The sequence below is a fragment of the Furipterus horrens genome, unplaced genomic scaffold (genome assembly GCF_987537825.1).
Source record: "Furipterus horrens unplaced genomic scaffold, mFurHor1.1.pri manual_scaffold_9, whole genome shotgun sequence".
NCBI classification, from domain to species: Eukaryota; Metazoa; Chordata; class Mammalia; order Chiroptera; family Furipteridae; genus Furipterus; species Furipterus horrens.
In genome coordinates this window covers 17,965,683-18,254,040 of record NW_028327179.1, presented here as the reverse complement: position 1 = coordinate 18,254,040, position 288,358 = coordinate 17,965,683, and the positions used below count along the sequence as shown (strand labels likewise).

At 37.2% G+C, this 288,358-nt stretch overlaps 1 protein-coding gene across 1 annotated transcript; it reads left to right on the top strand.

Moving 5' to 3' along the window:
* The first annotated feature begins 79,256 nt into the window (after positions 1 to 79,256).
* Positions 79,257 to 282,410, top strand: LOC150001368 (histone deacetylase 9-like). Its single transcript, XM_090286852.1, has 10 exons — positions 79,257 to 79,313; positions 112,498 to 112,553; positions 112,798 to 112,885; positions 118,505 to 118,624; positions 118,937 to 119,034; positions 169,951 to 170,069; positions 222,547 to 222,680; positions 247,496 to 247,580; positions 271,014 to 271,161; positions 282,127 to 282,410. The coding sequence occupies exons 1-10, from the start codon at positions 79,257 to 79,259 to the stop codon at positions 282,164 to 282,166; spliced, it is 945 nt and encodes a 314-aa protein (XP_090142978.1). The 3' UTR covers positions 282,167 to 282,410.
* The last annotated feature ends 5,948 nt before the right edge of the window (positions 282,411 to 288,358 follow it).

Here is a 288,358-nt window from a genome sequence, read left to right as displayed (position 1 = left end):
TGAAATGAAGAAAAACACATACAAAACAAGTGATGAGAGCAAGAAAACCAGGGATCAAATCAACAAATTGGAACAAAAGGAAGGAACAAACAGTCAACCAGCACAGAAAGAGGAAACAAAAAATGAGGAAAATTAGGAGAGGCTCAGAAACCTATGGGACAGCTATAAGCAAGCCAACATCCAAATAATAAGGTTGCCAGAAGATGAAGAAAAAGAACTAGAAATTGAAAAATTATGTGAAAAAATAATGAAGTAGAACTTCCTTAACTTGGGGAAGGAAATAGACTTACAGGTCCAGGAGGCACAGAGAGTTCCCAAAAAACTGAACCCAGGGAGAACCATACCAAGACACATTAGAATCAAAATGTCAAAAGTTAAGGACAAGGAGAGAATCTTAAAAGCAGCAAGAGAGAAAAAGAGAATTACATACAAAGGGGTCCCAATAAGACTATCAGCTGATTTCTCAAAAGAAACTCTGCAGGCAAGAAGGGACTGGCAAGACATATTCAAAGTAATGAAAAGCAAAAACCTACAACCACAATTACTCTATCTAACGAAGCTGTCATTCAGAATAGAAGGCCAGAGAAAGTGTTTCCAGGACAAAGTAAAACTGAAGGAGTTAATCAGATCCAAACCACTGTTATATGAAATGTTAAAGGGACTTGTTTAGGAGAAAGAGAATCACGACTATGAACATTAAAATGAAAACTGTATCACAACAACCAACAACAGAAGCCAGGGAACTGAAACAAAGGCAAACTAAATAGGCAACGAGAATGGAAAAAGAACGATAGGTATGGGGAACATTATTGGGGGAGGTTAGCAGGGAGGGGGAAGGGGGGAAAGAGAGGGAAATGGTTCAGGAATTAAGAAGCATGGTAAGAGTGAGTGGAGTAGACAGGAAGATGTTGAGAAGAACTATATGCACAACCAATGGGCATGGACTAAGGGGTGGGGACATCTGGACGGTGGGGGATCACTGGGTGGAGGGGAACAAAAGGAAAAGAAATTGGGACAACTGTAACAGCATAATCAATAACGTATATTAAAAAAACTTGGAATAAATCTGTTACAGAAAAAAAATTTCTCTATGTCATGAATGGGTCACTTTCATATTAGAAAACAATCCCCTCGGTGGTAAGTGGGTTACATTAGATCTACTTAACAAGTTTTTTAAAACAAACTAGATTAAAATTTTAAATAAATCTCAGAGGTTTGGAAACCCCAAATACTGGAGTTTAATTCACTCATCAAGCAGTTATTTATTGAGCTCTACAATATATTTCTATCTGTGACCAGTGAATCTAATAGTGAACAAAACCGATGCACTTTTTTCCTTCACGCATTTAGAAGCAAATGGGGAAACTTAAGCGATTATCATACAAATAATAGGGAACCTTCCTTGCCCTATGCTTGCAATCCTTACCACATTCCAAGACTTATGTCAGGGTTCTTCCAGGGCCCTCTTAGAAACAGATAAGTTTCCTGAGAAATGTCAGGAAAAGGATGTTGAATATCTGTGATCACAATGTTAAAATTTCATTTTATGTTACTTTTATAACTACTTATTTGAAGTCTTGAATGTAACTTTATAAGCTCACTTCCAAACTTTTATTCCACATGCTGATATAAGCACATGCACAGATTAAGACGAGTGCACACAGAGATACTTACATATGCACACATACATATATACACATACACGTATACTCTGGTAGGAAAAAATTCAAGCATAATTAAACCCTAAAAGAGATGAGTTATTCAGAATATTAGCCTATCAACAGTCAATGTTTTGGAGATACAGTGGTCCCTCTCTATATCGCGGTACACTTATCATGGCCTCACTGTAGCGCGGATTTTAAAAAATATATATTTAATTATTTATCATGAATTTTTTGCTATATCATGGGATTTTTCAGTACTGTACAGTAAATACTAAAATAAACGTAAGGTTCCTACTTCGCAGATTTTCACCTATTACAGTGTTGTCTAGAACATAATACCCGCGATAAGTGAGGGATCACTGTAGTATCGATGTTGATACATGTCTTCATTTAGCAGATTAGTAGCATTCATACCTAGGAGCTGAATGTACATCAAATGATCTTTGATGAGCTAAGTAAATAAAAAATTATGTGCTATGCCTCTAAGAAGGAAAGCCTATGAGTTTAAATAACAACAAAGAGCACACAGAATAGAGAATAAAGTCCATGTAGCATATTTTATTGCTTTACTATTCAGTGGTAAGGATTAGCCAATTGTACATATATATGTGTACATGTATATTTATATATATAAATAAATATGAATTTTAAACTAACAATTGTAAATAACATACATTTCCAATTTGCCTACAAACAAGACTTTTTAAAATTAACAATTTGATTTACTTATAACTGAATACTCTCTGCAAATATAGTAAGAGTTGTCACTAGTTCTGAGTGCCTAGAATGTGCCTAGCACTGTGCTAACTATTTTTAGTGGGTCATCTCATTTATCTGTCTGCAGTAGATACCGTATTTCAAAATTTACAAATTCAAAAAATGGGACAACCAAGGTTTCAAAAAGCTAAGTGATTTGCCTGTCATTCCACAACTGGTGAGTGAGAAACCCAAAGCAACTTGATGTCAAAGCCCATGTTCTTCATTACAGCTCTCATGGCCCCCAGGTAGAAAACATCTTCCCGATGCATCAGATTATGTTGATCATGTCTTCTAAATATCTCATGGGTCCATCTTCCTCTCTTCAACCCACTGCCGAAATCCTGGCTCTGAATACTGTCAACAGGAATATTGCAAAGTCCCGTGCCTGTCTCCGGTATTCTGATTCCATGGGTTCGTTTGTAACTCATGTGACTGGCAGCCATACAAAATAGGTCATATTAGCATCGATTAACCACCTTTCTCTGCCATGATAGTCCTTAGTGCCATCATGTTGAAAAAAAGAGGCTGAGTTACTGCCTCTCAAGGACTTCTGGAAATGCCTTGAAGACTCTTACCTGTGTTCAGGAATCAGCGCGTGCTCACTTGAGAACCAGCAATGCCTGCCATGAGCCACCATGCCTACCACCGTCCACACTTGGGTTGTTGCCTCCCAGGCTCCCACAGCTTCTAATCCTCACAGTGCCAACTGCCCCCTCATTGCCTTTAGCCTTCCATGATACCTCCTGCTAGGAATGAGAAGAATGCCCTTCGGGGTCTATGACCCATTTTGCCACAAGAGGCACAAAAGAGCAATGTTTGTACCACAAGTTTCATTTAAAAAATATCTCTTTTACTTTTTACCTAAAGACCTTGCCTCCTGAAGCTCAAATAACCCCTCTTGGAGCCAAAGAGGGGGCAGACTTGTTCGCCCTGTCCAGGTCTAATATCTTCTCATCTCTTCTCTCATATCCCACTGGAACGCTTCCCTTTTTCTTCACCAAGCAAACACAAAGGGAAGTCATATCAAGCCATGCAAATGTCCAATGGATACAGGGGACAAGTGAGCAGGCTGAAGGGTACGTGGCTCACCCAGTGGCCCACTGGTCATGGCGCATGAGCTCTGCCAAGAACCAGTCTTTGAACCCCCAACCAGCTAAACTGAAGCATTAAGTCCTCGTTAAATGCAAATGTAATCATGCTGTTCAACTCCATGAAATATATCAATGAGTACCTATTATCACCCAAATGATGTGAAAACCCCTAAAAATAGTTAACAAGGTCTTGCATTAATCAGACACTTGCCTTTATCTTCTCTTCCCTCGTTTGTTGCAACTTCATCCATCAGCCTTATGTCAGACTCTATGTTCTAGAGAAGAATTGGGCTGCGGCACGTGGAATCACAGTAGGGCAGGCTAATAGGTGTCCGTAGAGCTATTGTAGAATGCCATATTTACCTACTCTGCAAATTAACTATAATGCCTCTTTTTTCATCAATTAAAAAATTGCTACTATTTATTAAAAGCATGATTTAAAATCTCCAGGTAAAACTAATAATGAACTTACCAGCTAATAGTGAGGAGAACTGTTTGAGCTTTGTTAACTAATGTTATTATTACTTATCTTTTTGATGAAGAACCAAGCAGATGAAAAATAACACCAGTAAACACTAGGTTCATTGATATGTTATAAATCAAATATAGTAAATCTAGTGATCATTGAATATAACCATTTAAATATCTTATCCATATTTTCAAGCTTATGTTATAAGTATAACTAATTTTTCAATATTAATTTTTGATAATCTGTGAATAATATATGCAAAAAGTACATAATCATATTTTTTATATTTTTATAGAAATAAAGGAATGTTTAAATAGAAGAGTTTATTCATGTAACTCAGGAGTTTATTTTTGTGAAATTGACTTTGACTCTGCTCATTCTGTTTAGAACTAAAACCTTTATACTAAAATTAACTAATACCAGACAACATCTTAAATTGTTCATCATTGTTTAATAATATTATATTATCCATTTATTTTTTGTAGATGTTTTAAGATTCTTTTGCTAATACTAAGTTATTGCTGTTTACTTTTGAACTTAAAAAAAAATCTATTGGTCTGTGGTAATAGAGGTAGGTATAGGTAAATGCAGATCAAAAAACCCTTTGAAAACCATGATGTAGGACAAATAAGACAATCCCAGGGAATATAGAATCACTGAAGATTAAGTGTAAGGATGTAACTGGGGAATCCAAGAATTTCAGCAAAAGGGCAATTAACATTGCCTTACTTATTAATTTCATTACAAAGTTGAAAATTTAATTCCACACAATGTCTGACATTGCTGATATGCTCTGGTGCAACTGACCACACAATTATAACTGCAATCAATATTACATAGTGCTCAATATACATGCCAGGTATCATTATAAATTTTATGCATACTCTGAATCCCAAGCTCTTGTTAATGACTTTTTTTAGTTGGCTTAGGAAGGTGCTTAAAAACTAAAGTTACCTACCCTACATAAAATAAGGGTCATTGCCCTGGCTGGGTGCTTCAATTGGTTGGAACATCATCCTATACACCAAAAAGTTGTGGGTTTGATTCCTGGTTGGGGCACATAGGTGAAGCAATCTCTCTCTCTCTCTCTGTGTGTCTCTTTGTGTCTGTCTGTCTCTCTCAAATCAATGAACATGTCTTCAGATGAGTATTATTTCTTAAATATGGGTTATTATTCTGCTGTAATGATTATTTCAAAATATAAATCTGTCCTTATCCTCACTAAATGTCAAATCCCCAGGCTAAACTCTTGGGGGCTTAAAACTATTCATGGAGTTGCCATTGCTCTTAGGATTAAGATTCAGTCTCTTTAGATAGGATGCAAATTCTACAAGGTCTCACCCTACCTGCTCCTTCAGTTTCACCTTGAATTCAGCCTCTGCAGCCTCCTCTCATGATCTGCTCCTGTTATGTGGTACTTATTAGCTCTCCTACCACTAGAGCCATTCTGAACATGCTGTTCCCTCCATGTGGAACATTCTTCTTCCCCTCTTTGTTAACTTAAATTCTTCTCTTCCCTCATCTTTTGGCTCAAATATCCCTTCCTTTGTGAAGCTTTTCTTGACTCTCTTAAGTTAGGACCTAATACTACCCTTTCATAGCTCTTACCATAGTTACTCTATTTATTTGTGCAGAATTTTGATGAATACTTGGCTTCCTCACTAGACTATAAATTCCTCAGAGGAGTAACTGTATTACTCTCATTCACCATTGTATTTTCCAGTTACTGACACAGTGTTTAACATGTAGTGGACCCTTCCTATAGTGAATGGATGAACAAGATCATTATTTCAACCCCACCAAAGTCAAGAAGTAATTATAGAGTTGTTTTAAATTACAATGCCTTTTTGTGATATTTATTTTTAGGTTTGAAGAAACACTTACAAAGACATTTCTTTAAAAAATTAAACATAGTCTTTTGAGGTATATTATGTTCCACTCATCTTAGCAAATGTACCCTAGGATTATTGTTAAGGGTTTGGTTGTGGAGGAAACAGCCATTTTCAATTTAAAAATCAGCGACAAGTGTTTATTCTATTTAAGATGTTGTCTTACATGCTACGGGTTGATCTGTGTGCTTTCTCAAACACTTTTCTATTTTAAGGGAAACATTTATTTTTTAAGAGGATGCTTGTGGTTAAATGTCAAAAGGAATAAAGATTAAACAGTATTCTTTCTTTTTCATTTTTGTTAGTCAAAAATTTTAGCAGGGAACTATCTGCAATTGGCTTCTAGTTCAGTGACAAGAGACTTTGAATATCTTGCCTTTGACCCATGCATGCTCTGAGTCTAAGGGAGGAATGGACACAAAGTCACACATTTTCTGGAGCTTGACATGTTTGGAAATGTGCACACAGGCATTTGGATCTGGGGACCGGCAGTGAAATATGGTGGTTCTCCTAATGTTGAGTTTACTAAGATGCTTTCTTGGGCTGAGAGGTGAGGGTATAAAACTTGATGCCTGATTCTACAACAGTTCTGATCCTTCTCACTTGATTCAACTTGAGAGATGGTTGAACCCATTGGATTAAAAAAAATTAATTCACAACATATTTTCATTGTTAAAATTGGTTTATTAATAGAGAAACCTAAAAGCTGTAATTAGTAGGATATTATTTTGGCCAGTTACTGAATTTTTTTTCTTAGAACTGTGATTTATAACACTTTTTAACATTTTTTTTTCTATTATTTAATCCTCACTCAAGGATGTGCTTACTCATTTTTGAGAGAAGGGAAGGGAGGGAGAGAGAGACGGAGAGAAACATTGATGTGAGAGAGAAACATTGAACCATTGCCTCTCGTAGACGTCCCAACCCCAGAATTGAATCCACAGCCTAGGCATGTGTCGTGATCAGGAATCGAACTTGTGACCTTTCGGTTTACAGGGAAATGCTCCATCCAGCTGAGTCACACTGGCCACGGATATAACATTCTAAAAAAAATTAAGGACTTCTTTGATTAAAGTTATGGACTGTGTCTCCAGATGCACATACTCATCCATCTTTGCACACCATTTCAAAGATTTTATATCTACTAGAATTCTTCCAGAGATCCTAGACTGGGAACACCTATTCCAGATAAATCTATTTAATTCATGTCTGTTAAGTAGCAATGATTTATATTGCTTGTATTTCTCTCATTATAATTTGTTTTACAGCTGGACTTTAATTATCAAAGGGGAGGAATAAAGGAAATGTTCAAGAGATTCATCATAGTCAAAAAAACAAAAAAAAGCAAAACACCTCTTCCTCCTACTTTATCTTTAGGCTGTTATTTCTAGACCAGAGTTCTATTGTTCATGCTTTACTGTACATTAGCTGCCAACCAGACAGAGGGTGCTAGTCTAGGCCATTGCACAATTTCATCTTCTTCTGGGCTGTTAGGTAATTAAAATAATTTCAACCCACTCTCTCGAAAAATTTTTTCTATAGGCAATTATAAAATTGTAGAAGCTAAAAAGCAAATAAAGGAACAAACTATAATTTGGTTTTTTTTTAAGTATTTTATTGAAAAAATACTCATTATGAATTAGTCATTTATTTAATTTAAAATTTGAGTATGATTTCTTTTGTATTCTGTAGAGGAGTAAAATCTCTATTGGTTTAAAATGGTCACTTTTTTTTCAAGGCTGTTGTTCCAAAGGGGCTGGATCTTAAATGTCTCTAAGCTAGCCAACTTTTCACAAATATAAATGTATAGTGCAACTGAACTAGTCATTTATTTTCTTCTGGAACTCTTCTATCTGTGGATATCTATAAACGCATTGGAAATTTTTCACATACTCTGTGAAAAGCACCAACGATGTACCCAATTAAAGAACAATGTTGTTAAATAGGCTCAGTTTTACAGTATTAAAATAAACCTCTGAGTTTCCATCCAGAATCACAGGTTAACTAATGCCACACACACTCTCATTGTACTCAGAGACATGCACTGGTTACATTTGAAACCAATTACCTCTGATTCTACTGGGGATGCTTCAGTTGAAAGCTTTGTAGTGTTCACCTACCACTGCACTGCCTTATGAGCCATAGTATTTAGAGATTCCTCATGATCTAAAAATGAGGATAATTTTTAATATACAAAATATAACCCATCCTTTGTGTTTTTCTGTATATTGTTTGCTGACATGAAAACTATGCTAGACAAAAACTCTTGTTTGGAATGAGAAGAGCTTGAGAAGAAGGGAATGGGATGGACTTGACCTCACTGGAAGCAGCCAGTGAGTTCTGGGGGACAACAGTTCAGCTATTTTGAGCTCAGCCTCTGTGACAACAGGCCACCACTTGGCTCTGGAAGGAGGGTTGGTAGAGAAACAGTATGTGCTTTCTGTTGTAGGTGAGCACAACCTGTTAATCCAGCTTTTCCCAGACTGTGTGCCTCTCACACTCCAGAATTCAGAAATACTGCCCTTTGATAGGAAAGAGGGGACATAATAAATGGTCTTCCATATTTGCGAAAGGCACCTTCCATCTTCCCAAATATTTACTTTAAGAAAAGCACTTCACCTTCCAATTCTTATGCATTGATCTATAATTTTTTCATTTTTCAATTACAGTTTACATTCGATATTATTTTGTGTAAGTTTCAGGTGTACAGCATAGCGCTTAAACAATCATATATTTTACAAAGTGTCCCCCCTGATATTTCCAGTACCCATCTGGTTATAGCAACATTATTGACTATATTCCCTGTGCTGTACCTTACATCCCTGTCACTAGTTTGAAACTACCAATTTGTACTTCTTAATCCCTTCACCTGTTTTACCCAGCTTCCCAAGCACACCTCCCCTCTGGCAACCATCAGTTTGTTCTCTGTACCTATGAGTCTGTTTCTGTTTTGTTTGTTCATTTATTTTGTTTTTTAGATTCCACAAATATGTTAAATCATATGGTAATTCTTTTTATCTGACTGACTTATTTCACTTGGCATAATACCCTCTAGATTCATTCATACTGTGGCAAATGGTAAGATTTCATTCTTTTTATGCCCAAGTAATATTCCATTTGCTCTACAATATTTTTAAATCACAAGCAATAAAAATATTTTAGCATGTACTTATGCATATAATCATTATAGACATATAAACAAATATAAAATATTTACAAATTATGTAGTTGTACCTAATATAACATATAATACACTATTATCAGTGTATTATGGTATAAAACATGCTCAAAAATAGAAATTAACAAAGGTGAGATAAAAGTGAAATAAACATTATTTTAAAATAAATTTTATCCTATGAGTTAATGGGGTAGAAACCTTTTGTACTATGGTTTTTAAAAAGTGTTATTTTAACAATTTTATTGAGATAGAATTCACATACCACACAGTTGATTCATTTCAACATATAATTCAACAGTATGTAGTATAGTCACACAGTCGTGAAACCATCAACACAGCCAATGTTAGAATATTTTCATCCACCACCAAAAGAAACTCTCTGTCCATCAGAATTCCCCACTGCCCTGCCTCGATTCTAGGGAACCACTAATGTATTTTCTGTCTCCATAAATTAGTCTATTCTGGACATTTTGAGTAAATGGAATTGTATAATACGTGCTCTTTAGTGACTGTCATCTTTCACTTAACATAATGCTTTCCAGGGTTCATCCATGCTGTAGCACGCATGCTTTATTACTTATTTTTTCTTTCCAATGTACAATAGAGTATTATTAACTATAGTCACCATAATGTACATTACACCCCTAGGACTTATTTATTCAGTAACTAGAAATCTGTACCTTTTGAGCACTTTTACCCATTTTGCACCCCACCCTCCCAGCCATCCCCCTGTTCTCTGTGGGCCCTGGGGTTTTCATGGGATCATGGCAGACGGTAACTGCAAACAGTGGCTGCAGTTCCCATGTCTGCTGTAGGGTGGCGCTGTGGCCGGGCTCCATGCCAACCCCAGTGTCCCGGCAGGTTTCCCAGGTGTATCTGGCTGAGCCAGCCAGCAGGCACTTGTTCAGCGTCCTCCTCGCCATTGGGCACACTTTGTGCCGGGACCGGAAATTCTTCCTGTACTGCTTGTGCCGGGTGGACCCGCACCTGGACTCGGACGAGGATGCAACAGGGACCCCACCTGTTGGGCGGAGCTAGTTCTGATCTCGCTGAGCTCGGAAAGCGAACCAACAAAGACCTTGCAGAGGAAGGAGTGCTGGAGGAGGCAGAATTTTACAATATTGCCTCACTAAGGAAATAAAGACAAAATTCAAGGAGACCGCAAATGGCGTCCCCAAGGGCTGGAAGTTTGATCAGCTGACCGGCACGGCTCCTCCTACAACCAGGGGTGAAGGCCAGGCCGAGTTCCTGTGTGATTTCCAAGGAGCTGCACAGTTTCTCGGACGGCACGACCAAGTAAGCCCCCTGAGAATACCAACATGTTGCAAGGACGCGGTCAGAAGGTTGTGAGGGCAGTGCTGCCCGCTGAAGAAGCATGCTTTTGTCCGTTTCTCTAGAGAGCTGCGTGTGCATCCTTTTTTTTTTTTTTTTTTCTTTCCTCCTGAGTGGTGTTGAGAGAGAGGAGCCCCCGTGGGAGGCCGGCGTCCCCGTGGGGCCTCCACCCAGATGTTCCATGGGTCGCTCACCAGAGACACCTGTGCCAGCCCCTCCCCTTTAATCTCTGCAGATCATCCAAGGGCAGCAGTATTTCTGGTACTACATGAACAGCATGTAATGAAGACCTGGACTCACTGGTGGGAAGTGGCTGCAACACAGTGGCCCTGGCGGTCAGGTGTCCGCCAGGTGCCACGGTCACCCGCGAGCGCAGCAGGCCCCGGCCTGTGGGTCAGAGAGCCACAGCCACGGGTGTGGACACCTTGCGGCCTCCGCGTGCTCACTCCTTTCCGGGACACGCTCCCCAGCCTGACCCGGGCCAGGAATGGGCTTCTCAAGTTTGTTTTTTGCAGGCGAAAGGCCTTGGCAACCTTTCTTTCCAGTGTGGATAGACTACCCAATGTTTGTACTCTTCTGAAATTGCCTTAAGTGGATTCATCTGTGAAGTCGTTGAAAGGGTTGTGGGAGCCAGCTCGTGGTGGCTGGGAATGAGGTTACCTCGGGAGGCCTGTCTACCTGGCTTCTGGAGCCCAAATATACGGTCACTTTGAAAACAGGATGTTCCCAGGACATCGCAAATGTCTCCTTTCAGGCCGCGCTCTCGTGTTGTGTACCTATGTAGATCTCTGTGATATTTCTGGAAGGTTTGAGACTTCACACTCACCCTGCGCACCTTGCAGGACAATGGAGCAATCAGGAGTCTCTTAAACCCTTTTGCAAAAGTTCAAGTGCTGTGAGGACAGACATCCCTCAGCAGGTTTTGGGGACTGTCAGAGTCTGGGGGACCTGCAGCTCTTTTCTTCTTGACCTCCAGCCTCCAAAGCGCTGTGCATACTGACCACGTGGGCTGCCCACAGGTAGGTCAGTACAGGCACATCTAGTTAAATTGGCTTCTGGAATCTTCTGCCTGTGCCTTTTGTCCTTTGTCAGTAAGTAACCTGATTAACCACTTTCTCCAACACCTGAGACTTACCAATCTAATTTTTATCAGATCTATTGTGTGTTAAGTTTGACTTCCAAGTTTACGACACCCTTTCCATAGGACACATTTAGCCACCAGAAGAGCAGGGGAAGAGAGGCCCATTGTTGGCCTCCTGGGGTGCTTTGTGGGGACTTGCTGGCTGCTTAGTGTTGTTTGATTTACAACCTTGCCATAATAGATAGATTTGTGGTTTTTAATTTAAAGATACTAAGACTAAATTCACTAAAACTTATTCTAAGAATATTTAAGACTTTTTAAGTATCTGTGTCTTATCAGTTCACAATTTAATGCCTAAGTTTCCTCTGAAAATAGTAAATAAGAATGTGTACTTATGATTGAACAAAACAAAATCTTCCTTTTTATAAATTAGGTGGTATTTCATTTTATAGCTAAGTTATATTTATCCATCAGTTGTTGGACATTTGTGTTGTTTCTACTTTGGACTATTATGAATAGCGTTTTATGTCATGTGTAAGTTTTTATGGGACATGCATTTTTGCTTCTTAGTTGCATACATGTTATTGAAATTGCTGTTTCATATGGTAGCTCTGTGCTGAACTTTTTGAGGAACCGCTATATGTTCCTACCGTGGCTTCGTCATTTTACCTTCTCACCTACAGTATTGGAAACGCCTAGCTTCTCCACACCCTCACCAACACTTGCTATTCTTTATCTCTCCTTTTGATTATAAACCCTTCTGGTTGGTGTCAAGTTGTATTTCACTGTTTCTTTCTTTTTTTTTAATTAATTTCTATTGATTTGAGAGAAAAGAGAGAAAGTGAGACAGAAACATTGGTTTGTTGTTGTTCCACTTATTTATGCCTTTATTGGTTACTTCTTGTATGTGCCCCGACCTGAAATTGAACCACAACCTTGTGTTATACGGATGACATGCTATCTCCCTGAGCCACCACATCAGGGCTGTCTCACTGGGGTTCTGATTTGTAAGTTCCTAATGATTAATGATGTTGAGCATCTTTTCACGTGGTTATTGGCCATTTATTGTGTTTTAGAAAAATGTTTATTCAGAAACTTCACTCATGTTTAAGTTGGGTTTTCTTTTGATTATTGAGACATAAGAAATCTATATATTTTGGGTACTGACTAGTTTCTTACCAGATCCATGGTTTACAAATATTTTCTCTAATTTGTGGGTTATCTTTTAATTTACTTGATGGTGTTCATTGAAGCACAAACATTTATAACTGTGATTATATTTATCTGGGTTTTTTGGTTGTTGTTCAATTTTTCTTCCAGTCTTGTATCTAAATAGGTTTGCTCCTATATTTCTTCTAAGAAGTTTATAGTTTTAGTTTTTACAATTAGTTCTATGATCCATTTGATGGTAATGTCTATGCATGTGCGAAGAAGGGGTACAATTTTGTTCTTTAGTGTGTGGCTCTGCGGTTGTCAGCTCCATTTGTTGAAAGACTTGGCACCCTTGGTGAAAACCAATTGATCATAAGTGTAAGGGTTTATTTCTGGGTTCTCAATTCAACTCCATTTATATATATATCTGTCTTTCTTAAATTTGTAAATACTAATTTTTAAAGTTTGCTGACACTGCTTTATTGTATTGGTCAATTTTTTAATTATTTCATGTGTGGTTGAAAGAATATATGTTTATTGGTTGCAAATTTCAAGGTATCTCTTAAGCTAGTGAATTGTGTTATTGAAATTGTTTGTAATCTCAGTCATTTTGTTATAAATTTGCTATAACCCGGTTCCATGATGTGGATTTTTTAGAGGTTCTTTAGAGTTCTGCCAATTTATGCTTTATACATTTTGAGCCTATGTTATTAGGTTTAGAAAAAATTTTTTTGTTTAATTAAATTTTTGTATCATTTATTTTTTATGTACCTGTATATGGTCGCTAATAATTTTCACCTGAAGCTTTTTTGTTCCTTTGTTTTCACCATGATTACACAAGGCTTTTACTTCTCCTTTTTTTGAGGGGGAGGGGCGGGGACACGCAGTGGATTAGTATTTTCCTTTTATGTCTTCATAGAACCTTTTTAATTTTTTAATCTTGCTCTGTCAAAGATATAGATTTCTATTTTTTAAAATCAGTTTTACTGTTTTCATCTTTTAACTAGTAAATTGAATATATTCACATCAGCTGTGTTTAGTGATATATGGAGATTTGTTTTTAGCATTTTTTTGGTGAATTATATTCAGTTTTTCAGAAAATGCTGTATTTTTTCTCCATTTATTTTTAGATAAGATTGCTTCTTGGTTTGCTTCTCTTTCAAAATCTTTTGTCTATGTGAAAATTATGCACATTATTTTCTATTTATTTAATAGTTACTTTTAAATGATAAACATGTGTGTTTAGCTTTAAAAAACCTAAAATTAACCAGTACTGCTACACACATTCTGAATAACACAAAGGTTTTAGAATAAATTCCCACTAGCCCTTGGCATCTTACAAGATAACCTTAGGCATATTTATGACTAATTTTTTATAAAAACAAGACTTTTGAAATTTGAAACACTTCAAACCTAAAAGAAAGTTCAATTTGTTCGTAACTCCAAACAAGGAGGAACATATACTTCATAAAGAAATGGTTTCAGAAATAGAATTTTACTTTTTCTAATTATTTTTCATGATCTTTTACTTTGAGCTCATATCCTTTATTAAACTACTTCAAATAGTTCTGATTATTTCAAAGATTAAACACCATAACTGATTATTTCTGTATTTGATCTTGCTGCAATTGCATGATGATATTGATTATAGCACACAATGTGTAACCACCCACACGTCTGGAAGCACATGTGAGCATCCAGAACAAAGTGAAAACCCAGAGGCCATAAAATAGGTTCCTAAGCAGTGGCAACAAGAAAGCAAAACAAAACCAAACAGAAACAAAACCCAAAATGACTGCTATTACAAAAAAAAAAAAAAAAAAAAAAAAAGAACCTTGAAGTCTCCTTAGCCCAGGGGCTTGATCAACTCATAGTAACCATTAGTAAGTCACACTCAAATAAATATTTTACTTTATGCAAGAACATTATGCTTGTCGTATAGAGAATTTTAAGACTTATTCCTACTTACTTTCCAAATAAATGGCAATGCCAATCTCCCATAATTTAGGAGGATTTGGGCGTCAGTAACATTGATGTCTTACTAGACATCATCAAAGAATTTATAAAATAGATGTATAGTAACTCGTCTGTGAAAGGAATTTGCAGTTTTTATCAGTGGGAAGAGACAGATGCTATTCAGGCACAGTGGCCTTAGACCACTTAATATAACAAAAGGTTGTCTTGTATTGAATACATCTCAGTAAACTGAGAGATTCACCTGAATAACATTCTGGCAAAGTAACAAAACAAAGGCCCCAACTAAATCACATCAAAAAAGAAAGACTAATGTATGCATAAGAAACAGACTCAACATTGCATATTTAAAAGATATTTCCATCAAAAATTCTTTTTCATGGAGGGTGGGGATGTTTATTCTTCATCTCATGGAATAACACATTTTCTAATGACATTCAACAGATGAAAGGTTAATTTGGGTAGCCATCTAATTTTTAATAACAATAGGTAATGAACCGTTAGACATTTTATCTTTCTGACAATGCAGAGAGGATCATGTGCTTTCATACCCAGATGTATAGAAAATAACCATGGACAAAATTCCCTCTCCTTAAAATTGCTAATAGAGAAAACGGTTTAGTGAAATACTTCAATGTAATCCAGCTACAGCTGAAAAAAAATATTGTCTCAATTTTAAACCTCAAGAGGGATGTTGTTTGTTGATGAGGAGTAATATCCATCAGAAATAAAAGTGGTCTCCCATTTTGTGATACTTCAGTGACTAATAGGCACAATAATAATGTGTGTCTTACTGGAGTGACAAGATTTGCCCTATTCATGAAAAGCCACACTTAATTTGTGAAAGTGTGTAATTATAGTCAACTCTTTGAAAGTGAATAATTCCGTCTCTCTTATATAGCCCTTTTTCTGGCAGAAGGCTCAAAAATATTTGGCCCATATCTGCTCTTAGAGCCAAAGATTATGAATCATTCCTAATGAAATGTTTGAAAGATTCATCTGTTTATTTTAAACAACACTTACCATTTTTCTTAATTAAAGTTTAAATATAGGTGATATGCAGAAAATTTGGAAACTGCATAAAAGTACAAAGGAAAAATAATCCTCAAATCACTCATTTCTCTCATTATCTCTTGGCTCTAACACTAAATGATTTCAGAGTATTGTCATCCTGTGATAATTTTTTAGTCTGGTACCTATTTTCTTATATTTTTCATTAGCCATTGCTTGGTTCTTTTACATTATGATTGCTTATAATATGCTTTCTTGGTTTATCTTATTTTTACAGTGAGATCTTAAGGCTGACTATGTATCTCCTTTCTATTCATTGTTTTAATAAACATATATTTATTAGTACCTACTATGCTACTATTCCCACTGTGTGGGAATATATGAGTCAATGGGCAAGGCTCATACCCTTCTGAAAATTACTAGGGATAAAGTGCTTGAAATTTGGGCATCAACACACACGATTAGGAGCCATGTTTAATTCATTTTCCTGTCTACACAGCACAGCATAGGCTCTGTTTCCTTCTTCATGTATAATAGATGCTGGATGGACACTTACATGTGGTGAATAAATAGTGACTACTGGATAAGTAGTTATTTATCTCTTATCTACACTATCATTTTCCTAATAGTAGAGGTTGGATTAATAGTGTTCTGCTTGCCTCATTGTCAAGTTCTATATTAAAATGTAACATTTATATCATGCTTATCAAGTACCATTATCTCAAAGTCTTCCAGTGAGCTCAAGTAAAGCAATAAATGCACACTTTTTAAAAAGAGGCAAGATGTTGGTGTTACTTACATGGTGTTCTTACGGTGTTGAGCCGTTCATTGAGAGAGAAAAACATTTAGTAAGCCAGACATCTAAAACATGGTTATGTTATTGGAAAAAAGTGGCCTTTAATTTCCAAATATCTGTTGAATATTCTTAGTGCACAAATAATTATATACCTTCAGGAAAGCATAAGAAAGACATAAAATGCAGTAGAAAATAAGTTCACAGATGTTAGATATGGTCCCTGGTTAAAAAATCTTTCAATATTACACATGGAAAGATAATTACATGCACACACACACACACACACATGTAAAATGTATCTAGAGCTTCCCTCCACTCATCATCTGACTAATTCAGTTTTTCCTGTCACATCTCAAACTAAACATCACTTTCTTAGACATTCCTTCAACCTCTCCACCAGGTACTTTTTTTCCACTGTCAATTTCTTCTTTATAGTTTTATATGGCATTCTGCATTTTTCCTTTATAGCACTCATTGTATTTATAATTACATTAAACTTAGAAATGTTTAGTATCTGTCTTCTCACTAGAGGCAATAAGCATAAAAAAGTCTCTGCTACGGAGGATGAACAGTAAGTGGTTATTACACGTAGTAAGGCTAATATAGAAAAGGCAATGACAGGGAAAAGGAGAAAGAAAAAACAAGGTGATGGAAATTTAATGGGAAGTGAAAACAGATTGAAAGTGAGACCTCATCAAAAGTTCCATGTAAACTTGCAAGTGGACCTTTGAGGCTGTGGCTGAGTGGCAAGTGGGAAGCTTCAGAGACACACATCGAGGGGACGGTACTGAAAAGGCAGATTGATGGGAGCAGGACGCATCAGGGCCAACATAGCCTTCAGGCACAGTCAGCACTGTGCGCAGAGCCTGTCATACTTTCAAGGGCTGACAACATATTTTAAATTTTAATTTTTGATCAAAAGAAAAGGGATATTATAATAGCGAATATCTAATAATGAATCCAGTGGATGCCAGTGTAAGCTAAAATGTAATTTTATCACGTTTTAGGTGCCCAGGGCCCGTGAGAGTCCTCATGCAGCCCTGGGATGCAGTGTGTTATGCAGCCGGCCGTACTTCGGCTAGAACGTAGAAAAGACTAGATCTAGGTGGCAGAGGCAGCTTGCTGTCAGGTCAAGGAGGGAAACAATGACAGGCTGAGCAAGCTCTTCAAACTTTGGTTTATCTTCAGGAAGTTTGGTGTCAAGTTTTCCTTATGGAAGGGCTCTAGGAAGAGAATTCTTGCAGGAAGGAATAGAATGGATTGGTTTTAGGAGTAGGGTGATGAATTAGGGGCCTTTTGCATTTGTTTTAATGAGGGTTAAAGGGGAGATTACAGTAGGAAGAGGCAAAGATGAATATTACAATTATTCAGGTATATATTTACCCCAGAGTTTTAGATTGTATACAGAGAACATGCCTTTTCCTGAAAGAAAACTCCCAAAGTCATAATTATAGTATATTTGCATTCCCTCTGTTTGTAAAATCTATAAGAGGAGCAACTATGTTAGTCTTACTGATATATCCTCAGGGCATTAACTATGGAGATAATCAAGAAAAAGAGTGAGACTCTTGTAAAAATGTTAAAACTATTTTAACTAGAACTAGATCTTTTTATTTACTTATATTCATTAATTTTTTTAGAGACGGGTGAAGAGAGGGAAAAAGAGAGGGAGAGAAAGAAACATCAAATGGTTGCCTTTTGAGTGACCCCAATCAGGATCCGATCCGCAACCCAGGCATGTGCCATGATCAGGAATCAAACTGGCAACCTTTTACTTTGCAAGGCGACGCTCAAACAACTGAGCCATGCTGGTCAGGGCTAGAACTAGATCTTGACCAAGCCATCCTAATTTTTGAAGCAAATGGCCAAAGCCTGAACATGTGACAAATCATTGATGGTTCAGTTATTCTGTGCATCAGAACAGGAGTAACAACATACACATTAACTATAACCTGTTTTAAAGTTACTTTTAAATGACCCTTAATATTTTTCTAACTTGGAAAATCTCTGCCCATGATCTATAACTAAATATATATTTATAATCCTAACTCTTGTTTATATGTAGCATTAACTCATATATGGAGAAAAGTATAATGAAATAAAACCAGACAATACAGTATTCCCTCACTTACTGCAGATATTATATTCTAGACACCACCCCCCCGCGAAGTAGGAACCTTACATTTATTCTACATTCTTAAACCTACATAACTTTAACAACATACGTATACAGTACCGCAAAATCCCACGATATAGTGAAAAATCCATGATAAATAATTAAATATAATATTTTTTAAAATCCTGTGATACAGTGAGGCCGCAATAAGTGAACCGTGATATAGAGAGGGACTACTGTATACATTGAGTACGGTTGCGTGATATGCAGATTTGTCAGTATTCTTACTTAGTAATTGAATTGGTACACTTAGGATGTACCAAGCCTGACGCTAGAAGTACAGGGTGAGTATAACATATCGTGGTATAGGGTGGGTGGTAGGGTAACACCTAACCTAACAGAAAGTTTAAAGCAAGGCCTCACTAAGGAGAGGTGATGTTTGCATGAAGTCTTGAAAAAGTAAATGCTAGCCAGGTAGATCAAAGCAGAAAGGCATGCAAAATTTTTAAATGAAAGGAATTAGACCTGGATTTAAAAGGCTTTGTTAACCTTTTGGAGTATCAGTTTCCTTACCCACAGCATGTGATGATCATCTTCTGTATCACTGTTCAACCGTCTTCCATGTTAAAAATGAAAGATACATAAAAAGCAGCTCAAAGGTTATGAATTCCCTGATGTTGAAAAGAAAGGATATATTCACTGTATAGTATTTATAGTTAAATTAGTTGTTTATCTGTGTTTTAGCAATTGTCTTTTTTTTGGAGACAGAGGAATAGATTAAATTAATCTTCCAGAAGCTTGCAAACTCTGGTTCTTTGATTTGATAACTTGAGAAGTATGAAAAATGATAACATTACTAAATCCCTAAGATTATCCTTAATACTCTATAAAAGAAACTAATAATTTTTGTAGTATTGAGATTATACCATACAACCTACAAAAAATTCATTGCTCTATATTATTATGAGAAGATTGAAATGTTTCAAAATAGAGCCCTTTATCTGGTCATTTTTAGGATCTCATCGATTTCATTAACAGTATTACTGACATTAACTAAAGACAGAATTTTCAGAATCCAGCTCATTGCAGTTTGAAAGGGGTTGAATTGCTGCCCCACTTTGTGTTGGCACAACTCTGGGGCTGTATTTAAAGCCTTGGTATCAAGATAGGAAATGTCCCTCTTGGGGTTAAAGGTCTGTTTCTTTCAATCAGTTGCAACTGACAAGCCTCCCTGCCATCACTGCTCTCTAGCCAGGCACACAGGCCCTGGCTGTCAGTGTGAAAACATCTGTTGAATGGATTTATTGACTAGATCTTGTTTTTCTCTCTCCCTTTCTCTATTTTTTTTTTTTTCCTTTTCCTCTTCCTTCACACCGTTTATTATGTCGCTGACCAGATGAACTTAATTTGTTGACATGTCGCTCTCAGTGTCTCCCTCACATTTCTTTCTACTGTGCTTTTTTCTTGGCAACAGCCCTTCCTGGAACCCCAGCACACACTTGCGCTCCCGGGGCGCCACGCTCAGCTGGCTGTGGTTGGCGTGGATGGATTAGAGAAACCTCACCTTGTCTCCAGGACTCATTCGTCCCCGGCTGCCTCCATTTTACCTCACCCAGCAATGGACCGCCCCCTCCAGCAGCCTGCCTCTGCAACTGGTAGGAATCCCAAAGGACTCTCCCTAATAGGCACGCTAAATGTAGCGTTCTTGTAGGATTAACCGATTTAAATGCTCTGAATAACTCCAATAGGAGAATGCTCTATTTTAACCCAACGCAACCTAAATTTTATGAGGTTATATTGGCTGCAAGACAAATAGCACATCTGATAAATCTTGGGCTTAGTATTAATAGCCTCATAAATTGTTATCATTCAAGGGCCTGGAAAACACATCAACAGGTGCATGGGTCCCTTTTGGAAACAAAAATCCCTACAACATATTTTTAGAAGTGTTCCTCAGTCTCTTCCTGCTAGTAGTCATGGCCACTAGGAAATTTATGGTGCTCAGCTACATTTGAATCTAAATAGTGCCCCTCTCCCAGTTTGTTTTTCTTGGGTTTTTTGAATTGTTTTTTTTTGACTATCCATACAAATGACTTATGACAGAAAATGGTGCCAAACAAACCAAACTTAATTCTATATTGTTAGTTCTATTTCTATTTATTATCACACGTCTGGGTAGGCTATTTAAGCAACCTATTCCTTGGCCTACAGCTACATTTGATATTTCAGAATCTAGCTACAGAGGGAAACAAACCAGATAATTCCAATATCAGAGGAAGATCAAGTCTGGAACACACACAAAAGAGGAGTGCTGTCCCTCCTACCAAGGAACTGTGCTGTATTCCTTTCTATTTGTTGGACTCCGTTCTTGTTCCAGGCTCTCAAAGTGTGGCTGATCAAATGAAAGATATTGCAGCCCTAAGGGACTCGTAATCTGGGTGTAGCAAGAGGAGAATTCATATGTGCCTCCACCCAAAGGCCCTCAAAGGTTATCTGATTTATTTGTGAATGCTTTTTCAGGATTCAAAGTTGCTTTTTATGGCTTCTGTGACCTCATGCAACCCTTTGTGCTTGGAAAAGTTAAAATATTTTTTTCTGGAAGTACATTCCCAAGTCTTGATAGTATCTTTTATTTAAAAATCAATGAATGAAATGGGTGAGTTGTTTAATTTTGACAGACATCCTTAAAAAGTATGTATAGGAGCTACTCTTTATAATGTGTTATACCACAAGCCGACATTCCATAGTAGGAGCACAGGCTGGGTATATTTGGATATATTTCTTTTACCACATTAGCCACTGCCTCTGATCCCTTTATTTCTTGGAGCAGAGCAGACCTGCTCCGGCGTCCCAGATGACCCAGGATTGCGGTGCAGTGTCAGCGGAAGCGACTTGGAGCAGCTTGCCTGGTTCTATCCTTCGTCGTCAGAGAGTTTTTGTTCAAATACTTTTCAGCGTAGCCTATACGAATTACGTACTTCTCATGTTTTTTCCTGAAAGTGGTTTTAATTTAGCCATAAGTTTGCAGAGAACAGGGTCACAACCATCCTATCATAATGCCAGTTCCATTCACTCAAAATCATTTCCTGATTTTAAAAGTGAACTTAACTAAATGTTCGCAGTGCTATTCTCAAGTACTCATCATATGCTGCTGTCTACTATTACAATTCTGCTGATTCTTTTCTTGGCTAAGAGTAGCGGCCCTTTTCCAACATGCTTTTGTTTCCTTTACTTTTGTATGTTTCTTCAACGTGAATGAAGCAAGATCTCTGAATATTAGATGTTAGAAACTTGAGAAAACAATGTTGCCAAATGGATAGGCTTTGTAGGCCTTATAGGAATCCAGGTAAAAGAGTGTACTAATAAAACAATAATGACATAAGTATAACCTAATCATTCGGTGTAATGACTGCTCACTTCAGACGATTAGTTTCTTTTCCTTAATGTCAGCATCCTAGTATTTATCAGGATTTATACTCCAAACACAAGCAGGGAAATAACTTGATGAGACATATTTGTTGCTTAATAAGAAATTTTATAAATTTATATTTAAAAACACAGGATTTTGTTGAATCAACAAATAATTTGTTTAATATATATATATATATATATATATAGTCACAAACAGCTATGAATTTACTAATTCAAATCTAAAAACTCTGAGAGTAAAAACTTTTTAACTATTCTGGTTAGAGAATGACTGATGTCAAAATTATATAATAATAGTAGAGAAAACTCTGCTCATTGTCTTACTTGACCTTAAAAATGTTGAATAGTAACACTTGAATTTAAAAATAAAAAGGCTCAGTAATTTAAAAAAAATCATGCGGCCCTGGTTGGTGTGGCCCAGTGGTTGGAATATTGTCCCATAACTGAAGGATTGTGGGTTCAATTCCCAGTCAGGGAACATTCCTAGGTTGCTGGTTCATCCCTGATCTGGGCTTGGGCACATGCAGCTCCTGGTCCAGATTCATGTTATCCCCAGTCCCTGAGGAGAGACCTGGTCTGGGTCCATACGCAGGCAACCAATTGATGTGTCTCTCACATCAATGTTTCTGTCTTTCCCTCTCTCTCTCACTAAAATAGCAAATTAAAATGTCCTCAGGTGATGAAATAAATAAGCAAATAAATAATCGATCAATCATGCAAAGTATATAATCTATATATCCACTAATAGACCCTCTATTGTCACTGGGATTAAAAAATATATATGGTTTGCCAAGAAGGCATTCAGCCATGTAATATGAAAAATAGAGACATTTATTGAAGAAGATACAAGAAACATTGGACACAGGACAACGACACCTCAGTCCCTGTCAAAGTAGGCACCTTGGAACCTCACAGAGTTCTTCCAGTCTCCATCAGCTGCCTCGTAGTATTTTCCTGAATCGCATCGACAGTCCAAAATCTCTTCCCTTTCAAAGGTGAGTTTAGTTTTGGGAGAAGCCAGAAGTCACAGGGCACCAAATCTGGGCTGCATGGGGGCTGAGTCACCTGGGTGATTTGATGTTTCACCAATAAACTCTGCATAAGACTTGATGTACGAACAGGGAGATTGTTGTGATGAAGCTGCCAATCTGTGGAGGAATGTTCAAGCTTAGCACAAAATTGGATGCATATTTGTTGCTCCACTTTCTCAGTCATTTTGAATGCGATGGCCACACAGTACACACGCTCACTCAATGAAATCTACCTTCCCCACTCACTGCCTAGTATAATAAAGTCATCAGTATTCACACATGTGCATTCCAGGTCACTCTCCTTGGCTGCCAGGTTACATCTGTGTCACACAAACCATTCCTATTATATTAACAATGGCTGGACATTTTCCAGTCAGATTATGTGTGTGTGTGTGTGTGTGTGTGTGTGTGTGTATTATTTAATACTTGTTAAGATCCAAAGGAATCCAGTTTTCACTCTAGTCCCCCACATATTACTCTGGCTTTAATCCAAACTTAAAATTTCCCCTGTAGCTTGCATACTCTTATAATCCACATGATCTCAAAATTCATTTCAGTGTTTCTAATGATCTTGATTTTAGAGATGAACTCAAGGCTTTCATTTGTAGTATGTTTGAAAACAAATGTTTTTCAGCATTAAGTTGATTTCTTTGGACTCTTTAATATCTATTTGTTGTTAAAAAATCAAAAATGACATTCTATTACGTCCATTGGGAATATTTAGGTTTTTTTATTAAGAGAAGGTGGTACAATCTCACGCACTCAATAGGTGTTACACTAAAAAGTAAGGAAGAGAAAACAAAATGTCGTAAAGGTATTTGCTTAACTACGTACTATAAGAGCTATACTTCTTGATACAACTAAAAAGTTATTTAATACTAAACTCACCTAATTTTCACGGCACACCATCCAAACCTTCATCCTCCACGTGGATCTCAGCAGCCCACACTAGTAGCCACACCAGCCTCTCCTTGTGAAGAACAAAGCAGTGTTCCAAGGGGAAAATATCTGAGTTCAGCCACCTGTCGGAAGATGAAATTTTTAGTTCATTTCCTGGGAGGTCTTGAACGGACCAGGAAACGGAGACTGCGATGTAGCCACCGCATGGCGGCCCCGCGGTGGTGCTGGGTGAAGGTATTTCCAGGGGGGACAAAAAGAGCACATGATCGTGCAGCTGCTGTAGTGACAATGAACACTGTGTTGCCACATTTTCAAATGGATTTTATGTTGTGTTGGAATTTGAGTAGTAATATTCAGTTTAGGAGGTGCTTTTTTCATCTTTTTTGAAGCCAAGGTACGGTATTTTGATGTGTTGTGCTAACTAAGGGAAGTGCAACGTATTCTGTCTTAGCCATCTCTTCTATTCAGCTCTTTCTGATGGAAATGAGACGTGGCCAGAACTTCTTAATAGGACATTGACAGTAGATGATGTCATTGTACTTGTTTATACCAAATGGGATTTATTAAAACAAGAATTTAATGGCAATAAACTTGATTGACTTTATCGTCCCTATCTCTCAGTACAACTTAAAGCCTTCTTTTACCCCAACACTAGGTTACTTTACATAATCTGAGTCAATTCTTTTTTTGTAATATTATCTCTTTAGGCAGAGTCTAATGCAAAATTGAATGATGGTGCTCAACTAAACCAACTTTTGTGGAAGCCATAAAAACAATTTAGGTACTTCAAATACTTAACTCATTTAATGAAACTAAAAGCCAGAAAAAAGCAAAAGTCTAAAATATGTATCAAACATTTTTGGAGATTTTTTTTTTTTTTTTTTTGCAGGGGGTGGGGGATGGCTGTAGAAAATAAACTACTAGGGTCTAAAATGTAGGTAAAGACCCCTGTATATTGCCCCAAATCCTAATTTTAACTCTTCCCATTGATCAAGAGAGAGATGGATCCACAGGTTTATGTTGCAAGAGGTAACCAGTGGGGCAGAAAGGGTCAAAGAAAAGTAGAATTCCATATGAACCCTAAAGAGAAGAGCAGGATTATTTTTCACCCTATATGTCTTTGTTTCTGAAAAGAAAGAAATGAGAAGAAAGAAAAAAAGAAAGGAAAAGAATGGAGATGAAGGATGAGGTTCAAGTCTCACCTTGCAGTCTACCAGTTAACAGCTCATTGGTACATCATTAAGATGATGAAGTAGAGGTTTAGGGTTCCAGACTTTATTTATTTCCCCTTAAATTCAAATGTCTTTCCAAGAGCTCCTGGACTTTGTGTTATAATCTCCAGATACTTGGCAATAACTTCCAGCTACCATAACCTGTTCCATAATATTTTTTGGCAATGGTTTATAGAGACAATGTTAAAAGAGGAACAATTACTATGAAGGTGAAGTTAAATATGTCAAAAGATGAAATATTGAAAAAAATTAAGCAACTTAATGATTAGAATCTTTACTCTTGAAGAATATGTTTTCAAAATGAGGGAGATACTGTATTTTTCATTTCCATATATTAATTTTTTTTTTTACTTTGTGTATTATAAAATTGTGGTTGATAATATATTAAACCATTTCTGTTATGTAATAGCAACTCATAAATACTTGATATATCTGAATTGCGAAGACATGTCCTATAAATCTTTACATTTTGGAATATTACTTTTTATGACCGCCTGCTTTCCTTTGTGACTTCCTTCATGTCTTCATTTGGACTTTATTTTAAAATATTTATTCAGTTCCTCTTTGTGCAAAATTACATGTAGAAATATAAAGCTGAATAAAATAAGTGCCCATATTATAAATACTTGCCAATAGAAAGATAAGACATAAAGTGAAAGGTGGTAAACTGAAGAAGAAAGGCTACAAGACCTCTGGGAGTCCAAGGAGACCTACTAGTTGGGCTCATCAGGGGAGGCTTTATAAGGAAGACATAGGACCTAGTTCTTGCATTGATTCATTTACAGGGTGGGTAAAAGTAGATTTATAGTTGTTTTAATGGAAAATAATACAATAGTTAATAAATAATAATATGGGAATAAACCCTGTGTTTTGCATACACAAAACTGTAAACTTACTTTTTGCCCACCCTGTTTTTATGTTTTTCACTTATTCATTAAAAATACTCTATTCCTAGCATATTTACAGATACTGAGGCAGAGGTAAACAATACAGCTCTCGTCTGTGTTTTCATAGATCTCACCAGATGAAGAAATGTACAACTAACAAGATTATATAACAATGAAATAATTGTAATCAATGCTCTGAAGACTTTGAAGATTCTATGAGTGCTTGTAGTGAAGACCTAATTTAGAGATCTCAGGGAATGCTTTGTGGGGGAAGTGACATTAAAACAGCCTTGAAAATGAATAGGAATAAGCCAAATGTGGGCCAGAAGGGAGAATTTTGGCATTGGTCATACGGCAGGTATGAAGATTGCACAGCTGGTATGATTTTGATCCTTTTATGGGAGAAACAGAGATCAAGGGAGGCAAGTGTAAGTGAGATGAAGTTGGAGAGAAGGGAAGGGGCCTATATGTAATGCTGACCTTGAGAAAACGTAATCCCATCAGTGAAATCATGAAAGGATTTCAGCAAAAGTAGCTACTGTTTAAGTGGCCAGTGGAACAGAGTGAAAATCAGATAGCTAATTACAGGGCTATTTCAGGAGCTCAGATTAGAGATAATAGTACCATGGGTTGTGTATGGTTTTGGCATTGGAGATAAGAAGTAATTCAAGATGTGTTTTGCAGGGAAAATAGACACTACTTGCTGTGTCCCTGAAGAGGGAGTGTTAGTCACAAGGACATTGGGATTTCTCACACAGGCAGTGGTGGATCATGATGTTCTTTCCTGAAATGAGGAACACTGTGTGAGGTTTAAGATCATGAACTCAAGTCTAAGAGATCCAAGTGGAGATTTTGAACTGGCAATTGAATAGACAACTGTGCAAGTGTAGTGCTCAGAAGAGAGAGATCAGCATTGAGGATGAAAATTTGACAGTCAGGGGTCTAGGAATAGTTTTTGAAGCCATTTAAGTCTAAAGAAGGGGAATTATTTGGACCAGCAAAATGATATATTGGATTGTCCAAAAAGTCCATTACATCTTTTCCATAAAACAAAAGATGCATTTTTTCATTTTCACCAATAACTATTGATTTGGATATTTTGAGTGTGTCGGCCATCTCCCGCTATTGGCTTCTAGTGGTAGAGGCCAGGGGTGCTGCTAAACATCTTCCAATGCACAAGACAGCCCCACAGCAAAGAATTATTATATTTGGCCAAAATATCAATAGTATCAGGAAAGTTTGCAAACAATTTTTGACATCCACAGCACCTTCTCCATATACTGCACAAATCATTTTTTGTGTGTTTATGTGTGTTTCAGTTGCATTTTTTACCTTTCTTGAAATAATAAAGTATAATAAACTGCACAAAAATTCACCAGTTTTGATAATTTGTTTAAATACACACTGGTACAACAGCTCTCACAATAAATCTAACTAAGTTGATTCGAATGAAGTTCAAGACAACTAAGCAGTACTACAGCTATCGTACAGAAAAAATGTAATGGACTTTTTGGCCAACCAATATATTCTTTATATATAAATTTTACCACATGGTTTCAAGACATATATGTCAATCTGCATGATATTAGAATACCCAGGGACAAATATTTTCTCTTTTCGAGTAACATTATTCTAATATGATACTCTTAAGTCAAAGGGAGAATAAAATGTATTAATTAAACTTACTTTATGACACAAGTAGTTGGTACTTCTCTGTTCTTGAATAGATTCTTATTTTTGCTTTTTTATATCTTTTATTTTTTATTATTTTTGTTGTTGTTGTTCTATTACAGTTGTCCCAATTCCTCCCCCCCTTGCTCTCCCTTGCTCCCACAACCCCCTCTCCCACAGTGCTTTTTAATATCTTAATATGGATTCTTCTGCCCTCACTTCATATCCCCATAAAAAGTATTTTGATGGTAGTTTATTGGAATATTGATTAAATAATTTCTTATGTTAGGCAATTTTGTAAGTAACATGTGTTTCCCCCAAGAAATTGGTTTTAAGGGTAGAAATCTTTTCAAAATTAACCAGTTTTAATTATCATGTAGTTTGTAGCTTTAATAAGTCCTATTTTATGTATCTCTAGTAGCTTATTTCATCAAGTTTTTATATCTTTCCTATCATATAGTCTAACTAAAATATGAAATAAGTTAATTTGTGATCATTTAAAAGCAGGTTTTATTCAGTAACTAATTTCTACTAAAGGGATTGCAATTGACTTACTCATTTTTTCAAAGACACATTTCAATTGTCCCATGACATTATAAGACTTACAATATCCATATTGCTTACAGATTGGCAGACATTATGAGAAAAGCAAAAGAGAAACTCTTTCTGCCCAGTGTTGAAGGACTTGCTAAGCAGAACAAGCAAGCAGTTGGAAAACCTTCCAATTTATTACAAACTTGTAACCAGATCTAAAGTGAGGCTAGAATTAGTCATGAAATAAATACACAATTTAAAGAGTCAGCTCATTTTGTGGCTGCAATGATAAAATTTAAACCTCTACTGAATTGAATTATCTGTCTAAAAATACTTCATAAGGATTTAAGATACTGGTAAAATTAGTTTTCTTTTTAATCTAAAGTTTTAAAATATTTTTATAAAACATGACCATCTTTGTGCACATTATAGATTTATTAAGCTAGGGTCTGAGTACTGATTAATCCAGAGCTTGACTTTTTTTGCCAATATATCCAGATACACAGGATGAAATAGCTCCTCTGTGCTCCTAGGAGTTTGTGGATATGTATTATTTCTCTATTTGCAAACTTATTTTTAAAAGAATGCCTTTTTTGGGTACTCATCTTATTATCTAACTTGTGTCATTATTCAACCTTGTGCTGTGTTTTCTTTGCCCTAAAGGAATCGCCTATGATCCTCTGATGCTGAAACACCAGTGCATTTGTGGCAATTCCACCACCCACCCTGAGCACGCTGGACGGATACAGAGCATCTGGTCGCGGTTGCAAGAAACAGGGCTGCTAAATAAATGTGAGGTAATCCTGAATTGGCCACACTCTTTTACTTACTTAAATAAATCATGTAAAGAGGCCAGGATTCATTTGGGTAGTAGCAGAAAAATATTAACTCTGTAGCCCTAACACCATGATTGATGGCACTAGTCGCACAGAACTCATGACCTGACTGGATTGGGCACATAGTAGGTTCTCAGTCAGTGTTGACAGACTGACCAGCTGCTTCCTGATAGGTGTATATGCTGTTATTGCAGCATTTTTTTGTGTGCACTAGCATTCTTATTTCCAAATAGGTATCATTTATTGAATTAATTGTCTGAGAAACTCTTCACAAACTGTGCAGTGCTAAGTAGTTGTTATTTCTTGTTATAAGTTATACGGAACTCAGATATATGCCAGGTTTTGTCTCATGAAAATGAATGTATTTAAAAGATTAACTGTTCACTTACCAAGAAAACTCACTTCTTTTTACTGAAGTTTCTGATTTTTTATATTTTTATAGTAGATGTGTGAATACTTTCATCAGTATTTATTTAGACTCATATCTGTAGATTCCTGATGAGTTCCATTTGTTATTTAGAAAAATATGCTTATTTAGGTTTTTGAAGTTTAAAAGTAAAAATGATTACAGTTCAGAAAAGCTACCATTTTCAAGTTTGGGAAGAAATTAAGTGGGTAATATTTTGATTATGGTTATGTCATGAGGAAACTGATACATTGAGACCATATTAAGTTCACTATACTGCAATAAAGATACAATCTTCTTGACTGTTTTTGAGTTAATTAATTTTTGGCAACCCAAAATGAAGTCATGAACATTTTAGATCAAAGCCAATTTAATTTAACATAAAACTGGAAAATATTTCAGTTGAAACAGAAATGCCAAAGCGGACAGAATGTTTTTCAGAGTTAGGTGCACTTGTCTATATTTGATCATGTGAATTATAGCAATCTGATCCTTCTTCTCTGCCAAATAGTAAAAATAACTGACTTTTGAAGATGCAGTCATTCATTCGGTGCCTACATGTCTAATGATACATTTTTTAATTGATTTTCTCTTTTGAAGGTGAATAATACCTTACAGGGGAAGTAAACGGTTATTTTCTTTACATTAACTCATAGATAAAGTCAATAGGTCTTTCAACAATTGGGATTGTGAATGAATACACCAGAGCAGTGTGTACAGATTAAGTTTTGCAAGTTTTATTATATATTTATAATACAATTAGTAAATGATTTTCATATTTAAAGTTCTTCTTTTGACTAAATGTATGATTTGCCTCAAAACCCCAAGGTGAAGGAATTTGAGCTAGATTTATTTCTCTGATTCTTTCCTGAGCAAAAATATATTATTCACCTTTTGCTGTTAGCATCCATATTATATGGTAGAAGATTTTCACACTCTTTGGTAAATTTTAGAGTTATTGTTAAAGTTTTCATGGTTTTGATAATGCAGTTTGGAGGCCAGACCACTCTCCTGTCCATACAATCTCATTTAGAGTACATAAACCAGCAAGGGGACTTTTGGAGGGTCGTCGGCAGCCGTCCGTCTCAAGAGACGATGGTGTAGCTTCTTAAGAGTCTATCTGCACCGCCGAGAATGGCTGTGCAGTCCGACTCGGGAGTGACACGGTATCTGTCTCCTCCCGTGTTGAATCGACATCTTACGATGACGCTGGAGTGTCCTCTCCAGTGATCTGAAGCTACAGAGCCTGGGCAGGGTGATATGGAGGGTCTGCTGTTGCCCATGCAGCAGACCCCCCTCTCTTCGCAGCTGAAGGGTCCAAGGGAAAGACGGAGTCGATACAGCTTGGGTTCAGGTGCGCCGCAGGAGTTGCCGGTGTTGACCACAACATCAAACCGCCTTAGGGACTCCGGCTCCGATTTTCTGTCGGGGTTTACTCCCTTAGCCTTTCCCCTGAAGAGGTATGCCGCAAGGCAGCGGAGGTTTTTTGGAGTCAGAGTTTTCCTTCTCTGATGTGCCCTGACTGGAAGATCGAACCAGCGACACTTAGCTCGCAGGCCGACGCCCAATCCACTGAGCCAAACCAGCCAGGAAATTATGTTAAGGTATGCTCCCTGTATTCCCATTTTTCTGAGTGTTTTCATTATAAATGGGTGTTGTACTTTATCAAATGCTTTTTCTGCATCTATAGATATGATCATGTGACTTTTGTCTTTCATTTTGTTTAGGTGATGTATTATATTTATTGATTTGCGAATATTAAACCATCCTTGCATCCCTGGGATGAATCCCACTTGATCATGGTGTATGATCTTTTTGATGTATTGCTGGATCCTGTTTGCCAAAATTTTATTGAGGATTTTAGCATCTATGTTCATCAGTGATATTGGCCTGTAGTTTTCTTTCTTTGCTGTGTCTTGACCTGGTTTTGGGATTAGGATAATACTGGCTTCATAGAAAGAGTTTGGGATTTTTCACTCTTTTTGTGTTTTTTGGAATAGTTTGAGGAGGGTAGGAGTTAGTTCTTCCCTAAATGTTTTGTAAAATTCGCCTGTGAAGCCATCCGGTCCAGGGCTTTTGTGTGCAGGGAGATTTTTGATTACTGTTTCAATTTCCTTCTTTGTTATTGGTCTGTTGAGACTTTCTACTTCTTCTTGATTCAGTTTTGGAAGGTTATATGTTTCTAGAAATTTGTCCATTTCTACTAGGTTGTCAAATTTCTTGCCATATAGTTGTTTGTAGTAATTTCTTATAATTGTTTGTATTTCTGAGGTATCAGTCATGATTTCTCCTCTTTCATTTCTGATTTTGTTTATTTGGGTCTTCTTTCTTTTTTTCTTGATGATCCTGGCTAGAGGCTTGTCAACTTTGTTTATTTTTTCAAAGAACCAGCTCCTAGTTTTGTTGATTTTTTGGATTGTTTGTTAAGTTTCTATGTCATTTAATTCTGCTTTGATCTTGATGATTTCCTTCCTTCTTTTTGCCCTAGGCTTTGTTTGTTGTTGTTGTTCTAGTTCTTGTAACTTTAGGATTAGATTTTTTATTTGAGATTCTCCTAGTCTTTTCAGATATGCCTGTATTGCTATGAACTTCCCTCTTAGGACTGCTTTTGCTGTGTCCCATAGGTTTTGGGCTGTTGTGTGTTCATTGTCATTAGTTTCTAGAAATTTCTTGATTTCCTCTTTGATGTCATTGGTAACCCATTCATTATTTAATAGCGTGTTATTCATTTTCCATGAGTTTGGGTGTCTTTGATGTTTTTCCCCTGAGGTTGATTTTTAGTTTCAAGGCATTGTGGTCTGAAAAGATGCTTGATATGATTTCAATTTTCTTGAATTTGTTGAGGCTTGTTTTGTGTCCTATTATGTGGTCTATCTTTGAAAATATCCCATGTGCCTTTGAAAAGAATGTATATTTTGCTTCTTTGGGGTGAAAAGTTCTATATATATCAGTTAAGTCCATGTGGTTTAGTGTGTTGTTCAATGCCTGTATATCTTTGGTGTTCCTTTGCTTGGATGATCTGTCTATTGTTGATAATGGAGTGTTGAAGTCTCCTACTATGAGTGTGTTGTCCCCCTGAAATCAGGAATTAGACAAGGCTGTCCACTCTCCCCACTTCTATTCAACATAGTGTTGGAAGTCATAGCCACAGCAATCAGACAAGACAAAGAAATAAAAGGCATCCAAATTGGGAAAGAAGAAGTAAAACTATAACTATTTGCAGACGACATGATAGTATACCCAGAAAACCCTATAAACTCCACTAAAAGACTACTCGATATAATAAGTGAATTTGGCAAAATCACAGGGTACAAAATAAATATACAGAAATCTAAGGCATTTCTGTACACCAACAATAAAATATCAGAGACAGAGGCAAAAAAAGAAAATACCATTTACTATAGCAAAAAGAAAAATGAAGTACCTAGGAATAAACTTAACCAAAGAGATAAAAGACCTGTACACTAAAAATTATGCAACATTGAAGAAAGAAATTAAGGAAGATACAAATAAATGGAAGCAGATACCATGTTCTTGGATGGGAAGAATCAACATCATCAAAATGGCCATACTACCCAAAGCAATTTACAGATTCAATGCAATCCCTATTAAAATACCAATGACATATTTCACAGACCTAGAACAAATACTCCATAAATTCATATGGAACCAAAAAAGACCCCGAATAGCAAAAGCAATCTTGAGATGGAAGAACACAGCAGGAGGAATCACAACACCAGATATCAAACAATACTACAAAGCCACTGTAATCAAAACAGTCTGGTACTGGCATAAGAACAGACATATAGATCAGTGGAACAGAATAGAGAGCTCAGAAATAAACCCAGGCCTCTATGGTCAACTAATCTTTAATAAAGGTGGAAGGAACATAAAATGGAGTGAGAAGAGCCTCTTTAACAAATGGTGCTGGGAGAACTGGACAGGGACGTGCAAAAAAATGAAACTAGACCACCAACTTACACCACACACGAGAATAAACTCAAGATAGATTAAAGACTTAAATGTAAGCCGTGACACCATAAAAGTCCTAGAGGAAAACATAGGCAAGAAAATTTCAGATATCCCATGTAACAATATCTTCATGGATACATCTCCTAAGGCAAGAGAAATAAAAGAAAAAATAAACAAATGGGACTACATCAAACTAAAAAGTTTCTGCTCAGCAAAAGAAAACATCAGCAAGATGAAAAGGAAAACAACCATATGAAAAAAACATTTTTGCCAATGATATCACAGACAGGGGACTGATCTCCAAAATATATAAAGAGCTTATATGACTCAACATCAAGAAAACAAACAACCCAATTAAAAAATGGGCAAAGGACCTGAACAAACACTTCTCCGAAGAGGACATACAGAAGGTCCATAGGCACATGAAAAAATGCTCAACATCATTGGCCATCAGAGAGATGCAAATTAAAACCACAATGAGATACCACTTTACACCTGTCAGAATGGCCATCATCAACAAATCAACAAACAACAAGTGCTGGCGAGGATGTGGAGAAACGGGAACCCTACTGCACTGTTGGTGGGAATGCAGACTGGTGGAGCCTCTATGGAAAACAGTATGGAATTACCTCAAAAAACTAAAAATGGAACTGCCTTTTGAACCAGCGATTCCACTGCTAGGATTATACCCGAAAAATCCTAAAACCCTAATTCAAAAAAAAACCTATGCACCCCTATGTTCATAGCAGCCCTGTTTACAAAAACTGTGGTACATTTACACAATGAAATACTATGTAGCAGAAAGAAAGAAGGAACTCCTGCCATTTGCAACAACATGGATGGAACTAGAGAGAATTATGCTTAGTGAAATAAGCCAGGCAAAGAAAGAAAAATACCATATGATATCACCTAATACAGGAAACTAAAGAGCAACACAAACAAACGAACTAAATACCCAAAGACTAGAATAGTAGTCAGTAGAAGGTAGGGGGGAGGGAGAGAAGGGGGATAAGTAAGGGAAGGGTCTAGTCAAGGAACATGTATAAATGACTCATGGACATGGACAACGGGGAGGGATATGATTCTGGGAGAAGGGATGGGCTGGGTGGGCGGAGCAATGGGAGAAAAATGGAACAACTGTAATTGAAAAACAAAAAAATAAAATAAAAATAAAAACATGGTTATATAATACTCAAAACTATATATAGTAACAGAAGACATTAATATTTGTTGTGGGCAGTGGGCAGAGTAAAGAGGGTCAGGATTTACTAAAAAAAAAAAAAAAAAAGTCGATTACCAGCCCTTTCAGACCATCTTCCTTTCCAGTTCCTTCTGCATCACATTATTTTACTCATGTATTATTGGAAACCACAGAGGTTAATTGATACATCACACTGACTGAAGTGATAGCACAGCCAGGGTGAAACGTCAGAAGCATTGTGAGGTTGACGACAAGTGAGTCTAGCCCCAGACCAGTCAGCTAAGTCAGTATCTGGCAAACAATTGCAGTTAACAAATAATGCACTTGAAAGCCCGGATAGCTGATTTATTCATTTTTATTCTTTTTTATTCTATTACAGTTGTCCCAATTTCCCCCCTTTGCCCTCCTCCATCCCCATACCGTTGTCCATGTCCATGGTCAGACCTTAATGAAAACCAAGCACAAAAGTCTGATCCCAAACTTCTCAATAATGCAAACAGAACATGCTCTTTCTTAACATAGTTTGCTATGTGTTTGCTTTCTTAAGTGATGAAATTGTTGCCCATATGTATTTACTTGCTCCTATATTATAAAATATCTGTGACTTTATGCTGACCTAATCCAAAACATAAAATGGAATTTCTAAAACCATTATAAAACAGTTAACTTTAAGACATCTAAGAATGTAATGTCACTTTGCCTCTGTGTGAATGATTTTAGACACATCAAGTGGAATTTTTGGAAATGATCATTAGCTAAACAAATGTTATCTTTCTCTAGAGACTTTCAGGATCTATGTAAGACAAAACATCATATTAAAAGGTATAAAACAGAACCAAAAGAAACATGACTTATTTCCTTTTCCTGTTTGTTTCTACCAAAGAGTGGGGGAGAAAATATAATAAAAAGGGAACATATGAAGATTGTTGCAAACCAGTTCAGCCCATTCACAAACAGTGAGTCTTAATTCCTTAGCATGTACTCTCCCCAGTAAACACAATTTAAACAACTGATACATGTTCATTGTGGGTTTTCTTGTAAAGTTTTTTTATTTTGACACCTTAATTCTAATATCGTCGTCGGCAGCCATCCGTCTCGAGAGACGATGGTGTAGCTTCTTAAGAGTCTATCTGCACCCCCGAGAATGGTTGTGCAGTCCGACTCGGGAGTGACACGGTATCTGTCTCCTCCCGTGTTGAATCGACATCTTGCGATGACGCTGGAGTGTCCTCTCCAGTGAAGCTGAAGCTACAGAGCCTGGGCAGGGTGATATGGAGGGTCTGCTGTTGCCCATGCAGCAGACCCCCCTCTCTTCGCAGCTGAAGGGTCCAAGGGAAAGACGGAGTCAATACAGCTTGGCTTCAGGTGCGCCGCAGGAGTTGCCGGTGTTGACTACAACGTCAAACCGCCTTAGGGACTCCGGCTCCGGATTTTCTGTCGGGGTTTACTCCCTTAGCCTTTCCCCTGAAGAGGTATGCCGCAGGGCAGCGGAGGTTTTTTGGAGTCAGAGTTTTCCTTCTCTGATGTGCCCTGACTGGAAGATCGAACCAGCGACACTTAGCTCGCAGGCCGACGCTCAATCCACTGAGCCAAACCAGCCAGGGCTCAATTCTAATATACACATTTATTAATATATTATTAAACGCTGCTACAAGGATGCTAACCTTTCTATCTCAAGCCAAATTATTTTGAAAATATCAATGCTGTGGGGAAATAAAACCAAAGAAATCCAGAAACATAGAACAAGCTTTTCAGCAATTCACCAAAACTCATTTCAGTCAGTTGCTTCAGCCAGGAGGAAAGTACACCATAAATGGCAAGTGATGAGGCACATGGGGGTGCATTATCTGATTGAAAAGGAAAGAAGGTTCTTACTCTAATGAGCTTCCTGGTTAGTGTGTATGAGCCTTTTAGAGTAATCAAAGCCAAATAACAGTATCTTCCAAATGAACGTGACTTTTTATAGTCCAAGAGAAGAAGTTAGGTTCCTGCTAGGATGTGAATGAGTCTTTACCGTGATGGCCCAAGGTCTTAAGGCAAATCAGGTCTGCCTTTCTAAATTGTCTAGGTAAGACATCCAGGAAATTGAAGTTCAACTCTGCTCCTTGATTATGTCTTTAGCAGTCGTTCCAGAGAAGGCAAACATCTGTGTGTTCGGGCCTCCAGCAATTTGAGCACCAGCGTTGGTGTCTAGGCTATCACTCTCTGTGGAGCGATATGGACAAATCCTACTCTCACTTGTGAAAATAAGAACTCAACTCAATATTTCTATTAGATTTTATAGAAAGGGGTATGATTGAATAGGATGTAATACGTACACGTTGGGCAATGTATTGTTTCCCAATATGCGGACAGCAATTTGCCATCTTTGAACACAATGTTCCTGCCACTGTCTGAGTAGCCACTCATAATTAGGGATCAAACTGTGCTTTCAGAGAAAGAGTCGACAGAGCTCTAGTAACATACCTGGCCAGCAAGCAGAAAGCTGTGGCCAGGTACATCACATTCATCCATTGATTACAGTGGTCCTCAAATGTTAGTATTTGTCAGAATCACCAGGGAGGATGTTGAAGTACAGATGGCTGGGTTCCAACTCCAGTTTCAGATTCAATAGGAGTGGGGTTCTGGAATTTCTGTTCCTAACATGTGTCTGGGTAATCCTAATACTGCTAATCTGGGCACCACACTTTGAGAACAGTGACATATCCATTTAACAGTATTTATAAAGAATTTGTGTTTTTCAGGCTTCCGTGTTAGGAGCTATAGATACAATACTGAGAAGAGGCATCTGCAGCCTTCAAGGAGGTTACCTTCAAGCGGGATCAGCAGACAATCAAATTATCACATAACTAAATATATAATTACAAACCCCCAAGGGGTTTTGAGTCACTAGTTTTATATTGTAGGGATTTTTATTAACTGATTGATTGAGCTGCAAGAATAAATAAAATGAGAAAGACTGTGGTCAGCAGCCTCCATAGTCTTAACAGCATGAGAGAGACCCTCTGAACAAGAGACAGAGGAAAAGCTATTATATATCAGAGCGCAAAGGAGGAAGCATCCCAGGCTTTATGGTGAAGCCCTCACCCTTCTCTCTTTATTCATATTCCTTTGTCTGTTCAGATTACGGTCTCACTGGGACAACATGTAAAGAATTCAATTCTGCTGGTATACAGAGAAGCGTCAGCTTTCCTCAATCAACAAGAGTAGTCAATTTTGCAATTAAACAATGATTGGATGGAAAAGATGGTAATTTGAAAACACTAAGAGGGCTCAATTGTTTCACAACAATAGACGTACCCACAAATCAAACATCTGTATTGTGTCATTTCATTTAGCAGTGTAGAAAATTAACCAAAAAAAAAAAGAAAATTAACCAAACTGGATTCTTCAGGGGTTATTGTTTCACATTAGAGCTGATCTCAGTCCTGCCATTAATTATCTGCAATTTTTGTCAAATTATTTAACCTGGCCCTGACTGCTGTGGCTCAGTGGATTGAGTGTCGGCCTGCGAGCCAAGTGTCACTGGTTCGATTCCCAGTCAGGGCACATGGCTAGGTTGCACATCAGGTCCCCAGTTGGGGGCGTGAGTGAGAGGCAACCACACAGTGATAAAAAAAAAAAAATTATTTAACCCTACTGATCTTCGGTTTTCCCATGTGTAAGATGAGGGTGTTAAACAGAATATATATTCTAGGATCTCCTCCAGCTCAGTGTTGTATAAAAATAGATGCCTGAGGAGTTCAGTTAGAATATAACACTTGCTTTGGTTAAGAGTAGACAACATTTTGTAGGCTGTTTTAGTAAACATAGTGCTTTGCATTTGTAAGCTCTAGTGTACATTGGCTGTGCTTACTAGTCCTGGTTAGCAGCCGGAGAAAACATTAGCCCTCATCATGTTAGGTTACAGTGGCTGTGGGGTTAACTTCTTTAGCACGACATGGCATTGTCTTTAAAAAAAAATTTGAGATGCTTAGTAGTCATTCATGCCGGGATCACTTAATGATCCCCCTGTTGAATCATCCATACTTAGTCTGGTGATTTGGCTGGGAGAAAAAAACAAAACCAGTAGCTTTCTTGTCACCGTAAGAAATAGATCTGGAGGGGCCCTGTGCTGCCCTCGTCAAGAACAAGCTCTTTGATCAGGTAGCCAGGTTTCTAAAGCGGGCGTGCCCGTGAAGAAACGAACGCCCTCTTCCACGCGCAGCACATCGCGGACTGAGCCATCATCTGTTAGAAATGCACTTGCAGTTGTTTTCCCAGAAGTGCTCATGACTCTCAGCCCCACCAAGCCACCCACAGACATTCGCTTGCTCTCACATTTGTTCTGAGAATAATAACATTTTATAATGCTTTTGTTGGATTGCGCATTATGTGGAATTTGCATTGCCTCTTTGTGACTAGTATTGAGTAAGTTTGTTTCGCTTAATTTCTAAGTAAAAAGCATAAGCAACATACGATGCTGCAATGTTTAACTCTTGTATCTGAGTGCCAACACAAAGGCATTACAAAACAGTCTGGGACACAAAACCAGGCTACTGTTGCCCCTCTGGGACTTCTCAACAGTTCCAAAGAGAGAAGCGGAGAGCCAGTGTAGTGTAAAGTCTTAGGATGCCAAGGAGCTCTGGGCTGGAGTCTCCAGCCCACTTTCCTGCAAACACATAGGTGATTTTAAAATACCTTTTGCAAATCTAAATAAAGAAATACAACACCCTTTGGAGAAACACTTTTTGGAATGTGCTGGTTTTCTGACATCAACGGTACAGAGCAGGTTAATGGAAATTCAATTAAACATTTGTTTTATAGAGTAATCTAACTAGATGGCAGCACATAACAGCGTACTGTTTTGTTTAGTTGGCAAAAAAGAAATGTGTCTTTGTGTTTTAGAATCTAACCACAAAGCAGTAAAAAAACAAAAACAAAAAACCTCAAACAGGGAGTCTTGTGAATTGTGTCTAAAGATATGGCAGACTTAGGAAACAGTACAAATGATCTTGGTGGGATGAGTAAACCAGGTACATTGCTGTTATTCTGAGAGCTATTTGTATATCACAGTAGAGTTGACCCAGACAGATAAATATGTTAAAAATGCTTGTGCAGCCTATAATGAGAATTAAGTGATATGGAATTTTTTGTTTTGATTTTTATTTCTTCAAAAAAGGAAGAATTAATATGGAAAAAGACCAATAAAAGGGAATAACACACTACCCTTCTGAGTCCATTTGGAACGTGGTACAGGTATTTTTAAAACTGCAACTTATTAATGAAATACTTATTAACAAACACAGTTACTTTTTCAACTATCTGAAAATTGTAGTGTGAAAGTAACACAAAATATTTATGGTGACAATTTGTTTTATATGTGGTTATTATATTTAAAGAGCAGTGCTTTAGCTGAAACCATTAAGGTGTTCGCTTACAATGATGTTTAAAAAATCGTTACAATGCAGGAGATTCAGTTGCATAAAAATTGTGAAAATTGAGCAGTTACACTAAGGGAAAACTTTAAAAAATAACTTTCTGGTGAGCATAATGATTTGAAATGGGTGCAAATTTTAAAAAATATATAGTTCAGATGCTTTTTAGCACTCAGACTTTTATCACTGAAAAGGATTTGCTGTTTTTCTGAAGTGCTTTTGAAATTGCTCTATGCCCTGAAGTATTTTAAAATTAAGTTGTAATGACTGAACCAAGCAGTGTTACAGGCAAGTAGAAGGCCCTTGTCATTTTGAAGTTCAGCTAGATCATTTTTACCTCCCAAGCTTCTCTCTGCCAGGCGTTTATATGAACTACTCTTTAGTCCCAAATGTTGGTCGGTGAGTACAGTGTTAGTATCTTGAGTTCACTTATAAACAGGAAAAATGGACAGGGAAAATAGGTGGGTCTCTATCTAGGCGTTCCGTTAAAGTCCACAGGGTGGTTCTAGGTACCTGAATGTCCATGCTGTGGCCAAAGTTAATCAGACGCTGATTCCAAGTTACAGCCAGTGTTAAAAATCACTGCCCCAGAAACTCAACTGAAGTTTATGAAGTTGCAACATCATAAGCTAAGTGAAGTAGAGACAGACAGGTGAGTGGAGTTAGATATTGGGAGGTGAAATGTCCTGAAGTTAGCATTTACCTGAGAAACATCAGTGGTCCTAACTCCAAAGTTACATATATAAAGTTGTTCTTAACTGGGAAAATTGTTCATTATTTTAGTTGTCACAGTCTAAGAACATGAGTTTAAAAATTACTCTTATTTTTCAATTATAATTAAGTATGTAAAAATGGGCTTCAAAGAATAGAGTCCTTTTGAAAACCCAATAGTCAGATCTCCTCTCTCGCCTCAACCATAGTAATGTGCCATTTCAATTACTATTATATTTGCTTGCCTAAGGCAAGCCTATAAATCAAAATAAGGGGTATTTTATTGAATTTTTATTGTGTATAAGGTCATTTCACATAGCATCTTATTATTTTAGAGCTAACAGGGGGCTTTGAAATAATATGGTCAAACCTCCTTAGAGTTATGTATGAGGGAACAATGGTCCAGAAAGGTAGCTCATGGTTGGCTATGGGCACAGTAAGGGCACATGAGAGTCAGAACCCAGAACTCAGGACTCCTGACTTACAATTCACTTTCTGTCCCTGTGACAAACAGAAAGGACCAAAGCCTGCTGAGCTGCCTGCCTCCTTCCAGTTTTCACTACCTTTTCGTCATCAGAAAATTCTGAGGCACACAGGTTATTAGACAATGAAAGATATGTGGAAGGAGAGGATGCAGTTGGGGGTTGAGGATAAAACTACCTTTTATGTAATATTTAAAGAAGCAATTAGCTATAGTATTTGAAAACTCCAGGAGCTACACCTGGGCATATGCATGAGACCAGCCTTTTTATTTGTTTCAGAGAGAAAGCGTTTCAAGACTAACAAACAGGCCATGAACTGATTCATGAAATGTTAAGTACGGGATTTGTAACAAAGGATCACTTTGACACTCATAAGTCATTTATGATACTTTCATTCTGTAAGTCTGCAGCCCTGTGGATTTTTGTAGGAAAAAGCACATCTCTCTATTTAGGAACACTGGATGAAATATTTTTAAAAAATGAGATATTGCAGTGGAAATTTTTGCCTAATATGTCACCACTTTGAAAATGATTAAAGAAAACTGGGTCTCCCCCGGCAGAGGCAGGTACTTTGACTTGTCAAATTTAAGTTGGACATTTTCTCTTAGTTTGGAACTGCCACAAAATGAGCCCTTTCATGTCCTCAATAATACCAAACCAATGCAACCCATCTGTTCTGCTAAATTATTTCTAGTTCCCTAACCAAAGGCACTGCTTTTTCATGCATTTTATCATGATTTTATGCCCTTTATTATACTTACAAAAGGTTCTGATTCCTCCAGGGCCAATGAGAACTGATTAGGACACTGGCCTTAATCCAGGCTTTGAACACAGGAGGGAAAGGAATAGAACTGTTTCCTTTTTTCCCCTGCTCCTTGGCAGGAAAAAAAAATATGAATCTATACCGTGTGTGTGCTCTGTGTGTGGGTGGGTATGGGTAGGCTGCGTTTTATCCTGTTACAATATGACTTTGTAGACCATGTTCAGAAAATTCTTCCTATAATCAGGTTGCATTCATGGGCTTTATTTCAGAAAGACTACTTCTTTAGGAAAGAACCATGGTGTGCTGTGAGATTCAATGATACGGTCATTTTAAACTACTTGAGTCAAACTTCAAACCAGAATGTCTGAGGTTCTGAACTGAATAAGCTCCCCCGGGTGCTGAGCACAGAGTAGGCACTGTGTCCGGATGAGTTCCTTTCCGAATGTCAGGGAAGAAGCTGCCTGAATGCATGTCACAGAGAATGAAAATATAATGATGCGCACATCCTGCATTGTCAGCTTTTTTGTTTAAGACCACGAAAGAAGAGCTACGAGCTTTTGTTAGCAAGGTAGTTAAGACCTGTATTTGGATATCAAGCTAGATTTCAAGAAATACACGAATGAGTGCCATTGCTTAAGTGTGTTGTGTTTCCAGATGTTCTCAGGGTTCTCAGAAAACCTTTTGGTCAGAATTGTGGATGACTGTAGACAGGCATCCTGCAGACTAAATATCTCTGAGGATGGAAATCGCTATCTCCCTAAATTACAATGATCAGAGCCCTTGATCCTATTTTCTGACTCATTATGCTATTGACCTTTGACTTAAGACAGCATCATGAGAGAGAAATGAAGGGAAAAAGGGTGTACCGGAAATAGAAATATGGGAAGGGATTAAATGAAAATATCTGTTTTTAAACATAGACACATAACATAACAAATTACTCATGATGATACCAGAAAACGAAAACTGCTGGAGACCTCAAGTTGGGAGGCAAAGTGAAATAGATAAATCTGAGCTATCCGATGAAAGTGAAGCACCGTGGGAGTCCTCCAGGGGTCTCTGCCCGTGAAGAGAGGAAGCAAAGCTCTGGTCATTTCAGAATTTTCATCTTAGTCATCCTTCAGTTTCCCATAGCAGGGTCCCTGTGAGAGAAGCTTCTCAAAGCATGCTTTCTCCAGATCCTTTTTCTAGGTAGAAACATTTTCCATCAATAAGTTCATCAACTGTCCACAACCCCCCCCTCCCCCCCCCCCGCCACAACTTTCTTCCTGTAGAAACATGTATGGCTTTGTGTGGGGGTTTTAATCTCCAGCAGTCATAGAAGCAGAAGGTGTTTGTTAAGAATAAGTATTCCTTATATTTAGTCAAATTATTTTTTTAAAGAAATATATTTTATAATAATAAAAAGAGCCAGAGTAAAATACTTTCTGGGAGTCACAAGTAAGTAAAGGGGGAAAAAGTGATATCAAAGCAGGAACATTAACTGTTTTAACAAGGAGGACAAGAGTGTAAACTAGAACAGCATCCTCTTGGAATACGTGAATGTCAAATAGGCTGGGCCAGATGCTCTCTCTTTATTGTTGGTTAGCTGATATTACATAAGGGGAGGACTTATCAGCACTTGAGCTACTGTCAGTTACTGAATCTTGTGAGCAGATTATTTTTGAAACATGTGATTGAGAGAATGACAAAGCAGTTGGGGCGAATGTGGAGTGTGTTGTTGCAAACATATATGAGTAGTTATTGAAAAATAAAGCTATATTTCTTACCAATGGTATTTAATGTCATACCAGAGGCAGAACTTCAATTTAGAGCTGAAAATATATTTATAGAAAAGGAAAAAGGAAAAAATGTTGGTGAAGCTTTATGATATCAGTCAAACTGTGAGTTCTGATTATTAGCTATAGAACTGACATTATTTAAGACACAGATGTTTCACTGTCTCTGTGTATAAAATATTAGTAGCTATGGATTTCTTAGTATCAAAGAAATGAGAGCAGGGAACCTATTATTTCATGGTGTTCATTATTCTGCCAGATAGGACTGGTTGCCACAGTCTGGTTTCCAGTGCTGTGCTCGTTCCAATTTTATATGACTCAGACCGTAGATTTGCCACTATTTTTCTTGGATTTTCTACAAGCTGAATCTCACAGTTAAAATGTTTTCTTTTAATACTGACTTTGAACTTCCACTTCCTAATTTCATCTCATTTCTTGTCATTCTGTTGCTTTGGTTATTCTCGTCTTCCATAAACATTTCCAAAATTAATATTTACCATCAAGCCATGTAGATCAATAACATGTCATTTATCAGAGCAATGATTGACCAAATGGCCATCATTAAATTTGCCTTGGTCTTCTGCATTAGTTACCCAGTTTAATTTCAATATTCAACACCTACCTGGGAATAATTTCTCTGACACATATTTTTATTTTTCTAAAAATGTAAATTGGGTGTCAGAAAGAAGGAACTTCAGTGCTATGACAAAGAAAATTCCATAAGCATTTGTTTGTTTCTTTGGCTCACAAAGGCACAGTGTCAAGAAATTTCTGTTTTCTCTCATTCGTGTTATCTTCCTGTTACCCCAGGGTCTCCCACCGTTCCTCTTTCACTGTCTTCTGCAGGACTTATTTTCAATGACAAGCACAGCTCTGCCCTCTACCCAGTAAGCCCCTATGAAGTGTCAGTAAATTGAGGTTTACTGTCCTGCTCCCTAAGAGTCACACAGCAGCAGCCACATCACCTTAAATCAGGGGGATTGAATATGGAATTGTCCTGATCCCAAGAGAGGTATTGTTGTCACCTGATGTTTCTATGTCAACTGCTGAGTCCATGGTCAGGAACATGAAAGGATAGCATTCCTCTTTGAATTTCACTGTACATAGTTCTTTTCTAATAAATTGCCTTACAAGTCCCTTATCATGATACATATTTTAAGTGAAATATTAATTCTGTCTGGGTAATTTTAGGGAACAGCAATTTTCAAAAGTTAGGTTAATTCACTTCATACACCAGCATGATGTTTATTGTTCTCGCAGTTATGCCAGCTGAGAAATGTGGCCAGGAAGAACATTTTGCATATTAATTAACTGAGCTTTAACTTTACGTATGGATTTGTCTATATTAAATGACCATTCTTTCTTAATTGAAGTGAAATTCTCTGCCTAGCATGTGTGTAAACATTTTGACTGAGTCCAGAATGTCTCAGACTATCTCTGGTTAAGCAGCAGTTATCATTTTTGTTTAATTTCTATTCTCTCACAAACTAATGCTTTTATGAAATACATTTAAAAAGAAATATTACAAAAGTAAAATATAATCAAAGACATAAGATTATATCAAACTCAACAGACATAAAAATATTCTGTCAAGTTACTATAAAAGTTTCTAAATATTCACTTTGAGTTCTGTGCATATCTTATCACAGACCATTCACACAGTTCTGAACTGTTGCTGATCCCATAGGACACACTTTGAGTAACATTGATCTACATTAACACTACTATGAGGTGCACATACATGGAGTAATTAGCATATTTGTTACAATCAAATACATCAATTGTATTGTCTTAAGTCCTTTAAGAAACAATAAGGAATTTGTTCCAACAACTTTTATTAGTGAGTGTAAAATAACATGTTGATGAAAATACTTCTAAGCTAAACAGTAGGCCCTATTTGTTTATAAGCTGGTACATTTACAAAGGAGCTAACTGTTAATTTCTTTGTTATAGATTTTTTATGCCGAAGAAGAATATGCTTTATGTCAATTGCCTATTCAAGCATAAGCAATCCATTGGTTCTGAACCTTGCATACTCTCATTTTTCAAATATTATTGTGGTACTTTGCTAAGCAAATCACATTCCTACGTGATGAAACTCAGCCCATTATTAATCTTCTTACATGTGACTTGGGGGCCTTATTTTCTTCTGAATGTTGTCAGTGGAGTACTGTAGGCTTCTGCTGTTTTCTTTCAGCGGATTCAAGGTCGAAAAGCCAGCCTGGAGGAAATACAGCTTGTTCATTCTGAACATCACTCACTATTGTACGGCACCAACCCCCTGGACGGACAGAAGCTGGACCCCAGGACACTCCTAGGTCTGTATGGGCCTCCATTCTACCGAGAACAGCACATTCCAGCACTGTCATTAGTCAAGGCTTGTGTCAGTTCAAAACACTTGGCAAGCAGTGTGACAAAAAACCCAGCTTTTCCATCAGCATTGCTCTGTGGAATGAGTTGTTTACAATAGAAGCCAATGTAGATGAAGAAAATCTTGCATTAGAAAAATGGCCATGCAAGTACCATGATGTTTACTTTAAATTCATCTTTATTTGAATAGCATTTCTTCACTGTGTTTTGGCATACAGGAATAAATAACATTGTTGAGTTTGTTTGCTTACATTTTTAAACTAAAAGAAGAAATGTTTTTTACATATTTTATGCAAATTTATCTTCACCTTTTTCATTTGTTTTGTGTCATTCATTTCTTCTTTTCTATGACCGTAACAGACGGAAGGCATAGTACAACTTATTTTAAGTGAAAACTTATTGCTGTGCCTAGAATACTGCATGTTACAGTTAGATTGCATTTTACACCTTAATGTAATCTCCTTAATATCTTAACTGTAGAATTAATCAGCAAAGTAGATGGCAGAAGTAAAAAACTAATAAACATACTTTTTAGTTACTATATTTTTCAAACCCTTGCCATCAGATTTTAAAATTAAATGAATGTTGCACAGGTTTATATAAACTTTATATAAGAGCTAGAAATAACAGAGTTAGACATAGTAATTCCAAAACAGTATTTAATTGAAACAATTCTATTAAGTTTATTAATAAGCTTTTATCATGGAATAATAATACATAACATGGCAATATATGCCTAAAGGGTATTTTTTAAAACTATTTTAACTTTAAAAAAGGCATGTAAGGGCTTTTTTCTTGTTTCCTTCTTTCAACAAATCCTATTGTATCAGTTCCAAATCATTAGACTCTCTCACCTAATTCAATATTTTTTCAATATGATTTTGTTATTTAATTCTAGACAATTCAAGGAAAGTACATGACATGTAGTAGTCAGGCATCTTGGAAAATAATAATAAGGAAATTAACAGTTACCCATTATAACACTCATAACCTGCCTTTTTAAAATAAGTGCAGGCATCCCTAAATTTAGGAGGTAAACGCTTGTGGGTGTAGGCACACACGCATGCCGCGGAGGTGGTGGTAGCTTGGGAAGAAATTGACAGAAAGGGTAACACATGAAGATTATTCAGTTCTCAGAAAACACTATTAAAATTAGATGAAGGAAAGTAATTTGTATAGAATTAAATCTATATATTGATATAAAGCCAAATAAGTCTATCTGAACAGATATACTCTATTTCTTTTTTTGTTGAAGGAAGGAATCTGTACACACAGATTCTTTACATGAAGTACTTCATTTGCTGTGGATACTATGTAATAAATGTCCTTATTTTTACATGAATTAATAATATCACATAATCTACCCAGAGATAAAGTAAACCAGACATTAACTTTTATGATTTTATGAGGTCAAAACATGCACACATTTGAAAATAGGAAGCCATGTTCGTTTTGATTATTTTTTTTTATTTAAGTAAGAGCAAACGAGGAGCAACTTTCCTCCATTTTTAAAATTTATTTATTTATTTATTTATTTATTTATTTATGTTACTTTGGTCTTAAACTATAAATCAGGCTAGACATAGGACTAGATATTTTGGATTTAATTGGGAAGAACTTAAGTGTAGGTGTTTGAGAGATGTTCCAGAACAACCATATTCTACATTTTAACAGAAAAGACATGTTTGTAAAAGAAATGAAGTTTGAACTCTGATGACTTAGAACTCTTTACTTATGAAACATGGTAGTGCCACCATTTTTTAAAAGGAAATTTGACACTAGAACAAAACTGATGTTCTCAAAATATTCAACACAAATATTATTGAAAATGTTGATGATTTAACATGAATTCCAGTGTATAATTTAGATCTCGGACAATTCTTTTTATGTATGTATACAATGAAATCACCACGTACCAATAGTTTAACTTTTAAACTCCAAATAAGTTGACCACTTGCCTCATTAGTTTTGGGATAATATTTATACAATTGATGATTTTAGAGGTTATATAGACACCTCTCAAGAATCAGTGCAATAACTTCAATATTATGTGCAAGCTGCATGAGTAAATATGAACAAAGACATTGTGTTGTTTACTATTGATGTCAAGTTCAAAATTCAACTTTGACAACCACTTCTAACTACTTCACTTTCTCATGTGAATCCAGAAACAGTGAAGTTTCCTCAATTCCAGTTCTAAGTAAATGATTCTGTCCTTTTTAAAGTTTAACTTTTCAGGCCTTTTTTTGTTGTTGTTCTTTATATAACTTGAATGCTTGTGGTTTGTTTTTTATTTATACCTACAAAATAAGATTGAAGCTGCCATGTGTAAGTGTATAGGAATTTATAAACATCAAGATATTTCTCTTTTCTATCCCTTTTTCCCACTCCCATATATCCCTTTTCTTCCCCCATTCCCTCCCAACATAGACTGGTGGTTGGGATGGGGTGGTTTGTCAGTACGCACACACATTGAATTTAAATTCATTCATTTTATGAAATTTCTGAGTTGAATTGATAGTACTACTCTTGATAGTCATGTTCTGGAATTTGGAGGAAGGATTTAAATAGGAATTCATTATGACCAGATCTATCTGTCCTTGTATCTTGAAAGCTATCTATAGCTTATAAAATAATTAGATTTGAAAATGTACCCCATTCATCTCTTTAAATACTCTAGATCCTGTAAGGTGACACTTTAAAAACAATCTTTCCAATCATTGCTGCTACAAGATTTTTCCTTAACATTAATATTCCTGTCATTCTCACTACCAGTTTTCATTATCATATGGCTAGCCAGATCTCAGTTTATGGATAAGGCAATATAGCATTATTTTTTTTAACTGCAATCAACTCAGTATATTAAAATAGTTTACACACTACTACATTTAAATTATTGATTATTTGTTTTTTTGTACTATGTAAATATTACTAAATACAATTCTGCTTATGCAGCATATCATTTATTTTCCTTATTCTCTTAGAGGTTAAATATATTTTTAAAAATTACTTTATTGCATTGTAATATTAACTTTATTCCTTTTCACTATGGAGTGAAGAGTTCAGATATTAAAATATTATATATTTTAATTTCACATGTGCCATATGAATACACCCCTGCAAAATATTCAGGAATGTAGAAATATCTTTGTTATGAGCAACAACTTGAGAAAACTTTACTCCTCATCAAGCTATCCTTAACTTTTTATTTATCTTTTACTGATATCAGTGTTTCAGGTTTAATATATTTTTTCATGACTTGTTTTTTGTTATTGTTTACTTCTTTTTTTATGAAGATCCTTATATATAATGAGATACATTATTTTTTCATTTGTATTTATATTTTTGTTTATCATTTTCCATCTGTTAGCATTGCATTTGAAAAATCAACTCATACAATTTGTTTTCAAAACAAATATTTTCTGACAAAATCTAATTAGACTTTTATTGACGTGGCATGTGAATTCCACCATAAACCTGTTTTCAATTTTTATTATTATTTCATTGATCATCAGTAGAGCAAATGGATTGGGATAGGTGAAATGGAGGTTTGCACCTGGTTCTACCATTAATGTCCTGAGAGACCCACCAGAGTCACTTCAGAGCCATTTGACTATGATACAGCAACACCCACCGCCTTTCCTTTTCATTACTTTGCAAGGCAGAGGTTCAGGAGTAGTAATCGTTTCTCTATTCATGTAGTAGATGATGTAGAAAATAAAGCTGCAGATAAACAAAATGAATAAAATTTAAAAATTATTAAAAATAAGAGACAGTCACAAGTAAGATTCTGGCATGTATTTTTTAGTAGATATATTTATGTTATATAGACCCCCAAATAGTTTTATCCTGTTTGTAGTGTATTTTTGACTTGTTTGTTTAAAATATTATAAGTATTAGAGAGGCAAAGTATACTTAGTGTTAGCTATATCTAAAATAGAAACTAAAAATAAATCTTTATATTTGAATAGATGTTTTAATATTTGAAACATTTAAAAATAACAATGTATTTTATAAATCTTGTCTTTCAAAACCACATTAGGGAGATATAGTCAGTGAATAGCTGAGTTATTCATAATAAAGTATAAATTTTAAAAATGTTGCGATGTACTATACAATGAGTAGGGCAGTTAAAAAATCTTAAAACACAAATTCCATAAGTATTTGTTTGCTCATACGGGGCAATAGCGTCTACATGAATAATATTTTAATTTATGTTCTGTAAGTGAGCTTTTACCTATCTGAAATTAGATCAGTTTCCTCCTGAATTAAATGATAAGTACCATTTGACATAATATGTGTTAAACACCAAAAAACTGTAAATTAGTTTTAAATTTAAAAATTTTAATAACTATAGTTGTATTCCCAGTTTATATATATATATATATATTTTCATATCTTCTTATTGTGTAGGTGACGCCTCTCGAAAGTTTTTTTCTTCATTACCTTGTGGTGGACTCGGGGTAAGTATGAGTTTGTTTACTGCTCTTAAATAACAAACTTCTAAAAATATCTCCTTTGATTTCTTTATTTAGTTGTGTTTAAGGCTCTTTCCCAGTAAAAGTTATACTAGACTGCAGGACTGGCTACATAATTTGTAGGGCTCGATGCCAAATGAAAATACAGATTTCCTTGTTCAAAAACTAAGAATTTCAAGATGATGACAATAGCGAATGAAACCAAGTGTGGGGCCATGTAACTGTAGGGCCCTGTGTGACAGCACAGGGCACACGTTCACAAAGCTGGCTTTGCTACATCTTTGTATACCTGGAGAAAAGGTAATGTGAGAGGTTTAACACAGTTCTGTAGTGGAATTCAATCTGCAGTGCAGTCGCACTGAGTATGCACATATGTCATGTTCCTGATGAAAGTCGCATAAACTTCACAAAGCACTTTGCATTGTGGGACATTTTGTTTGTGAACCTCTTGGGGCTATTTTCATCTTCAATAATTAACAAAGTCTTTTTGACCCAGGATATTTATACCACATTGCAAGGACAAATTTGTTTGAATCCAGTGACTTATGAAGAAAAATGTCTTCATTTTTGTGGATGATTAGTACATACCCTAAAACCTGCAATCTACTTAAAGTTAACCCTTACCAATAATAAACCTTCATCCCATCGAACTAAGTGCTAAGTCATGTTAGGGCAACATAATTCTAGGTCAGGTTTCCAAGGACTAAGAAGTTGGAGTCAATTAGGCTTCTTGGATGTTGAGGGGGAAAAACAAAACTAGTTCTGTGTATGCCATGTATTAGGCAATATTTTGCTGTAACTAAATTTTATATAGGGAACCTGCATATGTTTTCAGCTAATTCTTTCATTTTAGTGATGTGAGATTTATAAAGGGTAATCTTTCTATACCTTTACCTGTGATTCTGCCCTCTAGAAGTAAGAATGGCAACTACAACCAACATCTGTTTGGACTTTACCAACATACAACAGAGGTTCATAACATCTTGGTAAAAATAGTCATTGTTATTAACACCATTTTGCGGATGAGAACCTGAAGTCTCAGAGAAGAGAGGTTATTTTCCTGAAGTCACAGAGTAAAGGGTAAAAAGCTGAACATTTGAGGTGGACAGGCATTTCCATGTGGACAAGTTCCAAAAGAGCATTTTAGGCCCTTCTGCGGCCTTCATCTTTCACAGGCTAGCCACAGCCCCTGGAGCCTGGCAGTGCAGCCAGGTGGCTAATATAGTGTGGTCCCCTTTGTGAAAGCTCACCGGTTAGCTTGCTTTTGGCTCCCCAGCACAGGGCAATCACCACTGCATATGAATCCTTGCTAATTTTTAGCAAACCTTTTATGAAGCCAGGAACTTGCAAAATTACTCTAGGAAACAAAAGACAAACGGATTTTTAAAAGGGGTTTCCCTGGCTTTGATATTCTTTTCTAACATCTCAAGGGGCCATTTTAAGAGAATGGCTGATTACCTGCAAATGAGGCAAAGAATGAAACAAAGCTAAGGATGACTTAGTGGGGAGGGTGATGGGGAGGAAATGAAAACTGTTGAAAGAGTGGTGATCATCAAAACCCCACTCATCTACCAGTACATTTGTTTCGTGACCCAGAGCTGAAATGAGGACATCTCCCTACGACCCACCTCCCAAATCTATCCTTTGAACACAAAGTACCTCTACTCAATTGCTGTAAAACCATAACAATGTAATTTCTTATCTTTAGCCAGAACTGCTCTAGTAAACCCTTAGATGTGCCCAGTGAGTGAATAGTGTCTGATACTTCTGACACAGTGGGTGTCCTTAATAATGTCCTCAGACACTGACCTAATCCAGATGGTGGCAGTGGTGGTGGGTAGATCTAGCTTGAGCAAGCAGAGGCAGGAGGAGGAAGACTGAGTAGCTTGACTGCATTGGTAGTGGAAAGGGCTGGAGAGAGGTACTTCTATTTATCAAATTGGTCTATAGGTCTTCTGGTGGTATTTTTCTAGGTCTAGATGAGTGTGTGGTGTGTGTGTGTGTGTACACACAAGCTTGTCCTATTGATGCTCTAGAGAACTAGTTTGATTCAGTCTTGTTTATTTCAGGAATCAAATCCTGTTCTTCGACATTAAGGTGCCATTTTGTCCCCTAAGATCTTTGGTTTTGAAATAAGTTGTAAGAGAAACTCTGGGTGCTTTGGATTTGTACTGCTCTCAATTTTTACCTCCAGGACAGGTCTAGACATATTAAGTATATGAAAGATACCCAGTATGAACCTGGGGTGGCCCAAGTTGGCAACATCAGAACTGCCAGTGAGCTTTGAAACCATTGAAATTGCTTTTGCCTTAGAATAGTCTTCTGGTTCAAATGATCTAAGATGGACCTATTGGTTTAAATTCTAAAGTACTTAATGCTTCCCAATTGTTAAAGTAAATTCCAGTTACCTAGAATATACGAGATCTGTCTGGAAAAAGTCAAGCCATTGTTAATATAATGAGAAGTGTTTGTGTAACATCGATGATCGATGTAACCTAGCAGCCAAGGAGAGTGGACCAGAAAGCACATGCATGAACAATGACAACTTCACTGTACTAGTCAGTGGGAATGGTAGATGCCGTTGAGTGAGCATGTGTACTGTGTGGCCATCACATTCAAAATGACTGAGTGAGTAGAGCAATGAATCTGCATCACATTTTATGTTAAGCTTGACCATTCCTCTATGGAAACTATTTCGATGATTGACAAGGCCGCAGCTATGGGCAACTGCTGGTTGGCAGCTTTATCATGACAGCACACCCACTCATGGATCATGTTTTGTGCAGTTTTTTGGTGAAACAGCAAATCACCCAGGTGACTCAGCCCCGCTACAGCCACATTAGGCGCCCTGTGACTTCTGCCTATTCCCAAAATGAAAGTCACCTTTGAAAGGGTAGAGATTTCAGGCCATGGATGAAAATCAGGAAAATATGATGGGACAGCTGATGGTGATTAGGAGAAGAAGTCCCAAGGTGCCTGCTTTGAAGGGGACTGAGGCACCATTGTCCTATGTACAGTGTTTCTGGTATCTTGTATCTTTTTCAATAAATGTCTCTTTTTCATATTACATGGCTGGATACCTTCTGGACAGACCTCGTGTACCTTCCTACTAGATGGGTTTATTATATACCTACTGAATGCTGATGATTAATTGGCTCTTGAGGCGACTACCTGGGACATTATGAAATCAGAAATCTCCCCCTACCATTCCATGTGGTAATTCAACAGTGTTGTTCAGGTAACTCAGTGGGCAAGTGGTATTTAAGGTGCTTTAAAGCATGCTCTCCTGAGTTGCATTTTGAGTAACAATCTCAAGGTTTTCGAATTCCTTTGTGTTTGGTTTTCATTCTGTTTAGTTACTATGGCATGACTCATTTCTGATTACTATGTGATTGCACTACAAGAAAATGCACCAGTAGAAAAGAGTATTGTACCAGATCCCAGGACTTGGTCATCGTATAGTGAAACAGCTAATTAAGGGACTCTAGCAACCAGAGCCAGTGCAGGACCACTTTAGTTCTCACTCCTCAGGGTGTATCACTAAAAATAGTGATCATTTTCCTGGCCATCTGACCTGCCGCTGTGTGAAGAAATCTTGAAGTCATTTCTCAGCCTTATTTTTTCCTCTTCACTCGATAGGCCACAAAAAAAAAAAAAAAAAAAAAAAAAAAAAAAAAAAAACCAACCCACAAAAGCAAGGACGAGCAGGCTTTTATGATAATGTCGTCATCAGCTCCCAGCTTCAAACGCTTCTGCGGCTTTTGAGTTGTCATTTATAACTTGGAACTGAATCGACCCATAATTCCCCTGATACACTTAGAGAAATTGATAACAGACTCTGTACTTCTTTTATGGCTCGGAGGAGGCAACTCCAATCACATCACTATTGGCAGGCGATATTATTTTTTGACATGGTTGTAAAAGTATAAAGGGGCTTATGGCATTTGTTTAGATGAGGAATGGGCTCTCAAGCTGTGCTGGGGTTTACAGGCCCAGATTAGTGAGAAGCGAAGGGAATATGATGTTTGCAAACAGGATATGATTTTATATATAAGTTTGGGTTTCAGGCTCTGGTCCCTGGGGGAAGCCTTGCAGACAGCAGAGAATTCCACTTTTATCCTACAACAGGCGAGCTCCCAGTGCCAAAAGGCAGAAAAAGAAACGTGGTCAGTGGGCAGTGTCAGAGTCTTGATTGGAGGAAGAGGAGCTGTGGAAGAGGCAGAGCAATTCCCTGGGAGGAATGAGGAATTGCAGAGCCTGGGCAGAATCTGGGCCAGCCTAGCTGGTCTAAGATGTGCCAAAAATGAGGCTCCTTGAGTTTAATCAAGGCACTTTCTCCAGCAGCAACTCGGTCAGCCTGTGCGCAGGAAGCCGGCTCTCCATTACCAATTTTTACTCTGTCCATATTCTATTTGATTACACCTAGATCTGACACACTGTGGGGGTAAGGGATGTCATTTTTTGTGATTTGGGGAAGGGGAGATGGGGAGAAGAATTAGGTGATTGTGGGGAGGTAATTTAAGGCTCATTTCAATTGCTCTGAGGTTTTCAGCAGACATTTCAGTTATATACTAACTACAGTCGCTATACAGGAGGCAGGTTTGGATGAAATGTCTAAAATTTTTCCTGCCATCAGGTTTAAAATACAAGCTCCCATCTGATATAAAAAATTTACATATGCATAAATATTTTTATGTACACATATATTCAGAAGAAACTCCTGTTATTTTACACTACGTTTATACCTTTATATTATTTTTTCATTTAATGTACCACATTGGTCTTCCGTATTTAACCTTTCCAGTGACAGTAAAGAAGAGTTCCAGTGACCAGCATTTCCAAGGACTGCTTTGACCCTCTCTATTATGTCACAGTCTCAGGAAATGGTTTATTGTATAACCAAATCTATGGTTATATAGTTTAAAATCAATGTAGCAGATCGGGTTGGTTACAACACACGTCTCTCCAGCTATTTAGAGTGGTTTTCTTTGAAGCAAAATTAGTATTTTGGAAGGCATACCCTATGCCATCATGAGAGGAGTGAAGAGCAAGAACAATACGATACGACTTTTTGCCAGAGAGTCAACAAGGAGCAGGAGTGAGAGGGGGCATGAGACCAATGAGATCAGACCCTTTTTCTCAGCTGCTCATAGCCTTTCCATTGGGCTGACTTGGATACGTGTCCTACTGGGGCAGAGAGGATGGGACTTTCAGATCAGAAAGAAAGAAGAGGTGTGGGGTTACTCAAGTAGTCCTAAGTGAAATCTTCAGCGACACCTAGGAATGAATGTGTGTGAGTTTGGGGGGCATCCAGGTATTCACTGTTTAGTCTGTAAAAACACACCACATTTTTGACACTTGTACTAAGCAGTGGCTGATTAATAGTGAATTTTTTTTCCTAAAATACCTAAAACAAAACCTAATGCTTAGACCAAAATTGGGGTGTTCCTAAAGTTTTGATAATGACTGAGAAATTCCTTCCTTTTATCATAAGTATGTTTATCATGTGTTATTCCCACTCGGTTACCCTGAGCCCACACAATGCCTTGTGTTGCGTCCACGGAAAGAGGAGGGGGTCACATCTGTTTCTCACGTGCAGTAATCAGGATAATGTTGATTGGCCTCATATTAATGTTCAGCTCAAACCTGGCTTGCAATCAGTGCTTCATTTCCTCCACGGCTGTTATCGAAGATACATCACGATCTTCTTCCCTCCAGCACAATGAGAGGATCCACCCTGATTTAGAGTCTCTCTTTTCCTCATCTCCCCTTCCTAATTGTATTTGGGTTTTCATTAGTTTCAACCTTGATGTAAGTGATACTAGCAGGAGCACTCCACAGAACCTGGAAACAGTAAAAAAGATAAGCCGCCTTAATGAAATTGTTGGAAAATTTTGTTTTATGCTCTGGATTCCACAGAGAGATCATGTTGCTCCAGACTTGGACAATATAGTATAAAATATTATGCAGAACAGGGAATTCCTTCTAAGTGACAAAGGAAATTTCCCGTATGGCATATATGATGCTAATTGTGTATACTCAGTAATATTTGCAGGGATGTAGACAACACTTCCACAGAAAAACACATATATACATTACTCTGTGTATACTCTAACATGTAAAATTTTGTAGAATCTTTAAGTATCTGATGTCCATGGCAGAAAAGAGGAAAATTAAAAATGAAAATCTTAACTTCCTCCTTAATTCACTTAGCTGTAGAATCTCATCTGCCATGAGATTCCTTTAATTACTTTGACATTATGACTAAAGACAACGGGATGCATTTTGAAATTTCATCATCATCTTCTTTTTTAAAATAAACATGAATTTAGCAAAGGTATTAAAATTCTTCTGTTGTTAAAATGAAATCATCATCAAAGCTTTACACATGTGTTTTTGTTTTTACATTTTTGACCTCAATGTCCATAAAAAATTATATGTGCCTCTATGTCAACCAAAGTTATCCAATAGCTGAGAAGAATAAACATCCTTTTCTAGAATTACTTGTTCTATCAGTTACCTCTAATAATTTTCCTCACTTCCCTATGTGTCCTGATTACAAGCACTGCAATGAGAAGAAATTGCATCTTAGATTCTGCCATCGCTGAAGGCAAATGCGTTTGATGGACTTTAAGATTCTATCTAACTCAGGAAATCTATGGTTTTATGAAACAAAAACTCTGAAAAATTAAAACATACATTAATAAATCTGAATATACTGTCACCTAATAATTGCCACTTCTGACTGCCAAGAAAACATAAAGCTTTAGGTCAAACAAAAATTTAGAGTGTACAAAGGACATGGGACCACCTTGAAAAGGAAATCTTGAGACAGTTTCTATGTTGTGCAGCCTGAAATGCAGCTACATCCAGTCCCACCTCAGCCTTTCATTTATGTGGAAAAAAAAATTGCCTTTGTCATATTTCCACCCTGGATAGTTTCAGATCCCAGATATTCATTCTTGTAACATGTAATGTTCAATACATGATATTGGCATGTCATTATTGGATTTTTCATAGTGAGGTATTGTGACAGCAATGTCCGTGAAACATAATGACTAAAATTTCAAATCATTTTTCTTTCAAAATCTAAAACTAAAATAAATTAGTTGACTGAGTGCTTGAGACATGGTGGGCAGTTCACAGCCGAGTCCCTAGGACTTAGTCTTTCCAAACTCTCCATGTAAAGCCCACTGCTCCTGACTCACAGGCCAGCAGCATTACTGTTACCGTGCAGTCTTCATTTTAAATATAAAATAGTATGTAAAATAAAGGACTTTAAATACTAAGCAATGACTCACTTATCTTAGAAACAAAGCAAGCATTGATTGAATCATTGTTTTTATGAACATTAGTGAGACTATTAAAAGGCTAACACATTTATAATGATATCCAAATTGTTTGATTAATGTATTCTGTTATAAATAATATAGATGTGGTATCTAATTAATATTTATGATGGACTCATATCTACATATCCTTTGTAACAATCTGTAAAGCCTTCTCAAAATAGCCTACCAGGTTGAAATGTGATAATTCGAAGAAATAAATAATAAGCCCTGCAAGTACTGAAATTCTTTGCTACTGAAGAGATCACTTGTTTTGCTAAACCTGTTGCCTTTCCTTGAGACACTTTAGCGTCCATCCATCCACTCACTCTTATAGAATAAACATGTATTGAGAGACTACAATGTGTCAAATATGGAACAATCTCTAGCCTCATGATTTTCTCTTACATTTTGATGCTTCTTCCTCTTTTTGATTCCTACTTATGTCTCTTATTATTTTAACCACTTTTTCTCTACGTTAATCCTCTATTTCTTTCCATCAATTTTAGTGAGAAAGACCTGGAAGTTGACAGGGATATGGGTTAAAAGGTATTCAGAATATTTGGACTCTTAGTTCAAAAAGATTGAGTCATTTTTCTGATGAAATATTTTTACCAGATAGCTCGTCTCAGCTTTTTTGGTGGAGGCCTCATGTCTTTATTCTGAGAGTTACCAAGTGCAGCTTCCAGCATCCACTATCCCGTTAATATCAAGTAGGGAAGGAGTCATGTGCCAAATACGTACTAATCAGCACTAGTGACTGTGCTGTTGGACTTCATATACTCACAGCTTCTGGTGACTACCACAGCTTGGCGCAGAATTCATTCAGTTCCTTATTTATTCATTTACTTACAAAATAAGTATTTATTGAGTGCTATTAGGTGCCAAGAACTGCAGGTACATCACTGAACACAACAATTCAGTCCTGATGGCTGAACGGCAGGAGAAAGAGAGAAGCAAATGCATACTAGTTTAAATACAAGGTGGGGCAAAAGTAGCTTTACAGTTGTGCATCTGGAAATAAGACAGTGATTAATAAATAATAACACAGGAATAAACTCTATGTTTCACATACTCACAACTCTAAGCCTACTTTGCCCCTCTTTGTACATATGTGTAATGATGAGTGTTATGGAGAAAAGAAAGCAAAGAAGGGGATGTGGGTTCTGGTGGGGCTAGGGACGGAGCTGGCGTTTATGGGAAGCGTGGCCTTTTGAAGATTAGAACTGATGACAGAGGGATCAGCTGGGAGTCTTGGCTTCTTGTGGTGACTGACTTAGAGAGGGATACAGGAAATAATGAGATTTGTTCTGAGGGCCCAAGTTCAGGGAGTCCCAGGGGTCCCTGTCAGGACTGCCCAGAGTTCTGAGTCCCCATATTCACTCCTGCCCATGAAGATGTGAAGAGCTGGGGGTAGGCTTGTCCTATCCAGAACACAGAGCTCTTGGATTGAGGTGTGGTGATGTGCGGGTGGGCAAGCTGGATTTACAGGCACAACCTGAGATCCTGAGGTCTCCCTTAAGATCTGACCTTGGAGAGCCTGAAGCTGGGGGCACAGTCAAAAAGGTCTCAGAGACCTGGGACTCAACAGCAGGTCCTAAGCTGTGAGACACCTGGGTGGCTCCATATCTTAGCAGCATTATGTGCTTTAGGGTTCCTGGTCCCCAGGGATGTTATTCAGACAGCTTCCTGTACACATTGTGCAGCTGCAAATTAGATAACAGTACTCTAACACCTGCCCATATTCAAGTGTAATGAAAATGCCCTGAAATTTGCATGACACCTCCTAGAGCCTTTTCATGTTCATTTTAGTGACTTTTTAAAATTGTTGTTCTTTTATAGTTGTCCAAATTTTCCCTTGTTACTCTCCCCTGCCCTGCCTATTCCCCTTCCCGCTCTCACAGTCAATTCCCACCCTATTGTTCATGTCCATGGGTCATTTATACCTGTGAGTTTTTGAATGGCACTATTATATTAGGGCCTCAGTTGTCTCTGGTCCCTGCCAATTTATATTTAAGTTGAAAACTTCAGGGTAACTGATTTGCTGATTGCCTTAGATTAGTGCATGGACCCAAGGATGATGACTTCTCAGTTTCTTCACAGTCAATTGTATATTGCATGTATATAATGCGAGGAGCTCCAACTTTGGAATATGTATTCTAAGGTCATGTCTTACTAATAACTATCAGTTTTTGATCCTCAGATTTTTAGTAATATATGAAAGAAACCAATAAAAAATTATGATTAAGTTACTTAGGACTGTACTCTAATCATTTAAGTAAAGTAACTCTTCACTTTGACCCTAATTGGGTCCAGAGGATTGACTTTAATGATGGCATTATCTCCTGGGTAGAGGAACAGATGAAATGCTCTGGCTTAGTCAGGAACCTAGAGAACTTTTTACCCTACCGGTTCTCACAGAACTGGACTGATTCACAGCCTCACTCACATCAGACACTGACTATTCTCTACACACAGCTTCCAATGACAACCTACCTTATATCTTTTAATCCTCATTAATAGTGTCAGGAGTCTTGCTACAAAAGGTGTAACTGAGGCTTCCTGCTCTATAGAAAAGGAAACTGAATCTCAGAGGCGGGAGTAAGTTGTTCAAGTCACACAAGGAGTAGGTGGTGAAGTAGAAATCTCCTGATTCTCCAGCTCTAAACCATATACTATGCACACACAACTCTCCATCATTTCAGCCTCATGAGATTGGCAACAGTCCTTTCTCAAGTGGGACTAACCCTGCCATAGGAAAGCACAACTGTTTATTTTGTCAAACACATTCTCTTCTTTGTTGAAGTTCCTGTACAGTAGCAAATCCCTGTACTCAGGCATCACTAATTGGGGCTAAAAATTAGGCAGCTCTACATGGCATTTCAGCCCTAACCAGAACCCTGAAAAGTCTTTGCCCTTGGAGCAAACAACTGGGAACACATCCCCCACACCAGCCAAGTTAATTTTACTAAGCGGACTTCGGTAGGAACAATGGACTCTAAAAGGCACTCTCAAGAGAATAAAAAGGTTTGCATATTATGAAATTCCATTTATACACTATGTACGTGAGATTCATGAAGAAACAGTAGGAAAATACGTGGTATTGACTTCATCTCATAACTCGGTCTTGGTGGCACTAAGCAGCAGGTCCCCGAAACTGTGACTAACAAGAATGGTGACTCAAATTCCTTGACTGACCATGTAACCCATAGGAGTCCATATATTATTTGGCAGATTCTTCAGTTTACCAGAATCTTAAGCAAGGATTCTGTGAGTCTCAAAGTGTAATACTTTGCCACAACAAACATGTTCCTCTGTTCTTTTTACTGGCACGTAAATAGTAAAGGATATTTTTTGAAGCTAGAGAGTAACTAGAAATTGCACATGCAAGGTCAGTAGAGCTCCCAGAAAGCAGTCGATCATGCTGCGTGGCGGTTCATAGTAGAACATTAACATACATGACATGCCCCTTGTCTCTTCCAGCTGCTGCATTAATAGTTAACGCCTTCTTTCCATATGGAATATTGGTCACAGTATTCATTCATCATATCCGTGGTTTTACTTGGAATCTGAAGGTCCTCCCCGAAGCTGCTCCATTTCTTTTTCATCTCACCATGACTAAAGAAGCTAAGGTGTGGGCACTATGCCCCCCAAGTGATCCTGAGGGAATGGGCTGTCATTTACGTGTTCCTCCCAGTGCTGAACAAAAGAGAGAAAGCATGTGGGTTCACCCACCCATTGTCATCATAAATCCATCCCAGCTCCATTTCAAAGGTCGCAGGGTTTTAGCAGAGCATCTAACATGAAATGAATATATACATTCAAAGAGCTGGCACGTTGGATCATGAAGGAGAAGGGAGAATACCCATTGTTACAGGCTGCGCAGCCGACTGAAGAAGGATACACCAAAGAACAACATAGGCCCTCAGCTCAGAAAGATGACTTTCATTATTATCCTACAAGAGGGAAAAAGTGATGGTCTCTGGACACTTCCACCCTCTGACAGGTGGCCCTAATTAGGTCTGGTTTTGCAGAAAATAAATAGGCTGCTGTCTCAGGGGTATGATTTAAAAACTCTTCAAAGCTCTGAAACCCTGAAGTCTCATCTGACATACCTACCCAACTGATGTTCATTCTACCCTTAGAACAGTGGCACTTTAGAAAGACTAGTGATGGGGGAGGGGGCATTGTTTGCAGAAGCCACTGTGCTGAAGCAGATGCACAAAGACCCTTGATTTAGCAATCAGAACACTGGGATTCACATCTCTGCCCTGTCATTGTCTGAAAAGTGTTTCTCCTGCTCTGCAACTCTGAATTGTAAATTCTAATTCAACAGAACAGACAGGGCCTGAAATTCTTCATTTCTCAGAGACACCCATGTGATATCAATGCTACCTACTTATCCGTGGACCATACTTTGAGTGGCAAGACCCTATATGACCATGAATGGGCAAGTCATGTCATACTTATGGCCTTTATTTCTTTATTTCTATAAAGTCAAGGTGATTAATCAAATGAGCTTTGTTATCCTCTTTGGGGATCACTGTGGCATACTTGGGGTTTGGGTGACTAAGACTTAGAATGCAGTGTCTCCTTTGGGCAAATAGTTACAGTCAGGACAGGAATGTTTCTCTAGGGGGCAGGGGTGAACCAAGACCATGGAAGTCTGGGGTGCAAGTAGCACTCCAGTTGTTGCTGAACACCAAGCCAGGAAAAGGAAGCACCTAATACTGGCAAGTAAGAGCTGCAAGGCTAGGTATGCCTTAACTGAAGAAGAGAAAAGTGTTCTTCACTCAGTTATGTACATATGGCAGTATCTGAATCAGATAGACACTTCTGTATCACCTTTTAGAAGTTCTAGTTACATTAAAACCCTGCCAAAAAATGGAGGGGTGGGAAAAAGTAGGTTTACAGTTGTGCATAACATTCTTTTGAGCTAATAAAGCTATGGTAATAATCATAACCTGCATTTCCGTATGAACGCTGTAAACCTACTTTTGCCCACCCCTGTATGAGGCCTGTCCAGAAGGTATTCAGCCATGTAATATGAAAAATAGAGATACTTACTGAAGATACAAGAAGCAAGAAGCATTGTACATAGAACAATGACGCCTCAGTCCTCTTCAAAGTAGGCACCTTGGGACCTCACACATTTTCCTGCTTGCCATCAGCTGTCCTATTGTATTTTCCTGAATCTTGTTTATGGTGTGAAAGCTCTTCCCTTTCAAAGGTGACTTTATTTTGGGAAAAGCTGGAAGTCACAGGGTACCAAATATGAGCTACTGGCGGGGGGCGGTGGGGGGGAGGTAAGTCACCTGGGTGATTTGATGTTTTGCCAAAAAACTCTGCGCAAGATGCAATGCATGAGCAGACATGTTGTGAGGATGAAGCTGTCAATTACCAGTTGCTCATAGCTGTGGCCTTCTGAATCATCTGAATAGTTTCTTGAGGAATGTTCAAGCTTAATGCAACATTGGATGTAGATTCGTTGCTCTGCTCACTCAGTCATTTTGAATGCAACAGCCACACAGTACACATGCTCACTCAGTGGCATCTACCACTCCCACTGACTAGTACAGTGAAGTTGTCACTGTTCACACATGTGCCTTCCAGTCCACTCTCCTTTGCTGCCAGGTTACATTGATGTCATGCAAATCATTCTCATTCTATTAACAATGGCTGGACTTTTCCAGACCAACCTTATATATCATTATAGAATGAATTTGTTCTCATTCATTAATTAATTTCCTTGACAACTCCTATTAAGCATCTATTACATGTCAGACCCTGCACTCATAGCACCTAACACCAGCTTTGATGGTATATCATTAAAAAGAGGTCTATAGAACAAACAATATAAACAAATCTTTTCATGTTCCCATCTGCATCAGTTTGCTCTAAAGTTCATAAAGTATACCACAGACCTGGTGACACAAACAGAAATTTATGTTCTCACAGTTTTGGAAATTGGAAGTCCAAGATCAAAGTGCTGAGGGATTGGTTTCTCATGATGCCTCTTTCTTTGGCATGCAGATGGTGGCCTCATAATTGTGTCCCCATATGGCCTTCTCTGTGTGTACATGCCGGCATACCTGGCGTCACTTCTTCTTATAGGGACACCAGTAATACTGGATTTGGACCCCACCCTTATGATTACATTTAACTTAATGACCCTTTTAAAGGTCCTGTCTACAAATTGAGTCCCATCGAGCTTCAGCATTTGAATTTGGGAAGAATACAATTCAGTACATGACATTTATGTCTAGGGTTGACTTTGAGATGCCAGCTCTGTGCCTTATCAGCTATGGAACTTTGTTCAAGTTACTTAACATCTCTAAATCTCAGTTTCCTCTTTGTAAAAGCGACCTAAATAATACATTTATTAAGCTATCACAGGGAATGAATTGGGTAATGCTTGTGTTTAACAGTGTCTAGTACTTACTAGGTTCCTCACTCTGCCCCCTGTGTCTTTCTTTAGATGCTGATCAAAGATATTTACTGTTTGCTTCCTTTGTTTAATCCATTTGACTTTACTACAATTTGTGCTGAATCTACTATGAAATTAGGCTTTTCTCTCTCTCAATCTTTCCTACTGCCCTCCCACTATCACTATCCCTGGAAAGAAACTGTTTACTGCAATCTTCAGTTCTAGCTATAAGAATGGAGGCTTATTGATAGAAAATACTGAACTTCTCAAATACTGCTAAAGTGAAAAAAAAAGTAATTATTCTATATCCCAAAACAAACAAGTAAGAAATTTGGCTTACAGATGCCATTATACACAATACAGTGAGCTTAAAACTGAATAAACTACGTAGAAAAGTGAAAGTCTTAGAAATTAAATCAAGCTAAAATGATTTTAGTGATTTAAAAAATATTAGATAATTTCTGAGTTACCAAATCAAGATGTTGTATGAAGAACTATCTAGTCCACAGTAGATGATGCATTAAAAAAATATACATTACCTGATGCAATGCAAAAGTTGAAAAGATATTTAACTTTTTTTATAGTTAAATTTTTATATAGTTTGGCTAAAGGGGCACAGAATCAGCACAGTGATGAAAAACCTGTTTCTTTGTTGAGTCTGGTGTCTGTCAGGAGGTTTCTAGGGGCATCTGATCATTATTCAAGCTTAAACTCAATTATTCAGAAATGCCCCCCACCCTAGCAACAGCATAGAAGCAAGAACTTACTAAACTGCTTGGTATTGGGTGAGGAGTTTTGGTCCCCAATTTTCTGAGTGAAATATTCAAGGCATCCTACGAAGCATCGTGTACCACATAAACCATGCACAGTGCATGTGAAACCTGTTTCCTTAATGGGCACAGTAGTGTAACATTTAACTCTGGAATAGTTCCGCAAGAAATCAACAAACTGCGTTTACATTATACAAAGGAGACGGTGCCTAAATTCCTTTTCTTTTAAGTCATTCTATTTCCCTTTTAAATACGTTCACATCCACTTTCAGTACAGGTAGCTTAATTTCTATCATGTGCAGCTTTTCAGACCATTAGCTTTGTTTCAGGTGCCAGTGATTGAGCTGTGCTGGATGTGCTTGGAAAAGGTCCACGTTCATTCAGGAAACTCCAGTTGAACCAGATCCATATGTAGCTAAAAAAAAAAATGCAGTGTTCTGATTGGAGGTAGTTTCTGGCTTCCAACATTATCACATATGATTTTGTTTTTGATGTGCTGTGGAATAGAAAGTAATGTTGGAACTAAACTTCTGGGATTTTTTCTCACACTTAACATTTACTGAGAGCTTCCTACTTTACACACATTAACTGATTTAATGCTGTTGTATAATAATATTATGAGGAAGGTAGTTTAATCTCCATTTTTCTTAGTGCTTGGAGTTGTTAATGAGCATGCCCACGTTTCAACATATTGTAAATGGAACTGATAGTTTTCAAGGTCTCTAACTCTAAAGTTAAATATAATCAAGTTGTTATTGAACTATAAACATTGACAATACCCTTGCCAAAGCCACCACCCAAAAGAATGGGGTAAGGTAAAGGAAACTTTATCCAAAGATTTGTTCCTTGGGATTTCTGTTATAAAGCTTATTAGAAAGCCTGACAATTTGTCCCAAGTCCTGGGGTTGTGGAAGCCTCTAGGTATAAACTATTGGTGTCATACTTAGACAATCTGTTGGTACTCATTGTTTCTTGGTACAACTTACCTTGATGGGGGCTAATTTATTAATAAAACTCTTAAACATCCTAATTTTACCTCTAGCTTCACCTTTTCTGTTTTCCTCTCTTACCCAAATAGAATTCTTTCTTTGTACGATTTGGAAAATACCTTTTCCTGTGAACTTAATACTTAATAGTGGTGTGTGAAGCACAATATTTAGTTTATGTTTCATTTTCTATCATAAAGCAGTACTTTCATAAAATGCATAAAAATGAATTATGAAAAATGAGATACAAAAGCATACAAAATAAAAACTCAATTATTTTTATTAGATTCAACATATATCAATATAAAATTATTCTGAAAAGATTGCTATGAAAGTCTCAAAATGCTTGCTTGTGCTGATCATGCTGTGGACTGGGAATGCACTGTGGATCGCTGTGGCTCCCTGGCTGGACTTTGAAGAGCAATATTCTAGGCCACTGGTTCTTGATAGGGTCAAATTTCTTTTTAACTAATTATTTATTTGTTTATTTGTTTAATTTTAGAGAAAGGGGAAAGGAGAAAGAGAGGGAGAGAAACATCACTGTGTGGTTGCCTCTCACTCGTGCCCCCAACTGGGGACCTAACGTGCAACTTAGTCATGTGCCCTGACTGGGAATCGAACCAGCAACACTTGGATCGCAGGCCGATGCTCAATCCACTGAGCCATGGCATCCAGGGCTATTGATAGGGTTAAACTTAAATCTGTCATCTTGTTAGTTTTATATTTGTCCCATCTGGGCTTTTTTTTTTTTTTTTTTTTCTTTATTGTTGATAGTGTTTGGTTGGTTGTTCCTTTATATCTTTTTCTTCCTTCCTTTAGATAGAATATTTTAAAGAAATATTTCATTTTAATTCCACTATTGGTTTCTTTGTTGTCCCTCTTTATTTTTTCAGTAGTTTCTCTAGCAGGTACCCCTATTGATACTCATCACAGTCTGCTTTCAAGTAATACCGCTGTACCACATGGGTAAGCCACGAATCCTACAGCAGTTCATTTGCAGTCCGCTGTGTGCTTTTGTTGTCATACATTTGCCTGTTACACATGCCATAAATGCCACAAGCTTTTTTCTTTAGTCAGTTATCTTTTTCTAAGGGAATGGAAATAAGAAAATGCCTCTGTTATACGTGCTTTCATTATTATCGTTTTTAGCATTCTTTATTTCATTTTATCAGTCCAAGTTTCTATCTGGTATTATATTATTTTTCCTGGTATTGCAATGATTTTTTTTTTTTTTACCATTTTTTATAACTCGGGTATGATGACAATACAGTGGCATTGCTGTTATTTTTGAAAAATCTATATTTTGTCTCTTAAAGTTATTATTATTTTAAAATACTTTATTGATATATTTTTAGAGAGAGGGGAAGGGAGGAAGAAAGAGAGGGAGAGAGACATCAATGTGTGGCTGCCTCTAACACACCCCCAAATGGGGACTTAACCTTCAATCTAGACATGTGCCCTGACTGGGAATCAAATAGGTGACCCTTTGGTTCGCAGGCCAGCAGTCAATCCACTGAGTCACACCAGCCAGGATTAAAGTAATCTTTAAAAGATATTTTTGCTAATATAGAATTCTGTATTGCATTTCTTTTTTCTTTGAAAATGTCATTCCATTCTCTTTTGGCTTGAATTTTTTCTAAGAAATCTGCAGTATTCTTATCTTTGTTCAGTTTTATGTAATGTGTCTCTTTTCTTTGGCTGTCTTCAAGATTTTTTTATTGAGTTTTTAGCAGTTTGATGTGTCATGATATGGTTTTCTCATATGTTTGTGTGATTGATATTTTTGGTGTTTTTTTTTTCTATTTATGCTTTGAATATTTTAGATCTGTGGTTTCATTATTTTTGACAATGTCTCAGCCATCTCTTAAATACTTCTTTTGCCTCATTTTTTTTTTCTCTTTTTTTTCCTTTCAAGCATCCAGTTAAAGTATTAGACAATTGAGGTTTCTTGGTTGCCTGTGACCTCAGCTTCCAAATGCACCACTCCCCAAGGGGCGTTCAGCCTGTTTTAAATTATGAGGATGAGTGTATCATTCTTTGCAGCTTTTTAGACCCTAAACAATAGGGAAAATTTAGACCAATTATTCTTAAGTTGTGTTCACTAAATTGAAGGCCATGAAGTTATTAATTATAAGAAGCCTGTGAATTCATTCACACACCCAACATTGTCCATGGACTAAATAAATATTATGTGTTAAAAATATGAGGCTACATTTACACATGCATGTAGATGTTGCTGCCATTAATATGCTTCAAATGAACTTAAAATCATTGCTGAGTTCATTATAATTTTCATCACTGTATCTTTTCTCAAATAACAAACTTTATTAGTACAGTAAAACTCTTTAATGCTGTGAATGCTCTTACCGTTTTCTTGAAATGTTAACCTGAACAGCCTTGTTTCAGTCCCCAGACATGTACTCAGGCAGAAGCTAGAATCCTTTATAAACACACCCCATGTAATTACATTCCAAGTGCCCCACCCTAAGAAATCTTGAGAGAAGCTGTGATCATTGTATGCAAGGAACCAACCCAGCTAGTGCCTGTGAGACACTGTTTTTCCCTTTTCTACTTTAGAATTTTTTAACTTTGTACAAAAATAAGTCACTGTGGATAGCAGAAGTAACATACTGGCAGCCCAGGATCCATAGTCAAGAGACAGATTTTTTTTTTAGCCTGGCTGAAGATTTTATTTATTTATTTATTTATTTTTACAATAGTTCCAATTTTTTACCCTTTGCTCCCCTTCCCCCAGCAATCCCCCCCACAAGTCCATGCCCATGGGTCATACCTACAAGCTCTCCCGCTTCACCCTTTCATATATTCTTTGAAGATTTTTTTAAGTGAATTCTCAATATGTACAATTGAAAAACTGCACCCAGAGCCCCACCTCATTTTCCTTACTTCACATCAAATCCGCGTTACTGGTAAGAAGACCTCTGGAGTCATTGGAACATGTTACTACTGCCTTAGCCCTGATCTGTACCACTTCTATATATGAGTCTATGCAGGCTGTTTTTTGTTTCTTTGTTTGTTTTGTTTTGCTTTTTTTTTTTGTACTTTTCCTCTGTTAATGGAGTGTTTTGTCTACATTGGCCATCAATCCCTCTAACACCAAAATATTCCTTACACCCTACTTAGCATTAAATTACACCTGGGGCAGATCTGAGGAAATATTTAGGGAAAGAATTGCTGTTGTTACTACTGGTTTTAAAACTGTAAATTAGATGCCAATGTATATTATCCAGTGACAAAGCTATCTCTGGACCATTGACTTACTTGGAACTTGGATTATTCCATGTACTGTATGTCATACTTGTATTTTTCTGTTCATTTTTATGTGGCCATTATTATCAGAATAAAGAATTTTTAAAAAAATTGAAGACCATTAGGTGAATACCCAAAAGAAGGACAGAAGCTTTTGAATAAGAGATGGGGGTGGGGCGGGGGCCACTCAGGAAGCATCTTCATTTACTGCAAAATCCAGATCATGAATTTTGGTCATTAAAACAATGGCTTTTGATATATTATGCCTAGCTGTCAGAGGCTCAGAATCTGCTTCTAAGGTGGTAAACATTTTGGAAGGGTGGGTGTACAGTAATCCCTCTCTATACCGCAGTTCACTTATTGTGACCTCACTCTATTGCGGGATTTTTAAAAATATTATATTTAATTATTTATCGTGGATTTTTCACTATATCGCGGGATTTTGCAGTACTGTATATGTATGTTGTTAAACTTACATAGGTTTAAGAGTGTGGAATGTGTTTAAGAACGTAAGCAGTATTTGTAAAGTGTGGAAAGGTTAATAAGAGAGTGGGAAAGGTTATTAAGGGATTGGGAACAGTTTATAAATGTATGGGAAGGGTTTATAAAACCTTAAATATATATATAAATACTAAAATAAATGTAAGGTTCATACTTCGTGGATTTTCACCTATCGCGGGGGCATCTAGAAAGTAATACCCGTGATAAGTGGGGGAATACTGTACTCAGAAATGGTGCTTATGTATTTCCACTCCACCAAATAAGCCATCACTGCTCAAAGGCATCAGGGGATTCCTGAGCTCCCAGCCTTCCAAGTGTGCAGGGACAGACCCAAGACTCTCCTGGACCACTATTTCTCGAGGACCTGGTTTTCAATAGGTAGAAACTGTTTCTTTCTTTCTTTTCTCCTTCTTGGTATAGATGCCAATAATCATATGATGTCCTTGATCTTCTATTTTGCCACTGATGTTCTATAATTATTTCCTTTTTGAAGTCATTAAGAGAAATTGCAGCCTCTTTCTTTGATGTATTAAAGAAAGGTAAGTTGAGATTGGAGCAAACGAATGAGAAGCACTCTGAAAGGTTTTTCCTGGCTCTGTCACTAACATTTGTGAAACTTGAGAAACTCAAAAGGGCAGAACAATTCTTAAAAATAAGTTTATATTAGTGTTGATTCTATTCAGTAGACAAAATTATTTGGGTAAATTCAGGAAAAGAACAATATTGAAAAAAATTATTCTTGGTCATATTCCAAGTAAAAAGCAAGGGAGAGCACAACTTTTAAAATGTCACAATGAAAATATAAAGCATTTTTCTCTCTCTTCCTTCTGTCTCCTCTCCTCCTTACTCTGGACTGTTTCTCTGCTTTCTCTTTTTGCTTCCCATTCATTCTTTTCTAATTTGTTTTTAGTTTTGCCATATTCCATAAAGACTCTGAAGCAGCTTTAAAGACAAAGAAATATGAACTGTGTGTGTGTGTGTTTATAAAGTAGATGTGGTAATCATTCAAAAGTGAAAATACGAGGAGCCAGGAATGAAATTAGTACATAAATGTGTGCTATAGTAGCTACTACATTTACCAGAGAAAGACCACAAATTTGGCTTCAAAATTTCTAGCAGCACTGTTATTTATATGGTTCTCAACGTTTCTAGGGCAGTGTTTCTCAACTTTGGCCTTTATTGTCATTACGGGTCCTATTTTTCTTTGTTCTGCTGTCCTGTTGCACTATAGTGTGTTTAACAGCATGCCTGGCTTCTACCCAACAGCAGCCAGAAGCACACCTGCCTCTCAGTCTTGACAACTAAGGAAGTCTCCAGAAATTGCCATCTAGCCCCTGGGGCACAAAACCACTCCCATTATGAACTACAGCATTAGAAAAAATGACAAGCAAATGACAGCACTTGGGAAAAGTCCAACCAGTTCCGGTCCAACTTGTGGCATTTGAATGTTTTGTATTTCAGAAAATTTAAGTGGTAAAAGTTCAACACCTTTAAGATAAAACATGCATATAGGTCTTCACCGATTTATTCCATTAGGTAAAATTTTGATTCTACAAGTATGGTTAGAATCTTTTTAAATCATTGAATTACTAATTTGTTATTAGGTTGTGATTATGCTAGCATAAAAATCAATATCGATTAAGTGGTCATACTCTTTTGTGTTTGGGTTCTCCTTCCACACTACTAATTACTAGCTGAATAACCTCTCTGAATTTCACATATGAAACTGCTTAATAATAGCTCTGTGTTAATGGTGGTTGTAAGAATTGTGTGTGTTAATATAAGCAAAGAGCTTTGCACAGTGCTTGGATCTTAATAAGCACTCTGTGAGATGACAACTAAAATTATTTTCATTACTATCTGTTATTAACAATAAACCATAATTTTATAGAGTAGGAGAATACATGATAATAAAGAAAAATATGAACTGTCCTTAGTTTTCTTTTACTTTCCTGAAATTCATTCTGCTATGACTCTGAGGGAAGGCGATCACATTTCTCCCATTCATCTTCCAGACATGATATTTGATTCAGCAATTCTACTTATTGTCCCTTCTTCCCTTTCCCTGCTAGTAAGAGAGGTTGCAAAGGGGCGTTCTTTTTTGTTCAGTTGTGGCTAGTGTTATCTGGTGGCTAAGTTTTTACAAATAGATGTGTAAAGTGAGCATCTTTCTAATGATTGTAGGGGACTTAGATAATGACGTATATGAATCATTGCTATATTCCTCTGAATTGCTGGACTGTTTTTTCCCATCTCCCGTTCTTTCCTTTTTTTAAAAAAATGATGAGTCCGGCTGACTTCTGCTGCTTCTTGTGGGGTTTTCATGTTGCTAGATGCTCTGGGTTCTCTGAGGTCCATCCCGACGTGGCAAAATGTGCCTCTCTCCGTCTCCCACTTACAGCATTATAACTTTGAAGTTAGTATGAAAGAGTTTTATTTCAATCTCATATTTTTACAGAATTTAACATGTATTGCCTACTTCAGTTTCAATTGCAGCCTTGTCTGGCTCCTCACCCGTTTCTGCCCTCCTGAATAGACATGAGTCTCTGGGAGTATTGGCCGTGAGGTCACAGCCTCTGTACCGCCTCCTCCTTGACCGCTGGGCCTTCCCGCTGCGCCGGCGTGTATAATTCTCAGTTCTAGCCCTGCGTTACCTCATAGGGCAAGGATTTTTGTGGGACAGCCTTACCTCATATTTCTGAACCCCAGTTTTGGACGCAAGTTGGCTTCAGACCCTCCTACATATTTATCAAGCAAGTTGAACATTTGGGGGATTATTTCAAGATTGATAGATTTTAATTCTGGCAATAAAACAAGGCCTCTGTGGACAGTTACTCAGCTGACTATTAAAACTGCCTTCATGTTTGGTACATTAGTTATGTTGTCAGAAATGTTTGCAAGTTGAAAGCCTACCGTTATTTTTCTTTTTTTATGAATGGTAGGTAAGCAAAAGCTTGGTAAACATTCCAGATGAATTCTGAGGCAGTAAGCTGCGTATTGCCACATTAATTCTAAATACAATTATACATCACTGGCCCTATATGGTGCATATTCTTCGGTACTTCTGCCCAAGATCCTGGCTAGAATTTTTTCCCTGTCATCTACAGAGTAAATTTCTGATCTTGGCAACAAGACACAAAATTACCCATGCTCACTCATATGTGTGATAAATATGCTCTTCCTATTTTTCCTAATTACGCTCGTCGTCGTCGGCGGCGGCAGCCGTCCATCTCGAGAGACAATGGTGTAGCTTCTTAAGAGTCTATCTGCACCGCCGAGAATGGCTGTGCAGTCCGACTCGGGAGTGACACGGTATCTGTCTCCTCCTGTGTTAAATCGACATCTTGCGATGACGCTGAAGTGTCCTCTCCAGTGAAGCTGAAGCTACAGAGCCTGGGCAGGGTGATATGGAGGGTCTGCTGTTGCCCATGCAGCAGACCCCCCCTCTCTTCGCAGCTGAAGGGTCCAAGGGAAAGACGGAGTCGATACAGCTTGGCTTCAGGTGCGCCGCAGGAGTTGCCGGTGTTGACTACAACGTCAAACCGCCTTAGGGACTCTGGCTCCGGATTTTCTGTCGGGGTTTACTCCCTTAGCCTTTCCCCTGAAGAGGTATGCCGCAAGGCAGCGGAGGTTTTTTGGAGTCAGAGTTTTCCTTCTCTGATGTGCCCTGACTGGAAGATCGAACCAGCGACACTTAGCTCGCAGGCCGACGCTCAATCCACTGAGCCAAACCAGCCAGGACTCTAATTACACTAATCTCTGCAATTTAATAATATATCAGCGTCTTTGAGTTTGAATTGCCTTATTTCAGTTTTAAAATTCTATCTTCAAGAGCAACTTACCATTGGACAGTCTGTTAAAGTAATTGCACATTCTCTCAGCTTCTTCTCCAGAGATGGCATTTGGGTATCCGAGGGAGGGACAGAGCCCTGGCGGTATTGTTGGATACTCTGGCTGCCCTCTGCATATTCAGGTTTCCATAGCAACCTCCCTTGTCTACCTGATTGTCCCTGATCTCCCAGCATTAGAAACGGAGGTCAGGAGCTGATTTTCTCCTGATTTCTAATTTCACTGCAAGATGGAGCTTGGTGGGGTTCCCACGCTCCAGCAGCCTCACCTTGGCTCTCCCTGGCACTAGAGTCTCCTTGAGCTTCCTCTGTGGACTCCATGTGGCCCCAATCATATCTGCCCCATAAAGGCTTTCCCAAAGCATGCCCTTGGAGGACTGTGGGAACTAGAGGCTTCCATTTGTACCATACAGGACCTGAGAGCATCTTAGGGATGCTTCAGTCTGACCTTCCATTTACTTTTCACACTGCCCCATAGACATTTCTATGTGGTGCTGGAAGCTTAGGGTAGACATGGCTGCAAAGTCACAGGTGTGAGTAAGGTCAAAGATTTGCTTTATTATTTAGTCAGTTTACCCAACACATTTTTCTCTTTCTGGGATTTACTCATTTATCACTCTCTGCTTTCCCTGCCTTGGTTGCACCTCTTTGGATTGCTTTTCTTCAGTGTCTAGGACCAGAGGGATGGCTTTTGACTTTTCTTCTTCTGGTTATGTTCCACCTATAGCTAAGTCAGCAAGCCCTATGCCTGGTTGTCATAGATAGAAAGAGTCTCTTTTGCTGGATTGTCATTCAAGGAAGCAGGGATGACATTGTCTTGATGCTGTCACTAACACAGGACTATAATGTGAGACCTCTAGGCTTAGCTCATGATGTGTAAAGTGAGAGAGACTCTAGGTCCCTCAGAGTGGATAAAGAAACTACTCAGACACTCTCCATCTGAGGAAGGAAGGGAGGGGGTTTTCTCTAGTGGAAAATTGCCTCCATTTCTTTATTAGCCAGGGTTTTTATCCACTTTCCATATGCGGAAGTAATTAAGGAAAATAAGCAGCACTTCCCCAAATGGTAGGGAGTGAAAGGGAAGTGCAGATCAATACAGGGTTGAAACATCCAGATATTTTACACAAGGTCAAAGCACTTCCTCTTACTTAATTGTTCTGTTCTTCACATTTTACTGACAAGGATTTGAGGCTTTACTCAGAAAAACAGAACAGGTTCCCTTTTCCTTAAAAGCCACTTTGGATTTCTATTCTATCTTTAAAATGCCCCCGAGGGTGGGATTCAGAGCAGGCCTGGGAGACAACCTGCCAGCTAAGGGCCCAGCTGGGGGCGGCTCCGCATAGCGGTCAGAGTCTCTTAAACCAAGCCTGTCTGCTTCCCACATCTCCCCATGTCTGTCTGTCCCCCACAGTAAAGGACTTTGAGGAAGAAAATCTCTCTCACCCCAAAATATGTATTTTTAGTGCATTGATGCAAAATCCTATTTCGAATGTCAGTTTCTTTACATTTCTTTGATATCAATCCTAATCTCCCTTCCAGCTCATGTACCACTGCCCCCTAAGGCATGCTTAAATGTGACTGCATGAACACACATGTACACACATTTACCAGGCAGAAGAACAAACTGGCGGACAGAACAAGAGTAAATACGGTGCATGGGGAAAAAAAGATGAAAGCACACTGATTCTTTTTTTTTTTTTTTTTTTCAGTTTAGAGTGGTTCTCATTTTAACAATTTGCCTTACATGCCTTAACAACTGTAGCAAAGACTTAGGAACCAGCTAGTGTAGTCAGCAGGATTGCTTTCCCATTCTTTTCCATATCCACAGCCAACTCTGTGCAGCTCCCTTAATCTCTACTTTCAACTTCCAAATGTTAGAGCACCTCTGTCCCTCCAGTGCTAGGTCCTTCTGGTCTCAGCTTCTTAATCCTGTGGAGCCCTTTCTGCTCTTCTTCCCTTCCTTTCCAACCTCTCAGTATCCCATTCCATGCCAGGAACTATAATCAATGGATGGAGGCAACCAACCTTTCTTACCTAGAATTTTTCCCTATTTTCAACGAGTCTTGCAACAGCTGAAGTCGCACCTCTCCTATGTTTTTCTTCTTGATGCCTGTCACTAATACAGGGAAATGTTTTTGACATTCTCTCCAGCAATAAAAGGGACATAGGGGAGGAGAAGTACTTCATGCCATTGAAAATGGCAGAAAGTGGATTTGGGGATATCTTCTAGTGACACTGATCATTCTAGGGAGAGTTCATGACCCCATTTATTTTTAACCTTTGAAGTTATTATTTAATTGTAACATGGCAAAAACACATGGGTAGCTTTTGGTATAGCTAATGGCCCTGAAACACCATTTGGAATGCAATGTCTTGGAAAAATATGCTTATAAATTGACACACAAGCAAGCTTTTGGGATATAACCTTGCTGAGGACTAAACTGTGTTCCCCCCAAATTTATATGTTGAAACTCTATGATTGAATTTGATGGGGCTTTCAGAAGATAATTAAGGTTAAATAAGGTATTAAAGGTAGGGTCCTAATTTGATAGGATTGGTGGCCTAATGAGAAGGAGAAGAGAGACAGATCTATCTTCACATGCATTCACAGAGGAAAGGCCATGTGAGGACATAGTGAGGAGGCAGCCATGTGCAAGCCAGGAAGAGAACTGAATCAGAATTCCAAAGAGAAACTGAATTGGCTGGCAGTCTGATCTTGGACTTCCTAGCCTCCAGAACTGTGAGAAATCCAATTCTGTTGTGTAAGCCACCCATTCTATGGTATTCGGTAATGGCAACTCAACTAAGATAAACCTGTTCATAAATTCAGAATTCACAACAATTACCCATTTATGAATAGATTGCATCCATCGGACTTGATCATTATTACCACTTTGTTATAAACTAAATGTGCATAAAACATAGGTTGAAGAGGTATTTAGATAAATGTTTTTATATTTAAATATATGTAAATAAATGAGTAATAAATATCATAGATTCCAAAAGAGAAGCCTAGAAGCCTTTTCGAGATAACTAAATTTAGGATGTTGTCAAAACCTCAAGCATCTGTTGAGTATCTATGTGCCCAACACTTTTTCAATCGATAACTGTATTCTTATTAGAAAAGTAAACCTCATACTGTAACTCTTGGCACCCATTACATAGGAGATACCCAACACATGTTAACTGAATTAAAAAATAAATATTGTGATTGGTAAAGGTTTATACATCAAAATTGAAGGCACAGAGTATTATCTCTATAGGAATACTTTCAGGAAGAGAGAAAGATATGGACAGGAAGGGAATGTCAGATAAAGTTAAGTGTGCTGTCTACTGCCCTTTATTACTATGGTTTAACACACATTGTTCTTAGCTGTGACAGTATTTTTCTAATCAAGTGTGATGTTTATATCATTTTGGAAGGAAATTTTCTACTATTAAAAAACTAAAACTTTCATTGTATTCCAGTATCAAGTAAAAAGGTTTTGGGTCACCCATTAAATTTTGGGACTTACTGATTTGTTTTATGTTTGCTTGCCTTCCAACTAATTTTAAAGCTGATTAATGAGGATTTTTTATGACACCAATAGCTCTGTAATGGTTGAAAAAATGTTTAAAAACTGAAATGCAATGTAAATGTTGGTTTTTATTTTCAACTTAAACAACTGCCTTCCTCGAGGATATATTCACATGAAGCTCAAATAACTACTTATATCAGTTCATAAACAAAAAATAAAATAACATTCAATTGAGAGGGCAAATGATTAGTTTCCAGTATCCATATGATGATTTTTTCACTTTTTAGCTTATAGTGTTGACTAGGAAGTGAGCTGAACATTCTGAGAAAGTGAGGGTTATTTAAGGAGTGTGGTAGAACGACAGGGACCGTTGGGGTCAGAGGTCATTGTGTGAGTCCTTGGGCCACCTGAGGACCCTCTCTAAGCCGCCGTATGCTCATTCAATAAACACTTATTAGGCCTCTGCCATGTGCTAGACTGGGTGTAAGAGTAGCCCAAATAGAAGTAGCTAACATTTGCTTATCACTTACTCATTTAATCCTCATGAAAATTACTTGCTGATGGTACCTTAAAAAGGGGCCATTTCATATGTAAGGGAGCCAAGGAACAGGGACAGCCATTAATTAATCGTCCAGTGTCATTCGGGTTTATGTCAGCCGTGATATCACCCAGACAGTTTCATTCCGGAAGCTTCTGTCTTCACTCAACTGTTGTTGAGAGGATCTTAATTTTCTATTTATTTATGTAGTAATTGTTCTCATTTATTATTTGTTTATTCACTGTTCTGGAAAGAAGTTAGGTTGCTAAGTTTCTCATGAGCAAAGACATGTGAAAATGCCTCAGAAACTGCTTAGTGCATTGTGAATATATGTTCATTATTATTTATTGTATTTACCTATGTAATTAGGCCTTTTTAATTATTTAAAACTATCTTTGGCCCATTTGAGAAGTCTTAATATTTGCACAGTCACAAAAACTGTTATTGTCTTACATAGTACTTCAAGTAATTTGTATCCTAAAATAAAAGACTCCTACCATTTGATACCGTTGTTTTTTTATATTATGAAATATTTTATACACAAAAACATGTAACATATATGATGATTATAAACCATGACTATTGCACTTCTCTTGTCCTTGTGAATGTTCTGTCATTGCATAGCATTTTATAAAGGTAAATCCAAAACACAGGTTCTGCTTTGTTTCGATAGAATTGTTCTCTAGTAGAGAAACAGCCGTATATTTTAATGGCCTCTCCAATTTTAATACCAGTTTGCACTAACACCAGCTACCAAACTGTATTAAATGTTAGAAATTTTAACCTGACCATTCAAAAATTAAATGGGCTCCTTGCAGTTGGGTGTTGTGAATGTTTTAAGTATGAGGACCACACGCTCCTTCTGTTCATTTGGAGAACCTGAAGTGTGATTGCTGCTTCCTACTCACTCACTGCTACTGCTACCTGCCTCGTGGTTGTCTTTGGCTCTTGGTAAATCTGCAGCCAGAAAGGTATGGGAGTTTTCCCCCTGTAGTACTTGAAAAGCCGATTTTTATGTATAGCCAAGTGCTCTTAGCTTTTCCTCTATCTACTACGGGGGCCTGGTTTCTAGCAGGCCTGTAACTACGCCAGATCTAGCCTATGTAATGCTGTTTGTAATGAGAAATCTAAACAGGGAATGGCAGTGAGGCATGGCAGGAATGTGTTTCCATTGGAGAAGTCAGTGTAGAGAAAAAATATAAGCAAAGCTGTGTCCAGAAGGCCTTTTCAGCTGGCCAAGACGGAAGACTAATGTTATTGTACATAGGCTGTTACTCTGCCAGCCCTCCCTCACAAATTTGCTTTCTCTCTCTCTTCCCCTCTCCTCGACTCCCCTCCCCCTCCTGCCCTCTTTCATCTATTGCTTCTCCTTCTCCCTCGCTTTCTGTGGGCTCTGCTGACTGTTTGCTCAGGTGGACAGTGACACCATTTGGAATGAGCTGCACTCGTCCGGGGCTGCACGCATGGCTGTTGGCTGTGTCATCGAGCTGGCTTCCAAAGTGGCCTCGGGAGAGCTGAAGGTGAGGTCTGGGTTGCATTAAGTGTGGGAAATCCAGAGAAGAAGCTGAGGCAGACATGTTGTTGTTTGGGAATTGTGGGGAGTGTGGTGTGGTAATAAAAAGAAAGGGGCAGAGGGAAGCGGGCAGGAAGGTGGCCACTGAGGTGTGATAATAACTGGTCTGCAGGTAGGGAGTAGCTGATCCTGCTCCAAGGGTCTTCCTCCCCTTGGGGAGGCTCTGCGGTCAGGGCACACTGGTGTGTTTTTAAGAGCATAGAAATGGTGAATAAAGCTATGGTCCAGGTTAAAAATACCCAGTATATACATATCTGTCATGCCCTCCTGGGGTTCTCTTTTGAAGTGATTTAAAAAATATGATTACTGAGTACTATGAATAAGCTCAGAATACCACCCAGAGTGAAGGGGGAGGGGGAGGGAGAAAGGTAAATACCAGACGGGAAGGATTGGGAGGAAGAAGGAAATTGTTGATTAGAAGGGTAATGATCCAAAGTATGTTTTTCCACGAAAGAACTTCAAAAATGACCCACGCTTTATTGTTCTTTTCTTTTTACGGTCTCTTCTTTTCTACATCATATGAAAAGAACAATGTCCAAGCCCAACGTTTCCCAGTCTAAACAATTTATAAAAGCCAGAGACCTGACAGACGTTGACATTTTATTTGGTATTTTAACAGTGCTATTTAAAGGTATGCCGTGCATCTCAAATGCAGTTGCCCAGTAAACTTGGTTGGTGCTAACACGGCTGTTAATGCACTACTTTACACACTCCATATGAAATCTGGGCACTGATTGATTTGATATTTTTAGCAATTGTGAGGCTTAAGGAAAATATATTGTGACCAACAACGCAGGCACTGTGAATTTTGTTCATCTGAAATAAAGTCTAATTAGGATTATTTTTCTTTTCTTTTTTAATTGAGTTTAATGGGGTGACATTGGTCAATAAAGTTATATAGGTTTCAGGTGTACAATTTTATTAATTCATCATCTGTCTATTGTATTGTGTGTTCTCCAAGGATTATTTTTCTTTATATCTAATGAATTACTGCTCTGTTTCACCTGACTGTTCCACTCGTGATTAAAAATTCAGTCAGGAATGTATACTTTATAATGAGTTGTTGCTCCCAGAAGTCTTTGCTCTGACTCTTTTAAGAAGCCAGAATCTACAGAAATACAATTTTGATAAGGAAAAAAATATATATATATGTATCTTCTGTACAGTTGACATGATCCACATCAGGACATTAATTGCTCATCACAGGGTATTTATGGGGCCATTAATAAGTTGCTTATTACTCAGTCTTTATTTTTGGTAATAAGCTATTGAAAAGAGAAGAGGACTCAACCTTATGGAGAGGTTTTGGCTGTCTCCCAGTAGCACCTTAGCAATAATCCTTTTTGTTGGAGTGTGTGATTTGTAGCACTAGAATAAACTGACTTTTCAAAAGAATAATATTTGAGGGTCTTAGTTTCAAAAGAATTCAAATGACAGACAACACCCAGGTCACGATCTTTGTTTCTAAATGATTGTGCTGGCATCGACCCACTTCATAACAAAGAAAAATGATTGTGTGAGCATTCACAATTTCTAATTGTTTTGATTTTCTGAAACTTTAATCGGTGATTCAGAAACCTTCTCAAGTAGAATGCCCACAGGTTATACTCAAAATCATCATCATTATTAGCTTCACAGAATGCAGTATTGCCAAATGTATGTGTGAAGACTATTGAACAAAAACCTAATTCTTCTTTTTTGGAGGTAGTCCTTTAAAATAGCCAATTACAAACACAGTGTCAGTGACATAGTATGGACATGCTGACCACCAGCTGTACTAACATTGACTATTTACGTTAATAACAATGATTCATACAAATGCTCTCCCCATCCTTTGGATGAGAAATTAGTAGGTATGATTAAAAAAGAAAAGAGAAGAATGGAAAAAAGGAGCCAGCCTAAGAATCAAAAAATCTTAGTCTAGGCTTGGCCACTTAAATGATGGCTGTGTCATCTGGGGCAGATCACTTAACTTCTCTGGGCGCTCAGTTCTTGTGCAGGATCAGCAGGGCAGAACTGGTAATGATGAAGGAAGTGCATGCAGGATGCCGACATTCTGAGGTATTTGCAAATGAAAAGGGGATCTGATTCTTAATGCTACTCACTATGGCACACCAACTAGCAGATATTCCCAAACTAATTACAACTTCGTTTGGTGAGTATTCCAGATTTTGCAGCTGTTTTTCTTTAGTCTAAGACAGGCAGGATCCTGACAAAGGCACCCGTGCTGTTGGGCCCAGAGCCCTGTGGGAATGCCATTTGGGAAAGGGAGTAGTTACAGATGATTTGCTGCCACAGTGGAGACCTGAAGTATGGAGCCAACCAAGAACGTTATTCAGTGTCTACCTGTCCCCAACTCCAGTATGACCCGATGGCCAGGAGCGGTAACACTCTTGGCTGTGTGGTCACTTTATTCAGATGTAGGAATAAGAGGGCTTATTTGAGGACATTGGTAAGTTATCCACCGATCAGAGATATAAAAAGAGAAAACTTTAGATTTTATTTTTCACTCTCTGCATCTGCATTCAGTTTTCACGTGCCCAGCCACATTGTCCCAGAAAGACCAATAATTGAATGAAATGACACTGGCATATTTTAATATTGCATTTTGCGAGCTGCACTAATTTTGCTTAAGAACTAAGAGCCTTATTTCCAGTAGGGTGAGCCTGGATGGGGTGCTGAACTGAGGGGTAAGAAACAGCCAGAATGGGGTCATTGAGCCCATAGAGGATGGGGACCCAGGAGATGACAAATATGTACAAAAATAGAAAATGCCAAATACACATTTAATTACCTGCAATTTTTCTCATTACTGAACTTACCATGACCACTTTCCTAATTCTGACTTTTCTTCATCTTGGGGTTCTGACAGGCTGAAAGAATTAGAATGAACCAGGCACAGAGAGAGGGTCAAGTGCTGATACTTAACTAGACCATGTGCAATGAACTGTGGCTGTAAATTGGTGCACTTTTGGTACAGAATAGACATGCTCACTGGAGTTTACTAAAAATTATGGAGGCTTTCATTTTCTAGGTTTTTAATCAGATATTAATTTAAAAAACCACACATGGAAATTCCTCAAATCTACAGATGCCCAAATTGCCTATTTTTCAGATTTTAATACCAAGGAACACAAAGATTCCGAAAATGCTAAAATGTTTGCTGTATTGGAAACTATAATTGGAGGAATAGTTACATCAAAATGGTTTCATTCTTCTATAGGACATTTTTTAATTTTCACCTGAGGATATGTGTACATATGTATCTCTATGTATTTTAAATTGCATTTACCTTTTTTTTTTTTAGAGAGAGGGGAACGGAGGGAGAAAGAGAGGAAGGGAAACATTAATGTGAGAAACATTGATCAGTTGCCTCCCCTATGTGCCCTGACCAGGGACTGAACCTGCAAACTGGGCATGTAATCAAATTGGCGACCTTTCAGATTACAGGATGATGCCCCCAAAACTAAGCCACACCAGGCAGGGCAGGATAATTTTTTATGATTCGAGAGAGACAGACAGACAGACAGACAGACACAGATTCAAACATACATTGATCAGTTGCTTACTGTAGGCACTCTGATGGGGGATTGAAACTGAAACTTAAGTATGTGTCCTGACCAGGAATCAAACCTACAGCCTTTGGTGTACAGGACAATGCTCCAACCAACTGAATCATCCATCCAGGGCTCTATAGGACATTTTAAAAAGTATGTCTAGAAATATAAATATCTCTAAAATATGAACATTTTTTAAGTTATAAATGACTCAAAAGTTGGTTCAAACAATGTTACAAAATATCAAGTACACCTTAAATACATATAATTTTTATTGATCAATTATACCTCAATAAAACGGGAAAAAATGGTTCAGCACTTATCAAGCTTTACTCTAAGGATTTATTTGTAAAACTTTTCAATTACTGTTTACTTTCAATGTCATTTGGCATTAGTTTCAGGTGTACAACATAAATCTTAGAAAGTCACATACTTTACAAAGTGTTCCCCCTGATAGTTCCAGTACCCAACTGGCACCATACATAGTTATGGCAATATTTTTGACTGTATTCTCTATGCTGTACCTTACATCCGTGTGACTATTTTGTAACTGCCAATTTGTGCTTCTTAATCTCTTTTTTCACCCAGTCCTCCAATGTCCCTTCACTCTGGCAACCACCAGGTCACTCTCTGCATTTACAAGTCTGTTTCAATTCTGTTTGTTTGTGTATTTTGTTCTTTAAATTCCACGTATAAGTGAAATCATATGGTACTTATCTTTGTCTGACTTATTTCACTGAACATAATATCCTCTAGGTCCATCCATGCTGTCACAGATGGTAAGAGTTCACTCTTTTATGGCAGAGTAATATTCCATTGTATACACGTACCACTACTTTTTATCCACTTGTCCATTCATGTGCACTTGGGTTGCGTCTATATGTTGGGTATTGTAAATAATGCTGCAATGAACATAGAGGTGTACATGTTTCTTTGAAGTAGTGTTTTGGGTTTCTTTAGATGAATACCCAGAAGTGAAATCACTATGTCATAACGCAGGTCCATTTTTAATTTTTTGAGGAACCACCATACTGTTTTTTATAGTGGCTGCACCGGTCTGCATTCCCACCAAGAGTGCATGAGGGTTCCCTTTGCTCCACATCCTCCCCAGCACTTGTTGTTGGTTGATTTATTGATGATGGCCGTTCTGTCAGATGTGAGGTAATATCTCATTGTGGTTTTAATTTGAATTTTTCAGATGATTAGTGGCACTGAGCATATTTTCATGTGTCTATTGACCATCTGTATGTCCTCTTTGGAGAAGTGTCTCTACTTAGGTCCTCTGGCAATTTTTTAATTGGATTGTTTGTTTGCTTTTTTGGTGTTAAGCAGTATGAGTTTTTAAATAAATTTTGGATAGTAACTCCTATCAGATGTACTGTTGGCAAATATCTTCTCCCATTTAATAGGTGGTCTTTTCAGTAGCTGCAAAACCTTTTTAGTTGGATGTAGTCTTGTTTATTTTTTCTTTTGTTTCCCTTGCCCAAAGAGATATATAGGAAAAATATTGCTAAGAGAAATGTCATAGATTTTACTGCCCATGTTTTCTTCTGGGAGTTTTATCAATTTGGGTCTTACATTTAAGTCTTCAATTCATTTTGAGTCTATTCTTGTATATGGTGTCATTTCATTTTTTTCCATGTATCTGTTTAATTTTCCCTATGCCGTTCATTCAGTAGACTGTCTGTACCCCATTGTATGTTCTTACCTCCTTTGTCAAATATTAATTGACCATATAGGTGTGAGTTTGTTTTGGTGCTATCTGTAATGTTCAATTGATCTTTATGTACTTTTTAATGCCAATATCATACTGTTTTGATTACTATGGCCTTGTAGTATAGTTTGTTATTAGGTAGGTGACTTCTCCAACATTGTTCTTCTTTCTCAAGATTACTGAGGCTATTTTGGGTCTTCTTAATGATTCATTTTTATGCTATTTTTCACAATGCTATAATGTCCTCATAAAAAAAGTAAAAACTGCTATAGCTGTCTGGAAATTTTTGTCAAAAACACTTTATTATTTGAACATAGTTGGGTTTTTAAATGTTTAAATGGATATTGTGATCTTCTGTTGTTAATAATACCTGCTTTTCATTGAGTACCTCCTATAGACTGGGCGGTTTACATGTAATTTGCCATTATTCTCACAATGGCCTTTGAAGTACAAGACAGGTAACCACAAGTTGGATACAAGCTCAGAGACATCATTACTTTTTTTAGATTCTATATTATATACACAGTTGAATAAATGGTAAAGCCTATAAATTTGTCAATCCCCTGCCCTCTTTCAACTACCCTACAAGTAATTTCTTACAGAGGAAGCACAAATATGTAAGGAAAAAAAGGGTGAAAGCAGCCTCTTTCAAATGGTTTAGCTTCTCTCTTTTTTATTACCATAAAACACTTAATACATTCAGAAAGAAAATAGTTGCATTAATAACTTACAAAGCATAATAACAAAACAAATAGATTTGAATTCTTCACCCAACTTAAGTAACAGTACTCTGCTAACATTATTCAAGTTCTCTCAGGATTTATCTCATCCTTGTCTTTTGACTCAGGAATAATCATTAATCTATTGTATTTTTTAAATTATTGCTTTCTCTTTTTTCAATAGTTTTAACTACATGTTTTCGACCTTTATAAAAATGGAATCTCATTGAATGTATCATTTCTCAGATTTCTTTCCCCGTCCTTAAAATTATGTTATAAGGATTTACCCATAGAGATTTATAGAGCTGTAATACATTCATTGTCATTGCTATGAGGCATTCCCTTGTACATCATAATTTGTTTATTCATCCTTCTTTTGGACATTTCAGTTGTTTTCAGGATTTTGCTCTGTTGGACAATGCTGTCACAAACACTTGAATATGCCTTCTGTTTTTCTGTGGCATAACTCTTGGGTAAACTGGCAAGCAAACTCCTAGGCTAGAAATGTAATAAATTCTGATAAGTAATGCAAAGTAGAGTTCCAAAGTCATTTTGCCACAATGACTTCAGCTAAAATGGCAGTTTAAACCTCTGAAAATTTTTTCCTTCATAAAATCAATGACCAAAGTGGCAAAAATCTGTCAGGATTAATTTTTTTCACTCCGCGAATTAAGCAAAAGCTTGCAGCAACTCAAGAGGCATGTATTCCAGACAAAACTGCCTTAATCTTGGTTTAAAAAGCTTTGCGGTATTTTAAGTCACCCTATTCTCATCTTACCCTTTCCAGTTCCACGTAGTTTTAACAAATAGCAGCCTGTGTTCTCACTGAAAACCATTAATTTAACAGTCTCTAGAGGGGGCAGAATGAGGGTGGAGCTTCTTTAAAAGACTCATTTGCAGAGAATTATCATCATTTCCCCTTTTAGTGCTTCAATACAAGACCCCACGTGCAAGGCTATCTTTAGTCGATCTGATTTAGACTTCATCAGATACAAAAAGCCTGTTCCCCAGAAGCATTTCTTGAAAAAAAATAAAGGCAATTGATTAACTTCATGGCTGCCTGCAGTGGTGACTAACAGTGGAGAAAACAGCAGACTAACCAAAAGCTTCAAAGGAAACACTGAGGCATGAGATTTCCATAAGGCTGTGAAATGCCCCATCAAATTTCTAAGAATCTAGAAGGCCATGTGTATGATAAAGCTGTGTTCGCACTCAGAAGAGACTGGAGGAGGCCCTAAGCTCTCATCTCAAAGTGACTTTGAGGCTCTGCTCAAACAGGAAGTGACGGCCAAGGTGGAGTTTCCAGCTACCTGGCTAAATACTAAGTGAGTCCAGCATACACACATGCAGGACTCGTTGACAAAGGCTGGGGGCCACTGGCTCCGGGCATTTGAGGAGGTGTCTGTCCAATCATTAATTTATCCCTCAATTCACCAAGCAAAGACTTTTCTGTGCCATGCTCAAATACAGGGCATACTTGAAAGAATTAGTTCATAAAGTCAATAAACAAAACAACAACAAACCCTGGGGAGGGGTGAAAAATCTGATTTCCAAATTGCCATGGTGTGTTGTTTGAAATGCCCAGTTTTCAACGTAAAATTATGAGACATGCAAAGAAACACATGAATTCACATGAAAAAAATGAAAGCACCAATACAAAGTAACTTCATAAATATAAATGACAGTATAGTTGTATTTTTGTTTGTAACTCTTTTTTCTCCTCTCAGGTTAAAATACATCTGGATAAAACAATAACTATAAATCTGTGCTGATGGACACAAGATGCATGAAGATGTAATTTTTAGGACAACAGCAGCACAAAGGAGGGCATTAGCAATGGAGCTATATAACAGCAAAACAAAGTTTTTGGCCCTAGTTAGTAGCTCAGTTGGTTAGAGCGTCATCCCAATACACCAAGGTTGAGGGTTCAATACTTGGTCAGGGCATATATAAGAATCAACCAATGAGTGCATAAATAAGTAAAAGAATGAATCGATGTTTCTCTCCTCTCATCCCACCCCCAAATCAATAAAATTAAAACAAAAACCAAAGTTTTTGAATTTGGTTCATGTCTGAAGTAGATTGTTAAAAGTTAAGGTGTTAATTATAAGCCACTGAGCAACCAGTAAGAAAATAACTAAAAGATGTATTAAAAGACAAAGAAATTAAAATGGCACATTATTTAACCTAAAAGAAGGCAGTAATGGAAGAATTAAGGAACAACAACAGCAAAAAAAAAAAAAAAGGCCCCAAAAAATACTGAAGTCATTGCGCTAATTTCAAACCTCGCTAGCGGCACATAGAAATCCCCAATGCTCTTCATTCTAGCCTGTATTTACCATTGTTAGATTTCAGAATGTTTGCCAATCTTATGAGTGTAAAATGCCATCTTATAATGGGCATCTGTTGCCAGATATAGATCAATTAAACTTGTTATATTCTTCTTAAACCTCTTCTTAATATTTAATAATTATCTCAAGTTAAGCTTTTTGCATAGTGCTATCAGCTTTTCTCTTTTCTCATATTTGCCTGGTTTGTTTACCATCCCTTTACTTGCGTACTTTCTCTTTATTATATATTACATCTATCTCTTATAGATAGCTCATGTCTGGGTTTGGTTCTCTAATTTGACAGTATATATTAACAGGGAAGTTAAATTCATTTCTATTTATTTTCTTTTTAATTTATTTGTTTGTTTATTTTTTTATTTGTAGAGAGAGGGGAAAGGAGAAAGAGAGGGAGAGAAACATCACCACCGTGCGGTTGCTTCTCACTCGCGCCCCTAACTGGGGACCTGACGTGCAACCTAGTCATGTGCCCTGACTGGGAATCGAACCAGCGACACTTGGCTCACAGGCTGACGCTCAATCCACTGAGCCACAGCAGCCAGGGCTCCATTTCTATTTATTATGATTGGTAGTATACACAAATGTATTGCTGTCATCCTACTATTTGTGTGTCTTCTTTCCTTCACTCACCACCTGCTTTGTTTTCGATTGAAATTTTTTCTCATTCTGTTACGTCTAGTTTTTTAAAAAAATACACAGATTATTTCTATTGTTTTAGTAATTCTTAAGATTTAACCCAACTATTTAATAAATCTTAAACTTAATCACTCCCTATTCTCACTAACAATGCAAGAAATTTTGAATGCTTTAAAGGTGGTTATGCTATCCTAACTGATATGCTGTTATGATTCAGTATTTTAGTTCTATATTTTTTAAATAAAATAATAAGACATTATAATACTGTTTTAAACCATCACTGTTACTTACACTTGCCTACATATTTATCATATTCCTTATCCACCATTTATCTTTGTATTTGAAACCTCCTTTCTGGGATTGTTTTCTTTCTTCCAATACATTTTTTAGAAGTTACTTTAGTGGTGGTTTCTCAGTTTTTGTTTATCTATGATATCTTTTTGCCCTCATTCTTGAAAGATTACCCTGTTAAGTACACAGTTCAAGGTTGACAGTTTCTCTCAGTACTTTGGAGATTCTCAATGTTTTTCTCCCTTCTAGTTTTGACAAGGAAAATATCAGTTGGCAATATAATGATCAATTCTTATAGATATTCTGTTTTTTCTTTCTGATTGCTTTTGCTGTCTTTTTGGCTCTGATATTTTGTATTTTTCTCACCATGTGTCTAATAGTGGATTTTACTGATTCAAAATTATTTAAAATATTTATTAGCAAAACTAAAATTTAATGTAAATCTGTGTTGATACTTGGTGATAGGTCACCTGCATCAGACTAAAATTAACCTTGCTGATTTCAATTATTAATTATTTGTTTACAGAACAAATAAGCATTACATACCTATTATATATCAGGAACTACCATAAATACTGAAAACACCAAGACACAGAAATTAGGTGCTCTCATGGAGAAGGATAAATAGATAAACAAATACACATGTGAAATAAATTCAAGTAAAAATACATGCTATGGATTTAAAAAAGCATGCAAGAGAATTAGAGGGAAATTTAGGGAGGGGACTAGCTCTATGAACTCAGGAAGACCTTAATGCTAAGGAGATATTTGAGCTGAGTAATATAAGGGAAGAAGCATGTAAAGATCTAGGGAAAGAATATTCCATACAAGAGAAAAAGCAAATGCATAATCTTTCTTATAGGGTGGAGTGACTAAGTCTTGACATGTGTAAGGATCTTCAAGAAGGCTTGTGTGTCTGGGTCTGAGTTATCTGCAGGAGGGCTAGTAGGAGTTGATCTTAGAGAGATAGTCAGTGGCTGGATGATGGGATGCACATATGCATACACATATATTACACATTATTGTCAGTTCAAATACATTTTGCCACCAACTTGGCCTTTCTTAAAATGTTATACTGCTTATATCCTAAAGTGGTACAATGAATAAGGTACAGAATGAAAAATTTGTGTTGACTCCAATTTTGATCAAGGTCTCAAGCTGAGGACAAATGGATGTTAATAATGTCTCACGGACACCACTTGAAGGAATTCATTAAAAATTACTCAAATAAGCCTATGATTAGCTTACCTAAAAGAGTAGATAATACTTACGTGCTTGATAGAAGAGTCTTTAATTGTACCTTATATGTTTTAGATATTCTCTGTTTCTGTGTTCTCCCCCAACCTAAGCTAGATATGAAGGAGATGGAGAAGCTGTCGAAGGAAATCACTTATGTCTGCAAATGGGAGGAGTGGCTTTTCAGTCCTTAGCTTGATATATATCGAGTTACATAACTTTGTAGGATCACTGTAGACCAGTGATAGTCAACCTTTTTCATCTCATGGCACAAATAAACTAATCGCTAAAATTCTGCAAAAATATATCTTGTGCCAATCTGACAAAAAATAGGTACAGTTGTTTATTCATTCCCACTAGTGGCTATTGTTGTGTTGGCTGTTATAATTTTTCTTTTTATAATCTAAGGGAAAGAGTCAGCGCCCCTGACTAAATAGTCAGGTATTACATTTTAAAAAAATTCTTACAGCACACCCGTTGAAAATTGCTCATCTAGACTACTACAGGATGAGGCAGGAAGCAGTTCACTAGAGGGCGTGACATATGTATTGGGAGTGTGAGAGCTGGGAGAAGATAGGAGTGCCTGAGCCTGTCCCCTGGAGAATGTGCAGAGTGGAGAGCTGGCTGAAACTGCCCTGTGAGCCAGAGGAAGACAGAGAGAGGTGAGCCGCTGCACCGAACCTGCCTCTGTTGGCGAGGCTAGGGGTTTTCTTCCCTCTTGGGCCAGTGGACACTTTGGATTAGAATCATTTTAAAAGGATCTCGCAGAAGGAGTCTGCCTTCCGGGGCAAACACCATTCCTCTTACCACTCCCCACTGGAAGGAGACTGGAGATGTGTGAAAGACCTGACAGGGGATCGCAAGGTTAGTCAACAAGTGCATTGCCCGCATCAATGGAATCTGCAGCCTGGAGGTCACCGCCAGTGTGGCTGAGGAACCTGCATGATCTCCCAATAGTAGAGGGACAGTGTTTGAACTCCCGCCGTGACAGAGGTCGTTTGAAGCAGCAAAAGAGAGCTCCAATGGCACAGCTAAAACAAAGCACTTGTTTTTTTTTAATTAATTTTTAAAAATCCTCCCTCAAGGATATTTTTATTGATTTGAGAGAGAGAGAGAGGCAGGGGCAGGAGGAGAGAAATATCCATGGGAAAGAGACACATAGATTGGTTGTTTCTCATACATGTCCCGACTGGGGATCAAACCAACAACCTAGGTATGTGCCCTGACTGGGGATTGAACCTGCATCCTTTTGGTGTATGGGAAGACAGTCCAACCAACTGAGCCATCAGGCCAGGGATCCTTTTTGTTCTTTTACTCTTTAGAGTTGAAGCATCCATAGCTAGGCATGACGGTGGTGGAGCAAGAAAGGAAAAAGTATAAACTATCCATTATATAGCTTTCTCCCCTGACACATAGACACCATATTTGCCGTCTGTTGGTCTCTGATTCTGTGGGTCATCAGGTCAGTGAGAGAAAGCTTTCAAGTAGATGTGACATTGAAGAGTGTAAATACTCTGTGTTAGAGTTTCATGTATGTAAAGATTATACTGTTCATATAGCTGCAAGTCATCTGCAAAGCTGTAGAATATATCAGATAAAGACTAAAGAAAGGTTAGGGCAAGCTGGGAGAAAAATAATATTTCCTTTTTGTACTGTTCCGAATTCAGCATATTCATTTTACCAGTGTATTAGTTTTCTGTTGCTTCTGTAACTAATTACTACAAATTTAATGGCTTAAGACAACACAAATGTATTATTTTCAGTCCCAAAGGTCAGAAGAGCTGTACAGGTCCCGCTGCAGCCCTGCAGACACCTTGATTTTAGCCCAGTGAGACCTGTAGGGGTACCTCGCTGAGTCAGGGGCTGGCGGAGTCCATGTATGTCCATGTGGCTGCAGGTCTTCATGTCTGGCCAGCTCTCAGCTGGGGCTGCTCCCAGCACCAGGGAGCTCCTCTCCATTCTGTGTGCACAGCCCCTGCCTTGCGGAGCCAGCAAGAGGGTGCAGAACCCTCCTCAAGCTGTCATTTTTCTGACAGTTTTCCTCATTGCATCTCTCTTTGACCACAGCCGGGCAAGTTTCTCAGGCTTTTACAATGCACATGATTTGAATCGGTCCACTTGTATAGAGCTGGGCACCCTCTCTGTCTCAAGTTCTTTCATCCTAATTAATCATATCTGCAAAGTCTCACTTGCCATTTAAGGTAACATTCCCCAATTCTGGATGTGAACATCGTTTGGAGGACTTCCGCTTACCATAAACAGTTCCTCAAAATTCAAAGTAATTCATCCCTTCCATATTCTCACTGCATATGGCTGTAAGCTGTTTAGTCATTGCGTGAGATTTTTCAAAAGTATGTAATGTAATTTATTATTTAATCAACATCATGTACACTGACTAGAATGTACAGATTTACAAAGCTCTGATGTCTCTTCACAAATGTATATACCTGGTTACCACTAAAAGCTATAACATATTTAAATCACCCCAGGAAGTTCTTTTGTGTCCCTCGGTAGTTGCTCTCTAGCACAGGCAAACACTGATCTTTTTCAGTCACCTAAGCTTTCCTGTTATATATGAGCCAGTATGTAGACTTCATGTGTCTTTCATCACTCAGGATAATGTTTTTGAGTTACATCCATGCTATTGCATGTATGATTTAGCTTGTTAACTTTTACAGTTGAGCAGTATGCTATTTTATGAATATCATGCTGTTGTTGGACCACTCTGAATAAAGTTTTGGACTATTATGAACACAGCTGTTGTGAGGATGCTTTTCCAAGTCTGTTTGTGGACATATGTTTTTATTTCTCATGGGTAAATGACTAGGAGAGAAATAACTGTGTTATAGGTTAGGTATATATGTAGTTTATAAGAAAACGACAAACTATTCTCCAAAGTAAATACTATTTTAGCTGTAGTTTTGTCCCCTCTCTCATCCCTGATAGTGGGAATTTGTGTCTTCTTTCTTTTCTTATGATCACGCTGCCTAGAAGTTCATCAGTTTTATTGATCTTCTCCTAGAACCTTCTTTGGGTTTCATTAATAGGGTTTATTTTTTTCTGTCTTCTATTATACTGATTTAATCTTTATTGTGTATTTCTTTTTGTTCTGTTTAATTGGCTTTCATTTGCTATTTTTTCTAGTTTTTTTTTTTTTTTTTTAAGGTGGAAACTGAAGTTATAGACTTGAGACTTTTCTTCTTTTCTAATAAAGGCATTTGATACTATCAATTTCTTTATTATTTTTAATAAAAATTATATGCATTTAGGGTTCACCATGTGATGATTTGCTACATAGTGAAATGGTTATTACAGTCAAGCTAATTAACATACCCATTTCCTCAAAAGTTGCCTTTGTTAATGGTAAGAACACCTGAAATCTACTTTCTAAGCAAATCTCTAATACTCAAAACAAAATTATTAACTATTATAGGTCTTGACTGGACAGCACAGTTGCTTAGAGCATCATCTTGATATACCAAGGTTGCCTGTTCGATCCCTGGTCAGGGTACATACAAGAAGAAACCAATGAATACATCAATAAGTGGAACAACAAATCAATGTTTCTCTCCCCCAACATGCTCTGTTTCTCTCTCTAAAAAAAATCAATAAAATATTATTAACTATTATAACTTTCTCTCTAAATACTTTAACTGTATCCTATCAATTTTGGCATATTACATTTCTCTTTTCATTATGTTCAAAATACTTTGTAGTTTCCCATTTCACTTCTTTGACACCTGACTATTTAGAATTGTGTTACTTAGTGTCTAGTGGAAGATTTTTTCAGATATCCTTCTGTAAATCAGTTGTAAAATATACTTTATGACTTGAGTCATTTTATATTTATTGATACTGATAACAGTATAATTCTCTTTATCTCCTCCTGTATTAATTTTTATCATACATTTTACTTTCACACATAGAGATCTCCACAGTAAATTATCTTTTATTTTTACTGGAATAGTTGAAAGTTTTGAAACAAGTTTAAAGTGTCTGTGTGTATTTATGTGTTTGTGTGTGCATGTGTGAGAGAGCAATAATCTATAAAACGTCTTTTATATTTGGCCACAAATATAGTCTTTTGTATTCATGTGGGGCAGATCCAGGCTTCCATCTGGTATCATTTCCTTTCATTCAGAAGAATTTCCTTCAACATTTTTTGTATTGCATGCCTACTGGTAACAAATTCCCCTTTTGCTTATAAGAAAATGTTTTTCTTTTCCATTAATTTTTGAATGATATTATCACTTGATATAGAATTCTGTGTTGGCCATTATTTCAAACTTTAAAGATATCCTTCCAGTGTTATCTTTTTCCTTTCTTTTAGATGATGAGAAATCAGCCATCACGCTTATTGATCTTTTTGTTTAACGATTTAGTGTATCTTTTCTATCTCTCTTTAAAACTTTTTATTTTATTTTTCAGTAGATTTGTAATTAGGTATAGCTTTCTGTTTTTATTCTGCTTGAAGTTCACTGGGTTTCCAGTTTTGGCTGTTTCTGATAAAATTTGGAGAACTTTTAGCCAATGTTTCTTAAATACTTTATTCTACCCTGTTCTCTATACCCTCTGTTTTTTAGAGTCCAATTATATGTTCATAGATCACTTCACATTGTCCCAGTGTATACTGAGGGTCCACTCACTTACTCAGTCTTTTTTCTTTTGTGTACTTTTACTTGGATAAGTTCTCTACACCTATAATCAAGTTCATTGTTTTTGTCTTCTGTTACACCTAAGCTGCCATTAATTCCATGCAAATAATTTTTTTTTATTTCACACAGTGTATTATCCACTTTTAATGTTCCTGATTAATTCTTTTTTACAGCTTCCAGGTCACTTTTGAAATTCTTCTCTTCACCATTATGTCTCTCTTCACCATCTTTTCCTACTGATTCTTTAAGATGTCTATCATAATTATTTTAAAATCTTTATCTGATAATTCTAATATCTGAGTCACTTGTATGTTTCTAGTACCTTATTCTTTATTTGATTATACATCTCATTTTGCTTCTTCACATGTCTTGTGATATTTGATAATACACTAGGTATTGTATTTAAAAACCAGTAAAGGCGAGCATGGGTTCCCTCCCTGCCTTTGGAGTTCAGGTCTTTTAAAAATTTCTTTGTGTCCAAAGCTCTTGAGTGATTGATTTAAAGAAAAAGGTGCTTTTTTGGTTTATTTCATATTGTGTCATTCCTATTGCAGAATTGAAGTTTTGTACATGCCTTTTTCTTTTAAATTAAGTATGGATCTCTAAAAAAAAAAAAACTATTTTTGAGAGGTTGTTGAAGTTCTCTTCTGTTTTAGATTTTATGTCTCGAGGAGCGCGTGTCAGTGATTATTAGAGGGGGGCACATTGACTTATTACTTTATTTGATTATTCATCTTAAATGAAAGAAAGAACAAATTTGTTACTTATACACTCTTTGCACACCCACTGTGAATGGCTACCCAAGCATCAGAGAAAGGGAGAAACCTTGACAGTTACATTTACTCTTGTGAGAAACTGCCTTGTTCTTGACCTTCTCACTCCTGGGTACCCAGAGCTCCAACTTTTTATGAAAACTTAGAAATTAGTCTACTTATGGAATTATTTACACTTCAGAAAAATGACAGATATGCAAATACTTTGCAACTGTTAGATTAAAAGGTGAGGCCACCTATTACTCGGATTTTTTTGCCTGTTACTCAGATCTGTTGCCTAGTTGGCCTGTTTGTGACGATCCTATGGCACAATCTGATTCCTTTTAGGTTTTCATCCTGCCCATCTGCTTTTCTGATGGCTAATATTTCACTTTCTAGTTTGCAGTTTTAACTGCCTGCTCCTTGGTAACTGGATCTGCCTATTCCAGCCTCTTCATCTGGGTCTTGGCTTTGGACTGTCCAGATTTCATTACTTGTAGTATGTGGTTTAGCTCATACTGACTAAATATTGCTGCATCTGCACTTAGAATGTGTCTACATCTCTCCTTTCTCCAAACCTTGCTGAACTTTTCTCAGTCCCTGACAGCTACTTTACACATTTAGTTGGAGTCCTGTTGATATTTTTAAAACAACTAGGATGGGAAAGAGTGCTTCCTGAAATAAATGCCACTCTCAAATTTCACATTTACTAACAAGGTTTTCTACAGCTATATTTTTGACATTTAAAATATTATGTAATGGGAAAAAATCTCCAACTAATTTATGTTTGTATTTTATCTCTGATAGTAGTACTAAATTTGATACCTGCTGGGTATGTATAATGCAACCGTTTCCTTGTTTTTTTGTTTTAATCTCTGCAAAAGAGTTTTGCTTTTTGATACCAGTGTCTAAATTGTACACAGTATACACACTTGGACAATGTAAGTATTTTACATCTTTGTAATTTTATATGGCAGTAAATTTTATACACACACACGATGAAATTATTATGTACATCATGCTACATGATTTAATTCCTTTAGTTGAAATTTTTTACTCAGTTGCCTACTTTTGACTCAATTGACCGATTTAATTGTTGTTAGCTATTCTTGTTACAATGTATGGTCATGGAGAGTTCGAGTTTAATGGAAGAAGAAGAATACAGCCGAAGTTAAAGATTATGTACATAAACTCTAGATATTTTGATAATAGTTATAAAATGTACAGTGCTACTCTTAAAATTTTTGAAATTTCATGTAGCTAATTGAATAAACTTATGCACCAAAAGGTACTGAGGAAGCACCACTGATTGAATGCAAATCTACTGTAGTAAGGTATGAATATAATGACAATAGTGATCTTATTATGGGACATTTGTTGACACACTCTTTCCCCTTCAGTATCATCTGTGCTTAGGTCTTGGTCATTACTATTATCTTCCTATTATTATAATATCATAATATTATAATTAGTATTATTATAGTGTCATGCTATTATTTTATGATGTTATGTTCACAGAAGGTTCTTACCATCTGTCTTAAAAATGTTTTCTGGTTCTTAAAGGAAAAAAAGAAAAAAACAAAAGCAAAAACTCTTTGCCCTACTTTCTTGTTTTCCAAAAGTTATCATACTGAGTCTCTTATTATGTGATGAAAAATACCTGATTTTTTTCAGTCAGTGTAGTCCAAAAACCAGTCATGTTTCAAAAAGTTAAGGGAATTAAATTGTTGGGCATTTTGTCAACTGAAACCACTGGTTGATAAACTAAGCAAATTGCTCTCAGTGGGTTATTATTGCCTTACCAAGACCCACATCCTGATGTCTTTCCCCCCACCACACACACACAACAAAAATTTCTTCATAGTGAATCCATTGTTATTATTTTCATTCAGGGCTCAAGTTAAATTATGTGTAATATAAGCACCATCTAATGCCCTGCCTCCCTTCCACCAAGAGACTGGTTCTTCGCGAATGTGTTTATTCCTGTCTATAGCCACATCTTTGCCAAGCTCAGGGCTGTAGGCATTATGGGCCACAAATGCCAGGCTTCCTAAGAACTGTTTTCCAGTGCTGTCATCAAGCTCCTTCCTTCTGGATTCTTCAGGGAGAAGGGCTGGCAGCTGCGCATATGCTTTGAGGTCCACCATTCAGTGAAACTGCTAAAGCTGGGCTCCTGTTTTCCTGGCTCCCTTGAGCTCACTCAAAGAAACAAAATGGTATTCCCATATGTCCCTTATTGTTTTCTTGGCAAATCTCCCTACTTCCTTTAACCTCCCAGATTCTAGTATGTGAGAGACAAACCCTCTTTGTGAAAAATTTTCCCTCAGAGGCTGTAGATTAATAACATTGATTCTAAAGCAAATTGTCTATTTAGAAGGCCCCTTTTAAAGACTAAAGTTAACTGGTTTTAAGGCATATATTAGCATATTCCAAAATATTATGCATCCCAGTGAATTGCAGTTTTAGGGAACCCAAAAGACTTGATGTGCTAATTTGAATGTCAAGTTTTATCACAATACAAATGGTTCCAATATCATTAGGAGATATCTATTACCTGAGTGTTCAAGTATTCTGCAATACCGGATTTTTATCCTCATATTCCTATTCAAGTCCTTCCTTTCAGAAAAGATCACGAAACTAGATTTCATATTTTTGTATATAGAACTAACAATAAAGATATTATATATTTTTTCTTATAGACATGTGGAATTGAGCACAAGTGGATAAAGACTAGCATGTGTCAGTAGTAGGTCCCTAAGATAATATAATTTCATTCTCTCTATTTCTCTCTGTCTCTGTCTCTCTCTCTCTCACTCTCTCTCTCTCTCTCTCAAAGACTGTCACAGTAGGGCAAACCAACTATTTGTGATGTTGAGTAGACATAATGGATTTCTTTAATTACTAAATAAGATTTTATTGCATGAAATTAAAGCTGGGAAATCACATGGAACTATTTTTCACCACAGACATTGGTGTGGCTAAAGAGGAAGATTTCCGAATACACCGAAAATCTGCAGTTACTATTTCAAGGAACTTTGAACACAGTTTTGCTGTCTGTGTTTTCAGTTACCTCCAGTCAACTGTGGTCCAAAAATATGAAATGGAAAATTCTGAAAATAAATAATTTAGAAATTTTAAATTGCGCCTGCTCCTTCCTGCACGGGATGTGAATCATCCCTTTATACAGCATACACATGCTGTGTTCGCTCCCTGCCGGTTAGTCACTTAGTAGCCATCTGGGACATCAGATCAACTGTCCTAGTATCACAGAACTTTTGTTCAAGTGACCCTGGTTTTACTTAATAATGGCTCCAAAATGCAAGCATAGTAATGCTGACAGTTTGGATTTGCCAAAGAGAAGCCGTAAAGTGCTTCCTTTAAGTAAAAAGCTCAGCACAGTACAACAAGGTATTTTGAGCAAGAGAGAGAACATTCACGTAACTTTTACTATTACAGTTTATTGTTATAATTGTTCTATTTTATTATTGGTTATTGTTCATCTCTTACTATAATGTATGAATGGGTTATAAACTTTATAATAAGTGTATATGCACAGGAATGAACATAATATATAGAGGGTTAGGTACCACCTGCAGTTTCAGATGTCCCCTGGGGTCTTGGACCGTGAGCCCGATGGAGAAGGGAAGACTGCTTTATAAGGCATATCGAACAAATGAGTAGCTGTGTCATATCCATAATGGTCAACTCTAGATTGCAGGTTATTTAACAGGTCATTAACAATATTGCTATGCCTGAAACATTTCTGAAAAGTAGAACCTGAGACAATTGTTGTATAAGCTCCTCCTACAAGGGAAACAGAAGAGGGGAAAGCAAGGCAGAATGAGTCAGTAGCTGTTTTTCTTTCTCCCGAGTTGGTTTCTGATCATCGAAATCCCCAAATCCATTAGCAGAATTATAGGAAGGGAAGATAACATTTTCTCAACTTTCACTTATGATCTGACCTTAATATTTTAACATCCAGTGATATCAACAAAGATAGTGAACAATTGCCATTGCAGAATTTTCAGTTTTGTTGGCAAAAAAGAATGGACTCTCAACCACTATGTTGAGCGTAAATAGCACCATTTTGGAGGGGGAAGCAGAGTTCACTCAAGTTCAGATGAACCATCATAGGTATTACACAAGATGCTAGAGAATTTTGATGGATGTTTTGCCTTATTTAATGTTACCTGAATGGGAGGAAGGAATTCATATTAATGAAGTACTTAAGGAAGCAAGATGAGCAGTATTATTTGTATTTTAAATCTTGTTACAACAAATAACATTACCCCCACTCAACCACAAGACAAAAGAAAGGAAAACCTCACACAACAATTATAAAACCAAAACAGGATTCGGTAGAAGACAATACTATTATTTAAAGCTATGATTTTTAGAAACAAAAATTTCTAGTATAATCGGAGAACATTAGAATCTTCTGTTTAGTTAAATATTTCAAAAGCATTGTCTTGACCATGTTTCTGACTTCTTCACCTCTGTACAACTTAATTTAAAGAACCAGAAGTTTACTACTATAATTAGTTTTTAAATGTGTCAAATCAGCTAATGTATGCTTTATTTTCATTCCTCTTTTGAGCTATGAGCTGGTCAAAGACTTGAATACTCGGTAACCACATTTATTGAGATGTTAGAGAGGGCACAGAAGAACATACTGATTAACTTGTTAGAGGAAATAGATTGTGCTCTCCTAGCATAGTCATGGAAATTGCAAGTTCTGGCTGTTTTCAGCACTTTTTTATACCAGCACCAAACAGCTTATATACTAATATATTTGGTAATTGTAGTTATCATTAAATATCAAAGTAGATTAAAATATTTTCAACCATTCTTTTAAAAAATCAACCTATGTGTGTGTAGGTAGAGGAATGTTTCTTAAAGTTGTTTTCAAAATTGATAATGCATCATTATAAATCAGAGGTATCTAGGATTTTGGCTTCCAGTGAAATATTTCAAGCACTTAAGTCATTGCATATGACATTTCAATTCAGCAAATGTATTGGAAGTAATAATTCAACCATCACATCTTTACTTGGAAATACATGCTGTAGAGTTTTTCCATGCTGTGCTTGGTTTTGATACATATTACTTCATTGAGGACTGACACTTCAGTATATTTAGAAATATTTTAGCGGTAATACTTAGGCATTGGGAGGTAGTTACTGAGCTTTAAATTAACAATGCACTAAAGGAGAAATTTTAAAAACAGAATTCCAGTCAACTGGTCTGACATGCTCAATTGCTCTTTGTACTGTAGGAAGTTATATATAAAAGTTTTGCAAAAAAGAGAGATTTATTTTATTCCTGTAGCTTCCCAAACTAGAGTTACATTTTAAAAAATAAGTAAAAAGTTAATAGTTAATCAACTACTTCTAACAAAGAAACACAATTTCTTGTCAGTTTATAAATACCACACAGACTTTCTATACTATGCACTGAAGTTATGCTTTTATAAAGAATAAATAAATAAAACTTAGTAAGTGGCTAACATGTCTACTGGGTATTATAAATAATTTAAGCTCTAGTTCATCATTTAATATTTTTAAGAGTTTATAATCATGTTTGTTTTACTCTTTCTGGATTCTGTCTGTATTGGTGGCTGATTCTGTTATACAGTGTGTTCTTGACTTTCCATATCACTCTCCTCTGTGGCAATGGGACCATATTTATCATGATCTCTGAACCCTAAATGACTGTGTACCTTGAAATTCATAATGGTCCTTATTATCCATTGAATACCTACTTGACCATGGGGATGTTAGAGAGATGAAAATAGTCATTTCTGCTGTCCATGATACTAACTTAATAAATGCAACAACTAAAATAATCAGATTATTTTGTACTTTTCAAATTTTCAGTTCTCATTAGTGCCATTGCAGTAAAATGAGTTTATGTGGAGGATTTCAAACTTTGCTAAAGTGGAGTAAAAAAGTGAACCTTTAATGTGGTTCTAATGATGTGCTTACTTGACTACTCTTTACTCTGCTAGGGAGGGTTTGATTGTGTATATTAGTTTGACATTTTGATAAAGTTAACCAGAAAATGGAAATGTCATCAGTTATGAAAACAGTCAGACTAATCTAAAATGATTAGTCTCCTTTTCTTCTCATTCAAATTAACTTTTATGTAGAGACAAAGTCCTCCATTCCCTTTCGTGGAGGTCATGTGGCTGTAGGCGGGGAGCAGATAATCTCCTGCATTTCCCCTTATGATGACACCATAGAGCACATCCTTCTTCTTGGGGAGAAATGTCCATAATACTAAACAACAACAGTAAAAATAGAAATGTGAGCACACTGAATACTTGAAACATTCAGTGTTACTTTTCTTTAAAATTTATTTTGCTTTCTGTTTTTTTCCCCACTAAAAATTTTTGTTTGTTTGTTTTTCTATTAAACTATTCTTGCATCCCTGGGATGAGCCTCACTTGATCGTGGTGTATGATCTTTTTAATGTGTTGCTGGACCCAGTTTGCCAATATTTTGTTGAGGATTTTAGCATCTATGTTCATCAGCAATATTGGCCTTTAGTTTTCTTTCTACAGTTTTTGGAATTAGAGTAATACTGGCTTCATAGAAAGAGTTTGGTAGTCTTCCCTCTTCTTGGATTTTTTGGAATAGTTTGAGAAGGACAGGAGTTAGTTCTTTCCTAAATATTTTATAAAATTCACCTATGAAGCCGTCCATTTCAGGGCTTTTGTATGCCAGGAATTTTTTTATTACTTCTTCAGTTTCACTCTTCGTTATTGGTCTGTTCAGGCTTTCTGTTTCTTCTTGATTCAGTTTTGGAAGATTATATGTTTTCAGAAATTTGTCCATTTCATCTACGTTGTCAAATTTCTTGTGATACAATTGTTCATAGTAATTTCTTACAATCCTTTATATTTCTGTGGTATCAGTTGTGATTTCTCCTCTTTTATTTCTGATTTTATTTATTTGGGTCCTCTCTCTTTTTTTTCTTGATGAGTCTGGTTAAAGGCTTGTCGATTTTGTTTATCTTTTCAAAGAAGCAGCTCCTGGTTTTATTTATCTTTTGGCTTGTTTAGTCTCTATGTCATTTAATTCTGCTCTGATCTTGATGATTTCCTTTCTTCTACTCTCCTTGAGCTTTGTTTGCTGTTGTTTTTCTAGTTCTTGTGGCTGTAGGGTTAGAGTTTTTATTTGAGATTCTTCTATCCCTTTTAGGTAGGCCTGTATTGCTATGAACTTCCCTCTCAGTACTGCTTTTGCTGTATCCCACAGGTTTTCGGTTGTTGTGTGTTCATTATCATCTGTTTCTAGAAACTTTTTGGTTTCTTCCTTGATGTCATTGTTAACCCATTCATTATTCAATAGCATCTTATTCATTCTCCATTAGTTTGAATGTTTTTGAGTTTTTTCCTTGAGGTTGATTTCCAGTTTCAAGCCATTGTGATCTGAGAAGATGCTTGATGTAATTTCAATTTTCTTGAATTTGTTGAGGCTTGTTTTGTGTCCCACCATGTGATCTATCTTTGAAAATGTTCCATATGTACTTGAAAAGAATGTATATTTTCTTCTTTGGGGTGAAAAGTTCTATATATATATCAACTAAGTTCATTTGATCTAGAGTGTTTTTTCAATGCCTCAATATCCTTGGTGTTTCTTTGCTTTGAAGATCTGTCCATTGTTGACAATGGGGTGTTAAAGTCCCCTACTATGAATGTGTTGCTGTCTATATCCTTCCTGAAGTCTTTCAAGATTTTCCTTACATATTTGGGTGCTCCTATGTTGGGTGCATATATATTTACAAGGGTTATATCATCTTGATGGATTTTCCCTTAAGTATTATGGAATGTTCTTCTTTGTCTCTTTCTATGGCCTTTGCTGTGAAATCTGTTTTGTCTGATATAAGTATTGCTACCCCAGCTTGTTTTCATGTCCATTTGCTTGAAATATTTTTTTCCATTCCTTCACTTTCAGTCTGTGTAGATCTTTTGTTCTGAGGTATGTCTCTTGTACACAGCATATATGTGGGTCATGCTTTCTAATCCATTCAGATACCCTATATCTTTTGATTGGTGAATTTAATCCATTTACATTTAAGGTTATTATTGATAGGTACTTATTCATTGTCATTTTCCCCCTTTGTACTTGCGTTCCTCTCTGTATCTCTCTGTTTCTTCATCTTCTTAAAGCAGACCCTTTAGCATGTCTTGCAGTGCTGGTTTGGTGGAGATGTATTCTTTTAGCCTTCTTTTGTCTGAGAAACTCCTTATTTCACCTTCCATTTTGAATGAGAGCCTTGGTGAGTAGAGTAGTCTTGGTTGTAGGCCTTTGTTTTTCACTGCTTGGAATATTTTTTGCCATTCTCTTCTGGCTTGTAGTGTTTCTGTTGAGAAATCTGATGATAGCCTTATTGGAACTCCCTTGTGTGTTATTAGCTGTTTCTCTCTTGCTGCTTTTATGATTCTTTCTTTGTCTTTCAATGTTGCTATTTTAATGATGATTTATCTTGGAGTGGGCCTGTTTGGGTTCATCATCATTGGGACCCTCTGTGCTTCCTAGACTTGCGTGAGTTTTTCTCTCATCAAGTTAGGTAAGTTTTCTATCATTACTTTTTCAAACAGGTTTTCTTTCCCTTGCTCCTCTTCTTCTCCTTCTGGTATTCCTATAGTACAGACATTATTATGTTTCATGTTGCCCTGCAGCTCTCTTAAAAGGTCTTTATTCTTTTTCAGTCTTTTTTTTTGTTTTGTTGGATTGTCTGCATATTTTTCTGTATGCTGTCCTCCAGCTCACTGACCCAATTTTCTGCTTCCTCTAGCCTGCTTTTAATTCCTTCTACTGTGTTCTTCAATTCAGAAATTGTATTCTTCATTTCCTCCTGCTTCTTATTCATAGCTTCTATGTCCTTTTTCATGTTGGTGTAATCTCAGTACGTTCCTTGTAATTTCCCTAGAGCTTTTGTACTTTTTTTTTAGCTTGCTTAGCTCATTGAGTTTCCCTATAATCCATTTTTTGAATTTCATGTCTGATAGTTTGCTTTCCTCTATCTCATTTAGCACTTTTCCTGGGGATTCCTCCTTTCCTTTCAATGAAGTGTTGTTCCTCTGTCTCCCCATTTTTGTGACTCTTCTTGTTTGTTGCTACTTCTTAGATTGATCTGTACTTCCTGGATCTTCCCCTGGTGGCATCAGATCGTGTACCAGTCTGGGCCTAGGCAACCTGTTGGAGACTACCAGAGCTGTGCTGCCTTTGTCTGCCTTCTTTAGTTGTGAATTTGTTCAATCTGTGATCAGCCATCAGGCTTAAGCACCTTTAGTTATTAATTTATTCAACCTGTGATCAGCCAGCCATCAGGGTTAAGGACCGTGGGTGTGGCAGATTAATTCCTGTAGGCAGGGCTTTTGCTTCCCCTCAGGCTGATGCCACTTGGAGGGGACTGGTCTGCCTGCAGTATGGGGAATGAGTTAGCAATGGGACCCGGTCGGCTGCTCCCTCAGTTCTCTCCTCAAAGCCTCACCCCAAATTCTCCCCAAGCATCTCCTGTCCTCTCTGCCCTCCCTCTGCTTGAGCTCATGGTAAATGAATGCCAAAATATTTTCATGTGTGATCCCTTTAAGAGCTCTTTGTCTCCAGCTGTTTCTTTCAGGCCAGCAAAAAACCCTGTGGCTTTATGCTTTTCATAGCTGGGTGCTATTTTACTTTCTGCTCTGTTGCTGTAGGCTAGGAAGCCCAGCTGGGGGTTTAGATCCTGCTCTTCTCAGGGGGAACCCCTGACTGTTGAGCTGTTTCTCAGTCCCTTCAGCTGCCAGCCTTGGGAGCCCAGCCAGCCATTTTGCGTCTCCGTACTTCTTACCAGTCACGTTGTGATGAAGTGGCCTTTTCTGTCTCTCCGTGGTTATAAGACTTCTCTCTATCTAGTGTTCAGTTGGCTATTCCAGATGATTTCTCCACAATTAAGTTGTAATTCAAGGTTGGTCCTGGGAGGAAGTTAGTGTATCTTCCACTTACTCCTCCGCCATCTTGGATCCCATTGCTATTCTTACAGATATTAAAATACTGCCAAAGCCCTATGATTAGTGATGTTTATGCCTGAAGAGAACCTAAAACTTGAAAAGACTTTTCAAAAATAAGAATATTTAGATAAAAATTATATCCTTCTTAAATTGATATAAAATCACAGAAAAGTACTTCAGCATGCATTTGTTTAGATTAACTGCTTGGTATTCATAACTTTGAATGAAATATAAACAGAGATTTTATATGGAGTGATGTAGAAAAAAATTGTATGGAATCATTTGTAGGTTTAATTTCTAAAGTCTAAGATGGTCACAACTTAAAAGAGTTTTAGTTGGAGCATCACTCACACTCTGAAGTTTGAGAAAAGAGAATATTTTTTCACAAAAATGAAAATTATTATAAGCATTAGATGGGAAAATAATAAACTGAGCCACTGAATCTTTTATTATATACATTTTCTTATAGTTATATTTTTTGAGGTTAGTAAATTATTGTTCTTTTAAAATACAGTAAATTACATATTTAAAAATGCTCACTGAAACATATTCCTGGAAGATATATATGTTCTTGAGCCAAAGAAAATTTTGGTTCAATTCATATTATATACAATAAATCTTTGTGTGTGCCATTAAAGGGTACAGGAAATTACAGAACAAATTCCTTGCGAAGAGGTCCAGAATCTTGTGTGCAAATCAGATGTTTCTATAATCATCATCATCATCATCATCACTTTATTTTAAAGCACTTTCCACAATAATTCATTGGATCAAAGTCTGTAGTAACTGTAAAAATAGAATATTTTATGTATTTCTAAGAGAGAAGATGCTACTGAGTCTAATAGGCAACCTTTCACAAAAATCAGGCCTGCAAACCTGGAACCCTTGAGAGGATGAAGGCGGCCAAGGTCAGAGCACAGGAATGGCCACAGGAAAAAGAGCCCCAGTGGTATCTATTCACAAATTTATTTTATCATTCTTTACTGATCACTGGCTATGTGCCAGGCCCTGTGTGCATGTGGATGATAAAATAGAAACCCAAGTCATAAAGTGTGACCCCACTGTGGGGAGTACGATAGTGGATATTGATCATAAATCACAGTAATCAATAATAATGAAACAAACAATCAGTCACACTAAGCAGTATATCATTACAAACTAAGACATACTATCAGAAACAATGGTTGCAGATCTTTAAGAGTGCAAACAGAGGCCATGATTGTGACCTGCCTTGGCTCAAGGATGGTTTCCCTGTGGAAGTGATGTTGGAACCAAAATGGGCAGGTGGGGCGGTGTCATCCAGGTAAAGGGAGGGCATAGGTAAGTGGAAGACCTCTGCACTGAACTAGGAGCAAGTGCAAAGGCCTGTTGCTGGAGGAAACAAGGCCAGTGTGTCAGGAGTGGAGAAAACACAGTGGATGGTGGTACAAGATGAAGCTTAAGAGGGAGCAGAGGCCAGGGTGTACGTGTGGCTAGTCTTGAATGCTTATTTTTATTAAATGCACCTGCTTGTAGGTGCCAGACTGTCTGGGATAGAATCCCAGCACTGTCACTTGCTAGTTATAAACCTTAAGGACCTTAAGCAAGTTCTTTAATCTTTCTATGACTGAAATTTTTCATATATGAAATGAGGATAATATCTGCCCTCAGATGTTGTTAGGATTAAATGAGTGAAATGTTTTAGAGCTTATTACTTATCACATTATTATTGGAAAATATGATTTTTATGTTTTATATGTTACATTATAGAATTATAATACAGGGTGTGGCAAAAACAGGTTTTCAGTTGTAAGTATGTGAAACAGTCTATTCTTGTCTTATTATTTGTGAATTGTTGTAGTTTCCATATGAACAACTGTAAACTACCTTTTCCCTATCCTGTCTAATACTGTTATTTGTTATTTCGATTTGTTTTTATTAAGAGGAGATACTTAAATATGTTTTTAGTTTGGTGACAACAATCCAATATGGGAAAAAAACTGCTGATAGAGATAGAGAAAGGAAAACTGTAGCTGAGATGTGCTTGCATAGGTCAGAGGGGGTGAGATTAAGTCCACAGGGGAATTAATAGCTCTTAGATAGGATCAGAGAAGGGTAGCAAAATACAGGTAGATTTCATTAGGGAAGAAGGAGGAAATTTTATTCTAATTGCTTCTATTTTCTAAGTGGAATAAGAAGCAAAGTCATCAGTGAGGGTTCAAGAGTGAGCAGAGGTTAATGGAGGTTTGCAAAAAGAGAAGGCAGAAATACTCTTCTGAAAGACTTGGAGAGTTAATTTACTAAGGGATATAGTATGATTGCTGAGTGTCATGAAGAGCCTACCTGAGGTTTGTAATCATGAATTTAAAGGAAGGCCAGTTAGGTTCCTTTTATAGATTCACAGGTGCAGGAACAGAGCAGATGTGAGTTGTATTTAATCAGTGTTGTGATTTTACCAGGGGAATATATTGAAGAAAGAACGGGACAAAGTGACTGAGTGACTGTTATGCACTGGAGGTTTGTACCCACCCAAATGGATATGTAGAAGCCCTAACTCCCCATGTGACTGTATGTGGAGAAAGGGTCATCAGGCGTGATCAAGGTTACATGAGGCCATAAGGGTGGGACCCTAATCTGATAGGGCTGATGTTTTTATAAGAAAAGGAAGAGACACCATAGTGTATTCCCGCCCCCTACCACACCATCTCTCTCTCTCTCCCAATCGTGCGTGTGCCTCAGAGGAAAGGCCATGTGAGGACTCTAGGGAAAAGGCAGACCAGGCACAGCACTTGCAAGAGAAACTGAACCCTGTGAGATCTCCACCTCCACTTCCAGCCTCCAGAACTAGAGAAAGAAATTTCTGTTGCTTGAGCCACCACGGACTTCAGTAGTTCATTATGGTAGCCTGAGCAGACTAAAAGGTCAGGGAAGTATGTTGAAGGGAAAAAGGGATAAGGGGTCTGAAAGCACTTACCAGAGCTGAGTGTAATGGATTCTAAAGCCCAGATAAAGAGGGTCGTGAACACGGTGGTGGGGTAAATGCGAGCAAAAGTTAAGTAAGGTCAATTGATTGGAAATCTCAGTGCAACTGAGGAATTAACTGGAAGATAGGATACTAGGAGAGTATGGTGTTTGAACATTTGACACTGAGGTTATGGAGGAGATGTCTTACCAGTAACGGTAAGGTCTAGGAGTATGACTGTAAACAGAAGACAAACTTATTGAAGGTGACAAATCAGAGAACTGAGAAATCAGGGTATTGAATGGAAGTCTATGTGGCTATTGAAAGCCTGAAGAATAATTACTGGAGGAATCATGGAGAGAAAAGCAGAAGTCCAGAAGGCAAAATATTCAAGGAGTGGATATAGCTGTAAGTACATAGATTTGAGTGGTGGTATACTTGGAAGCGAAATCACCAGAGGGAGGCATTAAGGATAACTCGGGATAACTGGGTCCTGACTTCAGATACTGGATGAGTCATGATAACATAGGTGAGGTAGAGAAGGCTGGGAGACTATAAGGAGTTTGATCTTGGATGTATGAATCTGAAGTGACCTTGGGATAGCCAAGTGAAGATATTGAATACTGGGCTGATATTTTGGTCTGGTGCTCCAAGGAGAGTTCATCCTGGACATGGAAATCTATGAAGTACCTCATGGTAGGTGGTAATTAAATACATGAAAGTGGTGACATTATCTAGAAAGTAAGGGTGGAAAGAGAAGGGGAGAAATCAAAGACGATGCTTTGAGTAACTTCATTGTTTAATGAGTGGGCGGAGGAGCATGAGCCTTCAAGAGAGACTGATTAGAAAGTGGAAAGATAGGTAAGAAGACCAAGAGGGTATGAAGTCACAGAAGCCAAGAGAAGAGAGTTTTAAGGTGGAAGGTGTAGCTAACAATGTTGAAAACTAATGAAGAACCAAATAGACTGAGACCATAAAAATGTCCTTGGATTTAGTGACACGGAAGGTATTGGTGACCTTAGTAAAACCTCTTTAATGGACAAATGGATGAGGAAGAGAAAGTAGAAATTGATGACTGAGGCAGAAGTGAGGAAAAGGAAAAACAAGGAAGCAAGTTAGACCACCCTTTCAAGAATGTTGGTTGCTAAAGGGGAAGAAAAGAAGTGAGGTAGTTGGAGGGGTCAACAGGACTAAGGATAGATAATCACTTTTTGTATATATGAAGGGGGACCCCCCCAAAAAATAGAATTATCTTTTGGTGGGCAGGCCCCTTGTAGTGCAGGATTCTCCCACTAGGTGAGTGTTCTAGAAACCCATCTGTATCAGTGTGCCAGCGGGTGTTGTTGTGAGAGCCTGCATTCAGTTTCAGTGAATTTTTCTGAAGACTGTTCCAACACATTTGCCCATTTCTTGATGGGTGATGTATGGAGTGCACCTGCCCACACTGCACTGAGTGTTCAGCAGTTTTTGAGCAAAAATGGCATGGCTAATCCTTTTCTCACAAGAGAGTTTTATGGGGGAGTGGGTGCAGTGGGCTCATGCTCGCAGTGCAGCCATGAGGAACAAGACTGCCAACTCCATCTGCTGCTGCAGGCAGGTTTGCAATATGTCAGGAAGGAGCTACCACTGAAGCAGGGAGTTTTGGGGAGAAGCAGCCCTGCTAGGTTTCAGCTAAGGAAAGGGGGCATTCAGAAAAGACTTGGAAAACTTTGGGGAGTTCTCCATTTCTGAGAGCACAGTAGAGGGTTTGGGTGGATCGTGATGACTGAGGACAAAGTTTGTCAGTGGCAAGAAGATACTTTTCAACCCCAAATCAAGCAGTTTCAGAAACAGTTTGGTAGAATGGTGGAAGTTACTGTGGAAGATTTAAAAGTGAAAGGCAGACCCTTTCATTTTCCAAAGAATTTGGTTGTAAGAGAAAAAAAGGAGATGGAATTCAAATTCGATTTGACTTTTTTTGTCCTCTATAATCTAGCTAATTACCTATTTGATTTCATTTCCAGTTCCTTACCGTGATCTCTATTTAGACTGATTTCCTGTACATAATATTTTCCAAAATCCTTTCTTCTGAGCCATTGCTCATGCTTTATCTCCTGCCCAGAATACCCTTTATACCGTTTTTCTGTCTTTTTGAACCCAACCCATTAAAATCTACTTCTCCACTTTCTAATTTCTGATGTGGTTTCTTTGCTATGAATAATGTTTGTTGTAAAACCATTTGGAAAAGACATGAAATCATTAATTAAAAATAACCCATGTAATGCCATCACTTAGATATATCATACTGTACATATTATTTTAACACTAATACTTCTAAAATTTATAAGTATTTTCTGTTCCACTAATTATATGTAACAGAATTTTAATGACTCTAATATTCTGTGGTATAGATGTACAGTACCATAATTCATATAAGCATTCTCCTATTATTAACTTTGATAATTCCAATTTTTCTTGTTGTATATAAAACATTATCTTTTACATAAATACTTGTCTACACAGTGAATAACACCTTTAGGGCAAAAGTCCTTCAAGTAGATTACTTATTCTTGTATCACATATATGTTCAAAGAGTATATAAATAGTTTGAAAGGCTCTAGATGCTTAGAGTGAATTGTTTTCCTAAAAGGCAATAATAAATTATCCTCCTACAAGCAGCATTTATGAGTGTATAAGGCACAACTCCATTTTCAAGTATTTTTAAAAAATTCCATTTCTTGGTTGGAAAAATATCTTTCCATTGGGCTTTTCGTCTGCTTTTATTTGATTACTAAAATAAGTTGAATACTTTTCTTATATTTATTGATCACTGGATTGATCTTCTTTGTATTGTCTAGCCATTCCTTTTACCCATAAAACAGTATTTTCAATTGAATTGTAAAAGATCATTATTATTGTTAATCTAATTATAAAGATTATTGCATGTTAATAATATTGCCTTATATTATGGTTTTTATTTTCACCCTGTTGTTTAATAAAATATATGGCACCTATCTGAATCTTTACTGAATTCTTCATTGTCAGAAGTCCTTTAGTTTCTTTCATACTTAACATATCTATCAGAAAGATAGTAAATACCTGATAACAAGAATAAGGAAATATATCACAGTTCATAGATTTATAATTGATACTGTGTTATCTGATTTCTAATTTTCCTCTGAGTTAATCATTATGTGTGTGCTTATTAAAATATATAGCAAATTAACCCATTGTATGTTAACTACCATAACACTCTAGAAAAATCCATGTACACTAAAAGCCCTAGGGAATAGATTACTATTCCTGATATTTTCTTTGTGTTTGTAGAAAGATTTGGAAAAAATATCCCTGGGGTACATTAAAATTATTTCAAAAGTTTTTGTATTGTATATTAAAGAAACATTGTCTTTGGAGCATATTACTTGAATCATAGTTAAGTGAAAGGTGGTGTAAACCATCTGATAAATGTTGTTGTTTTTTTTTCCATGTCAAAAAACTCAACATTTCTGAGCATGCTGGTTCTGCAAGGATTTATAGTTCGCTGCCTTCATGCTGGAGTTACTTCAGCTTTCCGTGAGGCATTCTGGCTAATCTGGAGGTTAAGGCATTCCTTGATCATGGATAGATCTGATTGCTATTCAGCCCTGGAATTCTTTATAAAATTCCAGAGAGCGGGCTAGAAATTGACTGAGGGAATCCAATAAAGTTGCGAGTCTTGGCAGTTATCCAAGCTAAATTTATAGGCTGGAAGAAATACGGGCTTTCCATTGTTCTCTTTTTCACCTTTCTGGGCTTTCTTTTGTGTGCCTGTGGGTGTGGGAGTGTAAATTTATCATTTTGCTGACACTGGAGTGGAAATAACCATTGAGGGAATCCAGCTAAAAAATGTTCACTTTGGATCTCCCCTGGTTTTTCCGAACTTTGACCCAAGCCTGCACCAAGAGTGAATTTCTTCTCCCTCTGTAGGATGTTGGCGTCATAAAATAAGAAGTTGTTCTTGAAAATGAATTATGCTGGTGTAACAGCTGACATGCACATTTGCCAGCTAGGTACAACCCCCAAATCCCTGTTCTTCCCTTGACTCTGGGGAGAGCTTTTTTTTTTTTTTTTTAATTGAGGCACAATCTGAGAAAATGTGATCATCCATATTGTTTCTGTTTCTTCTGTGAAATGGTGGTGGGCAAGAAAACTAGCTCTGAAACCTCTGTATAGTTGTCTTTTTATGTATGCCTGATGCTCTGTAGTACATGGGGATTCAAGCCATCCTCCCATATCTGATCACTGGAAACATATCTTGTTCTTACAGAATGGATTTGCTGTTGTGAGGCCCCCAGGCCATCACGCCGAAGAATCCACAGCCATGTAAGTACCAGGGACGGGTGCCCATCTCCAAGCGCCACGGTTCCTGGCAGTCACCTGCCCCGTGCATGTCTCTGAAGCCTCTAATTGTTAGCAGATGGAATGAAAAATCTTGCGAGGTACTCCCAGAAGCAGATTTATGACTTCAGAGATCATATAGCATTTTTTAAAATGCTCTGAACATTATTTATAATGGTTTTCCCGGCTGATTTGCTTTCTTATTTCTCTGTTCTTCTCTATTCCGCAGGGGGTTCTGCTTTTTTAATTCAGTTGCAATTACCGCCAAATACTTGAGAGACCAACTAAATATAAGCAAGATATTGATTGTAGATCTGGTATGTATTCCTGGCCAGAGCTGCATTTTCAGTGACTTTGGATAAAAGGGAGGGAATTTGTATTTCTCTGTGAGGTTGTCTTGCTGTTAGCACTTGCAAACAACTGAAGGGTGTGTTGCCTTTGAATGTGGAAACTCATTAAATTCAGGATTGCAGTTCTGAAACCATAAACATTCACGTTTCACTTTCATGGTGTTAACTGCAATTTAATGAGAAGAAGGCGCAGATCAGGGCAACTTTTATGATCCTTAAATGAATTGATACTTCCACAGTTAAAATAACCCAACAGAACCTGAATTTACTTTTCCCTACAGAATATAGACTTGAAACAGTCAGATGTGCTGGGAAGAATGCTGTTGCTTTGGTAACCAATTGGCCACTTCCCATGGTTAGCAATCACGTTGCCTGTTGTGCAACAGTGGTATTATTAAAACAAGTCAGCATGTCATTCTTCCTGAAAAGATTTCAGATCATGTATGCCAGTTTGAGATGACGCCCGACAGGGACCCTGAGTGATTTAAGTCAGAGGCCTTAGATTAGTCTTGCATTTTAACATGATGCATTCTTACACAATAGAGTTATAATTTGTTTAACAAATGGTTTGTTTAAATGCAGATGACACTTGGCATGTTGTCTATAGTATACTCATGAATAATGAGCTGGAGATCTGCCCCATACAAAAGGACCAACCCAGGAAAGGGCGAAAGAGAGCTGACTGGTGATTTATGAGCCCCGCTTTCGGTTTGCCTCCAGTTCACGAGGAGGTGTAATAGGTTGTCTGACAAAGCATAGACAGGAAATGAACCCTGGCATCCAAAGCGAACCTGCTACATCTGCACTTAATTAATTTTTGCAGGTGATAAAAGATTTAAAGGCAAAATATGTTAAAGGTTTTTTTTGAAGTGCAAGGCTTAATAGTCTAAATCTTGTTCATATCTGCACTCATAATTAAATCTTATTGGTGAGTCGCGGCCTGCCCATCCAGCCCTCCGATTTGGTTAGCCGGGTGCCCCGGCTAGCCGGGCGCAAACAAAGCCATGTGAAGAAATACTAAGTTAAGTTAAAATGAAGACAAAAGGAAGGAAAAACTGATAAACACTTCTAGTGCTTGATAGGAATGGTTATTTTTCACATACAGTGGCATAGCCTGGCTGCAAGCACTCTTAAGTGTTGAGATTTTGAAACCCAACTTTCCAGGTATTTTTGCAACTGTGCTTAAGTTTCAATATAGGTCATAGTTCACCATTAAAGAAATGTGTTGAAGGCCTAGATATACTACAGCAGCCAGGTCTTAAAACTTAACAAAAAGGAGGACATTAGTACTCACTTTCCCATGTACATTCAAAGTGACATTTTAAAGATTGAGTAATTTTTGGTTTACATATTATAAGAGACTAAGTTAAAAACAATTTAATATGCCTCTAGAACTGCAAGTTCTGTTAGAAAGATGAGCCAAGCAACTTGAAGAAAGGATAGCAGATGAAGACCAAGGATTGGGGGAAATTTTTCTAAGCTTTCTACATTTGTCAAAATTATGAGGGGAACAAGATAGATAAAACTTCATCTTATTGTTAAGAGCCTTTTATTATTACTTTCTAAGGACTCTGCTACCATTTTATGGTTCTATGAAAATAATCAATAACCACTGAATCTCTGTGAAAACACATTGGTGACATCCAGCCTCTACAGTCATGAATTGTAGAGCAGACTTGAAGGCTAAAATGCCTAGCTTATGACGGATGGATATTTTTCACCTGGGAGGATTTGTCTGTAAAGTTTTGTTTTTGTACATTAATATAACAATAAAGGACTGCTGGAGATAATACAGCATGACTTATAAAATAGGTTGTTTGGTAGCTCCAATGAGTGTCCTGTAAGATTACTGGCCTTTGATTATGAATTTGCTCCATTAACCAATCATAAAGGATACTGATTTCCCAGCACGCTGTAGCAGAGAAGTATTTGTTTCAGATTTTCTAAATATATGAAGTTCTGTCCAAAAGGTTGCCTCTGAGATCACCACCAGCCTGCATATTCTTACTTTCGAGTCGTCCAAATTCTGCAGCTGCAAGGGATACTTTGAGGAAATTCCCCTGTTCCTTCCAGCTGCCGAGAAGGAAGTTTTAAAGTGCCACGTGGCTCTGAGACATCCGTTCTCCCTGGCTGACAGGTCTATCTTGCAAGTTAGCAAAGAAGTGAGGGTTCTTCCATGGCAAAAGAACTTCATTCCTGAATATCCAAAGTCACTAATTTTAACTAATCAGTGTGAACTAGCTCCGCAAATTCTTGGGCCAGTGGAAGGCAAAGCTCCTCTGTTGCCCAGCAGCGAGTGTCAGCATTTTTACACACCTAGTAAATAGAGAGCCAGAGCTCTAGAGCTCTAGTTCACCTCCTTATGGGAGCCACAGCCAAGTGCAGAGGCATCGAGTATTTTAGGCGGAAGTGATTCTAGTTGATCTCTTGAGCTTTTTCATTCCAATTCTCCTTTTGAGGAAGATTCCAAAGACATTTAGATTGGTGAAGAGAAGGAGCAGGTGCACTTGCCTTTCAGCTCGCTAGAGACTGGTCTTTGTGTTCAGGGTATGAAGCTGTTCTAGAAGTATACTTTGCCTACATGACTCAGTAGCTTTTATATAAAGTGACTTTCAATTGAAAATAATCTGTTTGGGGCTTTCTAAAATGTCAGATTTGGGGCATTTCCATTTTTGATCAATTCCCAAACTTGACTAAAGAATTGTCACTAAATTATTATAAGTGATAACTTTAGCTGGTAGAATACATGATTTATTCAAAGCTATTTTAATATTTTAATGAAGACATATTGCTTCTAAATTCTTATATAGAATTCTTATACAGTATATTTTTGAACAGTAAAAATATTAAAATGATTTTTCAGCATTTCAAGAAAATCTTATATACAATGTCTATCTTGAGGTGTTTAATGATTTAATTAATTTCATTATTGTGTTACTTTCTCATAATCGCCAATGATTTTCTTATATCAGTCCAGTAGATTTTGTTGGCATTGAGAAAAATATCCTCAGATCATGCTTGAACATTAAATAGTTTGTATAAATATTTTGTAGCAAAGCAAGCTGAAAAAATATATATTTGTATTTTCAAGGTTGTATTATAAGCCATTGACCAAAACAAAAGGCACAGTTGGTATTATCTTTAGCTTTAAATACCGTGTGGATATGAATATGGAATCAAGCGTTACCTAAGTATTTTTAGAATGGATTTGGATGTTTCAGTGAAAAATGTCAATTGAAACCTTATTGTGCTATGGTCAAGACTGTATTTCTTATCCAGAAATATATAAGCACCTGACACATTTCTTATGAACAAATGATTTTTTATTGAAGACAAATGATCGTCTTTTATTTCACATTCTTAAATAAATTGTACAGTATCGCTAAAGAAACAAAAGTAATGAAAGCAGTATATATTTTTGGTTTTCAAAGTGGGGATGCATTGTGCCCAGAGCAATGTTTTGTTACAGTGCTGGCTAAGAATTCTGTCCTGTAATAGATATGCAAACATTCCTTCACTATTGTTTTTCAAAGAATTTTGTTTGTTCTTCCTCTAGGTATCCAGCAGCAATCTCAAAAGACATTGTGGCTTAAACATTTCATTCTTTTCATGAAAAGGGAAATAATTTTGCTATCTCGCTTTCCTTTCCTTTGAACATTCAGAAATCCAGGGATTGATATATTTTTCAGTAAGCTATTTTTTCTCCTGATGAGTATTCCTTGTATCGGAACAAGTTTCTGGAATGATACACATCTTCCTCAATATTTTATGATTCCTTAATTGATTTTGGATTCATGTACTCTAAAAAAGGGAGAGAGGATTGGTTTATGCCTACACTATGGATAGCAAGCTTAGCGCCGGCTTTCAGAACCCACCAAAGGGAGGCCTTGGTGGTGTGGAGTGAGGGAGTTCTGGGCTGGAGGTTGCAGTGGAGACAAGCTATATAACTTTCAATAAGGAACAGTAATGACCACCAATCTTACTTCACAGGTTTGCTAAGAGGATCAAAGAGATAATGAATGTAAGTTAACGATATAATGGTTATGAGTTTGGCCTTTGGAGTAAGAAGTGTATTCAAGAAGCAGTCTTACAAATTATTCTATGTATAGCCTTAGTAAATTACTGAAACTCTCTGAGTCTCAGTTTACTTTTTTTTATCAGTAAATTTTTAATTTACTAATTTAAAATACCATAGGGATAATGCCATATCCATCATATGATTGCACAGTAACCGATGCAAGGATTTAATGTAGTGCCTGAACCAAAAATTGTAGGAATCATTGTTGAAAATAGTGTGATTCTTACTGATATAAAATAAAGTACTATATAAGGATATAGTTATAAGTGACCAAAATATTTTTATAAGAGAACGTGAAACTGTACGTTACATATATAGCAGTAATACTGTATTGAGTACAAATATATAGACTGTTCATTATTGAGTCATCTATTTTATTTTTGTTCAGAAGATATGAGGGTATATTAATTGAGGTCTTCCAGTGATGACATTTTGAAAAGTTCTACTAGTTTTATTTTTCCCATTTTTTCACAATTCCACCATATTAGAAAAAACAATTAGAAAAAAAAAACTGTTAAGTTTTGCATCATTATCATTTCGATGTCTAGTGAATTTTTTTATTCATTAAAATGACAAGGTTTTTTTTTTCTTTTTTCTTTTCTTGAAAAGGGAGTGGTGTGGGGAGAGAAAAACGAAGGAGGCTGGGAAGAGAGCCATGATATAATATTAAAATTAGGCAGATTGGACAAGATTGCATAAAGCCCCATGCCATCTTTCTGCTTTAGACCAAATGATTTAATAGCTAATGAGCTCATGCTCCTGTGTCTTTGACTTGCTGTCACGATTTTACCAAAATAAAGTATGAAGTCCTTTTTGCATCTGGCATCTCTTTTGAAGTGATTCTAACTGCTGAGGGATTACTAACTGAACTGAACGCTTCAAGAAAGCCAATTTACTCAGCTGGTTGCAAAGCCTTTGACCTTAATGGTGGGACTTGGCAAATCAATGCATACACGTATGTTTAGTGTTCTGTCAAGAAATGCGCAAATGCTCTGTAAGCGATAGATCCTTCTGCAAAATACTAGTTTGTAGTTTAAACATTAGTCTTTTTTCAGAGGCCAATGAGGCTAGTTAATTAAGCCTGAGGGGTTATGAACTGTTGGCAGTTAATAAGTCATAAAATTCCTCCATAAAACAGGATGCGAGATTCCATCACTGAAGCAAAGAGTACAAAGGGCCGGTGTATAAATATCTAATTGTACCAAAGGACTGGGCTTTCTCAATGACTGCTCATCTGGAGTCTCCAGGGCATGTGCGCTGTGGTTTCCTGATTTTTAGAAGCCAGTTTAAAAAATGAGTGCATTAAAGGGTAATTTGCCTGAAAGTTCAGGAAGTAAAGGGGGTGGTGTGGAAGCAAGCTGAAGGGGAGAGAGAAAGAGGACAGAGAGAGAGGACAGAAAATGAGAAGGAGGCCGGGATAGAAAGACAGGGAACTCAAAATCAGAAAAGTTGTCTCCACACAGAGTCAGAGCTGACTGTATTTGTCATCTGTTTTCTTTTCCCTGTAGGATGTTCACCATGGAAATGGCACACAGCAGGCCTTTTATGCTGACCCCAGCATCCTGTATATTTCACTCCATCGTTATGATGAAGGGAACTTTTTCCCTGGCAGTGGAGCCCCAAATGAGGTTCGGTTTATTTCTTTAGAGCCCTACTTTTATTTGTATCTTTCAGGTAATTGCATTGCATGATTACCCATAATTTTCTTGTCCTTTGCTGGTGTTTTAAATTACACGAGATTACTGAATTGTCCCACGGGAGCAAGAACCAGTGCAGAACAAGTGCATAACCCAGAGCACTGGTTGTCAAGCAAGGGTGGGCTGATTTGACATGTTGTTTGATGTTTATTTCAAGAGCTCACATGTGTTTGTTTTCCTCTCTTCTTGCTTTCTTCCTTGTGCCCTCCTCTACCGACTGTGGTGTGGTTTTTCTCTTCCCAGGTTGGAGCAGGTCTTGGAGAAGGATACAATATAAATATTGCCTGGACAGGTGGCCTTGATCCCCCCATGGGAGATATTGAGTACCTTGAAGCATTCAGGTTGGTACTTCTTTCGATGAAAGTGGCAAATTAGAAAACAAATGTCAATGGGAATACCACCAAACACAGAACAGAAATGTGAATTTCTAACTAAAGTAAAATAGTTAATGGAGCCTTCCATCAAAGCTCCAAAAATGTTGTGGTTTGAGGACCTGAATATTGCTACAAAGCCAGTAAGGAATATATGCAAGAAGAAAGGTACATCAGGACGCACTTGTGTCATTGGGAATATTTCCCCCCATTCATCAGCTGTCTTCTGTTTTGTTGATGGATTCCTTTGCTGTGCAAAACCTGTTTATTTGGTGTAATCTCCCATTTGTTTATTTTTCTCTTTTGTTTCCTCATCTGAGGATATATATCCAAAAATATTATTAAGACTGATGTCAAAGAGTTTACTGCCTATGTTTTCTTCTAGGAGTTTTATGGTTTTGGGTCTTACAGTTAGGTCTTTAACCTATTTTGAGTTTATTCTTGTATATGGTGTAAGAAAGTGATCCAATTTCATTTTTTACATGTGTCTGTCCAGTTTCCCCACACCATTTATTGAAGAGACTATCTTTAACACATTGTATATTATTGACTCCTTTGCTATAGATTAGTTGACCATATAGATATGGATTTATTTCTGGGTTCTCTATTCTGTTACATTGATCTGTGTCTGTTTTTATGCCAGTACCATGTTGTTTTGATTATTATAACATTGTAGTGTAGTTTAATACAGGTAGTGTGATACCTCCAAACTTTGTTCTTTGTCAAGATTGCTTTGACTATTCAGGATCTTTTTGGTTCCATATAAATTTTAGAATTATTTGTTCTAGTTCTTTGAAAAATGCCATTGGTATTTTGATAGGGATTTCATTGAGTCTGTAGATTGCTTTGGGTGGTGTGGACATTTTAACAATGTTAATTTTTCTTATCCATGAACACGGTATATCCTTCCATTTATTTGTATCTTCTTCAATTTCTTATACTTTTCCAAGTATAGGTCTTTTACTTCCTTGGTTAAATTTATCCCTAGGTATTTTATTATTATTAATTAAAATATAAGGTAAAAAGAGACCTATTTGTAGTTATATAAGTATATTGGCCAATGGCCCAGGCATACTTTCCCTACAAAAGAGAAAAACAAAAAGATTTAATTATTAAATAGCTCTGGAAAAGTCTATTGTTATAACATAGGATATGATTTAGGATGAATGTTAATTAGCATGTTAAGTGCTCTGAGAAGCTCTTCACTACCTATTTAACTTCATTGAACAGACGTATCCCCGACTTCACTGGACTGTAGAACCCCTTTTGCATGTAGCGCCATTTAGCATTCTTATTTCTGAGAGCTGGCTCACTTTTGAGACATTGGCCTGGGCAATCTCATTTCATGGTAGAGTCAATGACTTTTCCCTTATAATGTGAATGTTTCCCCTCTCCCATTACAACACCAACTAATTAATTGGTTGTTTTCAGTTTCTCTACAAAATTTAGGCAGTAATTGAAATATAGATTATGTATACACATTGTATTCTGCTACTTCTAAGTCAAGAACTTAAAAAAAATTAAGCGAGAAATAAAACAAAAGCTTTCTTTTGGGTATAGGTTTTTAAAAATTCTCTCTGGAATTTAAAAAATTTTAGTCCTTGGAAGGGTCTCTGTTTTAAGAATAAATCAGATAGTGTCAATGTGTGCCTCACTTGCAAGGTTTTAGATTTTAACCTATGGGTAATATATCAATTTTGGGACATTTTGTTTAGTAGAATGTAAAAGCATAACAAGACATTTTAGAAGCAATATTTTTTTTGTGAAATGTACCTCTTACAAATTCCCACGGAGAAAATCCTGTCTATGTATTTAAAACTGAGAGAAATAATCAGACAATTTTTCAATAAGCGGAGTTTTGGTGGGTTTCTGCTGTCCTGTGTGTCATGCACACTTCAATTTCTCATTTGAGGGTCATTTCTCATTTGAAAGCAAGCCCAAGAAAAATGATGGGCTATTTCCATTTTCAAGAAAATACATTAAAAATAAATATGTTTGAGATACAAAGGAAAATTATATTCACATTCCAGATTTGTGCTTTGGAATTAAAAATATACACCCATATACTTATAGTATTTATCAAAGAAGGAGAAATAAGTTTATTTATTTTAAAACTTGGGTTACCTATGAAGATGTTTTGTGTTAATTAGTAGTAAAACTAAAAAACTTATATTAAGAAAATGTAGTAGTTTTCAATGTTAAGAATTCTGTTTGCCCATATATGCAACTTAACAAACATTACTACTTTCTTAAAGATAGTTTACTGGGATAATAGACTACTACATCACATATGAATTTGTTTATCAAATTAATCTATTAACTTGCATGATACACACATTAACTTCTCAGCCTTACTATAGCATATTATTATATCCACAGATCTGCAATACAGAATTCTTAGTTTTTTATTATAATATTATTAGTGGCACTAGAGCTTTGCATAAAAATGCATCATGCATTCACAGCAAGAATGATAATATATATTTTGTTCCCATTGTCCTCACAGGGCAAAGTGAATAGTCAATGATTTCTTTTTAAAGAACCCCTTGTAATACAACAATTTCTTTAAATAATGTGAAAACAGATAGTAAATACACATTATTGTTTTTTGATTGAAATGGTAAGTAATCAAGTTTTCCTGAAAGTTACTGAATGTCCTTAAGAATGGCGGTTTCTCTTTGCCTGAAATGTGCAAACATATTAGTAAACTATTCTAAACTTCCCAGTATGATCACCATAACTAAATTTAATTAAAGGAGAAGCACCATTATTTAGCTAGACTGCAGAAATGTAAAATTGTGGCTTTTAAAATTCATAGTTATTTAAAACCAGATTTAAACCATAATAATTCTGTTAATTTTGAACTATACAATGTCTGCTTGCTATTTAATGTGAAAGACTAGAAGAACTTGTGAACTTGTTATGAAAGAATCAGGAGAGTAAATCATTCATTCAAAAATATTGACCAAACAGTCCTGGCTGCATGGCTCAGTTGATTGGGGCATTATTCCATTCACCAAAAGGTTGCCGTTATATTCCTGGTCAGGGCACATGCCTGGGTTGGGGGTTTGATCCCCAGTCAGAGCACTTATGGAAGGCAGTTGATCGATGTTTCTCTCTCACATCAATGTTTCTCTCCCTCTTTCTCCCTCCATCCTCCCCTCCCTCCCCCTCTTCCTCTTTCTCTAAAAAATCAATGAAAAATAAATGGAAACATGTCCTCAGTGAGGATTCTTATATATACATATAATAGGATTCACATATTATATGCCAGACACAGTGATGAGCGCTTGGAATTCAGAACTGGCTTGCTCTTAGGGAACATACTAGAGTGATACTTACTGTTCTAGAGAACAGATGTCCTTTGACATAGAGAGGGTAAAATAATGAACTCTTCTTGACACGTTTCTGGAAAGGCTTCATTAAGTACTGTTTGACTACTGCTTTCAAGGATGAGTGGGAGTTTTCAAGGGATTAAGATAGGATGATTCACATGAGGCAGGGAGAAGAGACTGAAAAGCTTGGAGTCATGAAATGGCCTTACTCTGTTGGGTCAAGGCCATTAGAGTGGGATCGTGTGGCAGGAATACAGATAATGCTTCATAAAGTCTTTGCAGACAAAAAATTACCTAACTAAATATATAAATTCCTTTCTAATTTGGGGCTTTAATGAGATAGAATCCCAGATAATTTTAATGTAGTATAATTTATCCTTCTAAATACAACCTTTGTTTTCTGGTATTGAAACTGAAGTTCTTTCTGGCATCTGTTTATGGGTGCTGTGTAAAGGGGTGGGAGAGTGGTGCCTTTCCTTTTTGGTTAATTTTTAATTATTTCTGGACTGTGATGAGTATCTTCAGAGGGAAAGCCTCTCTCTATGAAACTATATTTATAGGGGGATATAGGACACTTGCTCATTTTTCCAGCCAAAATTTGTTACATATATTGCTCTGTGGTTTCTATTATGTCTATGGCAAAAAGAAAATTTCAGGCAAATCAAATATTTTCATGTTATTAGTTTTAAAAATAATTTTAAATAATGAAATACCTAAGTTAGTTGAGATAACTAATTATTTCTTCCATGCAGTCAGTTGTTCATCCCTGAAATAGAGAAAGGATATACTTAAGATTTTTCAGAAGAGTTTTCAAAATATTCACTAATATCAAATATCTTTTAAATTCAACTAAAATATTTTTCAAGGTTACCATTTTACAGAATAATTATGGCTATTTTTATTGAGGTCTTACATGCCAAGTCTGAGATTAGAAATTTTATGGACATTATGGCTAATTCTTAAGTGGTTTGGATGAATCACAGAACTAATCATTGGAAGGGCCATGATGTGAACTCAGGTTATGGCTCTAAAATATTTGCTCTTTTATCATGCCACACTGCTACTCTTCTACTATTCATGATTCAAAAGACTAAGGAGTAATAAAGCATAGTGTGAACTTTTACTGGAACATAAGCCCTTCCCCTCACCTAAGTCACAGATGCCTTGTATACATCATGGAAAGAAGGACTATTTAATATTGGCTGAATTAATCAATGAATTAATGACTGAATCAGAGAAGAGAGTAGAAATTATGCTGACTATGAAAGAAGCATTAGAAACCCTGGGTACTAAGTGAACCTAGCCAAAGTCTGGAGGAGCTATTTGAAACCTGACTATTTCTTGGCCCATGAAGGAGTATGGTTTACAAAGAACTCTGAACACCCATTTATTTTCTTATAACAATGTCAGATGTCTTTTTTTTATTCAACAAATAATTTTGCTGAATGCCTGCTAAGCACTCTCTGTTCCAGTCACTTCAGAGGATTGTTCCAATGGTTCTGTCTTATCCATACTCTCAAAATGAGCACTAGATAGGCTGTTTTTAAAAGACTACCACTCTAAGAGTCCTGAAAATGTTAAAGTGATTATTTATATAAAAATATTTAAATAGTTTGTTTATAGTGGGCAAGAGACAACATGTATTTCATGCTTCTTATTAAATCCAAAGAGGAAAAAATCTCCAAGTGTATTTAATCAGATGTATTTAATTGACGATCTCCAGAGAATTTCATCCCAAAGCAGAAGAACAGACATTCTTCTCAAGTGCACATGGAACAGTTTCTAGGATAGACCACATGTTAGGAACAAAACAAGTCTCAGGAATTTAACAATGAAATAAGACTTCTGGCCAAGATGGAGACCTAGACAGACACGCTGCATCTCCCTCCACTACTAAGAAGGAATACAACTACCTCAAAACTAGAGATAACCAGAAATTCCAGAAGATCAAGTTGCATGGAAGTCCAGCAAACAAAGATATAAAGAAGAAATACTCATCCAAACAGGTAGGAGGGGAGGAGCCAGAGTGGAGAGGACGCGGTGTGGTGGTGGGAGCAGTGGCGACAGCAGCAGGCCAGCGGAAAGCACAGTCACACATTTGAAAAAATCAAGAGAGAAACCTAGAGAGTGCTCCCAGCACCAGACCAGATCACACAGTGAATGTTTCCAGTGCTGGGGAAAATAAAGCCTCATTGCTTCTGACTGTGAAAACCAGTGGGGGTTGGGGCAGATGAAGAAACTGCCAGTCTCTCAGCAGAGTCCACTTGTTTAAAGGGCCCTCACAGTCCTAGAATGTCCACAGACCCACCCACTCTGGGAACGATGGCCAGGACAACAGCTAGAGAGGTGCCAGTTCGATGAGAGGTGGGAGAGGTGCTTGGAAAGGGGGTGAGTGCTGAGCAAGCAGCATTGTTCCCTCTCAGAGCCCTCCCGCCACAGTGTGGTGAAATGGGTCGCCCTGTACTGATGAATACCTAAGGCTCTGCCCCTTACAACATCACAGGTGCGACAGCTCTGCCAAAGACACAGAGGCAAACAAACACAGGAGCCTGTCAAGTTGAAGAGACAGAGAAGTATGGCCCAAAAGGGGGAATGGATCAAGGTTCCAGTGGGAGAACTGAATGATAAGGAGAGAGCCAACCTAACGAACAAGGAGATAGCCAACCTCTAACAGATGCAGAATTCAAACCACTGGTGATAAATATGCTTACAGACTTGACAGATATCCTTAAGTATGGCAAACGCATAAGGGAAGAAGTGAAGGCTATGCTTAATGAAATGAAGGAAAATCCACACAAAACCAGTGGTGAAAGGAAGGAAACCAGGGTTCAAATCAATGATTTGAAACATAAGGAAGGAAAAAAAAAGTCAACCAGTACAGAATGAGGAAACAAGAATTGAAAAAAGTGAAGAAAGGCTTAGGAACCTCTGGGACGACTTTAAATGTGCCAATATCTGAACGATAAGGGTGCCAGAAGGAGAAGAGGAAGAGCAAGAAATCGAAAGCTTATGTGATAAAATAATGAAGGAAAACGCCCCAAATTTGGTGAAGGAAATAGACATACAAGTCTGGGAAGCACAGAGAATCACAAACAAGCTAGACCCAAAAAGGACAATACCAAGACACATCATAATTAAAATGCCAAAGGGTCAAGATAAAGAGAGAATCTTAAAAGCAGCAAGAGAAAAGCAGAGAGTTGCCTATAAAGGGGGACCTATAAGACTTTCAGCTGATTTCTCAAAAGAAACTTTGCAGGCAAGAAGGAACTGGCAAGAAGCACTCAATGTAATGAAAAGCAAGGACTTACAACCAAGATTACTCTATCCAGCAAAGCTATCATTTAGAATGGAAGGACAGATAAAGTGCTTCCCAGAAAAGGTAAAGTTTAAGGAGCTAATAATCACCAAGCTATTATTATATGCAATGTCAAAGGGATTTACTTAAGAAAAAGAAGATCAAACTTATGAACATTAAAGTGACAACAAACTCACAACTATCAACAACTGAATCTAAAAAATAAAAACCAAGTCCAACTAAGCAAATCAGAATGGGAACAGAATCATAGGTATAAGGATCATTTGGAGGGTTATCAGCTGGGAGGGGGAAGGAGGAGTAATGGGGAAATGGAGCAGGGATTAAGAAGCATAATTTGTTGGTACAAAATAGACAGGGGGAAGTTATGAATAATATAAGAAAGGGTGAAGCCAAAGAACTTATATGCATGATCCATGGACATGAACTAAAGGGAGTGGGATTGCTGGAGGGAATGGGGGTACTGGGAAGAGGGGAGCAGAAGGGAAAAATTGCAATACTGTAACAACATAATCAATAAAATATACTTTTAAAAAAGAATATTTCTGAAGAACATTATGCTAGAGCAGCAATTTTCAACCTTTTTTTTTTTTTATTCCTTGGCACACATAAACTACTAAAATTCTGTGGCACACCAAAAAATATATTTTTTGTTGATCTGACAAAAACAGGTATAATTTTGATTCATTCACACCGATGGCTATTGTTGTGTTGTAAGTTGTCATTTTTTTTTTCATTTGTCAATCTAAAGGAAAAGAGGTAGTGCCCCTGATTAAATAGTCAAGTATTCCGTGTTTTAAAAATTATTGTGGCACATTGATTGAAAATCTCTGTGGTGGAGAGATTTCAGGGAGAGAGAAAAAAGAATGAAATCATATGCAGCATCTTCTCTGAGGTTAATGCTATGAAACTAGAAGTCAATCATAAGAAAAAATAATACTGAAAAACAGAAAAACACATGGAAGCTAAATAACATTTTACTAAACAATGAATGGGTAACAACGAGATCAAGGAAGAAATTGAAAGACACCTTGAAACAAATGAAAATCAGAACACAACAACTCAAAAATCTATAGGACACAGTGAAAGCAGTTCTAAGGGAAATTCATAGCATTTCAGGCCTATTTCAAGAAACAAGGAAAAAAATCTCAAATAAGCAACCTAACTTTGCACTTAAAGAACAACAAAAAATGTCCAAAGTGAGTAGAAGTAAGGAAATAATAAAGATCAGAACAAAAATAAATGAAATAGAGTCTAAAGAAATAATACAAATGATGGATGAAGGCAAGAGCTAGTTCTTTGAAAAGATAAACAAGATTTACAAACCTTTAACCAGATTCATCATGAAAAAAAGAGAGAGGACTCAAATAAAATCAGAAATGAAAAAGGAGAAGTAACAACTGACTTCACAGAAATATTGTGCCAAGATTGTAAGAAAATATTATGAACAACTATATGCCAACAAACAAGACAATCTGGATGAAATGGATAAATTGTTGGAAAAATGCAATCTTCCAAAACTGAATCAAGAAGAATCACAGAATCTGAATAGACAGATTACAACCAGTGAAATTAAACAGTAATTAAAAAAAAAAAAAATGCTCCCATAAAAACAGAGGTCCTGAATTGGATGACTTTACAGGTGAATTTTACCAGACATTCAAAGAAGAACTAACATCTGTCCTTCTCCAACTATTCCAGAATTTTGAGAGGAGGTTGGACTCCAAAGCTCATTTTACCAGATCAGCATTATCCTAATTTCAAAACCAGATAAAGACTCTACAAAAAAAAAAAAATTAAAGGCCAATATCCCAGATGAACATAGATGCTAAAATCGTCAACAAAATATTAGCAAACTGGATTCAGCAATACATTAAAAAGTTCATACACCATGATCAAGTTGGATTTATTTCAAGAATGTGAGGTAGGCACAATATCCATGAATCAATAAACATAATACACCACATAAACGAAAAGAAGGATAAAAACTTCATGATTATATCAATAGATGGAGAAAAAGCATTTGATAAAATTCAGCACCATATATGATAAAAACTCACAGCAAAGTGGGAATAGAGGGAACAAACCTCAACATTATAAATGCCATGTATGGTAAACCAACAGCCAACATCATACTCAATGGGCAAAAACTATAATCATTTTCCTTAAGATCGGGAACAAGCAGGAGTGTCCACTTTCACGACTCTTATTCAACATAGTACTGGAAGTCCTAGCCACAGCAGCCAGACAAGAAAGAGACATAAAAGGCATCCAAATTGGAAGGGAGAAAGTAAAACTGTCATTATTTACAAGTGACATGATACTATATAGAGAGAAACCTGAAGATTCCACCAAAAAACTACTAGAACTGATAAATTAATTCAGTAAAGTAGTAAGATACAAAATAAGTATCCAGAAGTTAGTTGCATTTTTATATGCCGATAATGAACTATTAGAAAGAGACACTAAGAAAAAAATCCCATTCACAATTGCTTCAAAAAGAATAACTACCTAGGAATAAATTTAACCAAGGGTGTGAAAGACCTGTACTTGGAAAATTATAAGACACGGAAGAAAGAAATTGAAGAAGATACAAATAAGTGGAAGCACACAGTGTATTTGTGGATAGGAAGAATTAACATCATCAAAATGTCCATACTACCCAAAGCAATCTATAGATTCAACATAATTTCTATCAAAATAGCAATGGCTTATTCCTCAATACTAGAACAAATACTCCAAAAATTTATATGGACCACAAAAGACTCCAAATAACAACAACGATTTTGAGGAAGAAGAACAAAGATGGAGGAATCATGCTACCTAATACTAATCTATACTATGAGGCCATAGTAATGAGAACAGCATGGTACTGGCATAAAAACATACACATAGATCAATGGAACAAAATAGAGAGCCCAGAAATAAGCACACACACCATTATTGTCAAGTAGTATTTGACAAAGGAGGCAAAAAACATAAAATAGACTAAAGATCATTTATTCAGTAAATGGTGTTGAGAAAATTGGATAGATAACATGCAATAAAATAAGACTGAAGCACCTTATGCTGCAAACAAGAATAAACTCAAAATGGATTAAAGACTTAAATATTAGACTCAAAACCGTAAAAATCCTAGAAGAAAACATAGGCAATAAAATGCAGACATTTTTCATAGCAACATTTTCTCTGATATATCTCCTCAGGCAATGGAAATAAAAGAAATACAGTATTCCCTCACTTATTGCAGGTATTATGTCTAGACACCCCTGCAATAGGTGAAAATCCATGAAGTAGGAACCTTACATTTATTTTAGTATTTATATATTTTAAGGCCATATAAACCCTTCCCACACACTTATAAACCATTTCCAGTCCCTTATTAACCTTTCCTACTCCCTTATTAACTTTTTCCACACTTTTATACACTACTTATGTTCTTAAATATATTCTACACTCTTAAACCTACGTAACTTTAACAACATATGTATACAGTACCACAAAATTCCGCAATATAGCAACAAATCCGCGATAAATAATTAAATATAATATTTTTTAAAATCCTGCGATACAGTGAGGCCGTGATAAGTGAACTGCAGTATAGAGAGGGACTACTGTATAAATCAATAGGACCACACCAAACTAAAAAGTTTTTGCACAGAAAAGAAAACCACAACAAAATGGAAAGAGAACCCACTAAATGGGAGAACATATATGCTGATACATCTGATAATGGGTTAATAATCAAAATTTATAAAGAACTTAAAAATGCAACACCAAAAAACAAATAGCTCAATTAAAAAATGGACGAATGACCTGAATAGACACTTCTCCAAAGAGGACTTAGAGATGGCCAATAGACACATGAAAATAATCTCAATGTCACTAATCATCAGAGAAATGCAAATTAAAATTACTAGGAGATAATCACCTCACATTTGGCAGAATGGTTGTCATCAATAAGTCAATAAACAACAATTGTTGGTGAGGATGTGGAGAAAAGGGAACCCTTTTATACTGTTGGTGGGAATGCAGACTGGTGCAGCCACTGTGGAAAGCTGTATGAAGTTCTCTCAAAAAATTAAAGATGTAACTGCCTTATGACACAGTGATTCTACTTCTAGGAATTCATGTGGAAAAAAAAAACATTTTTAAAGAATATATGCACCCCTATGATCAATGCAGCATTATTTACAATAGCCAAGATTTGGAAACCGTCCAAGTGTCCATCGGTAGATGAATGGATAAAAAGTTGTGGTGCATTTACATAATGGACTATTACTGGGCTGTAAAAAATAGCAACAGCATAGATAGACATGGGGAGCATTATTCTAAGTAAGCCAGTCAGAGAAAGACAAATACCACGTGATTTCACTCATATGTGGAATCTAATGAACAAAATGAATTAACAGGCAAAACAGAGAGACTCGTAGATGGAGAGCAGGCTGGCAGTTGTCTGGTGTGGGGAGTCAGGGGGTGGGGAGGAAGGTAGAATTTTAAAAAAGAGAAAAAAATTCGTGAACACGGACAACAGTCTGGTGATTGCCTGAAGGAGGAGGAGTGGCGGGAGGTGAAGGAGGGTATATCAGGGATAAATGGTAATGGACAGAGACTTGACTTGAGGTACAATACAGTGTACAGATGATGTGTTGTGAAATTGTGCACCTGAAACCTGTATAATTTTGTTAACCTCTGGCACCCAATAAATTCAATAAAAATGAAAAACATTTTTCAGTGTAGAAGATATTAGTAGTCCTTGAAATTATGCCTTTTTCATTGAAAAACTAAATGAGTGAATGAATGACAATCCATGTATGACTTTTTAGTATAAAAAACAAATACAGACCTCTTAAATTCTGAAGCTTTTGATGAAAATTAAATGACTCACTTGACACACAATGAGGACTGGTTAAGAGAGTGGTATGGAGCTGTTGATCTGGCTTCCTTTCATGCAAACAAATTGTGAATTAAAAAGTCACAAATCATCAAGTCAGTGTGTAGCGACCATAATTAATATTTCTTAATGATGATGATTTCCAAAAGATAGAGGATGTTCACCTCAGCAGAAAATTCTGATCCAGAATGATTCTGTTTCACAGAGACTGTCAATCTGCCAACTGAAAAAGGGGATTTGAGTGAGTTGTCCTACCTAGAAAATAAATATCTAGCCAAATTTTAGTTATTATTTTTATTGTAAACTTTTTTCTTTTCGTTGACTTATGAAGTATCCCTATTTAATCAACATGTTTTGTGCTTACAAATGTAGCCTTTGCTAACATACTTTGACCATATAACTAGCTGGAAAATTTAAAAATTAGTATATTTGTTACATATTCAAAGCAGTTGAATCAACTGAGCATGTAAAAGCAGTCCAGAACACCTATATCTCTTTCTCCTCTCCTGTTTTTGGCTCAGACCTGTTTGCTTTAATGATAGGTACAAATTTAAAATCCATTAATACAAAACTGTGACTGGAAACTTAACTAGAGAGCATGTCTATTCTTTGGGCATAAGTTGAACTGTCAATTCTGCTCTAAATCTGGCATCTTTAAATTAGGAAAGGAGCTAAAGCTTTCTATGACTTCTCCCCTGCTTGTGGCAAAAAAAATGCATTTTAAGAGCAAAGAATAGAGCCATATTGTCATGTTCACAGAGCAAGTGTTCTTCAGACAACTAGTCAGTAATGGTCAGCCAGGAGTTTTCTTGGCATGATTGGGTTTACCATGGAATGGTGGCAGGTGATTTGGGTAGGGCACATAACTGAGTGAATAATTGTATTTTCTCTCCTTGTAATTTTACCAAATATATCATCATTATTCTAATTAACTTTAGAGTAGTGACTTATAAATATTCTTGTCATATACATAGATGGTAAAAGGGGTTGCTAAATTCTGTCTGAGAAATGAAATCGGACCATTGTCAATATGTTCTCTCCTATTGAAAATGACAACTAAGTGAATTTTTATGCTTATTCTTATTTATATTGTACTTTAACGTAATTTCATGCTAAGAGAATGAAAAGTAATGCCAACGTAAAAAATAATAACAATATAATGATAATAACATAGTAATATAAAACATTCATTGAGGACTTAATATTTGCTAGTTGCGCATTTCTTTTCATCTTTAGCAGTTGTTGAGTTAAGTGCTCCCAGTTTCCAGATGCGAATATCAAGCCCCTTTGTGTTTCAGCAGGTTTTCTGATGTCACACGGCTGGTATATTGTGATCAGGAACTTGGTGGCAACAACTATGAGTGTGTAGACAGTACTCCATTAGCCCACAGCTAAAAAGTATAGTTTCTCTGTCAAGAGTAGGGGTGATAAAACAATAATATAGTGAGAAATGTTTTGCAAAGTATTTCAGTCTATCCAACATTTGGCTTGGGCATCTAAATTGGTAACACTATTTTAAAATTGAAAATAACTCCAAACCACTGCTTTTGGTGCCTTTCCCTCATCTGAATACTAAGACAGCCTATCAAATGAAACCCCTATAATTTTTCTTCCTTTTGATAACTTAAGACTATTTACATTTGGGAAATATAATATATTTTCTTTCTTTGTTAAAAGAAACATTTTCTCCTATGTATACATTTAGATTTTTTTGGAATGCATATGTAATTGAACTTGATAAATACCAAATTAAATTTTAATAGAACATAGAGTGATAGATGAGTTTTTAGATCCAATTTTGAAGTAAAGAATGATTTGTTGTCATCTAAAAATCATACTCAATACTGCAAAATGATTTGGGGTCTTATTTTGTCTATAAGAGCTGTGGTTGATGCTTCCCGCTTTGAAATGGGTTCTCAATTGTTAGTGACAACCAAATATATTGTGCTCATGATAGTATGTATTTTCCCAAGGATGTCGAAGACATTTTGGGAAAGGGTGGAATTTCTTGAAACAATTTGCCAATATAAAATACTGTACATATCAAATTGGCCCTACTACCATCTTTCCCAGACCATTTATCATAGCTCGCAAATCAAGCCCACATTTTCTCTTTCTGAAAGACTTGGCTAATAAAGAAGATGTGGGCTTCAAATTTGAACTTGTCAATCAATCTTAGGAACAAAGCAGTAATGATTTTCATCTATTGATATTTTATTTCAGGGAAGAGCAATACATATGAATTTACTGCTGGTGTGATCTACAATTTTATTCATTGTCCAGATTCTGTTCTTTATATTCAGCATGTAGAGATGTTTTTAAAAGTCTTACCAGAACATGTCAGAAGAAAAATATCTAAAGGAATAAATTTCTGGAAAGCTGTCAGCTCTATCTACTCTTTAGTTTCACCAATAAGTATACTTTAAGAACACTTTTTTTCTCTTTCATCTGTGCAACATATTGTACCAATTTTCATCAAAAAATTACAATTTCTATAGGTGTGTGTCTCTAGATACCCTTAGAATTCTGCTCTTTGACCCTGTGAGTAAATTGATCTTATGCACACCTGTCTTCCTTGGGAAACTTGCAAACTTCATTTTTGAGCTGAGCATCAAAGAGATATGATATTATTAGACAGTATAGAGCTCAGGTAAAAAGTCCAGGAAGTATCTTAAATTGCTTGAAGCTTTGAAATGTGAATGATATTTTTAGTGAAGAACTATTTAAAATAGTTCAAATGCTACAACATTGTTTTTAATATTATTTTAAAAGGTCAGATCAACTATAAAAATTTTAAGACATTTTTGCCTTCTGACTTAGAACAGTTTTAAAGCCAAATATTTCGAGGATTTTGTGTAGCAATTATACAGTTTTCCAAATAATGAGGACTAATTAAAAGAGTAGCTATGTTCAATGAATTCTTTTTTCCTAGCAGTTCTCTTTAAGAAAGAAAGCAATTTGCGTGACTAGAAATGATTTGTTTTTATTGTCAAGATGGAACAATGGATAATAAAACCCTTACTTTATACAGAATCCTCCCAACATATGTGTAATACTCAAAGATATCAGGAAATGAAAGCTTTCCACAAAAACTTATTGTGAAGCTTTTGAGGCCAGAAATAGCAGATTTTTTGGACTGTCAAGCAGCTCAGATCAATTCATCTACTTAAATCATCTCATCTACTAATAATGAAATTGTTGTGCAGTTAATTATAATATGACAGAACCGGGATGGAAAATAAATATAATTAACAAACTGTGGCATCACCCTTTTTTTTCACAGTGTTAGTGAGGATTTTAAGATTATGCTTCATTTGCTGGTAGCATAAAGCCAAGTAAAAAATCACTTATCCTGTATCTCATTGAATAGTTATTAACCAAATTTCAGTGCCTTGGATCTGAGATGTGTTTCCTGAAACTGAATAATTGCCTTGCATTTTCATGATTTCACACCTAAAGTTTACTATAAATACATTTATTGAGATGACAAATTATGGAAAAAATAGATAGTTTTTGTTTTAATATATGAGTAACATAAATTTGTGTTTCTTCCTTGAGATTTAGATGAATATAATGTTTACTAATAAAAATTAACTTATTGACTTTTTCAGTTAGAGGAATCATCTTTGGGAAAGTTCCATTCAGCAGAAAGTCTATTCAGATACTACTTCTGAGGTACAGGGCTGAAGCTGACACCATTTCCTGGTAGGCAGGACTTCCAGAGACTAGTTCAAACATCTGGATGATAGACTCAGTTTTCCATATTTCATCCCAATGATTTGATGTCATGAGATGAAACTTGTATATCAACATCTGTTCCCATTTATGCAGACATTTAAACTCCCCTGGCACTCTTTTAGAAGGGTGAGGACTTGTCCTTCTATCTGTTAGGAATCTGCCCATATTTCTTGTGGGCACCAGAGTTCTGGGTATTGCTTGTCTAAACATCGTGTTTTCCAAAGAGCAGCATTGCTGTCATAAAGCCAATGGAGGGCAGCAGGCTTATGAACTGTATAACTTCTAATGGAAAAGGCTTAGGAAAATAATCTTCTTGCCATTATAGTTTATATTTCACAATTTAAAAAGTGGGTAGGAGAAGAGGAGGGAATGGATGACTTAGTCACCTTTCAATCTCAGCAAAATTTTAAATCCATCTGCATCTCAATTTGGGAATATTTTGCATCCCAAAACAATTGTGGAGAAGTCCATCAAGAAAATAGCAACTATATATTATCTTACCTATTATCGAATCAAACATATTATTATACTTGAGACAAAATATTGGTTCACATAAGATACGACATTTTTTTTAGTTCATAACTTCTGTAAATTAAAGCAATATTGGAGTTAAGTGGACTGAATTTAAGAAATTCATTTATTTTTATTCAACCAATGGTTAAAGGCCAAGAAATAAAAGAGTTTATTTTCAGTCCAGAGCAAAAATGGGGCAGGCACAGATATAAAACTTAAAAGTATTGAGCCAAAGAAAGTTTGGTCACTAGATCCTCAGTGCATTCATTTTCATAAGGCACCTCTTAGTTACTGAAGTTGCCAAACCAGGCCTCTAACTTTGCTTTTTGTACCCAGGTCCTCTCCCTTGTACAAGTTTCTGATACTATTTATTCACTTTTATATTCCAGGATTTCTCACTTGAAAATGCCACTGCAGAAATAATTCAGTGAAGTCCTTCTCTTCAGTAAATATAAGTACATCAAGTGCCATGGCAGGTGAAAGAGTCAGGGACAGAAATAATAAAATCTGATGTGTATCATATTTTATTGGTTTAATTAAAAATCACCCGGTTAAATTTTAAATTATTCAGAGAACTCAAGTCTGTCAAAAATTTGTGAACTTATTCCATTCTATTTTTTCTGAGTATATAACAATTGATATGTAGAATCCAGATGAAAAATTAATATGAAAGAAAGATTATTTACTTGTAGTCTCACTAATATTTTTAAAAAGGTAACATATCAATATTTCATCTGTCTTTTAAAAGAGAAAAGAAATTATATGTTATTGCAATTTAGTTTGTGTTTGACACAGTTCTCCTCTGCTTTTGAGGAATTAGAATGTAAAGAGATCATCCCATTGTCAGAACTGAGTGTAAAATCCTATACCAAGTTTGAAGGCCTGATGAGGTCCAATTTAAAATTGTGTTGTTTTATAATAACTTTGGAAAAGTGTATTGTTCCTTGTAAAATACCCACATGTTCTCCTTTGGAATGGCTCCAGACTGTAACTGAACCACAAGGTTGCCCCCTGGTGCTTTATGTATTGTTTAATTGTTTGCCTTTGGTGGATGTTTTTATTAAAAGCCTATTATTTAGGATAAGACCGAAGTGTCATTTTAAGAACAACAGAAGCAGAGCTGTTCGGGCCCATAGTTCTTTTTCATAGGTGTGTTAGTGAACCCTGGATGCAGCTAACGAGCCTACCGACATTTTTTCTTGCGTTACTTCAAAAACAGCAACAATAGCAAACAAAACCCTGGGTTTTTATTTTCCTTCAATAAAACCTGACTGGATTGGCTGGAGGAGCTGTGAGCCTGTCTGGTGATGCCCAGGGCAGGAGGAAAGAGAGGTGTCTGTGTGCTGTACTGACTGTGCTTTGGTCCAAGAGGAGCTGGTCTGGAGTCACATGCACTTTGGCTCACGTGGCCCTGTAGGAAGCCCCGGGAGAGCATGGGGGTGCGGGGGGCGGGGGGGGGGGGCGCGGAATGGGGGGACAGTGGAGTCCATGTGTTAGGAAGGCCATGGTCGGCTTTCCCAGGCGTTTACCAAACCCATGTATGCTTTAGTGTAGGTCAGGGCTACAAAGCAAATTTTTCATATCCTCCCCTCCCCACAATGCAACTGTAAGACGAGGATCATTCTGACACTCTAAGATCACTCTGCATATAACTTAGGTCTGGGAGAAGTGTTTTTTTTTTTTTTTTTTTTATTGTAATAATTTTAATTCCAAATGTTCTCTTTTCTTCCTGAGTATTTTCTTTCCTGAAGTGGCATCATCATATCGTTCATGGATTTCTCAGAATTTGTCTCTGGAAAGAATTCCCTATGTTCTCTAGCAAGTCCTTGCCACAAAGAGCAAGCAAGAATTAGATTAGTCTTCTTCCCAAGCTAGGCTTTGTGACTGTGACCCACCCTCAGGCAAAAAACCTGAAGGCAATATACCTTGATACAGTTTCTAGGACTTAAATGATCTCATTAAATTCCGATGCTAGATATCATTGACATTTGAGGAAATATGATTATTGACAAAATGTAAGCCTGTTATATACTATATCACTTCAAAAGGAGAAAGGCCATTAGGCCGTAATTACATCAGAAACAGTATACACATTTGGCTGGTTTATAAACTGTCACTTTCAGAAGTATGAAGACGTATAAAAGTTTCCAAAGGCTCCATTATGACCCTATTTCCAACAGTATTCTCTGACAAACTAAATAAATTACTGCATATATTGGACCTTTGAGGCTTGGGGCAAAGAATGGAAAATTATTTACAAAAGCTTGAAAATATTTAATCACTAGAGGCAGGGGGGCAACGGTGTTTTAATTAGCAGGTCCTCGGGCCATTGGCTGACTGGAGTCTTTCTCAAACAAGCCCACAAATGCACTGAATAGCTGTTTGCCAGCCTAGGGTCAGGCCTGAGATGAAACAGATAAGATAATTGGCTCTAATGAAATCCAGAAGGCCTTGGCTTTCTTGTTTGAGCTTGGATTTGAAAAGTGCGTGTGGAAGTGAGGCTTAATTCAAACCAGAACTGAGCTAGGCCCGTTGCTCAGTGACTTTGATATTGTTTGAAGTTCTAAAAGTGTTCGCCACACCACTAGCCTGCTGGGCTGGGCCTCCCTGGTACCCTTAATTACTAAGCTTTATTGCTGACTTTACTACACAGGAAAGGGGCCATTATATGTTCCATCAACATCAGCTCTTCTCAGATTGGAGGAAAGGGCAGGGTTAAAGGCCACTGTAGGAAGGCAAAAACTTCACTTTGAGGTAGTCAGATCATTTACCAGTGTTGAATTTCACCGTTTTGCGTATACATTCCTTGCAACACAGAAGCCCAATTTCCATTTTTTTAAACAAGTGATTACTTTTCAAAACATTTTTGTTTGTGCCTGTTTTTTGCAGAGAGAACATTTATTTTTTAGGGGCTAAAATGCTTGCACCTGATATATTGGGGGAAAAAAAATCCAACACCTCCCAATTAATCATCACACCAGAAAGGTCTGGTTGGGTTCTGTAATAAGGAGGATTATTATTAATGCCCCTTTGAAGTGGAAATAAGTGAGGAACCCTCCTGTGGTGGTGGAGTTGTCCTGACACCCTGAGGAATAAAGACCCCTCAGGAGACTCTACAAAATTAAATCCCAGCTTCCAGAGTCACTCACAAAAGGGTTACACAAAAATGCTCCCAATTCGGTCCAAAGCCAAGAGGCAAAAATGAGGAAGTCTCCCTCTTTGGGACTGACTGTAGTGTCCTCAGGGACTTCATCCTCCTGAAGCTTGTAACTGCCCTTCTTTTGGGCCAATTGGCCAATTTGGATTATGTGTTTTAATGAATTAATAACTATTCAGGCCTTAGTCCTCTCAGGTGAGGGAACCTGCTCATGCTGTGGAAGCCAAGGGGCATGGAGTCCATGCCTGTTTGCTGCCCTGTTTATCACCTTTAGGGGAGCCAGGTCATGAGGCATAGCATCTGACTCGGCTCTCTTTGAAATAAAAGGTTAATTCTTTTTGCATTATTTAAGTAAACTTGACATGACTAAGGTCGATGCCTGATCTTGGTGACCCTTCACCCAGTACTCCTTTCCGAGTATTCTGAGTCACTGGCTGGACGGGACACTGGCCCTTCAAAAGGATGTGTCTGGGCCTAAGTCACCAAGTGGAACGAACGCCCAGAGAGATCAGCCCTGGGGAGACCACACCTCGCTTCTGCTCTGGAACCTCTCCTAAGATAGAAGTGAGGAGACTTTCTGCAAGTGATAAACGTGAGGTTGGCTCACACCAGCAGAAAGAAGTCTGAGAATAGCTCATTCAAAATGTGTTTTTCTTTTCATCGGGCACTGTATGGATGGAGCGTGTTTCCCCAGAATTCATCTGGAGATGGGGCCTATAGGAAGTGATTAGGGTTAGGTGGAATTGTGGGCTCAGAATCCTGATCTAGGGATTACTATCTTTATAGAAAGAGAGACCAAAGAACCTGTTCCTGAGTTCTGTCTGCCTGTCTCTCCTGCCCGCTCTCTCCCACCATGTGCATGCACTGAGGAAAGGCCATAAGAGCATGGCAAGCCAGGAAGATGGCCCTCACCAGGTCCCACCCATGCCGGCACCCTGATCTCTCACTTCCAGGCTCCAGAATTGAACAAATGTCCGTTTTTTAAGCCACCCAGTGTATGGTATTTGTTACGGCACCCTGAACAGAATAAGGCAGCCACCTCCGAGATCTTCAGGAGACCAAACAACAACCCATAATGGCTCTAAACTTGAGATACCAATAAAAGTATTTTCCAAAGTACATTCTACTAAATACGAAATATAGAAGATATTAATAAGTGTTTCTGAGCAATAAGAAATATCCTGTGGTGAACAAATCTCTTGAAGATAAATAACTTGCAAAAGCATATTAAAGACTTTAAGAATTCCAGTGGTAAGGAAACTTTACATTACTTAATTCATTGTTTTCTCAAATTTCTTGAACATAGAACCCCCTACTCCCTCAGTTTTCTTCCCAAAAATAATCATGGAAACTAACATTCAATAGAACGTAATTTAGAAAATTGTGATGCATAGGGAGCAAACTTAATGGGCCTTTTAGACAGTTCTGATCAATTAATAAATGTGATAATATAGAAGTAAAACTAATCTACTCTTAGGATCCTCACAGTCTAATAAAAAAGCAATAAATCATATTCTATAGTGCATCAAATAATATTATCAGATAAACTGAGCACTGGGGTGACCAATATTCTACAGATTTTCTTCTCCATTTTCCACTGGCTGTATCTAGGGTCTTTGATAACAGAGTCATAAAGACAAAGAAAGAAAGAAGGAGAAACACAGAATCAATAAGAGAGGAAAAAGGAGAAAGAGGGTCAATTTCCTTTGATATCACTATTAAATCATCCAGTGAATTTTCTTAGGGTAAAGTTACTGCCATTCAAAATTATAGCAAATTGGTGATATTTTACAGTCACTGTGTATATTTTGTTTCAGCTTAAATATGTGCATATATCACCCAAACTTATTTTAGATCAGATATGACATATTAAAAACATGGATTTGTTTTTCTAACTCTTACAATTAGCAACTAATTGCAGTGTGAACATATAATTGGTTTTATGGGTAAATCCATTTATGGACTTAGAAAGTTTTAAGACCTCATTTGTTATTCATGACTATGTTTTGCTGAGGGGGAAAAAGCGACCTTAGTTTGTCTTAATGTCAGTAGGAGAGTTTCAATTAAGTGAATACTCTTCGTGATAAGAAACCACTCCCTGAAATAAGACAGTAAATGATAAAATACATTACTTTTCCTGGTTTAAAAAAGAAAGTGGCCTTGGGAGTGGACCCTATGGTATCATGGTCTGCCAATATCACTTTGTTTCCAAAGATAATATTTCTAGAGGTACAGATGTTTTGAACTTTACTAAACCACAGCTGTGGTTATCACGTATTTATTCAAAAGATATTACAGCTTTCAAAGCAATAAATCAGCAAAGTTCTTAGTCATTTGCTTAAAATGCCCTTTCGTTTTGCTGCATGCATAAGTACTCCACCCGTGTCTTTAAGATGTCCATGTAAGTTGAATTATATAAATGAAAGGGAAAAAAGCCCAATAAAAACACATAAATGAGAAAAAAATGTATATCAAAGCATTCAGATGTCATTATGATATGAGCATTATGACATTTACTAGATTCCCCCCCGCCCCCCCCCCCAAAAAAAGCAGAAATGCTTTTCTTAACACAAAAGAATGCAGCCTTCCTTTGCTAAATTTGCCCCCATCCCATGTGCCAAGTAGGGGAAGCGCTTCAGAAATCATGGTGTGGGTGCAAGGCGTTCTGTTACTTGTGATACAGACTGGTACTTCTTGTTCCCGGAAGTGAAGAAGTGTGGCAATTCTCTTCCCAAAGTGACGGTTGAGGAAAGAATCCTTCCCTGGAATAAAACTACAGAAGGCTTTCTTCCATGAGTCATCAATGGATTTTTCCCAGGTCCAGCTTAATGATGTGTCTTTCTTACCAAAACTCAAAAGCCCTCCATCATATTGGAATCCTTATAAATTGGAAAGGTACTTACCAAGATCATCCCGTCTTGATCTGTCAGGACTAGAAAGCTTGGACATTCCCTCACCAGTAATTCAAAACGGGAAACTGCGTGCCTTCCGAGGAGGAACCTGAACGGATTTTGGAATAGGCTGAGAAGAAACGAGGTCTCCGTGATGCGCTGCTGCCGTTTGCCAGCAGCGGCTCCCCTCTGTTCTCCCCGACTTTCTGCCAGGAGGGTCTGGACTCAGTGCCTGCCACAATTTCTGTGGTGCTTTGCTTTATTATTATCTCTCAGTAATTATCATCCTTAATGTGCCTTCCCAGGAAACCGCATCTTTAATTTTCAAAGGGTGTGTGTAAAGGGCTAAGACCTGAATTTAGATAATGTAATTTTTCTGAAATGGTAGCTGCCATATTGATTTATATTACATCATCCAATCAACTTTTGAAAATTCCATTAACATAGAATGTCTGTAATGAGTGCTGTCTTTTCAAAATACATTTATGAAAGCAAACCATTTTTCATTTGCTTTCTGTTAGTTACAAATATGCCAGTCGAAAGTCAGTTTCCTGAATGTTTAGATTCAGTAGGCTTTCTTCCACTCGTATAGTGCAAGAGCAGCCACTCAGCAAAGCCTTTTTCCTTTCTGGGAGGCATGTATACCAATGGGAGAACTACTGAAGAAACTCAGGTTTATTGGGCACTTACTCACAGATTAAGCTCTCCTGACATGGCTGCGAAGGGGTGCAGAAGTGGCACAGCCTCTGTTCTGACTCCCTGATTCCTGTCTTCATTTGGCCTTTGGTGCTCGAGGCATCTCCCATGAGTATGGATGTGATGAGGCTGCCAGACAGTAACAGACCTACTATGGACTCTTTGCTGGGCTGGTTGATCTGGAGGAAAATGCAGAATATTCAGCAGTCTTCCTGGAGGAGTTGATTGGGAGTGAAAATTAATATGAGCCCATTCAAGAATGAACAAAGCATGAAACGTCAACTGTGCAGTAGGAGAATACTGATGGAGGCCAGGGGTGCTAATCCAAGCGTTATACGTAGCCCCCACCTCCCGCAGACATCCACGAGAGGAGGATTTCACACAATACAGGCACGCTGTCGTTCCCACTCAGAGGCATGGTCTCCGTCTTGCACAATTACAGGGACTTTCGCAGAAAGAATACAAAGGAAAAATTTTAAAAAGAGGTACAGTGCCTTGGAAACGGTCCATGTAAGTGAGGGACTATGAAAATTAAGCTTTACTAGCTTTATGGTGAATATGCTTTGGTTCATATAACCTTAATGCCTTGTATGGCTATTCTGTGGAATGAAACTACAAAGTATCATGTAATGAGCCTTCAGTAAAATTAGTGGCTATGCTAGCTAGTGATGAGATGCAGTGGCATTGTACAAAGATGGAGGATTTCTTAGAAAAATTGCACAGACAGAGAATCTTCTTGACATAAAAATTTAACTGGGGATACATTTTTCATCTAGAGCACATGCCAATGGGATCAAAGTAAAGAATTATTTTTCTCTCTTTCCAGTGTGTGTTAAGGTAGATTCAAAACAAACAAACAACACCCCCACCAAAAACAAAAAACAAAAAACAAACCCCCCCCCCCAAAACTAGAAAGGATAAATCAAGAGAAATTAATAGAGTCTCTTCAAGCAAAATGAATCAAAGTGGGGATGGGGAGAACCACCAATATTTGCATGGAAAGGACACCCTTTTCTATTGATTTTGGTGTGAAGAGTCTGCACCTGTTTGTGAACATGTTCAAAATCTGCACTGAGGCGAGCCCCTGAGCTGGCCTGACTCTGACTTGCATCCTAAGGGGTAGAGTTGCTTTAATGCAGTTCACATGTAGGGTGTTTCATCTTAACCAGAGTGATTTATGTTAATGAAATGAAACAGAGAAATACCCTTGACATCCTACTCTCCTTTAAAAAATATTAAATAAATATGTCCAGGACTTTTGTATGATTATATTTATTAAAACAAATGGAAGACTTCAATACATTCCAGAATAAATTTGTAGGTGACCCTGGGTAGGGTTAAGTCCATTAGGAAAAAAAAAAAAATGAGTTGTGGCGTTCCTTACCAATTTTGAAATTTCTAAACAGCCATTAAGATCAGATAATGTGTATCAACTCTAAGGTAATTTATTCTATGATTTAGAATTTTTTGTCAGGCTTCTGAAAATGTGATCCCCAAATCATGAGAGATGTATTAAAAACATCTTCATAAATCTGATACTAGGCCTCCTTACTACCTCGTTGGAAATTAAGTATATGCCATCTTTACCTGTAAAGTATGCCTTTAAAATGTTATAATTTAAGAGTTTGGATTCTAGTGTTTGTTTCTACTAATTATAGAACTAGTTACTTGAACTTACAAGGAAGTAGGAAGATTCTTTTCAATACTTAGATTTTATTAGTATGCATTTCCTATCCTTATATAACACAATCATGTAATTAAATACCATAGCAATTAAATTAGCCAAATGAATAGATTTTAAAAATATCAGTTGATTGGAATTTTCCTCAGAAGTTATCTATCTTAAAAAATATTAGATAAAGAAAATGTCTGGTTATATTAACTGCTGATTGGATTGTAATTTATCCAGTTAATTGTGACATTTAGAAAACTCAGTTAGCCAAGGAAAAAGTTTACTTGCTTTGAAAATATTGACATAGTTTTAATTCCACTAGTATAAGTAAATAGTAATCTATTTTTGGAAGACTGAAGTCAAGATTAATAGTTGGCCATTGCAAATAGTGTTGTTGTGAACATAAGGGTGCATAAGTTATTTTGAATTGGTGTTTTGGGATTCTTAGGGTATAATCCCAGCAATGGAATCACTGGGTCAAAAGGCAGTTCCATTTTTAATATTTTAAGGAAATTTCATACTGTTTTCCAGAGTGGCTGTACCAGTCTGCATTCCCACCAGCGGTGCACTAAGGTTTCCATTTCTCCACATCCTCGTCAGCACTTGTTGTTTGTTGATTTGTTGATTATGGCCATTCTGACTGGTGTGATGTTGTATGTCATTGTGGTTTTTATTTGCATCTCTCTGATGGCTAGTGATGTTGAGCATTTTTCTTCATATGCCTATGGGCCTTCTGTATGTCCTCCTTGGAGAAGTGTCTATTAAGGTCCTTTGCTCATTTTTTTAAAAATTGGATTGTTTGTCTTCCTGATGTTGAATTGTATGAGTTCTTTAGATATATTGGAGATTAAAAACCTTTGTCCAATATATCATTGGCAAATATTTTCTCACATACAGTTGGTTCCCTTTTAATTTTGATGTTGGCTTCTTTAGCCACGCAGAAGCTTTTTCATTTGATGTAGTCACATTTGTTTATTTTTTTTTTCCTTTATTTCCTTTGCCCTAGAGGATATATTGGTGAAAATATTGCTACATGGGATATCTGAAATTTTATTGCCTATGTTTTCTGCTAGAACTTTTATGATATCACATTATATTTAAGTCTTTGAACCATGTTGAATGTATTCTGTTGTATGGTATAAGGTGGTGGTCTAGTTTCATTTTTTTGTAGGTACCAATCCAGTTCTCCCAATGCCACTTATTGAAGATGCTATTTTTACTCCATTGTATGCTGGTGTCCCCTTTGTCAAATATTAATTGACCATTGAGACCTGGGTTTATTTCTGGGCTGTCTATTCTGTTCCATTGACCTATGTGTCTGTTCTTATGCTAGTGCCAGACTATTTTGATTACAGTGGCCTTGCAGTTTAGTTTGATATTAGGTATTGTTATCCCTCCAACTTTCTTCTTATTTCTCAAGATTGCTGAGGCTATTTAGGGTCTTCCCATCAGTAGATGAATGGATTAAAAAACTGTGGTACTTTTATACAATGGGATACTATGCAGCAGAAAGAAGAAGGCATTCCTACCTTATGCAACAGCATGGATGGAACTGGAGACTATTATGTTAAGTGAAATAAGCCTGTCATTAAAAGACAAATACCATATAATCTCATTTATAAGAGGAATCTAATGAACAAAATAAACTAACAAGCAAAACAGAACCAGAGACATGGAAACATGGAACAGACTGACAGCTGCCAGAGGAGAGCGGGGAGGGGAAGAATGATGGAAAGAAGGGGAATGGATTAGTTAAAGAATATGTATGAATGACCCATGGACAAGGATAACAGGATGGGGATTGACTGCGGGAACCAGGGGTGGGCTGGGTAGAGGAGCGCAAAAGGGGAAAAGTTAGGAATACTGTAATAGAAAAAATAAAAATAAAAATTGTTATTGAATAAAGGTAAGGTGGACTGTAGTATACAAGGATAGCTTGGAAGAGGTAGAAGCTAAATAAGAGAAACTAGTTAATAATATACAAGTCCAGGAGTCAGGAGAATATATTCATCATTTAGTATAATTCACAACAGTAATAACTGTTTCTGAGGAGCTTTAAAAAATAAAATCAAGATTAAGAAAGTAAAACTAAATAAAGTTTGTATTTTTAAAATCTTTTTGTCGATAACTGTAGGCAGATTTCACCAGATATATACCAGAAATGTGCCTGATGCAATGGAGTTATGGGTACTTGGCAAGCATGTCAGGTGGCTGCTGCCTGCCATTATGCAGGACAAGAAAATAAACTGATGATAATTCGACTTTTGTTCAAGATGGAGGCATAGGTAGACATGATTCGCATCCTTGTTCAACCATAGAAAGAATTATAACTGGACGTCAAAACTAATAACACCCAGAACTGTCAGAAAATCAAGCTGTATGGAAGTGCAACAACCATGGATTTAAAGAAGACACATTCATCCAGATCGTGTGTGGAGGGGGTGCAGAGTTGTAGAGAGGTGTCATGGCATAGAAAGGCAATGGAGGCCAATGGATGGAAGGGATACCTTGGGAGAAAGTGATCTCAGCCTCAGGCCAGAGCAAAGAGCCCAGGGTTCCAGCATGGGAAAGATAGACCCCTGTTACTTCTGGCTGTAAACACAAATGGGGGTTGAAGTACTGGAAGAAACTGCTGGATTTTCTCACCTTAAAGGGCCAGCATGGTCTTAGAATACACACAACCCACCCACTCAGAAATTAACCACTGGGGCAGCAGCTGGAAGGGTGCCAGTTACACACAGGAAGGGAGTGTAGTGACTGGAAACCAGGTGAGCACTCGGCGAACCACCAGAAGCCAGGTGGCAGCATTGTCCCCTCTCCAAGCCCTCCCCTCACAGACACAAAGCTGTGAAGCAGATTGCCCTGCCTTGACAATTACCTAAGGCTCCGCCTCACACATAATTTACAGGTGCCTTTTCTACATAGGCCATGCTACTAAAATGGGGAGTAAAAGCAGCTCTACCTAATACACAGAAACAAACACAGGGAGGTTGCTAAATTGAGGAGATGATAAAATATGGCCCAAATGAAAGAACAGAAGAAAACCACAGAAAAAGAACTAAGCAAAATGGAGATAGCCACCCTGTCAGATACAGAGTTCAAAACACTAATTATCAGGATATTTTAGTATGGCAAAAAAAATAAAGAAATGAAGGTTACACTAAGCAAAATAAAGAATAACCTACAGGAAACCAGCAGAGAATGGAATGAAGCCAGGATTTGACCAATGGCTTAGAATATAAGGAAGAGATAAATATTCAACCAGAACAAAGAGAAAAAACAAGAATGTTCTGGGACATCTCCAAATGTGCCAATATCTGAATCACAGGGATGCTGAAGGAGAAGAGGAAGAGAAAGAAATGGAAAACTTACTTGAAAAAAATAATGAAAGGAAACTTACCTAATTTGGCAAAGAAAATAGACATAGAAGTCCAGGAAGAACAGAGTCCCAAACAAGTTGGACCCAAAGAAAAACACACCAAGACACATCATAATTAAAATGCCAAAGGTTAAAGATAAAGAGAGTATCTTAAAAGCAGCAAGACCAAAGCAGAGAGTTACCTACAAAGGAGTTTCCATAAGACTATCAGAAGATTTCTGAAAAGAAACTTTGCAGGCAAGAAGGGACTGGCAAGGGGTATCCAATAAGATGAAAAGCAAGAACCTACCACCAAGATTACTCTATCCAGCACAGCTATAATTTAGAATGGAAGGGCAGATAGTGCTTCCCAGACAAGGTAAAACGAGAGGAATTCATCACCACCAAGCCATTATTACATGAAATGTTAAAGAACTTATTTAAGTAAAAGAAGAACAAAATCATGAACATTAAAAAGACAACAAATTCACAACTATCAAGAACTGAATTTAAAAAAGAAAAAAAATAAATAAGCAAACAACCAGAACATGAACAGAATCAAAGATATGGAGAACATTTGGAGAGTTATCAGCTGGGAAGGAAATAGGGAGAATGGGGAAATGGTACAGGGATTAAGAATCATAATTGGTAGGTACAAAATAGATTGGGGGGGGGTTAAGAATAGCATAGGAAATGGAGAAGCCAAAGAACTTACACAGAAGACCCAAGGACGTGAACTAAGGGGGCGGTACTGCTGGAGGGAAGGGGATACCAGATGGAGGGGGCCAAAAGGGGAAAATTGGGACAACTTTAATGGCATAATTAGTAAAATATACTTTTAAAAAAAGAAAGTAAAGTGGAAAGTAATTTTACAGCACATTCCTGGGAAATGTGTAGCGCTATTGGTTGGTTGATATAGCATTATTCTGTCATTTATTAGCAACTGAAAAATTACATTTTTTTTTTGCTATCTGGGATATAGAAATTAAATAAATGATATTATGGGGCTCATGAAAGTAGCCACTGGGGCAGCAGCTGGAAGGGTGCCAGCTGCACACAGGATCACTGAGATTATTATTGCATATTATAGCACAGAAAATAAATCTGTAACATTTTAAGAGCGTTATGTATTAGACAGAAAAGGGGTTCAGGAGAAGGGTCGGTATGTGGGTAAAGAAAGTATTGAAATATCGAAGTGAGGATGAATAAAAGGAAATAGACAAAAGGAAATGAGAACATGGTAGAAAGTCTTGAGTATGAAATGCTAAAGGAAAAAAATAATGAAGGAAAATAAAAAGTCAAAGAGAGGAGCAAATAATCAAATCAGTGCTACTTTTTTTTTAAATGGAAGGGGTTAAGAATTTATTACAGCAAGAAAAGAATAAAAATAGCAAATGCCATTATTTCCAATTCCTGCTGTAATTTATAAACATGGGGCTTTATCATGCTCATTGACATTATATTTTTCATGGTCTGTATATTTTCTCACTACCCTTAAACCCCCAAAGAAGGCAGTATGGTCAGTGCCTGTCCAGATTGGTCAGGTCTTGTGTTGTGATTGTGAACTAGTTTAAATATCACAGAAGTTTAAAATAATGCTTTTATAACATAATGGGAGAACTGATGCAATTGGTTGCTAAAGTGATTGGCGTCCGATTTCAGATGCAGATGGAATTAGCTAGAAGGGCTCCTTTAATCCTACCACACACTACTCTCCAAGGCAGAGTCTGAAACCAGAGAAACAAAAGCCTCGCCTCCATCCTGCAGCCAGGGACTGGCAGAACCTGGTTTCCAACACAGATTGTCTGACTTCAAGCCCAGGGCACTTTAAACTAGATTACATACAACAAATTTTTCTAAATATACATCCCCCAAAGATCTATCTTGCCACAGCACCATGTTATTGTGGAAAAGGGGGGTTGAAAGCTTGACTAACTGATTAGTGGCTGTTCTCTGTGAACCTGACATAAACACATTTTCTCTTTTTAGAGAAATGCTTGCAATCATTTTTGTTTTACCTGGACCATTGTCAGCTACCCTAAGTCTCTTCCTCCTATCACTGCTAGAGACAGTTGTGCTTTAAGACTTCACCGTGAGCTCTTCTTTCCTGCTTGTCCTCTGCAGATGCTGAGCATGTCGTTTGTTACAACCACTGTGTTTAGAAATGGTGGCCGTGCTGAACTGGAGGGCTCCTTTCAGCTGCCTGCGGTTTCACCACTTCTTAATATGTTAAATTTAATTAGGCTGTGGTTGCTAGTCCCTTACTTTTTTGCTTGCCATTCTGTCAGTTAATGTTTCCCTTGCACAGGTCAGAAAGCACGAGGGAGGAGAGAAGAGGGGAAGGGGATCTTTAGCCAAAACCAGGTCAAGCTGTTTAACCAAATGGGAGCCGATTCTCCTATGAACTCCATCTCTGTTTCCCAGCCTCTGTAGTACCAGGAGACCTTTGCAGCAATGGAAACATTCCTTCATTTAGTCCTGTGCACCACCGTCTTCCTTGACTTCATGCAGAGAAACATGAGGGGCAAAATAATTGTAAGCATTATAGCCTTTCACTCTAATGACCTTGACGCTGCACTGGAAATAAATGTCTGATTATGAAGAATTTAGCACAGACCACATTAGCAGCGCTGATGTTTGCTTTGTACACAGACCAACATATGTTGTGTCTTTGCAGTGGGTCTGTTGGTTAGGGGAACCGAATCCTGCTGTTCTCTTAAAATGCATGTTTTGGAAAGAAGATGCTATTATAATACTTGGGTCCTGAAAGACATTGCTTCATAGGTTCAGGCTAAAGGCTTACAGCCCCCAAGAAACTGTGAGTAACTGGTTAGATTTTGAATCTAACCCTTAAATTAACCCTAAGAATCAAGATCTGTTTCCTAAACTAACCCTGAAAACCAGAATGCATTATTTCTGTTTTCTGTCTTGGTCATGGCCATGAGCAGACAGTTGACAATGACAGTCTCCTTACCCCTCATGGCTACTCCTTAAAAATGGCCTCCAAAGGGAGTCAGTGGGATTGATTTTAGAAACTGTGCAGATACACCCTCATTTTCTATGACTAAACTTGGAGAGGGCAAAAAGAAGTCTGTTTTCTACAAATGCATTAGAATCTCTCCTTAATTTCAGGTTATTTGTTTGTGAGATAAATGGCAGGGCACAGAATTTCATGTGCATTTTCCTTTGGGAACACCTCAGCGGTTTAATCATTTTCTGTTAACATGTTTGTAATTAATGCCAACAGTACTATCAAGTGTAACCTCAAATCTTCCATGGAAACCAATTTTGTAGTTTGCCACAGTATTTACTGTAAAGCAGGTTGCCCAATTACTTAAGAGTTTTGAGAGCCCGAGAGCAGAAACCGACTGCCTGGTTTCAAAACTCAGCTCCCCCACTTGCTGCCTTTGTGATGCTGACGAGTCAGGTGAGCCACCCATGCCTCAGGTGTTCACATCTGCAAAGTGAGAAGCATTAATAGGAGGACTTCACACGATGCTGTGTGGAATATATGAGTTTATTTTTTAAGTAATGTACTTAGAATACAGTGTGATATAGACTAAGTACCATTTGCTATCATTATTATTATTTTGAAATACAATACATACCTAGAGATAAATTTACATTGTATATCTCTATTCTGCATTCTGCTTTTATATTACTTCTGATTTTCAGTAGTAAATATCGACATATATTGAATTATCTCTTTGACTAAGTGCTTCATGTCTGTAAAAATTTTGATTCTTTTTAATCACAGCAGTAGCCAAATATAGATTTTCTGTTCTCTTCCTAATTTTCAGAATATTTTATTGTTACAAAAGAATATAATTCTAAAGAGATATTTTTCCTCAAGAAAGAATATGCTAATTGAATAAACACTTGAGCTCTGATTTTTAATGGAAATCACCACATTTCTGAAAGCTATGCCTGTATATTATTAGGCAGTGTAATTTATTCTAAGATTTACATATCACATTAGGGCAGCAATTTTCAATAATTTTCTTCTCATGGAACACAAATATGGAAATTCTGCAGCACACCAAAAAATGTTATATTTTTTGCTGACCCAACAAAAAAAATAGGTATAATTTTGATTCATTCACGCCATTAGGCTATTGTGTTGGCTGTTGTCAGTTTTTTATGTGACAATCTAAGGGAAAAGAGGTCAGTGCCCCTGACTACACAGTCAGGTATTGAATGGTTTAGAAATTTTTGCAGCACACCGGTTGAAAATCACTGCGCTTGAATATCACAATTCTCAATCTCATAAAATACAAAATTTCCTGGAAATAAAGTGACAAAGAACAATGTTAGGGACTAGTAAGGCCTCAGAAAGGACTGCCTGAAAGAGACTTGATCCAAAGAGTACTCTTGTCCAGGACATCTGTCTCATTGCATTGTGGGCTTTTCCCCACAGAGCTATCTCTTTACCTAATACAAAGGTAGCATACTGATTTCGACCTTCATGATTTCTACTGGATCACTGTCGTCACACCCTAAAGCCCGTATTCCTTAGAAGTAAATAAGTGTCTTGATTGTTCAGTCTGGTCTTACATTCTTCTTCTATCTCTCATCCTTATCTTTTTCTTTCTCTTTTTGGTCCTTCCACCCCAGTTTTCAGTTCTTTGCCCCCAATCCTGTCATGATTCAACTCCATTGACATTTTTACCATTTTCTGGCTTCAGTAATTCCATGACTGGCACATTCAGATTCTCTGTTTCTGGAATTATTTTCTTCAAATGAATAATTGCTTCTCTTCCCTTAAATGATTATTTTTTTAAACTATGAGTTGCCCTTCATTAAAATGTTATAAAATCAACTTAGTCAAGACTGGCTCTTTGGGAATGGAATAGAGTGGAATATAACAGAAAATGTAAGAGTGTAAGTATTGTTTCATGAAATTTATGCTTTAGTTTGAGTTTGTTTGTGTGTGTATTAGTTTACAAAGTGATTTTTTTTTTTTTTTTTTTTTTTTTTGCTGCAGTTGCTTGTATTTTGAGCTACTGTATAAGCATCCTACTCAAGTATAATTTTCTCTGTAAAGCTTTCCTCTGTTCCCTGGGAGCAATTAATCACTTCCTTATGTGTGCATGTATATCTATATTTTTAAGGTACTTATCATTTTGAAATGGGGGGAATTTTATATCTGTATTAGAGAACTTGTCACTTTGAACTGGGGGAAATTTATTTACAGATCTGTTTCATATATGCCATGTGAGCTCCTGTAGTATGAAATCCAGCTGGCAAGGAGATACACTGTAGATACTGAATGAATACTTAGTGGATAAATGAATAAATAACAAAGGAACAAATCTATGAATAAGAAAACCTTGTCAAAGTTAGCTTCAGCTTTGTTTCAAACGGGAATGTGATATGTGCAAACCAATTTGAAAATATTTTTAGAATATCTGTTCCTTGAAAGATTTTTAAAATTAACTCTTTTCTATATGAGGTGCGGAACTGCTGGACAGATGACTGTAGAGGATTATTTGGTTGTAAGACAAATATTCATACACCAAGGAAGATTAGTCTTTTCATCCTCTGGAATCTCTGTGTCTGCCAAGTGTTCAGCAGCTCATTTAGTGTGTCACTGTATCACTACGGCAGCATCCATGTGCCACCATAACATCCAAGTTTCTAAAAATGAAAATCACCCAAGGGCTACTAGTTGTGTATATGGAGCCAGCCATTTGGGAAAATGGATGATCAGCATCTTTTTATACTTCTTCTGTGGAATGTTTAAGTGTACTTAGAAATTGTTTTTATGCTAATCCCACTGACAATCCATAGGCTAACTAACTCATTTGTGGTTTATTTTTATCATAACTAATTAAAGAGTAAATATCAATTATTCTATCAGGACACCATGGAAAGTCCATGCTCACTGCTGGAATGAAAACTGTGGTTGGAATTGTGCCTGTAAATAAGTTACTGCAGAATAATAGTTCATACCAGCCTCATTTCTACCATCTCTTGTAAAGTGAAGCACAGCATACCTCTTCCTTTCTAGCTCACAGAAATGCTCTACTGATTAGCTTGACACACATGATATGTCTTCATTTCCTCATAGAACCATAGCATTTAGAACATTAATGTGTCACCCAACAATGCGTTAAAAAACAGCGAGCCCTGGCTGGGTGGCTCAGTCGGGCCATGGTCTGGTACACCAAAAAGTTGCAGGTTTGATTCCCAGTCAGGCTACTTCCCTGGGTTCCAGGTTCGATCAAACAATCAATGTTTCCCTCTCTCATCAATGTTTATACCCCTCCTCTCTGTCTAAAATCAATAAACATATTCCTGGGTGAGGATTTAAAAATAAAGATAGTGAAATTGTCAGCTTTGTGAGACCATGATCTTTGGATTCAGACAATCTAGGGTCGAATCCCAATATGTGCCCAGTTACTTGGTGCATCAACTTGACGCATTTTTTTAACTTAATTGAGTCTCAGTTTAATTACCTACAAAATGCAGACTCAAAATGCAAAACTTCAGATATGTTGTAGGCATTACAGCATTAGAGAGTGTATAAACTGTCTTCCTCCTTGTTTGGCAGGTGGTACCTTTTCAAAATGGCTCATAATCATATTGTTATTACCGGAAGGAAAGTTAGCTTGCCTCTGACATAAATGAATTATTTCTTTAGCTTTGGGATTAATTATACTCTCCTGTTTAGATAAGAATAAAATCAAAACTCTTTGATTATGAACTAGTCTCCTGACTGAGGAGATACTCTTCTCTGCACTTCAGAACTCCAGTCAGCTCCCAAGTTCTTCCATCCTTCCTTCTCAGGCTCTTTCTGGCTGGTCTCAGGGACTTAAATTACTAAATGAGCTTGCCTTTTGTCTTGTTTGTCTCATATTTTTACGCAATTAAAAGGAAAAAAAATCTTGATGATGCTGCCTCCCTCAGAAAGGCCACATCAAAAGGTAGAGTTCACCAAAAATAATACACACTTTTTCCAAAGACACAAACAGTTCCTTGAAAAGGATGTCATGCTGTAATTTGTTTTGTGAATTCTATAAACCACAGAACATTTACTTACAGTAAAGTTTGACCTTTCTTTCTCCTTTTTATGCCTACAAAGCTCCATCTTCTCTTCTTTTGAGAAGAAATACAAAGGCTAACATTCTCTTTAAAGTGTGTGTGTGTGTGTGTATGTGTGTGTGTGTGTGTGAATAGTATATATATTGTAGATTGGATTTTACTGAAATACTGAGTTTAATTTTTAACCAGGGTCCTTTGGTTTTATGCAATAATATTTTATGGAATGCAATCACTTGTGCAAAGACCAAAGCGAGGCCCATTTGAAACTTTACAGAGAGAATATTCTGTGCTCATAGGGTGACGGGAAATGCAATATGTGTACTAAGCTCCACATTGCACTCCACCGAAAGTAGAGAAATCCCTATGACTGATTTGATGGTAGTAAAATCTCTTCGGGGATTTTTTTGGATAAAGAAAGCAATAACAAGAAATGGGCACATAATTAAGTTTCCAAGGTGCACGTGTCATAAGCATCTTATTGTCCCTCTGGAGGAGAAATTTACTGTTGACTTAGGTAGACATTTTCCTGCTATGAGCCTATTAAAAAAAAACACCAGCCTTTGTGAATTCTCTAAACAATTCTCTGCTATTTGAGTTATAAGAACATTTTACTGTCATTGGTGTTCTATTTTCTACTCGTTTTGGCAGTGTTTTACAAACACAAGGTTGCTATAGAAATGAAAATAAACACAGATTTGGAAAGATCCACGTTGCAGGGGCTCGTTCTGCCTCTCTTCCCGAGTATGCGGATCATACTGTTCTCGAGTGGACTTGCGTCCGTGCTTAGCCGCGGGTCTTCACCTAAGGAAACAACACTGAAGATTTTGTGATCTGATTTGAGTAAAATTCTTCCAAAGTTTTCTTCAGTTATTTTCATGTCTTTTAAGAACAAATTGGTGTAAAAAGAAAGAATTAGAAAATTTATAATAAAGGAAAGAAAAGGAAAAAGAAAGGGAGGAAAGAAGGAAGGAAGGGGGAGTAATAAGTTAGGTGTAGGAGTTAAGAGTTCAAAGCACCGTGAAGCTGGCTAGCATCTCCATTGCTGTCCACTGTAACCATAAGAAAAAACTCATTCTATTTGGGTAGTTACAGGCAATTTTGAAGGGGTTCAAGAAGGAATCAGCAGTTCCCAGGCATTACCCTGTGTAAGACCTTAGACCTTTCTCTTTTGGCTCATCATAGGTTACCGATGACTCAGTCCTTTGTTAATCGGATAGCGGCAGAGCAATTGTTCCTTTCCAGCCCTAGCTTTTCGCGAATTTGGAAGAAACGATTTTGCAAGACTTTTGAAACTAAAGACATAAGACCATCTGTATGTTACTGGACCAGCATTTGGAATCATAATAAAATATTTTTGAAAACCACTGTTACAAAATTATAGCCACATTTTTGGCATATTAAAATGCATGGCATTTATATGCTTTCATAAAATAATGATTGGGAAGGGACATATATAATCATGTATATGTTTCATTCTGCATTTCAAAGTAAAGAATGTTCATTTCAATAAAATCTTAATATTAATTCTCAAATGACTTCTGAAAGCTCCCAATTAAGCATGTCTCAGAATTTCATAATTCTGCTTTGTTAATTTTTCTAGACCACATTTCAAAATGCAGTTCAACAAAAGCAAAAATCTGCTTATTACCACCGTGTTTGTGTATTGTAATTACATAAGATTCACTTTGATAGGCTAGCAGTCTCAGAATTTTTCTCAGCTTGCTACACTTGTGTATAGGATTTTGCATAGAAAGCCAGCATCATTCCACATTCAGCGGAACATCAAATATAATAATATAAGTACAACAGGACACTCATTAACAATGTCCCAAAAGCCAGGAAGAGTTGTTGTTGAGAAAGGTTCTTCTCCCAACTCTCAGCTCACAGACATATTGAGTAATAACTTTGAATTAGTCAGAATTGTTACTGGCCCATATGACACATCTTAGGGAAGGAAAGTCCCTTCATGCCTTCAAGAATTTACTCTCCTTAAATGACAGAACTCTAAAATTAGCAATGCCATTTTAATGTACAAGCAAAATAAACTTACTGAATGTCCTATTAAAAGAATGAACTTTATGGACTAGGAATATATATTATTAGTTATTATATGCATATATATATATATGTGTGTGTGTGTGTGTGTGTGTGTGTATACACACACATAGACATATAGTTAGAATATATATGTTCCTAGTTAGAATTATTGTCTGGTATTACGATATATGCACACACACATTTAAATATAGTAATATAATGTGATCTTAGACCTGTTATTGTGCCAACTTCTAAAGTATGCAGTTTGTACACAGTTTTCTTATCCTCATCAAGGGTTTATTCTTTCAAAAATGCCAAGTACTATATATAATTAGCATTTTAATGTAGCAAAATAATAATATAAACTCACTAAAAGTCATATTTAGAACTCCAGTCTCATTAAAAGGTATTATTCTGCTCTAGGAATACTTCATTCTTGGAATGAAATGATTTGCATTTGTGTCTAGAGCCCAGAGTCACCAAAGGAAAGACATACTTCAGAACTGAAATCAGAAAAGATAAGGTCAAATCAGTATGGATGTAAAAGATTTTGATCAGAAATGTTGAACTTCAGGCAATGGTTGTTTTTTATTTCATTTTTCAGTTTTATTGAGATATAATTGCTACATAACTTTTTTAAGTGCACAACATATGATTTTTTTTATCCTCATCCAAGGAGATTTTCATTTGCTTTTATAGAGAGAGAGGAAGGGAGGAAGGAAGGAGGGAGAGAGAGAAACACTGATGTGAGAAAAGCATCGATTGATTGCTTCTGTACATACCTAGATGAGGGATCCATGGTGGGACGGGGATTGTATGTGTCCAAACCAGGGATGAATCTGCAACCTAGGTATATGCCCTGACTGGGAATCGAACCCACAATCCTTTGGTTACAGGATGACACTCCAACCACTGAGCCACACAGGCCAGGACACAACATAGTGATTTGTTGTATGTATACACAGGGTGAGGCAAAAGTAGGTTTACTGTTGTTCATATGGAAAATAATACAATAGTTAATAAATAATACAAGAATAAATGCTGTGTTTTGTGTACTCACAACTGTAAATCTACTTTTGCCCCACCCTGTATTGCAAAATGATTACCACAATACGATTAGTTAAGATCAGTCACCTCACAAGGTAACAATTTTTTGTCCTTATGTTGACAACTTTTAAAGTTTACTCTTAGCAAGTTTCAACTATACAATACAGTCTTGCTAACTAAAGTAATCATGTTGCATATTACATGCCCAGAGCTTACTTATTTTATAACTGGATGCTTGTACCTTTAGACCACCTTCATCTAATATGGCCAGCCCCGACTCCGACAATGAATTTTCTTATCAAATGAAAGAGAAAAAGTGTGAGAAGGGGGAAGGTGTCCCTTTAATGTAGTAGCTCTGAGACATAAAGAATCATACTTTGTGGGAACTGCATATGACTTTAGAGACATCTAGATGAATCCCCTCCCCGATTTTACAGTTGAGGAAACTAATAGTTGAGGAAAGACAATTTACTAAGGTCACATAATTGGGAGCAGTGCCAAGAACTGAAACCAGATGTCTTGAGTTGGATTCCATTGATCTTTTTACAATTGTGCACTGAAGCCAGAGAATTCAATTTTGAGATGGCACCAATGGAAAATGTTGCAGAATTGGGTCCCCTTTTTTTGCAGGCTTTTGGAGAAACCCCACATCTCCCCACCTCTTTTGTGCAGTGTTCCAACGCTGAACAAGTAAGGCGATTAGAGAAAAATGTCCTCAGGGCTGACAGAGCTTCTATTTTAATGCTTGATTTTCACCAATGAAGAAGAACTGGATACTGAGGACTTATCTAAATCAGTTAACAAAAGTAGGTCAAGAACTTCATATTGAGCAGAATTACAGAGACAAAAAAAAAAAAAAAGGTCTGTAGGCACATTATATAAAGAAATAGAAGCCACATCTTCTGGAGCTGTGAATACTTTTTTTTTCTTTTTCTTTTTATCATTAGTATAATTCTAAATTAAAAATCAGTTAAATGAGTATTTGCATGTTCTTGTATTTATCATCCCTGTTCTTTTTTTCCTTTTCTGTTTTGTGGGAGAATTTTATAATAAGCTGGCCAAGAAGGGAAAGTAAGATTATCTGATGCTAGCACTCAAAGCAAAAGCTCATATATAATGACATGGCAATAGAAATGTGAGTGGCCTTTTACTAAAAGAGGCATTTCAAATATATCTGTGAAATGTGCACAGGCTGAAGAAGAGTGAGGGACCAAGTAAACCTGAGCTGAAAATTGAAGAAGCAGAGAGGTTATGATTTGACATTCTGTTCGACACAATCTATTGAGTATCTCCATGTGGGAGACACCCTTCTAGATCCCTGGGATACCTCTGTGAACAAGGAGGCAAGCAGTTTCTTCTTGTAGGGAGGTTGCATCTAGTGAGGAGAACAGGACAATAAAAGAAACAATGTACATGATAAATAATCATGCATTGCTTTGAAAGATAAATGTTATGGAGGGGAATCAGAATAAAGTTAGGAGTAATGGAAGTTTGGGGTAGGTGTGGGAAAGAGTTTCAGGGAAAGGTCTTACTAAGATTATAGCAATAAGAGCAAAGATTTGGCAAAGAGCACTCCAGGCAGAGGAAATAGCCTGGGTAAAATCCCAATAGCCAGAGTGCATCTGGCATATTTGTGAACCAAGTCCTGGCAGAGAGTGGTAAAAAATGGGATTATAGGGATGTGGGGCAGCCTCATTGCATAGAGAGTTGTAGGTCATTTAAAAATACCCTTACGCCCTGGCTGGTGTGGCTCAGTAGACTGAGTGCCAAATTGCGAACCAAAGTGTCGCTGGTTCGATTCCCAGTCAGGGCACATGCCTGGGTTGCAGGCCAGGTCCCTAGTTCAAGGCACTCAAGAAGTAGCCACGCATTGGTGCTTCTCTCCCTCTCTTTCTCCCTCCTTTCCCCTCTCTAAGAAAAAAATTAAATTAAAATAAATAAATAAAATTAAAATACCCTTACTATTTCCCTGAAGTAGCTGTAATCCAGGTAAGAGGTGTTGGCACAGGCCAGGGAAATGACAAAGGAGGTGTTGAGACATGGCTTCTGGATATAGTTGGAATGTGTGGACAATAGGATTTCCTGATGGATAGGATATGGGTGTGAGAGAAGAAAGGGAGCTGGTGAAACTGCAAAATCGAGGCAATAACACAAAAAGATGGGGGTGAGGGAGAGAAAAGGGTAGAGTCTGTGTGTTGGGCATGTGAGGAAATGGAGAGTGAAGGTAAGGAAGCAGAGCAGCACTTACTCGGGTCTGGGCTGGTCAATTTGGTAAACACCAGTTACACTTGGTGTGCTTAGACCTCCCAGTGCCGACCCTCTTCCACAAATACCCCTGATAGGCCCTCCTTTGGTGCTTCCCCAGAAGGGGACCGTCTGATGGTGAGCGAGGTCCCAGGGGACATCCTGAAGCTCCAGCAGCCACAGCGGCTGCCTGGAGTCTGTTTAGCAGCAGCTCTTTGATGTGCTGCCTCCGCCACTTGTCCAAGCAGGAACTGTCAGGAAGAGTTTTTCTTGGGAGCATCCTTCTCCGGCATGTCATGCACAAATACATGTAGATGGATGAGAAAGCGTGCGTGCTGTAATGTGCACTTTTGTTTTTGTTAGAAACATCTAAAAAGAAGTCCTTGTACCATTTGCAAATGTGTAATTTTATAATTCGATGCTTTTAAGCAATGACCTGCAATTAAACTATAAAGAAAAATATAGACTTGGCTTTTCACCTGTAATCCATATTTGCATGATTATAATATGTCATGATAAATTACACAGGGGCTCAGAATATGCTGTCTCAGAGGTCAAAGAGACCTCATAATTCTAAAGGACACTTTTAAATACATAGCTTAATTGATGAGGACAGAAATGATATACATCAGATCACATCATTGCCCTCCTCAAACCTTCCCGTTTCTCTTCTCATTCTGAGTGAAATCCAAAGTCTTTACAACAGTCTAACGAACTGGCTTCATGCCACCTTTCTGGCCCCATTTCCAAACATATTTCCTATTGTTGACCGTGTGTCAGCCACAGTAACCTCTCATGCTGCCATAAATACACCAAAGACCCTGCCACATCAGGTTCCATGCACCTACTGTTCCCACAGGCCAGGCCTCTCCCCCACAATTCACATGACCTCCCTCCTCATGTTGCACAGGGTTGTTTTCTGTTCCATTGCCTCCACCTGCAAGCAGCCCTCTCTGTGCACCCCTATCTAAACAAGCACCACCTCCCATGACTTTATGTTGACTTATCACCTTCACCCTTCCTGCATGCATGCATGCTTCTTTATATACTTTCTCCTCTATTAGGATGTACACTCCATGAAGGCAAGAGATCAAAGACTTTGCTATGAACCCTGGCTACAGTGTCTGACTTATCTCAGGTGGTTGATGAAAATGTGTTGAGTGAAGACCCTGAATGGGTTGACCCTTGTGATGCATTTATACTACAGCCCACTCTCCAGTTCTAGAAACACTCTAGAACATCCCCAGTCCCTTCAGACACTTAGGGCTTGAGTTCTGCAAGCCTTCTTCACTAATGCTACCCTAACACACTCCATGCCATACCAAACTCTTTTTCATAGCCTCCATGCCCTTTCAAATGTTCCTGTCTTTGCCCTTTTAGTCCATTTGCCTGACCTGTCCTCCCTACCTTTTCTTCCTGGCAACTTATTGCATTAATGTCCAAATCCACTCTGTGTTCCCTCTTCAGATGGACTTTTCTTCATTCTGTCTTCATCCCTCTTGGCTACCCAGTCCCCTCTGACTCTTGGTATGTTTTCTGTGCCTGAATTTATATCATGTTGTACTTCAAAGACAAATGCTTTCCATCTGCACTTCCTTCTGAGTTATGGACTCCTTGAGGGCAGAGCTACAACTTATTTATATCTTTAAATGCTGGCATAATCCCAGCACCTCTCATATAATAGGAGCTCTGTGAATGACTTTGGAGTAAAAACAAAAATATTATTGAGTAATTCTATGGGTTATAATGCTTTCACATGCTTCAAAATGTCTTGTGTTTCCCTTAAATCCTGTGCAGCACCCCGCCCCCCCCCCCCCCCCCGCACTGAGCATACCGAATCGGTGAGTAACACCGCATACTGCACTCAGCACATGCAGAGGTGAGTCATGGGAAAGCGCTAGTGCGGTTCTGCTGAAGCACAGCAGGTGACTCACTGTGACTAGTTCTTTGGCCGTTGACTTGGGATGAAGAAAATCCAGAGGCCTGATTCTAACTGAGGAGGTTCCTAATCAGAGTCACACTTCTTGGAAAGAAATCTAGAATGGGATCCTTTTCTCCTTACTGATGGCATTTTTGTCTACCCTTTTATTATAAGCTCATTGTGTTCTCTCTAGCATGAGTCTCACCTGGGGAGTGGACATGCAGGGATGGAGGAGGAGGTTTGCTCTTCAACAAGAGCATGGCAGAATTTCCAGAGGGCAGGTGAAGATGAAAAAGCATATGTGATTATCATTGCTTCAATCAGCTGCTTTCTTGCAAATAAATATATATACAAATCATCAGTGGACCCTCTTTATGGTTCTCCTATAATATATCTACTACTTTGGTCCAGTGCCTCTCTCTCTCCTTGGTTTACTGCCTTGCTTGGCAGAGTACATCCTCAAGTAAATTACTCAGAAAGGGTGCTTTGGAACTAAATGTCTGAGTCCTTAAATGTCTTAAAGTGTTTTTAAGTAACATACTTAATTGCCAATATGTAATGGCTGGAAGTAGAATTAAAGTTTAAAAATAATTTTTCTCTCAATGTGTGAACATTGTGTTGGTGGTAGGACTTTGAAGTCAATCTCATTATTCCTCCTTTTGGAGGATGACTTTTTTCTTTTTTAAAGATCTTGGGGAACTCAAAGTATTATTAGAATATGTCTAAGTGTGTGTATGTTTTTATACACAGAGCTTTGCATTAGTTGGACTAATCAAATCTGTAGACCTGAGTTACTTTTCAGTTCCTAAAACTTATTTTCTATTATTGAAAACATTTTCTCCTTTCTTTCTCTGCATTCTCAGGGACTCCAGTAATCAAATATAGGACTTCTGCAATCCTCCTCCAAGTCTCCTATTTTCCCACTTATTATATATCTTATCCATTTGCTTCCTGTTTAGGAGGGATTACTTCTGTTTTATTTTTTCAGACCTTTTAATTTAATGCAGTTGTAGTTTTTATCTTGAAGTGCTCCCCTCATTCTTTGTTCTTTTTTCATAACAGTGTACAGTACAGTATTTCCTCACTTATCGTGGGTATTACGTTCTGGACCCCACCCCCCAGCAAAGTAGGAACCTTACATGTATTCTACACTCTTAAACCTACGTAACTTTAACAACACATGTATACAGTACCGCAAAATCCCGCGATATAGCAAAAAATCTCCGATAAACTACTGGTCCCTCTCTATATCGTGGCTCACTTATCGCGGCCTCACTGTATCGTGAGATTTTTTAAAATATTATATTTAATTATTTATGGCGGATTTTTCACTGTATCGTGGGATTTTGCAGTACTGTATACTTATGTTGTTAAAGTTACATAGGTTTAAGACTGTAGAATATGTTTAAGAACATAAGTAGTGTTTATAAAAGTGTGGAAAAGGTTAATAAGGGAGTGGGAAAGGTTAATAAGGGACTGGGAATGGTTTATAAGTGTGTGGGAACGGGTTATAAAGCCTTAAAATATATATAAATACTAAAATAAATGTAAGGTTCCTACTTCGCGGATTTTCACCTATCGCAGGGGTGGTCTAGAACGTAATACCCACAACAAGTGAGGGAATACTGTATCTGCATTTAAATAGTTTTGTGAATCTCTTCAAGAGTATTTCTAATGCCTGAATTATCTCTGTTTTCTCCGAGTTGTTTATATTTGTGTGCATTTTCATCTTGTCTTTTTCTTCATACTATTGGCTCTCCTTATATGCTGGGGAACTCCTGCTTTGACATTGATGGTTATGAAAGTACGAACTGGAGTCATTTTTCCCTGCGGTTGTGTAAGTGGGTCAGTTGGGAGCTCTGCGTCAGCTGGAAGGGGACAGGGTGTGTGGATGGCCAAACCCCACTTTGGGGTAAGCATTCCAGAAGATGGCTCATAGTCTCTGAATCTCCTTAAATGATAAAATAAGGAAGACACTAGAAGCTTTGGCTTTCTCCAGACACATTCTTTTCTTAAGAGAGAGTCATCTGAATAATCTGCCTAGCATGGAGCACTGGTTCCTGGCATAGAAGAAAGGTAATTAGGGTGTTGAGATCCAGTCCTGGTCTTCTTAACCAACTAGCATTTCTTTAATTTCTTGTATCCAGTCCTGCCTCTCTTTTCCTTCACTATACTTGTTGTTTCAGGGGGGTTCCATTGGGTGGTGTATCTCTTATTCTTCTGTGGTCCCATGAGACCATGTTTGGGGTGGTCACTTTCTTTTCTGTTTCATTTTTAAAGAATGCACCCAGTCTATTTCTGTCTTCTGGAAATCTCTGTAAGAAAGAGCCACTGTTGAGAACTCTCTCACCCAATTTTACTGTTTTACATTTATTCTGTTTTGTGTTCTGATACTTGGTAACATTTGATTTTGAAGTACTATTGGACTTACAGAAAAGTTGTAAAAACAGCACAGGGTTTCCTATTATGCCCTACCTTCAGCCTCCCCTAATGTTAAAAACATACCCAACCATAGTACAGTTATCAAAGTCAAGAAACTAATAGTTGTACAATACCGTTAGCTTTGTTACAAGTTTTATATGGGACAGCAGTTTTGCTACTAGTTTTTCTGTTCCAGAATCCAGTGCAGTGTCACACTGCACCCAGGTGTCGTGTCTGCTTAGTCCCCTCCAATCTGTAGCAATGCCTTAGTCTTTTCTGTCCCTGACTCTCGAAGTGTACTGGTCAATTATGTTGTCAGATGTCAATCAATTTAGATTTGTCTGGTGCCTTCTCATTATTAGATTTGAGGTTACGTATTTTTAGCAAGAATACCATAGAACTCATCTGCCTTTCTCAGTGTGTCATGTCAAGTAATATTCATGTTGACACGTATTACCATTAGAGATGTTAACCTGAATCAGTGTATTAAGGTGATATCTGCAGGTTTCTGCATTGTAATCATTTCTCTTTCTTTGCCTTTCTTTCCTTCCTTCTTTCTTTTTTTCTTCCTTCCTTCCTTCCTTCCTCCCTCCCTCCCTCCCTTCTTCCTTCCTTCCTTCCTTCCTTCCTTCCTTCCTTCCTTCCTTCCTTCCTTCCTTTCTTTCTTTCTTTCTTTCTTTCTTTCTTTCTTTCTTTCTTTCTTTCTTTCTTTCTTTCTTTCTTTCTTTCTTTCTTTCTTTCTTTTTTTTGCTTTACAGTATCCTGGGGAAAATATTTTGAGATTATGTAAATATCATGTTTCTTCTCAACTTTTGGCCACTGATTTTAGAATCCTTCCATGGCTTTTCCCTGCATCAGTTATAGCTGTCTTGCTTGAATGGTGATTTACTATTTCCTTTAATTTTTTTAGTTATTAGTTGAAATATTTTTGTAAGACAGAGCTGTTTCTTTTCTTTTTTTTCTATTTATTTTGTTATTTTTTAATATGTCTGTGGACCCATGGATACCAACTTGACTTTTTGGATTATAATCCAATACTGTCATTATTTAGTTTGTTCTTCAAATTGTCCCAACTTTGGCCATTGGGAGCTCTTTCGCATTGGTTCATATTCCCTACTGACCTGTCCCCATCCCATTTAGAGCATTTCAGTGTTTCCTGTCATCACAGGATGCTCCAGAAATAACTTGTATTTTCCCTGATGCAGTCCTGGAATCAACCACTTCTTCAAGAATCCTTTTATTGGGGATTGATATTAGAAAACAAGATTTGGACACTGTGTTCTTTGCTAATGAACTGTCATTGCTTTTAGGAAATACATACTAACCCATGCATACACACACCTGAAGTTGTTAACTGTGTCTACTTATCTGATATATACAGGGATGGGCAAAAGTAGGTTTATAGTTATGAGTAGGCAAAACACAAAGTTAATGCTTTCATTACTTATTATTTATCATATTATGTATTGTACTATAACTATAAACCTTCTCTGCTCATCCCATATTTAAAACCATGAGTTCATATGTATATTCATATACTTTCCTTTCCTTTCCTTTCCTTTGGAATATTGGGAAAAATGAGGGGCAAATATATACTTTGTTGCTATCTTTACCCAGAAAACTCAATTGTTCAAATAAAAATTTTAAAAGAATGCCTTTGAGTATTTGTTCTTTATAAGAAAAATTACTTTGTTTTTCCCACTTAATACACCCACGTGTGTTTTTCAATGTTTCAGGCATGAAAGATCTTCTGAATAAAAATCAGTCCAGACTGGCATAAATAGAACACTGGCAATTACCACAATAAAGAATTATGTGGAGGCTTAGTTTCATCAATTTTTAGAGACTTGATAGTGTAAGAGTTTAATGTCAACAATAGGAAAATAAATAAGATTCAGCTCAAAATTTCACACATCTTTAAGCCAAAAGAGTGTTTACAATATGGTAGATACTCAACATACACAGTCTTTCCAGAAGGTATCCAGCCTTGTAGTATGAAAAATAAAGACATTTGTTGAAGAAGATACAAGAAACATTGTACATATGACAGTGATGCCTCAGTCCCCTTCAAAGTAGGCAACTTGGGACCTCACACAGTTCTACACAGTTCTTGTGATCGCCATCAGCTGCCCTATTGTATTTGCCTGAATCTCATCGATGGTCTGAAATCACTTTTCTTTCAAACGTGATTTTAGTTTTGGGAAAAGCCAGAAGTTACAGTGTGCCAGATCTGGGCTGTAGGGGGCTGAGTCACCTGGTGATTTGATGTTTTACCAAAAACTCTGTACAAGACATAATGCATGAGCAGGTGCATTGTTGTGACAAGGCTGCCAGTTACCAGTTGCCCGCAGCTATGGTCTTCTGAGTCATCCACAGTTTCCAGAAGAATGTTCTAGCTTAATGCAAAATTTGTTCCAGATTCGTTCCTCTACTCACTCAGTCATTTTGAATGTGACAGCCACACAGTATACATGCTCACTCAATGGTGTCTGCCACCTCCACTGACTGGTACAGTGAAGTTGTCATTGGTCACGTGTGTGCATTCCAATCCGCTCTCCTTGGCAGCCAGGTTACATTGATATTGTGCAAACCATTCTTGTTTTATTAACAGTGGCTGGACTTCTGGACAGACCTTGTATACTGGTTAAAATGAATGAAAGATTATCAGTATCACCACTTCATAAGCATCACGCAACTCGTATAACCATGCATCACTAATTTATCAACAAACAAATACCACTCCTAAGCATCTCTAAGCGTGTATATCTTTATGCAGAAGTACATTATCAAGTTATATTTTTTTCCATTTCCAATCTTGAAAAAAAATTTTGGAATGAATTCAAATGTAGGGTTAGTTGATAGAACATTTTGAAAGACTATGTGAAACTATAAAATCTATATTGTTTGTGAATTCAAGAATGATATACAGTCCTGGCTGGTGTGGCTCAGTGGATTGAGCCTGCAAACCAAAGGGTCGCTGGCTCTATTCCCAGTCAGGGCACATGCCTGGGTTGCGGGCCAGGTCCCCAGTTGGGGGCATGTGAGAAGCAACCACACATTGATGTTTCTCTCCCTCTCTTTCTCCATCCCTTCCCCTCTTTCTAAAAATAAATAAAATATTGAAAAATAAAAAGAAGAATGACATGCATAACAAATATGGTATCTGCTTCAGATAGAAACTAGTGGAATCTGTATATTTGGGAATATATGGGATAAATAGATATACTTCTGCTGTAAGTGGGTATGATGTCTTTATTAACAAACTAGTTTAATTGGAATGAAACCTGACTCCATTCCTATTGGAGACCAAATTTCTACTATTTTGCTTTAATGTTAAAGTAAAAATTTTTAAAAATTTGGCAAAAATAGATATCTATAAAAATACTTCCATGGGGGAACGGTTTGCATTTCATTCTTTTTTACTTTATGCCTTCATTTTCATAAAGAATATTATCTAATACCTTTCTGTGGGAGTATTTGTGGGAGATACTATTGTTTTTTGAGATTTCAAAGCCTAAAACTCTATTATTCTCTTCTCAATGTTGATTGACAGTTTGAATGGATATGAGCTTTCTAAATTTAAAAAGTGTGCCCCTCAGACTTTCCTTCATATGACGGTTTCCTAAATGGATTCTTTAAGTTTCTGATCTATTCCTGTCGGTTTTCCATGCCTCTCTTTTGTGCTTAACTTTCTGAGAGAAATGGTTGGCTCTTATCTCCAAAAGAGTCTACTGTATGTTTTGTTTGCTGTTTCTTCTTTATTATAATAGCATCCTCTTTTCATTTCATAGGTGCCCAGTCATCCCTTGGGACCAATGGGGCACTGGTTCCAGGGCCACTGTGGATACCAAAATCTGTGGGTGCTCAAGTCACTTAAATAAAATGGCATAGTATTTGCGTATAACCTATGTACATCCCCTCATATACTTTATTTTTTGTATTTGTTTTCATTTATTTTAAATTTGATATTGTTTACATGATTACAGTTGTCCCAATTTTTCCCCTTTGCTCCCTTCCACACAGGCACCCCCCACTCCCTCAGGCAATCCCCAAACCATTGTCCATGTCTGCCCCCATATACTGTAAATCATCTCTAGTTATTTATAATACCTAATACAATGTAAATGCTGTGTGAGTAGTTGTTATGCCATATTGTTCAGGGAATAATGACAAGGAACAAAAGTGTGTACATGTTCAGTACACATGCAACCTTTGTAGACCTAACGACACAGTATGTGTCAGCAACAATGATTCTTTTCAAACATTTTCAACTTGTGGATGCAGAACCCACAGATATGGAGGGCCAACTGTACTATTTTGTGTCTTGGGGGATAATCCTGGTGTTTGTAATTATAGTCTCTTGACTTCATTTTCTCAGGTATCAAGAGTTTCCTCTCTTTTATGTTTTGTTTGCGTGTTAGTTTTGTTGTCTTTCATACGAGAAGCATTCTTCAAACAGTTCATCATGTTTGAGCAAAGAGCACTGAAGAGTGGGAGCTCTCTCTGCCTGCGTAGGGCTTTGTGACTGGTGAATTCACTGGAGGAAGACTGAGGAAAATACCTGACTGTTGATCTGAGTGACTCGTAACCGTCATTCTCTCTAGGTGTTTTCTTTTTGTTCAGTCTGTTTCTCCAGGAAGACGAAGGAGCCAGCTTGCTTTTTGTGGCTTTGCCTCTGTAGACACATTTATGTGTTAGTTTTCCCCTCTGTGGATCAGCACTGTGATTTCAATATTCTAAAATTATGTTGGCAATCCTTGTCTCCTGTTGTCTCCTGTTCTGTCTTTGTCCTTCAATAATGTATGCATATGTATTTAATATCCAATGCAGAGAGAAGCCTTTATGGAGAAGGTAGTAAGTGAGCCATACCTTGAAGGCTATGTACCCTTCAATCAGTCTTACAAGTGTAGATGGACTGGGGAGACAAGAAGAGGAGGGGGAGAAACCTTCCAAGCAGAGGGAAAGGAAATGGAAAACGAGTTATTGTGATGCATATGATTGGATGGACAAATTTGTTCACTCATCTACTCAGGTTTTTCTAAGACTATTGTTTATTCTCTAAGTGAATACATAGGATTAATCAAATTAAATAGCATACCTTGATAATACACTCTTGATTCTTTGAGACAACTTATTCCAATATCTAATATCCTAACATACATCATACAGCTATTTCACCCATATGAAAAGTAGTAAGTTGATAATATATGACACTTTAATGAAAATTGTAATGTAAGAGTTGGTATTATTAAGAAGGAAAAGAATTGGCGAGACTGTTTCATATAATGTAGCTGTATTTGAGATTTTTAATTTTACGAAAGAATAAAATAATGAAATTGTGCATAGGAAACAAAAGAATGTTTTTACTTTGTTTAATTTATGGGCCAATTCACATATAAGTGGCTTTCCAGTTGTTGGAAGGACTTCCACAGAAGTCATTTACATGTACATTTATGAGTTTGAAGAATTGAGCTTTTAAACTTTTATAATAGTAGCAGAGTTAGGAAAAAAAATTTATTCATTTATGTCTCCATCTAGGTAACTTTCAAATATGTAGTTTTTATTTTGTAACTTCAACTTCTTGTTTATATTCCAAAAATTTTTTTAACTATCAAACTGTTATTATTATGGGACATCTACAACTTAATAAAATTTAAATAAATATCTCACTACTCAATAATAATTATTTTAGTATTTGGTGTAGTCATTTCCCCCAAAAAAACACACAATAGAGACATTATTACTTTTTAAATTTCCTGTGTTGTGCAGTTTTCCCATTTCGTTAAATTGTCTTTGAGAATTTGAATTCTAATGATGGCACACTGGTCCTGAAGCCTGCATTCAGAAAACATTTTAGTGTTGTAAAGCTAAGGGAGCTTCCGTTAGTCATTCCCTGTCAAATCCAGCCCTGAGGACAGAGGGCTGGGGACGCTGAGGAGGCTGAAGAGGTGTAAGTGCTGAAGGGTCTGAGTGGAGCCAGCAGGGGTTGCTGTCACGGGTGAGGCCTCCACATTCCTGCTGTCTCTGACCTTGGACTCACTTAACATTATAGTCTGGATTCTATTAAAGGAATTGCATGTTTTTTCTTCGCGAGAGTCACCCCCTACCACGACAAATATTTAAAAATGTTTTTTTTTTTTTTTTAGTTGGAAAAGCAACTTTTTCCCAAAAGAAATTTATAGTTCAAATTTACACCAAGTTCTCACTAACTGGAGCAAGCCGGGTTTTCACTGCAGCTTCAGCTTTCCTCTGTGAAACATTAGTCTCTCCCTTGGAAGAAGCAGTTTTTTATAGGCAGCGGGATAAAACAGCCACAGATGTGCATGGGAAATGATGGGCTTAAGAATGTACCTGCAAAGCATTTTTTTTTAATTTGGGGAAAAAAAAAAAAGATGAAAGATAAAAGGCTAAATTGGGATGCTAAAATAACAGTGATTCAGTATTAAGGAAATGATAAGTTTTTGATCCATTTCAAACAGCGTTTTCTTTTCCCCTTTCCTTTATTCTTGGGAAGTTCTTGAGAGTGTGCCAAGTCTTTCTCACTGCACAATTTTTAAAGGTATTTGCCATTCCCATGTGTAACTGGTTGCCTTTTTACTGTGTAGGACTGTAGTGACGCCTGTGGCCAAAGAGTTTAATCCAGACATGGTCCTAGTTTCCGCCGGATTTGATGCATTAGAAGGCCACGCCCCTCCTCTGGGGGGATACAAAGTGACAGCAAAATGTAAGTATATCCTTTAGGGCTTTATGAAATGCTATAAAATAATAACATATTTAGGTCTTTAAAACAGACAGCACCTTTTGCATGGATCTAGTAAAGTTAGGTGAGACTTTTGAAAATGTTTCAAAATGCTCTGTCAGATTTGTCTCTTTGTAGAAATTGGCCTTTAAGAAAAACAAAATTAATTTGTTTTCTTTGGTGGACTTGGGGGGACAATTCAGACCCTTAATGTTTTCAGGAGTCCCATGTTACTATTTAAAGGCAGATGTGATAGGGCTTCTGTTTAAAATATGGTGAATGACTTGAAAGGCCATGCGTCTAGAAAAGCTACTGGACTTTTTACAAGGAGAATTGAAGTTACTATTTTCATTCCACTGTACTTGGAGTAGAAATAAAGAAATAAACTATTTCCCATTAATACTGTGATCTTTGGGTTTGACTACAATGTGATTCCTATGCTCACAGGCTCTGTACATACCTACAGGCAATCTTCAGGGTCTTCTGTTGTGTTACAAAGATTAATTTTCTGGCTGTGTTACTTAGCAACCAGACACCAATGAACAAATTAATTTTGTGTTATATTTGCATTTGATTGATGTTACTTAATGCAATTTAACTAGAAAGAATCTTTAAGAATAATTTCCATGTTATCTGAATGTAAAAACAAGGCTTACAAATGTTTGGAGCACAAAGAATAGGATCAGTCGTTGTGATTTTTTAGCTAGCAGGGGGGTGGGAGGGGGCGGGGATGGAAATAAACAAATCAAAAACAACCTGACTACTTTTAAGCAAGAGAGATGAATTTGGATCAAGTGTGTTTTATTAATTTGAATAGGACCAAAGAACCAGCATCATGCCAACCTTTGTCTTTAGTTGGCATCTCATGCGAGAGAGTTTTCTGCTCTCTTAACTGTTCCAGTAACATTGGTAGGTAGTAGCTATTTTTAACATCTCTTATTTACTCAGGATTCTTAGTGCCTCGTTGTCTATTGAAAACAGAATAAGCAACTCCACAAACACAGACAAATCACAATAACTCACAATTGTTGTACAGCATAATAGAGAGGCACATTTGGTTCTATCAAATGTCTTGATAACCTTTTCACTTTCTTTGTGAATGCCACTCAAACAGAAGTCAGTCTTTCCACTGGAGATAAACACAAGATTGGTGAATAGCTTAATCAAAATAAAGAATAAAAAAAAGAGCTTATACCCCACATTGAGATAAACCCAAACAATAGAAAACACATGGAACAAAGATGGAAATCCAGAAAAGGCGTTCCTTGTTATTATATCCAAGAATCTCCCTCAGGAAGGAGAAATATTGGAGTAATATCTATGTTTGGGTCTTTCTCCCTGCCCAAGAGGCAAGTTGTAGCAAATACACTTCTCAGAATTAACTAGAAGGAATTAATCTTTTTGTTTGCTTGTTTATTCCTTTTTTTTTTTTTTTTTTTTGGCCAAGTCAAGTTCAAATATCAAATGTCATCTTGGAAAGTGGACTGGAATGTAATAGCAGCAGCATGGTTTGTTTTGGTCATAGCGATAAGAAACATGGCTTGTACCTCTTGTTAGCTTCAGTACATTGCGCCAAAACCTTCTGTATGTTGTGTTTCTTTTTCCACATTGGGGGGATATTCTTCATTGCGTTCTATGCCAGGATGTTTGTCTGTAATCTTTCCAGCCTCCCACCATTTCTTTCTTTTTTTTTTTTCCTTTCTCTGTTTTTTCTACTCAGCAGGCCATAAGCTTCTTTACTAGGTGATTTGTTTACTAAGAAAAACACACATAAATTGTAAGTGATTTAATAACTGGCCCTTTTTTGAGTACTTGCAGTTAAAAAGGAAAAGATATACAATGAGGAGAGGAAATCTTAGAACCCAAGGAGATCATAGTAGAGGTTATCTAAAACAGTTTGCATGTTTTATAGATGAGAAAACTAATTTATATTACCATCTGAAATAACTGGGGAAAAAAACCAAAGCACCTTATCCTGAATTTGTAGTTAGATGAAATTACATGAGGCTTCTGCTGGACTTTTTCACTAAAGAGAAAAATGTTTCATAAAATGCATGATAATAGAGAACTTGGATGGCTAATACACAGGCCATTTTGGTGCCTGTGACCCTTAACTTTCTGAGTATAGTCTGTGATAGACACGGGCTAGCCCCCTGGTACTTAAATGCAAAACAACAGAGCATCACATCTGGGCAACTGTTTATATGTATCATCTCACACAGGCCTGAGTTTGCCAGCTGAGGTGCTGCCACCTTAACTGGGTAGAGGTCAGCATTACTGGACGGCTGTGTAGTTATTCCCCAAATAGCTCACCCCTGGGTCTCTTTGTTCTCTAACACCTGGCAGATGCCTTTATGTAGCTTTGGTCTGAAAGTTCTGCACAGGCCATTCGTATCGGGCCAGAAGTCATCCTCCATTTGAAGCGGGTCTCAAAATGAGGCTGAAATGGTCTAAATCTAAGAGTAGGTGAAAATTATAGAAACACATTTCCCTCCTATTGTTTTCCCATTCTGAAAAAACTCACCCTTGCCTCAAGTATAATGTTCAAGGACTTTACAGAGTGTTTTGTGATCATGCCAGAGGTGCTAACTAACATTTTGTTGTCTTAGCACATTGAATAAATGTTTTAAAATAATAGTTTGATATTTCAGAATGAAAAGAATAAATAAAGTTGAAACAAAGTATTTTTGTTTGTTTTTAAACATTTAATTAGCTACCAATTTTTTTTTTTTTTACAGAATTGGTTAACACTATGACAAAAGTTTCAGTCCAGATATAGAGATGATTTAAGATTAAACTTGGTTCTTTGCTAGTCTAATTTTTTCTCTCCTCTTTCAGTTCTTTACATATTAAGTGTTCTATGCTGTGAAACTACAACAAAAATATCCAGATTTGTATCTACTAAATTTTTAAATAAATTATCTGAATTAGATATTTGAAATCAATGGTGTTTTTTCAATTATCCATCAGGATTATGGCCCAAGCTAAAAAAGTATCTTTGTGTCCTCACTGAAGCCCTACCCCAAACTTTACCTTGAATCTGTCAGTTTATCTTTTAAAATTCCCCCATTTTGATCTGATCATCTTCAGGATACAGTTTTAAAAGGGTTGGCATGACAACCAAGTGCCCTGTTCAAACAATAAAATTAAATAAAATTCATTCACTATATTGCAGCATTGCCTGGCTTTACTATATTGCTATCATTAAAACATGTAATAAAGATTTTTTAGTTCAAATTCATCTTATAAAAATAATACATTTTTTCACTTTAAACACATTTACATATTCTCTACTTTCTTTGACTTCAGGTAGTGAATTCGCATCTGCAAACTGCTTTTATCATGTGTATAAAAATTTTCCTCTTCTTTGAAATAATGCAAAAGTCATTGTAAGATGATAGCTACATCTGAGTTAAAATTGTTTCTTTAATAAACATGAACTCGTTTTACAGTTCTTGAGATAGAAACCATTTCCCTCAGCAAATATATAAGTGGGGTTTTGACAAGTAAAGGATAGCTACTGGTTGGGGAAAATATCAAATAGCATATCTTAGAGTCTTGAATTCCCAACTTCTCCTTGATAGACTGTTTTATCATTTTGGCGAAGCTCTTACTGCCCCACCCCACCCCACCCCTTGAGAGTACCACAGTGGGGCAGGTACCTGCATAAATGAATTTGTACTTAGTTGCCTGTCCCTCCTGGGAAAGCACAAAAATTCCTTGATTAGTCAATCCTCCAAAAATAAATCTCTAAGACATTTAAGTGCTAAACCAGTCAACAAAGAAGTGCCAAGGAATAAACTTTGTTAAACAAATGAGGCTGTGTTGGTCTACTTCATCTGCTAATGATGGATGCATGTGCTAACAAACTTCAGGATTTCTACCATTTAGAATTGGCAAGAGCTAAATGCTTTTATTATATTTACTCCAAGTCTTTTGTTTATAAAAGAAATAAAAATCACCGCTCCTAAGTCCTGTTCCCCTTTCTCTCTTAAACAATGTCATAATTTGTTTTTTCCAGTACACATACACAGACACACACACACACACACCATACAATATTTTAGTGAGTGTGATTTCTAATGTACCATATATAGCAAGAGGTAAGTTTTAAATTAAAGTTCTGTGCATATAGTTTATGAAACTTGCTTGTTTTGCTCTTAATATCTTTGTTTTGACATACACTCATAAATATTTATATATCCTTTTACTTTCTGTATATTAGGCAATTATGGACATACACTATTATGTATTTTATCTCTCTTCTTATTAATGGGCTGGTAAGTTGTTTCTGGGTTTTCACTATTATAAACAATGTTTAAGTGAACATCATTTCACACGTCTTCTCTCGCCTAGGTGTCACCTTCCAGAGACCGTTGTAGTCCAAGAGGGCTTCTGTTCCTTTTTCAGTACTTAGCACTTGAAATCATGAGGGAGGCAGCGAAAGAAGGAAGGAATGCCTTCCAGCTTCCCAAACCCCAGCCCCTATCCCTTGTTTCCTGCAAACACGTACACCTGCACAACGAACTCTTTCCTCTTCTCTTTGCCATTTTGTGCTTCATATATCACATCCCTTCCCGTACCATTAAAATGGTCAGAGAGCATTTTGTTGTCTTCTGATATTCTTCAAGTTTAATCCAAACATTAAGGGGGAAAAAATGGGCTAGAAGTCATGTGATAGATTAGTTAAAAATATTATTTTAAGATGTTTTCAAGCAATACCTGGGAAATTAAATTTAAATCGAAACGATGATTTTCTACTCAAAGCCAGTTTGATTGGCTGGGAGGGCACAGCCTGGGCATTCAGTAGACGAGTGATAATCCTGGCGTGGGCTCTTAGAATGCCCACAGGAATGTCACTCAACCTCGTGAAGGTTGTTCCCCAGACCCTAAAGGAAACATTAATTTCATCCTGGCAGTAGTATTGTTATTGATGACGGAGTAATAATACCTGATGGCAATCATTGGATATTTACTCCATGCCAAACACCATATGCAGTGCTTTTCTGCATCAGCTCATTTTGTATTTTATGATTAAATGAGATAATATATATAAAGCACCTTTTTTTGTGTATGCTTTTATTATTATGATTTTAGTATTTCTTATTACCCTGAAATCACTAAAGAGGATTTAGCAGTCATTTTAAAAAGTGATAGAAAAATTAAGTCACTCAGTTACAGAGCTGAAGAAATAACAAAACCACAACGCCATCTCAGGTCTTTTAACTTCTAGCTTTATATGTGTCCATTTGGCTCCACAAGTTATTAAAAGTTTTCCAAGTAAACGAGTAAGGTTTTTAATTACTGTAGAAGTGCATTCTGAATTGTGAAATATAGGAAATAAAATAAAATTCTCCCAACAATAAATGACTTACCTGAATAAAATTCTCAAGTCAGAAAAGTAAGCAGAACTTTTCAGGTATATATATATATGGGAGTTTGCCAGTTTGAGGTCATATTTGGTATTTGTCATGGAGGATTCTGCAGAGGAACCAGTCTTTGGCTCAAAAATTTTTCATATACATGTAGTCTCTTCATTATACTTATAGGTAAGTACGAGGCCCCCAGCAAAGTTAGGAGGAGGTAGATTTGCAAGACATTTATAATGGTCCATATATTTATGCAGCATAGTTTCCTTGTGTATATCTCATGGTCAACATAAAGAAGCAACAGAGCTAATTAAGGAAGAAAAATGTCAGTGTATAAAAAAATAACAGAGCTTAGACTTGGGAACGATTTGATTTTGAAGTGACAGCCAAAAGATTTGTTCAATGAGGGCTCCATGTTTTACTATTACCCAGCCTTCATTTTCTCTCTCAATTGCCTGTTTCCTTACACCACCTGACAACTCAGATACCAAATTGTAGAAGAATATTTTCCATCTGCCGTGCTTAGTTACTGATGTCATGAAGCAATCCTTAGGCCAGGGTGACTACTACTTAACTTTGAAGAGCAAAATTGCTATAACTGTACCATAACTGGGGCCAGATCAACATCGCTTTTGAAAAGAAAATACATAAGCAGAGTGTGCCCTGAGGGAGGGTGCCAGCTGCAACTGTAGAGCGGGCTGTGTGCTGAATTTCATTGATGCTAAAATGCACATTTTCGTACTTTAACACGTCTGACTTGTGATACCTCTTACATTTGATGGCATTTCATTATTGGATTAGCAGTGTTCTTTTTATTTTTATAGCGGTCTATTAAAAATAGTCACAATTATTTTGTGCTACAATTGATGACATCTTAGATTTAAATAAATATAGTATTTTACTTTTTGAAATGTTGTTTTAAAAGTACCAAAAGCCATAACTGAAATTATAGCTTAGATTCCCATTTTACATTTTTGTCCAGACTTCCAATGATTTAATAGAATCCCAAGAAAGTAAAAATTAAAATAATAGTACCAACAAACAAAAAACATTATCAGGGAGAGATTTTAGATTGTGGATTTTCTTAATATGAGTTGCTGTTAGACAAAAATTATCCTTCCTTGGCCTGAAACCTCCATGACCATAGGTTCTGACTCTTTTTTTGTGATGATCCCTTTAACTAAAATTATTTGTTTCCACTTTCACAAATCAATACAAAGGAGAGTCGGTCAAATAATTTATTATCATAGCCTATGGGCCAAAGCTGTTACTGACAGTCAGCTTCTAGCATATGAGTGGTTGATGAAGTTATCAGAGAAATTATGGGGGGAGGGGTGAGTGTGCACTTCCCATTTACAGAAAGTTTTCCTCATCCTGTTCTCAGGGGCTGGAGAGTCATTATGATCTAGTGGTTTTCAACCCAGCAGGCAGAGGCATCACTGAGTGGCCTTGTTAGGGTTGCTGGGCCCCACTGAGAATTTCTGATTCTTTAGGGATGGAGTCAGACCTGTAATTTGCATTTCCAAGTTCCAAGGTGATGCTGCTACTACTGGTCCAGGGACCACACTTTGAGAACTACTGGGCTAGTTACCAAGAGAAAGGACAGGATTTGGAGTTAGTTGGTTCGCAGTTTGGGTCAAATTGGCTATACACTCACCTTTCTGTGTTTTAATGGTCCTGTTTCTCAAAGAGATATAACATAAATTAATCTGTTTTGGCTAACTTAGGGATATTATGAGAAATCAATGAGTTATTATGGTCTTGAAAAAGTGTTTTTCAATATGTGATACTCTAGATATAAAAGATATCAATTGTATCTATTAAATTTAGGGATGCTATTGTTTTTCACACACTTAAAGCTGGGTTCAGAATTCACGTCTTTTATCCATAAAAGACTTAAATGTAAATTTGAATTCATATGTCAAAACACTTTTGCAATCTTATATGAAAGTAAATGCTGAAATATTTAATTGTTTTGAAATGTTTAGCATATTTAAAGATATTTTAAAACATCCATATTATTTTTATTGAGACGTAATTGAGGTACAACATTATATTAATTTTAGGTGAACAATGTAACAATTTAATATTTGTACATACTGTGAAATGATTATCACAATAGGTCTACTCAACATTCATCGCCACGCATAGCTACAGATTTTTTTCTTGAGATGAGAACTTTTAAGATCTACTCTCTTAGCAATTTTCAAATGTACAATACAGTATTGTTAACTATAGTCACCATGGAGTACATTACATCCCCATGACATTTATTTTATAATGGGAAGTTTGTACCTTTTGACCACCTCTACGCATGTCACCTACCCCCCACCTATGCCTCTAACATTCACCAATCTGTTCTCTGTATCTATGAATTTGTTTGCTGTTGTTTTTATATGGAGGTGGCTAAAATCTCACATATCTTTCCTCTTTCTGACTTCTTTCCAAAAGAACCTCCAGGCTTGTCCCAGGTGATGCTGGGGCTCCTGGTCACAGATCAGTCACCAGGAGTTTCAGTGATTGTTTTACCATCAGGTCTTATGATTCCAGAAAGTTATAATTAGACATTTTTGCCCAATATTTCCCTCAGGTAGTTTCAGACCAAGAGTCATTTCCAAGAACTTCCACTTATCTTTCACCCAAGTAACCTTGTTGTTACTTGGTAGGGTACCATGAACTCTGCCATGTCCCTTAGTAGAAAAAGTCTGTAGAACTGAGATTTCTCTTAATCTCAGAATGTGATGCATTTGCAGTCAAACAATATGAGAAGTGACAAGACAGAAGCATAATTTTCTTCCAAGTTTTTTAAAAAAATGCAATACTTCTCTTAAAGAAGTTTCCTCGTTCCATCTCTCACCTTCATCCAATCCCCAAGTCTCAGTACCAGCCATAAGAAATCGTATGAAACTAACCAGATTGTAAACTCTAATTCATCTCTTCTTATCTTTTCTTCAAATTTTTAGCGTGGAATTTTTCAATCTAAATGAATCACCTGTATAAAAGAGTATTTATTTTAACGAAGGAAGTGAAACAAATGCCTCAGGTTATGAAAATGCAGTTTGTAAAACTCTGGTTTGATTACTGCAAATTTTTTGAATGTTCATGTTTTTTCAAGAATGACTTATGTTTAGTCTTATAACAATGCAATCTATAGGTAAGGTCTTTAGTCCCTGCTGTTTTTCTCCTTTTTCTGACTTGGTGGAATTTTTCTGTAAACTGGAAAAAGTACCCATTTCAAAAATTATTTTACCAAATCATTGACCATCTCTGGCATATAATCCCTATGCTTAATAATCTCTTCTTGCAACTACAATACAATTTGCTTTTCTTTGACCTCTCTCCTCTCTCCACCTCATCTTTACCCTCCTTGGTCCCCTACTTTGTTCACCGTGTTTCAGCCTTGTGGATCTTTCCGTCTGTCTAACAGGCCAGAATCCTGTCAGGGTCTTTACAAAGAATATTTTTTCTGTCTGGAACGCACTCTCCTTCAGTGCTCCCTAAAAGTCTTCTCAGCCTAGATGTCACCTCAAAGAGATCTCCCCTGACCCCAGTGCCCCCCCATCCCCCCCCCCCAGTCACCCTCCATCCTTTTTCCTAATTTCTCTTTGCTAAAACTATGTTGTTTGGGGCTATTAGGTGTTGTTAACTATCATATCTACAGGGGCTAAAACATCACCTCACTCATTGTCCAGGCTCAAAACGCATTTACTGACCTTCAATTATTGAATGATTATTCTCTTTAAAAAAGAAATCAAGTGACCTAATTTAAAATGCATTTAAGTTCCATGAAGTCAATTTATTTTTTTTATTTGAAAAGTTTGGTGCCTGGGTGTATATTCAAGATATTTTCATAAGTGTCCATGTTGTACTATGTGTATTGCTATGGGGAAAAAAAAGAAAAGAAAATCACTCATTATGCCAAGAAATTTCAGGTAGTAGTTCAAAAAAGTAGGCTTTGGAATGTAACTTTCTAGGTTCGAAACTTGGCTCTGCCACTTTTGTGTGTGTATGACCTTGGGCGACTTACTTTACCTTAGTGGGACTGAATATCCTCAAACACAAATGGGACTATTTCATAGGTTTGTGAAGATTAAATAAGACAGCCCATTTTTCAACCTAAAGAATGACATTTAGTAAGCACTCAACAAATGTTAGCAAATATTGACTAGTCTTCCATTTTTCCTGTGCCTTGAAAGTGCTCTGGACTATAACAAGTTTAATGCATGCATAGCATATTACTCTTATTGGAGCTGAACAGCACTAGATCTGCATCTTGATAGTAACATATATAACTGGCCTTTAAATGCTTCAAACTAACTTCCCAGTGAAAGGTAAACTAATGAGCACCGTTAACAAAATGCATGAGTCCATCGATTTGGGGAGATCACTTATATCAATGCAAGGAATCTCCCAGACTTCTGTTCAGCTGGGAGTCAGTCTAGCTAGCCACACTCATGTACAAGCTAATAACATAGTGGTGAAGGCTAATACTATTAGGGGCAAAGAGCAGAATTCTTTATTTAGTGAACATTTCCATAAACACCTAGAAGATTTTCATATACAGGAAAAAAAAAGACTGTCCCTGTTACTTAAGAGAAAAACCAAGAAATAAAAGTGAGGGAACATTTCTATTGGTGATTGGGAATACATCACATCTGTTGTTACTGATTACCTCTTCAAAAGCAGATTTTTTAACACCTTAAATGTAAAGAAACTTACTAGAGTATAAAATATGAGGCGATGTTTATTTTTTAACAATTTATGGAAATTTGTCTTTGATAGTATCAATACTATGATATAAAATTTTAAATAAGGCAGAAATTGGTAAGATAAAAGGATAGTTGGAGCTGGTAATGAAGAAAAACAAAGGTAAACCCAGAGAGAGCAGACAGGCCAAGGTAGCATACTCAGGATTTAATTTATTTGGCTGACCTCTAATTCACTCAAACAGTGTAGAATATTTTGGCAAGTCTGTCTGATCCGGGTTTCACAGCACATATTTTTGTGTGTATCATATGCTGTTGAGTCAGCTCCCACTCCTGGCGACCCTATGAATGAACGAGTGATACCCATAATGTCCTCTCTTCAGCAGCCTGGCCCCGCTCCTGTAGACTAAGGCTTATGGCTTTTTTAAAGAAGTTAATCCATCTCATAGTTGGTCTTCCTCTTTTCCTGATGCCTTCTGTTTTCCCCAGAACTATAGTCTTTTCCAAAGAACCCTGCCTTCTGGTGATGTGCCCAAAGTAGGACAACATCTTTGTGCACTATATAAAATCCATCATCTCATTCAGAGCTGCTTACCTCAAATTCAAAAACAGTTCCCAGCTCTGTTCATTTATTTTCAGTTTTCTGGATCTACTATAAACAGTTTTCTCTGATGTTGTTATTTCTAGTCGAAGATTGCTTCCCATAGCAGTGCCCTTACTCACAATAGTTCCTTCCTGCTTTAGGGTAATTATCTAAATAAGGCACACATCAGAGTCCCGAAAATCATTTCATTGTCCAAGTAGCCAGCAGAGGGAATCATTTATTAAATGTAGCTAAGTTCTGCAACTGGCAGGCACATGAAGTGCCTAAAGAAAGCAGAGGAGTGTCAGGCTACTTGGGGCTGTTCCAGGAAGGTTGTCTACTTCAAGAGCTACATTTTATTAAGATTGTGGTGGTTGTTGAAACTTTTCCTGTTGTTTTACTCAGTAATCTCAGGGGGACTGTTTGGCACTAGGGTGCGAAATGAGATCAGCAATTAGGAAAAGACACCACTGCGGGCACTTGCGAGTAAATCATTGAGCACCAGACCTAGTAACTATTAAGTGCCAGGCGAGAGTAATAGCAAAAGGTTGTGGGAAGAGTCCGGCTTCTTCATCTCTCCAGTGTGCCTGCCGCTGTCAGCTCATTGCCTGACTCTGTCCAGAGGTGCTGGTCAGGTATTCGGTTGGCAAGAAGAAAGTTGATGGCAGTCACCTCTTGATCCCAACAGAGTTGATCACTCAAAGATTTAAAAGTTTCATCATCTAGGAACTAAAATCCCTTATACTGGCCACAACTGTCTATCTAGGAGCAGCCCTGGCGCCACCTCCCACGTGGGACAGAGGCATTGGTTTATGAGCCTGGCAGGTCTGTCTGTGAATTAATCTGTTCTCTCTGGTGGCAAGGAGGAGAGCACTTCCAGCTGATTTGCTCGTTGACTCCCACATGGGAGAAGGAACAAACTGGAAGAGCAGAATGTTAAGTAACTTCTTACTTGCAACCATAGCCACAGTATCCCCTCCAATTGTCATAGATGTGAATACTCCTTTCGCTTCCATATAACAATCGAGAAAAGAATGGAGAGAAATAAGGGGACATGATGAGTATTAGAGTGGTGTATTGGAAATTACACTGGGAGGAGAGCGACTTTTGTTCTAATCCTTATTCACTCACTAAGTATCTGTTTCAAAAATTGATGTGTTCAGTCCTCATCTGTAAAATGAAGTATTTGGATCAACTAATAGAGTCGTTTAAAATTCTCTATCTAAAATAGGAAGAGCTACAAGAATTTAATAAGTGCTTATAATCTACTTTTTAAATTTTACATAAAAAAATTTTTATAACAACACTCTGAGATAAGAAGTGTTGCTACCATCCCCATTTAACAGATGAAGAAACTAAAACATTAAAGAAAATGTAAGAAATGGCCTGATTTGTGAAAGAGCTACAGTTGGTAAACCCCGAGTGGTCTGGCTTCAAAGCTGGCAAAAATGTGTTTTTCTGTCTGTGTTTATATCAGAGGTTGACCTTGAAAAATTGAAAATAAGGAGAGCCAAGCAAGGACCATGGCACATTTAAGATTTGCATCAGCATTTGGATCCAGGATTATTAAGTTTACTCTTTTGGCTAAAATCACTATATCTCTTTCCCTTTGTGCTATTTCCACTCTTTTTCCTTCTCTCCTGGAAGATTATTTTGTGTATTGAGAGCAAAAAACTCTCCACCATGAAGAACTTGAGCCCTGCCCTGTGAAGACAGAAAGAGGTAAACTTGGGCTCTTGTGTACCTATTCTTTCTTGATGCTTTATTAAAAGATACATAGCGGGGCAATGCAGAGTGGGAGGAGACAGATTACACACACACACACACACACACACACAAGAATAAGAAAACATATTCCAGAGGGCTCAGGAAAGCATATTTGATTTTGTCCCAGACATATAATGGTAGTAAATCTTCCTTGTGTAAGACTGATGAAACTGTTTTCTTGGTAGAGAGCTGAGATTTATATTGTAAGGATAATTACTATTGAGTTGAAGGAGCTTAAGTTTATGTTCAATCTTTATTTTTTTTAAACACTTGCTTCTTCTCATATTTGGCCTTTGTTCTAAAGTGAGTGATGAGAGCCTACCTGGGGTTTCAAGTAGGCCAAAGGACTGAAGGGAAAAAACAAAAACAAAGAGAGCCCCAAGTACTTTCCTCAGGAAGGCAGGAATGGGAGACAGACACGCAAACGCCTGCACACCCAGGCCTCTTTCACTATGTCCTCGCCCTTCTTTTTATATGAATAATGTTAGTGGCCTCTGAAGGGACAGAAAGCTGCAGGCTCTAAACAACTGCCAATTCTCTGCAAAATCAAGCCACTCACTCAGGGTGACAACCTGTATTTGTGCTTGACACAAAGAGCTGTGGACAAATGGGAGCTAACACATAACCTGTGCTTGATGCCTCCACCAAATCCCGGGGCCCGAGTCAGTGTTTCACCAGGAAAAGGAAACCAGAAGAAAAAAGAAAGTGCTCCATTCATTCAGCAGGCAAACATTGGCCACCTACGAGGTGCTCGATGATGCTGTAGGTCCTGCGGTAACATCAGTCTGAAGAAGTCAAAGCTTCCTGTGTTCAGGCAGCTTATCTATCCAAGCTATGTTGTCTAAAAAAATTACCCACTGGTCACATGTGATCATTTAAATGTGAATTAATAAAACTATATGATTCAAGTACTCAATAGTCACGCATAGCTGGCAACTGCTACATTGGATAACACTGATATAGAGCATTTGCTTCATGGCTGAAAGTCCTTTAAAAAAATTTTTTTTTTAATTTATGTATTTGTAGAGAGAGAAGAAGTGAGGGAGAAAGAGAGGGAGAGAAACATCAATGTGTGGTTGCCTCTTGTGCACCCCCAACTGGGGACCTGGCCTGCAACCCAGGCATGTGCCCTGACTAGGAATTGAACCTGTGACCCTTTGGTTCTCAGGTAGGCACTCAATCCACTGAACCACACTAGCCAGGGTAGAAAGTTTTTTGTTTGTTTGTTTGTTTTTTTCTTTTCATTTTTTTATTCTATTACAGTTGTCCCATCTTTCCCCCATTGCTCTCCCCTGCGCCGCCTACCTCCCCCCTCTCTCAGTCAATCCCCACCCTGTTGTCCATGTTAATGGGTCATTTATATTAGTTTCTTGACTAGAAAGTTATTTTAGAGAGCATTTTCTAGTGATTAACGATTAAACAAAATAAATAAGCAACATATAGTACATTAGGAGTTATGCTATGAATAAAATTAAGGTAGGGAGCCCTGATTGGGTAGGTCAGTTGGTTCGAGTGTCATCAGACAGACCAAGGTTGTGGATCTGATCTCCAGTCGGGCACATACAAGAATCATCCAATGGCAAAGGACATGAACAAACACCTCTCCATAGGGGACATACAGAGGGTCCATAGTCATATGAAAGGATGCTCAACATCACTAGCCATCAGAAGGATGCAAATTAAAACCACAATGAGATACCACTTTACACCTGTCAGAATGGCCATCATCAACAAATCAACGAACAACAAGTGCTGGCAAGGATATAGAGAAAAGAGAACCCTACTGCACTATTGGTGGGAATGCAGACCTGTACAGCCACTATGGAAAACAGTATGGAATTTTCTCAAAAAGCTAAAAATGGAACTGCCTTTTGCTCCAGCAATTCCATTGCTAGGATTATACCCAAAGAATCCTGAACACCAATTCAAAAGAACCTATGCACCCCTATGTTCATAGCAGCACTACTCACAATAGCCAAGTGCTGGAAACAGCCTAAGTGCCCATCTATAGATGAGTGGATTAAAAAACTGGCAATTTACACAATGGAATACTATGCAGCAAAAAGAAAGAAGGAACTCTTAACCATTTGGGACAATGTGGATGGAACTTGAGAGTATTATGCTTAGCGAAATAAGCCAGGCAGCAAAAGACAAATACCATATGATCTCACCTAATACAGGAAATTAATGAACAACACATACAAATGAGCAAAATAGAACCAGAGGCAAGTAAACACGGAGCAGACTGACAGTGACCAGGGAGGAGGGGAGAGGGGGGAAAAGGGGGAAAAGGGAGGAAAGAAGGGGAAGGGTTTAGTCAAGGAACTAGTATGAATGAGCCATGGCATGGACAACTGGGTGGGGATTGACTAAGGGAGAAGGGATGGGTGGGATGCAGGGAGAACAATGGGGGAAAAAGTGGGACAACTGTAATAGAAAAAAATAATGAAAAAATTTAAAGAAAATGAATCATCCAATGAATGCATAAATAAGTGGAACAACAAATCAGTGTCTCTGTCTGTTGGTCTGACTCTCTCTCTCCCTTCCTTCTCCTCTCCCTCTAAAAATCAATTATAAATAAATAAATAAATAAATAAATAATAAATAAATAATAAAGTAGGGAAAAGATAAGGCTGTGCTGGGAGATATGAGATTTGCAAATTTAGAGGTGCTGATCAGAGATGGCCTCACTCACAAATGGCATCTGTATGAAGACCAGAAGGTGACAAGGGAGAAAACTGAGACCACCATAGGGAATGGCATTCTAGGTGTGAGAAAAGACAGGGCAAAGGCCATGAGGCAAAGGCTCTTTGGGGTGCTGTAGGAACAAGGAGGCACGTACGACAGAGATGGAGTGATAAGGAAGAAGGAAGGTGCGAGGAGTATTCTGATTTACTGTAAAAGGCAATGAATTGGATTTGCTGTCACATTAGATCTGGAGTCAGAGAAGGGCAGGTATGGAGGATAAAGGGTAACTCCAAAGTCTTGAGTCTGGACACCAGATAGGAAAAGAGTTGATGTTAACTGAAATGGGCAAAGTTGTGGAAGCCAGTTTGAGATAATTATCAGGTGTTCAGCTCTGTACGTGTTGGACATGAAATGTTTCTTAGACGTTTGAGAAGAGCTTTCTGGAAGGCAAGGGGTTTAGGATAGAAGCCAGAGCTAAAGATATAAATACAGTTGTTGTCTGCCTGTAGATGGAATTTAAAGCCATGGCCTCAGGTAAGATCAGGTGTGTGGCAAGCGTGGTTGGAGAAGAGATGGAATGACTTGGGACTTGGGACACTCCAATGTTATGACATCAGAGTCATGAGAAGGAGCCAGAGGAGGAGATGCTGACGTCCTGGAACCCAGCTGAGGCCTGTGGTTGCTAGAGGACAGCATAGTCAGCTGTATCAAATGTTGAGTGAGATAAGAACTGGCTGTCAGATTCAGAAACACAGATACCACTGCTGACCTTGGCCATGAAGGGTTTAATGAGTTAAAAGCCTGAAGAGCACAGAGTTGCAGGAGGGGAATTGAAGACTTTATGCTTAGACTACTCATCTTGTGAGGAATTCGTTCTGATAGGACTCAGATAAATGAAGTAGGGGGAAAGAGGAAAGTGAGTATTTAAAAAATTAACATTGGTAAAACCAGAACACATCAAGGACAAAGCCAAAAATAGATGCTGTCGAAGTGAGAGAAGAGAATTAATATCTGGAGAAATGTCCTTGACTTTATGCAAGGAGTGTGACCTGGTGCACAAATGGAAAGTTTGGACTTTAACATATAGAGTGTTTATCCACAGCAAGAGCAGGGAAAGAGGAGCGCATGCGTCCAGATGCCAGCAGGTGGGTGAGTGCAGTGGTGGGAGATTTATGAAGCGTGCTTCGGATCAACTTCTTCCTCAGCGAAATAAGAACCAAGGTCATCACTGAGAATAAGAATGCGAAGGGAACATTGGAGATTTGAAAATCAAATAGAAGAGATGACAATTAGATAAGAGAGAGGAAAAGGGAATTTATTAGAAGATGGCATGAAGCAACCTTAAGGACCCATGTAAGTAAGTGTCATGGACACCACCTCAAAGTAAGACAATTCCTTTTCACCAGCCACCTTGAACAACAGCTTAGCCAGGGTTGAATTAGAGATAAAGAGGCAAAGAAGCAATTTGGTGGCATACTATGAATTTTAAACTGGTTAAAGGCAGGAAGTGAGAAAATGAGTATAAGGGAAATGAAAAATTGATGAGATCAATGAATTGCCGACCCCAAAATTATTGCAGTTGCTGAAGTAGTGGAGTAAACTGAAAAGATAGGAGGTGATGATGATATGAGAGGAGAATGCTTGGAGTTGATATCATGGAAGGTTCTGATTAAAGGGACTGGCACATGATCTTAAGAGGGAGTCACTAAGTCCTAATCTAAGCATCAATACACAAAGGGAGTTACTTTAAATTTTTATTAGGCTGGTGTACATTCTGTCTGACTTTCAGTGCCATCTCCTTATGAAAGAACAAAATTTGTAATTGATTCAATGAGTTGATGCTTAAATTTAAAAATCAAAGAATGATAGGGTTGCACATTCCCCTCAGACAGCATCAGACAGATCTCTTTGGCTTATCTCTGTGAAGCTAGACAGTGCAGCGTTGGGATTTGTATTTGATCAGAAACTTAAGCTTCTTGCTCCACCCAAACTCGAAGAGTTTCTTGTATGGGGACTTCAGTACAAGCCCAGTAACAAAAAGTATTATTTAATTTTGTTTAGCCGATTTCTTTATGAATATATCTTTAAAAGAGAGGAACATCAGTGTCCTGGGTGTGAATTCTGGACTCCATGGCACCACAACCATAAAGAAACTTTTCATCCGTTTGTATAATCAGGAACAGCTCAAAAAAGAACATGTACATGTTTCATTAATGCAAAGGGAATAAAAAATCAGGAAGATACACTTATTAATATACAAGAAATTCTAAGTGGTATTTGTGAAAGAAGGAGATATTTGAGATACAGGCAATGCTTAAGTTTACATTTTATTTTCCATTTAGAGTCTTCTATTTCCAAAAAAGGAACAAATATTTTTATTTGTTCTTGAGACTAAATGTGGAAATATTTCTGCCTACTGATTTGAAGATTTACTGGCAGTCAATGGGGGAAAAAAAAGAAAGGGGACAATCATTTTATTTAAGACCTAAGAAAAATGTGTACATTTTCTCCAACTTTAAAAAGACTTTGATAAAACACTCAATTTGGTCTGGCAGGATTCTTTCACCATTACCTTTGAAAGTACAAGGTATAACCTTATCTTCATTAAGTGCCACTGAATGTCTGGCACCACATAACTAACCAGAGAATTGGTAGCTAAGGGTCCATGGGATGCCTCAAGTTCAAAGGGAATAGAGACATCCTGTTTGGTGTTGGATTTCAGTCATGCTGTTAAAGCTGCCCAGACCCCCTTAAATGTTTTCTTTTTCATTCTTGAGCATGATCTTCTTTGTTCCTCGAGAATAGCACAAAGCATAATAAAACCCAATGTCAGAGCAAATAATTTTCATAATGTGTCAGAAGATTTTATTTTTAGGTATAAAGGTCTTCTTTCCTTTTATACAAAAAAAAAAAAAAAAAAAGTCGTTTTTTTTTTAATGATGATGAAAACAGGTCTTGCGCCACTCTTGAGGACCTGTGACTTATTAGAAAAGAAAGAACATGACTTTAGAGTTACCAATTTTGACCCAACACCTTAAAAGTGCAGATCGTGTTATTGAACCTTTAGGCCAAAAGAGGTCTGTTGAGAAACAGTGAAGGTAGATAAAGTAATCCCTAACTTGTCCAATTAGGGAAATTCATTCTCAATTTCTAAGACCATAAACATAAACAAAGTAAAATAAGGTGTTTTAAACTACCTCTATCTTCAACAACATCCTAAAAGATTTAGTAACATGTTCATTCAGTCCAGAAATGTCACATTTTGAATGACTCAAAGCTTATTTTCATTAATATTACTATTTTTTTAGTTTTAAATCATGGGGAAAAAATGCTGGTTGAACAAAATCTGGTCGGACTGAAGTTTTCAGAAAGGACTTAGTGATATTTTCTACGTACTAATTTGTAACAGAGGTTGGTAAATGAATAAATAAATAAAAGTCCTGTATATAGAATGCATATTGCAGCTTAGCTGCCATTTGGGGAAAGATAAATAAGGTCTCTCAGTCTCTCAAATGATTAACTTATTGAATAATTTCTGAAACCTAAACAATGCTCAGAATGAAAATTCATGTTGTATCTGAACTCTAGGATGTTACATTTGCCTTTGTTTTGTAGGGGAAAAAAATATATGAATAGATAAATGTTACATGACTCCTTTAATCCAGTGTTACAATTACCGCAAATTGTTTAAAGGAAGCGGTACAGCAGCTTCTACTACCTTCATCTGCAGAGTATCAAATGATCAAAGTTGTAGGTCATGTTCAATTTGACCATGTTCTACTGGAGAAGGTCTGGTTAAGCTGCTTGATTTGACAACCAAAAAGAATAAATGCTGGAATACAATTCTACATATAATGTTTCTTAAATTATTTTTCATCTAAACATTTTATTTGTGATTTGTTACCTCTGTTAAATAGTTATAATTAGATTTTAGTAGTGATTATAAAACAAATGTTATTTTTCCCCATCCACATGTCCTTTAAAATTTGTTGTTTTTTTTTCACATTGTCCCCCATTCCAGCTAAGGCCTTTGCCACCACTGCACAGTGGCTTAGATCTAATGTTATTTAAAAACTGTGTCCATGTTTGGTCTTTCTAGATTGCCGCTTTGTACCGTGCATCTTAAAATGTGTCCTATAAATGTCTCAATGGATTATATTACCATGTAAACTTTTATACATACAGAATTATCAAAACATATTTTGTACACTTAAAGCAACCACCTCTTCTGGAGCATGAACTTATATACTTGGCTGCTGTATTTACAAAACAGTATTTCAGACATTTGTCAGTGAAACTAGTTTTTAATTATTGTATCATTTGTTGACTCACTTGTTTCACTTTAAAACATTTATTGATTCTTTAAAATATAGTAGGTGTTCATGGTCTATTAAGAGAGACATGTATGCAACTATGGCAATACAGATGTGAAATATTTACGTAGCCTGTGGGGACACAGATGAGGAAGATGATCAGTTGCTGACAAGTAACTCAAGTATGGCATGAAATGCTGAGTGGAACTCGGCAAAATGGAATAGACAGCGAAAGAAATTTCCCATAAATGAAAAAAATTCTAAGAGTGCATTGTATTTTCATGACAATGATAAGTGGCCTCAGGTACATAGGAGAGTATGTGAAGAAGAGTGATTAAGAGACTGTGTTATCTCTAAGGGAGTTTCTTGTGCATACAAAACTAAGTGAATTTCAGTAAGCAGTATTGAGGGAGGCGGCTCTCTTTTGATTTAGGTTACAAACTCACAAAAGGGCTGCGTGCCGCTATGTATGTATGTGGGTCTGTATGTATGTACCTACCTGCCTATCTTATCGGTTTGTCCATCAGTCTGTCCATCCATCCATCCATTATCATTCTACCTATGAATTCACTTTTAGAATATTTAAGTGTAAAAAGAGACTAATCCTTTTTTCTGGCTTAAAAATAAAAAGGAAGTCTGATTTGGTTGGTTGGTGTGACAATGAGGACTGGTATTGCTGATCCCATTGATTGGTAGACATTTTCCATAAATTGAATGAGCTGAATCAAGAGCCACTATTTTAAGGAGATGTTTTTAAAGTACTTACACAATATACTTAAAATACATCTTGTAAATATACTAACTCATAAAAATATTAGACATCCCTTTAAAATATGCAAGATATTATATAGTTTTTCAAATTCTATTAAGATTATACTACCAAAAAAGTATGATGATTGCTGAGTTAGAAAATTATTGCATAGGGAATGTTTCCAAAGTATGGACTTTGGTTTTGGAATCGCCACTAAGTTAACTGTTATTAATGAGAAATCACGTTTTAATCTTAGGATATATTTCCTCTGGTTTCACTAATTGAAAACATAACTTTGGGGTGAGTTACAGACTGTTCTCTCAGAATCAAAATGCTAATTCAATGTCCCATCAATAGAGGGCACTTGCTTTGTTGTGTTTAGATTTGAACTGAGCTCTTATGTGGTCAACAGCAATCAGTATGATTGAGTTAACTCTGCCCGCTTGTTAGCACTGGCATCATTTTTTTCTGAAAAGCTCTCTTCCTATAGCTGAACATAAACATGATCTCTTCTTTTTCAGTATCCTTACTGAGATTCATGAAGAATCTGGCAGCCTAGGCTAGGTTATGTTAAAGATACTGATATGGGAAGAGTGATTTTAACATTTTGTAGGCTCCAGAAAATTACAAATTTTAATTATTTCAGTCCAAAATTAAAATCAGTAGTATTTTTATTATTATTTTAGAAGACACAGTGGCTAACTTAATTTACAAAATAATATGATAACAATTGGTTAATATTTAAAATCGATGTATTAGTTTTGAATTATTCAATGTAATTATTGTCCTCTACCAAGTAGTGTGAAAAGACAAATAGTCATGTGAATCACATATTATTTTTAATAAACTGGACATTTTCCATGACTTGGCATATAAAAAATTTTATATTGGGCTTGAAAATATTTACAAAAAACTCAAGTTTCTATTATTTATTTCTAGATCTCAAAAACTGAGAATGTTTTGTGTTTTCTGAAATGAAGTATTCTTTGAAACAGTTGATAGATAGTACATACAACTGTTCGAAAGATTACAAAAGAAGATTCCTCTGTATATGGGTCTAAAACAGAGATTCTCTAATTTTTAAAAAAATGGTCACACAATATACTCACAGGAAACAAAGAATTCCAGCAGCACAGCACAACATTCCATAGTTTTCTGTTCCCGGCCCAAAGCATGTATGAGTTTTATGAATATGTATTTTACTTTTATTTTAATTGGGATAGTCTTACTTTTAAACCTACAAAGAACAACTTAAATCCCCCGAACACACATACACAGACACACACACACACACACATGCAGGCATGCTTGCACCTACACATACTGTCATTCTTTAGAGAGTTTAAGGTAAGTAAGCCTAAAATGTGTATCATTAGGATTGGGAAAGCTTTACAGTGCTAACACCAATAAGCATGAAATGTACTTGATCCTGGGATAGTGTGAAAACTGTGAACAGATTCAAGAACAGATGGCCCCTATTCACCCCATGTGGCTAAACACACAAATGCCAACCTCAGAGACGCCTTACCTTTGCCCTGTCTGTCCCGTCTAGGCTAGTTCTGCTATATCAAGGGTTATTGCCTTCTTGGCCCTCCCTGCAATCAGCTTTTGAAGTCCATGGCCAAGAAGGCAGTGTGAGACACCATTATGAGAGAGGTGTTTGCTTAAAGATACAGTCTGAACAGGATCCCATGGACCTCTTGATCATCTGGCAGGGAACCACAGACTCTAGCCAAGATCTTCTAATCCCCTGAGGATTCAGAACTGCCCACCATAAAAACATAATGGGCTGTTTATCTGAGCAGCCAGGAGATAACATCTTAAAGTTACAATCTGGGTTACAGACTGGTGACATGAAGCAATAAGAAATGCGAATACCTCCTTTGCCCTGGGAAAAACAACATGTGTGCAACCCAGCGTATAGATACCACTGGACACTCCTTTCTCATGCTAATGAGAGTCACAATTTTCCCAACATTTTTCTGTGAAATAAATTACATATACTTGGGAAGAAGTGGATGGGCCCTGCCCCTTACTCCATTTGCATGCTTTGTACTATTTTTGAAGTTTGGGACTATGTTAGGAAATATTCCCACTGGCACAATCAAGTGAATTTTTGTGGCACATTTTGACTTCTTTTCAAAGATTGCTTAAATTCTATGACATTAATCATGATTGTCTAATAAAATACTACAGAGATTCCCAACATGATGCTTTATTCCCAGGGCTCCCATACTGCAACAGATCAGACACTCATTATTTTGTGTGTATGTGTGTGTGTGTGTGTGTGAAAAGGATAGATTTTTGCCTGTGAGTCTTCGATTCTCTGCTGGAGAAAATTTAACCATCTTTAAGTTTAAAAAAATCCTCCAAAGGCCTGTTACTTGTCTGCATTGCTGACATTAGGAACAAGAAAAGCTATATTTGATATTTAAACTATGTCTATTGAACACACCATCTAGCGGAGATTCTATAAGTATTTGTTTCTAGACAGCCTGTTTGTTATTATCAGTCAGCTGGGAGGATTCCATGCCTGTGGGGGAGTTTCCCCCTCGAATAAATGAATCTCTGTGATTATGGATAGTGATCAAATTAACCACTTAGTTGCTAGACTTCTTCTCATGTGGGTATTATGGGTATTTTAGCATATATAAATATGACCATTAACTAACTATATTCCAACCAACTTTGTGCATTTTAACCAGTTTCTAAATACTCAATAGGATTGTTTTCATGATCAGGTCTGTTTAATCATAAAAATGGGCCCCATATATCAATGTAATATGTTTAATCATTTTATTATCAGACCTATATATAGGTGTGTGTGTATATAGATGTATATGTATACATCTATATATATATATATATATATATATATATATATATATATATATATATATATATATATATTGCCCTGGCTGGTTTAGCTCAGTGGATTGAGCGTCGGCCTGCGAGCTAAGTGTCGCTGGTTCTATCTTCCAGTCAGGGCACATCAGAGAAGGAAAACTCTGACTCCAAAAAACCTCCGCTGCCTTGCGGCATACCTCTTCTGGGGAAAGGCTAAGGGAGTAAACCCCGACAGAAAATCCGGAGCCGGAGTCCCTAAGGCGGTTTGACGTTGTAGTCAACACCGGCAACTCCTGCGGCGCACCTGAAGCCAAGCTGTATCGACTCCGTCTTTCCCTTGGATCCTTCAGCTGCGAAGAGAGGGGGGGTCTGCTGCATGGGCAACAGCAGACCCTCCATATCACCCTGCCCAGGCTCTGTAGCTTCAGCTCCACTGGAGAGGACACTCCAGCGTCATCGCAAGATGTCAATTCAACACGGGAGGAGACAGATGCCGTGTCACTCCCGTGTCGGACTGCACAGCCATTCTCGGCGGTGCAGATAGACACTTAAGAAGCTACACCATCGTCTCTCGAGACGGACGGCTGCCGACGACGACGATATATATATATATTTCTAATCTACAGTATTTAACAAGTAGCCTTCTTTTCAGCTCTCCCAGGGGTAAGTCATATTATTTTATCTCAGATTCAACTTCAACACGAGCTTTGCCTGGTTTTACCTACTTTATTTTCTTCTATCCTTTCAACAACCCTCTATAGTGGCAGAGAAAATTTACATATAAAGTTTCTCTGAAATGTGCAGAAATAGCTGGAGTCGCAGCTGTGAGGTACTGTTCTCAGGCTACCCTCACGGGCAACCGCCTCTAGAGTCTGAAGCCTCTGGTCGAAGCTCGGAGAGAACACACTCCATCCCAAACAGTCTGCCCTCCATGGGAATGCGAAGTAACGCTGCTTTCTCTTGCAACTTGAAAAGGCTTTATTGGCTTTAAGAATTTATTTAATCAAATCCTAGGGAAGGTCTTTCTCACTCCTGGGGCCCCTTAGTAAAATATGGATTAGGGCAAAGCCTTCTAATTTGTCTTTAGGAGAGTCGCCATGGTGAGATGCATGGAGGGGCTTGGGGGTGGGTAATAAACAGCCTCCAGAAAACAGCTTTTAGCCAAAAGTAAGAGAAAAATGAGGCTTTGGCAGGAAAATCTCCCTGCGTTTGAATCAAAACTATGAAACAAAAGTATGTCAGTAAAAAAGATTTCCCCAAAGATTCGTTTGGAATAGAATTTTCAATATAATGAAGATAAAGCACTTTTTGAGAACCCCCTCTAACAATATTTCATTCCTAATAGAATTGCCTGGGAGTAACTGAAGCAACTGAAGGAGTCAGGGGAGAATGCTTGATTGAATAAATTGTATCACTGAGATAAATAAAAATATACTTACCTCTGCTAGACATCTTGTTGGATTTCCTAGAATATAATTATTTTGCTAAGGAATCAAATTAACTCACAAGCAAAAGAGGAACACTTTTGATTTTAGTACGCAAGGAATAGAAAATGTTAGGAGAAAGAAATTTCATACTATTTATAAGTGAAATATTTCTCTACTTCTCTACCCTAAATGTGTAAGCTTTCTGAATCCAGGATGCTCACTGACCTCATTCCTTGGAGTGCTTTCTAACAAGTATCACTATCTACAGGAAGAGCACTTATTTGCACGTGGTATTACATTGAGAAGGGTTGAACAAAACAAATTGTGCAGAGATACCCCCTGCCTGTTAAGAAAGGGAAGTCTGATATAATAAAGTACTATACACCATTACTCCGGGGGAAATTAACAAATATATTCAGCCATGTGCTTGCATCAGCTATTTGCAAACAATTTACATGCTCGGGCCAGAGTATAAATTTATTGATCACAGTAGGAGAAAGGGAATGCATTGCAAATGAATGCAAATTTCAGCCTGGTGGTTAAATACAGCAAGGACTATGGAGCTATGCAAACCTGGATTTGGATCCTGACTCAACCTTCTGTAGGCTAATTGACTTTAGGCTAGTTGTTAATCTCCCTAAAATTAACTTACCTCATTTATGAAACAGAAATCACAAGTATACTCATCGTTTATGTAAAATACTAGCATAGTGCCTAAGCAATGGTGTTAGACCAAGATTAGTTCATCAGTAATAGTCATCTCAAGCTTTAATCCATTTTCATCTTTCTTGACTTCTTGTTACATTCTCTTCCTCTTGATATTCTTTGAAATGGTCCTTCAGTATAATTTCTTCTCTTTCACTGAGGACATCCGTAGATTGTCTGTTTTTAACTTTCCTAATATTCTCTTTCACCATGATCTCACTGAGTACCATATTCGACCACGAAGAGTGAGTTTTTCTATCCTTGCAAAAAAAAAAATGTTAACAGTTTTCTTGTCTTTCTTGCCAGCTATTTATTCTCTTGTCTTCAGTCATCCTTCTGCCAAATATTCTCATATGTCTTCCTACATCTGTACGAAAATGTAGCGTCTATTCTGTTTTGAAGGTCTCTTCTCCCTTTCATTGTCAGTCACCATTAGTCAAGAATGTACCATTTGGCTCACTTTGGTTTGGGATCTTTGTAGTTCAGCATGCTGTTCCCTCTCTCTATTTTATAAATCTGGAGTCACTTTAATGTTTCAAGTGGAATTGGAGCCAGATACCTCATATTCTGCTCACCTCCACATGACCTTTACACAACTGGCAAAGGATCTAGAATAAGAATAATGCTGGCTACAAGATTCTGCTGACTGTCTGAAGCTGCAATACTCATAATTACAATAGGCACAATTCCTATCTTTCCAAAAACACCCAATAGTTGGAACAAGTAGATGCTTTAAAATACCTTGGATTAAAAACATGATTTTACCCTATGTCTTTTAAATAGAGATTTTATTTTTTACTTAAGTAAGAAGTAGAAATTACTTAAATGGTAAGGTTTATTTTCTACTTCACATATCCACACAATGGAAGTAGAAGATAATTAATAATGACACACTGTTTTTCACACCCCCAAAATATTAGAAAAGTAGCACCAGCCAATATTGCTAACAAGTCACAGAATTCAGTGTAGCTCTGGTGGTCAAAGCACCATGCTGCCACAGTGATGATAAAGTGTGACTACCATGTGATGTGGTTTTACCCCTTATATTACTTTCCTGGGGCTGCCATAACAAAATACCACAGGCTTGAACAACAGACATTTATTTTCTGCTGGTTCTAGAAGCTGGGAGTCCAAGATCAAGGTGTCATCAGGTTTGATGTCTCCTGACACCTCTCTCTTAGGCATGTAGATATCTCTCCCTCTCTTATAAGGATACCAGTCATATTAGATTAAAGCCCCACCTAATAGCATCATTTTAACTTAATTGCCTTTTTATAGAGCTTGTCTCCAAATATGATTACATTCAATATTTGAATTTGGGAGGGGAACACAATTCAGCTGATAGTAGCCTGCATGGAGATTAAGATCTATTTGGAAGAATAAGATCTATATCGCAAGAATTAATTTGCTCTAAACCCCTTGGATTTATAAAATATTGCACTGGTTTATTTTTCTAAATCAAATTTGATCTGGCTTTGAATTTCCCACTGCTTACATATTCAAAATAAGTCAATAGGGAGTCCTCGAACTATCCCCAAAGTCATGCTGAGACTTGAGTGACAGAGTTGAGGAGGGCTACAGAGTTAAAAAGTTTCCAAGGAGGCTGTGTAGCCTTTAGACCGTCACAGTTGCTGTCATCCACTGTCCAAGCTCATGTGATCCATTCGTAGGCAGTACTTTGACTCACTCTGTGCCAAGCAGGGGCACAGGAATGTGATTTGTTTTCCTTTGGCTCCCAATTTCACAAGCTCTTGGTGCTCTGTTGCTGTCAAAATGTATATGCTGCCCCATTCACACTCCTTTCACTTCCGGAGAAAATATTAAGTGAAGGTAGCTGTTGCTCTCCTTTTGAGAACCTAGTCTTTCACTTAGGGAATTGTAAACGGGTGCCATATTCTCCGTCTGCCCCTTTGCATCAGCTCTGCAACCTGCACAGTGCCCTGGGACACCAGCCTCTACCGTCTGCAGCACCATGTTCCCTTGATTCTAGGTGAGTGTGGCCAGTGGGGTTCTGGCAGGAGCTCAGAGGACAAGGTGGGGGGATGGGTGAAAGAGAGAGAGAGAGGCTGGAGTGTTTCTTGTCCAACACCTGCTGCTGCTCCCACGTGGCCTAGGGCAAGGGCTGATTTCTTCTACGGAAGATCACAGCCTCTCTCACTGGGCCTTTTCCCCACAGCTACGGATCATCTCTCTCCTTCTTGCCCCTCATGCCTAAAGGTTGTGATGACCTCCCACTGCTGCAAGTATGGTTCCCAACGGTTGGAATAAGGGAGAAGTCCCTTAATTAAACTGTCGTCTATACCCTCTGAGGTACCATCTGTTTCCTGCTGGGACTCTTAAGCAATATCGCTAGGAATGCAGCGATGAGGGTGTGGGAGCTAGACAATTAGCAAACAGACACGGATAATATTAGTAGCAATAAGTGTTAAAGGGGAATTAAAATCAAGTGACATGACAGAGTGACATGATGGCTACTTTAGATTTAGGGTTTTCCTTTTCCATCTCTGTTAAACCACACCTGGGATCCGGCCAGTTTCTTTCCCTTTGACACAAGCTCCACTCTTCATTTCCCTCACTCTCTGAAGTGAGCTATATTAAATGATCTTCACAGGGCTGGTCTTCCAAACAAAAGTCTGGATTGTCTTGTTATCTGGCAGATTTTTTCCTCTCAACCACAAAAGCCATCAATAGCCTCTGAAGACCAGAGAACCTAACACTCAGAACACAGAGTCCGGATTTCTCTGTGATTAGAAGAGGGCATTGTGGGGGAGTCAGGGCCTTTGTTGAAAATCTTTTCATTTTTCAAAAAAGAAGAGGCTCTAACTAACATCTTCATAGATTTTTTTTCATATACGTATACAAGAAAATCTAAACTGAAACTTACTGACTCCCATTTTTATCATGTATGTTTGGATTTAATTCAGTGCTCAAATTCCACCAATTTATGGTCTTTGTGTGAGAAATGAGTGACTAAAAGTAGTGCTCTAAACTTTCAAAAGATCCTTTCTGGTCAAGATGGTCAGGAATAGGGCAGGTTTTATAAAGAAATGACATTCAAGAGACTACATGTGTGGTTTGCACACTTCCCTTCCTGTGATTCTTGCCCTCCATACATAAAGCTCTCCTTTAGGTTTAATAATACAACCCCAAATCCTCTGCCTTTTCTTCCTATGTAACTTGCTCAATGTGCTCAAAGCCCTTTTACCCATCTTCACTGGCCAATCCTAGAACTCCAGTGTGAATGTCCTGTGTTCCAGCCTCCTGATTTCCCAGCTGGAAGTACTCTATGAACCGCTCACGATGCTGTTGGAATCCCTTCTCTTGCTCATTCTTCTGTCTCTGTACTGTGGCACTCTGTGACCTTGCCTATGTCTCTTATTGGCCTGCAGTTACTTGGGAGTTAGTAGCATCTCAGATAGAGTAGGTGGATGCACACCTAGATAAGATGTATTCAAAGCTCCTTTCCAAAGACTTTGGAAAGCCTATTTTTCTCCCAAGATTATGAAGTCCCCAGGGTTGAGATGGTGAGAATACTGGGATATTTATAGGTTCATGGATGTCTTAAAGTTTTTAAGTTCCAGAGCTCTTCCTTAGATCAGTGAATACCAGAGCTTGTCCTAGAGATGGGACAGTGTGAGTATAGAACTGGGGAAAGGGAGAAAGTGGAATGGAGGGAAGGTCTCTTTTTCACATCAGGAGCATCCTCACATGAAAAGAAAAACCAACCCCATGTGCATCCAAAACCTTAGAAACCACAAGCAGGTGCTAGAAAAACAAGCTCCAATAAAAACCAATGATCCCAGTGGTGGGAAATCCAGCCTGTAGGACAGAGTACCATTAAGAATATGGAAAGGTGAATTTTCTTGTAATTTTGCTTGAATGGAAATAATGAGTTTAAATTAGAGGAGGAGGAAGGAGGTTCTCACATAAATCACTAGAGTACTTCTAATTTGGAAAATGTTTCCCAGGTAAAATAGATAATGCCCAGTTTAACTTTCTATTAAAAACATTTGTCACTAAGTTAGGTATCATGGAGTTTTAAATTATTTAATTCTTAAATTATGAGGTTTTCTCTAAAAAGGTTTTTAATGAGGGGCCACATCATAAGATTCTTTGATGCATATCAAGATTACATCACTCATGTTATTCCCAGTTCAGTCATACTGCTAGTATACGAATTCCCTGCAGATTTTGTGATGTCATATTATTTGACAGCCAAAATTTGACTACAAGTGGATAATACCACAACCTCAAAAAGTGAAGCAGAGTCCGGAAATGATGTCATGTGGCTCATCCTTGTGAGAAGGGCTGCAGACTGTTTGGATCCATAGCTAGGAGAAGGGTGAGGCAATGATCCTCAGTGTCACACAACCCCGTGATGTCGAATCAGATAATCCTTGAAAGAAAACAAAATACACCAAAGGGCAACATGCATAACGTATGAGGCATTCTTACAGTTTAGCTTACTCTTGTTTGTGCAGTGACATATTGGTAAAATAGTGATATCTTAAGAGTAGGGATAAAAATTTTCAGCATCATCCCAATGCAAAAGAACCTTTGAAGTGAAGGTTAAAGGTCAATTCCATAGAATTTGTTCTGAACAAATTTATAGCTATAATATAGGTCATAGACATAGTATATTTTACTGTGTATACATAGTATGTACACCTAGTATATTTTAGATATTTTTATAATATAATACAGTATCAAGAATAATGTATTTTATTCTAAAAGGAAAGGCAATTTTTATACTGCCTCTTAACTTATAGAATAAAAACTTTATATGGAGCCCCTTTTTAAATGTGACATGAATATTTAGCATTTCACAAATATATGTATACTCTTTTAAAAAATTAATGTTCTAGGAGTAAGCATAATATGAAAACTAAGAGCCACATCAGTTACACTGCTTTTACCTAATAATCTTCTATTGAATATATCGATATGAACTTCAGAATTAAATATGTTTAGATCTAGCATAATAGCTGAGTGGTCTTTGGGAAGTTATTTCCTTCTCAAATTGGATTATTTAAATAATCCCATTTTTTCAATACATGGCTAATTTCCATGGTCAGATTTTCTCCAGTTCATGTCCAAATCTCTTTCACATACCTTCTGGACAAGAATATCTTAATTTTCTAAAATCTGTTTGTATTCAAGACAGTCATTCATATCAGAATAATAGAAGTTAAACTACTTGACACAGGAATGTTTTTCATTTGTAGATGCAGGCTGTTGTCAAGGTAGAATGGGAGGAAGCTTGGCAACCCATCTGATGATTATTTAATACTAAGGGATTAGGCTACTTGACATACTTGGCACCTCCCTTCCAGACACTTACAGTCCAAGATTCAATGGTAATGACTTAGCAATACACACTTTAGTCCCCACTCCTTTAAAATATATATATATATATATATATATATATATATATATATATATATATATGATTTTCTTTTTGTTTCATTTGGACCACATGTGCCAGATCCTGTGCCGGAAGATAAGAGGAATCTTATACTAACCTTCCTAATTAGTGTTGCCATCACCGAATATGTAATGTTTCATTAAGGCTTTAAGAGGTGGTTCAGTAGATACGAAAATGTAATTTTATTCTTGGCAGAAGAGAAGTTAAAACCCGAGAAGCTCGGGATGTAAAAAGAAAATCCAACACAATGAATAGCAGTGAAAGATTAAAGACTAGTATGCAGTTAAGGAAGTATGAGGAGTTTCAGGTTATAGGCAAGTACAGACAGCAGACATAGTGCCACATACTCTACTCCTCCCCTCAGTCCTTCCCCCAAAGGAAAACTAACAAAAATAAACAGCTTTCAGTTCTTACTTGAAATACTCAGAAATAAAAATGATCATTATAAATTGTTGAACCTAGGTAGGCCTGACATTTAGATGTTTTAGGTATATTTCAGGTATAAATTGTAAACTAGTTATTTTGAGTAATTCAGGTACAGAGGGCAATTAACGGTATGCAGGTAAATGTTTAAAAACGATTTATTCAACATAAACAGAAAAATAAATAAGCCTGTTATGTAATACTCCCCCATGACCATTTTCAGCTATCAACATGGAGTCACTAACACAAGCTGAGAAGAGATGTTCAATGGCAAAGCATCATGGAATATGTCCACTGTTTCAATACAGTCGATGTAAATAATCACAGGAGTGTAAACAATAGCAATATACTAAAATAATTAGGAAGTATGGTTTGGAATATTGAATATTTTTCTTTTGAATATAATTTTTAATTTTATATATTTTAATATTAATAATGGCTATGCTTACACTTAGTTCACAGAATTCCTGAAAATTTAATACTCTGTTCTCACAAGTCAGTATGAGCTGACCACTGATAGGGAGTAGTTCTTCCATCTTCCCTCTTCGCTTTGCTCTGTGCAGTTAGAACTTGATATAAATGATGACAGGTCAATATATTGAATGAAAATCATAATTTTCAAAATGTTGACCATTAAGAATATACGGACAAGAAACTCTGGAGTACAAGTTTCACTATAAAAGTGGAAAGAGGTCGAATAAAGTGTAGAATATCTTGAAAGAGTATAAGTATTAGAATACTTTATATGATAAAAACCAATAAGATATTACAGGAAAAAATATAGAATATGGAAAGTGATTTTAGAAACTAAGTATCTTTAAGCCTGTTCATATTTGCATATAGATTAAAAGGGACTGTTGTATTATGATATTCTTGAGTACCTTATTCAAATAAATATGCATGACCAATGAATGACAACATTAAATCAATTTGAGTGTGTTTATTTATGCGTGTGTGTATATGTGTGTTTTCAAATGTGGCATTCACCAGACCAACTTGAAATGCAGTTTTTATTAAGGATCCTTGAAGTCTTTGGTAAGGGTCTTTTGTTATTAGAGCATGAAAATGAAGTAGACATGTTCTATGGACAGCCTGAAATTTTAAGGTACATTTTTGTCTTTATGCCAAGAGAATTGGGTACTTTAAGAGCTAAACCCTATATAGCTATGGCTTTTATCAAAAAGGTTTCATTTAGTATATTGCTGTGGATTTTCCACTTCCTTTCTTGTCTTCTGAAAACCACAATAAACTATTTTTTAGTTGATTAAAATAAAAGTAGAATGCTTCATTTTGGAAAGGAAAGAAATAGCTGAAAGGGAAAAAAATTACAAAAAGGTATGTGCCACAATGAAGCTTTGAAAACGAAGCCCCGGGATAATGAAAGAATGACAATTTGTAAATCAGGAGCCCAGAAGTTCTGTTTCATGATTATGTTGCAGTTTAATTTCTTTATATCTTTCTGCCATTGTTAAAAAAAAAAAAAAAAAAAAAAAGCAGCCAGAACTTCAAAGGGACTTCGCATGTGTTCCGAATCAGGCTTCAGAGCTGATGTCTGACAGCCCAGAAATTAAAACGAAATAAATGTGCTGTTTAAACTCCCTTTTTTTTTTCCCCAAAAACAACAACAAAATCACTTTTTCTGTATTAAGGGTTTTTTAATTGTTGTTGTTAACTTTAAAATTCTGTTCCCTTGGATATTTCCTGATTTACCAATTACGGGCCTGGCCTATGGAAGACAGCGTTCCCATGGACTTCAGAGGGAATTCAGACAAGCAGAGGGGATGTCCGGACTTCAGGATCTGCTTTTGTGACTTTTTCTGTACATTAAAACAGATCCCCCAGAAAATAAAGAAAGGAAGAAAGAAAGACAACCATAGTTGTTAGGCCGTGCCCAAACACCTGTGTTTGACTGTTCTTGCATTTTCTTGGGATGATGGAAACAGACATCGCTAAAGAACAAAGAAAGGCTCAGGATGGTTTGTGTTTAAAAGCACACCAGCATGGATGTGAGACGTCAGTCATTAGCCAGAAATTTGGCCATCATCTCATGAAATGCCCAAGAGAATGCAGTATTCTGAGTTTGACCTGGTGAGTTGCAGGTTGGGTTAAAGATGAGTCCCTTACTAGGTAGAATCATAGATGCAAAAGAAATTTCCTATCATCTACAATTTCTTAGTTTTACAAATGAGGAAGTGAAGATATTGCATCTCATTGTGGCAACGTGGTTTGCTCAAAATAACACAATAAAGACGTGCAGAATTTTGGTTCCTGTGGCCAATGAAGTGGATATAGAAGCTACTGGGCTTCAGAGAGAAACAGGCACATGAACACTCTGGATTTAGGCACTAATTTCTACCTGCCTCTCAGAGCTATTACTCTCACACCTACCCCTGCCTTCCTCTTTTAATTGATACTTGCAAACATCCAGGAGGTGTGGGCAGACTGCAGCCCGGAGCAAAGGGCTTCCCTGCCGCATCTTTACAAAGAATGTAAGCCACCCTGGGCATATGCTAGATTTCATGGGCTTGGGTTCTTTCTTTCCCTTCCCACATGTCATTTCATAGTCTGCACATCTGGCCTGCAGAGTATCCCAGAATGTTTATTTCCGGACCCTGAGAGGCTTTCCTGAGCATTGCTTGGGTAGACTCCACATTTTGTTCCTGTTAAGTTACATGTTGAGAGTATGTAGTGCCCAAGGAAAGGAGATGATACACTTCAGTTATCACATTATGAGTGTGATGGAAGGAAAGGAGTCAGTTAAAGATGAGTTGAAATGCTTTCAAAGTTCGCAAATAGGAAATCTTTCTTCATCCCTGGGGGCAAAGCCAAGAGAAGGCCGAAGAACTATCTCCCTGATGACTCAAGCACCACATGTTTGTAGTCAGGCATGACTAATAACTCAGATTCACACATGGGCACTGCTCAGTCTAAATGTTCCTTTGGGTGTATATGAGTGTGAAGAATACTGAAATTTCATTTATTCACTAAATACTACTGTTTGGGTTCACTGGCTGTCATGTCAGAATGAACCACTCTTTCAGAAACTCACAATTAAATTGAAAATAAAAAAAAGACATATATGTGACAAATAACAATATCTGATTAAATGAATTCTGCAGTCAAGATGTGTAGTGATCATGGAAATTTCTGTAATATAGTGATGGGGGCAGCAGAGCTGAAAAGAGGAGGGAAAGCATATGAAAGGAAGGACACAAGCAAATGTCCATAACTATTTGTGGGACTTAACTGTATCCTCACATTATGCTAGAGCATTATAGATAATGGCCATTCTTCCGTGGATTCACCGTAACCCTAGTTCACAGAAGAAAAAATGGAGACTCAGCGAAATTAAAGAACATGCCTACGATAACACTGATGACAGAGAAATGGAATTCAACCTCCCAAATCTGTACACTATTCCAATTCACTCTACAGAAGGAAAGCCTATTGAGGAATGTCAGTATGGCAATTAGGGACATTGGGGCCTGGATTACCAAGCCACATAGTGTGAACGTTATCGTTGTCACATGTTAAGGGGAATTTAGGAGGAGAAGCTATGGAAGGTGGATAATGGGTAATATTTAAACATATTCCATTAGAGCCAAGTGCAAATGTGCAAAGAAATGTCCTACTAGAGATTTGTGATTGAGAATTAGGTCTAGAAAAGGACGGTAAGGAGAACTGGAGAATTCAGTCTCTGACTTAGTTATAATGGACGTACCTGTGATAGTGAAAAGATTCACCAATAGACAGTGTTTGCAGAGGGAGGATAGAGTACTGGGGTCAGAACCTTGGGAGTACCCATATTTCTCAGGGGAAAGAAGGTAGAGGAGCCAGCAAGCAGACACAGAAGAGAAGGAGAGAAAGGACAAAAACCTGACATTGTGATAGCACAGGCCAGTTGAGAGTGTTTCTTAAAACAGGGGAAGAAATGTTAATGATACAGAATATCAGAGTGTTATTCAAGAGATAGTCTATAGGTTAATACATTTAAGTGAGATATTTATATAAATTAATTACAACTTTCTCCCTTATTTATACTAACAACAGGCAAGAATTCCAGGCTTTTAAGGTTATCATTTAAAATTGCCCCTAAATAGAACCACCAAAATAACCTTGCTTTATTACCTTTTCTTGTTTATTGTATATCTCTTCTGCACTAAAAGGCTAATATATTCTTGAGTAATGTGTTCACACATAGCCAGTTTGATTATATAGTTTTACAAATGCTGTTACCTCAGTTATTTCAGCCATAAACAAAACTTTAGTACATCCAATATCTGACTGAATCAACCAATTGAAATGGTGAGGTATTCTAAAAACCGACTTTTCCTTATATATTCAGCAATAGTAGTTGGGATTCATCAGAGTCCTCCTATTAATACAATTTGTTTTAATGTCAGGGTACTGAAAAGTTGTTTTCCATTGAGAGTCATGGCTCCTCTCACATCTACTTGTTTGATTGCTGCATATAAGCCAAGTCTTTTTTTGTTCAACATATTACATGTCTCCATCTCTCCCATTCTCTATTCAAATCAAGCATTGCACTTTGAAGTGGTAGGTAATAAAAAGACATGCAAAACATAGAATACTTTCTTCAATAAATACTTAATTATTGAATTAATAAATAATAAGAGAAGGTAAGCTAAAAGCCTACACATAAAGAAAATTGAATGTGGTCAGGGAATATTTTATTATCTTTTGAAACATGAAGTCAGTAGGGCACGTAGGTATCATTTTGCAAATTATTGTTTTCAGAGCTGCCCTATTATCATTATAACTAAAACTATTTACTTAGTGGAAAGTTTTCTTCATGTTGGCATTCTACTCTTCATAATTCATCGTAAAAGAGTAACAACCAACATGATGTTAACAAGGTTTTGTCTTAAATGTGAGTATTTTCCTTTAAGACTGTATTTTGGGAAAACTAGGACATAGTTCCACTTGAGAAATCTTCTTAATAGAAGGAAAAAGCTTTTGTCATTCCAGAATTAACAGACGGTTATGTAACTCTTCTTACAATGAGTCAGGCACTTTTTTATGCGTTTTACAAATACTAACATTTAAATATTGAGATGAGGTCTCCATATCTAAAGCTTTCTGACAAAGATAGGCCATTGGCATAAATTTACTGTGTGAGCACCCTTCTTGGAAGTAGTGTATTTCACAGGGACCAGTGGGGAAGTAAAGGAGAGCCCTTGAAAAGGGGGTTGGGATGTTTCCCAGGGCAGGGAAGCAGTGAGAGGACAGGTTGAAATACTGCCTTCTATGCAATTTTGTGAAAGCCCAAACTTGCAGTAACAATGCACTCTATTATTTTCATTTTAATGCCTATCTGTCCTGTTGATAAAATAAAACTGGGTCAATTCTGCATGTTTCTGGTAGGCTTAAGTGGTTGATTACTATGAAATTATAAAAGGTTTCAAAGGAGCAACCCAAATGACAGAACTGAAAGGACCCTTTAAGATATTTTAGTCAGCTGTTTCTCAATCCTCACTTGAGGGACTTACTTTAATGTAGAGTCTAGGTCTCACCCCAGAGATTTGTATTCCAACTTGATTGTTAATGAGGCTCAGGAATCTGCATTTAATAAACATCCATATGATTTTGATATGCCAGTGGTTAATATCACTTTAAGAAATACTGACTTAGTCCAATCCCTTTATGTGACCCACAGAGAAATAAAAACCTAGAGATGGGAATTGGCCTGATCCACCAGGACATAGACCTTGAACTAGAATTTAGTTGACAGTATCCATTGTAATTGTTGATCTACTGTCATCCAGTGTCATTCAAATTCAGAATCAGTGGTGCCACACTGGTCCTGTCACTGATGCTTCACAAGACAAGCTGGATGATTTTTTTCTAGAGACTCACATTCTTTAAGTAATAATCAACAAATGCCTTGGGAAGAGTTAAGCAGCTGGCAGACAACATCTGGTTATCTCTTAAGAGAAGTAATTTCTCTAGTGAATTTGAGGTTGAAAGTAGTTATGAGTTACACAACTCTTTTGATACATATTGGTTATGATAAAAGCCATATTCTTTTAGTAGTCACTTTGAATTTCTTTTGTCACCCATTCTTAATTAGGTAATTTGGGGCACCTAGTTGCTTTTTATTTTTTCCCGAAGTTGTGACATTTGTAATTGGAATAAGAAAAATGCGGATGGTCACAGCGTGCTAAAATTACCACAGTTTTCAGCTATCGGTCTGTCCATTAACATGCAGATTCTGAAATTATAACTATTTTTGGTAAATCTGAACTGACACTCTAAGGGAAGAGCAGCAGACTCAACAGCTGCAGACCCCGAGTATATTTCAGCTTGACTTCTAGACAAGTGAATCTGTGATCATCTTTAGCATGAAAATTGGTTGCCTAACCTCACTACAGACTCTTGTTAAAAGAGATCCATGACCCCTAAGTTCTAAGGATTCTAGAATTTCTGGGAGATTAGGCACCTTCATTTATTCTGATACATACTCAGCTAGACCCCAACGTTGTGGCTACTCCTCTTTACCTTTGATCTACCCATCATGAATCTGTCCTCTGCTTCCTTCACTCTTTCAACATTCAATTCCACAGTCTTGTCATCTTTCAGATACTTTAAGTGCCTGGAAGTATTTGACCTATATGCTACCACCTCCCTGAAATGCTGTTTTTGCCATGTTGAAGGTTTTAGACTATTTTATATGATGTAAGGTGGATATACTGGGCCTCATTCCCAAAGAAACTGCTTAAGATGCAAGACCTGATGCTTCCTTTTCACATCACAGGTCTTCAACTTGGAAAACCAAGGGGGAAAGTGCAAGATAAAAACCACAGTGAAATTTGCTCTGAAATAATTTAATTTTTTCCCAAAACAATGATAGTTATATTTAAGTCTTTGATGGATATGTGAAGGAGTTCCTGTTTTCATCTACTTTGAATTCATTCCAATTTTTTTAATGCCAGATAGGAATAGCATATAATAGACTAAAACCATTTTGATGATAAATATTTAAAATGAAACCCTTTTTGGGTCCATATTGGCCAGCTGGATTGTGGCATCTGTCAAGATTGTATCAGACCCTGGCCATGTTTGCACTGCATATTTTCTGCCCCAATGTTGGAGGATGGGATACTTTTGAAAATAACTACCCTATTGGGTTTATTATATTATTGTGGATTTTGCTAAGTGCTATACTTTCCTTTGTAAATGTTCTTTAACTATTTTAATCAAATGGTGATTTATTTTAAAAATCAGCAATAACAGATGTGTAATTGAAGTCAAGTATTACAGATTTCTTAATCTTTAACAAATACATTCAGAGACATTTCATATTTGTTTAACATACTATTGCTGTCTAATTTAATCTAAATTAAATGGTTGCTTGCAACCTTTAATTTAGAGTGTTCCTTAACCTCCTTTTATGGCAGGGAAAAATAAGAAATCATCAGTTTTTCCCAGAGGCTAGATACTTATCTTTTAAAATCAGGTATTTTGTCTTGAAATTAAAAACCTAGGTCATTTGGGAAATGAAATTCTAAGGAATGTTTTGGCAATGATACGTATGTCCCTATTTTACTTAGAAAAGACTAATTTGTTTTCCCACCATTCAACAAACCTTTAAAATTTAGCTGATACTATCAGTACTTTGCAGATAAATTATCCTCTGTCTTATTTATAGGCATCTATCTGTTGTAAGGAGTCTATACATTGAAATTCAGCAACAGGGGTTTTTATTGTCTGTTTTTAAAGAAAAGGCCAAATAACTTTGGGTACTGTTAGATGGTTAGTAGGAACTATCAATTCCTTAAAAAGCAGTTAGTTATCAAGTAACCACAAGGACAGGTAGTATAAACTAGTGGATAACCTTTTAGAAAACCAAATTGTGCACCTGAAACCTATATAATTTTGTTAACCCTGATAAATTTTTAAAAAATAGGGATAAAAGAAAATGACCACTGTGAGTATTGCTGTGGCCATCATTATCTGAGCTTAATTGGGAAGTGCTGTCATGAATTAATATCATACTGAAGTTGAAGTGAAAACTTTGTTTCAAGTGTTAGTTTGAAAAGGAACTAGAATGTTTTCTGGGGGTGGGGAGTAGTAGGAGAGGTAATATATTTCCTTTCAACTGACAATATCTGAGAACTCAAAGTAGATATTTTTTTCTGAAAATTTGTTTTATGAATGTAAGTTAAAGTTTGAATAAGAAGAATGGATTACATTCTTGACATTTGATGATTATTATTCAGACACAATTGGTGCTATGAATATAACACTAATATATTAGACTAGTGCTTCAACATTATTTGGATTTATACACAGATGAGTGGATTCAGGGACAGGCCCTGAAGTCAACCAACTAATTTCTTGGTACAGGTTGCCGTTCTCTATGTGGCTTAGGCAAATCAATTTCTTTATAGCTCAGTCTCCCACTTTGGCAGTTGTGTGATGATTAAATGAGAGAATGCATTTCAGACACGTAGGATGGTGCCTGGTGATGTTAGCTCTCACTAACATTAGTTTACATGTGATATAAGGGTTAATGGCAGGGATTGTCTTAGTTGTGGTCAAAACTATACCTCATTGGCCGTAACAGTACCTGTCACCTAGTAGGTTCTCAACAAATAACCTTTTTCATTAAATTTATTCGGGTGATATCGATTCATATGATATTTGACTTTGGGTGGTGGGCACACAATGCAATATACAGGTCATGTATCATAGAAATGTATTTGAAATCAACAAATATCTTTTGAATGAACCAACCAAAATTATTTTGTTGAGTTCTCTTAAAGACAAGGTTTTCTATTTTCACCTTATTTAAACTAAATGAAATTTCTTACAAATATTATAGGACTGTGTAAGAAACAGTCTGACAAGGGCTTGACTTTTCTCTTTGGCCTTTATATTTCTTTGGACCTGAATTTCTTTCCTAGACACTGATTCCAGCCAGTCTTTGTTTTCTACTTAATAATGGTTGTAGTATCTTTTTGAAAACATTCTTTAAGAAAGGTAAATTGGTATTTCTATAGGTATATCATAAGTGTATATTTTTCAGGGCCTTGTTTTTCTTTACTTCTCTCAAAAACTTGCTATCCAGCCAGTAATACTATGGGCCCTGAATCAAAAAAGTTGAGTACAGTATTCCCTCACTTATCGTGGGTATTACGTTCTAGACCCCCCCATGGTAGGTGAAAATCTGCGAAGTAGGAACCTTACATTTATTTTAGTATTTATGTATATTTTTAAGGCTTTATAAACCCTTCCCACATACTTATAAACCATTTCCAGTCCCTTATTAACCTTCCCACTCCCTTATTAACCTTTTCCACACTTTGATAAACACTACTTATGTTCTTAAATATATTCTACACTCTTAAACCTACGTAACTTTAATGACATATGTATACAGTACAGCAAAATCCAACAATATAGCAAAAAATCCACGATAAGTAATTAAATATAATACATTTAAAAATCCCACAATACGGTGAGGCCACGATAAGTGAACCACGATATAGAGAGGGACTACTGTATTGTGGTTTAAGAATATGGGCTCCAGAGCCAGAGGACTTAAATCTTACCCTTGTTCTTTATCGTACCTTTGCTTTTTTACCTTGAACAAGCTACTTAACTTTTCTGTGTTTGTTTCTTCATCTCTAAAATAAGAATAATGGTAGCACCTCGTGTGTGTGTGAATTAAATAAGTTATAAAGTGTTTAGCACAGAGCCTACCCTTCAGTAAGTTCCACCTAAACTTTAGTTGTTATCACACATTCAGCCAGGTCTATAAAGTCAGCTTCAAATTTATTATGTATATATCAGTTATTTTATTAGCATATTGAAAATTCCCAGCACTGTCCTAGGCAGTAGCTATACAAAGTCAGGCAAGATGTGTTCCCTCTTTGCTAGCAGTTTATAGCCTGATAGGGTGAACTCACAAATTAAGGACTAGAGAGAGAAATAGATATGAAGGGGACACATAGATGCAATTCTACATTGCACAGGGGCCCCAGGATGTTGATTATGCTGAATTTAGAAGATGACTAGGAGTTAGCTAGATGTGAACAGGACATTCCATCAGCAGAAGCTCAGAATTGTGGGTACTATTTGATTCCAGTGTTCATCAAACTGTATAAATAGTTAAATCTATGTCAAGGGAAGTGTGAGTGTGTGGGCATGTCAAAAGATGGGGCTAGAGAGAGAGAGAGACCATGTCTTGAAGACTTTGAATTTGATCCTGAAAAACATGAGAAGCAATGACAAGTGGTTTTGTGTCTGGTGTGTTGAGCTCACTGTTCTATGCTGGTGTGCTTAGAGTTTTTATTGGCACGCTTACCCCTCTCCAGGCCCACAGTCTCTAACTTGTACAGCCTTTCTACCATACAAGACCTTCTAGAATCCCTGGAACACAAGATACATTAGTTAGAAAAGCCTCGCAAGGTCCAACCTGAAGTGGCCAGTGATCATTGTATCTTTAATGGAGCCCCTGATTCTTGTTTTTTTTAATTTAATTTAATTTTATTTATTTTTAATAGTTCATTTTTTATTGTATTTCTGTAGAAGAGTTCACAGTGCTGGAAATCTCTGCTTGAGAAAGGTCACCTAATCTACATGAACTCAAGTTCATTCAGGAGTGGACTTCTCCTGTTGTTTTAAGCAAAGTGACCCATAGAATTTTGGCTTTGTTTCAGGGTTAATAGAGAAGCTAGCAGTGCTGACTCTATTTAAAGCATCTCGTCACAACTGAAAACTCATCACAACCTAATTTTCTTCCAACAATGTGCCTCCCCCAGATTCTACAGACTATTTGTTGAGGAATTATTGGCGTATTCCTCAGCATATTGGCATTTGATGCTTCATAGGGGAAATAAGTAGAGAATGGTGAGAACAGATGAGCTCCTTGGGCACATGATGACATGCATTGGTTACATCATCTCATTCTCAATGAAAAGTAAACATACTTTGTGTGTGTGGATTTTTTAAAATATTATGTGGGCTCTTCTCATTTATATTAAACAGGCTTTATGCTCAGTGGTTAAGACCTCAGACTCTAAATTCAGACAGCCTGAGTTCAGTCCTGACATTCCTAATACTGTAATTTACTTCAAGTATGGTCTCGAGATAGTACAGGCAGCTGAGTATCTAGAGGTCTTTAGTTATAAAGGAATCTAGCCAGTGAACATAATTCTTATTACTAAAGTGCCACTTTAGGAGGAAGTTAACTTACCCTGTGTATCAGGGTCCAAGAAATTCAAAGATGTGCCTAAATAAATTGCAAAGATTTAGGCCTGTAAAAGTTTAACAGCAGCTTCAGGTGGAGTTGCATGCCCAGTGTTAATCAATATAGGTTCCACTTACTGCATTCTTTTGATCACTGAAATTAAAGCTTCTATAAGATTTTTTTTTTTTAATTCTTATTGTTTGCTCCTCTATAGAAAGTTGCATAGATATTCCCTGTAGCTACCTCATGAAGTTGGTGTGAGGACTGAATGATACCTCTACAGAAAGTCTAGGATCTGGTACAGGACAATATTTTAGAGTCACTAATTGTTGTAATTAACATTGTTATTTCTTACATCTCAATTTACCTCATAAGGTGAAATTATGATAGACCTGTAGTATATTCAGAGATGTGGGAGAACTTGTAACCTGACACAATGCTCATTCACCACTTCACAATCCTATGGATCACATGTCTTGGCAAACTAAATAACTGTGTTCTCTGCTTTTCGGTCTCAGAAGCCTGATATCAAGATGTCAGCCAGGGTGGACCCTTAATCTGGCAGTTCCGAGGAAGAATCTTCATTTGAGCTCATTCAGGTTGCTGGCCAAAATTCTTTACCTTGCAGTTTTAGGGCTGAGGTCCCCTTTTCTTCGCTGGCTAGAAGCCACCAGAATTCCTTCTCATGTGGGTCCCCTTCATTTTCAAACCATCAAGGGCACATCAAATCCTTATTATGCTTCAGACCTCTCTAATTTCCTTTTATATGGTCAGCTGAAGAACATTCCTTACTTTTAAAGGTCTCATATGATTAGATGATCTCCCTTCCAACACTGCCCCAAATCTCTCTTTCATTTTAGTCAAAGTCCACTGAAAAATCCCTTTGCTATATCACAGGAGTCTATAATATTCACAGATTCCATCCACATTCAAAAGGGCAGAGATTATACAAGGAAAGAGTCATTTAGGGTCATTCTGAGAATTCTACCTACCATACTCTTCCATTGAAATGGCATCAACCAAACATCCCTCAATGAAGTCTTATAAAAGTTTTATAAAATGTGTTTATTTTATAACAATTATCTTTATGTTACTTGTACTTGCATACTTGTTCCTTATATTTTTGTTCATTGTTGGAAGCAGGAACTATATCTTATTCATCATTCAATTTCCCTAGCTATTAGCGTATGTGCCCACTGAATATCGGTTGAATTTGAGTAGCGTAGACTACTGTAATGGGATCATCATTGCTTAGCATGAGTCTGTCCTGCTCTTGTTCCATCCCACTTGGCCAATTATGCATGAGCATCGATGAGAGAATAGATCCCATGTGTCTGATGCATTATTGAAAACAGCAGCAAAAACTAGTGATTGGCAAATCAAATTGCAGTTGGGGTTTGGCAAACACAATTTTGTTGAAGGCTGGGAAGGAATGCTCCTATAATGTCCAAAAGAATTTTTTTAGGGAATTTTTTTTTCTCACTGGTTTTATATTTGTGTTTTTAAAGGGAAATTTAAATTCATGTGTTTCTGGTTTGTTTACACTTAACACACCAGAGCAATGATTTGTAAGAGATATTTGGTGTCTAGGAATTCTTTCTAAATTTCCTTTTGAACTGGAAATCATGTCAGAAAATATGGGGAATATTAGTATCTATGAGTTGGCTGGTTGGTGGGAAATGCACTCAATGCAAGCTTTGGGTTCTCACCCCAATTCTGCTATTAACGGTTTGCTTTGATCATTTGCATTCTGGGTCTTAATTTCCTCATTCTTTTAATGAAAGTTTGGAATAGATAAATTGGAATTTATTTCTAGACTTAAAGTTCTATGATTAAAATCTTCTTTTTAAAAAATGTAGAAACTACCCCGACTGGTGTGGCTTAGTGGGTTGGGCATCATCCTGCAAACTAGATTTCAGACCAGGAACCTGATTGGGGGCGTGCAAGGGGCACCAATCAATGTTTCTCTTGCACATTGATGTTTCTTTCCCTGTCCTGCTCCCTCCCTTCTCCTCTCTCTAAAAATAAATTTTTAAATATTTAAAAATATAAAAGCTAAGTACATGTTATGTGTCAAGCACAGTTCAATGTACAGTGCTTATCTCTTTTGTTTTCTTCCGAGGTGGGTTTTTTATGATTAGATATTCATTACATATCTTTTTTAAGTACCAGATTTATACATGAATCTGTGGCACATATGAAGTACTTAGAAAATAATTGTTGCTATGTAGTTGGATGGGTACATAGAAGGATGGATGTGATGGTCTATATACCAGTCAGCCTTTCTTGCCATTTTACCCCTGGAAATTCCTAAGGATAAATATTATTAAATTTTATTTTTCAGAAATAATAGTATTGGAATATCCTGTTGTCTCAGGTTTTGTTTAGGATGCAAACCTACTATTCATTTGTTTTCAAAGAGAATATAAATTCACCTCCCAGTGTATGACTGACTACAACAGCAGAGGATTTTTACTATGGTTGAAAGTGCCTTCTTTGAAACATATGCAGTATTTACAGGGCTGCTTGGAATAAGCCAACTGAAAGATTTAATGATAATAATCTCCATATTTCTTCTAAAATTGATTTCCGGCTTCAATGAACTTGGAAAGCGTCCTGGGACATCAAATAAATAAAGATCATAACATGAAATGAATCTTCAGAATATGTTCATAAATTTACATTTTAAACATGACCAGAAAATATATATCTTTGCCCATTATTAAGGTGATACTTTAATGAAAAATTTTCATTTGCATGAAATAAACCTTTTTGGCCACAGATGAAAGGATTTTATGGTAGCGACAATGGTTTTGTGAGGTAAACGATCCCAACATCATCAGGAATGAATCACAAGTGCCTACCATATGAATTACAGCACCATGCGTCTTAAAAAGGTATTTCTGTGGAAAGCATTCTTCCCATCTGCAGCAATCAGATTCTGCTTTGAAGTCCTGCTAGCGAGCCTCACAATACATGAGAAAGCCACATGCTACCCAAACTTCTCTCTCAACTTGACTTTGACTGCATTTTCCTAAAGAACAACATGGTAACTTAATGACAAAGGGGTTTAGAGAGGAAAATGGCTACAGTTTTGTAGCTGTGCTTCCCAGTGTCTGCATTCTTCAGTGATCCTTCCTGGACACAACTGTAGAAATATGCCAGTAGGTGGGCCAAGGAAACTTTCAAATATAAATGGGACACCTACTATATTAAACCTGCAGTGAAGTCTTCACAAAGGTTTCAGACTCCCATGAAACTAACCTGCTTAAAAATGCATGAATTGTTATTGAGGCTTTTAGCCATATCAAAAGCTTCAAAAATTATATAAATCAATAACATTAGGTATCAATATTTCAGGAGACTGTTACTACTGCTGACTTTCACTCCACTATCTCTGTTAAATGGCAGCATGGGGATGGGGATTTGCCGCTATCATTTTTTACTTTTGTTGTTGTTTCAGTACTCACTGGAGGATATATTTATTGATTTTAGAGAGAGAGAAAGGGGTGAGGAGAGAAAGAGAGAAAGATCAGTTGGTTGCCTTTCACACATGTCCCAACTGGGGATTGAACCCGCAATCTAGGTATGTACCCTGACTGGAAATTGAACCCGCCACCTTTTGGTGCATGGGACAATGCTCCAACCAGCTGAGCCACCCAGCCAGGGCAATTTTAGATTTTTTTACTTGAAACTTTTCCTCAACAAATACAGAAAATATTAGTGGAAAAACATTAGTAGTGAATAGGAGATTGACATAAGCAAAGTTAGGATTTTTATAAGTAGAAATAAAATGACTTATCTAATCAACCACTTTGTGTCACTATTTCTTTATTAACCAAATGAATCATGAGTCTGATACCTTTCTTTGGGAGATGGCTGCTGATTCTGGAGTCTGATCTATTACAGAATGGCAGAATAGCAATGGTAATTATTTTTCGGTTGGAGAGAAGTCCCTCTTCAACCCCCAGCAGCATTCTCTCTGTTTTGGCCTCCACAAAGAGTTCCAGAGCACTTGGCAACTGCCTAATAAAAACAGGCTTTTGTGGAGTACTATATTTCTCATTTCTCTGTGCTTCTATAAGAATGCTCAGTTATCCACAGGCATTGCCGAGCACATAGGTTTTAAAAGAATGGAGTTTAGTGTGTAGAGGGGATAAATGGTGATGGACAGAGACTTGACTTGGGGAGGTGACCACACAATACAGTGTACAGATGATGTGTTGTGGAATTGTGCACCTGAAACCTCTGTAATTTTGTTAACCAGTGTCACCAATAAAGTCGATTAAAAATGCAGCCAGTAAGAATAAGAGCCCATTGTAATGTAAGAAAATAAGGTAATACCATTTTGAGTAAAAGAATGAAGTTTATAAAATTTTGACTATACTTTGTTCACATTTTGCCTGTTGTATTTTCCTATTTATGTTCTACCTCATACTCTGGTTTAAAAAAAATAAAAGGATAGCAACATCAAGAGCAGGCCTCTTTCCATTCTAAAAAGTTCATAACAATAGCATCAGATAAGTGCTAGTATGCAGTGACCTCTTCAACCATGCAAGAGGATATTATCTGCAATCACATATAAAACAGAAAACCTAGTAATGACTTAAGTACCTAAAAATAGAAAATTGGTTGGTATATTAATCTATTTAAAATGATACTGTAGAGGGCATAAAATATGCTTTACATTGTATTAATATTAGTAAATGTAAGTTTAAAAAAGTACAATGTGATACTGTTTTATCTGTTTTATTTTTTAAATACATAAAAATATGAAGCATAAAATATCACAGCAGTGAAATTGGCTACTTCCACTTGGTAGGACTATAGATTTATTATTTTATGTATATAATTATTGTATTACTGCTTATTATTTATTAACTAGCAGACAATATATTTTGTAGTATATAGCAACATATATTTATTATAGATTATACTATTTTATTGTTATTTTTCTACTATTTTCCAAATTTTCTACAAGGAACATGGGCTAATTTTGGTTTTTAAAATAGTTGTTTTTAAATGGAAATTAAAATAAAGCTAGTTAGGTTGTTCCCTTTCACTACCACTCTTCTCTGGGAACAATTTGGGAAACATTGTAGAGAAGTGTTTGAGATGTGCTATTTTGAAGAATGAATCCTTTTATGTTATTAAATACCTATCTAAAGTTACTCTTTGAGCCTTCTTGGATCAGCTTTTCATTTCAAACAATTTTTCTGAACTCATAAAAATGCTGACACAGTATGACTTCTTAGGCAGAAACAAGACCTTGTGGAACATCAGAAATTCAAATATGAACTGTTAAACTACTACCATATTTACAACGTATTAAATATTCTCTTTAGAATCAGGAAAATACTAAATTTGCTTCTAGTAGATCGGCGAACTGAACAGAGGCTTTTTAACGGCAGCGCCCTTCCAGATCTTTTCCTCAGTGGGGTCTCGGTCTTGGGAGTTACCAGTTCTCCTGTGGATGGTCATCAAAGCAATGATTTTTTGCAGTACAGGTTCCTTCTCGTTCTTTTAATTTAATGAAGATTAAATTAAATTGGACTAAGTTAACACTTTTTCAAACAACCAGGCTATACGTAGAACTCTTCATCGTCGTAGCAATAGTGGCTGTTATGCAGTACTTTGTTAATGTCTTGTTCTAGATTTCTTTTAAAAAGTTTAGGGTGCCAGATCTCACTTTGAAACAAAGTCCTTCTCAGAGAACTCTGTCAGTAGGGAAAACTGCTGAGGCTGATTTGAAGTGAATGTGTACCCATTCCAAGTCACTAACGCGAGCCTGCCCATCTTGTCACCCAGGCATTCAGGCTCCTCCCTCAGCTCTGTACTCCCCTCACAAAAGAATTCAGAAACTAAGGTATGTCTGGACCCAGAAATCCAGTTCCATTCCCATATCTAGTGATTTCTTGGGCCCAACATACATCATGTTTACATACATGTTTTCTCACCTGATTGCTTCTTTTTCATCGGCCCTCACACTGTGCAGATTAAGTTGGTTGTGACAAGTAGGTTGAGCTCTTGTGCCTTTTGTGAAGCTAGAAGTAACAACTATTAAATGAAGCTTGCAATCATGCCTAATTAGAAATGTTACATAACCATTAATCAAATAAACACACACATACACACATATATACACCACTGAAACTTTTATCTCACATATCCTAAAAAAAAAAACCTTGAAATTGGTAGCCACATTTTGCTTTTCTAATCCTATATGTACATACATATACAGCAGTAATGGACACAGTAGAATCCAGGTTACCGAAAATTATTCTTGACTTCTTTACTTTGTTGGGAGAGAGGGTACAAACCTTGTAGAAGTTTCATTTCTTTACTTGAATGTTTTACGCATGCAATAATTTAGAATTCAGCTGCCTCAGTCTGTGGCTCCAGAGATCACATGGGTAACATGTGAATGGAAATAAACCCTGTAGGTAAAAGAAAGAGGAATTTGGATAGAGATCAAAGATTAGCTTCATTCCATTCTCTCCTTCCACTTTTTACTATCCCATCTAAGTTTAGTATTTTATGGAACTTATTTTTTATTCCCAGAGGAAAGAGTGAATTTAAATCATATTTGGGAGTTTTTCTCTCCATTTTGCTTTTAAATCCATGTGATTTGATCTGCTCAGTAGTGACTTTAGATAATTGAATTCTCAATTGCTAAGACCTTTCAGTAAGAAAGATATGGTGTTCTGGCTTGATTCATTATTATATGTTTTTAAGTTATCACTGTAGCCTGGTTTAGGTTAAAGGAAAAGTTGTCCAGAACATTCAGCAATATGATTAACAGAAATAATTTGCCTATGAGTATTATGAATATTGTTTGCTTTTTTATCTTCAGAGTGGAACTGATTACAATATTCTATTAAACTGACTTAGGCCAAGAACATTTCTAAGCTTTAGGAATCAGATCTATACATTACACAATTTCCAAAAGCTTACCATTCTTTTTATAGTAATCAGATAAGAAGGTGGAGTTTAGTGTGGTTAGCCTCATTCATAAGTGGCTTGTGGAAAAGATTCTTATTTGTATCAAAATGAAGTCTGTGGGAAGTGAGAAATATTGCAATACTTGAAAGAAGTTTTACCTAATTTTTAAATCACTTTTAGAATATTTTTCCAACTATTTAGAAACAGTATAATTATAAAGTGACTATTTTGACTTCCCATCAAAATAACAACCAAGTGGATAGACTCAACAGATTGAAGTGTTTCAAGGGAGTGGGGAAATGAACACATCTTGTCCATGGCCAGCCTTGAGTGCCAGAAACTGAAATTCTGGACATTTCTGGTTTATTGGATGGGTATCTCTATGCATTCCAAGGATGAAGGTGATATTATTTAATTGTACCAAAATGGAAGCAACTTAGTTTGGTGGAGGAGGGGAGTTCTCATTGTTTGACAAATTTTATAGACTTTCATTTAGTTCTTCTAATTCTATTCCAAGAATTTTCTTTCTTTTCAAACAAAATACCACAAGACTTAAGAGAGGAACATAAGTTGGGCTTGAAAACAGCCCAGGTACACTTGCAGAATTCAGAACATGCATTTCTATGTGTAAGCTTATTCTTTCAACTTTCATAGATTTAGAAATATTCTAAATATTATAGGTATTGTATAAAAAAGGAAAAATAAGATAATTTTTGTACTTTAGAATGAGTAGTACAATAAATTAAAAGTTGGAATTAATGTAAACATTGAAAAATGAGTGGCAAAACTATAAACACAAAGAAGATTATTGATTGGCAGGGTTGGTGGGGTGGAGAGGAGGAATGAATAGATGGAGCACAGAGGACTTTTAGGGTAGTGAAGCTATTTTGTGTGATAACATAATGATGGACTCATGACATTATGGATTTGTCAAAACCTATATACTCATAGAACACAAAGAATGAATCCTAACCATAGACTTTTGTTACTAGTAATGTATCAATATTGGCTCATCGGTTCTAAGAAATATACCACATTATTACAAGATGTTAATAACAGGAAATGACGTTGAGGGGGTGGGATGGTGTATGGGAACTCTGTACTTTTTGCTTAATTTTTCTGTAAACCCAAAACTGCTTTAAAATAAAATCGATTAATTATTTTAAAATATAGTTGATTTAAAAATTAAATGTTTATTCTCTGCAAGTTCTTAAAGCATATTAAAAATAAAAATGCCATATTGAATACATGGTTTTATTTGTTTTCACTTATTCTTTTTATTGTTTGCAACTGCCCATGAAATTTGGCAGATTGAATGAAATCTTAACTTTTTAAAATATTGAATGGGAGACATTTACCTTTGGCAATATGAAAGGCTGCATATCCTGCCTGAAATCCTCCTACATGAAAATATCAAAACTACTCTTTTGAGTTTGTGAATGACTTCCAAAAAGGTGAAGGAGAATGAGTAAATACTAGCCCTGTTGGCTAGAGCTTGAATATTATAGACTACTGCATACTGGAAATAGAGTCAAGGCCTTCTGTCTGTGAAGGGAAGGGTTTTGACTGGAGACCAGTCAAAGGGCCAAATCTAAGGAAAAGGATATATAGGAGAAAAGGAAACACTGCTGAATAAAACAACAAATCAATCTCAGCTATGGCTATCAATAGAATTTCAAAGGAAATTTAAACAAAGAAAAAAACCTGAATTTGTTTTCCATAAAATTTTGGAATAAAGATTTGGGGCCCACACATTAATTTCCAATGAATATGAGCCCAAAAATTCAAGAAACCCAGGAAAATGAAGATATTATGATGATTAATCAGAAGTAACAAGAAACACTAAAACTAAACCATAAGTATTTCAAATAGCAAATATAGAATATAAACTAATTATGCCTAAAGGAAGAAACAAAAACATGAATAAAGAGTAGGAAACTATAAAAATGACTAGGAAGATATAAAATATAACCAAATAGAACACCTAGGATTGAACAGTATGATCACTGAAATGAAAATATCAATAAGAGTATTAAACAGCAAATTAGACACATCTGTAGAACAAGTGTGAGTGCTAGATCTGAATCAAAAGTGTACACAATTAAGAACAGAAAGATGCACAGAAAATATGAAAGAAAACTTAAGAGACATTGAGGATATAATGACGATAAACATGTATGTGTAATTAGATCTCCAAAATAAGATAATGGAGATAATTAAAACTTTATCTCAATAAATTTTAACACAAATAAGAAAATGAATTTCTATGAAACTATAGCTTAAGAAGATATTGAAAGCATAAGTAGTCCTATAATCCCTAAAGAAATTCTATGAATAGTTAAAAATCTTTCTCAGAGAGAATACAAGACTCAAATGGTTTTACAGAAGATTTCTACACAACATTCTAGAGTCAGATAATGGGAAAATAGGATCTTAACCGCTCAAAAGTCAATGTGATCAATATAAGAATGGAAAATAATAGATTATGCCTATTCATGAACATAGGTGAAAAACACCTAAACACAGCATTAGTGAAACAAATCCAGCTGCGTATAAAAAGGAAAATACATCACAAACATTTTAATCCATAAATTCAACATGGATTAATATTAGAAATAGTAATGCAACTCCCACTACAGAATTATAGGAGAAAAGCTATCTTTTTGGTGTAGAGAAGTAATTCAATTAACTTCAATATCTATTCACAATAAAATCTAATTTAAAGTATAGAAATACAAAGGTCCCTACTTATACTAAATGAAAACATGGTCGCATGCCATTATTCACCTACCCACTTGGCAAATCACACCAAATGTTGTGAAAGTTGTGTCTAAACTGGAATTTTTATATACTCATAAAAGTCTAATGTGATAGTAATTTGAGGTGATACATAGAAAACTTCCTTATAATAAAGATAGAGACAGATGATGGAGACAGGAAACAAATGTCAAGAAAATTGCATTATTTTCCTTATTAACATTGGCCATAGACTAAGTTTTTCATCCAGGCAGATATAGAATGTTCTGTGAATGTTCTGTGTGATGGTTAGAGCTATATTGACTGGTGCAAATCTTATTTGTGATACATCTTAGCTAGTAGGGCCTTGAGTTTTGACTCCCTCATTTGTAAGTAAAGATGGTGATAAGACCTAATTTTTCAAGTCATTGTGAGTATTAAGTAAGTTGGCACATGGAAAGTACAGAGAAAGGACATACACAGACAAATGCTAATTAAAATTCAATTCTAGAGGGCATTCTCTTTTGATTTAATACTTTGAAATGTTTTGTTTGTATTATGGTAGGCTTTGGCCATTTGACGAAGCAATTGATGACATTGGCTGATGGACACGTGGTGTTGGCTCTAGAAGGAGGACATGATCTCACAGCGATCTGTGATGCCTCAGAAGCTTGTGTAAATGCACTTCTTGGAAATGAGGTAAAAAAAAAAAAAAAAAAAAAACCCTAAATGTACAGAAGAATGTAAGTCAAGGACAAGGAATGTATGCACACCTATTTTTGTCTTTTGTAAATAATTCCATGTACTCAGAAAGCATGATGTTGCTCTTACAATTAAGAAAGAAGGTGAGCCTTGGGTAAGAGATGTTTACCTGTTCTCCTGTGATATGCAATAACTTTTGCCCATTATAGAATCTACACTGCACCCTCCTCAATCAAGGTATAGGCAGAACTCAATAAATAAGATAATCCCTGGGGAGAGAATTACTTTGCATATTGGCCCAACTAATGAATATTGAAAAAGAGATAACTCAAAGAAAATTTCTGACATTTTCAATAGAATTATGTTACCTCGTGGGGGGAAAAAAGCTTTTAAAAAGTTTAGCTTTATTAAGTTATAATTGACAAATAACATTGTAACATATTTAAAGTGTACAATATACAGTATGAAATGATTTTCCCCATTAAATTAATTTAACACATTCATCACCTCACATAGTCATTTTTTGGGTTTGTGTGTGTGTGTGTGTGTGTGTGTGTGAACACTTAAGTTCTACTCTCTTAGCAAATTTCAATTATACAGTACAGTATTATCAACTATAGTCAACATGTTATACATTAGATCCTCAAACCTTATTTATGTGACAACTAAATATTTAAACTATTTTTTACCAGCCTTTCCCTATCTTCATCTGCCACCACCACCACACCCTCTTCCCTCCCCCAGACTCCGCTGGTGACCACCATTCTGCTGTAGTATTTTTTCTTTCTCTGTGGCTTATTTCACTTAGCATAATGCCCTCCAAGATGTTGCAAATGACAAGTTTCATCCGTATCTTTTCCATACCTTGACTATGTGAATAATGCTGCAATACACATGGGAGTACTGATAGCTCCTCAGGATGGTGCTTTTGTTTCCTTTCAATATTACCCAGAAGTGGGATTGTTGGCTCATATAGTAGTTCTCTTTTTAATTTTTTGAAGAACCTACTGTTTCCCATAGGCTGTACCAGTTTACCTTCCCATCAAGAGTACACAGGTCTCCCTTTTGTCCACATTCTCACCAGCATTCATCTCTTTTCTTTTTGATAATGCACATCCTAACAATAGGTGAGAGAATAGCTGACTGTAGGTTTGATTTGAATTTCCTGATGATAAATGATCTTGAGCATCTTTTCATGTCATGTCCTGTTGGATATTTTTAAGTCTTCTTTGGAAAAATGTCTATTTAGATTTTGGATTCAGGTCCTTTTCCCATTTTTAACTGATTTATTTATTTATTTAGGCTACTAAGTTGTATGAGTTCCTGCCATGTTTTAGATATTAACCGTTTTTTGGACACATGGCTTACAAATATTTTCTCCCATTTCCATAGTTGCCTTTTCATTTTGAGGATTTTCTTTGCTGTGCAGAACTTTTTTAGTTTGATGCAGTCCCTCTTACTTATTTTTGCTTTTGTTTCCTTTGCTTTTGGTATCAAATCCAAAAATAATCATTGCCAAGACTGATGTCAAGGAGCTTACCCCCTATGTTTTCTTCTAAGAGTCTTATGATTTCATGTCTTACATTTACATCTTTAATTAATTTTGAATTTATTTTTGTATATAATATAACATAGGGGTCTACTTTCATTCTTTTGCATATGGTTCTCTAGTTTACCAACACCATTTATTGAAAGGACTATTCTTTCCCCGCTGTATATTCCTGGTTTCTTTGTTGAAGAGTAATTGACCAGATATGCATGGGTTTATTTATGGATTTTCTTTTCTTTTCCATTAATCATGTTTCTGTTTTTAATACTTATGTCACACTGTGTTGATTATCATAGTGTAGGTTGAAATCAGGAAGTGTGATGTCTCCAGAATTATTATTTTTTCTCAAGACTGCTTTAGCTATTTGGGGTCTTTGTAGTTTCATATAAGTTTCAGGATTTTTTTTTTTTCTATTTCTATGAAAAATGCTTTCTGATAGGGATTGCACTGAATCTATAGATCACTTTAAATAATATGAATGTTTTAAAACATTAGTGTCCTGAGCCATAAACATGGGATGTTTTCCATTTAAAGTTGGTAGAATTCACCATTGAAGCCATATGATTCTGGACTTTTCTTTGTTGGGAGATCTATGATTACTGATTCAGTTTCCTTACTAGTGATTGGTCTGTTTAGATTTTCTAAATTTCATGATTCAGTCTGTTAGGTTTGATGTTTCTAGGAATGTATTCACTTCTTCTATGTTATCTGACTTGTTAGCATTTATTTCTTCATATTAGTTTTATTATCATTTGTAATTCTATGTTATCAGTTGTCATGCCCTCTTTTGTTTTTATTAATAAAATCAATTAATAAAACTGAGGATTCTCCTTTTTATCTTGGTCTCAGTAAGGTTTGTTAATTTTGTTTTTCTTTTTATAAAACCACTTCTCAGTTTCATTGATTTTTTAAATTGTATTTTTAGTTTCTATTTTATTTTTTCTGCTCTGATCTTTATTTATTTTCTTCTGCTACCTTGGGCTAAGTTTACTCTCCTTTGCCTAATTTCTTGAGGCATAAAGTTAGGTTGTTTATATAAGATCTTTCCTTTTTAAATTAATTTATTTTTCAATTACAGTTGACATTAAGTATTATATTAGTTTCAGATGTACAACATAGTGATTAGACATTTATTTAGCTTAGAAAATAATCACCCCATTTAGTACCCATCTGACACCAACATAGTTATTACAATATTATTGACTATATTTCCTTGCTGTATTTTATATCCCCATGATTATTTTTATAACTGACAATTTGTACTTCTAATCTCTTTCATTTTTTCATCCATCCTCCCAAACCCCTTCCCATCTGGTGACCATCAATTTGTTCTCTATATCTATGAGCTTTGTCTCCTAATGTAAGCATTTATCACCATAAACTTCCCGCTAAGAATTGCTTTTGCTGCATCCCATAAATTGTGGTATGTTTTGTTTCCATTTTCATTTATGTCCAGTATTTTTGGTTTTCTGTTTTGATTTCTTCTTTGGCCCATTGATTGTTCAGGAGTGTATTGTTAAATTACCACATATTTGTAAAGTCTTAAATTTTCTTCTTGTAATTGATTTCTGGTTTCATGCCATTGTAGTCAGGAAAAATGTCTGAGTTGATTTGAATCTCTCTAAATTTGCTAGGACTGGTTTTGTGGCCTCATATGTGATCTATCCTGGAGAATGTTCTATGTGTGCTTAAGAAGGATGTATATTCCATTACTGTTAGAGGAAATGCTCTGTATGTGTCTGTTAGGTTCATATGGCGTAATGTATAGCTTAAGTCTAGTGTTTCCTTATGGATTTTATATCTGAATTATCTATCAGTTGTTGAAAATGGATTTTTAAAGTTCCCTACTACTACTGTAATTTTTTTTTCTATTTCTTCCTTTAGATGTGTGAATATTTATAAGTTTAAATACTCTTATGTTGGAGACATTTATAGTTGTTACATCTTCTTGATGAATTGTCCACTTTATCATCATATAATGACTTCCTTTTTCTCTAATTATCGTTTTTGGCTTAAAGTTCATTTTTTTCTTCATGTACCTAACTCTGCTTTCCTCTGGTTTCCATTGGCATGGGATATCTTTTCCATCCCTTTACTTTTAGTCTGTGTGTCCTTGAAACTGAAGTGATTTTCTTGCAGGACAGCATATAGTTAGGTCTTGTTTGTTTTATACATTCAGCTATTGTGTCTTTTGACTGGAAAATTTAGTCCATTTACATTTAAAGTAGTTATTAATATATTTGGGCTTACTATTGTCCTCTTGCTCTTTTCTGGCTGTTTCGTAGTTTTTACTTCCTCTCTTGATAAATTGATAATTTTCCATACTTGTATGTTTGAGTCTCTTCTTTTTAGCTTTTGCTTACCTACTGTCAGTTTTTGCTTTGTGGATACCATAAGGCTTGCATAAAGCATTCTTATACTTATTATAGTGTATTTTAAGATGATAACATCTTAACATTTAATGTGTACAGAAGCTCTATATTTTTACATTGCCCTCCTCAATTTATATTTTTGAAGTCATAAATTAAATAATTTTTATATTGTGTACCCGTTACTGCAGTTACAGTTATTTTAACACTTTTGTCTTTAACCTTTACACTAGAGTTAAAAGTTATTTACCTACCGTCGGCAGCCGTCCGTCTCGAGAGACGATGGCGTAGCTTCCCGAGAGTCTATCTGCACCGCCGAGAATGGCTGTGCAGTCCGACTCGGGAGTGACAATCCCTGCCGCACTTGGTACAGGTGAAGGCAGATGGCTGTTGTTGCTGCTGCTGATGCTGCTTCTGCCTCGATCTTTTCTGGACTGCCTCCTCGTTGCACGCAGCCTCTGCACGTGACGTACCTTGCCTGACCGCGAGCCTCCAGGCTAGGCGGTCGTCTGCTTGAACTTCCCATGTGTTGAGATTGATGGAGCATTGTGTCATGTCCTTTTTGCAGATGTCTTTGAACCGCAGTTTTGGGCGCCCTGTCATCCTCTTGCCTTCTGCTAGCTCGCCGTAGAGGAGGTCTTTGGGGATACGGCCTGCATCCATTCTTTTGACATGGCCGAGCCACCTGAGGCGTCTCTCGCTAAGAACTGCATGCAAACTGCTCATATTGGCTCGCTTCAGCACCTCGGTGTTGGGGACCTTATCCTGCCAGGCGACATGCAGGACGCGTCGCAGGCACCTCATGTGGAAGCTGTTGAGTTTCCTTTCGTGTCTTGCGTAGGTGGTCCACGTCTCGCTGCCATAGAGGAGAATGCTGAGTACGCAGGCTTGGTAGATGCGCAGTCTGGTTTTCTCAGTGAGGCTGGAATTGTTCCACGCTCGCCGGTTCAGTCTGGCCATAACTGTGGCTGCCCTGGCGATTCTCCGGTTGACCTCCAAGTCGACTGACAGAGAGCTCGAGATGGTGGACCCGAGGTAAGTGAAGTCGTTGACAACCTCCAGGGTGTATCCGTCGATGGTGATGCATGGGGGAGTCCCCGTGCCTTGAGCCATAACATTCGTCTTCGTCAGGCTGATGGCTAGTCCGAACTCCTTGCATGCGTGGGAAAGGCAAGTGACTAGCTGCTGGAGTCCCTCTTCGGAGTGTGATGTCAAAGCTGCGTCGTCGGCGAAGAGCATCTCACGGATGAGCACCTCTTTGACTTTGGTCTTGGCTCGTAGATGGGCCAGGTTGTAGAGCTTGCCATTGGATCTGGTGTGAATGAAGACACCCTCGCTGCAGTCCTTAAAGGCGTATTGGAGGAGCATGGAGAAGAAGATTCCGAACAGCGTAGGCGCGAGGACGCAGCCCTGCTTTACTCCGCTGCTGACTGGGAAGGCCTCAGAGGTTGCGCCGTTGTAGGACACCGTGCTGTGCATGTTGTCGTGAAAGGACATGACCACAGCAAGCAGATGTGGTGGACAGCCAATCTTCCGTAGCAAGCTGAAGAGTCCGCTTCGACTGACCAGATCAAACGCCTTCGTGAGGTCGATAAAGGCGAGGTAGAGTGGTTTATGCTGCTCGTGACACTTCTCCTGCAGCTGGCGTAGGGAGAAGATCATGTCCACTGTTGAGCGGCCAGCTCTGAAGCCACACTGGGACTCTGGGTAGACGCGGGAAGCAAGGGTCTGCAGGCGGGCAAGAGCGACCCGGGCGAATACTTTGCCAACGACGTTGAGGAGAGAGATGCCCCGGTAGTTGTTGCAGTCGCTGCGGTCTCCTTTGTTCTTGTACATGGTGATAATGTTGGCGTCTCTCATATCCTGGGGGATGTAACCCTCCTTCCAGCAGAGACAGAGTAGATGGTGGAGCGGCTGTAGCAGGACTGGTTTCCCGCTCTTTAGGATTTCTGGAGGGATTCCGTCGCTTCCTGGTGCTTTCCCGCAAGCAAGGCGGTCGATGGCTTTGCCGAGCTCTGCCGCAGTAGGTGGGGTGTCTAGCTCCTCCATGACTGGTAGGTCTGGGATGGCGTTAAGAGCAGTGTCTGTTACGGTGTTCTTCGTTGCGTACAGCTCGAGGTAGTGCTCGGTCCACCGCCGCATTTGCTGTTCCTGGTCAGTGATGACCTCACCTGTCTTGGACTTAAGGGGGGCGATCTTGGAGGGGATTGGGCCTGTTGCCTTCTTGATACCCTCATACATTCCTCGTGCGTTGCCTATATCGGTGGCTTCCTGAATGCTTCTGCACAGGTTTAGCCAATAGGTGTTGGCACAGTGGCGGGCGGTCTTCTGGACTTTGTTCCTGGCAGCCCGTAGAGCTTGAAGTGTACTGGGAGTGGGCGTGACCTTGTAAGCCAGTAGGGCCTTCCTCTTAGCCTCGATCACGGGTTCCATTTCTTCCCAGTGAGCCTCATACCAGTCAGCGTTCTTCCGCTCTTTCTTCCCGTAAGCAATAATGGCGGAGTTGTATATGGCATCGCGGAGACGTGGCCAATTGGATTCAATAATGTCATCTGCCGCCACTCCCTCGCCGAGTGCATCTTCCATCTTGTTGATGAATTGCTGGGTCTTAACTGGGTTGCTGGCACAACTGGTGTTGATGAGTGGGCGACCCTTCATCTTGGAGTGGTGCAACCTCTTCGGCATTATGCGCACCTTGCTTACCACGAGGGCATGGTCCGTGTCGCAGTCTGCACTGTGGTAGCTGCGGGTGAAGAGGGTGCTGCCAATATCCGTTCTTCTGGTGATGACGAGGTCAAGCTGGTGCCAATGGCGGGAGCGGGGGTGCCTCCATGACACCTGGTGGATCTCTTTGCACTTGAAGAATGTGTTTGTCACGCACAGGCCGTGGTGACACGAAAGCTCAAGCAGTCGCTGACCATTCTCATTGATCTTTCCTCTCCCAAAGTTTCCAAGGCAGGTGGGCCAGGCCATGTGGTCGGCTCCTACTCTTGCGTTGAAGTCTCCAAGGAGATAGAGAGCGTTACTTCTGGGAATCTTGGATAACGCTTCGTCCAGTGCATGGTAGAACTGTTCTTTCTCTTCGGTGGTGGCGCAGAGGGTTGGGGCATATGCACTAAGAATGCTGACTGGGCCGAAAGTTGTTGACAATCGGAGGGTAAGTAATCTCTCTGTGCCTCCTGTGGGTGGCTCTATGGAGTTAACAAGCGTGTTCTTCACAGCGAACCCAACACCATGCTGTCTTGGTTGGTCCGGAGACTTCCCTTGCCAGTAGAAGGTGTAGTTGGTTTCTCTGATAGTTCCGTTGTCGGCCAACCGGGTCTCCTGTAGAGCCGCAATGTCGATGTTTAGTCGTGCCAGTTCCCTATCGATGACAGCGGTTTTCCTGGCACCCTTGATCCACGGAAGGTCTGCAGTAAGTCCTGGGCACATGGTCCTGATGTTCCAGCTAGCGAGGCGAAGAGCCGGAGGCTTCTTTCTTGTTGTTTGCTTGGAATTAACTGGTGCGGGTGTTTTGTGGCCCACTTTTCGAGAGGCGCCTCTCTGATCCCCATGCACCCAGTGGGGCAGGCGAGCCATGGCGAGACAGTAGCTGTCCAGTGAGGTGCGATGACCTCTCCCACCGTCAGAGGAGACCCCTGGCGCTCGTTTCCTTCGCCAATCGGATGAGCTTATAACCGGTATCTGTCTCCTCCCGTGTTGAGTCGACATCTTGCGATGACGCTGGAGTGTCCTCTCAAGTGAAACTGAAGCTACAGAGCCTGGGAAGGGTGATATGGAGGGTCTGCTGTTGCCCATGCAGCAGACCCCCCCTCTCTTCGCAGCTGAAGGGTCCAAGGGAAAGACAAAGTCAATACAGCTTGGCTTCAGGTGCGCCGCAGGAGTTGCCGGTGTTGACTACAATGTCAAACCGCCTTAGGGACTCCGGCTCCGTATTTTCTGTCGGGGTTTACTCCCTTAGCCTTTCCCCTGAAGAGGTATGCCGCAAGGCAGCGGAGGTTTTTTGGAGTCAGAGTTTTCCTTCTCTGATTTTAGAGATGTCCTTCCTCTTTCCTCCTTTACAGTCTTGAGGGCAGCATTTACAGGCTAAAATAGAAAACTGGCAGTGTAACCTTCTAAGCAGATACTACCAATACCCTGCTTGGGTATACTCACCCAACAATAAACATCTCTTAAATGTCCTCCAAGTGCCATGCCTCGAATTAGTAAATGACAGTGCAATGGCAGCCAAACATTTGGATCAGTTTCACTAAGTAAACCACCAACACAAGTAGGTTTTTAAAACAATAGAATAATGTCTCATTTTATTAAAAATAATAACTATTTTTAAGCAACTTACCAGCAACACTGAATAAAAACCTGGCTGTGTTTCCCACTGTTTCAACTGCTCCTCAGCTGGCTTTAACACAGCAGTATCCTGACTGGTGGCCTGAGTTAAGACTTGAAGAACAACAGTGCTGGCACTATTGAGATCCATGGAAACCAATTGGCTCAGTCCGAATAGCCCGGCTCTCCAGCTTCCACTGTCCAACACGAAGTGGCGTCGGTTGGTCCCGCGCCCCACGCTTGCAAGTCCATGCGCCGCCGCCCACTGATGCCGAAAGCGGCTTCTAGGAACGCGCCATGTTCTGAGTCGCAGCTCTAAACGATGCGGACGCTAGAATATCGCGTCACAGACATCCACAGCAATAAAAAAGATCAAAATACTGATACACAAAACAACACAAATGAATCTCAAAAAGCATTACGCTAAGTGAAAGAAGCAAAGCATAAAAGTCTACATGAAGTTCTAGAAAATGCAAAATTATAGAGACAGAAAGTAGATCACTGGTTGCCTTGGGCTATGGGGCTAGAGGAAAGGATGATACAAGACACAGGATAATTTTTAGGGAGATGGAAATGCTTTAATCTTGATTCAATAGTAGTTATGCTACCGAAAAGCAATTTGGGGTCCTGCTGCCTGCCGCCACCCTCTAGGCAAAATTCCAGAAGCAAAGGTTTGGTGATAAAGAAAGTCTATCCAGTCACAGCTTCAATTACTTAAGCCTATCAATTAAGGCTAAACTCTAACACCTGGGCCCTGCTATTTACCTACCACAATTACAATATCAGAGTATTATGAATTTAAATATATATCTACCTTTACCAGTGAGTTTTATATTTTTATAAGTTTTCATTTTACCATCCTTTCATTTTAGCCTAAAGAATTCCCTTTGACGTTTCTTTTAAGGCCAAACTAGTGATGATGAATTCTTCAGCTTTTGTTTGTCTACAAAACTATTTTTCTTAAAGGACAAATTTACTGGGTATTCTTGGTTGGGAGTTTCTTCCTACTGCACTTTAAATGTATCATCTCACTTCCTATTGATATGCAGTTTCTGCTGGAAAATTTATTCATAATCTTAATGTTTCTCTTATATGTAACAAGCTGCTTTTCTTTTGCTGCTTTAAAGATCTTCTCTTTATATTAACTTCTGACAATTAAATTATAATGTGCCTAGTGTGACTCTCTTTAGGGCCATCTTAATTGGTGTCTTTGGGTTTCCTGGATTTGGATGTCTGTTTCTTTTCCCAAATTAGGATAATTTTCAGCCATTATTTCTTCAGATAAGCTTCTGGGCTTTTTCCTTCTCTCTTCTTCTGGGACCCCTATAATGTGTATGTTGGTTGGCTTTGTGGTGTCCTATAAGTTCTTTAAGCTATCTTCACTGTTTCTCTCTCTTTTTTTTTTTTGTTCTTTTTGTTACTCTGACTGGATGAGTTTCAATGTCCAATCTTAGAGTACACTGATCACTGATCCTTTCTTGCATTTGGTCTAGTTTATGGTTGAACTTTATTGAAATTTTCAGTTCAGTTATTGTATTCTTCAGCTCTGTGATGTCTGTTTAGTACCTTTTAATATTTTATATCTATTGAGTTAAATATTCTGTTTATGTATAGCTCTTCAGACCTCAGTGGTCATCTTTGTGACTGATATTTTGAATACCTTTGAGTAAATTACTTATCTTTATTTCATTAATTTCTGAGGATACATCTTCTTTTGCTTATAATATATTCCCTTTCTTTTGCTTGTTTTGTTTTTCATTTTTCTTGACTCTCTTTGTTGGTTTGTGCACACTGGATATAACAGCCACCTCTCCCAGTCTTGATAGATTGGTTTCATGTGGAAGATGAGTTTCATCAAACAGCCCTCTACAAGCTCCTGTCTACCACTCAAACCTCTGTGATTTTATAAGCTACAGTCTTTGTTATTAGTGGCTCCCAGTAGTTGAGTGTGTGCCAAGACCTTTCTGTATCCCTAATGTGAGGATTACAGTCAGCCCCTAGATGTAGGCTGAAAAAGCTGGACCCCCTCCATAAAAATCTATGAAATGTGAATTTTTACCTGTTCCTTTTATGCTGGGCCTGGGTGTATAGCCCATGGGGGTGGGGGTGCTCCTGGGCGGGTTTAAAAACTTTCGTTTGCTATAGTCCTGTGAGACTCATGAATGCATGCTGTGTTGGCTATCAGAGCTAGGTAATTTGAGGGCTTACCCTTTGGGTAACAGCCATAAAAGTTAGGGTGCTAGATATGTGGAAAAGCTCCTTCCAGGTAGATATTGGTGAGTTAGTTTTATTGTTGAAGTAAACCAGAAAGAGAAGGCAGGGGAAGTGCCCACCAGCTCTTTTAGGCTCTGGGGAAAATCACAGGCAGCACCTTGATACGTGCTAATTAGAAGCCAGACTCCTCAGGCAGCCCTTGTAAAGTATGTACTTCCCCTTCCGGGGAAAGACTGGGAGATGGGCTTTTTGCCTGCTGCCTCTGCACTGAGCCCTGGGGGAATGGCCATGGCAAGTGCTCTCACACCTGCTAAGAACTGCTTCTTTGTTTGCTAAAGTCCTGTGGGACTCAGGAAGACTAGCTTTCCTAGGTAGGTATTTTGGGAGACCAGTCTTGAGTAGGAAACTTGAAAAAGAGGATGCTAGATTATGGTTCAAACCCTCCACTCCTCAGGGAACAACTGGAAGTTTGGGGTTCCCTTCCAGTTGTATGGTGCTGTGCCAAGGGTGGGTTTATGGTGAAAGTGTGGCTCAGCCTCTCCTACCCACACCTGGTGTGGGTATTTTCTCATTCACTCAGTGTGGAGGAGCCATTCAGCCAATTTCTGGATTCTCTCAGAGGGAACCACTTTATGTGTCTCTCTACATTCAGTGCATCTCCATCAGGAGCCTCCTCTGTCATCATCCTGGTGGAGTCTTAAAAATATAGATAAGCTCTTTTTTCCTGTCACCACTTATGAATTCTCTAGGCTAAGAGATAGATATTATTTCCATCGTACAGGTGTTGATAGTGAGTCAAAGAGGTTTAAGATTTTTTTTTAAATTTCACATCACATATACATTTTTCTGACTACTCTGTAGGATTCACATCAAATTATTATGAGTTGTACTTCTAGATCAAGCTTTTGGACCAGTTGATTGTAATTCCACAAGTATTTCAAGGTTTATATATATTCATTAATGTTATCAATTAATTTATTTTTATAGTGAATGTATAAAGATGTTATGACTTTTTAAGTTATCTTACCTTTTTATGAATTTGAAACTTGGCTTTTTATGAAATACATACACACTATCATTTTTTAAAATCTGTGATTCATAATGTTTTTAACAGTAGTTCGTGCTTGTGCCTATACTATTTATGGAGGGAAAACACTAAATGTATCAGTTTTATTGCCATTGTTATCTTAAGAGATATTGTATTTTGACATGATTATTGTGCCATCTTTATTGAAGTAAGTATGTACATTTTTAATTTGAAGGAAAATACGAGGGAGAAAACTTAAGTCTTTGTTTATAATTTTAGACAGCTTAATAATCCAAAGCATGTAACTATCTAATGATTAGTGTTGTTATAAGTGGACTGCTATTTCAGATCACACATAATTCAAGATGTCTAGGGTTTTCTAAATATTAGAATCTTTCTAAGGTTCCTAAGGACAAATAACGTCCAACAGAATGTTGGGAAGTTTCTGTGCCGATTAAGGACGATAAAATATAAATGCTACTTTTACTTATCATTTAATGTTGGGCTGTTCTATTTGCCTACCAGATGACATATTTTACATATTCACCTATATTCTCAAGTTATTTATTTGATTTTAAATATAGAAACATTTTAATGAAGCCCACTGGTTTTAATATTTGCATTATACAGCTATGCCAGATGTGCAGGAAATCTAACTGTAGGTTGTGTATTATGGCCCCGTGGATGACAGAGCTGTCCAGAAGGAATTGTTACCCACTTGCAAAAGCCAGCTACTTTTCCAGCTTTGTGAAAGAAAATTATGGATTTCACTGGCTGCCTTTGAGCACAGTGCTCTTGTAATCTCTGTGCTTTGCCCATTCTGTTCTTCCAAGGGGATATTTCCTATGAGGATAGAGTAATTTTTCCTGTAGTCTCTCTTTTAGAAGTGACCTTGTTTCAGAACACATTAAAATCAGTTGTGTGGAATTATGTGGTGTTCTTAATTTATCTGAGTTTACTAAAAAGCAAAATGGATATATTTTGTATCTACCTTTCCCTGTAGTCTCTTTTGACTGAGATCTCTGTGGTCATTTTATTATCTGACCTAATCTTAGAGATAAAGTAGACTGTTTTAATAGAACAATTAGTGACATTAGAAGGATGTCACCTAATTTAAAGTTTGAAACCTGTGTCTTTTCTCTACGTTTTTAGAAAGACCATGCTTGAGATAGAGAAAAGAATAAAAGTATCATTGGCCAATCTTAAACAAGCCCATGTGAGTGTATAAATGCTAAAAATTCCAGTAAGTGATAACTGAAATTATTATTGACTATACTGACTATTTAATCAACTCTAATTATCTACATGTCTTATAGTAAATTTGATTTAGTTATTATAATACCCTAAATACCATCATGTCCCTTTTCATTGGGTATCTTTAATTACATAAAATCTAAAATTTGTTCGTCATGCACTAAAGAAAAAGAGGTTTAAAGAATTTATGTCTTTCTGTATTTTTTTTTCAATGAGATTTTTTAGGAATATCAACAAACCTATGGATTTCCCACAAGATACTTTAAGGATAACAGATGGATTTGGTATATTGAACTTCGAGAGGTAAATTTTGGTGTGTCAGGTCTATCAGTATACAGAGTATATTAAAAAAAAAAACCAAGAGAAAGAAGGATTTTTAAAAATGAAAAATGGAACAAAAATACATGTGTGTTGTACATTATAATTCATCTGAAAAAAGGAAATGAAAATATAATATTTGAAACAACTTAAGGAACAAAGAGTTCTTCTCACTTTCATTGACAATATAATTTATAATCCAAGGCCTGGTTTTCTGTATTTTTTTTTTCTAGTTCAAAGGTCATCATGACTAACAGCCATGACTACATTGGAGTTTTAAATTTCATTCCTTTAGAAAAGTAATATATAAGGCATATTCATGTACTTCATCATTTCAAAAAGTGCATACACGTTTTTACAGTAGTTTTTACATGGTAAGCTATAGGTCAGAAAACAAAAAAGGACATCTTTCAGATACCAGTTGTGAAATTTCAAATTCTAATTTTCCTTCAAATTCCCTTTTCATGTGATTAATAGGGCAATTATAACTTATTATCTGGGATTTCACTTTCACAAATAACAAAATGTAGTAAAAATTGAGCTTAAAACATTGGCGAACCTACTTTGGCTTCTCAACACTGAACATGCAATTGAACTCAAATTAGGAAGGTCAAGAAGGGCCTTTTTGAGGGACTCTGCACTTTGTCAGATGTATTTATTCATGTGCAGAGGATTAGAATTTATAAACATTTTGCCAGTTTTTTAAATGCTATTTCTTTTCCTTGTTGTTCTTGGCCAGGCCATGTCAATACAGCAAAATGCTGCTTCATATGGCTTATTATCAGCAGAATAATATGAATTACATAACCCAAAGGAATTGTAAAGTCAGCAGGAACTCTTGGCACTGCATCTTGGTGTAGATACATAGATGGGTACCAAAAAAACTTTATTTTTTAAAAAATTAAGTGATCTGAGTGTTGCCCCCCAAATAGGCATTTCTTACTTTTTAATATTTTTATCATGAAAGTGATCTAGTTAGAAAAACATCTTTTAACTATTTTTTTAAAGAAATATGCACAAGGTCAGTCAAAATAATATATTGTTGGATTAAAACTAATTTGAGCATGGTACAGGAAATTCCTAGACGCAACTGATTTTGAAGACATACCAGAAGGCCATTTTTTTCTTTTTCTTGGCAAAGTTCAGAACTTAGATTTATCAGTCCAATCAGTGTATGATGAATATTTTTGAACTTCTTCGATGAAGCACTTAGAAACACCAGCTTGGAGTTTGCAAGAAATTGAAGTGACAGCCCAAATGAGAAAACTCATTGGGTTGCTTGGAATGGCTTCAAAGATTCTAATGTGAATAGTCACATCTTTTTCCGAATTAGTTATAGAAACATCCCTGAGATTCTCAGAGACACCGATTTTGGTAATCTGCATTTGTGCTGGCTGGAAAACAAAGTCACAGTTGCTTTAAGGACAAATTTGCCTACTGTTCTGCAAAACCAATTAGCAACACCCTGGGTTGCTTCCTCTGAAAAAGAAACTTTTTCAAGAGGTGAGAAAAGCTTAAGCATTTGGCATTCCTATGGAATCTGAAAGGAAAACATTGAAAAAGTTTAGGCAGGTAGAAGGAGAGGATATATTGTAGGTAAGAGCCTTATGTAGTGAGTGGAGAACATAGCCATTAAAAGACCACCTGTCAAAACAATAAATGACAGTTTTAAGCTTGTTAGAGAAAAAAACAACTTGCCATAGATGGAAGCTGTTGAGTTGATGCTACAGCCTCTGATACAGAAGGTTCAGCACATATTTGAGTTTATAGCATATTTTCCATTGATCTCTCCTATTCTTTGTAAGGTTTGGTTTCTAGATCAACCTTCCTTCTCTTCCGTCTTTTCTTCTTTCCTTCCTTCCTCCCTCCCTCTCCCTTCTTTCTCCTTTTCTTTATAATAACTGCTGAGTCCTGTTGAGTAGCCTCAGCTGCTTTCATTTGACTTGGATTTCAGCAACAGTGGCGAAACTTAGTGATTGTGTATGTTGATAATCTTTCCAAGATGACTTTTTGCTCTAAAGCTGCTGAAAAAGTCTCTTGAATTGATTCTAGCAAGTTTTGACAACCACCCCTGAGGTGAACTCTTAAGAAGTTGTTGTCCAAGTTGCACATCAGGGGTTTGTTTTCATTAGACTTTGAATAGGGAAGTGGTCTTGCCATCTTTTTCATCCTTTAGATTATGTATGGCTGACTCCATTGGGGAATTGGTGTGAATCTGGGAAAGCTTACAAGCTCCTATTTTGGAGCTTGTAATTCATGAGTAGAGGAGGGGGGAACTCAATACAGGGAGAATGTGTGATAAACCAAAATCATGTTTTTCCGTGATCTTCTCTTAGACTTTGAAACCTATCCACACTCTGAAAGGGAATATATGGGTAACTTAAACAGATAAAAAAAATAGTTGGGAAATATTATTTTGAAGATATTTTCCATTGTAGATGTGGCCTATGATGTTGCATTTCTTATATTCAACAAGCAGAGCCAAAGTAATTGTGGTTTTTTTTGTTTGTTTATGTGTTTTAGCAAATGCTAAATGAAGTAGAAGTTACCTGGATAATGCAAACTCCATTATGTAGATCTTCTGTACTGTTTGTCTTTAGGATTTTCAGAAGGTGTTAATAGGAATGTACATCCATTCAGCAGTCTTTTATTAGGCATCTATTTTGTGCCTAAAAGTTCTAATGCAAGTAAAATAAATATTAACAAAGTACTTTTGGAATGCATGACACTTGGTTTTTAGCTTTATTTAGATAGAGGGATATTCTAGTAGAGGAAGTAACATTTAACATTGGTCTTGAATAAAAATGAGGTTTTGACAAACTAAAGAACAAGGAAAGGGAGTTATCTCTTGTGGAAATACATAGATAAAGAAATTAAGACCTCTTGAAATAGTGGATGGCTCCCTTTTGGATTTGTTTGCTTTGTTTTTGGCAGAAGAGAGGCCACTTTAAGTGAAATAAAAATAAATAATGAGGCTGGATCAGTGGAATTGAATAACGTAAGTAATTAGAATTTCTGTGAAAAATATAGAAGCATTGAACAAATGAGTCCCATGCTATGGGGTACTGTAATAACCAAGTAGTGTATGATTTTTGGAGGCAGCAGGATCTCATACAAGTAAACAAAAATTTATTAAGAAAACAATCATTAGGAATAGCTTTCCCCAGATGAACAAAATAATGCTCTATCAGTGATATGCCGGACCTGGCTTTTTATAGCTTGTGAGAGCTAATTTTTGTATCCCTACGCAAATCTGAGTTCAGTGACATCACTTTGCTAGCTTGAAATAGGCCATGATGGGAATATTTACACCACAGAAATCAGCAAATACTACAGATTACAGTTACTTTTTAGGCAGCCAGCTGTTAAACATTTACCAGCACACAACTGCTACATGATGGGAAACAGCTCTTCTTAGCAGAAAAATCAACATTTGGGAACAAGTACAAATCTTTTTACTAAACAAAAAATTAAGAAAAAACAGTTTAAAAACATGCAAATTAGCAGATTAAAGAAGAGAAAATTAGAAAAGCAAATGAGGGTAAGAAAACCAGGGATCAAAGAAAATGAAATATGAGGACTTACCAAGTATAGCCATCAAATTTAAACTTATTTGCAAAAAATAGGGACAAGAAAACAAAGTTTTTGACATTTAAAATGAAGTAGCCTTCTTTATAACAATTGATGTCAAAATTATGGACATTGTGTTAAGAAACTGTACATATAGCACTAAAAAATTTCCCTTCGGTGTTATTGAAACTTCAATTTAACAAGCACCTTTCAATATTCATATATAGTTTTTCCCTAACTCAACTATGAGGTTTGAAATGTTTTCTTCTTTTATTGCATATCTACAATCTTGCCTCATTGCTTAAACAAAAAATATCGATAGTCTGAATTACTCAACCAGTTGCATTCACTGTCTTCTTTCCAGTAGACCACTATGCCTATTTTCTTTTACCTTTAAAATCAATTTTCATTATTTAGCTAATTATTGCCATAGTATTTAAATATGCCATTCCATCCAAACTTTCCATAGTTAAGTGTCATGGAAACTGTGGGACACTATTTGGATATAATAAAGAATGGAGGCACTCCTCATAGTTCTTTCTTCTTTACTCAATGGCAGATGCATTGTATAGCCTACAATTCTCCACTGTGTGGAAGCTTTGGGTAAAACTCAACTAAGAGAACAATAACCATAGTAGTAATCTCAGAATCTAGCCCACTTGTCTCACTTAATTTACTCAAAGAATTCACTCAGTATCTTATGTGAACTGAATGGCCATGACTTTGTGTCTTGGTCCTCCTGATACTCTCATAAGACTTGTTAGGGTTATATCACTCCTCTTGGCTAGGGATGTTTCTTTATTGCTATGTGATGTAACCTTTCATCGTCCATGTGTACACAGGCTGCAGGAAGACTCAATATGAATAATCTCAGGAGTCCATCAGTGTAGTCACTGTATTATCAATAAAATCTACTCTGATTTACTTTTATTTTTCAGTCTATTTGGTCAAGGATTTTAGTTACTGCAAATGAACAAAAGAGGGTATTTTGAGAGTGACTCATGAACCACAATATGGATAAAATTATATCCAGATCTACTTAAGCAATCAAATTAAACATATACAACTAATTACAGACATCTCTAAGACAATTATTTAAATGAAAGTTGAGTAGTAACCACCAATCCCTCCTCACTAGGGAATTCATAATAGTTCATTAGCGTGGAGGGTCAGGTCTATATTGCAATCTTCTTCCCTTATTCTCTTGGTCTTGATCATCATATTCTTCGAAAGTCCCACAATAACTTTGATCCTGACAACTGAACCTTTTCTGCGTTTTTCCTGAGTTGCTTTGCATGTTGTATGAAGGCTTTTAGTTCCCTTTGTCCATGAATGTGTATCCTGTATCTAAGAATATAACTTGTGGTTCTTGCTGCAAAACCTGTAATCTCACTCACCATTAAATAGTGGAGAGAACATGGGCTCAAGAACCAGACTTAATTTCCCTGTTCACTTATGTCAGAAAATATAGTATCTTTTTTAATTGCTTTTAATTTTAAAACATAACATTTATATGGAAAACTGTATAAGACATATATGTACAAATCAATTAAATATCACAAGTAGAGCTCATATACAGCCATCAACCAGGTCAAGAAATAGAATAATATCTGTACCTCATCCCTTTCCTGATTAGCATTCCATTTCTCATTTCTAAAAGTAACCACTTTTCTGGGTTCTAACAAAAGATTTTAATTTACCTGTTCTAGAACTTTATAGACAATAAATCATAAAATATATATCCCTCTCCATCTGACTTCTCTGCTCAATGTTATGTTTGTGAGATTCACCCATGTCGTTGTAGCTAACTGTAGTTTATTCATATTCGTTGTTGATATGGCATTCCATTTTATATAATGAATTTCTCAGAAGATGCCACAATTTATATAGCTATTCTACTTTTAATAGTTTTGGGGAATTTTTCCAGTTTGGGGGCCACATGTCAATGTGTGGTTGACATTTTATACTCATATATGTTTCTTGTACATTTGTACACACATTTCTGTTTAGTATATATCTAAGAATGGTACTGCCGGATTATAGTATATGCACATGTTTAATCTCTGTAGGTAATACCAAACTGTTTTCCATAGTGGCTGTCACAATTCTACTCCTGCCAGAAGCATGTGACTGTTTCCATTGTTCCATATCCTTCAAACACTGCTATTGTCAGTCTTTTAAATTTGTAAAAGTCTTTTAAATATTTAAACATTCTGTGTAATGTATAGTAGTATATCATCACAGTTTTGATTTGCTAGAGTGGTAGTGAAGTAAATTGGTATTTATTTGTTTATTATTCGTATATCATTTTTGAAGCACCTATTCAAGTCTTTTGTCCACAATGAGAAGATTATCACCTTACATCTGTCAGGATGTCAAGATGACTGTTATCAAAAACAAAAACAAGTGTCAGCAAGAATGTGAAGTTGGAACCCTTCCACACTGTGGGAATACAAATTGTTGCAACCCTGTGGAAAACAGAATAGAGGGTACTCAAAAAATTAAATTTAGGGCTACCGTATTGATCCAGCAATTCCACTTTTGAGATCTATCCACAAGAATCAAAATCAAGATCTGGAAGAGATATTACAACTCCTGTGATTGTTGCAGCACTATTCACCATAGCCAATATGTGGAAACAAGCCAAATGTCCATTGACAAATAAATGGATAAGCAAGTGTGGTTTATACATACAATGGAACACTATTCAGCCTTTAAAAAGAAGGAAATTCTGCGATATGTGACAACATGGATGAAACTAAGTGAGATCATTCAATTGCATAAAGATAAATACTGTATGATTCCACTTATATGAGGTATTTAAAATAATAAAATTCATAGAATCAAAGTATAGAAGAGTGGTTGTCAGAGTCTAGGGGAGGGAGGATGAGAAGTTACTAATTAATGGGCACAAAGTTTCAGTCAAACAAGATGAATAAGTTCTAGAGATCTGCTGTACAACATTGTGCCTGTGATCATCAATAATGTATTACACACTTAAAAATTTCTTACATGGTTATATCTCATGGTAAGTGTTCATAGTACAATAAAATAAAATTAAAATTAAATAAAGTTAAATATCAATGATGTAAAATAAAATGAGCTATACAAACAAAACTTAAAAAAGTAAAGTAGGTGTATAATTTGAAATAAAAGAGACAACTGGAAAATCTCATATTTGGAGATTTCAAAAAAGAAATCACAATGAAAATTAGAAAATATTTTGAGCTGAATGATTATTAAAGTATGAAATATCAAAACTTGTATGATGTGTATAAAGCTGAATTTAGAGAAAAATATAAAGCTTTAAATGTATATATTAGAATAGAAGAAAGCTTAAGATTAAAGTTAGTAGCATACATATCAAGAAATTAGAAAATCACAGCAACAAATTAAACATGAAGTAAGCAAAGGAAACATAAAGAGAAAAATAATAGAAAACAAACATGCAATATATAACATTTTAAAAAGTCAAAGTTTAGTTTTTTATACACAATACTAATAAAATTAATAGAACTCTAGCAAGACGATCAACAAAGAAAAGTCATGTATTACCAACACTCAGAATGAAAAGAGCACTTCATTATGGATTTTAATGTATTAAAAGGATTACAAGAGAATATTTTTAAAACAATTATGTAAAAAATTTCTGTAATTTTATTTGAAAAGGAAAAATTATTACAAAAATACAACCTTGCAAAAACTAAATCAGAAAATGTGAATGATACTATACTTATAAACCAAATTGAACCTTTCATACCAAATTTACCAAGATAAAATATCAGACCCCCATATAGCTTTGCCAGGAAATTCTACCATTAATTAAGGAATAAAAAATAACCAATCTTATACTATTTTAGGGTAAAGGGGACAAGTGAAGAACAGTTTACAATGGACTTTTTTTCGAGATGTTTAAAACTAAAAACAAAAACACACATTATAAGAAAGGACTATTACAGGAAAATCTTGATCATAAGCATAGTAAGTTAAAACCCTAAACAAAGTAATAGCAGTTCATCAGTATCTTAAAAGCCCATAACAAATTTGGGTTTAGACCAGGATGTAACATATTAACATTGTCGATTATGTCATTATAATTCACCACATTAAGAGAATCAAGAAGAAATAAAACCATTTCAATAGACATTTAAACATCAGTTGATGAGTCAAAAAACCAATTATGATTAATTGTATTTGGAAAACTAGGAATAATAGAAAAATTTATTAATTTGATGAAGCCTATCTACAATTCTATAGTGTGCATCAGATTTAAAGGTGAAATGTGGTTTTTTTTTCTTTGAAATAAAATAAAATGCAAAAATGCCCACTCTTACTGCTTCATTCAGCATTACACTGCTGGTCCTAACAGTGCAATAGGGCAAGAAAAAGAAATTAAAAACATGAAGATTGGTGAGGAATCAAATAAGTCTCTTACTATTCACAGATTCTATAGTCATGTATGTAGAAAATCCATACAAAGTTATTTGTATATACATTAAAATTAATAAGTTTAACACAATTGATGGGAAATTTAAAAATCAATTAAAACATTCATTAAAATCAATTATATCAATTAAACAATGAATTATCACTGTCATTCTTCCTAGTCTTTCACCCTAAAACCATGCCCTGATTACAGCAGGCAACCTAGAGGAGGAACCTATTCCTTTTAGGTCTGTTAGCTACAGAGCACAGAATAAAGGCTAGTCCTCTATCTTTTCTTTCAATTAATCCTTTTTTCATTCAACTTTTTTTTTTTTAATGCCTGTTTTACACCAGGCTCTATCTTTGCCTATAAATGGCTCACAAGGAAGTAGAGAATGGCAGACATGACTGACTAGAACATAATGTGTTTAGTGGAGTAAACAAGAGTGTTTGAGACACAGATGGAAGCAATTTGTTTCACAAAGAATTTTAGGAAAGATTTTACAGAATAGGCAATATTTGTGCTAGTCCTTGAAAGACGTAGTAAGGTATCACCAATTCAAAGAAGGGTGGAAAAATAAATAAAAATCAGAGGGAACAGAGTAAGTGAAGGTATAGAAGTGTGAAAATACTTGGCATATTTGGGAAACAGAATATAAAAACTAATAAGAGTAATTAGTAGACCTTTTGCCTGGTTGATGTATACTTCTACTCTCATGTACCTATTATATTTACAAAATCTCTGTTTAGCTTCTCTTTTGTTCTCTTCTGAGTCATGAAAATAATGGAGTTAACTTTTATGTCTCAGAAGTTTAGAGCGAGTTCTAAAATTCTTACTCAAGAGCTTCTCCAAGAATATCCCCTGCCTATTTCCCTAAATTCATCTTAGCCAACTAAAATGATTTTGATCATATAAATGATCTGATTCTAAATAATCTGAAAATTACTTATTCACAACATGGTAATGGCCACATTTTATGGTGTTTTAAAATAGCTGTAGTACTTAGAAATTACATGGTATGTGCAACTTAACAAACATCTGAGATTCATCAATATGTTATTGCAACTTTCTGTAAAAGATGTAGAAAAAATAAAGTTCCCTGACACAGTCCAAATATTTGTATAAAGAATTGCTGTAACTAATGCTTACAATCAAGCTTTAGATACAATAAAGCTGAATAAGCACTTTATGTGTTAAGAGATTATCTTAAAATTATCTAGTGTGTCTTACAACTCCATGATAATTATTATTGCATGATGGAATTGCTCAACAAACTCTTACTGACATCGATTAGCTTCAGTAGGCAATTTTTTGCTACATTTTATTGGCCAAACTAAATACATAACCCCGCTTTATTGAATATTCTCATTTTTGCTCCAAATTTATAAAAAGACTAATATTATTTCATTACAGTTAGTTATTAGGTTACTTATAATGACCAATACTCACATATTTATTAAATATATATATGTATATATATATATATATAGATGCTTCAATCAGCTGTTTTTAGTGCTCATAATTGTGAATGATTAAATAAACAAACTCTAGAAAAGACAACTTAATTCTGTGGTTCCTCTATGAAGATTTTAATTTATGAAAACAGACTAAATTCTGCTTGCCGTCTTGCCCACTGAGGTATTACCCCATTGCCTTCTCTACAGAGCTACCCTAGAAAAAAAAATAAAGAACCTACACTGAGTTTTCTGAATTCAGCTCTGTCTGTGTGTATACCCTCAAAATGAAACAAATTGGGGCAATTTACTGAAGGTTAAATCCTCTAAATGACATTTACCTAAAACATGCCGGGAAATGGCTTGGGAGACAAATTATCAATGTAATTGCCTTAATTCTCTAGGTTGCTTTTATAAGTAGATGCAACTTTATCGAATCTAACCGACGATTCCAAACAGGGGGTTTAGGGTTGTTTGTATTTTTACTCTCAACACCCTGAGTCACGTTGACTTTCCACATAACCCAACTCTCATAAACAGCCCGCGGATTTGAGTGAAAGAGTTCCAGAAGTGAGGTTTTTACATTAATGATCTGTCTGTAGCTTGCTTTCTGGTAGCCAGCATCTTTGAGTTTGCAGCCTTTTTACCCTGAAGTCACAGGAAAGGTTTGTGAAGAACTAAGTATACTGATGCACCTTGTGGTTTTGTTCTTCAGTATTTGAACACAGAGTGATGTTTCAAAACATTTTATTAATAAAATCCACCTGATTTCTATTAAAATATTCTCTACAATCTGAGACAGAAGTGAAAGGCAAGATTATTTATGTGGAAGGTAGCTCAGCCCTGTCTAATTCTTGAGTAAGAGTTTTCCAAGGAACCTTCCATCGGGAGTCAGTAGTTTCTCTGAGTTTAGAGGTTGTTATGAGGATAACATATTCTTGAAGACACTGTCTGAAATACCAGATTTTTATAAAAAAATGATTTTAACAAATTTTACGGGTTTAAGATTGCAGAACCTTCCACTGAGCACTGTGCTGTTTTCTTTTCCTCTCGCCAAACTGTATTGCAAATAAACCTTTTGATGTTGTAAAGGTTTTTCTTTGTCAACTAAGAAAAACACTCTGGAAAGTTATATTTAGAGAATTCACCCCTGTATAAATATCCCTGAGCTAGTCTGTTATCCTATGGCATCTGGAAGAAAGGTGCTATTGTCTTAGATGCCATGATTGAAGTATAGAATAATCAATTCAGAAAGATCCTGGGGGGAAGATTCACTCACAGATGCTGTGGAAACTTGGAACCCCTGAGTGTTTTAGTTTTTCCAACAGATCGAGAGACATAGTTGAGTTCATGCTTAGTACAATGTCCAGTGACATTGGTTTCCATTCATGCCGTATGATAGTTTGACCATCCCTTTGTATTTGAGATTACTGACTTTAAAGTTTCTAAGAAAATTCTTTTTTGTTGTTGTTAATCCCTTTATCACTATTATGTTTCTTGTTTTCTGGGTCCCGGGAGCTAGCTGGCTATTCAGGTTGCAAGCACACCAAACTACTTCACAAAGGGATTCCCAAGGATGCATCATCAGAATTAGTTCTGCCAAAACACTCCATAAATTATTTAAAGCTCCTCTTCATTTCTTGCAAACCAGTGTTTCTGAGCTTCTCCATGAAAAATCTGTGTAATTCCAGAAGATCATGATAGATTTGCAAGAAAGGAATTTGTCCGGGGGAAGTTAAAATGTACAGTTATTTTACATTTGGTTTTACTTGAACATTCGCTCTATCACCTATGAGTATTCACTAGCATTTGAATATGAGCAGCTGTGTCTCAGGGTTTTCTACTGTGAAATGTCCAAAAGTATACGGTGGGTAAATGGAAAAACACTGCAAAACTGTGGATAATAGACTGCCCGTGTTCTGTTTACTACACCTTCCCTGAGGTTTTCTCTGCAGGGCCCAGCTGCATATACAGACGTGATGGAATTTGGTTTGTGAGGAACCTACAAAAATTACACAAATAACTCCGATTTTTAATGAATAATACACAGACATGCACCTGCTTCAGGAACTTTATAGACTAGTTTGGTGACCAATAGAAAAGCCTTTTGGAATTCAGTTACATGGTTGCAAAAGGAAAAATAAAACTGACTACACTTTTAGAACTGAAATCAGCAAAATGTTAACTAGTTCTTGGAGCAAGTTTTTTTTTTTTTTCCTAAGGTTGTTTCAGTTTGCTTTGCTTCTGTCAGACTTACTCGAAAGTCATAATATTCTGCTCATGTTATTACCTGCTATTCTTGCAGCTGGAGCCGCTTGCAGAAGATACTCTCCACCAAACCCCGAACATGAACGCCATTATTTCTTTACAGAAGATCATTGAAATTCAAAGTATGTCTTTAAAGTTTTTTTTTAAGTTTATAATCAAATATAATCAAACTTATATTGAGAATTTGGCATATGAACAGTATATTTGAGTTTCTCAAATATGAGAAACATATTTAGAGTTATTATAATTTGCACATATTATGTATTCATACCTACATGTGTTATCGCCTTGCTTTTAATATGGTAATCTTATACTGATGATGTAACTCAAAGACTCTAGATTTATATCCTGCTTTTTCTCATAATTTCCAAGTACTTGGATATTTTCCCTTTACTACCATGAAGCATTCACTCAGAACATCAAATTAGTATAGAAACTGCGATTACTGTCCAGTCTTAACCAAGGTAAGTTATTTCCTACTGATGTTGGAATTCAGAAGTCATTGACTGACCTTAAGTTTGGCAGGAAAGGAAAAGTTCATGAGAAAGTCTCACTATTAGAAAATCCAACTAAACAAAGCAGGGAAAGTCAGGGACTTGATTACTATCCAGTTCCCTTCACATTGCTGTTTCTTGTCAAGAGTTATACTTTTTTAGATGATAACATGCATGAGTACACACATGCATGTGCTCACTCAAACACACACACACACACACACACACACACACACACACACACACATTGAAAGCAAGCACAAATCAACACAAAAATTAGCACAAAGAAGAATACCGGAGGGAAAACTTAAGTATGAAGGAGGATCAGGAATACCTTAGCTTTGCTGCTGTGCTATGAGAGTGGTTTTTGAACACCACCTTCCAGTTCTCTCTTCCTCTCTCTGTTCTTTGCCTTTGCTTGCTCAATAGTGGTTTGGAGACATGAGTGTGATCGGAGTTCCGTATTATCCATTCATGTAATGCTGTGACTACACTGGGGAACACAAATTTCGTTGAGGTAGATCTGACACTTGTTTTTTACTAACTTTTGGCATCTGAATCCAAAAATGACCCCCGTTTTTCTCTATCATATCAACTTCTTAAGGGACAGGATACCCTCCCTTTGTCCCCAAAATCATACAAAATGTACATACAAAGAAAAATAAAGAAAATAGTACCTGAACATACTGTTTAGTTAGAGTTATTTTATTCATATAAAGGCTATATATTGTTACTGTAAGTCAACTTTTGTACAAGTAGTAAAGTTCTGCTACTAAACATACATATTAAGGTATTTTATCTTTTCAAATGACAGGCTAGGAAATGCCAAAATGAGATGCTTGAAACAGTCTCCTTCAGTTGGCAAAGCTCTAACAAATTGCTTCATGAGATCCAGTTTTATGTGCAGAGGTGGGAATATAATGTTCTTTCTGTCAACGAGTGGCTCATGTTTGGATCACCAGGTTTGAGGTCAGATCTTGGAGGCCAATTCAACTCCACCCAATGCTTCTCACGAGCTCTGCTGTCCCACATACAAAGAAAACAGGGATACTTGGTGTATCCGTGTTGCTGACCAAGAAGAAAGCAGACCATTTTAAGGTCAACACCGATGATTCAATTGTGCTTGTGATATTGCAACAGATCAATGACTCTCTTTATGTCTTCATATTCTTCACAAAAACAAACTGAATGGACAATTGGGACTGCAACAAATGAATTGCCATTGCAGAGGAAGACACGCTTCAAGCTCTGCTTTGAGCTATTGCCATTCAATTGCGTTCTAGATTGGAATCCCCAATTCCTCCATTAAACCATGTATGTTATGGCAATACACAAAGCCACCATCACTTTGAAAGTACCGCAGAAATACACTTTCCCTTGATCAAAAGTAGGATGCCTTCTCTCCTTTATCAAGCAAGTTTTTCTCTTGTAATCTTGATGGTAGGAGTTTTGAAGCCTTTTTGGGTTGTTCCAAATCTTGCTCCAAATCATTCACCTCATGCTGATCAAATCCCTTACAAACTGAGTCATCTTCAATTTCAAAATCTTCATCATTCTGACACTTAGTTCCTCACCATACTTCTGTTTTTTATGAAAACTGACACTGGGATTTCAGCTGAATGAGGCACTGGGCGTATAGCTGATAGTAGACTAGGATACTCTATTTTACATTTATTTTTCTTGTTATATCCTGATGTTTTCACTATACAAAAGTAGTAGTCACTTGAATGATCTCTGGGCTCTCACCAAACCATAGGTATACTAAAAGGCAATTTATCACTTGTTCCCTTCATCCATATCCGTAAACTCTTGACACATTGCTTGCATACCTTGTGAAGGGCCCAAGACTTATCTTGATTGCCAAGTTTTACTTTAAAATATGCAAAATAGACTGGCCTGACAAATGTGCTGATGTTTGTCCTTTGACTGGGAATGGTGAAACTGCCACAGATAGAACAAAACAAATCAGGGTTGTTTAGGCACTTACAATGAGAAATAGCAGAGGCACACATGATATAAAGGAATGGAAATAAGCACATATGTAAATAAAAAAATAAATTCTCCTAACTCCTTGTTTACAGACAAGAACTTGGACTACACTTCGGAATATGATTCACTATATAGAGCGGCACACAACCTCTCATCACACTGTCTCATGTGTAACTGAATAGCATAGCCAAATATGAACCTGTGCTGGTCTCCAAGGTCATCCCCCACTGCTCCCCACTCAAGGGAGATTTGTTCTCAGCCAATAGGAGAGCACTAGTGCTTCCCTCGATCCAGCCTAGAGTGGTTGCATTAAGATAAGCTGTACAGAAAAGCTCTGATGTGATAGAAGAAAACTAACTGCAATTTTGAAATCAGCATGCCCATTTAAGTCTAAAACAGCTGAAAGATAGAACTCAACGGGAATTATGTTAAAAATTGTTCCCCTGTGCTCTCTGTAAATCATGCCATACAGAAATTGGAAGTAATCCCCCAGTTTACTTAATTTCACTCATGCCTGGATTGACCAGTAAATATTTATTGACTATATGTCATACCTGGAATAAACTATGAATTTCAAAGATTTTCAGGGTATAGTCCTGGCTGTGTGGCTCAATTGGTTGGAACGTTGTTCCATGAACTGAAATGTCACTAGTTCAGTTCCTGGTCAGGGCACATGCTTAGGTTGTGGGTTTGATCCCTGGTTATGGCATGTACAGGTGGTAACCAGTCAGTGTTTCTCTCTCACATCGATGTTTCTCTCTCTCCCTTCCTCTCTCTCTAAACTCAATAAATTTTTTTATAAGATTTTCAGTGTACAGAATAAACATTCAAATAATAGAAAGCTCAGACAAAGAAACGGACAAAGATGAAAAGGAAAGGCTGGAAGCAGGTTTCAAAAGCTTGAGTACAAAATCCTGTCACTGTACTGACTTGTCTCATTACAACTGAACGTGGATTTAGAGGCTCTGTTGTGTGATATTCCAGATATCAAGGAGAGAAATCTTCAAGTAACAGCCTTCTCATATTCATTCACAACCAATCCAAGGTCCCCTTCAGGTCATCCATCAAATAGTATAAAAATATCTGGTTTTTATAAATACTATTCAAATTTATTCTAAGCGTTCTTTTGCTATTATAGACACAGATTATTAAAGGTTATTGTTCCTCTGCATAGTCTCATCATATCACTTTCGATAAGCATTGTTGAGGACTTAATACATGTTGATACATTACAACTTGATCAAGTTATCAAGGCACAGAGGTTATGAAAAGGAATAAGGCAGAGTTCCTGGCATCAAGGAGCTTACAGCCCAGCAAGTGAGAGACACAGCAAGAGGTCACTCCAGTGCAGGGTTACAAGGTGCGCTGAGACCATGCAGGAGGTGCAGCCCCTTCCTTAAGCCCTTTCAGCTGGGACGAGAGGCACTGGAGAGTGAGGCAAGTTCAAGGAAGGTTCAAGGAAGACTCCTTGGCAGTGATAGGGCCAGAGCTTGATCTTAAAGACCAAGCAGGATTTAGGTCAGATAAAGGAAGAGTGAATGTTTTGAAAAGCATAACAGAAGCCAAGGACTTCATTTTCATCTAGATGTGATAAATCATAACGAATCATCATATACCTTTAGAAACTGCACTGTTGCCTTTTGTATTGGTTATAATTTTCTAGTATGATTTTTTTTCTTTCACCACAGCATGATTTCTTCCCTTTCGTTTCTGACATGTTCAAGTGTCTTGTGCAGTCTGCACTAGCCAAACAAACATGTTTGATTCCTGAAAAGAATTCAGTCTGCTGTCAAAACTTGCTGTATGAGAATCCTGCCTCTGTGGATTCTAGAACTCTGTCTTCTCCAAAATTTCATACCACCCAATGCTGACCACCTCCCCCACTCCAAAATCCGTTTCCTGCTAAACTCCTATTGAGGATTCTACCCAGTGCTTGTTAACTGAACACTTTCACAAACCGTCAGCTCTAACATGTGCATGTTAATTAGTGGTATTGTTATTGTAAATGTTTCTGTGATTTGAGTGTTTGTGTATTTTTCAGTCTGTTTAGTAGGTTCCTTAATTAGATGGTGATCATTGATGGGGACAGGAATCGTATCCTTCTCACCCCTGCAGGTACCTGTAAGACAGGTTGGCGACAGGGAGGTCTGAAGTGCCCGGGAGCCTGGGAATTGAGAGTAAGCAGATTTTAGTCGGAAGGATTTGAATGACTCTTCAAGACTCTCAGGAACCTAAGCTTGCATCAAAGGGAGGGTTTGAAGAATGCCTTCTTTCGTGGATGTATGATGTAGTGGGGAGTCATGGATACTCAGCACACCTTCCTCACCTCCACCCAAAAGAAGCCTGGTTTCCCTCATGAATCCTGACACCAGATACCATGCAGCTCAGGGGAAGATGAACTTATGACCAGCTCCACAGGAGCTGTTCTTAGTCTAAGGCTAAAATAGTCAATGATTAACAGTGACCAGACAGGTTAAGCAAAAACTTAACAGTAATTGGTTAAGGAATGGGTACGTGACCCAGTTGTGGCCAGTACAAATCAGGGCTGGCTTCGTGGATGGTCAACCTGTGCAGTCACATAAGCTCCATACTTACAAGGGTCCTGTGCCTGGTTTAATGCTATTGCTGTTGCTACCTTGACAGCCTTACTGAGTTTTGAACAAAGAAACTATGTTTTCATTTCACACTGGCCCCACAAATTAGGTAGCCAATTGGGAAGAAAATCAAGGCACTGGTGATACAAAAAAATATTATTTCCAAGAATGACTGATAGCATCACCACGAGGCAGACTCAAATCATGGTTGAGAAGGAACTGAATGGTAGGTCGAGATTGTAAAGGGAAAGACAAACGCAAGATGACAGCGATCTCTTGCCATTCAGGGTATGGGGCGCAAATCTGTACAGAGGAAGTGGTCTGATGCTGTGGCTTTGACCACTGTGCGATGCACTTTTATGTGGTTCTACTGAATTGTGTCTCTTCAGGGATGCTCTTCCAGAAGAAGCAGAAGAGGGCTGTGTAAGGTCCATAGAGCAGTACAAGGCAGTCAGTATCTCAGAACTGCACACTTCATAATGGCTTGGGAAATTGAAATGATGGGCTCTCGGCAAAGCAAACAATGCTAGATTTCTTTACAGAATATAAAAACTGCACTTCTACTTTCATTTTCTCTATTTTATAACCCGCTCTTCCATTCCAAGTGTTCCTGTAGGACTCCAGGATGTTGATCGGACCCCCCTTGTCCCCCTTTGGTGGGAAAAGTAGCCAGGACTGGCTTTATAAATTGGGTTTCCCAGTGCAACATGAAAATGTGTTAGTGCTTCCTTGTTAAAAAATTATTAATAATTTTCTGAAGGTGACTAGGAGAGCATTGAGCCAAACATGGGGACCCTTCTGAGTATGAGGGGGCCCCTTTGGGACTGTACAGGTAGCTTGTTCATGAAGTCAGCCTTAAAGGCAGCCTTTGTTTACCAGGAGACCCTTCTCTTCACATATGTCTCTGAGCGTCACACAGGTGCCCCCCTTTAACTTGGGGAGGCATTTGAATTTCAGTGCACCTCCCAGCCCAGGTTCTGAAGGATTCTTTTGTGCTGCAGTTGGGACTACAGTATAAGGAAACTATGTAGATGTTGAGAAGCCGGCCTCGCAGCATGTGGGAAACATTCAAGCTAGTTCCTAGATAGCCCTGTCGCAAAGGCAGACAGCGAGGTGCTGACAGGCCGAATGGGAATTTCTCTTTGAGAGCTGCGCCCCCAGCTGAGGGGCTGCAGGTGCTGGAGGCCGTGATTAGCATTGGCCCTCTGCCTGGCCACATGCGTGTGAGTCTTTTGCAGCAGGATCATCCCTGTTGTCCTGTCCTTGTTTATGTTCCTCACTGAGCTGAGCAGAAAAGATTTTACAAGGCACAAACAGCAAGGCAGACATTTCTCCTGACAGGTAAAGAGCCCCTCTGACAGATCAGTGTCCGGTTTCATCTCAGGATGGAGGGTGTCCACAAAGATCAGCCATAGGTGAGATGACAGTTTTCTGCCTCGTCTCCAGCAAATTCTCAAGACTTAACTTGGATATTGTCTATGGTAAACCCATCGCTGAAGGCCCTTTCAGCTCTGTTCTAGATTCGGTATAGTTCCTGTGTGTTTTCATGGCAGAGATTTTTTTTTGTTTTTTATTTTCATTTTTCTTGGGTTTTTTTAATGTTCTAAAATTATGGTTTACATTCAATATTATTGTATATTAGTTTCAAGATACTTTGTTTTTAATTATCGTATCCTTCCTTTGGTGTCTGCAAATTAAATGAATGAACCAGTCAATCTGTCAATATTTGCCACTCTCTTTCTAAACCCAGGCTGATATTTCGATGAACCTAAGGCAGTTGTACTCCTTGGCTAGCCCATGCAACATGAGAGATTAGAAAGAGCATGCAAATTTTGTGAGAGCCCATTTCTTCTCTTTCCTTCACAACCCACAAGGATGAACCCTTTCTAAGTTAGGAAGAACATAAATTGTGAGGTCCTCTTTCCATGGCTAAGCTCGGAGGTGGCCGTTCTGAGAACTGAGTCGAGTGGTTGGCTGGCTGGCTGTGATCACGCACGGGTGACGCCAGGCAGGAGGAGTCAGTGCAGAGTCGGGAACAGGGCTCTCACATACACTGTTCCTTTCCTGAAACCCACCCTAGCAACATGCAGAGGCCATGGACCGCTTCCTTTTTTTGACACGATGTGGCCAGAAGCAGGGTTCCCAAATGCCATTTTATACACCAGTGCTGGCCCATAGTAATATCTGCACTGATTTTTGGCAGGGAAGAATCATGAAGTAAGTTTTCTATAAAAGTAAACTTACTTAGTTTGAAATACTATAATTTTAAGTTCTGTAAACATGTAATGAATGATATTGATATTGATCTGTGAAACCCCAAACTCCAAAACCACAAGTATGGAGCCATGGTTTCCTTTTATTTATTTAAATGTTTTAGTAAGAAGAGCACTCCTTTTAAGTGTCAACCAATTTTTGTAGACTTCCTGTGTGATAATCGTGATAATCATAGTATCTTTTGATTTGTGGAACAAGAAAATGTATGTACAGAAGGATATGAGGATCCTTTTAAAATTTTATTGCAACCCTCCCATGGTTTGCATCTGGTGAGTTGAAAAACACTAGTGTAGAGGATTTTAAAATGATATGAATCCCAGTGTAATCCTGCCCTCCACTCACCAACCTCGTGACAATGAGCAAGCCACGTAGCTTTCCTGAGGAATTTCGAGGGGAGTGGCAGGGCACATCACTGTACTGCTGTTCCAAGTCACTGACATTGTGGCAACAAAATGGCAAATAAGAAACCAAATTACAAAAGGACAGTAAGAATTTCCTCTGTTTACTCCCACTTTTATCTTTTTCCCACTCGAGGGATCCTTCCCTTGTTCAGTGGATCGGGTCTTCTTACAATTCCTTATTATACCAGTCATAACAAAAAAGTGACCCAGGCTAGAGTGAGAAAGAGACAGTTTTTACAATGTCACTGTATGTTCCCATCAGACTTGTTCTGCATGAACTGAAAAACAACATTGATGTCGCCTGTATATGAAATTTGTCATTTTGCTATTGTCTATTCCTGGAAGCACATACATATATTATCATGTAGGGCAATGATCAGTGATTTTTGTCCTTTGTTATCCAACTTTTGAAGCCAGTAGGAAAAGGGATATGCTTTTCTCATTGCAGGAGAGGTTACCATGTGACTATGAGTTATCCAGAATTACACCCTTTCATGCATTCTAGAGAAATAGAAATGAGATCAATTTTCTCTGGGAGAGCAGAGGCAAGACGATACCTACTCCTTATCAGAACTGGGCTTAATTTATGTGTTATTGAGGGAATGACTTCCTCCTCCTCTTTCTTTTGTTATTGTTATTCTTTCTTCTCTTGCTCCTCTTCCTTTTTCCCTACCTCCTCCTTCTCATTTTTTTTCTTGTTCTCCGCATCTCATTAATGTAGTATCATCATATCTTCTGTTCTGGAAATTATCCTTAGAATTAACAACTGATAGCAGAAAAGATCAAAGAAATGTTAATATTGTTGATTTCATTTCTACTCTATTTCACTGAGAGACAACCAGTTAGTAAAAAACAAACAAACAAAACACTGTTGATTCTATATTAGAGTGGAGGATCAGAGTAGGAGCTATTGAGCTCTCTTGGCAATAAAGAGATCTGGATGATAATTAATGAAAAAAAGCTATTAAAGATGACAACTGTCTTCTTATGTAAAATGCCATTCTCAGCCATCTCTGATCATTACTATAATACTCTCTACCTACCCCCTTCCCAGGGAGAAGGGGCATTTACATCAGACAATCCAGGCGAGAATCCAGATTGTTTCTAAGCTGAAAGGAATTTGTATACATCTCTTGTTGTGGGGAAATTGTCCAATATTTTGACCTCATGGGGCTATATGCACAGTTCAAAGGGTTGTTTCCCCAGATTGCAACATGCACTGCATAAATCATCTCACAAACTTTACTAGCTTCTTGATTCCACACCCAGATGCTAACCCACACTCAACTTTTCCTATCGCTTTTTGTCCCTTCCTATTTCATTTTGATTTTCTCTCTTTGTCTGTTCTTTTCTTTTCTCTCTCCTCCATCCTCTTTCTGGTGAGAAGAACAAGAGATACCCACAATGTAGGAAGAGGCCTTTAACTCATAACAATTTAAGGTTTCAATTCAAGCAGGGAAGAATGATTAAACCTGTATTTCAAAGATCTCTGTGCCTACAATAAGGATGGGCGATTTCTCAGGTCATATTGTCAGAGGGGACCAGTTTCACTCAGAAGTAGAAGTGGTGGGGTATGGTAATTAACTAGCATGGCAGTCACTAGTGATTTCTAGTTTTCGGGCTTGGACAGCTGGGTAGATGGTATCACCTGCTGTGAGAGGGAACAGTGGAGGAAGAGAAGGTTTGAAAGGGAAGTTGATGAATATTAGACTTAAGAAAAAGAAACTCCCCTGATTGAAATGGTTGAAAGTTTAGTGGGGGTGGAGGGTGGTAGAGAAGACATCATCCTAAATGTCCATTTTTCACTAGAGTGAAGTTATAGAGGGACATCGGATGAAATGATTTGCACAATGCAAACCCTGTAAGCCATTAGCAAATAATAACAATTATTGAATGCTTTCAATGGGCTAAGCACTGTCCTAAGCACTCCTGTTAATATGAAATGAACTCATTTAATCTTCTCAGCAACCCTATGAGGTAGATACTATTCTTATTCCCATTTTTCAGCCAAGAAAACTGAGGCACATCTACATTAATTGACTCCCCCAAGCTTACACCTTGGACAAAGGCAACAGTATAAATCGAGCAGTCTAGCTCCAGTCTTAGCCATTATGTTACAATACCTTACAAACAAACTCCTTCCTTTTGAAATTATTGTGTATACTTTTTTTCCTTTTCTTCCCAAAGGGGTATGTTTATTTTTAAAAATCGATTCTTCCTGAAGATTTGGAGTTTTGCAAGTTCTGGGTAATGGAGGGTTAGCCACAATCAGTTTCAGAAGGGCAGCACCACGTTACAGGAGGCCGTGGTGCTAGGAGTCCACTCTGGAGCTCCTTATAAACTTGCAAAATACATCTAATCACACAAAAATGCAGGGATTGGCAGGATTTCAAATCCCTGCCCTGTTGAGTTTAAAACCTTGACTGTTGTCAGGTGTGAGCTGCTATTTGTCACAGATTCTCTGGCTTCAGACAGAGGCCTTGACGTTGCAGTCCTGGGCCAGGCAGGTCTTCACTGAAGAAAAGCAGTGTGAGACATTTTCCCACTATTAACCCCGCCAACCCTTCCTGTATCAGAGCCAGGTCAAACTTGTCCACATGGCTTTCCAAATGTTGATTTTGAGCTTCTAATTAACCATTCTCTTGAAATGTTGAAACTCTGATTATTGTTTGGGGGAGCCCCAATACTAGAATGTACCAGAATAAAAAGGGAAATCTACAATCTGCTTAGAGACTTAACTTGTCTGGATTTTTTTAAAAATTCCAACAGCATCTGTAACTATGAATTTTCTTTCACTCACGTTTCTACTAAGGCAAAACTAATCAAACCAAGAGAATAAGTAAAACGATGCATGTTTCCAAGACTTACAGCTCTTCAAGGAATGCTTTGTGATTATATGCCAAATACCCATATGAGCTTCACAAATACATGCAATACCATTTACTGAGATAAGGCATGTTAGAGAGTTAGGTTTGGAGAAAGATCATTTGCTAGGCTATAATCCTCATATAACTGAATAAATTGAGGCTTAATAAGTTTAGGTCGTTTGTTGAAGGACTTTCAATTAATAAGCAGTAAAACCAAGATTTGAACCCTGATCTGGCTGTCCCGTCAAAGCCCACTTTCTTTCTGTGAAACATGTGACCTTCCTGTTCCCACCTTATTTCACATATTAAAACAGTTCCACCAGACTTCCTATTCCCCAGTATCCCAGGATAGACATAGAATATTAATCAATTTCTGCATATTTAAAACAGATTATTTTAATACATTACTGGGCTTGCTAGAATATAAGGGAATGCAAGAGAAAAAGAAAACAAGTGGAAATTTAAGAGGGGGCATTAAACAGTAGGTAACATGAAAGAGCAGAGTATTTCTGGGACAGATAATGATATCAGAGCTATTAAGTGCACAAGAAAGCCTCGGTCTGCATCAAAGTTGGGGAAATGAGTTTGATAGGTTCTAAAGATGAAAAAATTGGTCCACTCCCAGATTCTGGAGGAAGCAGATGTAATTACTCTCTGGAGGAAATATCCCTAATTTAGACCCTCAGTATACACAGAGATCAAGCTCAACAATATGAGCTCAGATAAATAAATACATAGATATTTAGGTAAATAAACCAGGTCTAATACACAAGAACACAAGTCACTAGGGAAAGTCAGCAGAAAGGAGAAACAAGAAGTAATAAGCTTTATATATGGGGTTAAAATGGAGGAAGGGCACTCTTTTAAGTAATGGTAATAGACTTAAAATACTCATTTACTTGCACTCTTCCAGGAAACTCCAAGAACATACAATAATAATAAGAGGGTTTATTTTGTTTTGTTTTGTTTTGACGACATACACTGATAGGGATAAGGCATGAAAAAGGAAATAATAGGAACCTGGAGAGCAGATGACCATCTGTTACTGTCTCAGCAGACCTGAAAGAAATGAAGCCTAAGGCAGAACTCGCAGGCGTATCTCTGCCAGAAGGAGATACAGCAGACCCATGTGCCTCGAATTGTTTACCCACACACCTAAGGCTTTTTATGTTCTTTGATTTATTTTCATTGACCCTTTTTTCTAAGTCATTATCCCTTTCCTTTCTTGACTTTTTACTATGTCCAGATTAAAACAACGAACACTTAAGTGGGTTTATCCTTCTACCTTTCAATGTACCTTCAAAACCTTGTTCTTCTGCTTTACTAATAAAATGTCAACCCTGAGTATATCCCACAAAGAGCTTTCCCCGACACTGGACCTGCATGAGCAGATCTGCTCAAGACTGCCGTAAATCACGGCAATTTGGCCTCCTATGAGTTTATGACCATCAAGCTCAAGTGGGCCCATTGTCATCCTTTCGTGTTTCTCAGCCAATTTACTCTGCCCCTATCTGGCTCCTCTTTCAAACTTCACTCTCCTCAAACCTCCATGGGCTCACCTCCCTCCTTAATCTCAGCTACAAACCTTGCAAGCGAAGCTGCCACAGTGCTTTCTTTGAGCTGTTTATTCTCATCAACATGAAATACCCCAAAATCTCTCCCATCTTAAGACGAAACTCCAGTAACCTCTCCCCTTTTCCAGTTTACCATCTCAATGTTCAACTCTTTAGGAACAAGTTCTTAAAAAATGTTTTATCTAGCTCTCTCAATTCTCTCACCTCCAAATCTGTCAGAACCACTCTAGTCTGGTTTGTGAGCTCACTATGGTTACCAGTGTCTTCTCTACCACCAGATTCAAAAGGGATTTTACTGAACTTTTATTTTAAAATCCGTTTTGATTTAGAGAAAAGTTACAAATATGGTACAGGCATCTTGTATAACTTTCACCCAGCTTCCGTGAATGTTGACATCTTGTTTATAACCATGAAACAGTGATAGAAACTAAGAAAATAATAGTAATACAATACTCTTAACTAAATGTAGGCTTCCTTTGGATTCCACCAGTTTTTTCACTGGATTCCTTATTCTGTTCCAGAATTCAGTCTATGACTGACACATTGCATTTAGCTGTCATGTCTGTCTTCTCCCATCTGTGACAGGTCCTCAGTCTTTCCATGCCCTTTATGACTTTGACTCTTTTTGAAAAGCACCACTCAGTTATTTTGAAAAATGTTTCTCAGCCTGGGTTTTTCTGATGTTCCTTCCTGGTTACATCTTTTGCAAGACTGCCACAGAAGATCTATACTTTATAATGTCAACACATTTTATTATTGGTGAGATTAACCTTGATCACTTGATTAAGGAGCTCGCCTGTATTATGTTATAATGTTTCCCTTTGGAATTAATAAATATCTTGGGAAGATACTTTGAGATCATGCAAATATCCTGTTTGCCCTCAAACTTTTGCTCACTAATTTTAGCAGCCATTGGTGGATCTTGCCTGCTGAAAGTATTACTCTGATGTTCCAGTGCTGATGTTCTATTTTCCTTACTCCTTCTACATTTATTACTTAGAAATAATCTGTAATGTAGAGCTGTTCTTTCTCTTACATTCATTAATTTATTCATTGTATATTTATATCATTATGTACTCCTGGATATTTATTCTATGGGTTACAGTCCAATACTATCATTATTTTGTTGCTTAAATTTTTCCAGCTCTGGCCATTCAGAGCTCTTTCAGGCTCACACCTATATCCTTTAGACATGGCTCCATCTTTCTGTGAGCACTTACTTTCTAGTACCATAGAAAGTTTCAAGTTCACTTCGGTTCTTCTTGGCCTGTACTCATCTGGGTTATCCAGAAAAAAAGAATATATATATATATATATATATATATATATATATATATATATATATATATATACTGTAAAACAGTAGCTTGTGCAGTTATCAAGGCTAAGAATGATAAAATCTGCAGTCAGTAAGCTGGAGATGCAGAAGAGTGGATGGTATAGTTCTAGTCCAAGTACAAAGACCTGCGAACCAGAAGAATCAGTGGTATAAGTTTCAGTCTGAGTCCAAAGGCCACTGAAGATCGAAGTCCCAGCTTGAAGACAGCCTGTAAGAGAGAAGGAATTATTTTTATTCAGCCTTTTCTTCTCTACAGGCTTTCAGCTGATTGGAAAAGGCCTACCTACATTGGGGAGGGCAATCTGCTTAACTCAGTCTACTGATCTAAGTGTTAATCTCATTCAGAAGACCCTTGCAGACATGCTCAGAATAATGTTTAACCAACTATTTGGGCACTCTGTGGCTCAGTCAAGTTGACACATAAAATTAACCATCACAAATCCACCTCTTGTCAACTTAACATCATACACATGTCCTTAAACCATACTTAGTTCAATTAAAGATGATAACAAGGTGATAGTTCTGCCTAACATGTTACAACCAACCTGAGTACAACTAAAAAAACCACTAAGCCCTTCCTTAGAAGAGGAGGTAAAGCTTTGAGTAATTTTTCTTATTCTCCTCAATATCCCATAACAAATCGTCGTCGTCGGCGGCGGCGGCAGCCGTCCGTCTCGAGAGACGATGGTGTAGCTTCTTAAGAGTCTATCTGCACCGCCGAGAATGGTTGTGCAGTCCGACTCGGGAGTGACACGGTATCTGTCTCCTCCCGTGTTGAATCGACATCTTGCGATGACGCTGGAGTGTCCTCTCCAGTGGAGCTGAAGCTACAGAGCCTGGGCAGGGTGATATGGAGGGTCTGCTGTTGCCCATGCAGCAGACCCCCCCTCTCTTCGCAGCTGAAGGGTCCAAGGGAAAGACGGAGTCAATACATAACAAATACTATAATGGAAAATTAGCAATACTTAAATACTATGATATAAAGTCAAAGGATTTTATGTTACATGATAAGGGAGGAAGGGATGGAGGAAAAATATTTACATACCAATATATTCATGACAAAATAAGGAGGAAATACTCATGACAATTAGTCCTTGTTACTGTAACTAATCATATGAGCATAGTTGGTAATTGAAACAACCCACTTATGTATTTTTTTTGCCTTCAACAAACACCTCAGCTACTCATGTTACTCATGTTCCTGACCTGATAGAGTGACTCAAACCTTCATTCCTGAAGGGTGTGAGCTATTAGTAATGCTACCTAGGTTGGGTTATTGTAGTTTTCCATTGACTTTTATGCCAGGGCATAGTAGTACTAAGAAGCAGTCCAATTTCCCCTTGGTTTTCAGGATCAGTCACCCGAGCAAGCACAGAAACTGCTTCCTTTGCCTTTTGATTCAGTCATGAGGAATGCGAAGTGGCAGGGTGACAGTCTTAACTTCCAGTTCAGTGGAATCATTGCTGTGTCTCCTGGTGGATGCTTCTTTTCTCCCTTGGAACTAAGACACTTAGGCTGGCAGAGCATAATGTCACAGGAACAGTAAGCAAAAAAAAAAAAAAAAAAAAAAAAAAAAAATGCCAGTTGATCACTAGGTATAATAGGTGCTGCTTTCAGTTCCACTCCTGATTCCTGGACATGTGAATTGTGGACATGGGTGAGACAGTACCATATATTGGATGCTGATGGAAAGCTTATCCATCCTCCTGGAGAACCTTGCCCCAGTCCTACAAGATATTACCACCTAGCTTGCACTGAAACCCAGTCTTCTAAAGGCCATTCCACCATTCTGTCAGACCAGCGGCTTCAACTCGGCTGCCCATTAGGTAACCCACCTTGCCTTAGGCAGTTGAGTGCTGTCACTTGGCTCCTGCTGCCCTAGGATCCAGTTGCTCCCATTGCATTTAGGTTCCCCCAATTCAGGGACCACAGTTCCTACTGTAAACTATGGTCTACAGAAATGAGCAATAACAGGGCTCTTCAAGAATGCCAGCACTCTGCTCACAAAGTTATTTCTCATAGTCATAGTGAGACATGTCTTCTGGACCCTCCCAGAATGGGTGCGTAGGTCTTAAATGACAAGTCCACTTTAACATTCCAGTCTTTCTAAGTCATTGAATCACTTCCTCTTCATTAAACCAAGACAGGTCTGACATTTCTAAACCACTCATTGTGGGCCACCTTTCAGTCCATGTTTTAGCCAACCAAACACATGAACTGTCAGAGCCCCTTATAACTCCCCTAGATGCAACATTAAATGCAGAGTCTCCTCTATGTGAGCTGAGCCTATCATCCTCTATATATTCACATTATATATTCTTTTCCTAAATATGCAATATGGATAAGTTATTTCAACCCTCTTCAGTTTTCTCACCTGTAAAATAAGGAAAATGAAAGACTCTATCTCATAAGGTAGTTTAGAAATTATATGAAATTATATGTAAAGCACATTATCATAGGCACTCAATAACTGTTTCTTATCATTTTACTTGTTGTTTTTGATCCAGACATAACTTCATAGTCATCTCTACATGGTAACTCCAAAACTTTATCTTGTCAGCTCAGACCTCAGATCTGAGTTCCAAATGATTATTGAAGTTCTAGCTGAACATCTTTGCCTTGATATCACAAAGGCACATCTAGTCAACATGTCCAAAGCCATTGTCATTATTTTTGCTCCAAACCTCTTTTGGGTTTCTTGATTCAGTTAGATAGCACCCCATCCTTCCAGTTTGGCTAGACAGGAATGTAGTACTCATTCTTCATGTTGTCCTTTACAATGCTATTAACATACAATCCATTACCCATTCTGCATCCACTTATTTCTGTTCCCATGACCATTGTCCCAAATCAAGCTTCTATCTGGATCATTTCTGCATCCTACAAAGTGGTCTAACCATATACACTCTAGCTTTCTCCAATTTAGTCTCTAAATTGATGCCAGATTAATCTTTTACTAAATAAGGCATACTAGTCTGTATACTTACTTGCTTTAAACCAAAGGTTTACAAGGTTTTCTGTACATTAGATAGTAAATACATGTAGCATTGTGTTCCTACTGCTTAACTATCCCATTGTAGCAAGGAAGCAGCCATAGCCAATATGTAATGAGTATAGTTATGTTCCAATAAAACTTTATTTACAAAAACAGGATGTGAGAACAATTTGGTTTTTGAAAAATGAAAAATCTGGAACAAGTGGTATCAGGATGAAATGCTGAAATAACAGACATCAACCAAGACATCAATTGTAAAGGACATCTAAATTTCTGGTCTGAGAAACAGAGGAAGAAATCCTCAGCATTGCTGCCACCTGGGGCACCAGACAGGTGTGTTGTGGCCACAGCTGTGATGTGCATGAAGCCACCAAGCTGCCAGGAGGTGGGGTTGTAGGAAACATGGGAAATCAGAAGTTAGGTATGGATACAATATGTTCAGGAAATAGGGGAGGGGTAGTCCTGCATGCAGTGTTTCTACTGTGAATTTTCTTTTGCAGAAGTTTTATCAATTATGTTACATTGTAACTCTACCACTATTTATTTTAATTTATTGTGAATACTGTTGTAAATAACAGTGAAAATCTAACACTGACAATAAAGTCATTTGGTTTTATATTAATATGCAAATTAAAATTTGGGGGGAGCACAGCTTAATCATAGAGAACAGAAATGTGTTTGGCATTAACTATGGAGTAGATGAAATTCGTGAATTTTATAACTTAATAAAAATTACAAAGTTAATAACATTTTAGTTTTTAATTCCTAAAAGAAGCAAAAGAATATTTGAAGTAATAATGGAAAAAGATTTATAAATTTGATGGAAAACTACAAATCCACATATCCATGAAACTCAATGAATGTCAAGCAGAATAACCATGAATAAAATCACACTGAGCAATATCATAATGAAATCTTAAAAGAAACCAGAGGGAAAAGAAAATCATATTATGTACAAGGAAACAAAGATAGAGATGATTTAAAAAAAAGAAGAAATCTTTTAATCTCAAAAGTATTGTGTTAAATGAAAGAAGCCAGATATTAAAGACTACATGGTTTCATTTACATGAAATTCTAGAAAAGGCAAAAGTACAGAGCAAGAATTTCAGCGATTGTTAGGGGCCAAGAAAGAAAGTAAGAAGTTTACTCCAAAGGGCCAAAAGGAGCTCTGTGGTGAAGAAAATATTGTATAGTTTGATTGTCGTAGTGGTTATATGAGTGTATGCATTTTTCAACATGCATCATAACCTGCCCTTAAAATTGGTAAATTTTACTGACTGTAAACTATACTTCAATGAAGCGCATAAGAAATATAAATGAAATGTAGCAAAATATGACATTTTGAAGCTTTTACAATTACAGTGAACAGTGTTTCAAAAAAGAAAACATTTAAATTAATCCCTAAGAATACTCACTTATAACTCAAGGGAGAGCAGTCAAACCATGCACAGGTTTGATTCTGAAAATCAAAGATGTCTAGTTGTTAATGAAATTATTGATAAAAACAATTCTCTAGCTAGATAAATTTATATTCTGGAATGGAATGAAATTGAGAAGACATATGATTTTTGCAGCATCTAAATTCAGTAAATAAAATGTTGAAGTCATAAATGGAGAAAACTTTTTTGAAAAGTTTGGCTTATATAAAGTGTTTGCCAAGAAAAGGTACTCTGAAAGAACAGAAAAGATAACAATCCTGATAACATTTGGTATGAAATAGTTACTCATTTCAATAGTTTAGCCATTAATGTGAAAATATTCCTCATTTAGCAAAAATTACCCTGAGCTTACCAGGTAGCACTGCACTTGTAGAGACAGTATTTGTCAACCAAAATATTATAGTCTCTTGAGACAAATAAATTAAGGATGCCACGTTTTCAAAATTTTTAACAATTAAGTTCCACTTTGAAAAAGATTGCAGGCAAAAATTTATGAGAGAGTCTAAAATGTTTAGACCACTTAAAGGCAAAAAATACATTCTTCATGAAAATACCAATAATATTCTGTCAGTGGGAGAAATGGCCACAAAACTGATTGACATGTGAATATTTACCAACAATCATAATTCTGCTTATGTTATTTTCTAATGTTAAGATAATATAAAGAACATGGTTATTGTGCTTATATATGCATTATGCTATTTTTTTAATTTTTAGGATGAATTTTATTAGTGAAAATAATTTTTAAGTAGAACTATTTAGATCCACTGATAATAATTAGTTGACCAAAAAATGACAAATTCCATAACATACAAGTTTTATTTTTAGCCCCATTTTAACCTCAGAAGTGCCCCCGGTTGGATGAAAAATAACCTGGTCACTCTATATACGCTCCAAAATTTATAATGCATCTTTATTTTTTCATATATACAATGCTTTGGATCCCACTAGAATTTTCCATGTGGCTCCATAAAATGTATCTTTACAAAGTATGAAGAAGCTCAATTCAATGTATGAAATGATGCCCTTTGTAAATCCCAGGTGTTAATAATTTTTTAAGGTTGAAGGGGATAGGAAGAGGTTTAGGTCAGTATCAGCTTCTTTTCCTATGAGAACATAGTGTGTAATGATGAAAGGCAACATCATTCAGGTGGGAAGAACAAATCTGAGAAGTGACTCTAAAGATCCCAAATGATGGTTGCAAGGGGAGGTGCTGGGGTCAGGAGGTTTTCAAAGTCTCAAAGGGCTTGGGTTGAAAAATCTTTTGTTAGATGGGTTATTTCTAACACAGGTCTTCATATGTCAACAACTACCTATTTCCCCACATTGTCCATTACCAAGAACAATCTGGTTTATACTGAAGTCTGACTGTACAGTGCCTGCAAGACGTCCTCTCGTGACTCCTGTCTGGCCCAGTGACACTCCATCTATGGCCTCCACCTCTAACTCTTGACTTTCTGGATTTGTGATCTAGTTTTTACCTTTATTTTAGAGTCCTTCTTTGCTCTATTTGCCTTTACCAAACAAAACAAAAATGTGGACTAATGAAGGCTGAATAGTCCAAAAGAAAACAAAGTGCTGAAAAGTGGGAAGATTTGCATTGTGGGAAAAATGAATAAGACTAGAGGATACAATCATAGAGGGAGTGTGTGTGTCCGATTTTAATGTAAGACTCTCTTTGGCCAGCTTTATTGCCTTAGGAGAGCAACCCAGTGGTGGCTGGTTACTAGTATTTTACTTTATGAATAGCAGCTCCAGAAAACTCTATTAATAAATCTTGGTTCGCTTCTCTTATGTACTAATGGGCATATTATTCACATGCCAACACATATGATTTTCTTGCATATGTTTCTGAAAGAAAAAAAACCCTTACCCATCATGTGAAAATATAACCCATAAATTGTAGGGTTTGACTTGGCTGCACATTTCAGTCTGTGGTATACACACTTTAATTATTCTCCTTTACAAAGAGAGATAGTGGTCTATAAATGCATTATTAATGTAGAATATTTCCCTTGTTTTTATAGGCTTTGCCAGAGACCATATTGAATTTTAAGCTTTGGGTTATTTCTGAGTCAGGAACCTCATATACATTTGGATAAAAGCCAGATTTCTAACATTTATTCTTAACTTCGCATAATATTTTATACACATTATTCAGAAAGGTCTCAGCCACTTAAATTTTTTCTTACTACTCACATACATAAAAACTAAACTTTGAAGGATCATTGTCAGTCATATTGGTGAAAGATTGTTATTAATGATTCACATCTCTGTCCTGATTGTGTTTTGGGATAAAGATGTTTGTTTTGTATATAACAAAGAACTCTCTTCTTGAAGAAAAAAAATGCAGTGCTTGAAAATTGAAGTCCTTGGTTATTCTAGGTGTGTCGTATTAACTAAAAGTAAGTGCTGACCTCATAGGTTCACAGAAAAGATTTTTTGCCATAATAAACTTATTCTAATATCCAAAAGTGATCCAGAATCTGAGATCAGAAGAATCACAATCACTGAGAACAGCGCAGAAAGAGACCTTTCATTATCACCACACCCCCATGTGTCACTTTATAAATATGGAAATTGTGCCCGGAGTGATCAATAGGATTTCTCTGGAACTAGCACAGTGTCTCCAATCTGAAAATCATGACTTTTAGTCCAGGGCTCCATTTTTGATGGACTTATTCATACTTTTAAGTGAGTAAGCACTTGTCTCCAGTTTTATACTATTTTGTCAATGACTTATACCTGGTCACCAGGTGCTTGCAAAAGTATCAGGTTATGAGAAAGGAAAAGTAGAAAAAATTAGCCTCAACATGGTTGTCTCAGTTGGTGCAATAAACTCATGCCATTCAGCCAATAAAGGGTGGACCATATATCTAATGAACAAGGGTAACATGTCATTATGAAGATGATGCCTTTATAAAGAATATAATTCTTTAGCAATGTATACAAGGAGGAGAGCAGAGGAAGATGAATAAAGGAGGACCACTGAGTACAGAGAAAGAGACATTTTGGAATCAAGCAGTCCTAATTGAGGGTCTCAGCTCCTCTGCTTGCTAGTCATGTAACCTTAGAAATAATTACCTAACATTGCCTACATGGCATGAGGATTAAGTGAAATTGTAAATTATAAATGTGCAAACATCTAGCACAGTCCATGGCATGTCTCAGTAATGGTAGTTTGTCTTTCCTGTAGTGTTTATAACCTAATTTAACCTACAAACCTCCAGCTACCTGCTGTGTCAGAGGCCCCGTATTGGGGTTCCAGAGAACAAGGAAAGCATGTCATCCATCATCACCAGCTCTGTGAATATCATGAGCTGAAGTAATGTTTGATAATAATATTTTCTGAAACTCACTACAATGCACTTATAGACAGAACAGAGCATTTATGGCTAGGGCAAGATTATAATGACATAGTGATCTAGAGAAGTTAGGGCCTTGAAATGGAACTGTAAATTCAGGGTCAGCTTTCCAAGTTGAGAGAGGAGGGGAGAAGGCACTAAAGAATGAGCCAAGATGCATTTCCATCGCCTACCTCCTGAACTTCTTTTAGTCCATCTCTTCATTTCTATTCTGTCACTTCCTCTTTATTGAGAAATCATCACTTCCCCCTGGACGTTTGCCAAGATGCAAAATGGGTTTTCTGCCACCACTCCTCACCCTCCCATCTGTCGTCCATGATCTCTCCAGAGGGTTCTTTTACGAACTTAAACTTGATACCCAGTGTGTTCTGCTTAAAGACATGGCCCTCACACCTCCAAGTTGAAGTCCAATATCATCAGCATATTATTGGAGATTGTGTGTTAATTAGCCCATGGCTATCACAGCAGTATTGTTCATCACAGCCAGACATTTTCTGTATTCCGGTTGTGCCTAGCAGTGCACTTTGTACCCCAATAAACTCCAGAATGCAAGTTTCTGCACATTTGCATACACTATTTCCTTTTCTGGGGGTACCTCATCATCAGCACCTCCCTCTATTTCAGCTTCACTAACTCCTGATGGTCTTTCAAATACTCGGTCAAGTGTTATTTTTTTCTGGCAAGTCTCTTCCCTCGCCTTCTTATCATCATAAGTGTATGTTCTCCTTGTTTCCTCTCAGGAACACGTGGGCCTTCTCGACACGGAATTCACATCGCTTATTAACTGAGAGTGCTGTCTCAACAAGACCATGAGTTTCTGGATGCCAGGGAAGCATCCTTGTGCCCTCAACATCTGGCACAGGCTTAGCTTTCAAACAATAGTAGTCTGTGGGTTCATTCATAGTTAAAATTGCTATTATGTGGTCCGCATGGAAAGCTTTATGATTCTCAGTCCTTGATCAGAATAGGTGATCACGGCAAGTAAAGTACCAGTGGTAGACAATTGTGTCAGAAGGTTCTGTTGGCATGGAGAATGGATGGGAGACTGGGGCGCCTCCCTCAACAAGACAGCCATTCCTTCGTGAAGCAGGAACATAAGGAAAGGTCAGTCAGGAAGCGTTAGTTCGAGCCGAAACAATTTGAGGCCCTCCCCTTGCTTTGAGAAGTAGAAATAAAGTGCTGGAGAGGGTTGCCAGCCTGAGACCGGGGTCCAGAGCCCAGTTTTCTTCCTTCCCAATCCAGTATTCATCCATTTGCCTTTTCTACTCTAGTGGGACTTTTTTTTTTTTGGGGGGGGGGGGGGTTTGGAAGTAAGCAACTAATGCATGCCAACTCCCTGCATAATCAGTCAGGCTACAGAGATAGTTCTAACCTGGTGAGTCATGTTAGCACGTAGGGAGGTTCTCCTACTTTAATTTGGGGCTGGGGCGACAAAATATTTCACAAAACATAGCTTAGAGGCTGCAAGGAGGTCATTAACTCTGCGCTTTCATATTTATCCCTCTGGCATGTTCTCATGAAATGACCTCCTATTTTCCTCTCATTCTCCTTCCCTGCCTCAAAAAAAGAAACATCCCTGTGACGTATGGAAGGGTTCCAACATCAGCCAGTGCGTATATTAAAGTTTTAAATCAATTATTGTTCTAGCACACACCCTGGGGTTAAGAAAGAAAGAACATCCAGGACTAACAAACCTGATGGTTCTGGCAAAGTTGCCAGTCAATTCATGCTGGCATTCCTGGCCTTTTCTTTTTCTTTAATATTCCAGCCTCATTAAAAAAAAAAAAAAAAAGTTAATGGCTCAAGTAGCAATTCTTAGCATTACTATTTCATTCAGTTTCTCCAGGAGACTTCTACCTCCCAGTCTCCTGAGGCTTTCCCAGGGGCACGGTGCCCAGAATTTGCTGACTTAGTTGTACAGACAGCTGTCTGTCTGATAGTGAGTTCATTAGACCTGGATTATTCCTCCTTGCTATCTTCTGAGCATGGGAGAGACTCAGAGTTGCATTTATGAGCATGTCACAACTTGGCATCATCGGATTGAGCAAAAGACTTCATCAACATGGTTAAGAAACCAAATTACTACTGTGTATATATAACATGGTGAATTTCAACCGAACAACTATTCTGAGTTGGACCTGCATGAGTATTCTAATTCCTACTGCTCTAACTAAAATTCCAATAAAGTATGATGCTATTTTTTTTTTTTTTTTTAATCCCCTAGGCAAGTACTGGAAGTCAGTAAGGATGGCGACTGTACCAAGAGGCTGTGCTCCGGCAGGGGCTCAGTTGCAAGAGGAGACAGAGACCGTTTCTGCTCTGGCTTCCCTGACGGTGGATGTGGAGCAGCCCTTTGCTCAAGAGGATGGCAGGTATGGATCTGAGGTGGGCGAATCCTTCAGGTCAGTTGCATCCAAGCCCATCGCTCATGTTCAGGAATTTCGGTCCAGACTTCTCTCCCAACGTCTCCTCTGTTTCCACCCCCTGTCTTCTCCAAAGCCACAGATGCCACAGCACATGCTGTCGGCTGTCAAGAATCCATTCATTTGTTTCCTTCTTCATGGGAAACAAAGAGCTGGAGCATGTGGTTGCATTTCCCAGAGAAATGGAGGGGATGAGATAGATGTGAGAAAAATCACTTGTTGGTGGATAATTTAGTGCAGATTATTATGGAAAGAGCTTGCCTTCTATCCCTAGTCATCTCTGTCTTTCCAGATGTTCTTTTCTTTTTCTCATCATTTTGAAGTTACTGATGTAACAAACAGAAAAAGGGAGAGCAGAGGCTGGAAGTATTGCTAGCTGGCTGGATAGCCTGAATCCATGCAGGGTCCTCATGTCCTTGAGGTACAACAGCTACATAAAGATGGGATCTGCTGCAAAGGCGACAGGAATGTGTGTAAAAGGAAGTGTGGACTTGAGTCTGATTTTATCTTAACACTATGATAAGAAGGGGTTGATTTCAATTAGTCTTCCTATAAATGAATATAGCTTTCAGGAAAGAAAATAAGTATAAACTAAGATTGAGTTTGTTTATGCTCCTTTTAAGAAATGTTTGTCGGTTTACGCATTTTGGTGTTCACCATCCTATCCTGCAGACAATGCTATATGCAGAATTTCTTTTAAGTCTGCTATGACTGAAGCCACCACAAATGTACATGTATTAATTTTGGTCCTTTCTATGGCTGACTTCAAAGTCGCATTTCCTCAATTTGAAAGCGACTCAGGTGAGACTTTGCTAAAGCTCTGCCTGCGTGCACTCTAAAATTGCTGCGGAGAATGAAATCGGACTCCCTCTGTACATAACATCGCCATTAATTACACAGATCCTGCTACCGGTACACAGGTTGGCAATTCTCACAAGGATGAACAAAGTTGAACAGTTTCAGCTTTCTTGCTTTTACTGAATATTCAGAGTTTAATGGATTTAACATCTTGCTTTGGTCAAGAGCAGGCGAAACATTGAATAAGAGATTTCACTTTTATGCAATTATTTTTTTCTTACCATAACCACTTAAATAGCAGATTACCAGAGGAGGGAAAGTTGTACAGTGTTGTATTAGGAGGCTTCATCACACGGGCATTTGGAATATAAGGGAAAAGTTATTTTATGTCTTTGATAATATGAACTAACCCCCTGCCACTTTTAGCAAAGAAACTAACTGAGTTCATAATCCAAAGGTGTTGCAATTATTCCCAAGGCCAAATGCAGTTAGTTTCTGTCATCTGAGGGCTATAAAATGGAGGAAACTAGCATCTGTTAGTGTTGGATATAAAAGGAGAATAGCTATTCTTGAAACTTCATTTAATATAGAGAAACAAAGCAAAATCACAACCTGGATGAAGTGAATTGTAAGTAATTTGCCCATTAAATTGTGGAGCTTAGAATAATTAAGACTAATAAGTCACGTTATGAGCCCTAAGTAATGTAAAAATCTCAGCACTTTGGCAGGAATTAACTCTGTAGCATGCTTGTTGGTCCAGGTAACCAGTGTACTTGACTCCTGCTAATCCAGAGGGACTTGACCCTGGCTTCACTTCACAGAGGTTTTTAAACTTCACCTCACAGCAGAGAGAGGATGGGATTGGGAATGTTTTGACATACAGGGGAACAGAGCTGAAGTTTGTGGCCTCCATTCATATTTGTTTATCAGGTTTAGACAGATTGTATCAATTCTGATTGATTTTTCTTGTGGGAAGGAAAATAGTTTCGCTTGAAATATTTTCGATGGCTTTGAACTCACTTTTTTTCAGCAGAGGGAAAGAAAAATTATTCTAGAACTGGCTTTTGCATTTATATTGAACCATGCATGAGTTTCATCAGAGAGAGTCAGACAGAGAGAAACCTTGAAAGTCACAGAGCATTCATTCTTTTCAGGGGGATGCTATCAGAATTGTCCCCCTACTCAATAGAGCAAAGATGACTTTCAAAGTGAGATAAAAAGATGGAAACACTCTTGGGCCTTTGTTATGGATGCAATGTTATAAGTGCGCAGGAAATTGAGAAATTAGAAAAATCAGAGACCTAAATGGATGGAAAAGGGTGAAGGCAAGATTCCTTTTATAGGATATTCTTGCCAGTTATTTTGGAGGATATATTGGTGTTTGGAGTGAGATGACTCATTTTGTACTAAGATTTTGGGTAAAGCAGCTCTTTTCCTGGCCAACTCATATCTGACTCATTTACCACTAGTGAATAAGGGATAAAATGCTCCTGGCTAAGAACCATTGTAAGTATTTTTTGTTCATTTTTCTTGGATGGGGGTGGGGGGTGGAGGCGGAGGTGACAACACAGTGCCAACAGTCACTTCATTTTTGTAACTCATTAATGGACCATGAAAAATAAATTATTAGAAAACATTGATATATGGGCATTTATTTTGGGGATGATTGACTGAAATACAGTTTTTAAGACATAATTTTCAGGTGGCAAAGGACTTGAGTGGGTAAAAATGATTGATGGATCAGCCAAAACAACACAAAACATGAAAAATTTAAACAAGGCCATGTTGTATGTTCAAAGAATATTAAGTAGCTAGGCCTGGATTTATATAGCATATTGTTTTTAAAAGAGAACTGTGATCTTAGGAGCTTGTTTGCCAGGAGACTATGCCTTTAAAAAATTGTAATTTGCACTGGTAGGATATATGTTTCAAATGCTTCTACACTGAAAAGATCAATGCATATCCAGGTTCATTCTTGGATATCAGTTCAGGATCTGCTTAAAGTCAAGAAAAAGATCTGTCTGTGAATTAAAACTTCAGGGTGATCAATAATTAAGTTATTAGGAACACAACTGAAAGTTAGATTTTCAACTGTGAGTTTGACCTATTGTTTATAGTATGGATCATATTATATATTTTAATACAATCCTATCTGATTGTTTATTTAATCATTTCATCTTCCAGTCAGGCAACTTTTATCATGAATGAGATGGTTTCAAGTCAGTATATAACACAGAAGCATGAGAAGATATATGATTCTGAACATAGCCATTTTGTTTTGATTTTGGGGGGGTGATTATCTTACACATGAGTACGAAAAAAAGTGTAACAATAAACTAGAAAATCCCAAGTATCATCTGCTTTAGCTTTGAAAGGCCTGTCTGTACTGCCAAGGATATTGATAACCCTTTTTTCCTGTATCTGAAGATTTATATGGAAATATAGACCACTATTAAAATATACATTCTGCCCTGGCTGGAGTGGCTCAGTGGATTGAGCGCCAGCCTGTGAACCAAAAGGTTGCCAGTTCAATTCTCTGTCAGGGCACCTGCCTGGGCTGTGGGCCAGTTCACCAGTTGGGGGCATGCAAGAGGCAACCGACTGATGTTTCTCTTGCCCATCAGTGTTTCTCTTCCTTCTCTTTCTCCCTCCCTTCCCCTCTCTCTGAAAATAAATAAATAAATAATTTAAAAATATATACATTCATGTCTAATATACTTCAAAAATCAATTTTCTTTTTCATCCTTTAGGAGTGTATCTCCAAGGCTTCTAGAAGCTAAAGCATTGCACAGATTATGCAGGTTTCTAATTTTTTTTTCTATGATACCATTATTTTAAACCCTTGACTATCTATTTAGGCAAACATACCAATATACATTTTATTCTTAATTTTCATGCAGTGGCAACAAATCCTTAGTCGAAAGGTGGACTGAGATTTGGAAACTCCTGGTAAAAGGAACGACAGTCTGCCCTGTGTCGCTTCCTCCCTCCTCTTTCCGAGACTGTCTTTTTGTCGCTGTTTCCAGTACTGCACATGCAGTCCCGCAGCACGTGTGAGGTCCGGCTTCGTATGTAGAGGTTAAACCCAGTGCCCAGTGATGTATTTCAGAGCTCCATTCTGAATTCTTGATTAAGAACTGCTTAATTTGGAAATAGAAACACAATGAAGTCCAACCCTAACTAAAATGAGATGCGTACTAACCTGGGCTTCCCACCATCTCATCTTAGTCCGCGTTCTTTCACAGCAATCTTCTTGCAGTTACAGAGGAGGAGCAGGGTGTGATTCTAGAATCAGCTGCTCTAGATAATAATAATAATCTGCAACTCAATAATTCTGTGGTCAGCAGCAATTTACTTATTTCTCTGGGCTTGATTTTCTTTGTCTTTAAAATGAAGGGAAAATGTCATAGGGTTGTGAGTATGAAATGACACAAGTAAATTTTAAGAACTTAACGGAACACGTGACACATAGTAATCACTCAATAAAAGTCGATTTTTATTATTGTTTTTCATCATATTTCTTCTTCCTCAGTTTGCTCTATTTTCCCCCTCCTTTAACACATTGTTCATCATCCAGTGGTCTGTAATATTCAAATACAGAGGCCGTACATGCACATCTCTAAGTTTAGTTATTCAGAGGTGAAATCAATTGTGTATTCATTAAAAACAAGAATTTGACAAATAATCACTAAGCAATAAATTGATTCAATTAGCTAGTTAGTTGACTTAAGAACTTTCATAATGCCAAATACATTGTAGGTTATAAACAAATATTTATTGAATGAATGAATGAGTGAATCTAAAGACAGAGGCAAAATGTTGTGAAAATGGTAACATAACATTTTGTAATGATACCTGAGCTCTTCTTATGTCTTTCTATTATGTTTTCCAAGGGAATTGGTGTTTTTATATTTTTATGAGTTTTTAAAATGTGTAATTTATATATATTTTCTTTCATAATACCAACTGACAATGTTCATTTTCAAATATGTTGACTAATCCAAAACTATAGTACTCATATCATAAACATGGACTGACTTAGGAAACCTTATGAAGAAAGGAGGGGGAGGTGATGTGTCTAGATGGAAAATGGAACTGTCTTTATGGGGAGAGGAAAATACAGGAGTGATGGTGGCAGATCACAGGATCATCCTCTGACTTGCAGAATGAGGAGGGAGAATATCCAGTTTATGCCTTCTTTAAACACTGCCTGATTTTTTTTCTGCGAGGCAAATGTTGGGAACCAGGGTCACAAAACTGCCTTGCAGTCTTCAAAACATTCACATACTTGGTGATTGTACTCATTTTCAATTACTGTCTTAAAATGTTATTACAAACTCAGTGGCTTAAGATGACAAAAAGGTCAGAAAGCTGACACAGGTCTCTTGGGTTAAAAATCAAAAGGTTGGACGGGCCTGATTCCTTTCTGGAAACTGTAGTGGAGAATCTATTTCCTTGCCTTTTCTAGTGTCTAGAGGCTGCCTGCATTCCTTGGCTCACTAGCACCTTCCTCCTTCTTCAAAGCCAACAACTTTCTATCTCTCTGATCTTTCTTCAGGCATCACATCTCTCTCAGACTGAAGGAAAAAAGCTCAGAAGGATTCTTCTAAAAAGATGGTGGATGATTAGATTAGACCCACCAGGATAACCTAGAATAATCCTCCATCTCAAGGTCCTTAACTTTAATCATGCCTACAAAGTTAGTTTTGCCTTGCAAGGCAACATATTTATAGCTTCCAGGAATTAGGATGTAGATATCACTGGGGCTGTTACTCTCCCTAGCACAGAATCAGACATGAGCAACCAACTAATGATAAGTGACAAGTCACTTGGTAGATTGAGCTGCAGATTGAAAGAAAACCTAACATAGGCTAAGAACTGGGGAACAAATCACAGGACTGGGACATCTGAGCCAGAGGCGATTTTACCTAATAAATAAGAAGGAAGGCATCCGAGAGAGACAGTAGCTTGAGCAAGCCATATCTTTTTTTTTTTAAACTTCTGTTGCCAACACTCAGTTCAAAGTACCTTCACTTTTCTCCAAATTCATAGTAGTTTCCTTACTTACTGGCTCCTTTCTAGTGTTTTCTACACAAAGACCAGGGAACTCTTCAGAACAATACAAAAGCAACTAGAGAACAAATTTGCCATTTCTCTGCTTGAAACCCTGCAATGCCTTTCCATTCCAGTAGCATAAAGACCATCACTCTTAACAGAACCCACACACCTGGCATGATCAGACCCTCACCTTCACTGTGTGCCTTATCTTTGACATCATTCCTCTGTTTTGTGACCTGCTTTCCAACAATGACCTTATACCTTACATATAATAATATGCACAAATTGAAATATTTTTAGCTACTCCATAGTCACATACACACCACCCAGAACAGGAATAGGAACAATTTCATCACCCAGAAAGTTACTTGTACCTCTTATTAGTCAATGCCACCCCTTCCAGAACTAACCTTTATTTTTTAGCTTTAACACTGTAGATTAGTTATGCTAGTTCCTGAATTTAATCAAAAGGGGGAAAGATAATATATATTACTTTTTATCTGGCTTTTACTCCATAAGCAGAATGTTTTTGAGATCTACCCAATCAGTAGTTTGTTCATTTTTATTATTGTGCCTTAGCCCAATATGTAAACAAACCCTGTGGGCAGATATTTGACTTGTTTCCCATTTGGGGCTATTCATTCTTTTTACTGAGATCTAACTGACATGTAACATTCTATTATTTTCAGTATTCAATATTTGTGTATATTGTGAAATGAACACCACAAATGGTCTGGTTAACGTTCATCACCACACATATATACAATTCTTTTTTCTTTTGATGAAAAATTTTAAGATTTACCCTCATAGCAACTTTCAAGCATACAACCAAGTATTAACTACAGTCACTGTGCTGTACACTAAATTCCCAGGACCTAGTTTATTTTATAACTTGAAGTTTGTATCTTTTGACCACCTTCACCCATTGGCTCCATTTCTGGCAGCCACCAATCTGTTCATTGTATCTGTAAATTTAGGGAGGTTGTTAGCTTCCACTTATAAGTGAGACCATACAGTATTTGTCTTTCTTTGTGTGACTTACTTTATTGAACATGATGTCCTCAGGGTTGATAGGTCCATGTTTTTGCAAACGGCAACATTTCCTTTTTTAGGGCTGAATTTTATATATATATATATCGTCGGCAGCCGTCCGTCTCGAGAGACGATGGTGTAGCTTCTTAAGAGTCTATCTGCACCGCCGAGAATGGCTGTGCAGTCCGACTCGGGAGTGACACGGTATCTGTCTCCTCCCGTGTTGAATCGACATCTTGCGATGACGCTGGAGTGTCCTCTCCAGTGAAGCTGAAGCTACAGAGCCTGGGCAGGGTGATATGGAGGGTCTGCTGTTGCCCATGCAGCAGACCCCCACTCTCTTCGCAGCTGAAGGGTCCAAGGGAAAGACGGAGTCAATACAGCTTGGGTTCAGGTGCGCCGCAGGAGTTGCCGGTGTTGACTACAACGTCAAACCGCCTTAGGGACTCCGGCTCCGGATTTTCTGTCGGGGTTTACTCCCTTAGCCTTTCCCCTGAAGAGGTATGCCGCAAGGCAGCGGAGGTTTTTTGGAGTTAGAGTTTTCCTTCTCTGATGTGCCCTGACTGGAAGATCAAACCAGCGACACTTAGCTCGCAGGCCGACGCTCAATCCACTGAGCCAAACCAGCCAGGGTTCTTTATTTATTTAGCTATTGATGAACACTTTGGTTACCTCCACATCTTAGCATATTGTAAATAATGCTGCAGTGAACATGGGGGTGCATATATCTTTTTGACTTAGTGTTTTTATTTCCTTCAGGTAAATATCCAGAAGTACAATTTCTGGATCATATGATAGTTCTATTTTTAATATTTTTTAGGAACCTCCATACCATTTTTCATAGTCATTGTGCCAATTTACACTGTCACGACAGTGCATAAGCATTCCCTTTTCTCCTCATCCTCACCAACACTTGTTATTTCTTGTCTTTTTTATAATAACCATTCTAACAGGTATGAAGTGATATCTCATTGTGGTTCTGACTTGAGTTTTCCTGATGATTAGTGATGCTGAGCACATTTCTGTGACTTCTTTGGGAAAATGTCTACTCAGGTAGTCTGCCTTTTGGAGCTATTGTGAATAAAACTGCTATAATTTTTTTATTGTGGTAAAAAGCACATAACATTTACCACCCAAACCATGTTTGATTGCACAATTGCTACTATTAACTATATGTCCACTCTTGTGCCACATATCCCTAGAGTTTCTTCATCTTGCAAGACTGAAAACTCAATACCTATTAATCAATAACTTCCCTTTTCCCCTGTCCCCAGCTCCTGGCAACCACCGTGCTACTTTCTGTTTCTAAGTATTTGACTAGTATTGATACCTCATATAGGTAGAATCGTGTATTAGTTGCCTTTTTTTGACTTGGCGTACTATCCTTAGCATAATATCCTCAAGGTTCATCCATGTTGTAGCATATGACAAGACTTCTATCTTTCTTATGGCTGAATACATCGGTGGATGAGTATGCAATGATCTCTTCAAGATCCTCTTTTCAAATCTTTTGGATATATACCCAGAAGTGGAAGTGCTGCATTGCATGGTAATTATATTTTTAATTTTTTGAGGAGCTTAAGTCTATGAAATTTTTGTTCAAGTTTTTATTTTGTGAACACAAGCACTCAATTTCTCTGATACATACCTACAAGGAGAATTGCCAAGTTGTAAGGGAGCCATATGTTTTCCTTTGCAAGAAACTTCCAAAGTGCTTTCCAAAGGGCTACGCCATTTTTCATTCCTACCAGCAATGAATGACAGTTCCAATTGCTTCATATCCTCACCTACACCTCGTGTAATCAGTCTTTATAATTAAGCCTTTCTAGTGAGTATTCAATAGTATCTCATTGTGGTTTCAGATTTTCTCCAAAGAGTCATATTCATGTTCACATCAGGCCGTTTTGGCACATACCCTTTCCTCTGTTTGGATTACCTTTCATGTCTTCCTTATTCTCCCACTAACCCTGTACTAGCTTCTCCGTTCTCTTCCACTTATACTTGAGATCTCAGCTCATATAGTTCTGTCTCTTCTTGGAAAAGGTTCACTGACCATCAATTCCAAAATTAGGCCAGATCCCCCTGTTAGACTTTTTATGTTTCCCCTGTGGTTCCAATGCCTAGAGCAGAGCCAGGATGTGTAATATGCACTCAGTAATTATTTCTTGAATCAATGAAAAATTCAGTAAGCTGAGGCACTCCAGCGTTTATGGAGATGTGGGGCTTTGGCATGAGCTCCCATGGCTGTGGGAAGGTAAATTATGATGGCCATGCTGAAAGGCAACAAACTACCAGTTAGTACACGCAAAACATATGATGCAGTGACCCTGCTCCTGGGGATGTGGGCTGAAGGCCTTCTCTCCCAAGGTCATTGGAGTGCATGTACTAAGAAGGCCACCACAGCTTTATTAATGATGGGTGGATAGGAGTTGTCAAACCCAGGGTCCAGCCCTGGGAGCATGAATAGTGAAAGGCTGTGAATGCACACCATGGAGGTGTCAATTCACACCTGGCAGCTACAGACTAGCAAACATAAATACAGGACTGGGTGAGAAAACTAAGCAAGATAAATTATGCCTGTGTGGATAAAAAATAAAGTTTACATATAATAAAAGTATATGCTCACGAAACAGTAATACATAGCTTTGAAGAGTGCCCTTTGAACAAAATCATGTACAAAGCAAGCATTAGATTTGCTTGCCTTGGAAAAGGAAAAGGAGTTAAACTATAGGGATTAAATTAAATCAATAAAATAGCAGATGTTTCTTCCTAAACAACATTATTAATATTAATTAACAAACACTGTTTTAAAAGTCATAGGATAGAAAATACCCATTTAAAAAGTATGTAAGAATTTAATTTTATGTTATATCTGATATCAAGTTAAATTCTTTCTGCTCTTCATGTAAATTATTATAACCGAGAGAAAAGCATCATCCATGTATATGTGGTGTTTCCTTAGGGTAGCATAGTCATATCTCTGTATCTATATTCAGCACGATTTTGCGCATATGTTAGATGATGAAGGGACAGATCCAAAGTATTAAAAAACTAATATCTCACAGTGTTTGTTATTCACAAGTCAGTTTTTCCGCCTCCATTTTTCTAACTTACACTAATTCTGTAAGAAGCGTCCTTTTTCTCATGGCCTTAAACCTGAAACCATAGCTTCACAGAAGCACAGTCACAACTTGAACAGTTACATCAGCAAACTGCAGAGCTCAGACCCAAACACAATTCTCCCGGCCTCTGAAACTCTAGTATTGTTCCCTCGATAATCCATCCACCTCATGTCTGTGGATTCCTGCTACAATTTGCCCTCGCGGCTAAATTAAAGAATCATTCTAAAAGTTTGCCTTAAAACACCCTCAGAGTGTCACTAAATTAAGGTTAAATCTCAAGTATAAATTTTCAAGCAATTAGTTTTGGTTTTACCCGAGCAGAACACCCCACAGATGATGCCGAATAAAAACTATTTACACACCACCATAGTGCATTTCTTGTAGAAGTGCTGGGTCTGTAGCAGCGATTTGCTAATCAAATTCAGAATTTGATTTGAAACGCCTCCGGCAGGCAGCCAATCCAGTTATGAAAGAACAGAAGCGAAAACCAGAGCCCTAGTGAGTTTCCTCCAGAAGCTAGCTGGGTCCTTTGCTCTGTGAGCAAACTGGTTCCATAGGAAATCACTGCAATCGCTCCTAAAATAAAATATCATAGTTAATTTTTTCAATAAATTATTGGGCTGGGCTGGACACAAAACATGTCCATTTTGGAATCTAGAGTTATAAAATATTCTGACATGTTTTAATATAAACAGGAACATTTCCAATGATTGCTTGGATCTAGAATGTTTTTCCACTTGACATTTGTTTATACTTCCTAGGAAAGAAACTCTATTTATGGATAACTGAATAACACAAATAAACATTAGAGAGAGCTGAAAAATCAGCTTTGATTATGCATGAAAATCTACAATGTCATTGTGTACTCTTGTGCCGTATTCTGATTGCCTGTTTATTTTTACAGAATCGCTGGTGAGCCTATGGAAGAGGAGCCAGGCTTGTGAAGTGCCAAGTCCCCCACACTCCCCCCCCGCCCCATATTTCCTGTGCGTGACATCATTGTGTACCCCCACCCCCACCCCAGCACCCTCAGACATGTCTTGTCTGCTGCCTGGGTGGCACAGATTCGATGGAATATAAACACTGGGCACAAAATTCTGAACAGCAGCTTCACTTGTTCTTTGGATGGACTTGAAAGGGCATTAAAGATTCCTTAAAAGTAACCACTGTGATTCTAAAGTTACAGCAAACCACGATTGGAAGAAACTGCTTCCAGCATGCATTTAATATGCTGGGTGACCCACTCCCAGCCCCAAAGTATGAACTAGAAATATCCAATACAGCATTAGATACTGTTCATTACAAAAAAGCTATCACAGCCAGTGAAACGCGGGGCAAAACCTAGGAAATACTCGTTCCTGACATTCTGATCAGGTTTTTATTGGGTAACATTTTGTCAGACAGTCTCAAATTGTTTACAGGATTTGCTTTCAGCTATGAACGGATAGCAATTCCCGACAGATCGCAGGGATTTTGTTTTGTTTTGTTTTGTTTTGTTTCTCTTTTGGCCTTTGTTTTAACACATGGTTCAACTCTTGCTAGTTAAGAGTTCAAGATGGAGGACCTGGGCCGAGGCTTTTCCAGTGGAATAAACCACGCTACATCTCAAAGTCCACATGCCAAAGGAACCTCAAACACTGTATATAATGGTGCACTATTTGATGTCACTTTTCTTTATTACCGTATTTCTTTAGTATCCCTCTCTGTGTTCTACACACGCAGGAGACATGCAACTGAATTTGGGGGTGAGCCATCTCCTCCCCCCACATCCCTTGCTCTGATGACAGTAGCTCTGGCATATGTTCCATGGGGGATTTCCAGTGTCTTTGAAACCTTTTCAAAGGTGGTCTTCATCTGTTCCAAATCTATCAAGAATTTATTCTCTCCCTTTTTCTGCCCTCCATCTCTTCTTTTTTTCTTACCTTTCATTCATTCTTCCTATAGGAAAGCTAAAGATTAGCCATAATCTCCCCAATTTCTCAGGAGCTTTGAATATTTACTTTTTTTGTTTTTTGGGTTTTTTTTTTTTTTTTTTTTTTTACTTTTCCAGGTTAACACAGTGCCTCGTCTAATGTGTTCTTATATCTGTGAAATCATTGATGTGAGTATGGCTTATTTCCTAGATCTTTGAAATGTGTTAATGAAGGCATTGACTGTTTGAAGTCACCTTGAAATGAGTTAACCTTGAGGTTGTAACTTTATGTGGAAAAAAGAAAAACAACCACAAACTTAACCTTTACACATGTTGCCTTAGTGTCAAAGGCTAAACATAATGGACATTTATTCCTGGGATTAAAAGTAACTTACTAAATATAAGTAGGTTATTTCCCTACCATCCAAAATTCTACTTCAATGTATAACTTGAATACACAAATACATTGCTATAGAATATCTTGCAGTATTTAATACTGACAATGCTTTTGAAAGAGTTGATGTTTCTTTTTATATATTTTCCTAACTCAAAGGATATATTAAAGCCATAAGTGAAGATTGTCATGCTTTTATTCAGAAATCTGAAAGAAACCTTAATTAAAACAAGGTTTTAAGGAAGGCCATGATATGAAAGATATGGAACAATATGGTTTTAGTTAAAGAGGACTCTAACCTGTAAATCAAAGATGAAAGATTTCACTCAAGTAGAATTATATAACTCCCTTTTGTTATACAGTCAGACCATATTTTTCATTCATTTGGTTTTTTTTAGGATTACCATTTTAATTTTAAAGACTTTTATTACATACACAAGAATGGCTCAGTACTTGGTTTAACATCTTAGAAATTTGAGACGCCCTTTGAAATGGGAAATCTGAAATGTAATGTAACTTAGTATTAGGTAAAAATTACTTTCATTGAATAAGAATAAAGTCAGTCTTGATTCACAGTAGTAATGAATTTTTTTGTAAAAAAATTGTGATATTTTCAGATAAATTCATGCCAATCGTATTTGTTAGCCCTTGCTATTTTTCTGTAACTCCTTGAAATGTACTTAAAGAAAACCAAATAATGGAGCCAACGGGATTTTTTAAAGGCTCCCCTTTTTAAAACAGAAAGTTATATCATTTTACTCAGAAACATAATTGTGACTGTTTAAAAATAAATTAATAATTACAAATCTCTATTATTGCTCTCAATCCTCCAAGATATTTTTAGATGTTGAATTAAAAAATGAAACACTATAGTGCAAACATACTAATTTACTGATGTTTCCTACAGGAAATTTGCTACCTCCTTATGCACAGCCGTCAGTCTGACAGAACCAAATCCCTAGGACATCGCCATGGTTACTTAGATTTAAAGCATGCCACATGAAAGCGTTGATTGCACATCCTTCCATGTGATGCTGTACCCCATGGTTGCTCTCAGAGTCTCTAGAATACACAGAGAGGCAGATAAACTGTGGAGAGGATCAATCATAACTAAATCTCATTGGAAGTGCAGAAGGCAGTGCTTTCTGATTATACCTTTACAAGGCGGACTGTAGCCCTCAGGGACAGAACAGAGGCTGTTGGAGAATAGCAGCATGTCCTCAAATAGCCAACACTTTTTGAAAGGGTAGTTTCACTTGGTATAGTTAGTTTTCTTGACTTACACATTTAAGTTTTATTGCTCACAACAGTTTTCAGTAAGAGGCTATTAGAACAATTTGTCCCTAAGCTTTATCGATAATATATCTTTCTGATCCATACTTTGAAGGATAATCATGTAGACTTTCTCACAATCTCATAATAACTCACACATGATAAATAAAAGTAATGTTTTTTTGATAAATCTATTAGTAAACAATGCTAAGAGTTCAATTTACTAAAATTTGATTATAGGTACAAAAGGAAATACAAGAAAATTGATTTTCTCAATTATATAGTACAATATGGGTTTGCATATTAAATTGAAAAAGTTTTTTAGATAAGTAAGTGACCTCAAATGCTAATAGAGGCTATGTAATCATTGCTTAGTAAGTGGGAAGAATATTTTGAGATAAAGTAGTGTTAAATATTTTAACAAATTTACACCATCAATAATGGAGACAGAAATCACCTTTTGGAAAAAACAGGTACTTAGGAAAAACTACTGCCAACCGTATTTCCATTACCAACCCTAGGAACGGACATCTTGCCTTCAGTTTTAACTTCAGCCCTTTGCAAAAGTTCTTACATACCTCTCGATGACGACATGGTGGCTTTGAAAACAGGGCATCTCACTCAAAGATTTCACACACTTTGGGGCTGGATTCTGTGAAGAACTCAGTGCTGTTCTATCTCAAGGTCATTCATAAAGCTGTGTAGAGATACTGGTTTTTTTTTTTTTATAGACACCATGTGGGAGTAAAATAGAACTATCATGGGGAAGGTCTCCTGTGAGACTATTTCTCTTCAATCAGCACTTCATATTTATTTATTTTATCCCAGCATTTATGTTTAGGAAAACTTAGTTAAATATTTATTTCTATTTATCTCTTGAGAGTTTACTCTCAATTTGTCTCAATGAAACTATTAAATGTCTAATAGCCACTAAACAAACAAGCCAAAGGTTCCTGTCTTAAAAGTGATTCATTCTGAGCTTGAAACAATCACTCTGTCAGAGTTTGACCTTGTCGTTTCTAGCAGCATCTTTCTTAACATTCTTTTCCTGCTTCAGAAATGAAATCACTTAATGTGCTGAGAAAATAAGAAAAAAAGTAGGACACAACATACCTGTTTGACTATTCAATAAAGAGGGCCTTTTCAACCCCAAAAGAAATGAAAACCAGATGATCTCTGCTAAGAAATAAAGGCATTTTATTGTGGTCTTCAAAACTGATCATCAGCATGGTCGTGATCATCATCAAATACTTTTTTATGTTCTCAAAGGGCACAATTACATTTCAGGCTCCAGCAGTGTTCTGCACTATTGGCTGCTTTTTCAATGAAGTATCATGTGTATTACATCACCTTCATTACACCGTCACTAAAATACAGAAGTGCCTATGTGGGGCTTCTTTTCTTGGTCATACTTACATTGGAAAACATACATACTCTTGCCTCCTAACAGCTTTCTTGTACTCTTATCAAATGTTTCATGAAGCACAGCGTGATTGTTGCATGGCCAGAGTTTAAATTTTTTTAGATGGACATGGTATACTCAAAGACACTACAGCTTGGTTTCTCCACACCAACTGTAGTCCAGATTTTTTTCTATGATATATACCTGTCTAGTTTTATATAGTGTTTTATTGCAACAACTGAGTCATTTATTAATATCCTGGACAAAGCTGGGTCAGACAGTTGAAACTTCGTCTGTTAATGTTCTCCTGTTTGGACTTGATCTCAATGACAGAGTAAATAGGATTGTAACAATTTCTCAAATCGTCTTAATTCTCAACCTGAGACATGTAGCAAATATATGGTGAATTCACCTTACAGTGCCAATCATTCTAACCAGTAATTTCCTTTCCACTCTTTTCTCCTTCCACTGTTCAACTGCCAATACCAAATCGCCCTCTCTAATCTATCAGAACAATTTTTTTATGTCTCTACTTTATGTTTCCTAAGTGGAAACAACCTTGGCTACTTATTTTCTGAGACACCGCTGAGTATACTTTCTTTCCTGCCATTTTATATAAACACTCCAGTAGCTACTTTTTATCTTCCTTTTTTATCTCTTCCTTTTTAAGAACTACTTGACTTTTTTTTAACTATTCTTATCTTAAAAGATGGATCACGTTATTGTGTTTTGGTCTACAATTTTGGACCTGGCACGTTGTTTTATTAACACAGAATTTCTCTTTTGGTCTCAAATAGTTTTCCACTGTTTTTGTCACCGCCCATTGAGCTGTGCTAGTTATCACATAGAGAGGACTGTACTTACAATATTCTCACCCTTTGGATAATGTCTTTATGAGTCAAAGCCACAAGCATAAACTCCAAACTGAAGAAAAAATGGCACAGGAGACGTTTTAAATTAATATAATTTGGAAGTAAGATATCTCCAAGCTGTTCAAAGGGCAAGGAGTCCCTTTATGTTTCTGTTTGGGCCTTAGGCACACATTGGAGGCAAATGTTGCAACATCGAATAAAATAAGAAAGGTCAAAGGATGTTTTTGTGAGACCTCGTGGTCACATCCTTTAGGGTTCATTGTGGTGCCCTTTCTTGGAGTTGGCATTTTATGACAACTGATAGAGGTCTTGCAGCAATTTCTGGCTATTACTTTTATTAACTTAAAATTGAGTAGAAATAGAGTAATGAAAAAAAAACCTTAAAAAGTAAGAATTCTAAAATCTGAGGAGGAATGGCAATTCCTTGGGTATGCAAATGTTGTTTTTAGATAAAAATCTCCCTATGCTCTTCCTAAATTGTAAGATTTCCAAACTCTTTGTGGATAAGCAATGTCAGAGGCTGTCTTCACAATAGCTGGGTTATACGAAATTGCCCTTTCGTTGGTTGCTGGACGTAGTGAGCATGCTATTAAAAATGAGCGACCGTTTAGTAGATTATAGCATAAGCAGTTTGTGTCATTCGAAAGCAAGTATCCTGGTATTTTTAAATAAGGTGGGCAGGGCAGGCAGGAATCCAATAGTTATTACTCTTGTGATTAAACACTCTAGGCCAGGCTTGTTGATGTATATGCCAATAATCTGGAGTTTCTGGCTTAATGTAAAATTTAAGTGTCTTTTCTATTGTGGTCTTCTATCTGTTTCTGTAATAAGATCAGTGTTGTCCTTAGTGCACCAGTGGTTTTGCCCTTAATTTTTTGGCTAGCATTCACCACAATCTGTCATCCAGCGCTGCTGAGAAAAATATATGTTGCCAAACCTCTTTTCTTAAAATTGTGCTGCCAGTGATGTTTTGCCAGATGTGAAAAGTAATTATCCAATAAAGGATTAATACTTAATAACAGTACCATTATTAAACATTGTCATGCAACATTCACCTTCTTTCTGATTCCTTTTTTTTTTTTGTATTTGAAAATATTGAATGGGAAATTCAATGGTGTGTTCCAAATTGTCATTGATGTTGTTAATATGACTCTCCTTCAAAGAGGATGAAACATTCCCTTCTGTCTTGTGTTTTCTACTGAATTAGATTTTCTTCCAGTATTAGTGTGAATAAAAGCTATTTGAAATAAAAGTGTTCTTATTTTTCTACCCCCAGTGTCTACC

Coding starts and splice junctions, on each gene's coding strand:
- LOC150001368 (XM_090286852.1), top strand. CDS start 79,257: ATGGCTGTTGGCTGTGTCATCGAGCTGGCTTCCAAAGTGGCCTCGGGA. Junction 112,886..118,504: donor AGATATTGATTGTAGATCTG/GTATGTATTCCT, acceptor TTTTCCCTGTAG/GATGTTCACCATGGAAATGG. Junction 170,070..222,546: donor ATACAAAGTGACAGCAAAAT/GTAAGTATATCC, acceptor GTATTATGGTAG/GCTTTGGCCATTTGACGAAG.